This window comes from Archocentrus centrarchus, chromosome 14 (assembly GCF_007364275.1).
Source record: "Archocentrus centrarchus isolate MPI-CPG fArcCen1 chromosome 14, fArcCen1, whole genome shotgun sequence".
NCBI classification, from domain to species: Eukaryota; Metazoa; Chordata; class Actinopteri; order Cichliformes; family Cichlidae; genus Archocentrus; species Archocentrus centrarchus.
In genome coordinates, this window is record NC_044359.1 from 16039691 (window position 1) to 16270347 (window position 230657).

At 39.7% G+C, this 230657-nt stretch overlaps 6 protein-coding genes and 1 long non-coding RNA gene across 11 annotated transcripts; 4 read left to right on the plus strand and 3 right to left on the minus strand.

The window, feature by feature from the left end:
- The first annotated feature begins 15760 nt into the window (after window positions 1–15760).
- Window positions 15761–22402, plus strand: LOC115792130 (uncharacterized). The gene is made up of 6 exons (XM_030746546.1): window positions 15761–15873; window positions 16145–16219; window positions 18838–19143; window positions 19581–19668; window positions 20014–20159; window positions 21885–22402. The coding sequence occupies exons 1-6, from the start codon at window positions 15867–15869 to the stop codon at window positions 22049–22051; spliced, it is 789 nt and encodes a 262-aa protein (XP_030602406.1). The 5' UTR covers window positions 15761–15866; the 3' UTR covers window positions 22052–22402.
- A 2600-nt stretch (window positions 22403–25002) lies between these two features.
- sh3pxd2b (SH3 and PX domains 2B) lies at window positions 25003–62417 on the plus strand. 4 transcript variants are annotated; one of them, XM_030746518.1, is made up of 15 exons: window positions 25003–25366; window positions 28017–28097; window positions 36719–36794; window positions 43989–44065; window positions 49503–49594; window positions 52435–52460; window positions 52835–52870; window positions 54808–54939; window positions 55549–55650; window positions 56552–56635; window positions 58008–58125; window positions 58225–58427; window positions 58744–58790; window positions 58907–59032; window positions 59179–62417. In XM_030746518.1, exons 1-15 carry the CDS (start codon window positions 25295–25297, stop codon window positions 60715–60717), a joined length of 2811 nt encoding a protein of 936 aa, XP_030602378.1. In that variant the 5' UTR covers window positions 25003–25294; the 3' UTR covers window positions 60718–62417. The 4 variants fall into 4 exon arrangements, with proteins under 4 accessions (XP_030602378.1, XP_030602380.1, XP_030602379.1 ...); XM_030746520.1 differs by lacking the exon at window positions 56552–56635; XM_030746519.1 differs by lacking the exon at window positions 52835–52870.
- A 1536-nt stretch (window positions 62418–63953) lies between these two features.
- stk10 (serine/threonine kinase 10) lies at window positions 63954–103564 on the minus strand. Its single transcript, XM_030746517.1, has 20 exons — window positions 103076–103564; window positions 90309–90473; window positions 83360–83408; window positions 82587–82736; window positions 80243–80315; window positions 79193–79387; window positions 78419–78500; window positions 74662–74796; window positions 72440–72781; window positions 71985–72344; window positions 69034–69158; window positions 67432–67555; window positions 66884–67063; window positions 66669–66761; window positions 66068–66197; window positions 65819–65943; window positions 65516–65704; window positions 65308–65433; window positions 65106–65219; window positions 63954–64985 (listed from the first exon to the last, which is right to left on the minus strand). Exons 1-20 carry the CDS (start codon window positions 103232–103234, stop codon window positions 64845–64847), a joined length of 3057 nt encoding a protein of 1018 aa, XP_030602377.1. The 5' UTR covers window positions 103235–103564; the 3' UTR covers window positions 63954–64844.
- Window positions 103565–106021: 2457 nt separating this feature from the next.
- Window positions 106022–107551, minus strand: cytl1 (cytokine like 1). Its single transcript, XM_030746548.1, has 4 exons — window positions 107399–107551; window positions 107155–107199; window positions 106730–106876; window positions 106022–106066 (listed from the first exon to the last, which is right to left on the minus strand). Exons 1-4 carry the CDS (start codon window positions 107549–107551, stop codon window positions 106022–106024), a joined length of 390 nt encoding a protein of 129 aa, XP_030602408.1.
- A 2733-nt stretch (window positions 107552–110284) lies between these two features.
- Window positions 110285–112067, plus strand: LOC115792133 (uncharacterized). The gene is made up of 3 exons (XR_004021005.1): window positions 110285–110364; window positions 110570–110709; window positions 111726–112067. It is a non-coding gene; the product is annotated as an uncharacterized LOC115792133 (long non-coding RNA).
- Window positions 112068–112173: 106 nt separating this feature from the next.
- Window positions 112174–175074, plus strand: stk32a (serine/threonine kinase 32A). Its single transcript, XM_030746540.1, has 12 exons — window positions 112174–112329; window positions 116634–116689; window positions 118297–118448; window positions 130436–130609; window positions 147036–147073; window positions 153357–153446; window positions 155818–155921; window positions 158362–158478; window positions 159569–159694; window positions 161067–161195; window positions 168876–168940; window positions 172886–175074. Exons 1-12 carry the CDS (start codon window positions 112278–112280, stop codon window positions 173001–173003), a joined length of 1221 nt encoding a protein of 406 aa, XP_030602400.1. The 5' UTR covers window positions 112174–112277; the 3' UTR covers window positions 173004–175074.
- A 6436-nt stretch (window positions 175075–181510) lies between these two features.
- On the minus strand, window positions 181511–216085 carry dpysl3 (dihydropyrimidinase like 3). 2 transcript variants are annotated; one of them, XM_030746526.1, is made up of 14 exons: window positions 215894–216085; window positions 199666–199754; window positions 198778–198962; window positions 197290–197454; window positions 197077–197138; window positions 196104–196184; window positions 193808–193876; window positions 192708–192828; window positions 191786–191942; window positions 190996–191137; window positions 189859–190029; window positions 186612–186791; window positions 184854–185007; window positions 181511–181733 (listed from the first exon to the last, which is right to left on the minus strand). In XM_030746526.1, exons 1-14 carry the CDS (start codon window positions 215930–215932, stop codon window positions 181639–181641), a joined length of 1710 nt encoding a protein of 569 aa, XP_030602386.1. In that variant the 5' UTR covers window positions 215933–216085; the 3' UTR covers window positions 181511–181638. The 2 variants fall into 2 exon arrangements, with proteins under 2 accessions (XP_030602386.1, XP_030602385.1); XM_030746525.1 differs by having other exon boundaries at window positions 184836–185007.
- Window positions 216086–230657: the final 14572 nt, after the last annotated feature.

Consider the following 230657-nt stretch of genomic DNA (forward strand, 5'->3'; position numbering starts at 1 on the left):
AAATGTGGGATTGTTGGATAAAAAAGGAAAAGGGTGAGAGAAAGTGAAGAGATGAGACAGAAGTTGAGGAAAGAGAAAAGAAATGTGTTCTTGGCAGAAAGGGTAAGAGGGTAAGAAGGAGATAAAACAAATGGTGAGAGAAAAGGCTCTAAAGGTAAGTGAATTCAAGCAAAGAAGGAAAGAAAGAAAGAAAGGCAAGGACATCAGGAGTCTGGCATGACAAGAGAGGGACCATGAGATCCCTTTGCTTAGTGTCCTCAAGCAAGTGATGAAAGTCATTCCAGCTTTACAGCCCTGATGACATGTTGTCCAGTGTCCAGTGTCAAATCAATCACTGCTTGCACGACTGCTCAATTGTGTGTTTACGTGTAAATGTAAGAGATTAACCTTGCACTTTTCTATGCAAATAGAATTTGTGAGCATGCCTATGTGTCTTTGCACAATGCTTTTTTTTTCTTTTTTGTTTAATTCATTGTCATACGTGTCGTGTAGGTTCTCAGTCATCCAGGTTATGTTACTCTCAACAGCTTGAAAAAAAGGAGACTTCACTTTTATAGGTTTATGAAGACATTTCACCTCTCATCCAATGGGTTTCTTCAGTTCCAAAACCAAAAGTTGGAGAGTCCCACGTATTTAAACCCTAACGGGGTTATAATCATGTGTGTCTTCACATTAGCCAAGGTGTGAAAAAAGGCATAAGTTGTTACCACCAGGGGTTTCGGGTGAAACCACTGTAAGACCTTGCCCCACCCTATCATGTGACCTATTGAGGTCACCTGAAGGGAGGTGTGAGTGTGTGTGTGTGTGTGTGTGTGTGTGTGTGTGTGTGTGAGGGGGGGGGTTGAGGATCTTATCCTGTAATCCTGTATTTATCATCCACGATGTCTGTCACCTTTTCTTCAACCTTGCATCTTTTAACAATATTGTAACTTAACATTGTTTCTAGCCCAAAGTTAGGCCTGAATATTGTCCTTCAGGGTTGGTTCATGGTTACAACAAGCTCAGCAGCTGAAAAAACAGGTAAGAATGAAATCCAGTGGATAGTGTAAAGGGGAAGTATGGTTAGCATGTCCCCTCATCCCCAGTGGAAGGTAAGCCCCAGTGATAGATTTTACAAAATGAATGCAGTCGATAAAAGTCAAATGTTAGTTTTAAAAGCCTGTGTCCAACCTTGGACTATGTGTCTTTCTGTGTCTAGCTGCTTGTCTACTAGTGGATCCCTTTGTGTATGTTTGTGTGTGTGTTTTTTCTTCCCAGAATGTGTGAATGGACTTGTCATGTTCTAGGTAGCCTAAAGTGAGCAAGCCAAGGCATGGCTTTTAGTTTGGTTTTTTTTTAGTTTTCTTTTTTTTCCTCTGATCTGCCCCAGCGGCTGGTGAAAAAGGTGACATCAGCTGTCAAGATCTTTTCCATCACTGCACACACACACACACACCTCCAGAATATCTCAAACACACTTCGTGGAATATAAAGTCACACACAGGGTCATACTCACAACAAAAGGATGCATGTTTCTATATACAGACGTAACATTCACACATTGGCAGGAGCTATGTGCAGACATCAACAGACAAACACAGATACTGTACAGCCACATTCAGGCCATTTGGGGCAACAGGTGACTGAAGGAGATAAAATTAGAACAGAGGTAAAAGGTAGACAGCGAGATTGCTGACTGGCAGGCTGCCTAGCTGACAATCAACACAGTTGGTCCTCATTCCCAAAGCATTATAAACTGCCATTTTGTCAAAAGAGCTACACGCAAGATGTCTTTTGGCACTTTGATTCACAGCAATGGTAACACCAATCGTACGCCAAATTCATTGCACATGGAGGCTTGGTCAGCACTTGTTAGTGTCCCGTTTGAACACCCTGGTTACTCTTAGGCATCATTTAACTAACACCCCACCCGTTGCCAGGATCCTAGTCAGTTTGCTGAGCTCTAATCTCAGCCTTTCTCACCAAATTTCTATGTGAATGAGCATCAATCTATTATATCCAGTAACTTTTTAATAATTACTTTGTCATGCCAGTCTGTTTTCTCCTTTATTGAACATGCCACACTTAGTGAACACAAGAATCAGATCTGAATTGAATGTCACCAGTTCTGTGAGCAACCCATGAATGCAAACCCCACTTTACGTTAATTAAGAGCAGTGAGGTGACTGTTGTTATTTGGCACTACATACATAAAATTGATTCCATTCAAAATGCTGCACTTTTTGACTTAAATGTTCATAATTTCCTAGTTTTTAAAGTGCAACAAACACACGTAGAGGTTAGTTACATTCATGATGATGAGAGGTAAGGGATCATTAATAGTTGCATTGCATCCATTTCTGTGCTTTAGGTACACAGTATGTATTTGACAGATTTGACATTAAAATGTTTCAGTTAAAGTTGTCCTTTTACAGCATGGAATTTGATTCGACTCCTTTTATATGGTGACAAAGATTTCAAACCATCAAATCATTTCCATCTGACATCTCTGGTAATTTTGCAGGATAAAAAGCCTCACAAATTGCTTTCTGCTATAGACAGTAATTTATTTGAAGTAAGAAAGATTTGCATACAGCTAAAATTTGATGCAGCAAAGTGGACAGAAAGTAAATAACTTGTACAATACAATATGGAAGCTGAAAACATTGACCTCAAATGCTCTTAAATGCAGAAACATGTTTCCTCAGTGTCCTCTATTTTTTCTACTTTTTACCTCTTTCATTTTTTTTTCTGTACCCAGAAATACATTGGAGGCACTCAGCTATCAGCTTGTTCTGTTGTGACTTTCAGTGTTTCCTGCAAGGTTGCCAAGTTCAGTCAGAAGGTACACAAACTGTCAAACTTTACAACTTTAAATAGAACTGGATGTCTTTTCACAGCTTCCAACTTTTTAAACTTGCATTAAAGGAAAAAAAATTAAGAAATGCAGATAACATCCAACCTTTTGCAAAAAAAACAAAACAAAGCAACAAAAACTCCTCCTTGTACACTTTGGATAAGTTATTCATATGTTTTGATTACTCAGACAAAAAAAGTATACCAGCTTATGATAATGTGGGTGTGTTGTACTCATAATCTTTTGTTCCATGCAGGTTGACAGACTCTGGGGGAGACTGATCTCAAAGGTACTCCACATAACCACAGAGGTACCGAAAATAGACATAGATGCAGAACTATAGCACACAGTCCCACCTCATGGGACAAAAGTTAAAAGTAACAAGCCCAACTTAGGACTTTGATAAAAATAAAATAAAAAAAACTATATAATATGCTTTGTGATTTTCACCCTAAGATTGTGGTAGACAAGGAGTCAAGTATGTGTCAAGTTTTGCCAATGAATCTAATTAATTTCACATAACTAAGAGTTATGTGAAAATGATAAACTACATTATGTGTGTATGCACAGTATTTCACATGAAGGTAGGAAACTATTGCATTTTTCATTGTGGATCAGTGTAGTTGTTACAAATTCTGTGAGACTGTTTTAACAGGTGACTGAGAAGTTTTTCTGAGTAAACAAGTGTGAAGGGTAGCAACAACAACACAATCTTTTTATTTTTCTTCCTCCAGGACCTCCAGCAAATTACTTCACCCATGAAGGAATGTATAAACTTCGTGAAATTTCTGGATCATTAGTATTTTTAGTTGTTTTTTTTAACTCTATATATTTCCATCAACTTTCTGGGCATTGCCTCCCAGGTAGCAATGCAACAAGGTGCAGGACTCTGACAAAGAACATCTGTCTTGGTCCTTCCCCCCCAGTGATTTCAGTCCTGAATGCACTTGTAAGGGACCTCATTGTCACAAAGACTCAGTAATGTCCTACCCAGGACAGTCTCTCTGCAGTCACATGGAAAAAGCAAGAACCCATTGTCACCGCAAAGGAACTTTATAGCCCCAGATAAAGACGGGACATTGGCAGAACTCCAGCAAGAAGAAAGCAGGAGATAGGGGAGTTGTAGAGGGAGCTGATCCTCCTTTTTTTTAGAAAGAAAAAAGGAAAAGGGAAGCAAAAGAAAGTGGAATGTTACATGTCTTCTATCTTGAAGTAGGTCGCATACACAGAGCAACATTTGTCATAAATGACAGCCCTATTAATCATGGGAGGGGCAATATAAATGCCCAGTAGCTTTACTCTCCAGGTGGGTTGTCCCACTGGAAGTCAGGGTTCAAACCTCAATGTTCTACCTGTGTTCTTTCTACCTTCTCTTCTTATCCCTCAGTGCTCTGGAACTCTTAAATGGCTATCCTTGCATGAGAGCTCTTACTGTTTCTATCCCTGCCTTTTTCTGCCCTTGGAGCGTCTCACCAAATATACTAACAATGTTGAATTTTGGTCTCTTACATTTAAATTTTTGTTCTCTTTTTCTTAAGTCCTTGTTTTTGACAGTTACTTATTATAGTGGACAGTGTTGTGGTCATTATCCCAAAAAAAGTAATGCACGTTACTTGTTTCCATTATAAAAAGTAATGCATTGTGTTACTTAATTACTCTACTATTACTAATGACTTTATTTTTTCCATTACTGTAACATGACATGAGGTGCACAGTAACATAACAACCAGTTAGCATTATAAAGGTTAGTCTACAATCAGTAGACTACCAGTCAGCACTCTAAGCTTTGGGCTCCCAAGTGTCTTGAACAACCTTGTTCCATTCACACACATGTCTATCCAATCAATCCACTCCTTTCTGTGTACAGAGAGGTGTTGATACAGGCCTTAAGGGACAAGAATATTAAAGGGAGTTTCCTGTAAGTTGTCTGTATAGAAGTATGGCTCTAGAAGACATGACTTCTCAAAAGCACGAAGACTTAATCTTTTGCATTTTTAACTGATTTACAGTTAAGTTTTCTTGGAACAAAGTTGTGTTTCAAGAATCCATCCATCCATCCATCCATCCATGAATCCATCCATCCATCCATCCATCCATCCATCCATTTTCTCAACCATTTATCCAATTCAGGTTTGCAGGGGCCTATCCTATCTATCACTGGGCAAGAGGTATATATTTCACACAAATCAGAAGCATATATATATATATATATATATATATATATAGAGAGAGAGAGAGAGAGAGAGAGAGTTTAACTTCCAGCATTTTATGAATGTGAAAAAAATCGATTTTGAAAGTAATTATGTCATGTTTACTAATCCTAGTATCTTTCTGTTACTTTGACAGTTTACAAGATCAGCTTGCTCATGTGGAGCATCATCTGAAGTTTGATCTTTGACATAAGTCTCACTCTGTTAATAGAGAAACTGATTCATTACATGTTAGCTTGGAGCAAGGACTACGTGGCAAAGTAAATAGCATTTGCCAGAAGGACAGAAGGAGAGTTGTTTTGCCACCTATAAATCGTAAGTTATTGTGCTTAAAGTATATATTGAGTGATGCCCACTGAAGGTTACCCAATGGCCCTGTTCAAAACTGGGGGGGTGTAAACGCTTTAGTTTCACAGTTTCTGCAACAGCATTTTACAGTGCTGCTACAGATATGTTAACCACAACAATACAATTTATTCGTGACATAACACTTTTCACGACTCTTCCAACGTGCATGTGTATGTACATGTGCATATGTGTGTATGTGTGAATGGTTTGCTGTTGATAGTGTTACATATTTCAGTCAGATTCCACTGTCATATATCTGGGTGCCTTTGAGACCCAAGATAAGGAGGGATTTATGACGGGAGCCCTCTGCTAAGTCAAGGTGAACACCAAAGATATGAGGCTTCTGCGTGTGAATATGGAAGAGTGTGTGTTTGATTCAGTGTTGGTGTGAGGAGCTCAAATTTATGATAGAATCTTACTATCATGTGCACCATATGCGTACATGTCTAGATGATGACGTGGGTTTTTTTGTTTTGTTCTGTTTTGTTTGTGTGTGTGTGTGTGTGTGTGTGTGTGTGTATGTGTGTATGTGTGTGTGTGTGTGTGTGTGTGTGTGTGTGTGTGTGTGTGTGTGTGTGTGTGTCTGTCTGTCTGTCTGTCTGTCTGTGCATATTTCAAATTTAACTCTTAACTCTGTAAAATCCCATTGAAGGATTTATACCTTAAGGTACTTGAAATCCATCTTTTCAGAATATCTTCATAGTTTTATTCTTTTTTTCTAATCAACTTCATCCCTTTCATGGCCACCTCATGTAAAGCACTTCCCTAAATGCATTTGGCAGAAGGCAAAAAAAAAATCAAAAAAAAAAATTCAAGTGTTTTCATACTTAGATAACGGAAACACAAATTTTTGCAGAATTTATCAGAAGTAGGAGGACTCATACTTTGCTTATTTAGTTTAGGGACATCGCTTATATTACTAATATTTGACCTATTCTTGAGGTTAATGCTAAAATGCAGCCTCATGTGTGTGCAGTAAGAAAATCAATAAAATATACTGCTGAGCCTAGGCTGCATGTGGTTTAAAACAACATGCATGGCATAACCTTTCATGAATGCTGATGGGAAAGGGATCAGGTGTTTAATTATGGACTAGAGCGATGTCTACACCACTGCAAAGCCATTTCCATTATTAATATTCTCTATCTGATGTGTGAAAATGTTAATGAAGTATGGTTTTTCCATTTTTTATTTCTTAGTATGTAAAGAACCATAAAAGAGCACAAGACTGTCTTAGTCATTTTATATGAATCAGTTTAGAATTCATTCACCTTCAAACAAGCTCAACCTCCCCATTTATTCCACCTTGCTGTCCTACAATCATAAATAGATTCTCATAACAACTGATCTTGTTACCTACTAGTGAAGTGTCAGTGACTGAAATAATGCCAAACTTCTTTTTCGTTATGCTTTACTCCTCCATTAGAAGTGTGCGTTTCATGTTGAAAGAATTTGCTAAATATGGAATGAATTAAGTGTGTATTATCGTTATAATCCTAAATCACGACACTTGACATGAGTGTTACCTCGTTTCTGTTCAGCAAGCCAACTAATTCTCAAATTTCAAAACAAGTATTTAATTCTATCACTTTATTTTTATATTAACAATAGATCAAATAGCTATATCATGTGTAATGTTAATGATGTCTTTATGGGGTTTTAGAAGCTTTTATAAGCTTTTATAAATCCACTATACACCACCCGGATATAAAACAAAGTTTGTGATAAATTCAAGCAATTAATTAATGAGTATTTAGCATTCAAACAGAAAAATAATCCACAGTAGTTTATTATGAGGAGAGCATGAAGTGGAAAGCAGTATCATTATTAGACTTTGTCAGGTGGACACAAACAGTAATAACTGTAATAATAAAACAAAATAATGCTGAAGAAACTTTATGTCTGCACAGTGTGAACAAGAGGCTGCTGGTTTATATGTTCACCATCTAATATACTCTGTATAAGGTGACAATGCTCTATACGTTTTGTTTGAAGGTGTTTTGTCTAAGAGTAACAAAAAGAAAAAAATGAATTGGCAAAAATTCAAATCTACGACATTATTAAGGTCTATTTGTAGTTTAGTTTGCTAACACCACAATAAATTATTGCTTTTAGTGACCACAGAATAGCTCAGATTCTCTGTCATATGACAATGGGAGCACTGGTCACAAACAGAACTTTTTTGTCCCCATATGAAAATAATTCATTCAAAATATGATATTTTCTTGTTGGGTTTGAAACCTGAAGGCACATAAAATTTTAAATGTAAATTTAAAAAACAATTATTTCTAATACATATTACAATATGTATTATTAGGTGATAGCACCTAATCCATCCATCCATCCATTGTCCTTTAATGCCGCTTTTCCACTAGTACCTACTCAGCTCAACAGAATGCATGCCACTGATTGGTCAGGAAGTGAGGTCACTAGATGAGTCATGAGAACGATTCACAAGAATCAAACGCACCATTTTTGAAACCCGGCAATGATGGAAATGGCTACACACCAGCCAACACAGATGTTTTCGTGCTTGGTGGCTGACGACAGAATCCAGAGGTTTCCAGAGGAGTTTGCATGTTCTCCCCGTGTCTGCATGGGTTTCCTCCGGGTACTCCGGTTTCCTCCCACAGTCCAAAGACATGCAGTTACTGGGTTTAGGTTAATTGGTGGTTATAAATTGCCCAAAGGTGTGAATGTGAGTGTAAATGGTTGTCTGTGTCTCTGTGTTGGCCCTGTAACCCCTTCAGCCAGATCATTAACAAGACTGGCTACGGATACCGGAATGGAGCAAACATCATCCACCAGCTCTACATGGATGACATCAAGCTGTAGGCCAGGAGTGAACAAGGCATTGATTCACTGATCCACACCACTAGGATCTACAGAAATGACCTGGAGAACTGGAGAAGTGTAGTCGTATGGTAAAAAAGAGAGGAAAGGTAGTAAGAACTGAGGGGTTTGCAGTACCAGAAGACAATATTGCAGATATTGAGGACAGCTACAAGTACCTTGGAATCCCACAGGCAAATGGGAACCATAAAGAGGCCACTAGGAAAGCTGCAACCGCCAAGTACCTGCACAGAGTAAGGCAAGTCCTGAGGAGTCAGCTGAATAGGAAGAACAAGATCCAGGCAATCAACACCTATGCCCTGCCGGTCATCAGATACCCTGCTTGGATGGGTGTTCTGTTAACTGTAATTTCCCCATTGTGGGATCAATAAAGTATCATCATCATCATCATCATCATCATCAATAAGCTGCCCAAAGGAGGGGATAGAAGACACTGACATTGAGATGGGAAAGCTCCTTACTGTGCATGGAGGGTTTCACCCCAAATCCAGCACCCTGAGACCGTACGCTAAGCAGTAGGAAGAAGGCCAAGGACTAGTGAGTGTCAGTACTACTATCCAGGGTGAAATAACAAAGATCCATGAGTACATCGGGAAGATGGCCACTAATGATCACGTGCTTAGAGAATACCTCAGGCAGCAGAAACCCGAGAAAGAAGAGGAGCAAGAACAGGAACCATCATGGAAGGACAGGCCCCTGCACAGCATGTACCACCAGCAGATAGAAGAAATGGCTGATATCAAAAAATCCTACCAATGGCTGGACAAAGCTGGACTGAAAGACAGCACAGAGGCACTAATAATGGCAACACAGGAACAAGCTCTAAGCACAAGCTCAATAGAGGCTGGGGTCTACCAGACCTCAGGTGCAGGATGTGCAGAGATGACCCTGAGACAATGCAGTACTTACCAGCAGGGTGCAAGATTCTAGCAGGAAGGGCGTACATGGAATACCATAACCAAGTAGCTGTCATAATACACAGAAACATAGGAATCTGTGCCGAGCATGGCCTGGACATCCCGAGGTCAAAATGGGACACACCCCCAAGGGTGGTTGAGAATGACCGAGCTAAGATCCTGTGGGACTTTCAGATACAGACAGACAAACTGACGATGGCTAAACAACCAGACATTGTAGTGGTGGTCAAACAGAGGAGGAAGGCCGTAGTGATAGATAGATAGATAGATAGATAGATAGATAGATAGATAGATAGATAGATAGATAGATAGATAGATAGATAGATAGATAGATAGATAGATAGATAGATAGATAGATATAGATAGATAGATAGATAGATAGATAGATAGATAGATAGATAGATAGATAGATAGATAGATAGATAGATAGATAGATAGATAGATAGATAGATAGATACAAGCTCCATAAATAAGACCTGAGAGAAGAGTTAGATAGGGTGTGGTCAGTGAACGCAGCAGTGGTCCCCTTGCAGCAACCCCCAAACTGGGGGGGTACTGACTGAATCTACACCATTTAGTTCTCTTTGCTGATGTATATTTGTTTTGTTTTGTTGTGTTTTGTTTAAAGAGTCAGTGCACATCAAACAATCAAGATGTGATGGAAGTGCAGAATTTCAGCTTTACTTCAAGGGGTTTAACAAAAGTATTACCTTCACTAGAATTAGAGCCATTTTTATACATAGTCCCCTATGATACTCAAAAGTAATTGGACAATATCCAAAGGAATGATGATGCAAGTGAAGAAGGCCAACATTAGACTAATAAAAAATTTTAGGAGTGGTCATATCCACAATTTGGTACATTTGTAAATAGATGATGTTCTTCTGGTCCACTGGCTCTGAAATTACTAGAATCATTTGCATATTTTTGCATAATCTTCAGGTCAACATCAAACATTGACTCTTGTATCCAAATATGTATTTATGGCACGGCATTCTTTGTTCTCATGAAGTGCTGAACAACTAACCCTGCCACCTGGCATCTCTGATTAAACACAACTACATACCCTATGTGTATGTGTAAACATTGTGATTGTGAAGATTTCATCTTACTTACCACTTAACCTCCTTCAAGATAAGTCAGTAGGTTTACTTTAATTGACCCACCAGCTTTCCCAGTACTTGTTTGTAATTATGTGGCTAGTGACAGGAAGAAAAAGAGGCACTGAAAACTGTAACAACAAATCAAGTCAAGGTGATTATTAGCAAGCAATCACAGTGACACAATTATTAGGAAGCAACACAAAAGTTTTGTTTTTTCTCTGTTTGGCTTCTCTCTCTTGCACACATTTTCTATTTATCTCTCTCTCCCGATCTCACTCTGTGCTTCTATCCAGTTAGATACTGTTTGAATGATCACGTTCCCTGGCATGAGAGTGCTATGTAATTAACCTATGAGATTCTTGCTGTTGCAACGTGCCTCCTGCCTGCCTCAGTGGCCTAGTCTGGTGGATTATTACTGCCATCTTCTGGAAAAAAATAAAAATAAACGTATCCCTGCAGCAAAAAGAAAGATGTGACAGAGGAGGAAACTGACATTTTTAATGCAAGTTTTCCTGAGATGATGGATTGTAGCCTGGTCAAAAGTGGCCAACAGGTAACCATGCAAAATGCAGTTTCTCTCCCTCTGTATCTTACTTGTCTTGAAAAGCAATTAGAGCCTGAGAAAATTTGATGGGGCCACCCTGAAATCTAAACAAATTTATGTCTAATTTAACAGCTCCAAAAAGCATGTCTGGTGATATTTTCGAAAATGCCATGAAATGTAAATATGATCCACTAAAATCAATAATTTATACACATCCACTAAAAATAAAATTAATTATGTAAGTAAGTTTAAGCACCAGCTGGTTTCTCAAACCAATTATTTACTTATTCAGTGAAAAGACCAAAACCAATAATGAACTAATCTGACTAACACATGCCATGAGCAACTGCTCTCTATTCAATAGATGCTATTTGCTGGATAAAAACAGCACATCAATAAGCTTTAGTGAGTTCTATCTATATTTTCATAATAGATTTGTAGATTCTTGGAGGTGGTGGAAGTACATCTCCTCATTTTGCTCATCAAGATACTGTAAGTCATTCTGCTTCAGTTGCAAATTGAACATTATGGGCAGGTAGACCAAAATGAAACAAGGCCACTTTAGTGCTCTTTGCAGGTTTGTGTCATTGCACCAGCTGTGGGTTTGCTCATGTCTGCATGAACCAACCCACAGCTACCCATAGATTTATCCATCGATGTTTTTATTTCACTGGTACGTGATCGGATGAGTTTCTTTTTTGTCACACCTTTCCGTTAAGTAGAGTATTATCCCAACAGGGTTTCCATGTGTAAAATTTATAGTCAAACATAGTCTTACAATAATCATATCTGTGAAATGGTTTATTTTGTGACTTGGGGATACAATTGTACTTTTTTCCTGCTAGACAGGTGTATTAGTATCAATTTCTCGCTAATTATGTGTGCAGTGGGAGCCTACTAATGCTAATTATACACTGAAGCTGCATTAAAGGAGTTTTATCTTGGAAGCATGATGTAAAAATACTGTAATTATAGATAATGTGGGCGTAATTAGGTACTTCTTAATGAACAGACTTCAAGTGAGATGTAGTTTAGATGAGAGCAGGCACTAGATAGAAACTTACTTGAAATGTATTGTCCTCACTTACGGAAGTCAATTTCACCTATATGAGTTTGCAACAACAATACTGGAAGTGAAAATAAGGGTTAGCCGTGCTACTCGCTTATCAATGCAACCTCGCAGAGCGGGCTAATCGACGTGGTGGCTTCTGTGTCTGTGACATTTAACACCTGGGATAAGCTTTCTGATGAAGAAAATGTCTTTCTCATTTTCTTTTCTAAAGATAATTCCTAAATATTACTAACTGCCAAACATTACTTACCACTCTTACAGCTGGAATTTGCGATTGTTGTTCCTGAACGGCTGTTTTCAGCCAGCGTGAATTTTGTAAAGGCTTGTATGAAAGAATAGACTGAACCAAACTCTATCTAAGAAATTAGTGGTTTGAAACTGTCCCCCTCTTTTTCTTTTTTCTTTTTTTTTTTTTGCCCACCAGCTGGGATCAGATTGTGAGGGACTGACTTCCAGGTTTTTTTACTCTCACTTCATTAATTTTTTTTTCCCTACTCAGCCTCATCTCGTGCTGCCAGCCTCTACCTTCTCCCCCATCAAAGCAAAGGGATGTGATTTAGACATCTTCTTTGCTGTGTCTGATAGTCTCGCCCTCCTCCACAATGATCTATCAATCAGAAAACCGTGCCTTGATACATACATCATCGGGCGTGACATGTGAGACTTCCGTCCTCTTGGCCTATCACATTCTGTTCTTACGTCCACTCATCCACAGTTCAAAGGCTCCCATCTGAGCCTTTGAGTTCTCCCTCACTCTCCAGTGAACTAGTTTTACTTTGTCATCTGTGACTTCAACTTTTCTGTCCTTCACATCTCATATGCGCTGCGTCATGGGCTCTGTTCTCTGAGGATGAAGGTTTTGAAGCCTCATGAAGGAAATGTTATTAGTTAAGGGTAAAACAGCTATTTGTTTGAACACAAATTCTACGATACAACAACCTTTTGGCAAACTTTTACTTCAGCAAACAGCTTCATTAGAGGACAAACATATAGACAAACACAGATGCTGGTGATTTTTTTAAAGACTCTATGACTTCTTCCACTGTTCTTTTATACCATTTTTGTATTTGTGTAGTGTAGTGTCCCTCAGGCTCTGCACACACATTAAAGAATATGATTATATCTGTAGAATAACACTGCAGCCATCTGATGTAAGCGCATACTTTTTAGGTTGCTGAGCCTTAAGATTTCAGCCACATTCAGTCTCTTGCTCTGTTGTCTTACTGCTTGTTAAGGCTTATGAAAATTCACAAGACAGATGAAAAACATAGATAGACATCTGTATATGCTGAAGGATATTGTCTGGCTAAATGCTGTTGTTTTGTTCCCTGCAGACATGGCCAGACTTCAGTTCAATGCCCTTTCAAACAGACATGAAAATACTTTTAATAGAACAAATTATTTAGACTATGGTGCCCCCTGTCTGCTGCTATCAGGAGCATCAAGTTTATCCCATACCCTACGGCGCTCTGTTTGTCTTCTCAGGCTGACTAAATACCCACTCCCCAAGTCCCATGAATATGTTTACAAATCGACAGAGCCAAGTTGGTGTGACTGGGCCACTGTGTCGCAAAAGCTGATTTAGACCCTCAAAGCGGTTCCAGGCCATAAACAGACCACAGAGCCTTTTCACAAGCCTGTTTTTGTGAGATGTTCTTTCTGCCTAAGCAGCAAAGAGGTGCTAAAGAAATAAAAATGAAAGAGTAAAAGTCAGGCTCATGCACATTAACCACTCACCATGTAAAAGGTAAAATATTGCAGCATTCTTTCAGTACTTTGTCTGCTAACAGTTCTCAGTTGCAGTGCCTTCAACCTTCACAGGGAATAGCCTGGCTGTGTGCTTTTTCTTTACAGATGACAGGGGCCTGAATGTCATTTGATGCAGGCCTGGCAGTGTGCTGAAGAGAACAGGAGGGAGAGGGAGGGAGAGTCAGGAGAATTAGAATGTATTTCAGGTCTAAAGCAAGTGGTGCATTGCTGCAACTCGTATCTCAGGGATGGAGGGAGTTTTGGGGGGGTGAGTGGAGGAGAGAAGGTGGGAGGAGGAGGGTTTTGCAGCGAACTGTTGCTAGGAAACACTTGTGGCATCTCTTCTCCGTCTCCTTGAAATGCCAGAATAACTGACAGAGAAGCAGGAGTGAAATGTCAGTTCTATCCTCCCAGGAGTTTGAAGAATGTGCTACATGTTTCTATTTAAGTAGCCATGTTTATCAAAGGGTTTTCAGCGAGTCAACACCAGCCTTTTTTCATGTTTAGGATGCAGATAGGCTAGCTGGAATTTGTGCTGCTTCATTCTCATTTTCTGTTTGCCTAGTCGACTGTCTTTGCTATTTTTCTCTCCTTCTTTTTCTGCCTCTTTCCTTACTTCCATGCTTTTTCACTTGTTCCCTCCCTCCCTGGCTCACTCTTGAGCACCACCACTTCACCTATAATTAGTCTCTCCTTTTCTGTTCCCTTGTCTTTTATTAGTCTCCCTAATTCCCTCTCTTCCTTTTCAAATTCCAAACCATATGGTCCATCAGTTTAATCCTCTGCCCAGATATTTGATTATCAAAGCTGTCTGGCTGCAAAAGGCTCAACTCTTTACCGACTGCTATTGAGTCCATTCCCTTACGCTCAGTAAATTGTAATTCAGAGAGAGCAACCAGCTCACTACAATACATCAGAAGAGTAAAATACACCTGGGCATACAGATAGAGAGAAACTTAAATGAGCAAACAAATAGCCCTTCATTTTTGAAATTAATTTTGATTGGTTGCTGCCATGAAGAAACAACACATTTATCTCTGTTATTCATAAAAAGAGAATGTTTGAGTTGTACATCTGTTACCACAATTACTAATTACTTCCTATGAATCAGCTCTAATTTCATCCCAGTAAGGTGCATTTTGTTTGTTTTGCTGTTGGGCTTTTTTGTTTGTTTGTTTGTTTGTTGGTTGGTTGGTTTGTTTGCGAGGGGGGGGGTATTGGAGCAGTATTGGATAGACAAGCAAATGTGTTTTGAGAATTGCCCAATTATTCAGTTCCATTCTTTGGACAGAATACAATGTGTGTAACCTTGATTAAATCCTTTTTTTAGTCTCTGGCTTTCCCATCCTCCATTCTGCACAAAGCAAAGCCTACAATACCCTACATTCACATGTTTATCCATCCATCATTCATCTCTGTACCTATTTTTCACTCTCCCAAAGGGAGAGGAAGAAATTCATCATTGATTAACTTCCATTGCCTTGCGGAGGAAAATTATCCAAGGAAAGATGCCAGTCTCATGGTATGATTATAATAATTTATCTTTCTTTCTCTCTTTTTTCTTCATTGTTGTTGTCTCATTAAGCTTAACCCAACAGTCAAGCGCCTGCTGACTGCACCACACATACTAATGAGTTTATTGGAGGGGTGTAATTGGAGCCATACTAGGAGTCAGAGTTCAGTGCAACTATGCATAACCTCATAGTGCCAGCAGTTATTCCCACTACTGTGAAACTGGCAAAAACAGTATAAATTTCATTTCTTGGAGACAATACAAAAACTTTAAAAAAAAAAACAAACATATATATATTCTAATCATCACATTGTTAAATCACCCGTTGATTCTTTTTTCTCTCTATAATGTATTCATAATAGTCATCATAGCCAGTGTTTAACCCAAGTTATCACTTACTGTCAAAGAAAGCCATAATACCATTTTATCAAAATGTATCAAATAGATCTAATATTTACCGAAGCCAAGCTAATAATAATAGAATCTAACTGGAAGGTTATTTCTTCAAGCATCATTTCCAGCTGCTTTTCTGTAGCTTCTAGTAGTAGTGGGCTTTTTGAGCCAGTAAATGGGTGTGCTTTCTAGCAGCCAATGTCAATATTGACAGTTGGGGGATGTCCTGTGGCTCAGGCGTGCAGCTTCCACAGCAGGCTGGTTTTCCAACAGTCCCTTCTTTGTGTTCCTTCCCACTGAGCCCAGAGCCACTCTTCAACATCTGCACATGACTGGTACGTATAGTTCAATTTTCTATCACTAAAAATTCTCAGTATTATTCCATCAGCAGTGGTTATTTCCTCCATTTCTCTTTAGACAGATTTTCTAGTACTGTAAAAAAAAAAAAAAAAAAAAAAAAAAGAGGGAGAGAGAAAGCTACATTTTAAAAACTTTTTATAAAATAACTTAGCCAGGTGGTTGATATTAATACAAAAATTACATTTATGGGACACTTGTTTGATTACATTAAAAAATATTTTCTGTTGTTCATCCATCATTCTACAGATTTTTTTTACATTTCTGACCTGATGATGAGAAGACTGTTTAGGATCTGTGTCATATCAGCGCTTTTTGCATGCTGTAAGTAACTCGCTGTAATATACAACTGTCACCTGCAAAATGTACATTATATCAGCATGCATCCATCATAGCATACGGAATATGTCCGGGGCATTTCAGTAATTGCTTTAAGTAGATTATACAAATATGGACACATGCATTTTCACAAAATACTCAAAACCACATACTATAGGTATGCATTAGTGGGGACACACACAGCACATTTTTCCATTCAGCAGTGTAATAAGATTACTATTATGGAAACGATAAATGGTGCATAAACATCTGCCTGCCCCTGCAAATTACCATGAACTGAGCCCTATTAGGAGACTGTAAACTCCTGTAAACATGAACCTTGGGGGGTTCGAGCCTATTGCCAGAGAGACTATGAGTTGGTGCAAGTGGATGACACATTTAAAGCATGACTGAGTGCTTAATGCAACATTGCATCATTGCATCTAACTGAAAAGCTTAAGGCACAGTAACTCTGGGGGATTGCTGAGCGACATGAAAATTAGACAGCCATCTTGCTACTGAGATGAAACTGATTCATGTGCTGCAGTGGACACAACTCTGCAGTTCCATGAGAGGTATCAAGTCAGGTGCGGTTAACGTAAATCAGTGTTATGTCCACCTCTATGTGTGTTGATCTCTTCAGGTTAACTGTTGGGATCTTAACTGTTAATAGCCGAACCTCATAGCTGCTCTAAGGCGTAGCAAAAGCCTGGCAATACATAAAGACCCATTTAGTAAAACTCCAGCAAACCTTTAGTGCTATGTAATCTTGCTGAGGCAAAAACACACTTACACTTTTGTCAAAAAAAAAAAAAAAATTTGGTCTTTCCTAATTTAGTTCACATGCTGAGGAAAATTGCTTTTCCATGCAACAGCCAACCATTCTGCCCACTCATTAAGGCCTTCTAGTGATAAGCAGCTTCTTTCAATCGCTGGGCCCAATGTGTGCTCCTGCGCCAGGGCAGTGTGATTGAAACATTTTCTGTGCTTCTGAGGTTAATGAAGATCAAAGACTCGTGTCTGGACAGGATAATTAGTATGCTGTCAGAATTAAACATACTTTGAATAACCAAATTATGACTCTGTCTACATAGACAAGTAACACAGTTCCCAAAAAAAGGTGTCCATGCATTGTGCTAAGACTTAGCTGGTGACTTTGTTAACTAATTAAGAAAATATTAAGTTTTCCCATTGATACCAAGAGCGTGTGATTTCGGACTTGAACCTTTTGATATGTGGTTTTTGAGGGTGGCATTTTAAACCAAGCATCTGTGAAATAATCAGTGTGTAACTGATTACATCAGAATCCTTAATATCTAAATCTAGTTGTAATGTAAATAAATCTGTAAGTCAGTTAGTTTTTTATATATCATCAAATCATCAGAGGTAGATAGGGGAAAAAAAACCATGTCTACCTCAGGTAGATTTGAATAGCTCATCTCACATTTGCCAAAAAACATCTGGATGATCCCCGAGACTTTTGGGAAAATATTCTGTGGACTGGAGAGAAAAAAAATAACTTTTTGTAAGGTTTGCATCCTGTTACATCTGGCCTAAAACTAACATGGCATTTCATAAAACAACATCATGCCTACAGTCAAACATGATGGTGGTAGTAGAATGGTCTGAGGCTGCTTTGCTGCCTCGGGACATGGACAACTTGCTGTAATTTGTGGAACCATGAATTCTGCTCTCTACCAGAAAATCCTGAAGGAGAATATCCAGTCATCAGTTCATGCTCTGAAGCTCAAGCGCACTTGGGTTATGCAGCAGGACAATGATCCAAAAGACCCCAGCAAGTCCACCTATGAATGGCTCAAAAATAAAGATATAAATAATCGGAGCGGCCTAGTCTGGCCATAAATCCCTGGTCAATACCTCCCACAACCTGCACTACACTGTGAAGTCCCTGAGTAGCTCCTTCAGCACAAGACTTTTACATCCCCAGTGCAGGAAGGAGCACTATCACAGATCATTCCTGCTCACAGCCATCAGATTATGTAATCTAACACAATAACATCCACAAAAATGCAAGAAACCTCATCATGTGTCTTATCATCTTATCTTAAATCTGATTGAGATGGCGTGACTTTAAACAGGCCATTCATGCTTGAAAACCCTCCAATGTAGCTGAACTAAAACAAAGCTACAAAGACGAGCAGGGAAAAATTCCTGCACAGAGATGTGAACGATTATTGCAAATGTTTGATTGCAGTTCTTGCTGCCAAGGGTGGCACAACAGTTAATGGGGGGGACTCCAAGCCCCCCAGGACCCTGAATTGGATAAGCAGAAGACATACATAATATATATGCAGAAACCAAAAAACAACTAAGAAATCAGGAAGGGGGCAAATACTTTTTCACAGCACTGTAGACAGATATGTGGTAATTACTTTGGAATAATAGACTGCATGTGTTATTCACTGAGCAGGAAAAAAAAATCTGCTGCTTCATATTCCAAACACTGCATAACTAACTCCATCCAAAATTAAAGTTAATTCCAAATATCAGCCTTACAGAAGTTCGATTTAATCCTTCAACCTGGAAAATTTCAAGCCATTCTCATTTTTAATCCTCTCTCCATTACACTCTTAACTCTCTCAGTATGTTTCATCTCTCCCAAGATGTGGTGTTAAGTGGTGCTTCAGAACATGAAGAGAGAAAAAGTGAACAATTTCGAATCCCCGACAAGAACAGCAGCAGCATCAAGGTGAAGGGAAATTACACAAGTGCTAAAGACAGGAGGCCAAAGGCTGTGATTCCAAGAAAGAAAGTCAAAACAGGAAACAAAAGAGTGTCCATGGGATCGAGAAGGGACATCAGCTGCACCAGACTGGGAGGCATCTGCCAGCCAACCCGATACATATGCCAAGGCCGATACCTCAAAGGAAGGTGTTCAGGGAACAAGGTGCAGCAGTGCTGCATGCCAGGTACAATACAAATATGCACCTGCCCATATACAACTATTACATCCGGAAATACAAGAAAAACCACCAGCAAACTTCTTTAGATACAGTCACAAACGCACTGCTCATTTTTCTGCCAAGAAGGAATTAAAAGGGATTTGTACTGTTTTTTCGAGTCTGACTCATGAAAATGTTATTGTGGGAATGATGCTGTGTGTGTGGGTGACACACAACTGATAGAGATGACATCAGTAAATGACATTTGAATAGTGCCTTTCTGCTGTAATTGGCCTTATTTCCACATGAATAGAACATGACTCACAGTCAGTGGTTGTTAAAACATATTTTTAAAAATATCATCTTTATGCTTGGTCTTTTGGTATGCAGCGCTGCAGCTTTTAATATGGCACCTATCTTGGGAGAAATATTATCTAACTTATTCCATTTGCCTCTCTCTGTAGTCCAAGCCTGGAGTGTCCTTTGTGCTGGTCACCACAACAGAGTGAGGGCCTGTGATGTGCATGGCTGTGGAGCTTTCAACTCCCAAAGGTGACTAATCCTGATCAGATCCTTATCTTTATGGCCTCAGAGGATAACTCATACTGCAACATGCAGACACTGACAATGACCCATGTTTAGTTTTATATGCTCTGTGAACCCGATCCCTGCAACAACAAAGCACACACCAACCAATCCAGTAATACATCTAAACTAGAGTTGAATTAATGATGAGTCAAGCTTTTTCTGGGTGGAAGGCTGGCTTTCTGTGGGCAGAGGTGCGCTGTATCAGTAGTCAGACATTTTTCTGTTGGGCAAATTAAGATGACTAATTGAAACTGGCCTTTTCTGATGGTAAAGTAATGCCAGTCTCTTCTGTCACCTGTGCCTTTGCAGAGTTAATGGCCTCCATAAAGCAGTGGACCTTGTATGTGATGACTATTCTATCATCAACACACCATTTTCAGGCTCTCTGGCTGGTCCAGTGAGTCGGAAAGACCCAGCTGGTAATCAGTTTGATGGAGTCAAACTTCTCAGTGATGGTAAGAGAGACACGATTTTAACACAGTGCCTGAAAGTTGGTGAGGCAAGGAAAATTACATTTTGAAGATTATTCATCAGTATTTAAAAGCCTAGATGTGAGTCGTGAAAAAAAAACTCAGTGTTGAAATCAACTCTTTAAGTGCATCTGTCTACTAGATAAAAGAGCTCGACAAATTTATAACAAATCAACAGGACAAAGATGAAAAGATTTTTCAGTAGATATGTAACATGTCATTAGGATGAATCAGTGACTCTGCATGAATAGCTGTACCCAAATCTTACTGCAAATCACCCAGCAGTTGTTGAAATATTTCAGTTGGGACCAAAATGGTAAACAAGCCAAATGACCTACCAAAATAACATTCACAGACCCATGTTGTTAGTGTGGCTGTAACTCGCTTACACATTTGTTTCAATTTCTGAAAAATTCAATTTAGAAGTCTGTTGAGATATTTTCTATAACAGAAAATAAGCATAAACTGGGTTTAATTAACCTTGTACTGTTGCCTGTGAATTATTTTCATCTATTGTGTAGTTCCCTGGCTAGGGCGAAGGCGAGGCTACGTTATTATGACGGAGGAATTGTATGGGAATGAAAAGGAATGATTTAAAAAGGGATTAGTTAAAGTGTTTGCAACACAGGCTGAGACTGCATTGACCTCCTGATAACACCAGAGCCTATGTGCAACCCCACTGAAAGCTGTTCATGAGTAATGACCCCTCACTGAGGGCCATCATTAGAGGGAAAAAAAAGGCAATGCATCTGTGTATGTGCCTAAAATACCCATGTATGCCTTTGCAGTGTATACATATTTGTTTGTATATATGTACTCCTGTGTGGTAATGTGTTTTAAGACCATCCTGAGGTGCTGGAATGATGAGTAAACATCATTAGTCCTCATTCTGCCTCTCGCCTTATAATTGAACTGTATTATCAGAAGAACACATGTAGTGTCAGCTCCTTTCATCTCTGGGTAAAGCACAGACACGATTAGACATCACAGAGACACATTACCTCGCCATGATGCCCACATTAATGCTGAGACACTGATCATTAAGTGCTTTTAAGATTTAATGGTGTTGGTGAATTTGCTGTAGCCTACTTTTAGGTTGTTTGTTTCGAGGTTGGCAGACTGCTTGTTTATGTATATGGTAAAGGGGAGATTCGAAGTTTTGTTTTTAGGCTCTCGAGCCTGTATTTGTAAACTTTGGGGCATAAATGAGCGATTCCAGATCAGTTATCTCTGTGTTTCATAACTGATGAAGTCTCTAAGAGAATTTCATCTGCACAAGTGATTATATCCCATCATAATATATATATATTTTTTCAGTTTTTTATATTTTCAGTTTTTTATATATATATATTTCAGTTTTTTTTTTTAAACCTCTACATTAAAATAAGCTGCTTTTGTGCATACTCAATGAGCACATTTGTTTTTTCAGTTGCACTATTTTAACTCAGAGATTTACCAGTGAAATGCTTTGCTCATAAGTGAACTGTTTCACCAGACTTCCCCATTAAAGTGAAATAATGTGAACAACCTGACTTCACAGATATAGACTACTAAGACTAAAACTAAGACTAAGTTATTGTTGGAACTCATACTACATCTTTTTGTGACAAAATTCAAACATATGTGTGACATTTTTAAAAAGGGGGGAGATATATCAATGCCCACAAATACATTCATTTATATTTTTATATTTGTTTTGGTCCCATCTAGAACACTGTGTGAAGATCTTCAACATCCGTCCTTACCGTTACTTCGGCCCGGTGACTCAAGGAGAAGCCTTGGGCTATTTACTGCCACTGCAAGAACGCTTCTCTGGCATCACATCACACCTGGAGCTGCAAATGTGTGATGGTACTGATCCTTCACCCTTCATATGAACTTCATTCAAATTTAACCTTGACTCATTGCATTTTTTGCATGTGATGCATGCCCCTACATATAAAATCCCTAATGATAATAAGGGCTTATTTAGACTTATTTGCTTTACTTTGATCACCTCTTGCTTGGCTAACTTTTTGTAAGTGTTAATTTTTCTATAGCCATATAAATGTTGCCCTCTATATGTACAGCACCTCAAAGGTACACTGTATTGCTTTTCTTTAATAACAGAGACTTTTTTAAAACACATAATTCTTATAAACTTGTGATGAGCAGCTTTTCAGTAACTGACAACTCTCTGTCTCCATTTCTCAATTTTTACGATATTTTAAAGTTTTTTTTAATACTCTATATCTCATAGAAATACGTAGAAAGAAGGATTTTTCTAAAAAATCATGACTCATACGTAGGATATTTTCCTTCTCCTTTCATGTGAAACATGTCACATCTCACATAGGGACTCATAACTATTTTATGCAATTCCTTTATTTTTGAATGATGGAATAAATTTAAAGTTTCACTTCTGCTTTTGTCTAAAGAGTTTTCTATTTCCTAAAGCCAATCTCAAATAAGGCATTTACATATGTCCCCCACTTGTCTCATAAATAAGTTGTTCCGTTTTCTCATAACTTTAGTCTAGTTTTTTTTTTATCTCCTCCTGAATTCAGCTGTCATTTGATATTAATCTGTTATCTTCTAAGGAGTGTGCTTCTATAGATGAGGGAAATTTCCCACATGTACAGTACAAATGTAATGAGTACAGCACACCAAAAGATGGAGCTATTTTAAAACAAAACTGTCATTAATGTGGTGTGGTCATAGCGTTCCCATATCAGCAAAGAAAACTTAAATGTAGCTGGAACATCTAAATATTAGCGTTGCATTATGAAGATGGAAAAAAACTATTAACACATTTCCAGTTTATCCATCAGATCATCTTATGACTAATAATCAAATTCAGACACAGGACGCAGGATACGTGCCAAAGTCAAAGTTCTCTCCCTGTCTCTCTCTGTGTGTGTGTGTGTGTGTGTGTGTGTGTGTGTGTGTGTGTGTGTGTGTGTGTGTGTGTGTGTGTGTGTGTGTGTGTGTGTGTGTGTGTGCATGCATGTGTGTGTGTGTGTGTTAAGGATTTAACACTTGTCTATGAATCATTGAAGCACAGAAAAGGGGAACCGAACTTTGCATTACCCATTTGTTGGTAAGAGCTGTTAGCCAAACCCTTGGCCTCCCCCGTGTATTACAAATATCTGTAGATACTCACTGTGGCACCTCTGTTCTTACCTTCTCTGCACCTATTGATGATGATTTGATTAATCTTTCTGATGAGGGTGGAGGGTGGAGTCGATATAGCAATGCAGGCAGTAGTCTCTTGACGTAATTTGTATGTGACTCAAACACAACACCTCAGTGTCTACACTTCTATTTGTGCGATGGTACCATGAGCAGCCATTAGCTTGGAGACCTCAGGATAAACTTTCTCATTTCTCGTCACTCTGTCTAGCTCCCTCTGGATTCTCTCGTCTGCCACCAAGCACAGAAATGTCTGCAACTCCTCATTTGACCACAGTGTTGGTTTGCGCGCCTCCATTTTCTTGATGTCGGGTTTTAAAAATGGTGTTGTTGATTCTGGAGAAGGAGTCGATCTCATGACTCAGATAGAGACAACACTCCCTGGCCAATCAGTGGCATACTGTTCTTCGAAGTCACATTTTTGGATCGCCTTGGATCGCTTGGAACTCCGGCTATGTGGGTACAAAAAAAGTACCTGGCACCAGGACCTAATGGAAAAGCCTACAAACCGTGTCAAGTCAAGTCAAGCCACGCTGAATCAAGCCACGCTGAGTAGGCACTAGTGGAAACGTGGCATTTGGTCCTGTGTGAGATCTTTGTTCGATTTTCAAGGACATGAATTTCAGATACTCTTTGTCTGCTCCAAACATTTTATTGGTACTGTATCAACAGTATATTAACATCGGAACAAGAGACTCTGTAATTGCGTTAGCACATGAGCAGAAAACATAAAGTAAGGAGGGGGAGTAAGGAAATTTGTGTTTGGTCAATTATTTCTTTGTTGTAACAAGGCTTCTTGGCAAGATACCGCTGAAGAGCCTGTTTATTTCCCTTTAAATGGCACCTCATTTGTAAGGAAAATGCATTTGTGGGTTGAGCAGCAGAGTTGAGTATGCGGGTTGTGCCCATGACTCTGTATCGGCTGTGCGTGGTTCTTCCATGTGCCACTGAGGCTCCTGTTCGTTAAATGAATAAACTGTTAAATTGACGCTATGGCTTGTTTCTTCAGACTTCAATCATCCAATCCAATAAATGACACTAAACAAGAGTCAGTAGCACAATAAGCTGTTTGGCATTGGCAGAGAAGGTTTGGCAGGTTTTTCATGGGCACAACGCACATAGTCAACTCTGCTGCTCAACCCACAAACGCATTTTCCTTACAAATGTTGCACCATTTAAAGGGAATTAGATTTACTGCTGAGAAGAAAGAAATAATGGACCAAACACAAATTTCCTTACTTTTTGTGGTAAGTTCAGCTTAACAGTTCATACAGCTCAGCTGACTGCAGCCAGCTGACTCAGATATTTGCAGTTCAGCTGTATGGACAACATCCACTTTTAAATAACCGTAATTTTGTATCAGGGTTATTATACTGCTAATAGATCTCACACAAGGTTATGCCCGCAATTCAATGTTAATAAAGCAAAATTAAACTCATAGATTGACAATTTTAGAAAGAAATAAGTAAAGTTTGCTCTTCTTAAGTGCTCTTGGGCAAGTTGTTTATGAGTGCTGACTGTAATACTGATGTCTTCTCGCTTTAAGTGTACGGATTGAACCCTTTGGCTGAGTGTTCCTGCAGCCTGTGGTTTGCTCTGACGCTGGAGGGTTGGTCCACGGAGCGTCCCAGTTGCTCAAATGGGAGTAGGCGAGCTGGGATAGGCTGGGAGTTTGGTTGGAGCAGTCAGCGGGTCGGGACAAGGCACGAGAAAGGGGGGAAGCGAAGAACCGATTATTAACTTCAGGCTTGCGAGCGTCTGAATGTTGGGCAGGAAATTTTAACCTAGGCACAGACAGTTTGTTCGAATCGGAGATCACGGATCCGAGCGACGCGGATGACAAAGGAGTATCGCAGGGCAAACTTTTTCAGCCGGGTGTGATCGCACATAAAAACCTGACGGGGATAACTGCTTTTCTTTTTAACGGATCCATAAAAGAAGAGGACATCATGCCACGGCGCACCGTGCAAGAAGTAACTGTTCAAGATGTCCAGAAGCGGAGGAATCCGAACAAACACTACGTAAGCGTTTTTGTAATCACCTCAGCGCTGCGCGTTGCTGCGTGAAATGAGCAACAGATCGAGGAGATTCCGCAGTTTGTCGTCTTTGTCCTGTCGGGAAAAGTAAAAACAAAGAGAGTGTCAAATTACAACTGACCAAGCCGGAGAAAATGGACAAGTAGACTCCACCAGTATAAGATCTTTGAAAACTTCAGGCCATGCTCAGACTATTTAGAGCAATTACGATTTTATTCTTGATACCACAAACAACAGGCAAAAAAGATTTATGCTATTAGATTTCACACCCTATGCAGTGAAGAAAAGTCAGTAGCCTTTGTGTTGTTATAATTTTTCAGATTGTTTATGGCCTATGTAAGGTACATATATTGCTTAGGATATGATTAAGAAGCATCAAAGTGGATCTGACTCATGTGACCTATGACCCTTACTCAATTTGCATATTCTTAAGTGACTCCCTGAATCGCATGCATGTGACTGGAGGCATTGCACGACCTTACCAAGGCCGCATAGTGGGAGCTCTTAGGAAACATAATAATATCCAAATCAGTCCAGTCCACTAATTATCCAGACTAATTCCTATGCACATAGCTCAGGGTGAGCATCACAGCTTTGTTATGCCAAAGGCTCTCCAATTACAAAAGTATACCCATAGGCACTGGTAACCAGGAAGTAGGCTGTAACTAATATTTTCTAAGGTTGTCACAGTGAAGGCAGGGTTTAAAATCTGAGATGGCGTGCACCATTTATTAGTTTTAAGTCTTTAGTTACCACTATCTTTGCCAGTTTAGGGATTTGTGTGTTTCTTTTCCAGTCTGCAGGGTTGGAGAAATGGAGGAAAAGCAGAAGCTGAAGAAGTTGGGAATTGTTTTCTCAATAATCAGTGCAGAACTTACGTAGGCGACGGGAATGTCATCAAGACAAAGCCTCTTATTTTTCATAAACAGTAGATCTTTTATTAGTGACTAAAGAGAATTAAATGTGGGTGTATTTGCCTGCAAATGTGCAGTCAGTATAAAGTAACACATATGACATCACTTGGTCTAGATGGCCAAAAAAAGAGAGAGTCACAGCCAAGGCCTTAGCAGGTGTTTGTGTTAGTTCCGTGTACATGTTGCGTGACAGTGTGTGCGCTCGTATGCTGGTTTGCATCCATATACGTGTGAAAATTAAACCGGAGCCGAAGGACCAACAGACCTTGTACCGCTGTGAATGTTAGTGGTCAAGGGCAGAGAGTTCTTGTGGTCCCGTGTCTTCTCCATCTGTCCATTTGCTCTCTGGTGCAGCCCACGTTATTTTATGCCTTTTGGTTTTCCAACTACACATTCAAGCCTGTGACTTTAAATCTCCCAGAACCTTGAGGTGTGTTTATAAGAGCAAAAAAAAGGCTCTCATTCTTAAGAAATATTTGCTAATATGTTTTTGCAAAGTGTTGTCAGATGAAGTTTTTCATTGTCCAGAGGAACTTTGATTGGTTTCTCTCTCATATGAGTGTTTGGATTGCAGATCAGTTCTTTTTCTTATTTTTGAGTAATTTCATTCTAGTAGCTGGCCAGACACAACCTGAGATATTCTCTTTAATGAAGATGGTCTTTCTGCTTGTCTATATAGCTCCTGTAGTTGATCCATCCATGCTAATAACCAACATGAGTCCACAAAAAAAAAAAAAGAGGCCAGAAAAGGTCTGGGACCGGGGCCAGCAGCATTCAGCCAAACACAGCAGGCCACAAGGGAGTTTCCAATCACCTCCCTCGCCTCTCCCCTTTCATCCTTAAAGAAAAGCACAAAAGAAATCTGCATCTGCTGCTGCCCCCAAACTCACGTCATTATAGAAGATGCATTATGATTTACTGTTTTTTGATAGAAGCCTGATTGAATTTGCAGTTGCACCTCCACAACAGGTCTTTTTGACTAAGAAAAGTAGCAGCAGCTTATGTCTTGGTATGGATTTTATTACTTTCTTCTCAAAGGGCTACAATTTCACAAAGGATGTATCTTTGCTGCATCTTTACAGGATAATGACGTTTTCTACAGCAGGAAGTGATGCAAGTGCACTAGGATGTGAAATCATTGGACATCCTTGTTCCTTTTGTGTGAAGGGATGATGACTGGGGGGCTTTCATCAATGTGTCTCCTCACTTCCCTCCCTCATGTCTGTCATAGCTCCTGCCAACTATGACATAAGCAAGAGACGTGATGGGGAGATGAGGAAAGGAGAAATTCTTGGGTTCACAGTGTCTTAAGTGGCATGAGCTCCTTATAACATGTGGTAGAGCAGCATTGTAATGCCACAAGATAGAGGACTTCTGTGTAGGACACACCTGTGATTCCTTGTGCTAAGTTTTTCTGGAAGCCTCCTTTCTTTTCATGTCCTTGAGGTGCATTTAAGGGACGGGAGAGCAATTCTTGGGACACTGGAGGCAGTGGGAAGTGGGGAGGCATACGTTACAGTAATGAAAAGCACTCACTGACAGCTGCATGATGCTGTCAGACAAATGTACTGTCTGCTATTCCTAATGCAGCCCTCACTAGGATTTATAGCATTCACAAATAATGGCACACTGACTAAAGGGCGATACCCCAAGGCCTTTGGTTTATCACAAGGATGCTTAACTGTTATTTTCAATGTTATTTTTTTCTTGTGCTTTACCAGGTTTACATCATCAAAGTGTCCTGGAGCGATGGCAGCACAGAAACCATTTACAGACGCTACAGCAAGTTCTTTGACCTGCAGGTGAGTAAGCCTGTAACTGTGTGTTTGTGCTTCTTTTAATACTCCCAAGTGTGTGCAGTTCCTTATTTTATGGGTTTTTTTGGGTTTTTTTTTTAAATTAATGTATTTATTTTAACCAGAAAACAAGTGCATAGGGCAGGAAAGGCACGGAAGCACTGTCTCAATCATACAAGACTAGTACTCGTAGGCAGCCTCTCCCTGCTCCACCCATGTAACTCTGGTAATTATATTGTGCCAGACAAGTCGGAAAATGTTCCATTGAAGTTAATAAGGGACAGTGATGAATGCGACTACTGCCCTGATGACCACAGAAATGTCTGAATCATTCTCGGACGTCATGGTGATGGTGCACGTTGCACAATGAGGGAATCTTATTAGTATCCTGGTGTCCCTTCCTCTTTTTGAAGGTAATGGATCTGGGGGCCTGGCTGCATCTGAGCTCAGAACACGGACTCCAGGAAATTCAGAAAGGCAGTTGCTTTTAATGAGCATGTAGTCAATTTCGGCGAGGCGTACTGTCAGCCCTAATTGGATTAAATTCCTTTTAATTGATTAGGATGGTCAAAGCATGAGTAATGAAATACAAAACTATAATCCCTCACTGAGGTTTTCTGAGGCTGCACATGTAGCATTTAACATATGAATGTGAAGTATTCACATTATTCATTTGACTTGAGCCATTAAAAGCTGCTAAGAGCACCGAACATATAAGATGTACGCATTCCCTGCTGGTTTTCCCCCGTGCCGTTCCATTCAGCTGTTTTCTGTCGTGTTGACAGCTCATGGGTGAGTTCACGGTGGTCAGGGGGGTGTAGATAAATCCTAGTAGAGAGATAAGTGACAAGTGACTTGTGTCCTGTTAGGTTTGGTATTAATATGTAAAAGCCACCTTGAAGTTGTGGCATTTCTTAGAGATAAAGTTGGAATATTCTAAATAACATCAGTGTCACTGTGGTCGCAATGATTAGTTTTATGTGCAAATAAAGAGGCACCAAATGCAATCATCATGGCCGATTCCAATTTTTTTAAAGTTTTGACCGGACTGCTTTTGTGATTATTTTTATTATTGTCATTTTTTGTTTGTTGGTTTTATTTTTTTTTCTGGAATCGACATCATGCATAATTAATATCTAAATTTTCTTTAATAGAATTCACAAAATATGTAATTGACACTGACAATTTAAACTACATCAGATTACAGGACCTGCTATCATTCCCATTCAAAGAGCTCTCAAAATAAGTTGCTCCAGATTCCTTGCTGCTGTGCTAGCATCAGCATTAGCAGTATTAGGAAGCAATCCAGTCCCAGCCCGCTACATATTAGCCCACGTTGTGTCTTAAGGAAGAAAGGTCTTTGCACATATCAGTACGCTTTATATTGATTTCCATCTTCACACGACATGTTGCTACCAAGCAGAACAATCACACTAGCTGCTGTCTGCATTACAGCATCATGTTACATATCTGGTTAGGTGCAAATCAAGCTGCAGGACATGCTAATTAGATTCCCTCTAAATTGAATATATCCAGTGATCAATTGTGGCTAATCATTTGATAACTGGCTCTTTCCAATCACTAGCTGGCGCATCGATTCATCTCTCTGTGTCTTTTATATTTCTGGGAGGTTTTTTTTAGAATCTTTTTAAAAGGTTACTTGATTATTATTTTTTCATTATATGGCTGGATGCTTGTCTAATTTAGGTGGACTTAACAGTTCAGGCGAGAAGGCGACGCTATAATGATGCATCTCTGGTCACGCTAAAGCCTTAAGGCTAGACAGGAAGTGTTACTCACCACATCCTGTCAACACAACTGACCTAAGCAGCTGATTCTTTTGTGCAACCACAGTAATGCGCTTTGTGTGACCACTCACGCAGACTTTGTTGACTTAGCTTCACTAAGAGCTAAAAAAAGATTTCAAAGTAGTTTTCTCTATTATAAATAGAAATCTTTAAGGGTGACGCATATGCAAAACCAACAAAAGGCCCACTAGGTCTTAGGATCAAACATGCAATATTAACAAAATAGCAGTTTATTTTGTTAAATAAGATATAGCACTGCTGGCAGTCTGCCTTGGATCCTCAGCTATTCTCTAAGGAAGAGAATAGCTGAACAAGAGCCAGATGTTCTTGTCACCCAAGATATTTCTGCTACTTTCTGCTTTTTTCTTGCACCTTCCAGAAATGGAGAATCTTTCTGTCTGTTTAATTAACAGCACTCATTTTTAAGGATAACTGTGCATCGGACACAATCATCACACTAACAGGTTAACAGCTGTGCTGTGACTTAAGCTATATTTATATTGAAAATTATTACTTAGAGAAAATTAGAACCCACAGAATGTCTTTTTTTTATTTTATTTTTTTCACACATACAGTAAACATCCTCTGTCTGGGTAACAAACTGCACGACAAACACTGTGCATGTGGAAACAGTCATTTGCTGAACAGACCAGCTGCAGACGTGCCTGCAACAGGAGAGAAGCCTTATACTTGTGCTGTTTCTTCAATAAGTTAGAGTTTTCCTTCAGTTCTTTTCAGAAAAGTAAGATTATAAATTTGATAAATCTGCTGGCATAGTTATTGGCAGTTCTTTCATCAATGAGAAATTAATCAAGCACAACATTCAACCACTAAAACAATTTTTTTTTTCTGTTCAGGAATGCAAGTAAATAAGTGTAATTTGGCATTTTATCCATCCATCCATCCATCCATCCATCAATCCATCCATTTTCTTCTGCTTATCTTTGGGCAAGATACTTAACCCCAAGTTGCTCTCCGACACAAGTGTTGGAGTGTGAATGTGTGTGAATGTTAGATAATAAATACACTTAGCTTAGTTAATCATGGAAGTGCTTGTATGAATGGGTGTGAATGGGGTAAATGTAAACATGTTGTATAAGCACTTTGAGTGCTCAGACAGAGTAGAAAAGCGCTATATAAGAACTAGTCCATTTACCATTTAGTCCATTTACCATCCGGGGCTGGGTCGCAGGGGCAGCAGCCTAAGTAGAGAAGTCCAGACCTCCCTCTCCCTGGCTACCTCCTCCAGCTCATCAAGGGGACCACAAGGTGTTCCCAGGGCTGCTGAGAGATATAATCTCTCCAGCGTGTCCTGGGTCTGTCCCGGTGTCTCCTCCTGGAACACCTCATCCAAGAGGCGCCCAGGAGGCATCCTAATCAGATGCCCGAACCACCTCAACCAGCTCCTTTCGATGTGGAGGAGCAGCGGCTCTACTTTGAGCCCCTCCTCAATGGCTGAACTCCTCACCCTATTTCTAAGGGAGAGGCCAGCCACCCTTCGGAAGAAGCAAATTTCTGCCACTTGTATTCACGATCTCATTCTTTCGGTCACTACTCAAAGCTCGTGACCGTAGTTGAGGGTAGGGACTTAGATTGATCAGTAAATCGACAGCTTTGCTTTCACGCTCAGCTCCCTTTTTACCACAACAGACCGATGCAGCGTCTGCATCACTGATGAAGCCAACAGGATGGCATCATCTGCATCCGTTTGGCATTTTAATCAAAAGTTAATCATGTGCATTACTATGTTTTTGTTTTTGTTTGTTTATTTGTTTTTGAAAAACACTCTTTTTTTAAAGTCATGGATAACAACAATTATTATATTTTAGCATTAAAAACATTGTCTCAATTAAAGAGCCTGTGCATACTGGTGGATTACCCGTTACAGAAAAATGATTTTGGTAATTACCAATACTGTTAATTTCCAGAAGCTTTGGCATAAATCTTACATTGGGATGGTGGTCTAAGAAATTTACTAAGCACTGTATTTTCACATAAAAAAAAATATATATATATATATTCCAAAATTGAAAGCCAAATAACTACCCAACAAATTAATGTCTGAATAGTCAAATCTATGGTGAACTTTGAGTTTACCTGATTGATATTGTCTTCATCTTTGTCAGTTAGTGTGTGTGTGTCTATGTGCGTGTGTGTGTGTAAAATATTGTCCTGTATACACTTATACAGTATAGCCGGAATAAACACAAATACAGTTTAGGGGCTTTTTGGCAGGTGTCTGTCTGCGGATACATTTTGTTAACAATGCAGTGCCACAGCCATAGAGACATGAAACATGACACATTTGCAGTTGAGATAATATTGAGAGGAGTTGGGGGTGGGGGCATTGGGACTGGTGTGAACCCATCTCAAGATGGCTTCCAGTTTCCCTTTTTTTTTTCTTCTTCTTCAGTACGTTCATCCCAAGCAGCTTTGCACTTCGCTTCCATGTCAGTAAGCACAGTTTCCATTCTGCACACGTGTCCATTGAGCTCTACGGGCTTCCTGCATTCCCGCTCGCTTTGGATACAGGATATATTTCAACTTTTAAAGCTTAAGGGGAAAAAAAACGGAAAAAGAAAACATTATTTGCTTATTCAGAGTTGCACAGCTGTCAAATGTTTTCCATCTGCAGTAATAACACAACTTTGTGAAGGAGGGAGGGGGAGCGGGGGTGGGTACAGATTATTTGACTTTGTAATATGAGGTTGCCTCTTGTGGTTATGTCACAAAGCGGCAACAATGTGACAGTTTCCTTCTTGTGTACTGTAGCTATGGCAATATCTTTGAAACAACTGTTTATCTTCAAAACAGTGCATTATGATTATAGAAGCATAGCCTAAAACATTTGTTTTTATAAGGAAAGGCCTGAGTGAATCATTTGAAGATAACAGAGAAGAAAAGGGTTCAAAAATGCTGCACTGTATTGAAATGATCTTGGATAGATAGATTATTGATATTAATATTGCAGGATTCAAGTAAATGAATCCAAAAGAAAGCTATTCCATATGTCACCATATTATTCAATTTCATTATGTTCTTGTTTGGATTCATTGTTATTAAGGATGGAAGTGGTTTCTTAGACTTGGAGAAAGTGAAACTTTGAAACCGGCGCTCTGTTCTGAAATTTCACCCTTGGGCTCCTTGTCCATCTTGTTGTCTGTCAAATAACTGTCTTTGTTCAGGATTACTCAGATTTAGCTCGGCTGTTTCAAAGAAAAAGTCGCTCTGTTGTCATAGCCTTGGCGTCCGTGTCGGCGGTGTCTGTTCCACAAAAACTCGAAGAACGATGTGACCTAGAATGTTCAAATTCACACCATCGATGCATCTGCTAAAAAAATCTTGGTTGCGTTTAAATCTCAGCAACCTTCACCTCAGTCTAAAGGTTAGAGGCCAAGTTTTCTCATGCCTTCTATTTTGTCCAGGGTTGTCTGTCCGGTTATCTCTCCGCGACTCTACATCACTGTATCCTCAGGTGTGTGATAAAGCGCCTTGAGGCGACTGTTCTTGTGATTTTGGTGCTATATAAATAAAATGGATTTGAATCGAATGTGTACTTTGCTGCAGGTGCCTCTCTGCTGGGCAAACTATGCCATAACACAATTTCTTCATCACCCCAAGCATCTTTTTCTGCATTAAATAAGAAGTGTTTTGATCATTGCGTGTGGAACCCATCTTACACTGGGCTGTCATTCTTCATTTGCCAAGTTACTTTAACATACACTTGTGTAGGTTTTTGGAAAATTTCTTTGCAAAATGCTTTGCCTGATACCAATTAATTACTTGGTGTTAATTAGTTATTATTATTGCTAATTAGTATTGTATAGTAGCATGGTTTACTGTGAGAGCCAGAACCCATGGATTATTTATTTGTTGTCACTACTGAAATCCTTAAATAACCCCCACATGTAAATAACTCCACAAATATGGAGGGTATCCGTATGCTTGCCTGCAAATGGTTAAAAATGGCCTCAGATTTAATTATGCTGTGAACTGAGTCAGAAAAGGTTGAGCCTGTTGAGATAGGCAAAAAGAGCAGCAATTGTGTAATTGGACCTTTTCATGCTCTCATTCAACAGTCTGGTGCTTCTTAGATCTTCTTTATTAGGTTTTGATTAAATACTGATGATGTGGTTAAAAGTGACATGGACTAGGCAAATTATAGCCCATTGAAAGGTTATGTGACTGTAAATCAGCATGGATATGTTGGATGAAATGACAGTATTTAAAAGTTTACTGGATCATAATAGACTTGGGAGTGTAGCATGTTGACAATGCAGAGCTTTGTTCAACGGGCATCTGAGAGCACTTGTATTACTTACAGGTCTGTTGGTCTAACTGGAATAAGTCAGGTAACACAAATAAACTTTGTGTTGTCAAGAAGACGAATTTTAAACTGATCTTAAGAGGAAGTTGTTCCATGGTGCTGTGCTACCTAAAGACTTAAAGCATGGTCTGGATTTTGTAAAATTTAATGGCATGATTGTTCTGAGGGGTTTGGGTTCAGAATGAGGCGTTAAGAGTTTGGAGCTATAAAATGGCGTGATTTCATGTGACGATTTAAAAGTATTCAATAAAATCTCAAATTGGTTTTTGTCGCAAATGGGAAGCCAGTGTAATTCTGCCAGGACTGGAGTAATGTGTTCTCTGCCTCGCGGATGTATTTTGTACTAACTGCAAACTGCTACACCAGTTAGGCACATATGCAGTGAGTAGCAATAATCAGGAGAAAATGGGAGTGTGGATAAGTTGTTCAGTTGTGTCATTGGAGAGTGCTGGTCTGACCTTGGAAATATTTCTAATCTGTACTGAAATAAACTTGTGATATGCTGGTTTAAATTGAAGTGTTAACCAAGAGATTGTAGGACATTTATACACTGCTCAAAAAAAAATTATCATAAAATTATAAAATAAAATTAATCATGCTAGATATCTGTACTGATATGGTCTGGGTAAAGTGTTAGGAATAAAAGGATTCGACATTGTTTGATGGAAATGACAATTATCAACTTGCAGAGGGCTGAGTTCAAATAGACCCCAAAAATTAAAGTGATGCTGCAGGTTAGTCCAGTCTGACAGTTGGTCCAAGGATTTCATCACGATACCTAATGGCAGTCAGGGTGCTGTTTCCTAGCCTCTAGAGGTCTGTGCTTTCCTCCGTGAATCACTGACCCACCATAAGACTGGCCATGCTGAACGATGTTACAGGCAGCATAACGTTCTCCAGACCCTTTCACATTGGTCACACGTGCTCAGGGTGAATCTGCGTGTCAGTGGCCTCCACCTGTAAAGCCATTCCTGTTTTTGTTTTTGTTTTGTTTTGTTTTTTGTTTTGGGGGGTGGGGTGGGGTGGGGGGGTTGTCTCATCGGTGCCCCTCTAGTGCATCTGTATTTAATTTCATTTACACCACAGCAGCTGAAACTGACTAACACCCCCTCTGCCTACTTAACTGTCCGGATCAATATCCCTTTAATTTTTTTAATTTCTCCATTGCTGAGTTTCCTGATAGAATCTTTGCTGAATTTTCCTTTTAACCGCGGAGAATCTTAATAGTTTCCAAACCTTGTTTAGTATTATGTCCTCGTGATGATGAGGTGAACAAAAGCCTGGATCAGGTTTGGGTCTTTGAAATGATAAGCTACAGAAGAAGATGTGCCAGTGCAGTTCAGGGGTTGAATTGAGCTCAGATCCATTCAAATATTAACTGTATTCTGACTGCAGTGGCACAAGCACAGAGATAAAGTACTTCTTTGAAGTTGCTAGGATACGTTTATACTATCTATATAGTACAAACGTGTAACTGAGATAAACCCAACAGCATTTTAGAAAGTTAAAGCAATGTGCAGCTTTACTCGGCTCTGCCTTGGCCCGTCCTCATCCCTGTAGAGCATGGATATTTGATGTTGACTTCATGATGTAAATGGTATGTTGAAGAGATGACTTTACTCGCTCCATATGCCTTTTCTTGTTTGACTGCCTGTGATTACAGAGCAGATACAAGTCTTAGAGTAGACACAGGGACTGGGGTGTGTCTGCACTCACAGTCGCACACATGGGAACAATTACAGTGTGTGGGGTACTGGCTCCTCTCTGTTTGTCCTCCTTCTCCCTCTGTCTGTGTCTGTTTCTCTGTCAGGCCATCTTTTTTGGTTATACTGTCCTTCTTAAGGTGGTGCTGTGTCATTGACAAAGCATCTGACTCTTTGTCTTGTGACCCGTTTTAAGAAAGTGCAAAACTCAAGTAATCTGACTGACTCACCCTCTTTGACTTCGTCTGCTTTTCTTCCTTTTATTTAATTGTTTTTAAGACAGAAAAATAAGATTTAGCTTTACTGAGTAGGTGAGAGTAATTAAATTGCAGTAGTATCATTTGCATCATTTTCCTAATCACTTTTTCTTGGTTGGCTTTATATAAGCCTTTAAATGAGTTTAATATAAGATTATTAAACTTCTTCATTTAGAATAGGGTTATAACCCAACTTCAGAAGCCTAAGAAATGAAGATAAGAGCAGGAGGAATGAGAAGCCACTGCTTTCTGGCCTTTAAAAAAAAAAATGTTCCACTATGTCACTGGTGGTGCTTACAGCTCCTTAGCTACAGCTACGGCAACATATGAAGCAGAGGGGGAAAACCATACCATCTGCTCAGTACATTTATAATTATTGGCAGATCTGCGTTTATTGGCCAAATTCTTTGTTGGAACTGCTGATTTCTTTCTGTTAATCACCCTCAGCTGTTCTGTGTATATACTGTGTGTGTGTCTGTGTGGATGTAAAAAGTTAACATGCTAATAAGTTTAATTGTTCACTGGGTTTCAGATGGAATTGCTGGACAAATTCCCAGTGGAGGGAGGCCAGAAAGACCCTAAGCGCCGAATCATTCCGTTCCTGCCAGGTAAGAGTTGAGCACAGAGTCCCTCGAGGACCCTCCATAGAAAAAAAAACATACATAAAGTATAGAACATAATTGGCGATTATCAAGAATAAACAGAAGAGAAATAATTCATACATAGAAACTTTGCCGATCTCCCCTTCAAAACTACCTTCTGATGGCCTTGTGAACCACTTCTAGTGCATCTGCTATTTTTAGATTCCTTCCTGCAAATCTTGTTATGACCACTTATTCTGGGTGCTGTGCAACTTCATCATGACCCTCAAACGTGTGCAGACAGCAAAAATCGACTTCCGTGTGAGCTCACAGTTGGTTCACAGTTTCCAAGCCTGAATGCGGTGCTTCAGGGAAGCAGCACAACCTGAGGCATGCTTGTCATTTTGTTTGACATTCGCAGGTTTTGCAAGTGTGAATTTGTCCCTCTGAATGAGGCTGTCAGTGTAGCGTTCTACTGTACTGTCCTGAGGCATCCCGGGGGGGAGAACAGTTGACATTTATGTCCTGAGGTGTCTGGCCACACAAACCTGTGTCAATTTCTACTTGCCCTACTCACCAGATTTTCTTCCCTGTGCCTTCCTCCACAAAATGAAACATTTAATGATCACTGTTTTGACATACTGGCAGGGATCCAGCATGCATCACAGAGGCAAAAGTGCAAGGGCACCGAGTGGAGCTTCCATGAAGTGATTTAAAGCAGCTCTTGAAGGAGAGATTGGCTGGAATTAAATCATAAAAGGTTTTAGATTTAAAAAAAAACAAAAAAAAAAATGTTTTTTGATCACAGCTCATATGTATGTAATACAGAAAAGGTTATTGAATTCCTGTACTGTCCCCTTGCTGTACTGTAATGTCTTTGTATTTGTGCTCCCTTTGAACTTTCCATCAAACATGTTGGGCAACAGTGACTTGACCTTTAAATAAACTTTAATAACCTTTAAATAAACTGGAAAAGGCTCTGTTAATGTTTTACACACACACACAGAACCAACTAGAATAACCTGAAGCAACTGTAATTAGTCATAAGCATATTATTTCTGTCACTAAGCAAGAATATTTAATTTCATGTACTTTTTAAAATATTGGGCTGAACCAGCTTATCTTAGCAAATGGCCTAAAGACACAGTAGGCATGCCATGCATGTAGATCAGTGCTGGAGCCTTTTAGAGGAACATGGAATATTTGCCAATGTTTCAATGTAGTTTTAATAAAAATTAGAATGTTATACTCCATATTTTTCATTCTGATGAGCTCAACTTGGCTCCATCATTCCCCTGGTGAGTTTATTTTGAAATGGGGGGCTTTGAGTATACTCGACCTGCTGAAAGTAATCCTTTATGAAAGGAAGAACAGCCTTAAAGTAAATCCCACACAGGTCTTCCCCACCACGCTTGGGATGGGTGGGGGTTAGGATTTTATTTTTTTTTTTTTTAAATGCCCGTGCAGGTCTGGAACTCATTGAGAGAATGCTCGTGCAAAAACGCACACGCATTTGCTCTGTTTGAAATCTCAGTAGGAGAGGAAAGGGGAAAAGACATTTATAAAGAAAAGAAAATATTACTTTTCATACTATCCCTTTACACAGCTAGGCACAACATACTGATACATTAAACATCTACATTAAACTTGCTTCCTGATTTCCTCTAGTGAAACTTTCCCTCCTGATTTTGGTATAAGAAAATGGCAAAGGCCCAGAGGATGGCACTAAATTACTGCACCTGTAGAGCTGCTAATACATGGACATTTGGACATAGCACCCTCTAGCACTGCTGCTGTGAAGCTCTTTAAATGTCTTTAAATGTTGCATTAAAACATTTATCCTGAATACGTGGCGATTTAAATGAATCCTCCTTAGACAGATGTCTGTGAAGGATTTCAAGCCAACAGTCATCTGAACTGCAGACGATTCATGACAGCCAAAGAAATTAAAAATCAAAATCATTCACTTACAAAGCAAAAATGGAAAATGAACAGTGGCCAATCTCACAAGGTACGGAAGTGGGTTTTCCCTTCTTGGTTTAGTTTGTTCAAGGCCCCAAGTTGTTTTTACTCTTTGGTATCTCGACATCAGCAAAGTGGTTTGTCTATAAAAGTACACACTGCAGAACTTCTGCTTTCCTTTATTTTTTTCCTTAGGTTGACTGTATTTTTACCCTTAGTCCAACCTTCAACCTTTAGAAGGAGTTTATTAGAAGTCCATTAAATTCATAGCTTCATGTATTTTTCATTTACATGGTCATCTCTTTTTTTTTTTTCTATAGGAGTCAATATGAATACCTGTCATGGTGCTAGGTTTCTTAGATAGGCTCATATATGACATACAGATAAAATTATACATTTGATGTGTTAATCCCATCAGTATATGGGGGGGGTTGTTTGTTTGTTTGTTTTTAGGGTAGAGTTTTTATAAAAACATGTATAAAAAAATAGTGAATCTGTTTCTTTAGAGCCCCACAATGATGAGGTTGTATTCTTCCCATAGGGTATGAATTTGTTTTTTTTCTTCTCTGTTTTCCTTTTCCTAAAGATAGAACTATATTATAGCCATGTGAATAAAGTTTTCATACGACCCTATGCAGTGAGAACACTTTTCATACAGAAAAGGATTACTTCCACTTAACTTAAGTGCTGTGAAAAATTTATTTTCTCCATTTTCTATTCTCTCTTTACTGTTTTCGGGGATCTCTCTGCCCGACACAGTAGGAGGTGCAGTACAGTATGTTGCAGAGGTCAAGTATAATTCAGTGGAGTTGAGTAACTCACATTTCCTGGTGAGTCTGCTGTGAAATGCAGAGAAACAAATTAGCTGAAAAGTGATAATGAGCGTGTGGCTTAAGCCTCATTGATATATCGTTCATCGGTTGTGTGCAGGTTTGGCAGTCACTTTGTCTCCGTCCTCTTGAATGTGGTGCACCAGTAGCACACCGGTGCTTTTTGTTAATTTAAGTCACATTCTGTTAGCTAAGAATATAATAATTACAACATGCATACAAATATTTATGTCCTCTACTAAAGATAGAAACGCCACACCTTGTTACCTTGTTGGGTAAGTCATTTTGTGCAAGCCCAATCCCCCCGATCCCAAGTTTACAGCTTTCATGTTACATAAAAGTATTAACAACTCAAAATCTCCCCAAAAAGCCTAATTCAGATGGTGAAGGTAGTCATTAAGAGGTAAGTTCTGAGCACAGCTTTCTTTGAGTGAGGTAACAATAACCTCTCTATGTATTGCAGTCTCAGCCTGCCTTTTTTTTTCTCCATCTAGTTCCCTCACTTTTCCCAGGAAACAAAAGTTGTTTGATACTCTTAGTCACTACTGGCTCTGAGATTTGCCAAAATGTCCACCGTGCCTCAGCCATGGCTCCAGGGCAGCAGCATTCCACCCTGCCCAAATAAGCCCTTTTCATCGGCTGCATCCATGAGCTGCCATGCATACAAAGTGGGCAGTGTTGAGTCAGTGCTTCTCTCCTGACCCTAGAGTGCTTTGGAAAACCTTCAAGAACACTTTCTGCTTGAGGAGTGATGAGGGGAGGAGAGGAAGAAAGAGACAGAAATAGAGGAGGAGAAGTGTGTTTGAGGGTTGACTTTCAAATCTCTTTAGTTTCCGGAGAGCTGTCCAGACAGTGCGTCCCTTCGGCTGCTCTAGCAAGATCTTGCCAATGCCGTAGAGATTTGAAATGTCTTTTCTAATTCTTCTTCTAGTTAATCTCACTTGTAATAGTCTTCATTATGTAGTATGATACTGTTGTCCTCTGCAAAAATGTGTTAAAATGTTAATCAGACCATGCTCATTAACAGTAGATTTCCTATTTTCATTCTTGTTATTATATTATATTATATTATATTATATTATATTATATTATATTATATTATATTATATTATAGTATATTATAGTATATTATAGTATATTATATTATATTATATTAGAAAAACCAAACCCTGTTCTCTACCAGAGGCCTGGGACCTTGAGGGTCCTGCGCAGTATTTTAGCTGTTCCCAGGACTGCGCTCTTCTGGACAGAGATCTCGGATGTCGTTCCTGGAATCTGTTGGAGTCACTCTCCCAGTTTGTGGAACGCTGCCCGACTTTTCCAGTTAGCATGGGGACCACTGTTACCCTCACCTTCCACATCCTCTCTAGCCCTTCTCTCAGCCCTTGGTATTTAACAAGTTTCTCATGTTCCTTCTTTCTGAGGTTGCTCCCCTATCACTACAGCCTACTTCCTCTGCTTGTCCCCCACTAATATGTCCAGTTGGTTAGCCATCACAAGTTTGTCTGTCTGTATCTGGAAGTTCCACAGGATCTTAGCTCAGTCATTTTCAACCACCCTCGGGGGCTTATCCCATTTTGACCTCGGTCTTCCAGGCCTTACTCGGCACAGGTGTTCCTGTATACTATGCCGGCCACTTGGTTATGGCATTCCATGTATGCCCTGCCTGCTAGCATCTTGCACCCTGCTGTTATGTGCTGGATTGTCTCAGGGGCATATCTGCACAGCCTGCACCTGAGGTCTTGCCTTGTGTGGTAGACCCCAGCCTCTATCGAGCTCGTGCTCAGAGCTTGTTCCTGTGCTGCCATGATTAGTGCCTCTGTGCTGTCTGTCAGCCCAGTTTTGTTCAGCCATTGGTAGAATTTTTCAGTATCAGCCACTTGCTCTATTTGGTGGTGGTGGTGCATGCTGTGCAAAGGCCTGTCCTTCCATGATGGTTTCCCTTGTTGCTCCTCTTCTTTCTCGGGTTTCTGCTACCTGAGGTATTCACTAAGCATGTGGTCAGTTGTGGCCATCTTCCTGATGTATTCATGGATCTTTGTTGTCTCATCCAGGATAGTGGTTCTGACACTCACTAGTCCTTGGCCTCTGCTTAGCGTGCAGTCTCAGGGTGTTGGATATGGGGTAAAAACCTCCATGCATGGAAAGGAGCTTTCCTGTCTTAATGTGAGTGGCTTCTGTCTCCTCCATTGGCCAGCTTACTGGTCCAGCAGGGTATCTGATGACCAGCAGGGTGTAGGTGTTGATTGCCCAGAACTTGTTCTTCCCATTCAGCTGACTCCTTGCCTTACTCTGTGCAGGTACTTGGCAGTTGCAGCTTTCCTAGCAGCCTGTGGGATTCCAAGGTACTTGTAGCCCTCCTCAGTGTCTACAATGTTGCCTTCTGTTAGTGCAATCCCCTCAGTTCTAACTACCTTCCCTCTCTTTGTCATCATCCGACTACACTTCTCCAGTCTGAATGACATTCCAATGTCACTACTGTAGATCCTAGTGGTGTAAAATGAGGTGGAAAGTTTACAGACACTCATCATGAACTTTAATGTCATAGTAGTTTTGGGCTTCAGATTATTTCTTTGAACTGCTCTCTTTACAGGATGGAATGATTGTACAGCATACATCTTTAGTTACTTTAAAAAACAGAAATTGGGTGCACAAGTTTGAATTTATTTTGAATTTTCTGTAGTCCACACAGCCCCAAAATTATTCACGCAGGCTTAAGTATATACATATACTCAAATCTTTTTTAAAAAGTGGTGCTGAAGATTCAAAGCCAAGGCCTATTGTCTTTTCGTTCCTAATCACGATTGAGTACAACTGGTAGTTTCTCTTTGCCAGCATAAAAAGGATTTGTTTTACAGCACTCATTGGACTGATCAATACTCAGAACAATGGGAAAGTGCAAGGGACTCAATGAAGATGTAAGAAGGAGAACTGTGGATTGACACAAGCTGGGACGGTCTCTTGGAGATATTTCTAAACAACTGTTTTTCCCAAGATCATCAGTTCAAACAATTGTATGGAAGTACAGCTTATTTAGGTGTGTCACCGTTTTGCCAAGGTCTGGAAAAAGACCCTAAACATCATCCTCAGATGAGAGGAACTTGGTTAGGAAGTTCAGGAACCACCAAGGCTCAAGCCTGCCATGCATTGGAAACTGGTGGAACACAAATATCACTGTCCACAGTGAAGCAAGCTTTACGTTGCCAGGGACTGGGAGGGTGCCGACCAAGAAAAAATTGACACCTTCAGGCTCAACTGAAATTCCACAAAGTGGATGGAATAATGACAGAAGAAGCCCAGAATTACCATGATATTCATGTTCATGATGAGTGTATTTAAACTATGGAGAACGGATAGCTGGGTGGAGTATGAAAGTAGCTTTTTTTGAAACTTGAGTGTTTGTGGTAGTTTTGTAAAATATGCAACATCTACTTTTTTTATGGTGAAAGTCAGCATAGATATCTACTCTAGTCAATGCTATACACCTTTACACCGTTTTGTTTTTCGTTTTTACCACCTTGGCCCTTCCTTTCATGATTATTTATTTTCTTTAATCTTGACTCAGATTCACAGGACTTCCGAGAAATGTATGAGCATAAACATCCACCCTCTCGCTTTTTTGCTCAGCCACACAAATCAAACCAGTGTTTGCAGTTTTAACCCTGCATGGGTTAAGGAAGCAGCCACTTTTTGTAATAATGGTGAGACAAACCTGTGATGGATGGATTGGATTCATGTTCAAGCAAGTCTGTTTCAAAAGGAAACACCAGAGCTCCTTGATGGAGCTGATATTGTAACTTTTTCCAACCTGTCACCTGCATTTACAGGATCTCATTACATACATGACTTTTTGCCATGCGTATCCTGTGTGTTTAATTAATACGTCTCATTGTATTTATTGCCAAATGATAACAAAGTAGATGTAGACGTCCTTAATTTTTTGCCTACCATTAAATAGAAAAGAGGGCTATTTGTAGCCATTTCTTGTTATTGTTATGGCGAAAGAGCTTGTCTGTGCCTGCTTTAATGCGTGCCTACAGATAAGAGCAGGGGAGTGGTGTTGAAACTGTCAAACAGGCATAATTTGCCTGTCCCAAATCATTTATTAACTTGGAAAGGCCAGCTATTCACCTAGCTCCTTACCCACCTCATTGTGCTGTCACTGTTATTGATGATGCGACTGTATTGTGTCTGCATGCTAATTCACTTGCCACATTTTGTAAAAAGCCACCGTGTTTTCATTGTCCTTCAATGTCGCTCTGATCTGACGAAGTTTTTCAAGCAGCCGCTTGATCGAGGTTTCACGAGGAGCAGAAAAAAATATGAATTAGGCGTGCGCATCTGTTTATGGACATATTAAATGTAAAGGTTTGATTTGAGGGCTGAAAGTAATTAAGTTCCTAAATCTGTTTTTCCTTGTTTGTTCCAGGGAAGATTTTGTTTAGGAGGAGCCATATCAGAGATGTGGCAATGAAAAGGTTGAGGCCCATCAACGAATACTGCAGGGTGAGTATTCGTTCAGCATTTATATAATTTATGTTGCTGAGCATTAAAATCAAAGTAGAAAAATGCATTGATGAACAGGAAAGAAAACATATCTCATAATATCCAACCCATTTTTTTTTATAAATCCGCTTAATCATGAACTGGACAAGTAATCACGAGGACACCATCTATGTGTGACCTGTATTAAATCACTGGTTGCTGTTTGCTTTAACACTTTCAGGCCCATTTTGACTCTTCCAAACACAAGGTTATATTAACTAAAATCAAGCTTGTAGTCAAACAATGACGTTTGCAGTACAGAAAGATTTATATGTCGCAGCTTTATTGAATAATGCTGTTGCCCTTGCCTTCTAAATTGGCACTGTGAGGCGTGTGGCATGCTAAACATCCTGGAGCAAGCCTCTGTGACCGCAGGCATCCACCCTGCTGATGTGTTCTAAAAGGTCCCCAGGTGCTCTGTTGTAGACTCTGACCTTCCTGTAAAAAGAAACACACCAAAGGAGAATTTCTCTCAAGGGATAGCTGTGGATAAGGGGAGAAAAGGGTTCTGTGTAGCTAAATGAGAAGAGAATGTTGTTACACCACCTAAAATGTAGGCCTTATGACCCCCTTGAGCAAGATAATTGATGAATATTGCCAGGCTGCTATCAATGATGGAAGAAAAACAAGATAGCTGGTTTTGTACAAAATGCAAGCGTGCTGTAATGTGTTTGTGGTGTCTCTGTTTGGCCATTTGAAATGCAGCTCATTCCATAAAAAGAAAAAGAAGGATGAAAGTATGATCTAAAACCTATGCATTATCCAGCCCATTACAATGCTTTTACCAAACAGATTACTCACTTAACCTCAAGAAAAAGGAAAACATGTGACTCTACACTCCCCGGCTCCACTGCAGCAGAAGTTAAGCCATAAAACTGCCAATGTCTTGCATTTCAACAGGAATGTAACCACCACAGCCTGTATAAGATAATCATGATTAATGTTGAGCTTTTTAGCCTCTGAAGTAAATTCAAATAGCAGTTTATGGATTTTGATCTTTCTCAGGGAGGTACTTTGTTTTTTTTTTTTATAATTGCATATCTACAAGGCAGATATCTTTGCTGGAGTCGTGGGAGTTACCATCGGCAGAGCTGTGCCACAGGCAAAGCATTTTGACGTTGCTGAGCCAGCTCCAGTCAGCATATCCCCAACCACGGGCTGTGTTTTTATTCATTTTTACAGGCGTGGCTTGGGGGGTGCTTTAAAACAAACGCAAACATTTCTTTGTGTGTCTCTACAAAGGAAAATTTACTTTAACTTTGTCTGTACATGTGCTTTTAGTATTTTCAGCTCCCTTATATTTTAATTGGGTTACTCCTCTACTCCATCATGACCCTCACAAAACCATTACTGAAAAAAAAAAAACTTTCTGATATGGAACTGACAGGTCACTTCTTCACCAGTAAAAACGGCAATTTTTTAGACCAGGGAGCAAAGAGGAAACCTTTTGTGTATGATGAACAATGCTGAGGACTGAAAGGGGCGCTGTGTCATCTGGGGTTAAAGGAATGTGCAGCTGGTAGGGAACATCTTTAACCACTTATGTGAAAAAATAAAGGTAGGGAAGGAAAGGGTAGAGCTGCTGCTTCATGTCTGAGGCCGTGAATGTTTTATGGGAATGGCTGAGCCAATTTCAGTGGAATTGCCACAGTCAAATTTGCTTTTGTGTAAATGTATGAAAAGCCATAAAATATACCTGCTGAGGATTGTTTGTCTAAAGACACCTGGGTTTAAACTGTTTTCGGTGTACATGAACTTTATTCAGGCTGTGTTTTAAGACAGAACACCTCGGAGAATGTAAGAGCTTTAAGTGGAGTGGAACTTCATATGGTCCAGCTGTATTGCATTTAAATTTGAGCAGTGGGGTGTCTGTGTCACACACATTTGCTAGCAGTTTAAAACATCAGTCACTCCTCTGGCTGTATCATACAGGTCAGAGCTAAACTCTGCCAGCGAAGAGGTTATCGCAGTAACTGCAGCAACCAATGAAAACTTCACTGTAAGATCAAAAATGGCATTTCATCCACCCCCACATGTAGTCAGATTGGCAAGGTAAAACTTTGTTTTTCTTATGGAAGAGCTGAGTCATCTCTTCTGTTGCCCAGCTGAGGCTTTTTCCTGACTCATATGGAAGTTCTGTGGTTGTGAAACCTTGTTTTTATTCATGTCCGGAAACACGGTTGCATAAAAGGAATAAAAAAATACTACCAAGTTAGATCACTGGCAAGGTCACATAGTTAGATTAAAAAGCATCACATAAAAAGTCTGTTTAGAGATTTATTTGGACATCACTTAAGTATCTGTGGAACAGCATTAAAATGGTTTGTAGGGATAAACTGAGCATCATGATTTTTTTTTTTTTATTTACATTTACACACAGTATATGGTCATAAAATTAGAATATCATGAAAAAGTTGAATTATTTCAGTAATTCCATTCAAAAAGTAAAACTTGTATATTATATTCATTCATTACACACAGACTGATATATTTCAAATGTTTGTTTCTTTTAATCTTGATGATTATAACTGACAACTAATGAAAACCCCAAATTCAGTATCTCAGAAAATTTGAATATTACTTAAGACCAATACAAAAAAAGGATTTTTAGAAATGTTGGCCAACTGAAAAGTATAAACATGAAAAGTATGAGCATGTACAGCACTCAATACTTAGTTGGAGCTCCTTTTGCCTGGATTACTGCAGCAATGCGGCGTGGCATGGAGTTGATCAGTCTGTGGCACTGCTCAGGTGTTATGAGAGCCCAGGTTGCTCTGATAGTGGCCTTCAGCTCTTCTGAATTGTTGGATCTGGCTTATCACATCTTACTCTTCACAATAGTCCATAGATTTTCTATGGGGTTAAGGTCAGGTGAGTTTGCTGGCCAATTAAGAACAGGGATACCATGGTCCTTAAAGCAGGTACTGGTAGCTTTGGCACTGTGTGCAGGTGCCAAGTCCTGTTGGAAAATGAAATCTGCATCTCCATAAAGTTGGTCAGCAGCAGGAAGCATGAAGTGCTCTAAAACTTCCTGGTAGACGGCTGCGTTGACCTTGGACCTCAGAAAACACAGTGGACCAACACCAGCAGATGACATGGCACCCCAAACCATCACTGACTGTGGAAACTCCCCCACATTTTTGAATGGGTTTTGTTTCACAGTCCTCTCCAGGGTGCGGTTATTCTATTGCTTGTACACTTTTTTCTGCCATATCTTTTCCTTCCCTTCGCCTCTCTATTAATGTGCTTGGACACAGAGCTCTGTGAACAGCCAGCCTCTTTAGCAATGACTTTTTGTGTCTCGCCCTCCTTGTGCAAGGTGTCAATGGTCATCTTTTGGATAACTGTCAAGCCAGTAGTCTTCCCCATGATTGTGTAGCCTACAAAACTAGACTGGGAGACCATTTAAGGGCCTTTGCAGGTATTTTGAGTTAATTAGCTGATTAGAGTGTGGCACCAGGTGTCTTTAATATTGAACCTTTTCACAATATTCAGATTTTCTGAGATACTGAATTTGGGGTTTTCATTAGTTGTCAGTTATAATCATCAAAATTAAAAGAAACAAACATTTAAAATATCTCAGTCTGTGTGTAATGAATGAATATAATGGAATTACTGAAATAATTCAACTTTTTCATGATATTCTAATTTTATGACCAGTGCATGTGTGTGTGTGTGTGTGTGTGTGCGTGTGTGTGTGTGTGCGTGTGTGTGTGTGCGTGTGTGTGTGTGTGTGTGTGATGCCCTTTATAAGGTAAGAAACCTTGAAAGCACATATTCCAAACACACTTATTTGACAAATCTATTCACAGACAGCATTTTCATTCATTTTCAATCTTTTAAGTGGCTGAAGCTTTTTTTTTTCTTTTTTTTTTAAGAAAAAAACAGCTTAAACCCTCGTTTCTGAGTATTCACTATATGTGTATACATGTGAAAGGGTACTGTACTACACTGAGTAGCACTGCCACAATGCATTGTACCTTATGAGGGAGCAGTCTTGCATTTCCATTATATATTTTTCCTCAGAGAATACACACACACACATACACACACACACAGAGGCACACGCAATTACCTTAATGTGGCCTCCTATAAAGAACACCCATAAAGTCCATTTGCTGTAATGTATCCTGAGCCTCCCTCTTGTCTCCTCCCTGGGGAGAATTGTAATGAGCGGTCAAGCCACATGCTCACACGTGGATGGAAATAAATTCAAGGATTGTATAGCAGGCTGAGGATGCACTCTGACCTCAGGTATGGCTCCACCTCCTGGGCTGCATGACTAAATATTTTGTGGGTCCTTTGAAACTCTTGACAACATTTAGAATCTTTTGACGCCTAATAGTCTTGGATGTACAATGAATCAACAAACGTATATGGGGACGCATTTGCACATTTGCATTCTATATGACTTCATTTCAATTTGTCCATAGTAGTACTAGTGCCTCTCCTTTTATTTAACACAAGCTGCTGGACCTATAGTCCTACATATGACAAGGAAAACATAGTGCATGGGACAAGGACACTCCGGTTACATCTTTGGCTTCTATTCCATATCCGACAGCCCGTACGTTGCATCAGCATGTGCCAGAGAGTCCGAGAGGTGCTCTGCTCCCTGGAAGGACAAAACTGAAACACTTAGGAGTATTAAAATTAGTGGTAGAGACCAGCAGATGAATCTTGATGGGCAGCTCTGAGCTGTGTTTGCCAGCAAATGGAGGAGTTACATAGCTAAGAGGGAGATCTCCACAGGGTCGTTGATGGCAATTGTTTTGTCTTCTGGTTTGCAGCATCAAGCTGGTGAGGTGATTATTTGTTTCACTGCTCCCCTTTAGAGAGCTGATTAAGAGTGAGTGAAAGACAGCCAGATAAAGCACAGAATGTGGAGAGGAAAAAATATATGGTTAGAAGACAGACCTTGTGTTAAAATGAATAGCTGTGCGTGAGTGAGATCACCCTAATAAAGACAATTGAATGTGGCTGTTTTGTCTTTTATCTCCAACCATGTTGTCAGGACTCATCTCTCTGTTGCCGGTGATCCTGCAAAGAGGAATGAAGCTGAGGGAGGAAGGTAGTCAAGACAGATCAATGAACAGAGCTCATGGCCAGACGAGAGAACAGAACCAAGTGATGTGGTTTATTTAAAAGAAAAAAAAACAGAAGATTGTGATTTTTGGAATTATTGAGACACTTTTTATTATTGTACAATTGATTAACTTTTATTCTTTATATTGGAAATCAAGCATCACTGGGGACAATAAATGTGAGAACAGACATAAAAACTTCAGGATGCTCCAAGTGAACACTGTTTCCTCTGGCTGACTTCTCTGTGTACTGAACTGATTATGCCATCAGTTTTTGTGTTTACTTAAGTTTCCTGAAATATTTGTGCACCCAGGCCCTCATTCAGCTCCCAGTCTACATCTCCCAGTGCGAGGAGGTCAGAGTGTTTTTTGAAACCCGACCCGAAGACCTCAACCCACCCAAGGAGTAAGTAGCACACATGGACCCAAACACGCCGTCGCATATCTCCATAACCGTTCAAAACCCTCCCCCTCACATACAGTGGTACATCATTGTCCATTGGCTCATGTTGTGTCATGTCCTGCCAGCATTCTGCTGGTAATGAGTATTCATTATACCCTCTAATGGATATGATTTCATACTCTTGCACAGCTTCCTGTTTTGTTTTGTTTTGTTTTTTTTTTCTAGCAGAAACACACTTAATGGGTCCTGTTTTAAAAGCTGAGCTTGCATTTCAGCATGTAGTGTGGACACCAGATTCCAGACAGCTGAGTCCAGCTGAGGCTGCATGTAGGCCTGCTCCCTCATCTCCTCACTCAACACATTAACGTAATATCCAGCACTAAAAGTAGCAATGTGCCAATGTGCAGTTAAACACCTGTGTGCTGACACACCCTCGACTACACACAAATATGTTCTTATTAACATGACTGACTCCTTTGGAGCTGTAGAGGTTGCGGATGGCTGCCTTCAGTGAAACTGTGGACCCTAGAGATGTTTAATTTATTTCTTCATTTTATTAACAGCTGTAGGAAGGCAGCTTAGTTACATCATCTCTGTCAAAACATCCTGATGTGTGCTGTTGAGAAGTTGTCTCAGTGGGCAGGAAATGCAGTAGATAAGTCACGAGGCCTACACCTAGGTTTATAGCTGAATGTATCACATCTTGATATTTCATAATGCCATTCAGGAGGGGGCATACACTGAGTGAGCAGCTGGGGGGGGGGGGGGGGGGGTTATACCCAAGGATAATTAACAGGACAAAAAGCTGTTATGAAGATTGAATGTGAAATGAGGCCTTGCAACAGCCTGCCATATTGTCATCTATTATGCGGACAGATTTAATCTTCCTTTTGTGATGTGTCCTGTGCGCTGCAGTCAAGTATTTTATTTAGCACAGGAAGACTGCTTTACATTGCTCATGTGAGAAGGCCGGACATTCTCGCTGTAAAACGGTACATTATAAAGTGGTGATGTACATTTACGAAATCACTGGAATTGAAAGCAATCATGATTTGTTTATACTTACCCTTAATTGAAATATTATGATCTGCACTACTGTGAAATTCTGCTGTAAAGACTGCTGTAGCTTTTAGTAAATTTGCAAAGAAGACTTCTCCCAGAACTGGTATCATAACGACACAAGGATTTGGCTGTTATTTTCCACATGCAGTCAATAAGCATGTCGGAAAACGTTTCAATCTGCTGGTGGTATCATGACTAAAAGCAAACGATGAGCATGCAACAGTAAGTTGATACCAAATAAAGTGTGTCTAAAAGTTTTAAAAGCTTGTCAGTGGAATGTTAATCTATATTTATAGATTATGACACCCAGGCCTCGCTCTTGTTTGCTCTCACACATTCCTTTTTTTTTCCGCATCTTACCTCGGGGAAGGTTGCCAAGGACCCATACCTCCCTACTCCTCATTCAAAACCCCATGCATGTGTCAGTGGGGCTGGGAAAGAGAGAGCAGTCACTTGAGGCAGATGAATATAGGAAGGACCTTGGTTTGTCTTTATTGAAATTGGATTACTGCTTTCTGCTAGTGCAGCCTGTTGTTTGGCTGACTGACAAGGCTGGTGTACAGGCACTGTGGGAGAAGATTTATCGTGGCCTATAAATCTGCTGCACTGAGTAGTACATACTACAATTTCTTCTTAAGAGCAGCAGAGAGAAGAGGAAAGGAGAGGAAGAGGAGAACTTCATTTTAAAGAGGAAGTAGAGAGTCACACATCCAAAAGAGATGAGTGAAAAAGGAAGAAACCAGTAGAAAAGAGGAAATGCTGGGAAAAGGAAAGGAAATGTATGGGAGCTCATTATAGAAGAAAGTAGGATCAAAATGAAGTAAGAAATTGGTGCAAAGGAAGGGGAGGTCACATAAACTAACACAGAAGGAAAGTTAGGCAGGGAGATGGATGGATCATTGAAATCAATTTTCTGTGAGCAGTTGTTTACTGCAAAGTTTAGTTTGAGGTTTAGAAACTTTGTAGCCTTTATTCTGTGTGTGCAAACAAAGTATACACATGCAGCGCACACTGTACTCTATTTAGTTGGCCTGCCTGAGTATTCCTTTTCATAATACCCTAATTGGCACGCTTAGAGGTAAACATTCACTGAGATGAGGTCTCTGCAATTAACAGTTCTCCCAAACTGAATAATCTTTTGTGTGGCTGAGAGCATTGATGTGGATGCAGAGAAATGGACAGAGTGGCTGCCAAGGAAAATGATCGAGGGAGATAAAGGAGTAAGTTAAGCAGACGTGGAAGATGTGAGCTGGAAAAAGGAATAGGCCATAAAATAAGGGAGCAACATTTAAATAAAGAGGGACAAACTGAGCAAATGCTAAGCATTAGCCACCAATGACTTTTTGAGACATCTGGCTGCTGAATCAGTTCCCGACTGCTGCTGTGGAGTGATGGTCTATTTATCTGGATAATGTCTAAACCAGACACAGCAGATGCTGTATTGAATTTAACATCAGCCCAGATTTTGGAGATCAGCTATCTCAAAGCTTTTTATTCGCATTAGCCTGGGTTGTAGAGACGGATCTATTTTCTCATGTGTCTCTTATACATGAATAGATTGAACGGGTAAAGATTTTTCTTTTTTACAGCAGTACACATATTAAATGATAATGAAAAGTAGAAATGGATCATTTTGGCTGCTGTTTTATTGTGTGTGCTTTAAGTTATTTAATAGGTACATCCACGAGTTTATGAATTATGTTATTTCTGTTACATCATTAGTATTATATGTCGATTCCATGTTTGTTAGTGGTAATGCAAAGGTTTCTTCTCTTTAACAGGGAACCCATTGGGAAGAAGAAATCAGGTGAGACAGCTTTAACTGTGTATTTGAAATGAGAGGTAGGTCAGGTAACCATCACAATCTCGGGTTTGGTCTGAAAAGCTGTGTGGAAAAGAAAAAGGGAAGTCTTCAGTAATTCCTCTGTAGCACATAATATGACATCATCTCCATCTAGTGGTCACATCAAAACACAACAATTATTTTATTGGAAGCCACATTCTTCCTATACTGAAGTTTGGCTGTTGTAATACCGGTGAACCAAGAAACAAACTTAACATTGTTCTTTTTTGTTCCTTTATATATGTACTCTGTATCCTCTCAGTTCATCTTTTATTCTTAATTTTGCATCCATATTATCTTTTTCAGTTTTCTTCTCCATTCATTTTCCTTTCCTTCAGGGTTTGTGGAGAGAGCAACTACTTTCCTAAAGCGAGGTAGTAAACACACTGTCATGCTTGGTCGTGCTGTGTGTGTAACCCAGTGGGTCGCTAGTGGCCTGTTCCCCCCTCTCCTCACCTGGCCTGGGCAGGTGCGATGTGGCTCTGTTGAGGCTTTGGGCTTGCATTTGTCCTATTGAAGATAAAGTGGTGGTGATGGGTTTTTAGAACCAACGCGGCTCATATCTCAGCTGTATTTATATGTATTGTGTTGGGACAGCGTAGAAAAGGTATTCTGTACTATGAAGGCATCGCCCTGTATCGTAGCTTGGTTATGCTACCAGCGTCACATTGAATCAGGGAGTTTGAAGTAATGCAAAAAATATGCCACTAGATTTAGAAATAAATTATTGATGGACAAAAACTTACAGTTGATATTACAAACACTTCAAAACTTATACCAATATGTTTTTGGATGCTGGTGTCATTAATTAATAAAAATAATTACATTTTTGAATATGGCTGCGTTTTAAATATAGCAAACATTATTTTTAAGTTAAGCTAATGCCATTAACTAGCTTAAGCTAGTTTAGCTAAATGCTCCATAGTGTAATGGTTTACAGATTCACCTATCAAGCATTAGACACCCAGTTTGATCCCTGGAGGAGAAACAAATCCCTGTGGGGTTGTGTCAGGAAGGGATCTGGGGTTAAAAAAATAAATAAAAAGTCTGTCAAACATGCAGACATGCCTGCTGTGGGAGCTCCTCGTGAAAAGGGGAGCAGTTGAAAGTAGCTTTAGCTAGTGCCCCTCCAGTTCTGCTTTGGAAAAATATTTGCATTACTAATATTCAGATCTGTAACTGAAATAATCAAGAGTCTTGCAAATTAAGCGGTACTAAATTTGGCTTTTGATCAGATGTGTTAGCGTGCTACTGCTCACTGAAGGAGGTCAATGTAAAAAAAGAGTTAAGGTATTTTAAGCTGCCTTGTAAAAAAGTTTTCATTTATTTTGACATTACATACTTTTTTTTTTTTTTTAAATCTGACCCTTTTTCTATGTTCCATACACACATGCATTGAGAATGTGTTCAGGAGCACCTTCAGTGATCAGCATGCTGCAATTGATGCTAATGTCCCCTCATCATTTTTCATTTTGTTTTTCTTAAATTAATCTGTCTAGATTGATTCTACGTATTTTTACACAACAAAAATCAATAGAAGAAGAGCTATACCAGAGGCATATATGTTTTAATGTATTTTTTAACAGTGGCTGCATTGTGAGCCCCGTGTTAGTTGATTTTTCTACTGATGTAGTGCTAACATTGGTGGTGGGGCTTAGTGGTGCTGGTTTGTTTCTATGGATATGTCACAGTCATTGTGATAAATAAATTAACCATCTGCACTTTTTAATCCGTGCCCTTCACTCCCATTCTCCAGATCTTCCTTCATTTCTCTCTCAGCTCATTGTTTCCCTCACGCCATCTTTCCAATCACGTGCGCTGCCTCGTGTCATGGGGAATCTCAATAATGTGCATAAGCCCCGTCTCACAAAAACTTTTTACTTAATAGTGTTTGCACAAATTGTGACCTTGGAATTATTCTTGGCATTTCATCAAAAGTGAGGTTTTCCCCCCCCCCCCCACTTAGTCTAAAATTGAATTCTGGCTGTTTAATTAGTTTTTAGTGAAGTTATTCAAAGTGCATAGAAAGTCTGACATTTTAAAAGGTCATATTTCATTTGGTCAATGAAACGCAAAAACCTTTAAAGGTCAGTACCTTAAAACCACACTGATGCAATCTTATAGTTCTGAGTTCATGGACAATCCTTTGATATTATATCTGCACATATGAACCGAGATCTTCAGTGAAGAACAAAAGATGTTGAGTGGAGGCTTTTTCACATTGAGATTTCATTAAAAAAAAAAAGATAAAAAAAAAAAAAAGAATGTGCTAAATTAACTTTTGTTGTGCATTTTCTTCTTCCTTTAATAGGAGACTCCTCCTCAGCAGACCCTCTCCTCCTTGACCAGTATGTGGCAGTAACAGACTATGAGAAGCAGGAGAGCTCTGAGATAAGCCTGCATGTGGGGCAGGTGGTGGAGGTCATTGAGAAAAATGAGTCTGGCAAGTTCCATACAGAATTTTAGCAGATCTTTCCTATATATTTTTCTTTTCATTCTGGCAAACTGCTGGTTTTACCGTTCAGCAAATCGGTTCCATTAAGTGTCAAAATGGAACCACATTATGTAATTTCTTGAGAAATTGCAGTGAGATTGTTGCTGCTGTTGGACCTGATCTTTTGCTAGCTGTTAAGTTTGAGGGAAATAGGTTTGCTAATAATTCTCATGGCAAATAGTTGACAGAATTAAAAAAAAAAACAAAAAAACAACTAAATAATAGCCTTTTATTTTGAAGATCTGGCACCTTGAGTATGCCTATAAACTCCTTTTGATTTTAAAACTCTGAGGTTTCTAAACATTCCAGGGGCTTCTTTGTGCTCCTCCCACTCTGAAAATTAATCAGTCCACACTAACACCGATTATTCCACGCACTGAAACAGATGGGATGTTTGCTTTGCAATAATCCCACCAACAAGTCACATATCAGTCATGTATTCTGTCACTGATGAATAATCATAAAACCCCTCAAATGGATAAAAGCCTCCTGAGATGCAGTGTCTTGTATATCATTGTTTTTTGTTTTGTTTTTGTTTTTTCAACTCTGCGTCTTTAGGGTGGTGGTTTGTGAGCTCAGAAGATGCCCAGGGCTGGGTCCCTGCCACCTGCCTTGAGGCACAGGATGACCCCGATGACTTCAGTCTTCCAGGGGAAGAAGGTACATCAAGCTTTACATCCGGGTGCTGCTGTTTAGATTTAATGTTCCCACAAGAAAAAGCTCAGGGTGTAAAAAGATGACCTTCTAAAGTGCACCATACGCCACATGTAGAGCCACTGTTACGCACTGTTTAACTCCTGTAACACACTCAGTAGTCGGTTGATGATTCTAGGCCAGTGTAACAAATTTGCTTCTTTTATTGTGAATTGAAGACATCAAGACAACTCTGTGTGTTTTGCCCTCAAAAAACCAGGCAAACATCTACAGTGTATATGTGCCACAAAATATTACCATCTATAGAACAGAAATTCTATTGAGAAAGCCACAGTAAGTATATGTTAAAGGAATGATATTATAGTAGTAATTTTAAAAAGAGTACTCTGTTAATATGCAAATTGTAGATCTTAAAAGCCTGAGAAGTATGATGTGGCTGATTGGCCTACCAAAGTATGTAAAGCCATCCAAATAAGAACATAATACAGAAACAACAAAGTGCATTATAAAACAAATGCTAATAAGACTATTGGTCAGACTCAATTTAATATACCCCACAGATCCCTATTAACCATTAATTGATGCATAACATATTATTCAGAGAACCGTTATTGCAGCAACATGGTAACACTATTACTCACACAGTGCACGAAAGTGTGCACTGTGTGTTTAAGACTGGAAAGGAGCTCCCAATGTAAAAAGTCCAAACTAGCATGGATGCTGTAATGCTAAGTGCTGCTCTGCTGTAATTCACACTTGCCTAAGGGAACCACTTCTCAGGAAGTAAAATAAAAACACAAATTAGGTCCATCAATACTTGAAAATGTTTTAGGATGAAAATATCCTCCAGATTGCATTTGTAATGTTCACTTCCTATTTTGCCCCAATTACTGTGCTGGGATGTCAGTGCCACGGAGATTCTGGTCACTGCCAAGGCATATGGGTCGTCGCAGAACTTTAGGGGATCTATTCAGCACAGGCTTTGGGCAAGGTGGAGCGCACGCCTTTCTTTTCCCCCTATACTGAATGTATGTGTGTGTGTTTGCACACATGCATATAAAACTGTGTGCATGTTTGTCCATGCGTATGCATGAAAACAATGTTGCATGAGTGACCTAAGCATGTAAATAAACCCTTGCATGTATAGTGAACTGCATATTTGAATATAAATGTATTTGTTATAAATAATATATATGATATAAATATATATTTATTTATACATAAATAAATGAATAGTGCCATTTAACTAGCATTAATAAACATGTGATTGTTCACTGACTCTCAGTAGTTAACACAGAACAGCACATAATAGTAGAAATAATGTTGATGGTAGACGAGGCTGTTTGTTGTACAGTAACAAGTTTGTCCCGTGTGTGTGTGTGTTTTTGTGTCTTACATTTTCACTCCACGAGATGTTGCTCAAGCCTTGCCTCATTAAATAAGTTAGACCCTCTCCTCACAAGAGGAGAGGGTCACGATGGAGAGAGGTTTCTACTGCTGAGCCATTTGCGTTAGTCAGAAAGCGTTTCCTGCTGTGTTGATACGCAGTGTGTGCAGGATCCGCCTCATATGTGTTTCCCCAAACAAGAGTCTTTGAGTACTTGGTGGGGGAAAGAAAAAAAATGTGATAGCAACTGGTTGATGAGCAGTTTTGGTCAGAAGGATGATAGTTTTTCATTTCCTTTTGTACTTAATCTTAACCAGAGAAAGTTGAATTTAAAGACTATTGAGGAAAAACTCCACAGGCAACTTCCCTGCGCTTTGCTTGCTTCCTCTTGAATCTGTGCAACCAGGGCTTGTTGTGCCAGTCCTCTGCAGCAGGATTCCACTTTCAGCTTCCTTGGCAGTTTGTCACTGGCAACACACTTTTACTGGGAGATCATACCCATTAACCTAAGCCAGTACTGCCATTTGAGGCGAGAGGGAATGACAGAGATAGCATTCACCCTATGAAAATCATTTTGAGGTCTTTATTTTATCCTAGACTAGTTGCATATTATTACTTTTAATTAATTCCATAAATGCAGTAATATTTACTGTCATCTTTGACTCAGTCTGAAATTGAGAAAAGTTAAAGACCTGACTCATGCTCGGTCATCCAAGTAAAGAAAAGCCCAGAATGCTGATTCTCCTTCAGTCACTTTGGTGAGTGACGAAACGTTTTTCCCACTGAAAACGCTACATCCAGGTGAACAGAATCAACTTCAAGGGTTAAAGATTCAAACTTTAAAAGGAAAACACTTCAAGCCGTTGTAGTCAAAGTGAGTCATTTGTTGCACCCCATCTGTGAACCTATACAGAGTGATCCTGAAAACTGATAACATCTTCTTACATGTGACAATATATTCTTTTTCCATTTTCAGAAGAGAAGTATTCAGTGATTTACCCGTACTCGGCCAGAGACCAGGATGAGATCGACCTGGAGAAAGGCATGATTGTTGAGGTTATTCAGAAGAACTTGGAAGGCTGGTGGAAGATCAGGTACTTTATATGCTGCTCACTGTAGTGTTATGCACTGAGAAGACATTCAAAATTTTGATAGATGGCGTAAAACTAATTGTACATCTCTCCTCCATGCAGGTACCAGGGCCGTGAGGGCTGGGCCCCAGCGTCCTACCTAAAGAAGACTGAGAAGCAGTCGGCAGGCGCCGCTCCTCATGCCAGTACAAATGACCTAGACGGGCTTTCTAAACAAATCCAGCAAAACAACGCAGCCAGAGAGAACCAAGAGAATAGCCAGAAGGAAAACAGGCTCTCAGTTTTCTCTGATAACAACAAAAGCAGTAAGTGAATTTAACAAAGTTTGCTGCTTAGATTTGGTTTTAAGATATTAAACCAACCAAATTCAAGAATTTTGTGCAGATAAGCTTGCTCACAAATGATAAATCCTTTTTTTTTTTTCTGGCAAGGCAATGATGTGCTAAGGATTACAGTTTTGCCTGATCACAGTCAAAATATTTAGCATGGCAATGAGAATAAAAAACCTCACTTTGCTAGTTTTCATATTGGCTGTAAGCTGCTTGTATGAATCCACTTACTGGAGCCCAGTAGAGATGAGCTGTAATTACACATCTTTTTTTTTTTTTTTCTTCTCCACAGAGGTGGGATCAAGACACAGACCTCCTCCACGCAGAGACCTTACCATTGTAAGAATTTAGCCAGTGGTGATTCTGTATATCTGAAGATAGCTTTCAGTGGTATAATAAATAAATAAATAAGGTTTTCACCCGTGCAACCTTTGTGTCCCTCTCACTTCACACAGCCACGTGGTGCAAACTTACCCAAGCCACCCATTCCTCCCCAAGTTGAGGAAGAGTTCTACACCATAGCAGACTTCCAGACCACCATCCCTGACGGGATCAGCTTCCAAGCTGGAGTCAAAGTTGAGGTGGGTCAGACGCTGCCTAAAGCTTTGTTACAGTGAAATCTGGGGAAAAAAATTTCACCAAAATATTTGCTTTAATTGAAGATATGTACTGTCTGTTAATATTTGTAAATAATTGAAAAAGTTTAAATTACTTCTATGCACACTAGGTGATTGAGAAGAATGCAAGTGGTTGGTGGTACATCCAGATAGATGACAAAGAAGGCTGGGCACCTGCCACTTTTATTGACAAGTACAAGAAAACCAGCAATGCTTTGCGACCAAATTTCCTTGCCCCGTTGCCTAATGAGATGGAAAAGCTCAGGCTGGAGGATGGTGGTGGTTCAAATGTTTCAGGCACAGATGACAACTGGTCCAAGCCTTTACCAGATGAGCCAGCTGCAGCCTCTGAGTCCTGTACCCGACCTAAGCTCAGAGATTGGAAGTCCAGTGCCAGCAAGGGGGCCTCCGCTTTCTCTGGGCCTTTACCCCCTGCCCCAGCTGCCCCTCCTGTTGAGGAGAAACCAGCTCTGCCGCCTCGAAGAGAGTCCATTAATAAGAGTTTTGAATTGGAGGTAGCAGAGAAGTCAAGGCCTGATAATTCAAAACCTTTGCCTCCAAAACCCCCAGCTCCTGGAGTCATCATGCCACTGGTTACACCTAAAGCCGCCCCCTTTAAACCAGACAAACCCCCAGAGACCAAGAAAGATGAAAAGAGCAAACCTCTTCACCTTCGGAATGAGATGGGTCTTGAATGTGGCCACAAGCTCTCTGCCAAAGAGGTGAAGAAGTTTAATCTGAAACCTGTACCTAAACAGCCTCCAAAACCCAAGTCAGAAGTGCAGGAGGAGAAAACCGAGGCACCAGGCCCAGCTGCGTTTATGAAGGCCAAGCCAGTGGTCCGACCTAAACCTGTTCCAGCTGCCAAGCCAGATCCACCAGCAGAGAACAAAGTAGACATCACCAATTTGAGAAGCAAGTTGAGACCATCAAAACCTGCAGATCTTGGCTCTGGCTCAACAGAGGTTAACCATCAGAATGACACCTCATCAGCAATAAATTCCCACACAAGTTCACCCCCTAGCTCTCCACCAGTGAGCATCCCTGCTCTCAATAATGGTAAGTATTCTAATGAGCCAAAACTTCCCCCCAAACACATTAATGGTCATAGCCACGAGAGCTCATCACCCCCTGCAAAACCAGCAGTGCCTCCCCACAAGGAACCCCCTCAGAGACCCCTTGCCATGGTTCCAAAAAGACCTCCTCCTCCAAAGAAAACTGATCCATCGAGCCCAACTGAACTTAAATCTCCACCCACTCTAAAAGAAGCCCAGGATCTTCCTAAGGCTGGGCCACCACAACTCAGCAGACCCCCTCCCCCAAAACCCAAAGGGTTTCAGGCACCAGCGAACAAAGAGAAGGAGGAGTCCAAGGTGAATAAACTCCCAATTCCTCCAAAGCCCCAGCTGAAGAGTGAGAAGCCCGGGCCACCCAAGGACAAGCTTCCACCTTTACTCAAGGAGCCCAGTAAGGATGAGCTGTATCTTGCTGTGGCAGACTTTGAAGGGGATGAACAAACGTCCAGCTTCAAGGTGGGCACAGTGTTTGAGGTTTTGGAAAAAAACAGCAGTGGCTGGTGGTTCTGTAAAAATGTAGGAGAAGAAGTCGAGAGCTGGATCCCCTCGAATTACCTGAGCAAGAAACCTTAGGTAGTAAATGTGTTCTTACATACGACCATATGAACAAATAGGTAAATTAATGATTTAAATGAACAAGATATCACTAGTTTCTTGCTACTTAGCCTTTTTTTTTATTATTATTATTTTATTTATAGGTACCTTTTTTTTTTTACTGACTCATTTTGTTACATTTCATTTTTATAACAGTATTTTACCTACCAACGGAACCAGCAATAACACCTGACCTTGTTGGGTTTTGTAATGTTTACTTATTTTTGTTCATTTTATGTCGATTATATACGAAATCTTAGGTTAAAAGAAAAAAAAAAAAAAGTAACTTGCCTTTGCTGCCGTATGTTAGTCACAGTGTCAGTCTTGCCATTTCTCGGGCTAGAAACTAGAACAGCGGTAAATGTATCTACACCCCTGCCTTTTATGATATGGTGCCTCAATATTATATGCGAAGTGCTTCAGTGCTTATCAAACCATATGCAATGGTAGACGTAGTCCGTATTGGAATCATTTGACTATAAAAATCAAGAACCCACATCGCAAGAGTGTAGACTAGATGCTTAAATTAGCTCACTGGGGGTGTTCATCGACTACATCTGGACTTTCAAGTGCTGTTAGTTGGTTATCTGTTCGCCAAGTGTTATTTTAGAGACGTGCATATTAGCTTTTCTGTATTGTATTGCTTTTATTCTGGCTGCATATTTAATGTTGCAATGAATTGTAACATATGTGCACTTTCAGTCTTTTCAGCTGAAGTTTAAGGTTTGCACACACTGAAAGAAAGGGGAGGATGCCACAGTGCATTTAGTTTTATAATAAGACTGCTTTTCTTTTCCTCTTTTTTTTTTAAATCCTCACTGTAGCAAAGAGGCTAGATTATCCAAACCAAGAAGGCGAGAAGGGGGGGCTATCAAAGTGTTTTAACACAATTCTGTTCTCACAGCTGAAAGTGGGACTTGTAAAATGTGAATGGCAGAGCACATCTGACCATAGAAATTGAATACCTACAGTAATTTGTGCAATGATTTTACAGTATTGTATGTGTACAATCTGTTTGAAACCGAAGTGTGGTGCTCAGATAACCAAGTATATGATCATTGTATAAAATTAACGTTTTACATTAATGCTTGACTGGTCTCAAGCGTGTTCAGTGAAACATAATTTTTTTATTGTACAGAAAAGAGTCATATCTTAACTATTTTCACTTTTATTTGTTGTACCATCTAATAACCCTCTGTACTGATCAGAGGGTTAGGATAAGAAGAAAGTTACAAGAAGGTATTTGGTTGTTGATTTATAGGATTGCACAGGATTTTCATTTCTGTTTAGATAAATAAAATATTAGGTAATTAAGGAAACACATGAGAAAACTGGCTGGTAATTTGACAAGTGGTCCAGTATACACACACACACACACACACACACACACACGCATATCTCAGCTGTTTACAAGTAACCAGTTGTCCACTAAATATGGTCATAGCTCTGGATATAATTAGACAAGGCTGCAAGCTATAAGACCCACTCTGTTCTGCTTGTAGTTGCTATAATGTTGTCATCTTCCAGCCATACCAAAGTATGTTACCAACTTAAAAAAAAAAAAGTTCAGTTTTATTTCGTGGTAAAGGACAGGGACGTGCAGTACAATGCAAGGCAAGTGTATACAGTAGGTTGATGGTGTTATTTTCAGTATTGTAAACTGTTTACTTTTTTTGCTATGTTTTTCATTACAATGTAGTCCGCTTTTGCTTTAAGTCAATAAAAGTTTTGTGATTTTCACTTCAAATGTCTCACTGCTTAAATCCAGTGTTTAGAGTTTGAGTTATTTGGGTTCGACCCCCTTCAGAACTACTAATTCTTCATGGCAGATTCAACAAAGTTTAGCCCATATTGACATGATAGCATCACACAGTTGCTAAACATACGTCAGCTGCACATCCATGGTGTGGATTACCTGTTCCGCCACATCCCAAAGGTGCTCTATTGGATTGAAGTCCGGTGACTGCGGAGAAGATTGCCATGTTCAAGAAACCAGTTTGATGTTTGTGTCATGGTGTGGTGTCCTGGGGCCCAGCGCTTCAGCAGACAGGATGGATTCATGATTTCATGTCATTAACACCACATTTTTATATATCATTGCAGTGGAATTGAGAATCGTAAGACCAAGGAACATTTTTCCAATCTTCTGTGAGCCCGTGTGAACTGTAGCCTCAGCTTTCTTCTCTGAGCTGACAGGAGTGGTACCTGGTTTGCTCTTCTGCTCCTCCAGCCCGTCTGCTTCAAGGTTCCACATGTTGCGCATTCAGAAATGCTCTTCAGCAAACCTTGGGGGTAACCAGTGGTTTTTTTGAGTTGAGTCCATTTGCTATACAATGACTAGTGCAAGTTACATTAATATAGCCTACATTTGGTCTCACACACGCCTTTTCTCCAAGTTACTGTTTTTTGTATAAATGCTTAAGTGTACCCTGTGTTAAATCTTAACCAGATAAATTAATACATTTTATATTATTTTATATAATAACTAAATGGACAGCCTTGATGTCTTTGCAGAACAGGCAGTATCACCTCATGTTAAAAAGAATCTGCACGACAATCCACCAATTATAAAATCTGAATTTATTTACAACAGTGGTTCCTTCTGATACAATTTCATTCATACAGTCCCTCCACACAAATAATGTTATGTAAACTGAGGCAGAGAGAGAGACAGACTGTATAGAGCCAGTAAACAAGACAGAAAAGAACATCTTAAAATAAATTTAAATACTATTGAGATAAGAGTGAGAGAGAGTAAGCTGTACCTGGTTCAGTGTAAATGTGCACGCCAACTGCAGCTGATGCAAACTGCTCTGAAAACTGTTTTTAAGCTGCAAACTTGGTTTAAGTTGAAGATTAAACATCTAGAAGCATTCTGACAGCAGGCTGAATTGTTGCACCCCCTTAAATTGCCCAAAACCTAAATTATTGCTATTGAAAAAAAATTTTTTTTTTAATTTGGGGTTTAAGCTCTTCATATTATTTTTGCTCTGAGTGCAAAGGAAGGCAGAGTTTAAGAAAAATAAACCTCTTTAAGCTTAGGAAAAACATGTAATATTGCACATTGGTTAGCATTCACTGCACAACAATTGTAGCTTGATAAATTTCCAAATTTAAATCCCCTCTATAACATCCTTTAAAAAAAAAAAAAACAAAACAGTATTTTGCTTTGGCTTTGTCAGTTCCCATCCAGTGTAACTGATTTTTTTTTTTACAGTAATACAACAGAAAAATAACTAAAAACACTGAAAAACAACTTGTCTTCCCTTATTTGCTAATCTTGAAGGAAACCATTTAATTCAAATATATTTGGATTCAGCCTCATCCCTCAATTAAAAAAAAAAATACAAAAATTATCACATCCTTCATACCGTGATTAAAAGACAAAGTAAATGGTTAAATTAAGAATGTACAGTGATAAAGCTGGGTAACGTTGTTCTTTGTGAGTAAAATAAATAAAAGGCAGACTTTAGCAGCTAAGGCAAAGTTAATGAGCAAATCAAAGTAAGGCAAAAAAAAAAAAAAAAAAAGATTCAGTAAATTATGTTTTTAGAGCGGTTTTTGGTCTTATTTAGAAGATAACCCTGACAATATTGGAATAAGCAAAAAGTGCTAATTGGGTCACCAATATGTCTAGCATTCATCGTTGTCATGCCAAAAAAACAAAAAAAATAATTCCTGGCTGAGTGCTTTGGACAAAAACTTGTTCCTAATCATAAAGGTGGTTCTCCTGAATATGTACTCAGTGAAACAGATTGTTATCTTCAGCTCACCTAAATAAAAAGCCATTGTATCACACTAGCCGCACGCTTCACTGGCGAGAAATACAACGCACACTTGAACAGAAAAAGGAAGTAAACACTGTATGGGAGCAGAAATTAAATGAGGGTGTCACATGAAGCGCATCAGAACATGAATTAAAACATTAGTTAAAACAAATATTCACTAAAACGATAAAGAAAGCTAAAGGATCGATCAGCATTCTGACAGTACTGCTAAAGCGCCAAAAACAAAAACAAAAAAAAACACACCAGGCGATGGCAACACCAGCAGCGGCTGCGTTAGTGGGCAGAAGAGGATACCGTGCAGTGTCGCAGCATCTGTTCTCATGTGGTCGTCTCGTCTTGGTAAGGCACAAACTTTGAGACTTTATGGGGAGAGCTGGGGTTTGGGCATTCGAAGCCATCACTCAACCTGAAGAAAGCCTCCTGATCTTTTTTCCTCGCATTCAGCTCATCTTCAAGGGCCTGAGAGCGTAAGTATGTATAAGATTATCTCACAAAGATGCACACGATTGTAAAGTGCACATAGAAAACAAAAAAGCCTTCAATATGTTGTGTAACAAATTGTGAGCAGAGACGCCCTACCTTCTTTCTGGGCTTCAGCTGATCCCTCCAATCCTTCATCAGTTGGTTGTGTTGCTCATCCAACATCTTGAGCCTCTGAGTCTCATTCTCAATCAGTAGGTGACATTTTTCATTCTGCAGCATAAAACACATGCTTGCTAAGAAATGAGGGCTAGTTATTATGCTCATTAGTAGTTATGAGAGAATATTTCCCCTCATTCACCTGTAGCTGCTGCAGCTCTCTGATATTGCTTTCACACTGACCAGTCATGTCCCTCATCTGGTTCTCGTGCTTCTGCTGCTGATGCAGCCGCTCGGCCTTCTGCCGCTTCTCCTCCTGCAGAGAAAACTGGAGAGCCACAAAGGGAGTGAGCGGCTAAATATTTAACCAAAATGCATGAATATGGTGCGAGAAACCCTCTCCTTCCCACCTGTTTGACCTTCTCCCTGTCCTCTGAGGAATTCCCCGATGAGTTAATGCGGAGGCTCTTTTTGAACATGGTCATTCGAGTCTTTGCCTCGCTGCGCTGAATCTTAGGCAGTCGGCTCTTCTCCACCTGCTGCCGAGTTTTCAGGATCTCGGTCATTCGCTGATTGTAGCTCTGCATCTGTTCCTTCTCCTGTAGTGACAGAAAAAAAAATAATGGTTGAACTGCTAAACAAAACTTGATTTTCTCATGTAATCACGATTCAGGTGCTAACTTTTTGTGGGATGATGATATCGGCCGGTTTACCTTCTCGTGCTTTTTGAGAAGTTGATGCCTTTGGAGGAAGTACTGATCTTTCAGCTGCTGCTTCAACAGCTGGTGTCTCTCGTAAAGGTTCTTCTCCTCCATGTCCCATATTGTAGCTTCACGCTCTAATCAAATGGAAAACGTCAAACACTGAATGAATGCAAACGTTCACTATGGCAAGCATGGCATGAAGACAACAACGAGGCTTAAGTCATTACTGTGGTCCTGTTTAGTTTACAGATGACGTACCTCTGATTAGGCTTTGCTTTTTGTGAAGGCATTCCCTCTCCAGCTCTGCGATCTCTCTCTTGTTGTTGGCAATGATGTTCTTCAGTGTGGTGTCCAGATAGTTTTTCTGAGCTGCCAAGAATGTCTCTTCCTAACCCAAGAGAAGGAGAAAGATGAGGAGTTAGGGAGTGAACAGTTTCATGCAGGAACTGCGATCTTTCATCCAAACTACACATGCTGATTATAAGACGCATACAACCAACATAACATAACTCAACTGAGGCCTTGTATCAAGATTTACATCTTGTTACAAGGCCTCTCTTCCCTGGTGGAATTATACTACAGTTGTCGGGTATTTTGATAGCAAGAGAACAGTTCCTACATTTAACTGTTTACCAGATTCATGGTTTCTGGAAAGGGACATTGCTGACTTTTTTTCTAGTTTATTAAACACAATTTTTTTTTGATCATCATAAGCTAATAGTAAATCTCTTGTAGCACCAAAACAATCTAGATGGACAAAGAGTACTACAGGCCAGAGGGGAAAATTGTAAATTTTATTTGGAATTGAACTGTAATTAGGCACAAAAATACCCCCAATCCAAACATCCTGGCACCATACCTCTGTCATCTTCTTTTCTTGGAAGGAATTCATCATGTGTTTCAAAGTATCTTTACGCTGACTTCTGGGCAGCTTATTAACAGAATGTTTTACCTAAAAGAAAACATTTCATTACATAAACCTCAGACACAAAATTCATTATAGCTGTGCAATGTTTTTAATTGTGAATCAGCTGGACTTAAATGAAACAAACACACACACACACACACACACACCTCCTTTTTCTTTTGCTTTAACTGGTCCTGGAATTTGTGATAGTCTCGTTCCTGTTCTGCTTTGATACGTTTGGTCTCTTCTTTCAGTTTAACTTTGTGGTCTTCCTCCATTTTTTCAATTGCCTGCTTCTGTTGCCTTTCCAGATTTTCTAGTTCCAGATCATAGTTCTTCTTCTTGACCTAGGACACACCAATGGGAGACATGCAGATTATAATTTTAGCTGAAAAACAAACAAACAAAAAAAAAAAAAGGCTCCATTTCATAAAACACCACCTATACTGCTATAGTGTAATTAGCGATAATGTTATGTATGATTAAGCCCAAAAAAATGTAAAATAAAATAAAAAAAAATAAAATAATAAAAAAAAAAAAAAAATCACCAAGCACAAGTACATTGCAGTACTGGTCATACCACTGATTCATTAAATACAAATGGTTTCAAAATGACCATATACTTAATGCAAAAACATTGTGACCAAGTTTCAGTGAAAATGGAAAATGCAGTTATAAAGCTGTTACAGTAGCCAAGTGTGTGAATGTGACTCACATTCATCTCCTGGTCGAAACGTCTTTGCATTTGTTCCCTTTGTGTTTCCAGTTTGGTATTCAGAGCAGCCAGAGCGCGCTGCTCTTCCTTCTGCAGCAGACGGAGCTCACGCAGCTCCTGCCGCCTACAATTTAAAAAAATAAATAAATATTTGGGAAGACATTAGAACTATTCCCTTATCGCACCACCTCAGAAGAGGCATAATAATACAGCAAAGCTGAGAATCAGCAGAGGAAAGGAGAAGCAAAGTAAACAAAACTGTGGTGGAAATATTGTTTTGTGTAGTGGTTCTGACACACAAAACGACACCTAAAGTGAAATTACAATGCCAAATAAGCTTTACTACAGCTGGCAGCAAACTAACATAAGTGCCAAATTTACAGGTTAGCGTTATCACAGTTAGTTAGGCTAGATAAGGACACAAGCAGCAGAAAAGTAATGAATAAGAGTGTGAACTAAAATGATTTCCTTTATAAAAACAACATCTATGCTGAAAGAGCACTCATAGCACTCTACTTTGTGCTGGCATGATGGAAGCAAATGAATATGATTTTTCTGTTGAGCACTGAGTTTTGAAAAGGCATTGGTTTTTAACATTTAAAACTACAAGAATCATATCATGGCAAAAAGTCATGTTACTGCTCCACTTGTGGATGCAGTGTCATAGTCCCACCACTAGATGGCAGCAGTAAAACACAAGAAATCACTTTGCTTCAAGGTCAGTGCTTAAAACTGCCTACAGTAATATAGAAGTAACTTTTTCTTTACTATAGTAGGTTTTGTCAAGGACAGACAAAAAAAAAAAAAAATCTAAAGCTACATGGATCGTTCATTTGGAACATCTGGATACCCTCCACCAAATACAGATCACCTAAAATTTGACCTAACCAATAAATAGATGTAATTTTCCTCTCAGACCAAAATTAGTCTTTTTCCAATAACAGTACTAATCTCAAGGGGCTAAAGCCCCAAAGAGCAGGATAAATAGTAAGTGGAATTAAAACATAAAACAAACTAGATGGGTACTCAGAGCGCATACCTCACCCTCCCTTATGTGCTGATACTACACTGCAATAGATACCACCCATCATTAGATCCAGAATCTTCCTTCGATTATGAACCAAGTTTAATATATGACAGAACTTGGAGTAATGTTGCACCCTAATTCTTTTTTAGAAGATTCTGGCTTATCCTCATAAGGTTAGATGCAAATAACATAAATACTGTCCCTATCTCATAATGGCAAAGAATCTTTTTACAAAATCCTGGATCCAGATCGTGATCTGAATCGCTACGAAAATTTGATCAATTGTTCCGTGTACCTCCCCCAACAACTCCAGACATTTTCATTGAAATCTATTCATAATTTTCAGAGTTATCCTGCTAACCGACAGACAGACAAACACATCCGAAAACATGACCTCCCTCCACCTATGGGTGGGAAACAAGAATGTATCACAATTCTGTCCTGAGGAGTGTGTGTGTGTGTGTGTGTGTGTGTGTGTGTGTGTGTGTGTGTGTGTGTGTGTGTGTGTGTGTGTGTGTGTGTGTGTGTGTGTGTGTGTGTGGGGTGCAGTGCAGTGCAAAGGATCACCCACATACCTGAGGAATCTCATCTCCTCATCCTTCTTCTCATCATCTCTGATGATCTTGGAGGTGGTCACACTCACCTCTACACCGTCAACAACAAATTTCCTGGTGCGCTTCAGAGTCTTACGTGAAAAGTCCTGAGGAGCGGACAAACATCACAAAAAAAAGAACAGTTTTATATCTATTCAAACCTAAAGTACGTGGACAATGTTAGGTTATGATGGTCTACTTCCAGATTTTCCTTGTAGTTAACATGTTATTACTACCACAGATAAACTACATACTTTCATAACATTGTCAGACTTTTTTTTTGGCTGGGAAAAATATACAATTTAATCACAGAGTTTGGCTGTGATTCTTGTGTATTATGACTGTAAGGCGCTCCAAACCTCTATACTGTCTTCCCCCACATCTTCAGATCAATCAACACAGAATCGATTTTCATGTAAATTCCTATGAAATAACTGTCAAATACGTGAAGTTGTGATTCCCAGTGTAGTCTTTATCTGTTGGAAGGAGAGGACGAGTGAGTATCTATGTGAGTGTGGATGTTTGTTTACAAGGCATTAATATCCTGCAAGTCAGGTTCTACTGTAACAAGAAGCCAGATGCTGATCTGTCTGTAATGGAGAGTGGCGTGGAGGAAGTAACAACATGGCCTCATACTAAATATGGCACAAAGTGACTTTGCTCATCAACTTGCCTTAAGAATACTGGAGAAAAGCCACCTTTATCCAGATTTATTGATGTTCACATTGTGAAATGTATGACCAGTAGCCTACAGAGCGGATGACCTTTTCCTTACAAACAGAAAGTTTGTTCAACTTTTTTCTAATTCAAGAAGTACAAATCAGACAGCTCAACCAAACGCTGCCCAGTGACGTGAACATGCTTTATCTCTGAATCAGTGCATGAGTCATAACATAACTGAGATGCAAAAGTGTCATGGCTATCTGAGCATGTGTTATTAAGGTGTTACACTTTCAGTGTCCCCTGTCCAAGTCATCCTCCAGGGACAATATTTGCAAAATGATACAACAGGGTTTACTCGGCAAACACTGGGAAGTTCAAACCCTGCATGTCGTCACTTCCTGGTTTATAAATAGTTCATATATAATCAAGAGCAGAGCAGAGGAGAGGAGAGAAGTGAGAGTCAGAACAGAAGACAAAAGGGAAAGGCGTAATCAAAAAAAGAAAGTTACTAAATCTCAGCCCCCCCATGACAAAAATTTATAACATTGTTTTGAGGGGGAAAACTCCATGTTACACAGTGGATAAGAGAAATGATCTCAACCTTCCACCCTTGAAAGAACAACGTAGACCTGCCTTTAAACTTTTAAAGGATTTGATTTTTACAAATAGTCAATCAGAATAATTATTTATTTTGCATAAAAGAATTAAGTTTGTTTCATCTTTTGAACCAACAGGGATTTTTTTAAGTGTAATTATGGATTTTTTTTTTTTTTTTTTTTGAAGCACCTGTCTTAGATGCAAGTGGATTGCCATATTTTGAATGAGGGGAGCAATTTTCTCGTTGGCTTTTTTTCTGGTCATATATGTTGCTAAAGAAACAAAACATTTGGTTGCAGATTTAAAAAGTACACGAGGATGGTCTGGTCTGCTGTTCGCCATGACAAAGCTTCCCCTTGAAGCCAACACAGCTGAGCAAACATGCTCCATATGAATCTGCATGAGGCTCCTGTCATGGGTGACAGCTACTGGATGCTAATTTTTCCACTGCTGAGTGCTGTTGATTCCTTTTCTACACAACTGACACACTCACCATGATAATAAATCTATGTGCTTGTGTGTTCGGACGCGTTATTAAGCACACACTGGCACTAGCATGAAAGGATATGTCCGTCATTCTGTAGTTCAGCTGTGGCATTTCTTTGAGGCTGTCAAGTGATAGTGCTGACTCCCCATCACTCTTCATTCACAAAAATCGCACACACGTAGCTCTCACACACAGATGGATTTATGAGTGCATGCGCATGCTGACGCTTTCATTCCCTCTTGTGCAGAAACACACACACACAAGTCCTATTAAGAAAAAAAAAGCACTAACAGGTGGGCTTGCCTGCTGAATAATCTATTATAAAACTAACATGTCAAACCAGGCATGACTTCATGCACAGTTAATAGGATTTTAATCATGGTCAGTCCATAAGCCTCCAGAAGCAACTCACTGACAATGGGCCCCATAGAAATTTCCACTCACAATAGTGAATGCTGAACTGTGGCCACACAAAGGCCATCGAATGGAAAGTGTTGCATATTTGGCTTCTCTTCCCTAACTTCAAGCTTCCTAATTGTCTCCCTCGCTAGGACTGCTGGGTATAAATATGGTGATTCTGTCCAGAGTGGATTCACAAAAAAATGTTCCTTTTTTTAAGTTGATAAATTTAATAAATAAATAAATAATCAGTTCTGGAGATGTCTTAATATAATTTGTCAACAATTCAGCCCAAACTTGACAAATAAATTTATGCATCCTCACGTCAAAAAAAAAAAAAAAAAAAAAAAAAAAGGAAATAAGGTCATCATGGATGTGAAAACTCTGAGTTTCCCTAAGTGTAATGAGCGTGCAAACCTAGTAGGAGACAGCCAGTCCTCTGTCTCAAATGTTTAACACCCACACCCTGAAATGCAACACAATGCTGTTTCAGTTCCTCTCTGAGTGTAAAGAAACTTTTTTTTCCAAAGAGGGGTTTTCCTACAGAGCCGCCCTGTGTGCGTCTTTAACACTCGAGCTGGTTTCACCATAAAGATCTGCTCTGCTGAAACTCTTTAGAGAATGAAGGTTCTATTCGTTCATCTTCTCTGACCATTAGCTTATTCTCATGCTCATTCCTTTTAGCATTTAAAGAAGTTTGAGTAAATGTTCCCACAGAAGGATCAAGTTGTTCAGAAGACATACACATTCTTTAAAGTAAACAAAGTTTTACTCCATGTTGACTCACCCTTGCACAAATGGACATGTTCTCCTTGTTGACAGACATGTCCATGCTGCCTGAATATAGCCGTGTGTTGATAATCCCTCCATTGATATAAGATGAGCCAGGGTCAGCATTTTCTCCCATCGGTGTCTGCTCGGGGGTACCCTTTATGAGGCTGCCGTTTGCTACCGGGGTAAGAGCAGTGTAGGATGCATGCGAAGGTGCTGGAGTCAGACCAGAACTTGAATTTGGCAATGCTCCATTAGTTGAGCTCTTAGGGACCTGTGGTTCTGTTGAGTCCATGATGATTTCAAGAGGTTCCTCAGATGCCTCCTGTTGAGGGATAGATGGCGGCTGTTCTGTCTCTGGGGTGTCCCCGGCAACCTAGAACAATGATTATAGTTATTACAAAAAATGTCTTTACATGCACGACAATAGAAATATACGTGAGCAGATATTGCTTCGTTTTCAAAAAGCACCTTTTCGTCCTCCATTGTGGGTGTACTCTTCCCATCCTCGATACCAGAGTCTGAGAAGGTAGTCTTGGTTGACCCCTCACTCTCAGATTTGTCTGGCTCAAGGACTTCACCGAGTTTGTCTCCCATCTCATCTGGATCGTTCTTGGGGAGATTCTGTCGTGGCAGGGGTACAGGGACTTCCATGATGGAGCCTGGCTCGTCCTCTGTTGGAGTACCTGGCTGGTTCTGCTTCCTGGGGAGAGGGACTGGTGTAGGTGCAGAGGGTGTAGGGCTTGGGGTGTCTGGGGGCTGGTCTCCCTCCAAACTGGTCTGACTTGTCTGGCATGGCTCTTTGTCTGAGGACTAAAAGAACAGAGAGGTGTTATTAAGCACTGATGTGACAAAATATCTGATGTCTGTAAGACATTAAGTCTCCAAAATGTTAATGTTTTTCAAACTTTGTTTTTGGTCCAAATACTAACATAGGAAAAAATACCAAAAAAAAAAAAAAAAAAAAAAAAAAAAAAACCTAAACATTCAGGCTTCCCACCTTTAGCTAAGGAACTTTAACCTTTAGTTTAGTAGGAATGCAGTCATTCCTGCTTTCTACTCTAACAGTGAGCAAATGGTGAAAAACCTGTGTAAATCAGGACTGACAGCCAGGGACAGTTCTTATTAATGGCATTATTTTCATCATTATTATGAAAATGTGTGTGAATCTAGATGCAAAATAAATCAGAGTACAGTCATTTTGTTTTGCATACAGTAATGCAATGTAGCCACTTATGTAGCACTTTTAAACAGATTCTAATAAAAGTGGCGCACAGCAAGCAACAAAACAAAACAATATTTAAACCATATAAATACATTCAAAAAAAGTGTCATGCTACACCCTAAACATTACCAACCAGAAATAGCATGTGTGAATGTGCAAAGAGAGGCCATTGTGCAACTTTGCATAACTACACAATCATGTCTCAGACATGTTAGATGAGAACTATGTGCACACCTCTCAGACTCAGCAGTTCTGTTTCAGAAACTTTCACTTTTCTTACAGATGAAAACAAAATGCTGTCAGACATTTTTATGATCAGATTCACTAATGCCTTAGTAAATGTCACTTTCTTCCTATATGTGATACATATAGGAAGAGGGAGACTGTCTGGTTACTGCTTGTTTGGCTGTCAAAGAGCACCACCTACAGAAAGGTAATCCAAAGACTTATCCAAGTAAGACCTACCTTATTTAATTAAAATTTATAAAATAAATAAAAAATAAAAAAAAAACCCTGGATGCCATGACACAATAACAAAGTCAAGCAAAAGGGCATTTATCTTTATAGAAAGAAAAAGAAAATGTACGATCAACACATTTATCTCATTACAGCATCCGGTCTGAAGACTGTTTCGAGGATCTTCTAAAGATCTGCTGTAGCTGTTTAGAAATCATCACGTTTGCAGTTATGGGTCAGAGTATCTTGGCTGAACAATAAGCAACCTTAAATAATTCCCTCCTTCAGGGATTCTGAGGCAATGGTTGTTTCTACAGGCCAAAAGCAGCACCTATATTTAACCACGTGCGGGTGTGGGTGAATGCCAGTGTTCCGGTTTCCTTTGGGTTCCTTTGTTTGTGCTGAGGGCAGACGGCAAACTGCACTCTCATACTACATAACTGTTTAATCTCAAGTCCTCTGAGAATTCATGAATGACTTCAGTGGAATAAACCATCAATCCCTCGGCAGAAAGGCTATGTTTAGCAAAATGTGCTTTTAGAAGAGGTCAACAAGCCAGGGCTACAAACGTGAAGGTTGGTTGTTAAGAAGGAACCTACGTGCTTTTTGGGGGAACACATGCAGGTGAGTACACGCCTTTTTGTGATTATGTGTGCAAGTTTCAACTTAATTACACTGTCTGGACACTGAAATTAAGGGTAATTTTCATTTTCCTGTCAGACCACACAGTGGGATGGAAAAAGTCACAGTAATACATTTACTTGTGTCAGTGAAGTCAATATCACTTGTATGTAAAATGTATCATAGCAGTTTTTTTTTTTTTGGGGGGGGGGGGGGGGGGGGGGGGTTTGCAGTAGTAATTTCTGTCACATCATTATGTTGTGAATTTAAATATATCAACTTTAATAAATTAAACCACCAGACCTAACCCAGTGGAAGAGAGTGGACTGCCCACTCTTGTTCTGGAAACACCAAAATAAAAAGACAGAAAGACGATGAAGAGGTTTGGTACCACAGTGAGGTCCATGCCGTCGTCTTCCTCTCCTTCCTCTCTATTGTCTTCGATTTCCTCCATGACCTCAGCCTTGACCTCAGCCACCAGCTCTCTTAGCGGACGGTTAGATGTCACTGATTTCACAAAAGGGTGCTGTGGATACGAGGAGAGACAAATATTAACGCTTATGATCAGTACAAAAAAAAAAAAAAAAAAAAAAAAAAAACAGATTTTTGGTTATTGCCTAAGAGTGAGGTTGACTAAAAGGCTTATAACCCTCAGGTTGAAAACCCTTACAACCATGAAGCAATATTTGCACAAAATACAAGAACACATTTATCCACAGGTCTAAAAAAATTTAGAGCATGACACCACTGAGGGAGGAATTCCATTTCAATAAAATCAATCAAATCTTTATTCTAAACATAAGTAACAAGTGTTCATACACATAAAAATCTCATGTGGTTGGTTAAATTTTTTTTTTCCAAGTATTACCTGTAAAAGTCTAAAGTAAAGCACAACGTGTGAAACTTTAAATTGCAAAAATGATAGATCCAAGGGTGACCAGTGAGGTGAAATAAAATTCTAGTATTAAAAAATTATATATATTTGCAGCTAGGTACACTAAATGAAGGTAAACCTACAAGACAAGATAACACACTTTCACTGCTGGGGAAACTCCATCTGCCACCTGTCGGTTCCTAAGTAGCATCAACAATGGTGACTTCACAATACAGCTCTCCACTTGATGTGGTGGTTTATTCTAACAGCACACACCTAAAAGAGCAAGCTGTCTTCAGTTATACCACAATTAAAAAAAATAAAAAAGTACAATGAAGGCAGTAAGTCGACTGCTAAGGAAAATAAAAGCTAAATTAAAAGTTGAGTGCTTAGAGGATAAAAAGCTGATCATCTATTATTTAGATGTTTTGCACTACTGTATAATTAAATTCTAACAGCTGACAAAGGGAAAAGTCTGGAAGGGGTGCTGGACCATGAAGTGTGTAGAAGTCAGGGTGTGTTTCTATGCATGCATTTGTTGTGCGCCACTGCACAACGTTCAGGAGCCTGCTTGTTTTTGAGGACAGCATCAGGCTTGAGCTTTTAGCTTCTCCAATAACAAACAGTCAGCTATTGCCTAATGAGGAGCAGAGTGTCATTTAACCACTTGTGAGGGAAAATGTGGATGCATGGATAAGTTGTATGTTTTAATGCATAGTATCTATATCTGGATGTCATGGTTTTCGCCATGCCAGCCCATCTTATGGCATCCGATTTAGGTTCATGCATGTAACACCAGATATTAGGCATTTCAACTCAGATCTTAAGCCACTTTCCAAAAAAATACTTCTGTAATGTTTGATTTGAGTTCAAGCAAATGAAACCATGCACAACAAAAACACAATATAAAACCCTGAGTCATTATATCAAATATAATTCCTGCTCAGCCAGCCTCGCTTTGATTTACTGCTTTTTGTAAGTAGTACATCAACATGACTGATGCAGCCACACTTTAATTAAAGACGAACCGCCACTAAAATGGCTGGCTTCAACAACCTCACGACCACTTCCTGAGTGAGCCGTGCAAACCTGTGATAGAAACAAGTGAGATGAACATATGCTGATAGCACTGAGTGTTTCAATAATACTTTGGTTTGTGATGCTTGGAGGAGACAGTGTTGTAGTAAATGTAGGAGAGAATTTTAATGAGTGCCTCTGTCTTTATCAAGAGTTGTGGACCCTGAATGAGGGAAATTCTTCTCCTAGTAATGAAAGTTTGGCAGCTACTCGTGTCTTTGAAGGAGGGTTCACAGGCTATGACCTGTTCTAGGGTTAAGGTTATAATTAGGTTAAGTTTGGGGTAAGAATTTTGTTTGGCAAGTGGCAACTTTGGTGCACAGAAATAAATCCGACTTGATTTATTTCCCCAAATTTTGTAAATGAAGATGGAGATTTCTCTCTCACAGAAGTTGTTCACAGAATTGGAAGATTACATTCTGGTTTAAGATATATTCTATTATTATATCTACTAAGATGAATCCATAGAGCTCAAAATGTATGACTTTGTACTATTGCAGGATCATTTATATACTTACACGGAAGCTGTGCCAAAAGAACACCATAAAAATCTTGCACGAGAAAATATGGGAGGAGACGCTGCATTCAATGTAATACTAGTCATCCAGTCTCCTGCCAGCCACACACCCACAGTGACTGATACTGTGTCATGTTTTTTTGTATACATTCCTTACAGCCACACATGTGGGACAGACAGATGGTAGTTATGGCAAAAAGCAAGAGGTTAAAGAGATGTTTATAACCAATTCCTGTTTCCTGTGAAAAGCTTGGTGACAAAAACTTTATGAAGCCTTGTTTTTTTTTTCCATTCCTTTTTATACTCCTCATTTAGACTACCCTACTCTACAGACATATTTGTCTGACTTATTTTATTCACCTTTATTTTTCCACATCCACATGCTTCAGTTAATTGCAGAATTACAGTTTGACCTAAAGCCTGTAACAAACTGATGGTAACTTCCAGTAAAGTGACATGATGCAAAGTCCATCACACAGCATAATATGCCACCTTGATGTGGCCACGCCCCCAAATATCTACAGCTGTTAGGAGGCAGCGGACATGATAAACATCTCAAACTTCCAGCACAGCACCAAAAACAGGGCCGCGCCCGTCTCTTTCTCGCCCCGCTGGAGAACACATGGAGAATTCCCTGCAGGCCTGGCTCTGGGATTTTCATCTTTGCTTAACTGTAATTGGCCAAAAGTGGTGAGCTCAAGTTGATCCTGGCATACTATTGGCTGAGAGCAGGAATGTAAATAGCTGGCAGTCCCTCAACTATGGGATACAGGCAGGAAACTGTGGCTCTGAATTTTAATAGACACCGCTGTTGTTCTGTAATCCACACCCTGTTCACAGTTTCTCTCATTCTTCTTACTCTGAATTCTGGAGTTTGTGAGCAGCTCATCTTCAGACCTTTTCCAATCAGTGAAATTGCAGTTTTCAACCATCCCTGGGCTCATATTATACACGTGTTGAGAAGTCTTTAAAGAAATCAAATGGGCTTTCCGACGAATGTGAAATATGGCCACAATCCGGCCATCAGTTCCTGACATGAATTATGTCCAAAAACCTTTTTTGTAGGGTATTATAGTGCCACTGTAAAGATAACCTTTGACCTTTTGGATATACAATTTTTAATCACTTGATAATTTAATGTTAGAGTTGTGCAAAATGTTGTAATGATCACCACAGGAAATCTTGAGTTATGGCCAAAAGGTGTTGTGCGGTCACACCAACATCAACCTTTGGTTGATTTGTTGGGAACAAAAAGAGATTTTAATATGAAACACCAAGTACAACAACTTGTTTTCGATTTTGCGAGCACAATTAAATGTTACTTCTCAAAGTTGTTTCATAATGGTGTCTATTCTGGATTATCTACTATAATTCTTTTTTGCCTACTGCACATTTCCCCACCTAATGTTTCACTTTTAGGCCAACAACTCCATTTTTTATCCACTCTTGCACATCTTTTCATTTCCGCCTGCATGCCTGTGCCCGCCATGGGACACCACCCCTAGCACAGATGACTCCATTCAGGCCTTAAAATAGAAGATTACACTGATATGTGTGCGTGTGTGCGTGCATGTATCAGTGCAAAAATAAAGACAGAGATGACGATGTTCCATCATTAAGTCAAAGTGCAGCACTTTATAATATTCTTTATTATGCAATTACACACTGCATCAAGCCTACCTCCAACAGTTGTGCTGCAGTTGGGCGAGCCTCTGGGTTTTTATCCAAAGCTTTCCTCAGGAAATCATTGAATGCCTGTGACCTTGAGTAAAAATACAAGAGCAGAGAATTAATCAAAACCAGCAGCAATGAACAAAAAAAAAAAAAAAAAGAGTGAAGAAACAGTTACAACATAAAGATAACTTGAAAACACATTTCCAGATATGTGATCCTGACAGATCTGGATCATCTTTGTGCGCAGCTGTGTTTTGTTTAAAACGGCGGTCTCAACAGGAGCGATGAATCAGAACCCCATGCCAAATCTCCAACCTGATAATCTCACTTTCACAGTAATAAATTTCCTGCTATGGAGCATTTCAACTCATAAAAAGAAAGGTAAGAAAAAAGTTATAGGTTGGCACTCATTTAAGCGCAGCCTCTTTGCTGGAAAAAGGATGGCAGGTGGAGAAAGGGAAGGACAATTTGATGCATGAGTGTCTACAGCAGATTACAGTATACCGAGTGTGCAAAGCACTTGAAAGAGATTGAAATTAAACGACTTGCTGAAATCTAGAGAGGAAAGTAAGTCCCTGTTGGCTCCACTTGCCATTTTCTATGCTGTAGCTTATGAATCATGGATTGAGTAATACTATACACGCAGAGGGTTTTAAACGCCCCACTTTCTGAGTAACAAATTCTTGTTTTCTCTTCACAGCCTGCATATATTTATCCTAGACAGTTGCAGGCCAAATGTGCAACAGCTGAATTCAGATTCTTTTTTTAATGCATCCTCACCATTTCTGTGGCCTCTCCAGGCCTGGAGGCTCAGACTTTGCTATCTTTAATAGCACCCTCATGGGGTTGAGCTCGTGGTGTGGGGGTTCAATCTGTGCAAGCTCGATCAGAGTGATTCCCAAAGACCAGATGTCAGCCTTGTAGTCGTACGGCGCATCCTTCATCGTCTCACACATGACCACCTCTGGAGCCATCCTGAGACAGATAAATAAGGTTAAGCATTACAGATTATAGTAGACAAAAATACTTTATAGCACCAAACCTTTCAACATATAATTACCGAGTTGACTATGCAACATACAGCTCACCGTGTGTGAAAAAAAAAAAAAAAGGTTATTTACAATTAAAGAAACTGAACAGAACCCAAAATAATGATCAAGATGTAATTAATTTTAGAGGCAGTTCACTTTATTTAGTTTTGTTTTTTACTTGTTAATCAGTGTAGTCAGAATTGATCTAGAATTGATCAGTACAGTGCACCATGGTGGCACAATTATGATTTAACTGAGCTGGGATGGTGCTGATGAATGATAACCTGTGCTAGTAAATGTTTAACTTCTTCCAGTCGTATTCGTATAAGGGACGACACTATGGAACAAGGTTCACTGGGAATCATTTCCCAGTGAAATGATGGGAAATGGAGGGGAAGAGAACTGCACTGTTTTGACAGCAATGAAGGACCAACATAAATACTGGGTTAATTGTACACACAGTATCATTTTCTTTCAGGTGTTACCAAACTGCTGTGAGCAGAAATTACTCTCAAAAAGCATTGATCCATCAATTATAAAGCTCATAGTTGATGTCTACAGGTTTTATGTATATGGATTATACCAAAGTAAATGTTTATTATTTTGCATAACTATCATTACAGATTTACAGATAGTGCTGCAAATCAGAGAATAATTTATATAATAGGTAATGAAAGGCTTTGATTTGCAAGGCTTAGAGTGTACTGGATTAAGCAAAACTGACATTTTCATCTGGCAATTTTAACTTTTCTGTGTGTTTGGTTTTTTTTAATGTTATTGATTGAATCGCTACACTTACCAGTATGGTGTTCCAATGAAAGAATCTCTTCTTTGTAAGGTTTTGGTATTTTTTGCAGACACACCAAAATCAGCTGCATGAAAACCGAGACAAAAAAGAAAAGTCATGTGATAGCTGAAAGATGTTCTCCAGTATTTCACAGCAGGAGGGAATGAAGCCAATTCAAAAACTCCTCTCCTCTTTTTCCCTCTCCTCCTCCCATCAGAAGGAATATCCTGTATACCACGTTAGGGAAGAGTTTGGCAGTGGCCCCAAGTTTCTGCACACAAGGCAGCAGGGTCACATCTTCAATTACAAACTGGCATGTTCTATTATGGGTTCTTAAATGACTTTTGGTTTTGTAGACTACAATTCAACATCTTTGGCTTCCCTGTAAAACAGATCACTTGAAGCAGTCAAAGCTTTTGCAGCAAGGATTTATACATCTCAGAGATATTTAAATTAACTAGTGCTTTTATTTTACATTGAATAAGACTTGACCCCATGTTGTGGAAAAAAAAAAAAAAAAAAAAAAAAAAGCACTCAAATATTTGTACATTACCTACCACAGGGTCTAACCCTAATTTAAAGAGACGTCTCGTGGCTTTCCTGATATACTGCCTTGATGAGAATGGGATGGGAGAAGGAAAACCAGAATGTCACGACTCACGAGCGATCACGGTTCACAGGTTTATCATAATGTGTTACATACAGTAAGAAAGTGATACGTTTTCTTGTCATTGTGTTGCATAACTGAGAATTAAAATCCACTGAGAACAACTGTGAGCTTGACCTTGAGAATAATTTGGGTGAAGACCCATTAGGTGATCATTCTTTCACCGGTTTCAATTCTGAACAAATACTGTAGGTGAAGTAGCAATTCTTGTGAACTGATGATGGATGCATTACCATGTTATTAGCACATCAGACTAAAAATAATGTTTCCATCCTGACAACTGCAAGGAGGCTTCATAATTCTGCTGAATGAGTATGATTCACTACTGTGGTGTTGCCTTTCTCTTTGTGTATGATTGTTACCTAGTTAAAGCAACAGGAACAAGGACCATATTTTTTTTGTGCTGTCATTAAACATTGTGAACTGACGTGCACACTGTAACTCTTGGCACAGGTTACAACTGCTGTACATAAAAGTTTATAAAAGTCATTAAAGACTTGTAAACATGCACCAAGAACTGCACGACCGTCAAAGATCAGTGTAGGCATTTTAGCTGACGTCAAGGACAGTTAATTGCTGTCTTGTTTGAATTAACATGTAGTTAGATAAGTTTGGAGACTGTAAATGAGTCCATGTCATGACAGGACATAATGAGTTTACAGAGGCAACTCCCAGTGATTATATGCAACTGTGGTGGGGCTGAAAAAGAATGTAAGCAGGAAAGATTTTTAGCATGCAGCTTATTGAGCAGAGTTTTTGACAAAAATGTGTCATCTGAAATAACAAAAAAAAAAAAAAAAAAAAAAGAAACATGGGTCAATAAACTATTTGTGTCAGTTTATTTGGATCCAAAAGTATAACCAGTTCCACAAAGAATCAGCATGTCCATGTGAAGCTCATACACAGCTCTTAGTTACTCTCTACACTGTATTTTCTGTTTACTCTCCATAACTCAGCAACAAAATTGACAGAAAGTTAATCAGAGTAAAGAGGGGAAAGCTTCATACACCAAAGACTTATTTTAAGTTCTGTATCTGAGGATCCGCATGCAACCATTGAGAAAATTCTCCACTTGCTTACCTGGCACTTACATAAAGCACATCAAGTACACTGCACTTGGATCCAAAAACATACTAGCCTTTTAGTTGGATCCACAACTTCAGTCATGCAATGTGAAGAATGTGGAGAATGCTTCAAAAAATATGCAATGTTCTCAGAATGCAGTTTTCCCACCATGTGCTTGCTTGTGATCTTCTGACAGCAGCACAGGAGGAGTCAGGATCTCCTTGCCACACATAACGTACTGTGTACGTTATGTGTGGCAAGCATTTATGCTAAAGACACAATGAACCTCAAGATTAAACAGGACCCCAGAAATAATCTTCAGTGTGCAATGAGAATGTCAGGTCTATCTGGGAATTAGCCCCACCCTCAAATGTAACAAAAAAAAAAAAACTGCCATTTTTTCTGCACAAATACAAGTGAATTAATAATGCTGTCAAAGTTCATTTAAAATGAGGGCTTTCCTGACTGTGTACATACAAATATGGGTGCATGAAAATGGCACTTGGGACACCATGAAGCCTCTATAATGAAAAATGATACAACGCACTCATCTCTAGATATGCTAGAAATTAAAAAATAAATAAATAAATTTGAACACCACAACATCTAAAACTAAATACTTACCCAGTTTAATGTCACCATCCTGCATAAGAAGAATGTTACCAGCCTTCAGGTCTCTGTGGATGATCTTTTTTCCATGGAGGTAGACCAGAGCCTCCAGCATCTGGCGACAAACCACCTTAATCTGTGGCTCTGTCAGCCCCCGATCCAAGTCTGATAAAGGCAGGAGACGAGGAGAGGTTAGAGCAAGAGCAGTGAAAGTGAGAGTTGAGAAGATGAGCTGGGTTCAAAAGCCACAAAGAGATGGGACATGCCATATTTGGTCTGCATACAATCATGGCAAAATAAGGAATACTGAGTTGCTGTGTGAACTCCAGGAGAAAAAAAAAAAAAAACACTAAACACATCATAGCAGATCAGATAGTATCGCCCGATAGGTAATCCCAGATTAGAAAAACCTTCACACATGCAAGATAATCCTGCCCTGTGGACTTCGTTTCATCTCTGTGTTTGGTTAGCTGCAGATGGGGTACAGGCAGTTATGAGGATGTGGATTACTCAGTAAAACACCCGGGGGATTTCCCACACAGGAGAACGCCACTGTGTCTGACTGATTCAAGGCCAGATTAATGAAGCTGTAGTATGCTGTTTTTCAGGTTATTCTTGGACGCAAAAAACTACTTTGACTTTTTTTAAAATCACATCTCTACATGTCCCAATCATCAGTACTGAAGGGTCAGGTGTAGCCACAACACTCCCTCAGGAGTGGAAGCCAACTCTTGTGGTAGAGTGGAAAGATGGAGTGTTTTTAAATAGAAATAAAGAGAAGGGCCTACCTAGCATTGCAGCATCCACAGCTCCTCCAGGGCAGAACTCAATCATAATCTGGGGGAGAGAAAAGAGAAAGTCATGTTAAATTTAACCCATAAGTAATAAAGCTTACAGCTGCAAAACATTCTGACAGTCTGTTCGGACTCAGATTTTAAGGTTTTGTTTTGTTTTTTGTTCCATAGCAGAAACATTATTATACTTTAAGCAGAAGCATTTTCAGTGGCTCATAAAATCTAAATTTATATCATATTTATATCCCATTAAATTATGTCATCACTACCTGTAGAGTTCTACCTACACTATATCAGCCAAACACACTCTGCTACACACATTCCAAGCAGACAACCAGATTCAGGCTTAACGCGCCAACTACACACAGCTCCTGGGACAGACTTCCAAACACATAATATCAGTTCAGCAGTGAAATAAAAGCAAAGGCAGACAGAGGGGAAAAAAAACAAAGAAAAACTAAGAAGACATTTCCTAAATGGAGTCTTGTTAGCCAACAGCAAATTACAACCATCATCTTCCATGTTCCTGTGTCTCTTTATATCAAATACACCTTTTTTCCAGGTGCTATTAAGCATTCCTGTCGTGTGATCTCATTTTTATTCAGTCTCTCTTGTTATGACAACACTGTCAAAGCATCAGGCAGGCGCGCTGGACAAGGCGTGGAGTTTCAGTCCAAAGCCAAACAATGAATGACAAATACAAAATGGTGAAACCGCAATGTGCATATCTGACAAAGTATTCATATCTCTGTGCTCACATGAACATACACGCACGCACACACACACACACACGCACACACACTTCAGAGAACCAGAACATCAGGATTGCCATTCTTGGCATTCAACACCAGATGGAACAATGCTCTTCTGTGTCGTATAGATCGACAAACTTCATTAGTTTAGTTTCTGTCGTGTTTTATCTTGATCTTCCATTTTGTTTGGTCAGTTTAAAAATTTGTTTCATGTCATATTCATATCAGTGAATCACTGAAAGACACTGCATGACGCACGCTTCCAGCTTTTATACCTTTGCGCTAGCTTGAAGATTTAAGCCGTTTTAAAGTAGTTAAAAACTTGTTTTAAGATTCTAATATCTGAGCAACAAAGAAGGAACAGAAATATAATGTAGGTCAGGTTTAGCATTTTATTCTTAAATTAAGAAGCTTATTAAGAAAATAAGATTTCACACACTTGAAAAATGAACACTTCCTGTTGATATCTTTGTACCATTACGACCTGTAAAACCTAAATAAGAACAGAATGCAGTGTCTAAAAATGTGTACTGTTTTTTGGCAACAGCTGATGTGACCTTTCCATTGACATTACCAGCTTATATATTCTGAAAATAATGTAAATGTATTTTCTTGACAGATTGGGTGGGTAATCACACCTATTACAACAAACCACATTTTTGTTGTTGCTAAACACTGCTCTTTTTTTTTTTTTTTTAATTTCACTTCTGCTTGAAAACCGCTCTAATTTAATCAGACTGCACCTCAGTAGTAGCACGAGGCACTGGCCAAACTAAACAGCTGTACATTACTTGGCTGGTTTGTGTAGTCAGTGTCTCTGCAGCAAAGATTTGTTCTCCCTGCCTGAAAGAATCTTGGATGGCGTGTGGTGCTGCGGGTGAAGAATGCGCTCCAACTGGTCAAGCTGCATGCATAACCACTGTGGGCTGAACACACATGTACGCTCACGCTTTCTCTGACTCAGACGCACAGGAGAACTAATAATAGGAAACTAATATTAAACACAACCAAAAATCAAGCCAGTGTATTTTAGAGTAAAATGTGAAATAAAACTCAAAAGGGGTGACTTTTTTTTTTCCCCATCATCCAAAGTCTTACAAAGCATTAGGACAATTTATGAGTCTTTTTCTTCTGGGTACAGCTGGATGAACTTGACAAAGTCTACAAACCCTTAAAAGCTTTAAAATAAATGGAGCAGGCTTACAATAGCTGACACTGCACTGTTCCTCCTGTTCACCACTTTCACAGTAATTTCTCACCTCATTTTATCATATGCCAAAGGAAAAGTAAAAGGCTATTTGAGAGCCAAAAAAAAAAAGCTTCACAATCATGGATAACTAAACCTTTGAAAATTTATAGAAGGTGGTGACAAAAAAACAAAACAAAAAGTAACTCTCACTGAGGCTTTCCAGTGTCATCAAAATATATTAGAGAACAGATGGTTCCATTATGTAGACCTCAATAGCAAACATGACAGATTCTAACAACAAAAAAAAAAGATTGCAGTGTGTAAAACTTTAGAGACTCTTCTTTGTCAAACTACAGCTCTTGACTAGAATAATACACTGAGTGCAGGCACATAAAAATTTCAGCTAGTGATGACTTAGCGCCTGCTGTCTGGCTGCAACAGATAAAGACCCTTACCATGCCCTTAAAAAGGTTCTCACTCATTCTCACTGATCACATGTTTAGATACTTTTACAGGCAAGTATAATTATGGCATAGAGGCACCAATATATAAAAATGTGAATTCAAAATAATCCAGACATGGATTGTAACCATTTCCGCTGGATAAATATCCAGATAGCATTAATGAATCTGTACAAATGTGGCCCATATTTACTTGGCCCACGGACTCTGGATGATCCCGACTGCCTCAAGTCCACCTTAATAGGCCAAATTTCAGGAGTGTAGAGGCATTTAGCCTGCGTTCGGTCCACCCAAACAACACAGCCAACTTAACCAATTTAAGCCTACCTCATGACTTTTTTGGCCACATTTGACCCAGTGCCATAATAGAGTTTTATGTACCATAAGTAGCCCAGATTTTGCCCAAATTTGTAGTGTTAGGGAGTTTAAGGAGATCTCTCTCAGAAAAAAAAATCTGCCCAGCTAACTATGACTAGTACTAAGTGAGAATGTACTTTTCTTACTGACTTATTATATAATAAATGATATGAGGTGTTCTGTGTTTACTTCGCTGTTATCCATCTATTTAACTCCTCTCTTCTCCTTCCTCTTTGCCTCTCCCTGTTTGTTCTTCTCAGTGCTGACATCAGCAGTCACGTTAAAGGCTCCCTTTTTCTCACGCTGTGGGCCAGGCTGCCTCACTAACCTCCAGACCAGATTATTTCTGAAGTGGAACAAACAGCCTTTCTCTCGCTGTCTTCTTTCTCTCCTTTTTCTACTCTTCTTGCATTCCACAGAAAGCAGAACGGGTGGGTTGCCACTGGAATGCCCAGTCTACCCAACTGGAGGTTACCAAGGCCTGACCACCAACCGCTGGGCTAATTGTTGAGATATTGAGCTTTTCACATGCACTTATAACAAAGAGGTGCAGAGCATTTTCCTCATTGTGGTGTTGTTAAGAATGATTACTGATACCTGTAGAGTTCTACAATGATTACAGACAATGTCAGATTAGGGCCAATTTTCTACATAGGGCATAAAATTAAGAAAAAATTTTGGATTTAAATATTTTTATGACATATCAGGGTTATTATAGTTAACGAAAACGAACGAAATAACGAAAACTGAAATTGAAAAAACATTGTCATTAACTGAAATAAATAAAAACTACAATTAAAAGGAAAAAACGATAAACTAAAACTGTATTGTGAGTTTAAAATACTAACTAAAACTAACTGAAATTATTGTGGATTGGTAATTTTTCCGCTCTCCGAGTTTAAGCTGGGAGCGCCGTCGGGCAGCTGTGTGCGTGCCTGTGCACGAGAAAGCGGCAGAGTCGCTCTGAACCGATCGGGTTCAGAGCAGGTCCACGCTGCCGCAACGCTGTGATTAACCTGTTCAGTTCTTGTGCGTTTCCGTCTACTTTATCAGTGAAAGAATAACAATCAGGAATAATAATCAAAGCATCAGTATAAGGCCTCACAAATGTCAGCAAATTCCTGGAGGGAGACTGCTGTCGGAATGGATGTGAGGAAATGAAGAAAGTGAAAAAAAAAAGAGGGACAAATATGTTTGCAGCCAAAAAACTGAGCACAAAGAGCGAGGACCAAAAAAAGTCCCAGCTGGCACCGCAGCACACGACCACAAGGTTATTAACACACACAATACACACAGCTACACAAGCATAAATGCGGACATGAGGTCGGACACTTCCGTAGGTTGTGTACAGAGGCTGCAAAGACCCTGCAAGTCTAATCAGCGAGCATCTAACCAAGCTAGCTCCAAAACAGAAGCAGCTTCGGGTGGTGGAGAACATCAGGATGCAGCTGGATTTGAGCTCTGACTCCTTCAAAGAGTTTGTTTTTGTCAAACACCACATGTAGGTGTTGTTAATCTACTGCACTGACACTGGAGTTTATTGTAGAATTTATTGAGTTTGGGAGTTCATGTTTTTCTTTGTTTCTCCCTGTTGATGTTCATATGTGTCCTAATTATTACACATTTAGCATGTAGTGCTTCTGTCTTGTGAACTGTTGGTTGTTGAATATATTTCTTTATGGTATCTTTTGTTGAGTTTTTATTACACAATAGTCACTTTTGCGCATTGAATCTTGCACCTGACAAAGTATGAAAATACTAAAACTAATACTGAAACTAACGAAACTAAACTAAAACTAAGCAATAAACCTAAAATAAAAACTAAAAAACGAGCAAAACCACTCTGAAAACTAATTGAAACTAACTGAATTAGAGAAAAAAAAAAGTAAAAACTAACTGAAACTAAACGATAATGTAAAATCCAAAACAATTATAACCCTGTGACATATATAGTATGTAAGAGCTAAAGGAAGAGACACATTAGTACCTGGAAACGGCTCAGAGAAAAAAAAAAAAAAAAAAAGTTACTCTGAAGCCACCAAAAAAAAAAAAAAAAAAAAAAAAAAACCACACACAGGAAACATGTGGCCTGAATGTAGCAGAAAGAAAAGTTTCTACATTTAAGTTATCACTATAAACTAACAGTCACACAGGGTCCAACTTTGACTATAGGCAATGTTCATACTAAAAAGAAAAAAAACAAAACAAAATACAGTTACTGTCCTCACAGACGTGCTCACACAAAGCTTGGATGCTGGGACACAGCTGTGTGTTTGTGGGGGGTAAACCCCAGGTCATATCTAATAGTCTGTGAGGTTCCAGGTGTGTTATAGTTATTTAGCACTCAAGAATATTAAGTATTCTTAGAGTTTTGTTCATGATTTGAAACTTAATTTAGTAGTCTTTAGATCAACTTCTAAATAAGACATTCATCACTTATTTCAAGCACGTATACAACTAAGCAGTTTCATCTCACTAAAAACCTCTTAATAGTTTACCATTTACTCTCTTCTATCCATCCAAGATATTAAGCACCTGCTAGTAAAAACTGAATATTAGCTCTGTGCTTTATGTTAAAAGCCTTTAAATGTCATTAACTGGAAACTGTCTTAGGAAAGCACGGCCTTCACACTAAAGCAAGGGCCAACTTCAGTGTTAATCCAAAACATTTCTTCTGATCACAGCTGTAGTTAACTGTCAAAATTTTTGGAGAAGAATTTAAGTTTTGCAAAGGAATTAAAGAACAAGAGGAAGCAGCCTTAGCACAATAATATGCTGTTTTATGGGAAACAAGCAGCAACCTCAAGTGAAAAATTAAGCCACAGTGACGATGTGCCAAAAGTCATGGCACAAACTCCCACAACAACATGCTCAACTTTACAGCAGAATAACGTGTTTACAGCTTGGTACAAAAGGTGAAATTTATGTAGCCTAACTCTAAATGCTTAAAGTTATGGGTAATTTCAGGTGTGGCCACTTATGGGTGATTTGTTCAGTGTACACTTCATTCTCCACTACGTTAATTTTGTTTGAAGCCTGTTTTTGTCACCTGTGGGTGACAACAGTTGCTACATCCATACAGTTCATGGTGGAGAACTACTTACTATTTGAGAAGCATACATTTGACTGAGTTTGCAATTGTTAGTAAGTGAATTCTTTATTAAAAACAACAAGAGTTTGGCTTTGTTGTGAACTAATGGACCAGTTACACCTCTGCTGAAGTTTTGATTAACAAGCAGTTCAACAAGTATCAAACTGCACTTGCATCATGACAACTGAATCAACCAGGACAGAAATCTTAAGGATTTCTGTCAATGCTGTGCTTAACAACTGCTCAAATAACTGACAACAGAGGAGACACAAACATGCTCAAACTAAACTTCTACATTTTGCACTTACAGTAACAGCAATAATAGACAAAAACTGCCATGTAATTCTTCAGATATTTAAGATCGTGCCCCGGGATGAGGTCACTATTAGTCTTGGCCAGACAGAGTGGGAGATTACAGAGGGAGTTGAAAAGTTTACACTTGACCCAGTGTGTGTGAAGAAAGAAAAAAATAGTTCAAGAGCAGAAAAAAAATAGCTCAAATTAATTCTCATTCTTGCAGTGACAGGGTGAGGATGGGGTCATTTCTGATGCATTATGTCACTACTTCGATCATTCCAATTTAGGTAATACACTCTTTTTATTTTTCCAACAGAGCTTGAATGTGGGGGAGAAATATACTCAAGATAAAACTGTTGCAATAAAAACAGTTGTCACAGAGTGAAACAGAACATCCCATGAGCCATGCACAGTATTTGTTTTTTTTTTTCCCCACTGACCGTTGAGGTTTGTGTGTCGGGGACGGTTACAATGAAAACTTGGTGGATGGACAGAAAAATATTTTGTGAGGTTCCTTTAATCTGATAAAATTACATCCCTGAACACAAACTGTGCAAGCGCTGGACAGTTGCAATGGGAAGAAAAAAAAGGCGGAAAAAAAGGCAATATTCACATTTCCAGCCTAAATTCATTAAAAATAATCCAATTTATTTAATTACAGAAATGTTAAAACATATAAACAGTGTATCACAGTCTTTGTGGTTAACCACAGGCTAACCTGTGAGGAGGGAGGCAAGTCAGTGGTTTATTCCTGAGTCTGATTTGCTTAACCAGACTCCAGCATTACTGTACCTACCCAGAGCTTGTTGTCATGGTAGAATGCGTCAAGCAGCTTGACAATGTAGCGGTGATCACATTTAGCCAAGATGTCAATCTCAACCATGTAATCTTCCAACTCTTCCTCACATTTTGTCTCGATCACTTTGGCTGCAGCCAGCGCTCCCGTCTCTTTGTTCCTGGCCTAAGAAAGAGAGAAAAAGAGCAACATTAAATTTAACACGCATGAGTAATGGCCTTTTTTATGGATTCTTTCATTTTAATCCCTCTTTTTTTCAGGGGTTGGAAGACTCTCAAAGCAAAATTAACCAACCCGAGGGAGCAATTTTTATCAGTTATATAGAAAAGTGCAGTGCAGGGGGCTATTTCCAACATTTATTTTGTTATGGCCCATATAACAGGAAATAAATAAATACAGACAATGACCACAGTTAAAACTAGAGGTCAGATTCACTCACAGTTCAAAATTCTCTTTTGGCTCTGAAAATCTACTGTTAGAGAACAACTAAAGGAGGAGCAGTGTCAGGACGTAGCACCTGATGTGACTGTGATAGTTTCCTGTAAGAACAGTAATTTATTTGGAATGTCAGGAGGTGGTGATATCAGAATGAGTGCATAATTGGCACAGATAGAAAGCTGGGAGCAAAGTGCTAAAAACTTTGGCTCGGTCCTTAAATTGCCCAATGAGAAGAACAATGTCTGAGACTAGGCACGTGGCAGAGTAACCATCACTTCATTAACAGACTCAGGATCTGATAGTAAATAAGGTGTCTACTTCCTTTCCTGCATGTCATACATGTCTGCTTTTACACACACATTTATACAGCGGAATAGTTTGTAATCCCTCCTTTGGCTAAGTGCTGCATCTGAGCTGTCAGTCTTATCCAGACATGAGATGATCCCCAGCAGTTTCTAACAGGAACGTTCCTTATATCAAAAAATATATATATATTGATTCTCCTCTGACTGATTTGAATTAAACCTGAGCTTACACTATATTATCTTACTATCTCCTTGGGTCTGCTCACTTTTGACAAGCTTGGTAGATTGCATTAACATTTTTTTAATGAACTGGCTGTTTATAAATTAGCACAGACCTTTCCACTCCCATCGGTGCATCGAGGAATCACGGTGATTTGTCCTGCTTAATAAATGTGGCCCCAAGAGTCTCAAATTGCTAAACTTACAATTTGCCCCAAAGAAAATATTGTCTCTGTGCTGGACTTTATTGCCCCAGTTCTAGCAAAAGGAAGACGGAACTTCAAGATCCACGACAGCAATTAAAATGCTGACTAATGTTTACAGGAAAAACAGGAAAGGAAGCTCCACACCCTCCCTGAGCAAGTGAAGAGGAGACCAAAAAAGAGGAACCAAAAAAAAAAAAAAAAAGACAACGCCATTGTAGCCAAACCAGGACACACACACACAGAAAAAGACTTTCTTGTAGTTCTGAGTGGTAAACAGAAGAAAATAAGGCAACAAAACATTCAAATTGCCAAGTGACTCAAGCAGCAACAAACACGTGATGCTCATTCTTTTGTATAAGGCAGAATTTTTTGATACATTGCTGCAATCACAAGTCTTCAGTCCAGTGATTGTAAGCATTCAACTGGAGACAACCCAAGACAAAGTGGAGTCAATAGCAAAGAGCCAAAGGCAGGGGCATGTGCTACACCACTGTGTAAAACAAAACAGGTCAGGTCAATCTCTTTGTTGCAAAAAAAATCTAATATTCAGGAAGTGATGGCTTTCAATATTGGGTTAAATACACAATGTAGCATGTTGTCTGAATAAGCTCACGAGAGTGAAAGCTGATGAATGAATGAGAAAAAAATATATATCTGCCTCTGTTATGATACATCCTGATGAGATCTGGACCATTTTGTGGTCCACATCTGTCCAATGACCTGCAGAAACAGACTAAATCAGGCCCGATGGAGTCTGATGCCTCCATGCTTTACAGAGGCTGTGGGAAAACATCTGAACAAACAGATGAGGTTCACAGCAGCATATCCTCATCGCAGTACTCCTTGGATTACGTGCATTTGTCAAAGAGACCTCTGGAGAAGTTAAACCTCCCCTAAGAGATCAACCTAAAGTGTGAGTCAACAGGACGCAGGCTCTTGCCATCAAACCATCACTCAGTCTGTTAACAAGCCTCAACAGTGAATGCAGACGTCAAACTCTTGCAATTGCTCTGCTAACATCGCAGTTCTCTGCAGAAGCGCTGCGTCAGCATCAACAAAGTCATCATCTGGGGTCAGATTTTAGAAGAGGTGCATGTTTTGACAAGCCAGCCATTGCGACTACAGGTCTGTGTGCGCTACAAGAAAAAAAAATGCATCCCTAAACTTTCAGTTATAGAAAAACGTTACCTCCAGTTTAGCGCAGCACATTTTATTAAAAGGTTTTAAACTTCTTTATAACGATGACTCATTGCACGCCTGTACGCGTTTAGAAACAAGATATATCATCTTCAAAAATTCTTCTTTGTCAAAACCTGGCTTCCATATTAAGTACAAGGTAACTCGACTTCTGGAATCTCTGCATCTCCCCACATATTTTTCCTCCTCTTGATGATTACGTCGCAGGTTTGCAGACCAACCGAATGATAGCTGCCTTATATCTGAAAAAGGACGAGCATCTTTCTATCATATCAAAAAGTGGTCGATTACTACGGTCACTGGTGCTATCAACTTTTTGTCACACTTAAATTGAAGCTTCTGTTGCATGTTCTCAAACATGAATCTGTCAGTGCAGCTTCAACAGCAGAGCCCAACTGAGCAGGCCAGTCTGTCCACCAGCAACTTCCCTTTTGGCAACACGTGGGTTTTGAACACCACAAACAACAACCGAGCAGAGTCAGCCAGAGTGGAACTGAGTAAACAACTAACTAAACATAACAAATGTTAGGGAAATGTGTTTATTTTTCATGTCTGAAAGAAAAGAAAAAGGAATATTGGATGATATTTTGAAGTATTAGTTTTTTAAAATCACCAGATATCTGCAGTAGTCTTAAAAATCCTACATCCCTCAGACTCTACTCAAAAGGGCCTTCTGTCCCTCTCATACATGCATGCGTGCACGGGCACACACACACACACACACACACCTTTACATCTCAGTGGGAGCCAGGCTGAGGAATGCGCCTCTGGCCTTCAGCTGGTTGGGGGTAGACAGAATGGGTAGACAGACAGAAGTGAGACTCCTGCAGTTAGGTGGTCCCTTTCTGTGTGGACCGAGGAATGCATTACGTCAATTAGGATCCTCAAGCATGCTATATAAACACTTATGTTTGTGTTTATATACGCACCTTACCATCTGTATACATTCCACCAAAAGGAACAAACATTGCATCACACAAGAGACACCCTACAATTTCTGCAAACTAACACCATGTTAGCGCACAGGCGTATGTGGCTAGCTGTGCAGGTTTTGGTATACAAGTGCAGATAACGAAACAAGGAAATAAACTAGTGTGCTGGTTGCAGCCAATTCAAAATTGAAAAGGTTTTGCACTTGAAGGTAACAAATCATCCCATAAATCATCCTCCCATACAACAGGGATTGTACAGTAAGAATAGATGGGAGAGATCATGTTTTTTGTATCATTAGGCCCGAGCCGACGAAGTCTCGGCGAGGAGCCTATTGGATTCACTATGCCACATACCCCAAAATGCGTTAAAATCCCCACGGTCGCATGGGACGCGGTCGCCAGTGACCCCCGACCTCATAGGGACGTGGGTCAGGTCGAGACGTTTCCGAAAAGGTATGCGTCGGGGTGACTGGGAAAACGCCTAATTGTTTTTGCTCGAATTCTCCATTATTCTTTATTATTATTTTTCTTTATTATTATTATACTTTCTCTCTCTTTGAACCCAATTTTGACCCCCTGAACATGCGCGAAAAGTCACCATTTTTTGCATGGTGGTCAGGTCTGGCGAAAAATTACGTATTTTAATGTTGCCACAAACTAACTCAAAAACACGGCTACACTGCGCCCCCTGGAAATTTCATTTTTCGGGCCCCTATGGGAGAGGCCAAATTCAAGTTTGCCCTAGATTCATGAAATTCTCGTCACACATAGATCATGTCAGGACAAACAAAAAATCCTCTTGAGGCACCCCTGCATGACCCACAGGAAATCCACCAGGTTCACTTGAAATTTGGCTTTTGCCGAGTCAGCAATTTCGCTCACCTTGTATTTGCGCGAACTTCTCCTACAGCATTTGACCCACAAACACCAAAATGGCTCAGCATCATTTAGAGACATAGGGCATCTAAAGTTATCGAAGGCTTCGTATTCATTTCAATTGTCTTGTCACACTAGGCCCCTGAAGTTGGCCTTCGTTTGACCAATAATTCCGGTCCTCTTTCCTGCCATCAATCGCACATGCTTTGCCCGATCTGCCCCAAAATGGAATCATTTATGAACACACCTACACTGAATCCATAAGTGCAGAAACCACGTCGATTGATGCCATAGCGCCCCCTACAGAACAAAATGAAAATTTGTATGGGGGTCCACAAAATTAGTTTCTCTGGTATGCATGAAAATTTTTGTACACAATCCTCAGATCCTCCTGGTCAGAAAAGGCAATCAGACCTATGCCCAATTTTGCACGCCACACGCGCCACCACACCGCAAATGTGCGTTGCGTTTATATGGGGAGCCAACAATTTACTTTCTCAGACATGCATGCAATTCCAGACAAACATTCTTTACCCCAGCACGATCAAAAAAGTCAATGACACCCATGTCCACATTCCCACAGGAAATCCGCTAGCTTGGCTTGAAATTCTGTTTTTGCCAATTTTGCACTGTTGGACACCTCGTATTTGCGCGAACTTCTCCTAGGGCATTTGACCCACTAAACCCAAAATGGCTCAGCATTATCTAGAGACATGGGGCATCCAAAGTTATCGAAGACTTCGTATTGAATTCAACGGGCTTGTCACATGAGGCCCCTGAATTTGGCGTTCGTTTGACCAAAAATTTCTGTCCTCTTTCCTGCCATCAATCGCACGTGCTTTGCCCGATCTGCCCCAAAATGGAATCATTTATGAACACACCTACACTGAATCCATAAGTGGAGAAACAATGGCGATTGCTGCAATAGCGCCCCCTACAGAAGAAACTGCAATTTTGTATGGAGGTCCACCGCATTACTTTCTTTGAAATGCATGAAAATTTTTTTACATGTTCTTCAGATACTCCTGATCAGAAAAGTCCATCAGACCTATGCCCTTTTTTGCACGCTGCAGCCGTGACCACCACCCCAATGTCAACATGACGTCACTATGGACAAACCACAACCTTGTCACACGTATTGCGCAATCACTCACGCACTCGTTCTGCACTTTGCTTGCCATTTCCTTTCCCTTATGTACTGGACAAGACTTAATTTAGATTTGTGGATTCAGAGCAACAAGTGCACTAGTGCCCCCTACAAATGGAACAAAAGCATTAGATGGTGGGAATCACATTTAGGTTTTCTGAAATGCATGAAAAAAGGTAGACAACTTCGCGACAGTCAAATAGATAGATTCAACAGTGTTATCATGTCCATCCTTGCCAAGATTTTCATCTTTTGCCAGTGGGGATTACATTTGGCAGAACAGGTGGCTCTCTGACAGCTTGAAGGGGGATCTCAGGTGGCTCGCAGGTGGGTTGCAGGCTGTTTGCAGGGCAGGTTGTTCGCAGGGAAGGCAGGTCGCAGGTTGCAGGAGCAGCGGCTCTCAGGCGGCATGCAGTGGGGTTTGCGGGGCTCGCCGGTGGCTGGCTGGAGATTTGCGGAGCTCGTAGGTGGCTCGCTGGGGGTTCGCGGGGGCTCACTTGCGGCTCGCGCTGGGTTTGGCGGTCGCGCAGGCAGCGAGGGCCGTAAAACGCCGCTTGCGGCTTTAATTTGTTTTTTTTCTGTCAAACTTTTAACTTGTAACTCCCACACAGCTCATCCGTTACATAGCAGATGACACACACTGATATCAGCTGGCCCAGGGGCCACCTACAGCATTCTTAAGATGTTCACTCATGACAAAACTAAAGTAGCTGCATCTGGTGCCTGAATATTCAAAAGAATATTCAGGCACCAGATGTTAAAGTTAAATAGGAGAAATATCATGCTGTATTGGCAACATTAACATCTAAATTATTGCATAACGACGACACCCACCCACAGCGCCTTACGGAGCAGAAATGCAGTTAACTTGATACTGTAGCCGCTGCTATCCCATGAGAAAACAACGATTCACTGTTTCAAACCCAGTGACTCTTTACTTCCCCCAACTCCACTCCAGAGGAGAACAGCTGTCTACGGCTTTGTTTGGGTCTGGTTTCCATGGTTTCTACCTGGAGAACTTGTTTCTTCTCTGTCCTCGTGGTTCAAAGCCCTCTGTCCATTTCACCATGAGCTAGAACACCAACCCACCCAGGTTCTTGTAGTGTTTACACAGATGGCCTAAATGACCAAACTGTTTAATGTACATTTTAAGCATTTGTTCCAATGTGAATTTGTATTTTGCAAATTCTACAAACATCCCATTTAAACCACACGTCAACCAACACGGACAACTTAATGCTGAGTTTTTCCAACAGGATTAGAGACATCGTTTTGGCTGCAGCAACTAATTACTTAATCTGCAGATTAATTTGGTCTATTACAAACAAACAAACAAGCAAATGTCTTGTTCCATCATCGCTGTAGTTCAAAGATATTCCATCTATACCAACATGAAAGAATGCAGCAGAGTTACCATTTATGAGCTTGTTGCAAATCAAATCTTTGCATTCTGATTGGGAGAAAAAAATTCATTATCAAAACAGTTGCTGACAACCTTTACAGTATTAAAATCCTTGAGGCTATAAAAAGAAAACGCATTTATTCTACTTTTTATTTTCTTTATGCCTTTTAAATCAATCATCCACAGTCTACTATCAGCATTTTGCTTTTATATCCATTTTCCTGAGTGTGATTTGAGTCTTACACATGGTTTTTAGTCTTCTTCATGCAACACGTGTGTGATAAACCCACTCTGTCCTCCTCACTTTGTCTAGTATGCTGTAAATATAAAATGTGTCTGGCATCCCTGCCTGACTCTCTTTCCCCATACATCAATCTGCTTTCACTAACTATCTGAGGCTGCTGCTAGACAAAAAAAAAAAAAGGGGGGGGGGGGGCTATGTCCTGTGTATCAGTCTACACACATACAGTACTGCTGGTATTGAAAGACTAGGTAAACATACACACACACACACAAAAGCACACGCTCCTGGTCTCCTGTGTGTGTATACACTTTACTATTCAGATGTACACACAGACAATCTTTTCAAAGTTAATCAGGACTGGAAGCAATAACGTTAAATATCCTGTGTTGACAAAGGTGTTAATGATTAATGTGGGCCTTTTGGTTCAAAAGTACACATCAGAATAATACAGCAATCTCAATCTTAAAAATAATCTAATATGAAAACATTAAAGAAAATCAGCTTCGTAATTTTTTTTCCTTTTTAAAAAAAAAAAAAAAAAAAAAAAATTATCTTTGTCAATTTGAACCATGAGAACATAACTTATTAACTGATATGTCAAGGGACCAGGTGACCTTGTGTGACTGATAACAGAACTTTCTCTGGCATCACTCACCTACAGGCTGAACAAGCATTAAACGCATACAACTCCCTTCAGAAAAAATGTGTGCACGGTAGATCTTTGTCCCTTTATAATCCTGTGAACTGCCTTGCCTCCGTAGACCCTTCCTACATGTCTGCAAGTAAGAACGCAGTTCTCAGCTCATATATAACCTCTGAAAGCAGCTGTATGTGGAAGTGTTGACCTCTATGTCAAATCAGAGAGGTGGCACAAGCAGCACATGTTAAACAGTAACATAAAGGCTGTTGATCCCCCCCCCCTGTTATGTCACAGCTGTGTCAAATGTCAAGTAGCAGATTTGAGTATTTCTGGTTTGTCAGACAACAGTTCCAATACTCAAAGGTGTCATTACTGCCGGGGATGCTTTTTCCTCACTTTTTGAAGCTCTATTTTTTTTTTTGTCTCTGCCACCTTCACATTTTCAATATTAATCATAAAGCAAATGACTCATTGGGCTTAACACTTTATGAGTCACCTTCCTTTAGTTCTGTTTGCTTAGAGCAGTTATTTAGAAAACGTGTTGGCTCTGGATTTATCCTTCCAGTAACAAACCAGCTCTCTGGTCTTCTTAGTGGAAGTTGCTGTTCGCAGCTTTTGGGGATAGCTCCAGCCACTGTGCTTGAAAGTAAAGAGTTTAATTATTTTACAATAGAGAATAAGTAGCTAAATTATTTCAAGGCTGTAAACCCGTTGCTTACCTTTCACCTACACATATGAATGAACCTGCAAACCCTCACCTTTTTTAAAACAAAAAAGAGAGATTACAGTCATGAATGCAGCCGTGGCTCTTTCGGGGAATGCCAGCAATTCTTACAGCTAAATGCATCAGTGAAGAACAAAGATTGTTCGGCTTCCAACTCCAGATCAAGACTCTTGAATCTCCCATCAAACCCAGTGATTGCAAAAAAGCACAAGTTTATCCATTTACAGGTTGCAAAAATGCACCTCACAATCAAGCAACGAGCCTTTTCATGATGTGAAAGTTGTGACCAATGTTGCAACATGCCCCAAATTCAACCTCGAAAAGACGAAACAAAGCAGGCCAGTGAGGCAGGAAATTATAATATACAATACCAAAGACAGCCTTGGAAGAAAGCCAGTTACACTTAATTCTTTAATCTCTGACACACAGGCCTTCAAACCTTGACTTTCATGACAAAAAGAGTCAAACTTCCTGTGTACAGACTAGTAAAAGTGAACAGCACATTGGAGGGTTTACACCAGCATATTTAAAGCACACCACAAAACCAAACCCAGGCACATATTTTCCATTATGCTTTCATGTTAAATTTCAAAGCAGAAAAAAATAATCTGAGATAACCGTCAATAAGATGCTACATCTTTCATTTTCCCCAATCATTAACGTTAGAGTGTAAATGACAAGCTTGAAAATCCATATCAGAATTTTGGCCTGGTGAAGGGCCTCATTAAGGTCAGTAGCCTCAGGCCAACAACTAGAAGCAGAGATCAAAGTTTTTGTAAATGTCAGTGACAATGTCATCACAAGGATAACAGAGACTCCAACCATGCTGAGCCCACACCCATCCAGCTGGGCTCTTATCAGTCACCGTGGGCCCAGCTGCTCCCTGAGATTAGACCCAGGGAAACCCTGCTCTCGGGAGCAGTGACGACAGTGCTACTGAAGGCTTTTTAAACGTTCGTCTTAAACGTTCGTTTTAACGTGAGCCACTCTGGATTACTGTGAGCATTTCCTGTGAACCCTGTGGTACAGGTTGCAAGGAAGTTGCAACCTGTGCTCCCTCCCACTCACCAAGTGAGTTTCTCTTTCACTTGACAGCACAGGGTAATCATACTTGAAGTGATTTTCTCTAAGTCTTACAAAACACTATATGAGAGAAACACTTCTTTAAGCAGTCCAACATTTTGTCCCGGCCGCATTTAGTCAAGCCTAATGTGCATAAATACAGTTTTTAAACAGATTTAAGGCCATTCGGACGCATTAAACCCATCTGATCAATTACAGTGACATCACAAGAAAAGGAGAACTGAGGCCTGAACACGTGGCTAACTACGCTACTTGTTTCTGTTCATAACACCACAGTTGAGGCCAACTACACAAACTTTTTCTGCTACTTAATATCCAGGTTAAACACACTGTCAGACCAACAGGGACAAGATTCACTGTGGTTTTCATACCACAAAGGGAATGTGACAGAGCGTAACCTTACAGCCTGAGTGTGTCTATGGAAACATTTCACTAGCAGCAGCAGGACAGTGTGCTCAGTGGGACGTGGTTCATTAATTAGTGAGATGGGCTGTACAACACACTTGTTTTATGCTTCACTTGCACCCACACACCTTCATACACAAGCGCAGGCAAACACGCACTGAGAGACAGAGCAAAGAGCACATCCTACGACACACTGGACAGAAGTGTCACAGTATTGTAGCTCTTTGTGGGCGTGTGTGCAGCATTGCGCAACTCAGCAGAAAGTAAATGACTGACAGCAAGCACCAGCTGCAATTTGAATCTAAAAGTAGCACTGATTGAACACTGATTTGTTTTTGTTTTTTTAAATTGTGGTCAAAACTTAAATCACTGACAAGACTATGGTTAAAGATGCGTTTCCCTAATGAGTATATATATTTCAGCACATACCAAAACAGCTCTGTCAGAAACATCGACTTTCTGTTTACCTACTGCATACTCCCGTTTAACTGCTGCTGGACAGACTTTACCCTCGTTAACGGAGAACCTGAAGGTGTAAACAGCAGTGTGTCTGCATTCTTGATTTGTTGCATCAAAATACTCACTTGGGGGGGGCTTTTAGCACTTGAGTGATAAAACTGTGCAATAGTTTGGCCCTCAAAATACCAGCAACCAATTAAAAAAAAAAAAAAGTTAGAAAAATAGGCAGTCAGATTTTTTTCCAACAGTAGCCTTTCAATAATGGGAAAGTACAGTTTCACCTAATGGATAGAAAATATCTGATAACTCAGGGAGTATATTGCATTTTATGAGATCCTTCTTTCACAGCTTTTCTGGGATACAGGGTGCACACACACACACACACACACACACACACACTTTGATTTGTCCTTAATACTATCCTCAAGCCTGTGAGTTGTTATTCTCCCACTGGTGACATTAACCTTTGGAGAATCAGCGTGAGTGGAGCACTCTGCACTCTCTTGCAAAACTGCCCAATTCCACAAGTCTGTGTTTAATCTCCAAGACAGAAACGAAAGCAGCTCTACAAGCGGGGGTTTTCACCACATGGAAATGACAAGAATTTATTCTTTCTTCTTATAAAGACAACTTGTCTTATTCTCCTGTGGCCCATCACACATCTACAACCATGTTTTTTGACCCCTGCCCCCAAATGGTCTGTTAAGTTGATGATTTCACAGTTGACAGGACACAGAGCCTCCTTCCCTCACGCCTGCTCTATCAAAGACTTTAACATCTGAAAACATGCACAATTCACCCCACCAGGCCTTTCCCTCCCACAGATGAGCCAATTATTCTGAGGTTTGGGAGCTGCAAGAGGAAGCCGTCCCCTGATGCAGTCCCACAGTTTCCGATCTTGGCCATCGTCTGCTCCTGCTCTGCCTCCCTCCACTCCATCTGACAGCTGCAGGTGTGGAGTTGTCCTCCTCCAAACCCACTCAAGGAGAGGAAACAGGAGCCAAAGCACAGGCAAACATAGTCCGGGAGTGGGCCATTACATTCTGTAAGCCTGCCAGTTATCCAAGCAGCACTTAATCACACTAAATGCATCAGCCACTTTTGTGCCTTTAGTTTGGCTTTAGCTTTAAACATTCTGGAGCTGAATTTGACTGTGTGTACTTTCGCACTGAGAAACCTGAGTATTTAAAGTACTTAAACTAACTTTTTAAAGGTTACTTCAGATTTAAAGCACCTTGTGCTCAATCACTCCCTTACCATCTGAGGAAAATAAAGCATTGTTTTCTTGGTATGCTTCACTTGTATTTAATATTCTTCGCCCTTCTTTTTTTTTTCCAAAACACTGTGGGATGAATTATGCAACTTCATTTCCATAGATTCATCACTATTTTACTATTTTCTTTTCATTAAATAACATCCCTCGTAATAGCTGTGCTGGAATGGTGGGCTTTAAAAACTGCTCTTCATGCCACTTTCCTCACATGCAAGTAAACTGTCCACTAAAAGCAAAAAATCTAAACAAGGTGGGGTCCTCTGAAAAGAGAGCACTCTCTGTTCAGTTCAGAATTCTGCTTAAAGCATCACTTCTTCCACTGAGGCCCCTGATGTGATGTCAAAGACCTTCACTGTGCTCCACTGGGCTGTGTAGACACAGAAGGCCTGTGCCCTGCTTTGCAGAGGGCAGCGAACAGCTTACAGATCCAGATTGAATATCTCCACTGAGTCAAAAGTGGTGGAGCTGCTGCTGCTCTGGTGCTTTCACTGTCTCTGCAGGCTGACTTCACAGTGGAGTCACATAATGACATTTTTCTCCATCCTCTCCATGTGGCAGAGATGTTAGGGTAATCATAAGTTGTGAGAGACCTCTTTAAAATAAAAGTCTCCAGTTTATGCCTGACTATGTCAAACTGACAAACAGAAAAAAAAAGGGGGGGGGGGGGGGGGCATCAAATAAAATTGGGAATAAAATTGATCACACTAGAGGAAATCACTCATGTTGATACTTGTTTTTCGAAAAGATGCAGCAAAGGTTTCACCCAGAGTTAAGAACGTAATGACTGCATCATTCTGTTTAACAGTGGAACTCTGGACCAGCAGCATAGTTCAGCTATTTGTCACGTTTCAGCAATGCTGGGATGGTTCAGCACCCACAGGTGACTGGAAATAGTCCACACCCCAAAACACGTAAATTATCTTCAGAGATGGTAAAGTGTGTGCGAGAGAAAAAAAAAAAACACAGAAACACTAACTTAAAATGAAACTGCTATAAGGACTATATTATGTCAGTTACTGTATTCCATCAGAGTAAACTGGAGTAAATTTTTGATATTCAAGACGTTTTTCACACCATAGTGTTCCAGAACTGACGAGCTGCTGGTGGGCAACTTAAACAGTTTGAGAGGATTACCTCATTTAAACAAAAGAAAAAGGCCCGTCGGGACACAGTATTGTCAGGATACAGGTGCCTCGTGTCTTTGAAATCACACTTACCTTGTATACCTTTCCAAACGCACCGTCGCCCAGCTCACCAACAATTTCCCATATGTCGTTGGGATTGACGTCCCGGTTGACGTGCTCGTACTGTTTGACTTTCTTTTTCATTTCAAGAGTGGGCAGACGAAGTATTTTACTGAATCTAGCTAGCGCCATTATTTACAATGTACTAATTTCAACTTAAAAAAAAAACTATAAAAACAAAAATAAAACTGTCAACAGTCTCGAATGTCTACACAGAGAGCTTTACGCACGCAAAGACGCGCAGTCCGTTAAAAAGAAACTCTTATCTACCAATTTACAGCGTCCTTGAGAGCGACTTGAAGAAAGAGATCTAGTCTGGCTCCAAAAGAACAAGAAAAGAAAAAAAAGTCAGTCTATTCCGTCCATTTCAGCCGTGTGCTGTCTGCGTTCTGATGTGGAAACTTGTCATAATCCAATTAATAAGCTGCGGTTAAGTGCTGGGTGCGCGGAGACCACCTGCCGCTATGAAGACGCGATGAAATTGCTGCTTGCCTGTCTGGCTGAGCAACTTGTTGATTCAAACTGGGCGAAATAGCCCCACCTTGTTACTCGGCAGCGCTCTCGCTCCCGCCATGGAAATGTAGTTCCTTACACAGACCGAGTGGCTCTAAATACAGCGCTGATGCGGTGAAAGGACTTCATGTCCGGGTGGATGCTGGGCGGTGCTCTCTGACAGCGGCGGCGACTCCTACAACTTAAACAGCTGTGCTATTTACCGAAATGCCAACCCCCTACGAACACTTTGCAACGCAGACATGAATTTAGGACTTCATTATGACACAGATGTTCTCTTCTCTTTCTCGTGCTTCGGTGTTCAGTTAACTTTTTATTAAAGAACAAAAAGGAAATAAAACGTGGGTGATAGTTTATTACAGCACAGTTTTTTTTTTTTGTTTTTTTTTTTAAATTGTAGCTCATTAATCAATAGTTTTAATGCACAATGGCCTCTTCTGAAGTTCGTTTTTATTTCCTTTTAAGTTGTATGTTGGTTAAACTCACGCTCAATTGAAAAAGTAGTGCTACAGCGCCGTCTAGTGGCACAGTCACCTCAGTGATCTTGTGTATTAAAGCCTGGGAAATGTGAACGCGATGAGTCAGACGTGCAACTAGAGAAAATGATGAATATACTATCAAGGCTGAGGATATTTCTCATTAATCGACCAGAAATTCTGATATTTGTATAAACAAGAAATTAACCCTTGTCTGGATTCCTTTTACCAAAAGAAAAAAAAAAGTAATTTATTATTGTTTCAGTCTCAGATTCAGAGACAGTGGCACTAACAAAAGCACAGGGGGCCAAGGTGGAGGCGGCAGAGCTGAAGATGCTGAGATTTTCACTGGGAGTGACCAGGATGGACAAGATTAGAAATGAGTACATCAGAGGGACGGCTCAGGTTGAACAGTTTGGCGACAAAGTTAGAGAGGCAAGGCTGAGATGGTTTGGACATGTGCAAAGGAGGGATAGTGGATATATATTGGACAGACAATGCTGAACACGGAGCTGCCAGGCAGGAGGAAAAAAGGAAGACCATAGAGGAGTTTCATGGATGTAGTGAAGTTGGATGTGCACAGAGTTGGTGTGACAGAAGAGGATGCAAAGACAGGGTGAGATGGAGGCAGATGATCCACCGTGGTGACCCCTAAAGGGGTCAACCAAAAGAAGATATGACGTTCAGGTCCACTGCACCCATGGCTCTCATAAGTGTGGAGGTGCTGCATCCCTTCACCTGGTAGATATAGTTTTCCTCCTCTACTGTTAGTATGCATGTGTGTTTGTGTGTGTGTGTGTGTGTGAGGAGGGGGGGGGGGTATTCGTTTGTATATGTGTGCCTACACACAGGTGTGTTTCCCACACAAGGTTCCAATATTGTCACACTTCAAGCACCTGTCTGCTTCCCTGTTCCTCACATTTATCCTGTCTTGGGAAACAAAATATAAAGAAATGAGGGGTGGTTCAAGACTTTTGCACATTGCTATACTCTTCCCCTTTTTATTTACATGGCTGGAGGCAAAGGAAGAATATATTTTTGGATGACTCCACTTATTTTAACGTCTATTCTTAGAGAACCAGCTTGGATCTTCTTCTTTCGGCTGCTCCCTTTAGGGGTTGTCACAGCGGATCATCTGCCTCCATCTCACACAGTTCCTACCATCCTCTTCTGTCACACCAACCCTCTGCTTGTCCTAGAAAACCAGCATGGATGTTAGAAGAAAATGAATACGAATACCTTTATTAGTCCCACAATGGGGAAATTACAGTTAACAGAACACCCATCCAAGAAATACAAACATAGAGACAAACACACTGTGCACTGTTAAGATATTTATGATTACTTAATGCTGATTACTTAATGCTGTAGATGCTGTATAACTTGTATTTGTGTGTGTTTACTTTGTATAGCCTCTATGACTATAACTGTCCAACTCTGCTTAAAAGATGCAACATCCTCTGCATATATGTTTCAGTTTGTTTCCATAAGGGTTTAACACACAAGGCAGCATTAAAGGTTTTCATTTCCACTATCTAACAACCTCAGTATCTATTAGATTATTTTAACAACTGTCTATCAACCAAATTGTGACTCTTTATTCATTCTATGAGAGACCTGTGTATTGTTATTTTGTGCCACATTACTGTAGGAAATTATATTTGGAAAAACAAAACAAAACATTTAATACATTTTATTCTTTCCTTTTTCTTTTAGCTTTATCAGCTGGTAGGTAATAAATGCCATTACAAAGAGCACACATGTTTATAAAACAACAATATAGTTTAATCAGCTGAACTCATACTTGTGTCTTCCAGTTTTGCACAACACTGTTGGTACTTGAAGACTTAAAGAATGCTCCCTGAGACCTTTGCTGTCTCTCTATCAACACTCTCCGTGAGCAGGCGGAACTATTTCAGCATCCAGTATGTCAGCGCTCCAGGGCAGAACAGTCAAAGACTGTGAACACCAAGTCCTACAGACACAAAACACACCCACACACATTGATGAGCGAAGTGTGAACATTTTAGCAGTGACTTGTTTTTCCCTTGTTAAATAATGTTTGTATATGCGTTATATAAGCCATGGCACAAGGTTATCCTCCTCTCTGATGAAAGTGATTTTACTCTGACCCTTCTCTGAGGCACTGTGGCCTCGGCTGCACGGACAGATCAGTCACGTCGGGACACCAATAGCAGACCCAGATGGGTCTGACATCACAGATCAGGTGAGCGGGATCAAACACTCACAGAGCACAGAAGGTTATTCATAATCTGCATCATAAACCCTGCTTAATCCTGTGAAATCACTAAGTGAGTGACCCAGTAAACAGCAGTTAGTTTGAATGCATTTCATCACTGTTAGCCTGTTTTCACTTTATGAAACCATATCAGGGTGCAGTGAATCAAAATGTGGCTCGGTGACTACACATTCAAAAAAAACATGAATTAATCAGTTGATAAATAGATCCTGAGTTATATGTTTCATCTTTACAATTAATTTTAGTTTACTTTATGATATTTATAGGCTTGCCTAAGCACAATGGTGCTACACCAAACCCCATGGGAGGGTAATTTTTGACATATCTTGTAGGATATGGTACAGTTTACACTTATTTAGACAGTTTGCCTTGTCTTACCCCATGGCATCTCTCTGACATGATGATGAAGAGCTGTCTCATAGTGACACCCAGCTTCCTTACGTCTCTGGTGTAAGCACAGCGGTGCTGTCGCAGGCCTTCCACCATTTGGATGTAGGTGCTCATTTTGTACATCACACAACCGTTCTGTCATGAGTAACAATTAGTGTCCCTGTGCATGATATACTGCAGCTGAAGTTTACAGTCAAAACACCACACGAGTGTCAAAAAAAGCAGGGAGAGCCAGATCACTCAAAACAGTGTGTTGCAGAGAAACATCGACAAAAAGGAGCTCAGAAAACATTTTCTTTTGATGAAGTGTCTTTGACTGAGAGCTTTAAGAACGGCAAGAGCAAAATCTTCACCCTTAGCTGCCAGTTTCAATCAGTTTATTCAAAATAAAAATTAAAAAAACACATACTTACATGAACATCAATGTAGAGATTTGGCATGTGTGCCATGCAGTAACTCTGCATGAAAAGAATGATAACTATAAAGGTCACAGTTTGTACAACCTTCCCTCTTCTTTGAAATCACGTTTCTCAGATTACTAAAGACAACTGAAATAAAAATCAATGTCTGTATGTGTGTGTGTTTTTTTTTTAATAAGAATATTTCTAAAATACCACATAAAGTAATTGTAAAATGACATTTAACAAGCTGACTTACAGTCTCAGGATCCCTCTTCAAATCTGCTGCCCAGTGGGTGAGTTCCTGTGCCATGCTCAGTACCTTAGTATAGCATGTTTGTGGGTAGAAAGGGTAGCTCAGTACCAGTGGCACCAAAGCTGAAATAAGCAACAAGTGTTTCAAGATCGCCATGTCTCACTGACAGCTAGTGTACCAGCAGAGGCTTTGTTTGCTTGTGTGACCAATGCGCACATGAAGCCACGTATGCATCTGGATGGATTTTAACACACCCTTTGTTTACTCCAAAATAATTATGCAACTGTGGAGGGATGACAGGGGAAGATCCTTTATGATACAGTAAGACACAATTCATTTTGCTTCAGGGCAGCTTAAAAAGTCAGGCGTACAGGATTTGTTTCTTCCAGAAGATATGCAGTCATAGAAAAAAAAAGATCCTTTTTTTTAGGAGTACATTTAGCAAAAAGAAAACATTTGAACATGGAAGAGAGAAATGTTATTGTGCGCAATGCACAGTGTAGATTCTCCTCTTCTAAAATGTGGATATTTGAAATAAACTAAAAGATACGACGTTAATGTTTTCTTACATCGTATATTGATCTGTAATAACAGTCATTTTGTATTTATTTATTATTATATATGAAGCTATAACAGTGATTTTTTTTTTTTTTATTAAGAGCATTATTAGAACTAAACAAAACACAATGAAACAAACTAACAGATTAACAAATGTTAACGAGTCACCTCTCATTTCTTTCTGTTTTGCCTTTAAGGAATCAGACCTTGCATTTTTAAAGTGGTCTGAAGGCCTTTCAAAGTTCTTCTTTGGACACTGGCTACTTTTTCACTCGATATGTTTTTTGGTGTTGTTTGTTAAGCCACTTAACACTGACCTATGAATCATTCAAGCGCAAAAGGGGACCTAACTCAAGAGGTGAACCTGTGTTGCAGCTACAGTGGCATGCAGCACATTGCATTTCCATTAGGGGGTGGGACTTTAACGCGTTCATTTCGATTAATTAATTACTGGGAAAATAACGAATTGAAAATTTTAACGCATTTTAATCACACAGCTGTGTAAAAGCAGCTGGTTAAACGGAGAACGAACTTTTGCTCCTTTTTGTGGTTTAATTTGAATACTTTTATTCAAAATAAGCTGTTAAAACAAGCATGACACATTTCAACATCAAGGAATACAGCTGAGCTAATGATTAATTTCCAACTTTATGAAGTGAGACATTAATGTTGACTAAAACTATCCAGTTATGATGCTGAACTTTAATTTCAGGAGTTTGCTTATCACAGGAGCACTTCCACCCTTCGTGAAGTTTAAGTTTATGTATATTGATTCATTCATCAACCAAACTTAAATTAATATTTCTCATGTTAAATATTGAAATGTGATTAAAATGCGATTAATTTTTGATTAATTGATTACAAAGCTTCTAATTAATTCGATTAATTTTTTTTAATCGAGTCCAACCCCTATTTTCCGTATAACTATTGCTGGATAAACTTTGGCGGAGTCAGGCAGCAATCTCAGTTTTATCCATTAGATGGGGCTAATTTAACACACTCTGTATAAAAGTTCTGCAAACAAAATCCCCACTCTATTCAAATCTGCATCTAATATAAATGGGCATAACAATGACAGCATCCATTCGTGGACAAAAATCCCACGTTTACTTACAAAACTAAAACAGCAGAAATGCATGCTATGGCCTCCCACATAGCTTTACTTCATCTCTGCACCTGGTGTGATCTGAGCGTGTCATCATTGACCATATTTAAAAAAAAAAAAAAAAAAAACAACCCAAAAACGTGCATGCTGCCAAATGCCAGATTAAGGATTTGCCTGGTTTTGAATGATGTTTGCCTCATTTCATAGCATGTTGCGATCTTCTTAGTAAGATGGATGACCCATCTTACTAAGAAGAACTGAGCGTCTTAGCGTGACGGGCATAAAGAGGAAGTGCACTGTAAGCATATCTTGCATCCCCCCAGTCCCACCACTCAGCCATTCTCCTTTCGACCTTGGCCTGCTCAATTAGCAGGGGAGGCAGGAAACTGTGCAGTCTTAAGCATGGATGGATGTGTTTTACAGTTAGTAGTTAATGGTCGCAGAAGGTAATATATAATGAGAGGCTGGACTAAGAAATATGGTCAAAAATTACTGCATGTGTGAGGCTTAAAATGTCAAAGTTTTATTTTTGTTCATTTTTGAGTAAGGAAGGGACATGAATGCTTTCGCATATTTTATGAAGCTCATCATACATGTATATATAGGTAATTGTATAATTTACTGCATAATTATATAATATAAAATGTGGGAAATTACAATGATACAACTTGGGCAGTCACTACCTAAGTGCCAGTTCTCACAGGTGGGTAATACGAAAACCTACATCATATATAATGCATCTGACCATTCAAGATTATGAACTCTGTATCGATACCTGGGGTGAAGCAATAACATAAAGCACACTAAGGTCTGCGTGGACTCAGAATTGAACTCTAGAGGGACATTACACAAATGCAAACCGGACGCTAATTGCTATTTCCATATAATTTTAAAAGCTATTATGAAGTAGCAGGCTCAGCTGGTCTATAAAGAGACTTTCACCAGGGGCGTAGATTGGTGCCCTCAAGAAATGGCTGCAACTCCTGAAAGTATAGGACGCTCTTCTAAAGCTGACCATGACCTCTGACTCCGTGGTAGCAACTATAAGTAATAGGCAATATTAACCATTTTAAAGTGGAGGTCTTTAAGGAAAGACCATCAAGGGATGGTAAGGGGAGCTGACCAAAAAAAAAAAGATAGGAAATCTGATTTGTGTCAATAAAGGAAATCACTAGAGAAGTATCAGCGTGTTAATATAGGTGGAAAAAAACAGAGGGAAACCTCAGCCCCCGCTACAGCAGCCTATGAAACGTGCCTCCGAAAGCGCACGCGGGTGGCCAGCTCTTAAACAGGCGGCTATGTGGAGGTCAGTCACTCATCAGTGCAAGCAGCCGAGCAGTCACTGCCACCACCAAAATCTCTGCTTTGTAGGCTCTGTCATCTGTTCTCGTGTCCTCCAGAAACACAGCGCAGGATTTCGCAGTGCACTCGTTCTGCGCATCCCGCAAGTCACGTCTTGCTGTGTGGTACCATTTTCTGTCTTTCTTTCTTTCTCTCCCCTCCCGTGGCAGATGTCCCGGTGCGTCGTCGTCCGAACGCTGGACTACAAGTGACGCTTTGAGCAGCACTGTTGCTCCTCTGTCGCTTCACCTCTCTGCAGCAAAGCGGACTAGAAATGGTCCTATGCTCAACTCACCGGCAGCGTTCAGAGGTAGGTGCCCACAGCTGCCCTGCATGGAAGCGTGGGGTACTTTCTATTCAGCGCATGCTTTCCCTTTTGATCAGATAAGGGCTCCCAGCACAATGTCCTCTGCGGGGTGCTCGGCACTGCGGCTTCCCGCACTACTTTTTGAATATTTCACATTTACCCAAGAGGGACATTCACATTCGCTGTGGTGACCTTATCACGCAGTCTTGGAATGACATTCATTAACGGGCTTCCCCAGTGGACTGCATGCAGGCAGTTTACCTGTTCAACCCACGAAGGCATCTCACACTTCAGACGCTCATTCTTCTCAAAGATATTATCAGACACTCTGTCATTAAAGGAATTCATAGAAAACCTCTTACAGGTAAAGCTGAGCTATGCTGTTTAAGGGGATTATCATGCCATTTAACCACTTCAAGTTACTTTCTTACAGCTCATAATCGAATTGTGCATGAATAACACTGAACGAAGCATATAATCTGTTATAAGAGAAATGGTTAAGATAGGGTTGCATTTTTTTTTTTTTTTTGTCTTGTGGTGGAAGTAAACGTAGAAACCAATGAAATCACCTGTCTGAAAAGGGCAGCTGGATGAATTCCATTTGCAGTATGTAATACCACCAAACAATAAATCAAGTCTGTGATATTTTACTCTTAATGGCAAAACCATACCATTCATCACACTTGCACTATGGAGACCGTGCTCCTGTGGGATATGCTTATAATTAAAATATAGAAATTAAATAGCTGATAAATGATAGAACAAATTAAAGAAGAGAAGAATGAAAGAGTAGAGGGTAGGAAATAGATCTGCATATGTAAGAAATACAAATAGAAGTCATCTTTACCTCTAACTAGTTAATTTCTAATCGAGTCCCAGTGTTGGTCATTTATATTCTGCTGCAATTAAAGTTTCTTTTATTAGTATCTTCAAAGTCTACTTTTTCTTCCCTCCCTTCCTCTCTTCCTGCCTTCTCTCACTCCGCTGGTGGTGTCATGTTTGCCTGCCTTCGTGCACAGGTTAGACTCTCAGTCATCAGAGGGTCAGAGGCACAGACACATCATCCACCCTCCTCCTGGCTTGGAAGAGTCGCCCGTCTGCCTACATTCATCTAAACAGCAGAGAAGACAGACAGGGAGCGTACGCTGTAGTTGTGCTGCCTGTGTGTGTGTGTGTGTGTGTGTGTGTGTGTGTGTGTGTGTGTGTGTGTGTGTGTCAGCGCTTCAGTGCCTTTAGTGTTTCCCCAAGTCATTCACTCTCTGTGGGTGTGTATGGATGCAGTGATGTGTGGTTGTGCCGAGGTGGGCAGTTAAGAGGAAGACGGGACCTATTCAAATCAGCAAAACGCAATCAAGCACGTGAGACTGTTTGTGTGTGTGTGTGTGTGTGTGTGTGTGTGTGTGTGTGTGTGTGTGTGTGTGTGTGTGTGTGTGTGTGTGTGTGTGTGTGTGTGTGTGTGTGTGTGTGTGTGGGGCTAGTCGTTGACCAGGCTATGAGTGAGTCTCAGAGGGAGAGCTGTTCGGTGCTGAGTTGAGTTGAGCACAACAGGAAAATCCGTAAGAGGAGGAACCATGGGGCTCGGACAGTCCAGCAAGGCTCCTGTCACTGAAGACACAGATGAAGGTGAGTACTAAAGTACTAAAGAAATTCTTCTTTAAGTGTCTTTAGTGGTTCAAAGATAAAAATTGAGAACTAAATGAAACCTCAGATGACAAAGGCTGGGAGCAGGATTCACCACCATCGAGTGACTGCCATATCCCATCTGTTCTTCAGCTTTTTTAATGTGTTCAAATGTTTCCAGTACCTTAGAAAATTAAGAACACTTAGTTACTGCATGGAAGCGTGTACTGCTGATATGGTCTACTACCAATCCTCCTCAGCAAGGAAAAAGAGGAATAAACAACTGTTTGGCTTTGATATGACCACAGCTGTGTATATTGTATATTGTATCAGGTAGTGATGCAGACACAGCGAAGATAAAAACAAAAGTTGTTTACTGAACCTCAAAGAGTTTCACTAAAACTCATCTGTGCTGTTTTATTTAATTCTTCAGTCTTTAACTTTTGATAGGACCAGTACTTTAACTCAGGAAGCTCCCGGTTTGAATACATTTTCTTTTTCTTTGTGTCCCGAGTGGATAATACATTGTGATGTTATTGATCTGAGTCAGTCTCTGAAATGAATTCCACTCTGGCTGCACCCCAAGGCCTTCAAAAAAGTCTGTGTTACATGAGTCAGTAATTTAGTCAGAAGTGGAGTGGGTTTTCTAGTTTTTTCTTACTTTAGAGCTTTTCCAGTGTATCCGGTTTATTAGGTGATGTGACACAATTGTGTCTATTTATAGAGCTGCTGACTGAAGATGCATTTCACCCAAGGTTTAAAGCAGGGCTACTCAGCTAATTATCATTAGAATTTTATAAACTTAGGTATCACGTGACAAACCAGAGTTAGATTTTTCACCCTGGCACGCACACTCTAATGAAATCTGTTGTTTTCTTTGTCTCAATGGAAGCAACCGCTATCAAAGATCAAGTCCATATTCATTTTTAATCTCGCTGCTTAGTCATCTCGTGTGCCATTCTGAAAGTAACAGCGCTCCTCTGAACTCGAGTTAATGCCATAGTACACTTTCTCCGACACTTCTCTCTCTCTCACAAATACAGCGTGGGTGATTTCACAGAGGGTGGGGGAATAATAAACATGGAGACATGTTCTGAATACAAAAAAACAAACAAAACAAAAAAAACCAACAATGGATGAAATGCCTGTCAGTGGCAGAAAGGGTTCCCCCTTTTTTTAGGAACCAAAGATGTCCCTTACTTTACTCTTATTGCTCCACAATGGAGCATGACTATTTCGTCCCCTCACTTCTCTATACTGTATACAGTAGCTTCCTAAGATAACTGGTGCCCAGTGCATAATTAGGAAACCGAGGGGGATATTAAAGAAGGTGAGAGAGGATGAAAAAGATTACTGGAGGAAGGGAGAGAGAAGTAAAAGACTGAAGCGCTACATACAACCATGCAAGAGAACACAGCTTTGTTTTTGCATGGCTTAGTGACAGGGTGAGCGTTCTTTCCAATATTATTGCATCTCCTAACCTGCCAAGAATCTCCACTTCTAATATTTTCTTTTGACAAGTTGTGTTGGTCTGCATGTTGAGTGTGCATAATGCACCCACTCCTTTGAGTAGCAATAAAGATGCAAATTGAGTTGTCACTTTATGCTTCAGGAGCATCAGAGGCCACTGAAAGGTGATACTGGACACAGTGATTAGGCTTGTTTCTAAAGTCATATTTCAAAATCTCAGACTATCATTTTTACAATTGATTTTTTTTTTTTTTTAAAGTGTTGATTCTCCATATATTACACATGGAGTGCCTGTATATATAAAGTTAAGTGATTTACTAAGAGTCTGGGAACTCATCACCTATTCTGCTGATAGCCTTAAGGGATAACAACCAATATTTGGGAGCTTCCAGTACTGCCAGCAATTATCAGGTCCTGTTCTGTTGTCACTGTTTACAAATGCGGCTAAATTTAATTAAATAAAGCTATAAAAAATCTAAATTGTTTTTCGATAACAGCTGATGATTTCAATAGTGGATTTCAGCAGATGCAATCTGGCGTTTGCTCACGGTTCGCAAACTAAAGCCTGCTCAAACAAGACGGTCAGTCAGTCACTGGTCAGTTCAGCTTCCATTTATCTACAGGTTATTTATATTCACATGCAGAGATTTATAGAGATTAGTAACTGACACAAATTATTGTGAGATTGTGTACTTAGTCAAAATATCCTGTACAAATATAGCTACATTTCAATTTGTGCCATTTTCATATACAGCACGGTTATTTTTTTTTTTGCTGTCCATTTATTTGTGGAATAAAGTGACGGATGCATATTTTATAGCTTATACTCAACCCACATTAGTTGATTTACACAGAGGGGTGTGCATGAAGGTGAACTCTGTCAAGACATGTTTATCTCCACGGGGAATGATGGGTGTACTTCATGTGTCCCTCATGTGACACGTGCGCGTACCACCTTGTGCAACCAGGAGACTCTACTATCGACAAGCTCTGTTTACCGGGACAGACCAGTGGGTTCTATTTCAGTTGTCAGAGCAACTGTTCTAGAAAAGGATGCAATTTGAAATGTTCCCAGGTTAGCCTGGACACACTCAGACTGAGTAAGAAAGAATACATAGCACTCATACTGAGAGTGTGAGAGACTGCGTGAGGCTCAAACTGACCAAGTGTGATTATTTCAATCCAAACTGATTAGCACGCGTCCATCAGATTCAAATTGACTAGCAGATGAGTTCCCTGGTCACATGATTTCCTCAGCTGATTTAAGTCATGGAAATGCTGTCAATGTGTCAATTCCATTCATGTACAGACTCGGATCATTACATTCTCTCTTACTCATGTGTCCATCACATTAAACCCTTCAAAGTACTGCTAGTAAATTATGAGTCTCCACCTTGCTCTCTCCCCCCTTTTTCTGTGTCTGCCTTTATCTCTCGTGCCCACTCTTTCTCTCTCTGTGGTTTGTCTGCTTCCAACCACGATCACAGCTGTCTTTCTAAAAAAAAAAACAAACCAAAAAAATCCATCAGCTCAGCAGAAAAATGACCCTGTTTACTAAAAGTGTCTCTATGTTGAGTTTATCTGTAAATCGGCGCATACATGTATGTAAGTGCATTACAGTGCAGACCTCATATGGACCATCAGAGTAGGTTGTGTAAACACTCCAGCGCAGATAGTGTGAGACGGGGATGTGCCAGATATACGTGACTAACAGAGCATAACATTAACTGTCACATCCAATACATCTAGTGACTGCAGGCAGAGTGGGTATGTGTGCAGACGGTGTACTGCTGCAAAAGAGACAGGTAATATTTTAGGTCAGCATTATATGTAAAAAAAAAAAAAAAGTATGTTTTTGATAATGATTGTGAGTACATGTGCGTGTGCGTCTGTGTGTGTGTGTGTGTGTGAGACCGCACTCGCGCGGAGACAGATGAGTGGAAAGAGTGGGCAGCAGCTGTTCCGTCCTCAGGGAAACAGCAGAGAGGGAAAACCTTCTGTCCTGGTTGTCATGACAGCAAGACACAAACAGCCCCATCCGGTTCCAATTGGCGATAAATGTTGCTGATAAATGGAGAGTGAGATAGGGAGTTAAGCTGTGGTTCAGGTTGTGTCTGTCTGTGTGTGTGTGTGCGAGTGGGACACAAGGAGTGAGAGAAGGACGCAAAAGCTGGCAGCAAAAAAAAAAAAAGGAGAGCTAAAGAAATGCTTAGGATGTTTGAAATGGCTGTTTAGGAACAGACAGCATGTAAGACATCCTCGTGGATGAAGGTTATTTCATTTCTCTGTCACATAATGCCTGTGACTTCTGGTTGCCCCAGAGACCTCCATCTGCTTCGGCACGACTGGTGTATTGTTCTAAAATGAGCTCAAAGCAAACCTCTCAGTTAACCTACTGTAACGGGTGTGACACATGCAGCTTTTTGCATTTATAATGCTTCAGTGACCTAGTTTTAAGAGATGCACACTTGTAATTTAACTTCTTAAAGGTTTGTATCTCCCTGCAAGTTATTTTCAGATAGTTCATTTTTACTCCTCCGGGAGCAAATTCATGAAGCTGAAATCCACAAATACATAATTTAAGGACATAAACCTTATGTTGGGTGGTGGTCTAATAAATTTGTTAAGCAATGAGGATATAATATCAGTGCCCCTGACATATTTTCATAGTGAATGAGTAACAATAATACATCAAATAACAATTCTACAATCCTGTCCTATCTGTCCCAACTCTATAAATTTATGTACTTGTAATATTTTAGGTCTGAATTTCTGTCTTGGTTTTGTGCTTATTCTAACAAACAGTTATTTTTTTTGTCTTCTTGCTTACCCCACAGTTAATTTTGACCATTTCCAGATCTTAAGGGCAATAGGAAAAGGGAGCTTCGGAAAGGTATGTTTTTAATTTCATTTTTTTAATATATGGCTAGAAGGGAATATAATAGACATACCCATGTTTCTCAAAGATTAGCTGGAAATAGCCGAAAAAAACTTGTTAATCCCCAAAGAAGAACATGATATAATCCAACATACAGAACAAAAAGAAGGTTAAGTTAAAATAATACTAGACTGTTGCTAGAGTGTTGACTAGAGTACTAGATCGTTGCTTAAGAGGCTGCCTGGCCAATAATTTCACAAAAAACAGCAACAACAAATACCATAATTCAACCATAAAATTAGCCACTTTAAATTATTTTTAGAAAGTTGGTCAGAAAACATGATAAAATAGTTTTTAATTATAAAACTAAATCTGCGTCCAGTATGACAGGACACACTCATATCTCTCAGGTTGTTCCTAAGTTCCATGTGATCCTCAAGCTGCAGCTACTGATTAGTGTCATGGCTTATTAATTTGCTAATTTTCTACATTATTCACTGTGAAATTAAAGGCCATTATAATTCCCTAAAGCCAAAGTAGATAGATGTTTTTCGACCATTGTTTCATTGTTTATCATCAGATTGAGTGCTAAAATCTGCACAGTGCAGAAGCTGAAATGAGCAACATTTGATGTTTTTCTTGCAAACTGAAATAATAATTGATTCTCAATATGACCCCCAGTCATTGAAAAAAAAAAAACAATTGTTTGAGTCCTGTGTGATTTAATTTCCTGTAAACAAAGAACACAGCGTGTTGTTACAAATAAAACCACACCCCAAGACATGATGAGACTTTAAGTCTTGATTTGCTTGACTACAACCAGCAGCACCGTCTTAAGCCTTCCGGCTTGTAGTAATTTACATCAGCACCTACAGTACACGTAAGCACAAACGCATGCATGCACACAACACAGACCAACACAGCATCGACACTGTCCAGCGACAGATAAGCAGTCTAATCACGGTAGATGGCAAGCTGTTCAATGGGAGGAGTGATGTGATCAGGATTTGGCTGATTAACTGTGCCAGCTGGTCTGCAGAGCACTCTCTTAACGGCAATCACTGACTTATTGACGCTTGTAGCTCAGACAAGCATGACTACAAAAAGGATATTGTTATTACAACTCTGCATCTTAACATATATGGATGTGTTTATGTCATATGCACTCTGTATGCTTTTAATACACAACAGCAGCTTGTCATATTGCACCAGGTGTTATGTTCTGCTTTTCTTTTTGCTGGATCATATAAGTAACACTATTTATTCGAGAAAACTGACTGCATTCCCTACTGACCTACACTAGCAATTCTAATGAGTGCTAACTTGATGTTTCCCAACTCTAAATATGCTGGAGTTAAAAGTTAAAAATCTTAAGCAGGGATTAAATTCTTGATCACAGGATTAAAGACAAATCTTTTCCTTCTAAACTTTCCTTCCAGCCTTTTTCAGTATTTCTGGTTATTGCACGGGTGTTGCTCTACCTCTTCATTTTGTCACAAGTTTTAGATAAATATGGAAGAACGATGAAAAACAAAACGGTATTGTAAATTTGTCAGTCTGTGGACACAACGCTGCACCGCAGTGAATAATTTATCTTGTCACATGTGATCTTGTCACTAAAGGTCTGCATTGTACAGAAGAAAGACACCAAGAAGATGTACGCCATGAAGTACATGAACAAGCTAAAATGTGTGGAGCGCAATGAAGTGAGGAATGTCCTGAAAGAGCTGCAGATCATGCAGAACCTTGAACATCCCTTCTTGGTCAACTTTTGGTAAGCCATCAAGATAATAACTTAAAAAAAAAAAAAAACAAGACTTGGCTGCACAAGTTTGAAATTATTCTGGATTTTCTCTAATCCACACAGGGTCAAAAATATACATATAGGCTCAAATATATCCATGCACTCACTTCAGTCTTTTAATAATTGGTGCTGAAGGTGCTTCAAGGTTCTAGTGTCTTATTAACATCTTGGTAGTGACCATAATTGACTACAACTGGTAGTTTCTCTTTGCCACCATAAAAGATTTGTTTCACAGCACTCATTAGACTCACTTCAGAATAATAAGAACAGAACAATAAGAAAGTCCAAGGAGCTCAGTGAACAGTATGTGGTTCAGGTGCAACTTGCTAAGGACATTTTATCAGTAGGGGTGTTTGTATATTTGAGTTTGTATGTGTACTTTTGACCCTGTGTGGATTAGAGAAACTCCCAAAATAAATGCAAACCTTTAAAAAGCAAATTTTGCTTTTTAAAGTCATTAAAGATGTATGCTGTACAATCAGTTCACCCTGGAAAAATGAAAGGAATCATTAAAAGCCCCAAATTACCATGAAATTCATGGTAATGATGAGTGTATGTAAACTTCTGACCACAACTGTATTCAGATGTGTGGTTGCATCTCTCTGTCAGTCTGTCTGTGTGTCTGATAGAGGATTGCTCATTCATTCATACATGAATGAGCAATCTTCCCTGTGTCATTTCTGTCAGAGAGTTTGGGGCTCTGACAGAAATGTGTTTTCTACTTTTTGAATTCAGACGCAGAGCGTATTGAATTTAGCGCTAAGTGACTTTAGCCGAATACTCCTCAATTCATTAAATATGCACACAAAGGGCCACTGTGAAATTATGAATGCGCTCCATTTCAGCAGTTGATCTCAAAGGCTTATGTTTTACACTTGTTAGTGCTATCAGCCATAAATGCCCTTTCACTACTTTAATAGTGCCTTTTTTCTCACCCATTTGTTTTATATGGGGATTGGATCCTATTAAATCAGTAAATGCACAAACACAAAGAAAGAGCATCAGAAACAAAAACAAAAACCTTTTACACAGTCTTTGAGTGAGTCTGCAGATTCCTCCAGAAAGCTGTTGACCACTGAAGAACACTCGTGAGGCTCCATCCATGTCAGCACACCCTTTGAAGTCGCTAAAAGGAAAAAGTTGTTTGCTTATGTGGGCATGAATCCCCTCTCTTGGCAGCTTCCCATTTGCCTCACCACATCTGGGTTTGAGGAAGTCTTTTACTCAACGCTGTACGAGCTCATTCAAACTGGGAGTGCTAATCCAAGATGACTCATCAGGTGCTTTTAAGCAATCATTCATCATAATTTGAAAGCTAGAGTTTATTGAACACCAAGAATCGTACTTAAGATGCCTGATAAGTATAGCTTGTTAAGTTTTCGTCTGAAAGGCATCATTAATTCTTGATAAGCACTCCCACTCTGCAACGTTTGAAAGGAAGCCACCCTGGTTTTCTGTCAAGCAGGGAAGCAGAAAAATGTCTGTCCAAAGACGAAGAAAAGCAGCCGCAACCCATGCAGTCCGCTTTTTAAAAATTGAAACGTGTTTATTTATTCATTTCTCTTACAATAATAATGATGATGATGATTATTTTTTTCTTATATAGTTCTTTGATTTTGAGGCTGTTTCCACAGTAGGTATGTCCTTTAAAAACCAAAACAAAAAAGGTGAAAATCTGAACACTTAAATGAGGTATGAGGCATTTTGTTTTCTCTAGCCTTTGTTTATTGTATCACATTTATGTGCACAAAATGAATACTTATCTTTTCAATTATATATGTAATGGAAACAGAACAACGTCCTGAGTGAAGGGAGAGAAGGACAACAAGAGTGCAGTGCAGTCTGTGCAGTGTACAGACTCATCAGACAAACAATACCAGTGCTTGCTTTCTTGCTTGATTGCATGCTGTGTTGGACAAAAAAAAATTGGAAGTTAATGCTGTTGGCAGTGCAAGCCCCCCCCCCGGGTGGGGGTGATATCCTCTTGAGATGTGCTTGGGTCAGCGCTATGCCCACTCTCTCCCACTCTCTCCCTCTCTCTCTCTCTCTCTCCCTTTCTATGTTGAGTTGGCATAAGTTATGATTGTCCTGAGGTAAGCGCTCAAGGTCAGAGAGAGGGAGAGATTACCTGCAAGCATATGAACTGCACTGAGCCGGTTAGATGCAGAACAGTGCCCATTGGCTGTCCTCTCTTCTTCCTCTTCTGTCCTCTTTTCAGTCATGTCTTACGTGTCTTCCCTCACCTCTCCTATTTCACTCCTTCACCACCTGCTATACTTCCCTTTTCGCTCCTCTTGCTGCCACTGCACTTGCTACTGGGCATTACCTCAGATGTCTGGAAACCGGGCAACCAAACAGCAATTCATTTGAGAGACAGGAGCAAAAACAAAGCTATTTGACTTCTACTAAATTCATTTTCTATCCATGTTAATGAAAGGTAAAGCAGCCAATTTTGCATGCAAGTCTTACTTTGTGTGGGAGCCTTTGTATGGCACTACACAGCTTTGACATAAAGGCAAGATTCAGCTTTTGGTCTTTCTGCCTGTTCAACTGTGGATTTTGCAGTTGATTTGCTTGTTGATGGAGGAAATAACACAGAGGGGGAACCTTCTGGAGCTACTTGGGTGGGTTAGCGGATTGGAAATGTTGAGCGCAGGTTGTGTTCTCACGTTCTATGTGAGTGACACTAGCTTCAAGCAGAGGAATGCAGTCATGCAGTAATATTTACCCACGTTGCAAAAATCTAATTTGACAAGTTGTTGACTTACTTTTGTACTCCAGAAGTGTCCATAATGACATCTAGGGATGTGCCAATTTGCTGCTCTATACTTGTATAAATTTTTACATTTCATAAAAATGCCAAACCATGTCACTGTCATTGGTATAGTAATGCCATGCATTTACCTGAGACAAGTCCAGGCATGTCTGAGAGCAGGAGTGGCCTCTGATGATGATTTAGTACCTAAAAAGGGAGCTACTTCAGCAACCTCCAACAAAGAACAGAACTTTGCAAAATATGCAGGAAAATTGTTGCAGCTAAATCTGGAAATAACAAACTTGTTTCACCACTTGAGGCAAAAACATACCATTGAGTACAATCAGGCTATGAAGGAGGGGATACCAGCAGCTGGTGATGTGCAACCCAAATGTAAACAAATGACTCCACGGAGCTTCGCTGGAGCGCTCACTAGTTGCACACAATATGACAGGAAGAGCAAACAGTGGATGGAAAGTACTGTTGTGGTTACAGGGTGGAAAAGCAGGGCTTTAAGCAGCTGGTTATAAAGCTCAACCCAAGATACAACATCCCAGGTAGAAAATATTTTCCAGATTTATTATGTGGCAATATCGCGCAGACTCCTGAAGAGTTACAAGATTAAGTTACTTTAGTTATTGTTAAGTGTTAGTTATGTTTTACGCTTACTTAAAATTTCCAGGGAAAACAATACCTAGGCTGATTTTATGCTTACATTATACTGTGTCACTGGATATAACGCTGCTGTTGCTGCTGGCACCTTGTTAGGAAGTCTGTCATCAGTGACAGTAGCTCATTGGAAACGGATAGAAAGTGCCCTTCATTTACTTACACTTACTTACGCCTGCAAGCTGCCAGCATCTATGAAATGTTCATTATTTTTTTCTGTGTCGCCATAAATATCATCATTGTAAATTTTTTTGAAATGCTGTGATATAAGTATATTTTGAGGCTATATCACCCACCTCTAACATACCAATTTTTTAAAAAAAATAGTTGCATAACTATCAAAGGCAAAGAAAGAAGTACAATAACAAAAGTCTGAGACATTGTGAAGTAAAGCTTCATTTGCTTTAGGGAGTCCCTCTTTTGCATTATGTAATCTTACTAATGCACTACATTTGTGTGCAGAAAAAGGCATCATTCATCATTTCCCATTAATGTACATCTTTGTTCTCAGAATCTATGATGCCCCCCCCCCCCCCCCCCCCCCCCCCACACACACACACACACACACAAAGGGGAAAAAGGAGCAGTATTTGTCTAAGAATCCTCACATAAAAGGCTCAGTAAACCAGACACATTGTGTTCTGCTGGAACTAAGGTCTACTTAGGAATAGGCTACATTTTAGAAGATTGGTGTAACCAAAGAAAAGCTCAGATCCAGATTCAAATATCACAAATAATGTAATAAGGTCTTCTTGTACTTCGGGTACAAACAGTATCTGCGAAATGTGTGTATGAAATCCTCGATTTACTTTTAACACTGCAGGCACTGCAGAATGCTTGAAGGCAACATGTCAGCATGTCAAGTACTTGGTCCCCAGTCAAGGTGACCTGATTAAGAAAATATGATAATCAAATACTGTTACTGCTTCTTGGAAGAAACAAGCACATGAGTGGGAAAACCTGCTGAATCAAAAGCAGAAAGTAATGGATTTAAATATTTTCATTTGCCAAATTATTGGAGTACTTGGATCTCTCTTTGCTTGTTAGGTTTGAGTGTATTAGTGAGGGCAAGAATTTGCTATGCGCTTCTTTTTTTGTATGTGCTGAAGGAGCATTAGACACAGACTGATGGAAGCTGTCAATCACAGGGAGGTGTTGGAAGATTGGGTGGGAGGAAGGTCGGAGGGCTGTCGGCATCGATCCAACATGTCACAGTCTGAGCGGTTGACTGGCGCTGCCCATTTCAGCAAGGTGTGGTGGTCAGATTAGTTGTGGGTGCATGTGTGTAGTATTTATGTCTGGTCACTATAATTGCGTTACTCTGTGGTGAACAACAAAGTCCTGATTAGAATAGAATAGAACTTTAGAATAGAATAGAAATTAGGCATTAGGCATTTTATCATTGAGAGTCACTGGTGTGGTTGTTATGGTGTGGGCATAGTAGATAAATGTTAATGACCAAAAATCACTCAACAGTTTAGAGGGAGTTTTAGTTCATTAACTTCAGAGAAGGTGTGTGGAAGATGGATTACAGCAAAGAAGAAAAGTCCATCGTAAGTACTTCAATATTAAATTTAGTGTAAGGAATACAAGTGAGGCAATATAACTAAGAGGACTGGCTATATTATTTTCCTTTTATTATATAAGTATATAGATGAGAATAGAAGCGAGGTTTGTGCTTCATTCAGTACCAGCTAGATATTCAATTCAGTTTTATTTATATAGCTCTGATTCTGTCCCTAAAATCATCTCAGGGCACTTTATATTGTGAGAAAATATAATGCCCTTTGGAAACTGCAGCATATTCAGTATTATTTCATTAACTGTGTAGTCTTGCATTTCATAATTGTTACCTTTGACATAAAGGGAGTCTTTTTCTAAGGACATGTTACCATTCGCCTGTGAGCCCCTGTGGTTTCTTCCATTACTGAAGTGGCCCGGGGTGTCTTTGCTTCTAAAAGCTCCATGGCGGATGCTCTCCCATTAGACCGACTGCCTGGAAGCCACCAAGAGGTCACATTGAAATGCATGTGTGGCAGAGCAGAGATGGGCACGGAAAGAAAGAATAAGATGGAGGTGGAGAGGGGGCAAGACAAGCTGAGGGAACGGAGAGAGCAAGCACGCCACAGAGAGACCAGGCTTGATGCCAGGAAGGCTAATGGAAAGTTTTTCACAGTTTCAGTGTGCACAGGTGCTAATCTGCAGCATTACGGCTGTTTGCATCTCTCAGCCCAAAATTCTGGTTGAGGCATCAACACCTTCATTTGCTTATGGATGCTTGTTCTTTCTGCAGGTGCAGAGACAAACGGGGGCAACACTCCATTACTGTTTGGCTGATTATTTTCCATTTCATGCTTATACAGCTTTCCATCTTTATGCTGGCATGTTGTTTATGTTATCTATTAGTAACAAGGATCAGGAAACTTTATCTATCTAGCCACTGTTAATCAAAGTTACTAAAAGGTGTGTTCAAAAATGAAAACACAAACTACATCTGTGATTGTACTCACTCTTTTAAAAAAAAACTTGTCATTTAGAAGGTGAGTTCTTTAAGTTGTTAGGAATGTTTTTCATTTACATACAATGATCAGCACCTATGCACAGTTTTAATATGAGACGGCCTCAACAGTAACTCAAATAGCTTCAGTGACCCAAAGTGTACCTGTGGCAAACAGCGTAATCAGTGCCATTTCTAATTCATCTTGACAGCAGTGGCAGCAGGTCGCTAAAGACTTCATTCATATTCAGCTGCCTTCCAAGTACCAGCTCCCCATGGTCAGAGAGCGAGTGAGCACATTCAGAAGCACTGTTTCATTTTTTTTAAAGAAGCAGTGCTGAAAGAGCAGAGATTATAGAGTTGTATTAGCACTAAGCCAGTCAGTTCCAGAGAGATGTTGTTTATTAGCAACTACTATGAAATATCTAATATACTATGCACAGATAAGTCTGTGTGACATTACTGTCTTGTGTTTTGGTCATGTGAAAGATTTTGCCAAGTCAGTCACTCCTCCTATTCTTGAAGGACAGAACCACCCACCCCACCCCCATCCCCCCAACAATAATGGCTAAGCCCTTTCAGTTTTTACCACCTTGTCTCTTTGATGGAAATCCTAGTGGGACAGGAAAACCTGGAAACCTTAGCCAAGCATGAGAGTTGGTTTTCTACTCGATTAAACTGGTTTCACAAAGGGCTCGGGTGTGATATTGATTGACTTGATGGCCTTGCTTCCCTGCAGCCAACTCAACAAAGTTATGAATTCATCAAGTAGTTGAAGAAGCAATACATTGAATTTTCATATTAATACCTATTTTGACTTATTCCAACAATTAATATTCTACTAAACAACTTTAAAAAAAAACTCTTGTACTGTATTTGCTTTTTTTTTGCCAAGTGACAAGTAGCTTTCAGAAAATTAAACTCCTGTAATGCAAGTGAAGTGAGAACACCATCAGCACTTATATCAGCACTTACACTCACTTTATTAGGTACACCTTGATACCAGGTTGGACCCCCTTTTACCTAAGGTGATGGAAACATTCCTCAGAGGTTTTGGTCCATATTGGCACGCTGCTGCAGATTTGTTGGCTCCACATCCATAATGCAAACCTCCCATTACACCACATCACAAAGGTGTTCTGCCAGATAGAGATCTGGTGACTGTGGAGGCCATTTGAGTGCAGCAAACTCATTGTCATGTTCAGTAAAGCAGTTTGAGATGATTTGAGCTTTGTGATATGGCACATTATCCTGTTAGAAGATGCATGCTTTCGTGTTGTGTTTATGCCAGATTCTGTCTCCACCATCCAAATGTCACAGCAGAAATTAAGACTCATCTATTTGAGTTATTGTTGCCTTCCTATCACTCTGGCCATTCTCCTCTGACCTCTGGCACCAATAAGGCATTTTCACCCAGAGAACTGCCACTCACTGGATATTTTCTCTCTCTTTTTGACCATTCTCTGTAAAAGCCACAGATGGTTTTGCGTGAAAATCCCAGTAGATCAGCAGTTCCTGAAATACTCAGACCAGCCCATCTGGCACCAACAGCCATGCCACATTCAAAGTCACTTAAATCACTTTTCTTCTCTTTTCTGATGCTCAGTTTGAACTTCTGCACATCATCTTGGCCATGTCTACATGCCTAAATACATTGGGTTGATGCAGTGTGATATGTAATTGATTAATTAATTAAAAGCATTATGAATTAAAGGTAAAAAATAGGGATGTCCAATATTTGTGAGTTTTTTTTTTTAAGTTGCCAGTCTCAGTCTATTAAAATATGCCCAAATCAACATGCATAGAAATCACTAGGATCTGCTCAGGATATCTCCACATGACATCAAATAAATAATGAAATTGTTAAATAACTAGTAGTAATGGATACATTGGCAACAAAACTAATTTAATTAAGATGTAAAGATCACTTCAACTGACACTACTGGAGAGCAAAGTGTTTAAAAAGTCACTGAACTCAGCACATTAGAAGAAATCATCTTATTGTATACTTTATGTACATACTGAATTCAATAAACAAACTGCTGTTTTCCCAAAAGAAGAAACTCTTTCTCTTGTTTTGTGGCCAAGAAAAAGAGCGATTAATGTCCTATTTGTGTCTCCTAAATGCTTGTGACAGCATCCCGTTTTATTCTTTATCTCCTTAAGTCTGCTCAGTTTGAGGTATTTACACTCCACGTGTGTGTGTGACAGAAAGAGAGATGGACTGAGGTGGACTGAATGAGAAAGGGTGAGAGAAACAGGCCAGAAACAAGAGACAGAAAGAGAGAGAATGAGAAGCATAGATAGTCAATCAAATGATTAGAAGATATTAAAAATAGTGTATCCAGCAAACACTAAAAGCTGTCTCACATTTTAAACTGTCTTGGTTTAGAGTCTTCAGCAAGTATTCTTTATAACTTTGATTATCAGATTTTCAGTCATCAGTATTTTGCACATTTTCAGCAGTGCATTTTAAAATTCGCATACTTATTCCTGCTATCGTTTACCCTTCATTGTATTTTCTCTGATTATTGTATGTGATAACAGCAAAGCACCTAGACTGACATATCAAACTGTGTGGTTCATTAGCTCTTCGTACATGCTTGTACACAGAACTAGAACAATATAATTAGCTTGAATGTTTTTACTGTCCATGAACACAGTCACAGTTGTCATCCCCAAAAACTACAAATCCTGCATCAAAGTGAAACATCGCAGAGCATGTGGTGTTAATACCGTGCAGGTTGGATGTGTGTTTTTTCCTTCTGTGCCAGATTCAAGTGTCACATCTTTTTCCAGCTCACTCTCCCTTTCTTTCATCTTTATGCACACACACACACACACACACACACACACACACACACACACACACACACACACACACACACACACAAGCAGACATGCCAAATCACTCTGCCGCTCGTTATATCTGCCTTACAGCAGCTGAAACTTTTCTTTTCCAGCATCAAATCTCAGTACACTCCCGATGCAGGCCCCCTCTTTTCAGAATACATTTTTATTCTCATTGTCCTTAAGACTCAAGAATTCATTTTTGCTTAATAAAATATTGGAGCAACAAGATTTTAACATTGTACATTTTGAACTGATATACATTATACATTTTACTTGGAAAATGGGTAATAGGTGCGGTGATTTATTGAAACACTGGCTGTGTTTTGTTGTGTTCTGAGTCAAGATGGTCGCACACAATATTGATTCCTGGGCTCTGGGGGGATCAGTCCATGACCATCGTGTGTTTTTCTATCTAGGTCTGCTTTGATTTCACTGACAGTGTGTCTGGGATCATTGTCATGCAAAAATAATGAAGCTGTTTACAGTGAGATGCTTTCCAGATGATATTGATTGTTGGCGGATCAAAATCTGACAGCACTTTGACAAGACCTCCAACACCACTGGCTGAAATGCAGCCCATGACATGACCATGACAGCGCCTCCACTGTGTTTCAGATGGCTGTATACGCTGTTTTACCTCTCTCCTGACCTTTTCCATGCATACTGGTGAGAATATGAAGCAAAAAAATTCAAATTTGGACTCATCCCTTCTTAAGACCTGTTCCCACTTATTTTCAGTTCACTTACTGTGTAATTTCTTGACAGCCACCCTTATATTGTAGATGGATCAGCTGAAGGGCCAAAAGCATCTCTCAGGTCCTGTGTCAGGTTTTGGCCCGGATTTTTTTCCTATTTTCTGGGTTAGGGTTATAATAGCTAATAGCTCATTGGAAATCACCTTGTTGGTGCAAAGATACATTTTTATGCCTTTCAAACTGTTATTGTTGGCATTTTTCATAGATTCAACTAAAGAAATGGGAACGATGGATGTGTTTTTACAACAGCTACTAGTAACAGTGTCTGAAGATACAATTTAAAATAACTTTTTTTTTGCTATTTTGCTAAGTTATCTGTTATTTGTAAACAACACTGGTTCATCCCTTGAGTTAGTTACTTTTTATGATTCATAGGAGAGTGTTAAGTGGCTTAACAAACAGCAACAACAAAGAAAAAAATTCCTCTGGAAGGGGTCAGGTTCAAGAACTAGACTGAAAATGAGTGACAAAGCAGCCACAGTCCAAAGACTTTAAAAGACCTTCAGAAAGTCTGGAGACCTATTGTTCAAGACCACTTTAATAAATTACAAGAGAGTCTGGCTGCTTGGAAGCAAAACATAAAAAAATTAGGGGCGGCACATTCAGTGCTCAGCGCGCTGCAGTTCAAGAAAACAAAGCCACCAAGCCAAGGAAACTATATTTGTTATGTATAATACATCACTCATGTAAGTTCTTTAAATAAATAAGAAAGTAAATGTGACCAGACAGTTAATGATAGATAGATAGATAGATAGATAGATAGATAGATAGATAGATAGATAGATAGATAGATAGATAGATAGATAGATAGATAGATAGATAGATAGATAGATAGATAGATAGATCCCTTAAACCTGATCTATCATGTGATACCATGTTATTGTCTTTAGGGTAAATAGGATATCCTAAAGACAGTCAGAAATAGGGTTATCTTTAGGATGAATACATAATATTTATTGTTGTTAAGTGTGTGTACATCACCAGGATGTCCATGTCACAGATAGTCTTTCCAAATTCTGAGGCCGCAGGCAATAAGATGTTAAGCGGTCTCAGCATTATCTGAGCCTTAGCAGACACTTTGGAGTCAGCTCAATCAATCCCCATCCATCCAGTGCAGAAAAGCTTCACCTTCAGTTTATTGTGAAGGGCCCAGAGGAAGGGTGTTCACCAACGTGGCAAAAAGAGCCACCTTGGCCACTGGACGTTGAGTTTTAGCCAAGATGATGGCCCTTTTCTGCCAGCAGTAAAAAGAACACACTTCTTAACCAGGGTTCTAAATTAACTTTTTTGATCACCAGCTAATGTAGCTGGTAACTCTCTAAAGTTACCGGCCAATCAGAATTTCCACTAGCCAAATAAGACAAATGAGTGCCACTGAATGCATTTGATAATTTTATTAACATTGTTAGCATGAAAAACACAACACATACTATAAAATATACACAAAAAGTGCAAACAGGTTTGGGATCAGTCTATCTATCATCACCTGCCTCGTTCCTCTTCTCGCTCCTCTTCTCCCCCCCAGGTGCCCCAGTCTGTCCAAGTCCCAACCACCTCTGCATTTAGGGTAAAAGTTTTTACTAAGCTAACGTTAACTCCCTCCTCTTTCAGTGTGCTCTCTGTTTAGTTCTGGCCCCGTTCTGGCTAACTAAAAAAAATGATAAAATTTTTGTATAAATTAAATTGTGGGTGAGAAACAAACGAACTTGAAGGGGAAATAAAAGTGAAGCCCTGGTGAGAAGCTCAGAATGCAAAGATCATTTATTTGTGCTACAGCAACTCAAACTGGACTTGGCCCATGCCAAAGCAGCTCCTGATCAGCCCAAACTCCACCTGAGAGCAGAGGAAAGTGGGAGAGGCTAAACAGAAAGAGAGAGAAAGAGGGAGAACCCCCCCCCCCCCCCCCCCCCCCCCCCGACCCATCTCGGACCACGACAGAAGGTTAATAAGCTTTGCCACAGGCATAACCCAGCCAGCATTGTGCTGCAATGTGAAAGCCTGTGATTAGTGTTTTTCTTTTGGGCTTGACTAGAGGAGCACCTGCCCTCAGAGAGTATGGGAGGCTTCAGAGGTTGTGTTTAATAGAGAGCATGTTGTTTAAAGCCTGATGGGTAATTTTGTTGACCCCTTTGTTCTTGTCAAACTTACACACTGTCTCAAAAAAAAGGTTGATTTGCCCGAGGAGCACAAACCTGAGTTCAATTTGCACTTGTTATCTTGTATCTTGTTTCTTTTCCCTCTTCTTGCACTTTTTTCCCATTGCTTCTGATATTACTGATGTCTCTTTCCTTCCTACCCTACCTCTCTCTTACATATCTGCTTGGCTTTTATTCCTTCTCTTCTCCAGTTTATTTTTTCCATGCTGTTCCCACTTCCTTAGGTCCTTGTTACCATGTCACTCTTCTGTTCTGCTTGCCTTTCTCTCTAGGTATTCCTTCCAAGACGAGGAGGACATGTTTATGGTGGTGGATCTGCTTCTGGGAGGAGACCTGCGCTACCATCTCCAACAGAATGTCCATTTCTCAGAGAGCACCGTCAAACTCTACATCTGTGAATTGGCCCTGGCTCTGGGATATCTCCGCACCAAGCGCATCATACACAGGTAAGAGGTATTCTTATAAACTGGCATTTTTATAAGTTAATATACCATAGTTTTTGTAATAACCTTTAGTAATGCAGTTAACGGTTTGTTGCCCCACTGTTTCTTTACAAATAACAGGACAGAAATAGTCTCTGAGTGATTGCTCTGTTATTTCAGTACGTGCCCTCCTTATGCTTCTCTTCTTCATTTTTCACCAGAGCATTATATACTCTTCTTTTCTCCTTGGCTGTTTTCATCCACATAATTTTCTAATATGACAGCTCCACCACTGTGCAAGGTCAAGATGTCTTGACATTAAGGTCATGCCTGACACAACAGTTTACCCTGCGCCAGAGAATATGTGCATCATCAAATGCGCCAGTTCCATCTATGTTGCCGTGTTGATGCCTTATTTAATTTGCAAAATGCAAGTTAAGTGCTTTTCAGGCAGAAATATCTGCTTTTATGGCAAAGCCACAACTTACAGGGGCAGTAAAAGCATGCCTGCTGCCAAATGTTATTATTTTAAGTTGCTGAATAACTCAAAGTGCTTGAGATGCTCCACTATTGGCGGCGGTATACTGCCAAAATAGATGCAATACAATGAGTGTGCAAAATGTTAAAGGTTGCCATATTCATAACATACAGACAAAAAAAATAAAGCAACCCTCTATCATACAAAAAATTTATGAGAAATAAAAAGGAACATTAATTAGCATCTTTTTTTAATAAATACACTTAATTTCCTTAACATTACATAAAAAAGAATATTTGCAGACTCAGACCAAAACACAATACAACATAGTTGTACAATATAGTGAATTAGTAGTCCATGAAAAAGTCACTGTCACTTCTGATGCCCACTGAATCATTGTGATTTCTGTATTCAGCACACCACTTATTGGGAATCCACATTCATATATGACCGAAGAGCATCTCATGTGTTCGGTCGGTTGAACCCGCACTGACTCTGTTTAGTGTTTCTGTCCTGAGAACAAACTGTTTTTCAAAGTGGACGTTAAAGAGAGCAGCCGTCCTCGCCAGACTGATGGAAAAATTTCCTGGATGAAAACAGTTTTCACGATGGCTCAGCAGAATAAATTGGTGAAAGTGGTGTTTCACCGATTTTTATTTATTGATTTCAGAGGGCACGGGGGATTGGGGGGGGGGGGGGGGGGGGGGGGTTAGAATGAGTGTGGATGGACACATTTGATGAAATCTTTCTGCTCCATCCACAGCATGGATGGACAGCAAAAACACTTCATAAAATGCTTTCTGTGTGTATTGGCCTTTGAAATTACTCCTCCACTCTGATGTCTGAACAAAGACATAAACATAGAAGGAGAGAGACCTTCTCAGATTGTGACTAATAGGATACATCACTGTAACAGAGAACGCTAATTTATCAACACCCCCAGATAACAAATTACACCATTTAACGTTAAGCAGGCTACTTGCTCTTGTCCACGCTCCTAAACCTCCACAGGAAAGAGAGGAGGAGAAATAAGTGGGACGGATTAATAATTTGCTTATTCATTCAGCCCATTGAGGGGTATGAATATTTAAATTATGTTTTCTATTTCAGTTCTGGAGAGGACAGACTTGCCAGTTGATGCGCAGGTGTTGGGGGCGTTTGTTTAGATGGAATCAACATCTTTTCAATCTGCATTCATTAGCTTCAAATAGGAAGAGGAGCTGAAAGTAACTCTCAGCTCATTTGTATGGAAATTGAATATATAATTTCCTCCCTCAGATGTGGACTTGCTGACTTTGGTTTGCCAAGTGAATGCATTTCATGTTTGCGTGTGTATGCACCTGTCTATATGGGCTTAAATATAGAACGTACAAATTCTCGTTCCGTTGGCCTTTGATAATTTTGATGATAATGAGGGGAGTAATGATGATAATGACATTAATCACATGCAACATGATGACATGTTAATTATATAATTTACAAGTCTCATCATGTCAGGAATAGAACACACTTGGCAATAGTTTGTTCCATATGATGGCTAGATATGGATTCGTGCAAAGCCTCATCACCACACACACACACACACACACACACACACACACGCACGCACGCACACACACACACACACACACACACACACAATCTTTAATATTACATATATTTAAATGATCAATCAGTAGAACATTAAAGTTGCTCAGAGAGCATCTAGTTTCAGTTTGTGTTGCAGCTCATATGAGCAGATATATTGTATTATATAGAGAGAATGGCTTCTTGACAGCCACCCTTCTACTGAGAGCATTTCTGATGAGGCTTTGGTGAGCAGCAGATGGATAAACTGAAGGGCCAGATGCATCTCTTAGGTCCCGTGTAAGGTCTTGGCTGGATTTTTTTCCTATTTTCTTACATTTGTTTTTAAGGATACACTCAGCATCATGCAGAGATATGTAAAGTTTTCAGCTGATAGCTCATTGGGAATCACCTTGGTACGAAATATTGTTTTATGCCCGTCCATCTGTGTTTTCAGTGGCATTTTTCATAGATTCAACCAAAAAAATGGGAACAAATCATGTGTTGTAATCAGGGTGCTAGAAACAAAGTGCCTAAAGGTACAATGTAAAATTGGTTCTTTGCTAAGATGTCCATTATGTAAACACAACACTGGTTCCTCACTTGAGTTTAGTTCCTTTTTTATGCTTGAATGTCTTATAAGTGTTAAGTGGCTTAATAAACAACAAAAGGACATTCCTCTGAAAATGGTCAGGTACAAAGACTGAACTGAAAATGAGTAAAAAAGCAGCCAATGTCCAAAGAAAAACCTTGAAATACCTTCATAAAGCCCAGAGAACAGCTGATCAAGACCAAATTTAAAATTACTATAAAGTTTGACTCCTTGGAAGCAAAATATTGGAAAAAAGAGAGACGGCTCAAGACTTTTGCACATCTGGGTTTTGATGTGGTTTGAGATCGGGGTAAATGTATTGGATGTAGTTATGCCTATAAATATTCTGAGTTCCATAATAATGAGACAATAATAGCCACATCAGCAGACATCTTCATGTAATTTTCAATAATGAGTTCTTGCGCTGTACAGTATGCCACTATATGGCAAATATGAACAATCTCACGGGAGCAAGGACAGAGAAGTAATAAGGTTAGCAACAGCCCTTCAGCTCATCCCGACAGAGCCAGGGGGGAAAGTGTAAGTGAGTTCAGTGTCATCAAGGGGCAATAGAGCAACCTCTGAGCGTGAAACATGATGCAAGGTGGAAATTAGTTTAATTCCACTGTGTTATTAAATGGAAAATAATATTACCTTAAAATAGACTTTCCTAATTTGGTATTGCCTATGTTATTATAGTCCAGGGGGTCATGTGCTTTTTGAACAGTTTTTGACCAGAAAAATCTGCATGGAGCCACACAACATATAACACAACTCATTTAAGTATGACAACTTTAACTGAGCATTTTCATTTCATTTTAAGCTGCCACAGGTAGCATATCTGCGTCTAGCTTGTTGTATCTTTACTACCCCATTACTTCCTTCAGACACTGAACTAGTCAGAGGTGTACCCAACCATTTGATACCTTCTTTTTTTTTTACCCATAACATTATTGCAGTTGTTAAACAGAAGCAATCTGTATCTAACAGTTAAAATGATTTTTGCTACTAGCTGTGGTGCATTCAAATTCTTCATTCCATATTTAGTGGTGAACCAAGCAAAATTGTTTCATGGATACAAATTTTGGCGACCGATAAGTTGCGTACAGGCGACATACGTTTAATGTGACACTTGGAACAAACACTAATGGAGAACTTTACTATGTTTTTTTGAAAAACAGTAAACCTGAAAATTGTCAGATAACAATAATAATTATATTCTATATAATTATATCATTTTGATTAAAGAGCTTGAACATACTAGTGGATTAGCCATACAAAAAACATAAAAAATGATTTTGGTAATTGCCAATACTGTTAATTTAGGGCAGCTATGGCTTAAATTTTACATTAGGTGGTGGTCTGATAAATTATTTGTGCTCTGTGTGTGTGTGTGTGTGTGTGTGTGTGTGTGTGTGTGTGTGTGTGTGTGTGTGTGTGTGTGTGTGTGTGTGTGTGTGTGTTTTGGGTTTGTCCTACTGTAGATCGAAACCTAATTCAGAATTACTTAGTGCTTAATATAAATCTCTGTGGGGAGTTTGAATTATTTACAATAGACTGAGTCACAATTACATGATGTCTTCAGAGACTTGATAAGTCTTTCCAAACAAGTGGAAAGATAAATGGAAGGAATGTGATGGAGGATGGCGTGTGTGTGCGCGCGCACGCATGTATTTCTTTGTCCGTGTGTCTTTGTGTGTTCTATCATTGTTTACTTCACCGCATCCTCTTTGACGTCAACAACAATTATCTCTGGATCCTCAGGTGCATTTCAGTGTTTCTTGGAATCCTCAGTATGGAAAGATTTACATGTTGTCAACCAGCCTGTGCTCTTAGCCAGTCAATATGTTACAGTGTTTCAGTTAGGAAACAGACGGCCCATTAAAGTCGTTAAGGGACTAATTGTTTTGCTTTTTTTTGCTTTTTAATTTAAAACATTTAGGACTCACTTCAGTTTAAAAATAAAATGTTTTATGTTATGATTCACAACATGAACATCAATCTTAAAGTACATTTTTGGGGCTTTTAGCTTTTATTGTGTCAGAATAGTGGAGAGAAACCAGGAAATCACAAAGGGGAAAAGATGTAGTAAATGGCCCTGGGGCAGATTCAGACCCAAACCTCTGCATTTGTGTTACAGCTTATGTTGTCTACTCAACCCAGTGGGTTAAACCTGTGCCACATACAAACTTATTTAGTAGTAACTTGGCTCCAGTTTGGGTGCATGAAGTGAATTGACTGGGAAAAGAAGGGAATGAAATGTTAGGTCTTAATGTCTTCAGTCAAGCTTCACAGGGACGTAATAGCTAACACATTATAGTTGGTACTTTGTTTCTTTTTTTCCTTCTGGACACAAAGGTTCTACGCATACTAACTGTTTTGGAGAGTGACCCAAACTGCAATAAGATTAACATATTTTTCATGCATATACAACATGGACTAGTTCTTATATAGAATGGTAAATGGACTAGTTCTTATATAGCGCTTTTCTACTCTTTCTGAGTACTTCAAAGCACTTACACAACATGCTTGCATTTACCCCATTCACACAAGCACTTCCATGATTATCTAAGCTAAGTGCTTTTTATTACCTAACATTCAGACTCCAACAGTTGCATCAGAGAGCAATTTGGGGTTAAGTATCTTGCCCAAGGATACATTGGCTTGCAGCCTGGAGTAGGCAGGATTTGAACCGCTGACCTTCCAATCAGTAGGTGACCTGCTCAACCTCCTGAGCTACAGCCAAACATGCACACAGCACTGCAGGCAAGTAGTTGCATGCGCACTCATAGCCACATACTAATGTGCCGTTAGCGTGGAAGCTCTTTACTGTGAGTGAAGACAAAAAGTTTGCCAAAGTGGGACCACCCAAGAAACATTTGTAAGAGCAAACTTAATCAGATACTTAAATCAGCTTCACTCAACAAGAAGCTAACAAAGGTTTAAGTGGCTAAAGCTAAAGATATCTAGAACTCAGAGACAGCCACACGCTAGCATCCCGAGCCTCGGTATGAGCAAAGGGTCAAAGCAGTTACGAGGAAAGTTATGGAGATGAGAGAAAAGTATCGGTGCCCTGTGGTGAAGTTATAAATATACTGGAAAATTGTGTAAGTAACTGTTATTTATTTTGTGATATAAATCTGCTGCACCTGCTTTTGTCTGATAAGGTAAAATCTGTCGGGTAAAGATGGGTGCACAGCATCTCATTTTCAGTTAGTTATTTGTACCTCTTTCCAGTAGCACAGCCCTTTGAGTTGTTTCAGTGAAAGAAGATCCTTTAACTTCCTGCAGTTTGAGGGAAATTATGAAAATCAAATTTCGCATTGAAGAAAAGTTGAGTTTTGTTTGTATATGCCGTCAGAGTTTTTAGGAAGAAAATCGGAATCTGCAAATATTGGTATTGGGAGTTCATGCTTAGGAAAAAAAAAAAGCAGAAATCTGAATCAGGAAATTTGTGGAAATTGCAATTGGTACATTTCAAACTACTATACGTCACTTTAATCAACATTGGGTAACTATAAGAGCAACATGAGACATTTTTATTCATTTTCATCATCATTTGGACCTAATGACTAAGTCAGGAGGTCAAAAGATACTGAAGTGAAAGACAGATCCCATCGTTTGCTTTTGCCTTTGTGTGGAAACTGACCAGTCTACTTATTCATATTACTATTTCTTATTAAATGAACTGAAGCATACTGAGACCCAGCTGTTGCAGCAGCAGCCCTATTTCAGCTAAAGAGGATTCGCTTTTGCAAGCTCTGATCCACCCCTGACATGTATACACACACAGTACACACTACCTTTCCTCATAATCTCTTTCATTATTGCTGCCTTTTTTTCACCTCTTGTGCTATTTTCGCTCCAACTTCATACTGTATTTCTCACCAATGCTCTACTCTTGTGCATCCTCATTCTTAGTCTTTGTTGTCTTTCTCAGAGGGAGTGGCGCAAACATAGCTCCCTTTCAAATAATTTATTTGCTCTTTCATCCCTCTCCTCCTCAAGAAACCTTTTGCTAAGCTGCCAAAAGGGAATATGGTCTTAATTCTGCTTAAGCCAAGGTGAGAGGAAGTGGCTATTCTTGTGGATGGCTCTAAAAAAAGAAAAGATAGTGAATGGTATGCATGGATGCAGACAAAGTCATTACTCTGACTCTCCATCAGCTATTTGAAATGGGGAGCATTTGTCAGTTCTTCAAGTGAAGTATCCTTTATTCATGGAGTGTGTTAATCTTTTATTTCCCAGCAGATGAAGAAAAAGGGAAAAAAAAACAGGAGGGAGTGAAGAAAGGGAGGGAGAAATTATATGCTCATCTTTCATAAATGCAGATTAAGATGCCAGCTGGTGCCAGCTTTCCTGATTTCCACCACAAAATGGTGAATTGAGCATTATCATTGTTGAAAATCTCCTTCAGCTCAGCCCAGCTTACAGTAGCAGATTAGAGGATGGGAGGAGGTTTGTGCTCTAAACACGATAGACTGTTTACAAGCAATTCTGCTCCAAAAAGATGACTAATTACCTGCTTGTGTATTTAATTTGAAAGCATTCTGTAGAATTAAAAAAAAAAAAAAAGGAGAGAGATTTTTGAGAGAGAGTAACGCATTCAGGAAATCCAAGGCAGACTAAGAGACAAAAAGAAGGTGATAAAAGGCAGTGACAAAGGAAGAGAGGGTGCAGAGAGATGACATCTTTTGTGACACTCTCTGATTGTTTCTGACTCTGAATTATTCATCGCTGATAATTATGATGTGAGTTTTCAGCGCTGACAGCCTGTTTTTAGCGTCTGCTTGGCACTGTCCCTCACACAAAAAGCTCCAAGTCCGGTAACTTGTCAGGTCCAACTTTGTTAATCGGGCCACAGTCGGTATTTATCGATGAATAAAGAATGAACGCCTCTCAGTTCAAGAGTCGGCACACACAAAATATTGTTTACTCATGTGGATAAACAAGGGGGCAGACACACACACATACACACCTGTCCCATTCTCACACTTGTCAGAGCTGCTTGTCGTTAACAGAAAGAAGAAAGGGTGGATGAGAGATGCAGCAGTTTGTTGGATTGGAGCTGTTAGTCTCTGTGGATCGAGCTGGGCTTTCAATTCACGTTCAAAGGCAGCGGCTGTCTGACTCGCTCTTCAGTGGCTGGTGGGTGTGGGTGCATAGAATTGAGGGATTCTGACACTGTGTGAATCTGTGAGTGCTTGCATATTTCTGCGCGTGCACTGTGCAAAGCTGTGTTTGTGTGCGTTTGTGTGTATTGCTTGTTCAGAGTGTGGGTTTGATGTAGCTGGGCTGAGGGTTTTCTGGGGCTTCCAGAGCTCCACGCTCTCCTTTGTGACAGAGGGGGAGAGGCATGAGCTCATACAGCTCTCTGCTTTTATTCCAGAGTGGAGAAGCTACTAAAGTGGCCGAGCCTGTGATTAAGCTGCCAGCAGAAAACTAGTGACACCAATTTCACTGTAGCAACTATGAATTGCTTTCTCTTTAATGGGGAAAATAATTATTTTCAATATATCAATGACTGTTTCATTTTGTTCAAAGCTAAAAAAAGAGGAAAAGTCACAATACAAGGGCTGGTGATTTAAAGATTTTGCCACTCTGGGAGTTAGTGAGTTTCATTATTTTACATTAAATGGACTAACCAGCTGTTAAATAGTCAAGAACACAATGGTCAGGTTAAACTGTAATAATATATTTGCCGAAGTTCTTCAAGTGCAAATGTGTGGCTTTAAATATGTAATAAGATAATTCAGCTTTAGTCTTTAGATCTTCCTGCAAATTAACAATACAATAATAAAGTCATAAAAGCCTAAAGCCCCAAATCACATCGCCAGTAATGTAAGAAACAAATTTGACAATAATATACCTTGAATTAGTCTCTGGTTAAACAGGATGTGCGTGTGGGCTGATTTTAGACTGACTGCATCTTAATGTTTTTGTCATCACATTTGGCAGCTTGTTTGTCACTTTTATCACAACATGTCGGAACAAGTCTGAATTTATTCCCATAAAATTCCCCCAGGAGCCCTTTTTGCATCACAGTTCACATCTAATGTAAGCAAACAGCATGACAGGTGTGCTTCTGTCCTGGTGGCTTCTGCATACACGATTCAGCATGTATATTATTTTGGGTGCTCTTTTAATGGTCTGTGTGTGTGTGGCTGTATGGTTGCATGACCTGTGTGTGTGTGTGTGTGTGTGTGTGTGTGTGTGTGTGTGTGTGTGTGTGTGTGTGTGTGTGTGTGTGTGTATTGGCCCGGTCGAGTATCAGCACGGTGTCATATGACCAGGTCCAGGGTTCGGTTACTCCTCTGCCTCTGATAGCAGGCTGTAATGAGGCCATTAGATCCTGCTAATAGCTTGTAGGGTCAGTCAACTGAGAGAAAAGCTAAGAGGATCAGCTTTCACTGAACTGCTCCGGCCCTTCATCACATTCCTAACTCAGAAGAGCCCCAAATTTTGGTCACTTTTTCTATTTCACACTTTATCCCTCTAATTCTAATTGCTTAATTTGCTCTTTGCAACTCTCATCTTAATTGGCCCTTAGCTCCCTGTATTTCAGCCTATTTCTTTTTTTTTTCTACCACGTTGTCTCAGTTGCCCTCTGGTTAATTTTCCTCTGTTTATCCATAGAGAATATAACTATTATCCTTATTTAATGCTCTAGCTCGTTATCTGTATGCCTCAGTAAATGTACAGTTTTCTTAAATACTCATTTGGTGTGGCTGTATCTGGAACGATCTAATTTATCACTTTCATCCCCTCTATTTAGATTAAATCTATCTATCTGTCTATGTGTAAATTCTCATGATTTCCTTACTTTTTGCTTTTGGCTGAAAAATGTATTTTAAAAAAATTCAGAGAGTAAATGTTCACCTAAACAAGCTACAATTTGATGTACTCCAGCAGTGACAAAGAATGGCTGATGATTGCAAATTGCTATCTCACAGTTTAGCAAATGTCAGCGCATGAAAGAAATACAGTTTATACAAATCCAGGAATATGACAAGAACATTTTTTTTTTTTCCCATTTTTTGTGTCATATATCATTTAAATCAAGGAAACAAGTCGAACTCTTTCATCTCAGATGCCTTTTTGCTGGAGGTTAAGGTGTAACTTAACCAAATAGTCCAACAGTCAAACAGCCCTGTTATGGTTAAGGCTGAAACAGACCCATCTGTTAATCAGCGCTAATAGAAGCTGCATTGCAGCTCTCCTGGCTAATACACGCATGACAAACTGCTAGCTGAAACAAACAAGTGATCAGTTCTTTCTCATGTGTCATGTCCTCTGCAACAAAATTGGATTTTAGGCCAATTTTGTTGCAAAGTGAGCAGATACAACACATCCAGATCACCGGAAAATACATACTGGGAATTATTTTTCAAAATGACTCCAAAGAACAATGAATAGGTTTCCAATATCCCGGTAGTGATTATGTGGTCATAAAAGGATAAATGGTAGGGTAAACATTCTCTGATTCAATGCTGAGTCAAGGAAAAAAAATATCCTGTGAATAGAAACACTGCTCTTTTCCCTAGACAACATTAGTACAGAGCCGTCTGACCTACTTTTGATTATGACTATGTGGGATCGAAAGTCTTCAGTTCGTAATTGCTGGGTAATTCTTTTATGTACTATTTTTTTCATGGATTAGTTCATTCCTTAAACTGAATGCAAATGAGAAACTGGGAGTATTGATTCTGACTGGTCAGTGGGTTTTGTAGTCCCTAGGTTCATAAAATATCAACAGTTCTTTTGGAAACTGTTTTTATAAAGGGCTCAGCCCAATCAGGGTGTGAAACTGTTCATTATATTTTAAACAAATGAACTTTATATTATTAATTTAGTTAGATTTAGCTTGACTATAACTGTGACTTAGATGAAGATCTGACCACATTTTTTGAGTAACCAGCAGATATCCTGGTAATTCAAATGTATTTAGTTTGACTCACATTTTACGACCTCATTCACAGGTCATAAAAAAAATTAGAAAAAAACCCCAAACTATCTATCCATCCATCCATCCATCCATCCATCCATCCAGTTTCTTCCACTTATATGGGGCCAGGTTACCCAGACCTCCCTCTCCCCAGCCACCTTTGCCAGCTCAACCAGGGGGACCCCAAGGCATTCCCAGGCATGGCCAGCCGAGAGATATAATCTCAACAGAGTGTCCTGGGTCCGCCCCGGGGCGTCCTTCCAGTAGGACATGCCAGGAACACCTCACCCAAGAGGCGTCCAGGAGGCATCCTAGTCAGATGCCCGAACCACCTCAACTGGCTCCTCCCAAATGGCTGTGCATACTAATTGTGCATACCGAATGACTCCGGGAGTATGGCTCCTCATGCTCCTGCAGCACCTCCCACAGAATATCCTGAGGGACGCAGTCGAATGCCTTTTCCAAGTCCACAAAACACATGTAGACTGGATGGGCAAACTCCCACACACACTTGAATATCTTTGAGAGCATGAAGAGCTGGTCCACTATTCCGCGACCAGGACGAAAACTGTATTGGAGGACAGACCGTCCTTTCCAGTACTCTGGCATAGACCTTTTTTGGGAGGCTGCGGAGTGTGATCCCAAACCCAAATCCCAAAAGAAACAAACAAAAAGACACATGCTGCAAGCATATCACTTAAAACTGACCTTTTTTTTATACTTGTTCCTGGCCACTTGATTATGGGCTGGAGACCTTCCTGTTTCGCCTTCATAACTGCTTTAGTTCTTTGTGGCATAACTTCAAAAAGGTGCTGTAAACATTGCTTAGAGATTTTGGTCAATACTGACATCCCATTTCTGCTGCAACTTTGTTACATACATCCATGATGTGAATCTCTCATTTCACAGCATCCCAAAGGTGCTCTATTTGATTGAGGTCTGGTGACTGTGAAGGTCATTTGAGCGCAAGAAACCAGTTTGAGAAAATTTGACTTTTGTGATTGTTACCAAAAACATGCCAAGAAAATCTCTGCCATATCACAACACCATTATGACTAACATGAATTTTTGATACAAGGCAGGATGGATTCATGTTTTCATGTATTTCGTGGAAAATTCTGACCATACCATCTGAATGTCACAGCAGAAATCAGGACTCCTCAGATCAGGGAACAACATCCATTCTGCTTTCTTCCACTGCTGATGTACAATTTTCTATGGATCATGTGAGTTCTTGAAAATATAAAGGGAATACGGTCAAGCTCATTAATACTGACTGCTCATTAATATTGACTGCCCAAAGACAAAGTCATTCATGGTCATCATCATCACCATCATCGCCTCCTCTATCTCAGCAGCTTGGCTTTTCCCATGCACCAACTCCTAATGAGACTTGCTGCTTTGCTTTATCTCTTAAGCCAGGTATCTCGACCCCTGCTGCTCCTGTGGCTTCACAATGACAGCTTGGCCTTTAGCAATAAAAGATGCTCCTGTGTTCTCACTTGCAGCATGCTTTTTTAGCAGCGACAAATGCCCCTCCTCCTCCCCTCAGTGCCAGCCTTTGAGGCAAATGTCAGCTAATTAAGGGTTACATGGTCGACCTTTCTTACCCCCACCTGGGCCTGTGCCACCCGATCTGCCAAAGCACCCACAAGCCAAGCCTAATGCTACAGGTTGTCCTTGTCTGTAAGAGTGTTCAACACACACAGATACGCACACAAAGCCACACAGAAAGCCCAGGTCAGTGTGGCCTTTGATATGCTGAATCCTGCTGTGTTCCTATAGGCAAAAGACATAATTAGATGAGACACCCACTAACAGTAAGGATGCACAATACAGTATGTGTTTCCATTATGTTGTGATGCACTGAAAAACTCTAGATACAATTATGCAGTTTAATGCCTTTCATAAATTGTATCACACTGTTGCAAATATTGCCAGTTTTTGTTCAGGATTGTGTAAGATTTTATTTTATAATACTGATGAAACTTAGAATGGTCCTACTATTATACTGTTTCTAACTCACATTATGAAATACACTCTTATTTTTACATCAAAAACAGTTAAGTCAATTGCTCGTGTTATCCAGATCCCATTCAATGTACACACAATAGGCTCCTCTTAGATGTCTTCATTTAGTAAAGTTGAGTGTGTGAAAAAGAATGCTGCCTGACCATCAACCAGAAATGGAACATTTGAGAATGGCTCTGAATATTGAATATCATTGCATTTTAGAGCTGTAGGGATATGTTCCAGAGACAAGAGAACAGAGTGAAGCTGAGAACACGCTGTGCCCTTCCAGTCTTTGGATCCAGTCTGCAGGCACACGACTGCATCATTCTCACACAGGGAGGATGGTAATTAGCAGAATATGACACTGTGACGCTTTACGTTTGTGCTTTTGTGCGTACCTAAAGAGTTTAGGTTTCAGTGTGTTGCCAGAAGGCACCAAGGTGAAAAGGTGAAATGCAAGGAAGTATGTAAGCACACAGGATATTAGGAGTAGTTTAAGTGGCACAGATAGTGTCATAGTGTGGAAACGACAGATGACAGTATCAAATACAGATCAATGAAAATGAGGAAAAAGAGAAGAATAACAGTTCTCTGAGTTTTAAAAAATGTTCTGGCGGGACATCATTGGGCGCTGAACTGTTCTTTGAAGTGTTTGATTGTCATCAGGGCTCTTGGGGTTGTTGCAGCCTTTGTCACTGTAAAAATTTGGGACTCCACAATCAGTGCTTCTCTGTTAGAATTAATTTCCCCTTTGTCAGTTAACTTTCTGCAGTTCTGTGGTGACTTTTTACTACACATTACTTGGTGCTCTTTTATTTTTTATTGAGGAAGCGATAAAATCACATTATATATTGCAACAAAATCTCTAAGCAAAATTAATCAATGTGATAGATGAATAATTTTTCTAGTTTAAAAAAAAATAAGTAAAATATATAACTGAAGGAACAAAATCTAGGCTTATACTGGAAGCAATTTTTTTTCTCCTTGTTATATTTATTGTACTTTATTTCATTCCTATTTTTTTCTAGATTAAAGTTGAAAATAAATGCTTTGACTGCCCAGTAGGAGTAGAAGAGGGCTATTTATATTTAAGTACCAGTCCATTTATCATTTAACTCAAACTCCACAAATGTGTACTGCTTCAGCAGGGCAGTGAGGTGTAACTGTGGTGCTTCTGGATGCTGTTGATGAACACCCACCAGCCACTGTTAGTTACGCCGGTTCAGCTGCTCATTAACACAAATATCTAATCGGCCAATATCATGGCAGCAACTTGGCGCATTTAGGCTTATAGACATGTTCAAGACGCCCTGATGAAGTTCAGAATGAGGAAGAAAGGTGAATTAAGTGACTCTGAATGTGGCATCATTGTTGGTTTGAGACAGCCTGGTCTGAGTATTTCAGAAACTGCTGATTTACTGGGATTTTCCCACAGAACCATCTATAGTGTTTACAGAGAATGGTCTGAAAAAAGAAAATATCCAGCAAGTGGCGGTTCTCTGGATGGAAGTGGCTTGTTGATGCCTTGTATTAACAGTCCAGATTGGTTGTGGTGATGTAACAGTGTGGGGAATATTTTCTTAGCAAATATTTTCTTTGGGCCCATAGTGCCAGTCGAGCATTGTTTAATACACTACAGCCTACCTGAGTATTGTTGCTGTCCTTCCCTTTATGACCATAGTGTTCCCATCTATTTTTGGCTGCTTCTGGCAGGATAAATCACCATGTCTCAAAGCTCAAATCATCTCGAACTGGTTTGTTGAACATGACAGTAAGTTCACTGTACTCAAATGGCCCGTTCAATCACCAGATCTCAATCCAATAGGACACCTTTGGAATGTGTTGGAATGGGAGATTTGCCTTATGGATGTGCTATAATGTCAGACCAAATCTCTAATGAATGTTTCCAGCACCTTTGTCATATTCCTGGGCTTGTTGCTCAGTGTTTCTGAGTTTTGGACTCAGTGGTTTGGTTTATTTAATATTTCTGAGACTCTTGGTTTGCTTTGTGGTTATCTTGTTTGTATGCTTAATTACATTCTCAGTTCCTAGTACTTCAGTTAAGTTCTCCTTCTGTGTTCCCTTCCTCTTGTTCCTTGACTCCTGTGTTATGTTCATTCAGGCGTCTGTTTTCTCTGTGAGCCTGTCTTCGTGTGTTGTGTTAAGTCTGCATTCCTGTCTCCATGCTCAGTGTTTCCTGTTTTACTTTGTTGGTCTTTGTCAGTGGTGTAGTTCAGCTGTGTGTTTCCCCACTTGTCTCCACTTTGCTTAATCACCCTTTTGTGTTGTCTCCCCCTGTCCTTTGTCAGATCATCTGCTTATGTTTTCTGTGTTTCCAGTGTTCAGTGAGGTTTCCCGGTGTTTTGTTTTCTAGTTCTTGGTTCTGTTTTGGGTCTCAAGTTTCCCATTGTACCTGCCATCAGTTATCAGATAAACAGCTCATTTTCTGTTAAAACCCTGTTTGCCTCCACACCTCCTGCATTTACGTCCTTACAACCTTCACACTCCAACCTTGTTGAATCTATGCCATGAAGAATTAAGTCAGTTCTGAAGGCAAACAGGGGTCCGGTCCAGTACTGGGAAGGTGTAACTAGTGCATATCGTGTTAAAGAATATAAAAAATGTGCCCAAAAACAAAGAATCTGGTTGGAAATGGGAGAAAAATAAATATATGACCAGAAGAAGCTGTAACTTTTGGAAGAGTCTCAGTCAGCACCTGTTCCCCTTCTCATGTTTCAGCTACTCCCACAGCCTAACCTGATGTTCCCTCTTCTCTATTCATTTGTTCTTGTCACACAAAGTAAAGCTTCATCCTGATGTATTGTATATCCATTTTTGTCATTAACTTAAGTGAAATGATTCAAATAGCATTCTCCTCCTGTGAGGTTCTACGTTTGATGACCTGTGCATTTCAGTACGGGATTATTCTTTCTTGCTCGTTTTTTTTTGTTGTTGTTTTTAATTTATTTTTTTAGAACTGCAGATATGTGGCTTGTTTAGAATAAATAGAAGAAGAATTAAGTAATTAACATGAGTAATCTAAGCTCCCTGGCAGAGATGACAGTGCCACCTACAGATACTCAAACGTCACCAGCAGCAAATAAGACATCAGAGTACCACCCACACTGTTTTATTCACAGGTGAACTGTGGGAATTGCAAGCTTTGTGTGCGTATCATAGTAGATGACGCAATAAACCAGAGTCTAGGACTTCACAGATTACTACCTTAAAGAAGACATTATTACATAATCCCCGTGACTGCTCTAAAATGATGACGACAGTAACGTAAAAGTGATATCCTCACTTGGATAGAAGTTGGAGATGTGATTTTTTAATATTAATATGTTCTGATAACTGTGACTCTGCTGTGTTCCAAACCAACTTCTTTAAGTGTCTTATGAACAAAACTCTCCAACTTTCCGTCTCCTGATTGGATCTCCATTGTCAGTCATTTTTAAGCTGGATATCTAACAAATAATCATACTTGTTTTATATGACACGCAGTGTCACAGCACAGCAATAGTCTCATAAAATAGTTAAAATGTAGCAGAAATGAAGAGACATGCCTGAATACCTTTGTAGAAGAATTAAGCATACAAATGTGTCATGTTAGTTTTAGGCTAAAACCAAATTGTATAAAACTACTCTTCTCATACATTTATTTTACTTTATAAATTTTCAGTTTGCACCTATTCCCTCAGAAGCTAGAGTTTGCAAATCTCAGTTATGCTTGTTCTACAAACAGTGTTGCAGATCTGCACTGAAATTGGTAATATTTGTGATTTACAAACACTACGTGATTCAGATTGCAATACTGAAGCACATATTAATGTTACTGTTCTGTGTCCCTTTTCAGAGACATCAAACCTGACAACATACTGCTGGATGAACATGGTGAGATGCCTTATTTATTTAGAGTTTCAATGAATTCATTTCACTGAATGAAATTCACCCCCCAAAATAAGTTGTTTTTTTTTGGTTTTATTTTTTTAACCATGTGTTACGGAAATTTGACCTAACTTGACTCACCATTAGAAATTCAACACTTAACTGCTTCTGACTAAGGATTTCATCCAACCTCCGACCTGTGGGATCACAGTTACACAGATTAAAGTAGCTGCAATGCTCAGAGACAGCTTTCACAATCACTGCCTGGATAGGTCTTGCGGCAAAAAGCAGCACAAAGAAGGAAAAAACCTCTTAACAGGGAAGGCCTGCACAAGTGAAATCTTATGTTTTGTCTAAACTATCAGTCTGAGTTGGTTGAAGTTCTGTGACATTTAGGTGATGTAAATTTTTTCTTCCTCTCTGAACTATGGGGTGGAATGAAATGGAGTGATGTAACAGGAGAGTGGAAAACAAGGTTATATTCATCATGTCTTCTCTCTGCTCTAAAAGAGAAACCTACCCAGAATTATTGATAAAGTCTCGTCATAAGTATTAGTGTCACCCTGAGTCTAATATAAATAAACATACGCACATGCACAAATGTAAAATGAGGAAAGAGAAAGTGAGATCTGTGTGTGTGTGTCAGAGGGATAGAATTATTGATAAAGTATCATCATAGGTTTTAGTGTAAGCTCTCAATTAAGATAAGTAAATGCTTTTTTATTATTTCATATTCCTCACTTTGAAGAAGAGAATGGGTATTTGTAAGTAAGGCAAAAACAGGCTCATACACTGCTCAAAAAATTAAGGGAAAACTCAATCATGATAGTATAACACAAAGTCAGTTAAATTTCAGGGATATCAAAACAGATAGATATGAAAGAGCCTGGAGACAACATGGCAAATGTTATGCTACCTGCAACTTCATCCAGGTGTTTTGGCGAGGCATATCCTTAGCAAATGCCAGTGGAGCTGCATGGTGCTGAGCAATGAGAACAGGTCACACCAAAGGACATCAGGCTCTAATGCCACCTTCAGTCAATTTAGTCAGAAACATGGGCATGAGCAGCCTGCTGGAGGTCATTTTTCAGGTGCTTCTTCTGTTCCTCCTTGCACAGAGGAGCAGATATTGGTACTGCTGCTGGGTTGATGACCTTCTTCAGCTCTCGTCGTTTAACAGCCCCTGTCTTGATATCTGCTCCACTCTCTTGAGACTGTACTGGGAAACACAACAAACCTTCCTGTGAAGGATGTGCCATCCTGGAGGAGCTGGACTACCTTTGCAACCTGAATGGGCTGCAGGTGCCTTTTCATGGTACCATTAGTGACAAGGACACAAGCAAAAAGCAAAAGTAGAGAAAAATAAGTCAGGAGGGTTAAGGAGAGAGCCGTGGTCTGTGGCCACCACTTGCAAAACCATTCGCATTTTGGGAGTTGTCTTGTTGCCTCTCTACTGCACATATTGTCACTTTCATTTGCTCCAAAGCAGCTGAAATATATTCAAAATAGTTTATGCTCCGTAACTGGACAGATTCATATCCCTGAAGTTTAACAGACTTTGTGTTACACTGTGTTATTTTTCTGAGCATTTTATTTGCTATTAAATAAAACACGACATTATTAATTCTTTTATTTACCTAATTAATTAGCATTTGTTTTATTTCATGAGTCTCTCCTGTATTTTGCTGCCATAAAAGGTCATGCTAGTTTCTCTCCTGTATTCCTCTGCTCTCTGTTTCACCGTATGTGTTAGCTGATGACTGCCTGTTACGTGGCTCTAGATGCAATAATGGCTTTAAATGTGACTTAACAGGGACAGCACTTATGGTGTTTGTCTGCTCTTGTAAAACCACTGTTTGTCAGTTTGTTATCATTACAGCAAAGTGTGTCTACCAGTGCACTGCTGATATTTAAATCAGTGGATAACTAGTTAGCAAACTACAGTGGAGAATTATTTCCCTTGGTTTGAAAACCAGCCTGACATCAAAGTGTCCATTCTACTCATATACAGTAGCATAGTAGAACACCCGTAATGTTTTCAGAGGGCACGGGGCAGCTGCTCAAGAGAGCCAAGGGGATATGTGGGATGGCAGCCCTGCTGTCACAACAAGCGGACAAAGAAAGACAGAGAAAAAAAAAAGAGTGAGGCGAGGATACGACAAAAAGGAGGAAAGTGATGAACAAACATTTCTGGAAAGATTTATCAAAGGAGGAAAAACAGAAAAGACATAGACGGAGACGCATGCAGGAAGAAAAGAGATAAAAGAGAAAAGCGGAGAGAGAAAGAGAGAGAGAGCAACTGAGCGAGGGGAAAGAAAAAAAGGCAGCTTTGTCAGCTACTGCCTAATTTCCACGGGACAACAGACGTTCACTTGTGGTTCCTGTCTGTACGCGTGTGTCCTTTAAAACTCAGTAAGCACTTCTCTCCTCGTCATGCATTCTGCCCACACTCTCGTTTTGTTTTGTTTTTTTGGGTTTTTTTTCCTGCACAGACCTTTGGTTTACCTCCTCACTGAAGTCTAAAACAGCATGAGGTGTCACGGGGGGGTAACAAGCTGTTTGCTTCTGCATTTTGAAAGCTGGAATTGACCTGTGCTCCTGTATCCCTCTGGGAGCTGCTTCATATAGAGAAAAACAATTTACTCATGCACATGTGATGTTGCTTCGTTAAACAGCATAGCACTTAGGATGCCGAGAGAAGCTCTGGGAGGAACAGGTCTATTTTATCCACTGTGAGCTTGTATGCGTGTTTCCTACAGAAACAGACACGCAGTTCATTAAAAGAATATCGTGACTGAAACCGTGGGTCTCTTCTCCAATACTAATTACCTCTGCATATGTGTGCCACCTCAGCTCTCATCGGGCTCATAAAAGGTGGTATGGGATCTTTCTGCTTTAGAGAAAGCAGGCAGTTTTCTAGCTAATACATTTAAGCAAGAGAATTACACACCTTCCCTAGTCTGTGTCAACTTTAATAGCACAACGCCTTCATAAAAATATCACAGTGCTTCAACCTGGCGAGAACTGGTTTTTACCTTAATGAGCAAAATTTATAATTAGTGTGCTTTTGGCTACTTTGCCAGTCTCTGCATGTGCTGAGTGAAGGCAAAGCATGTTTCCATAGAAAACTAGAAGCACTCAGAGAGCGCAAACCTCCGCCAAGGCCATAGGGTCACTGACGCCGTAATACGTTTATCTAAATACTGTGAAATAATCTTTCATCTTTCCCAGACAACAATAACCCCCTATCCCGCAATAGTGAAGAATCCTTAAAAAAATTCCTGGATCCAGATCGTGATCCAGATCACCGCCAAAATGTAATCACTTCTTCCTCATGTCATTTCCAACCACTCCACAAAATTTCATTGAAATCTGTTCATAACTTTTGGAGTAATCCTGCTGACAAACAAACAGACAGACAGACAGACAAACAAACCAACGCAACCGAAAACATAACCTCCTTGGCGGAGGTAATAAATATTGGCTAAATAATGGATTCATTAAATTAATTGACAATTTTGTCAAAATAACTGCAAATGCTTAAAGTTTTAAGGTCAGGTTATTTCATCATTATTGATCTAACAGCTCAAGTGCCTCTTGTTCATTGTGCTATTATGTTGCATAAATCTGATTCCACAATAGCATTTAAGCATAGAAAAGGTGTCACCTGCTTATAGTTTTTGCACACTTCATTTGAGACAACCCAATACCTATGTCACAAAGAAAGATTGCTACATTAGCTAGATAACTGCACTGGCCGAGCAAAGCCTGGAATAGCTTATTTCAGCAGACTTCAATCCATGTTCCTGTTTTTGGCATTACCTCAGCAACAGTTCACAGATCAAAAAGATTATAACTGCAAATATTTCTGATGCAGAAAAAAACCTTTTTCGCTTAAATGCTTTCAGTGTAATATTAATAATAATAAAATACTGAAATGAGGTACCAGTGCTGAATTAGTTGAGGTTCTAGATAGCTGTGTTAAAAAGAAAGAAATGCATTGAAACTGAAAACAGTAACTGGTGAGGAAATGTCTGGTTGCTTGCATTTCATTGGCCAGTGCACATTTTGCTGGATGATGTCACTTTTTGGCAAAAGTTCCAGCTTTATGCTGTATGGCCCTGGAGTAACATAACTGGGGCTACAAAAATAGACCTAAGAAATTGATTTGGGTACATGTTGTGAGGTACTGGTAATGAAAGACATGCTAAAAATAGAGGGGATATACAGCAGCAGGACACAACCTAAGCAAAGCTTGACAGTTGTGGTGGTAATCCCATAAAACACGTTAGATAACTAAGCCACCAGGCGTCCTGCCGAACCATTGTTCAGTGGCCACTTAAACACTCACAAGCAGGGACAGTGGGAATGGTACTTTAAAATAAAAGAATCACCCAGGGATCCACTTAAGCTTAACTCATAATGGAGCCCACGAGTCAAGCGCCTCTACTATATTAAATCCGTTCACTGCAACCGTTAAGTATTCCACAGATGCCTGAGTGTTGTGATGTTCCAAGAGCAATGCATTAAAATCCTCCTTAACATGACCAAAAATAGATTGTTGATTTCAGAAAAAAAAAAGAGTAGATATACAAATACAAATACACACACCTCTATTAATAGATGTGTGGTGGAGTAGCTGAACACTTCAAGGTTCTTGGTTATCTGTATTTCACAGAGGACTTAAAGAAAGTTCAGAAAAGACTATACTTAACACCTAAGAAGCTAAAGTCCTTGGCCAAGTTATTGGTAGCTTCTACAGGAGGAGCAGTAGGAAGCATCTGAACTCACAAACCGGTGCATGGCTCAAGGTGAGGTGTCTGCAGAAAACCCAGAGGATACTAAAAGAATGTATCCACCTCAGCCGCAGCCTGGTCGCCATGCGGCCACCGTTCTTCCAACTGATCGAGAAATTCCCGCTACTGTTCCACACCGTATCAGTGGTTTCCTTCTTCAGGCTGTGAGACTAAGCTGAATTCATACTCCACATTTCACCACTAATAATATCTTTATTTTTAGAATTATTATTCATTTGTCATTTTTTTGCTTTTTTGTTAGTAGCAAAAAGGGACTATTCTGCAATTTTTTTTACAGCCCTGTACAGCATAATAATTACTAAAATGAATCTTCAGTCTTGAGAAATTAACAATTAATAATACCGTGGCAAACCCATTAGTCTAAAAGCATCTGCTACTGGTCCTCAGAGACTGTTCTCATCCTTAAAGTCGACTCAACCAAAGACATTTGAATTGACGAAGCAATGGAAAATCCCTGTTCTCAATAAAGCTGTTTTGAACTGGTCTCAGAATGAGTCTATTCAAAACATCGGTTTTTAGTTCTAGATAATTTTGTCTTAGCAGCCCAACATTTTGAGGACAGCTGTCTTTTCCCTTCCCACTCCTGCAGTCTAATTCTCCTGTCCTAAATCTGTCTTCTGTAAGGCAAAAAGAGATGAAAACAGAAGGCAATAACTATATGATACAGGCAGAACAATGCATGCATCCATCTATCTAATTTCTAACTGTGGATCCATTTTAGGGTTGCAGAGGTCCTGGACCCTTTCCTAGCTGTCCTAGGGTGAGAGGTGTGGTACACCCTGAATAGTTTGCCTGTCCATCACAGGGTTAACGCAGACAACCACACACACTCTCAAATTCATACTCACAGCCAAATTAGGGCCACCACTTTGCCTAACATGCAGCCACACAGAAAAGCCACATCCACAACCAGGAGCTTCAGGCCAGGAACCGTCTTTCTGGGAGGTGACAGTGCTAACTACTGCACTACCCACAGGAAAATACAAAGAAAAACAATAAAGCCCTATTCATACTGAAGTATCATTTGAGTGTCAACTGATATTTAAGCTCTGCTACCTATCTGTCACAGTTATCTGACCTCATTAACAGAGATCCTTTGATAATGACAGGATACCAAATATTCTTCCCTGCGCTTTAGAATATTCACAAACCAATATCTGAAAACATTTCAGACTGCAAAGAACACAGAAGTGTGAAGAAATTACAGCGTATTGCAGGGGGAAAGCTGTGGGATATATCCACGAAAGAAAAATACATTTTAAACAGGAATTCTGACACTTCTTTTTTTTTTATTTTTAAAAATCCTATATCAGTAGCTCGTGTGTGATCTTTGTGCATTTGCAGGTTATCAGGTACCCATGTAAACAATCACTCTGTGGCAAAAACTCTTGCACTCTCCCTCAGTTAGTATGGCGTACACACAGGCAACATTCAGCTGTCATTTGCGGTAACATAATCTCTCTGTTCTTTAGGGCACGTCCATCTAACAGACTTCAACATCGCAGCCATCGTAAAAGACGACCTCAAAGCAACATCCATTGCTGGAACCAAACCATACATGGGTAAGAAAATGAAATTTTGATATGAAGAAGCTATTCCAGGAAACAGTTTGAAACCAAGACCTTTAACTTTAAGAAATCAACACAATTCATCTTTAATGTTTGAAAGGTAGTTGGAATTTACAGTTAGAAAGAGAATTGAGCAAATGCTGTTCCAGGGTCAGCTTTGAGATTCAGGTGTTAGTTTTAAAGATAACAAAAAACACTGCCTTGGGCAAATTAAAAATAAAAATAGATTTATTTAGGACTGACATTTAAATAAAAATGATAAAGAGATGAATGATGGATTGATGGGCACACAACTGAATAAATAAAAGTCCTAGTTGTCAGGATATCTTCAAGTTAGTCCTTATCATAACTCCTAAATCAGACTTAAGTGGATTCAGCTGCAAAGGGCCGTATGAATGATGACCATGTGTTTGTGTGCACTCAAAAGGGGTGTGGTTTGTGTGCTTTTTTTTCTTTTTTCCCTGATAAATTGTGCATTCAGGTTATAGAATGATCTTGCAACAATGTGCGACCAGATTTCAGGCGAATACTCTGTGGTATAATAGATAATTCATGGCTGCTCTGGGGAAAAGAAACGCACCCTCCACCCTTTTAAGAGCCTTCAGTAGATAAGCTGCACTTTTTCCTTTTCAGCAGGAAGGCAGAGCAAACCTAAAGGAAAGGTGGAGGGTTTATATGAGCACGCGTGTTTCTCAGTATAAGTTCCTCACAGTCTTGGTTGTCGTATAGATAAAGATTTGCAGAGGAAAGGGTAAGAGATGAGTCACAGAGGTTTTTTTTTTTTTTTTTTTTTGTACTATTTAAAATCATAGATGATTAGATGATTCACTTCCACGGGGGAGAAAAAAACAATTTTATTTAATTGCTTGTGTTTTTCTTAACCTGTTATTCATTACAGAGATGATCTGATGCAATATATTCCAAAGATGATGCCAACAATTATTGTTTTACCCCTGGGAAAAAGTATGAAATTGATGTTTTCCATCACTTAACCTTAAAAAATATTGGTTTCATCTCTTCTGTGCAATAAGGGATACACTCATGCAAAATTTTTCAGGTCTAGTAATGTGACTTATGTTACTGTTACTGAATAACACTTAATTTTTATGTAAACATTCAGGGTAGAAGATACTCTGTATCTGTAAGATCCAAAATGTCCAGTGTAATAAGCAATAAAGCTAATGAGAAAATTCATAAGCACAAAAAAGAAACAAAAGAAACAAAAGAAAATCAACATATTTCAATAAATCAACATTTAAAATGGCATTTAAAAATGAAAATGCATATTTTTGTATAAAACTGAGTATTTCATATTTGTCAAAATAATAGCGCATATATATATATATATATATATATATATGTATATGTATATATATATGTATATATATATATGTATATATATATATATATATATATATATATATATATATATATATATATATATATATATATATATATATATATATATATATATATATATCGCGTATCACATGCGTAAAATATTAATGTAATACATTTTGCTACTGTTGATTTTAAACACATGTATGACTACATTTTCTACGTGATCTCATTGCAATACTTGTTAAGATTTCTTTTTTACCGTATTTTTCGGACTATAAGGCGCACTTAAAATGCTTACATTTTCTCAAAAATCGGCAGTGTGCCTTATAATCAGTGCGTAATCTGTTAACATCTGATGTCTATATGTAATATAGTAACATTGAAACTATTCTTTGCTCATGAGCTCATGACTGTATTTGAGTAAAATGTACTTTGAACTCAAAATATTTAAATTTAGTTGCCACTAGAATAGCTGCCAATTTCTCTGGGAAAAACAGAAAAAGATTTTTGCCTCGAATACATAGCCTGCCATACCGACAAATTTGAAAGTACATAGGCTAAACATGTTTTTGCATTTCCTTTTTTTAAGTTATTAGATACCACTAAACTAATCTGATTACATTGAAGATCACTTCTCTTTGAAATGTAGTAGGTTAGTATGATTTTTTTTTGTTACTGTTGCCCCCATCTACTCTTACAACTCTCTGATCACTCTGACTGATTGCACTGAAATAAATATTCAAGTCTTTTCCTTGTCAGTAAAAATATATCAGCTGTACTTTTAGTTAGTGCACATATATATGTTCCTTTGACCAAAAGATGACAAGTGTATTTCAAGTAGTCTCTGAGTTCAAAAGGAAAATGTTACAGCAGCACCAGTTTCCCCCTATTTCATGTTTGAAAGGGCCTATAGTTAAAATCAACTCAAAATAGTCCAAGAGAGGGGAATCAAAAATTTTAATAACATAAGATGTTATAAGATGCTATAATGTATTATTTATGTTGGTTTTTTTTTGCCCATCAGCACCTGAGCTTTTTCAGTCCTTTGAGGGGTCCCACCCTGGCTACTCCTTCTCTGTTGACTGGTGGTCATTGGGGATTACGGCCTATGAGCTACTAAGAGGACAGGTAATTTAGAAGCATACAGAGTCCCAGCACAATGTCTACATCACAGGTTGCTTCTGACACACTTAACTGTGCTCAATAATGCAAAGGCTAGAAAAACCCTGTAAGTAGTTTAGACAGCCTCTGCAAAACAAAAGGAAGATGGAGTTCTAATTGAATTTTACGTTTAAGTTGACCTTATTGGAAAAGATGTTTAATTGTTTAGTCATGGTGTGAGACGAATCGCTGCAGGAGAGCGAGAAAATAGAATCTGAGTTATTCTGAGAGCCGTATAATTGGAATTGATTTTTTTTTAAATAATATTTATTTATTTCGTGCAGTTCCCATCTGGAGAGTTTAGTTCTGATGTCATGGAAGTAAATACAGAACATATTGTTTTTTCCTCAGTCTTCCTACTCCATTAGACTGAGTCTTAGAGCTCAAAGCAGCGTGTTTGCTGTGGACTCGGACTGCAGCTGCACAGCATCATGTCATAATTTAGGAGGATTACACAAACTACTGTAACCTCCATCTGTACTGACAAGGATGCTAAGTCCTTGAAACTTATCTGGAAGTCTCACAAACTTTTCCTGAAGTTTTCTCTTAACATTTCAGTGCAGTCTCCTCTCACCCACCTACCTTTAACTGTTCAAAGTTATCTTACCTCATCACTTTTTTTTTTTTTGGTAGTTGACACCTCTTTTGGTGAGGTCTCTACTCCCAGGAGGCTTGAAAAGGTCAGGTATGACGGAGCCTTTTTAGAGCACTATGACCCGACCATCTTCTGTTTGGTGTCATCAGTTCTGCCTCTTTAGAGGATTCAAGGGCAGTCTGGCTGCTTCTCAATACTGAAGAAACTCACTGTACTCTTATCTGGAGCACTGAAATAGGAGGGGGGATGAGAAAACACCTTGTGGAAGGATAAACTTCAGAACTGGATGATCATACCAGCTGCAACACATGTGCTTCTATCTCTTCTTCTTGATATAAAGTGTTTCCATGATAAACGTGTCTATATTTTATACGTTATATTTGAGTCCTCTGGAAGATTATTTCTGCACGAGGAACATCTGTTCTCACAATATTTCCATAACAATCACTTTCCACTCTGCTTTCAAAAAAGGCATTCTGTCCTCCTTCTGACCTTCGAGCTACATGTTCACTCTGGCTGAATTATCTTCTTTCAACCCATTAACCCCCCTCCCCCCATTACCTCTTCTGATTTTTTTGTCCTTTATCTGACCTCAGAGCTACATCTTCATGCTGCCTTCATCATCCCACAAAGCTGTGCTTTTTAAACCCCTTCATTTATTCAGCAGAACATTAATACTGAGAAATGGCATAAAGCGACAGACTAACTTCAGTTCTGTACTTTCATCTTCACCAAGCCAATACAATTTCACCTCACCTGTCTCCTTTGGGTTTTAGCACTTTTTTTTTTGACTGACACATTCTTACAACATCCATAAAGCAAAAGTCAGTTTCTGGGTGTTAAAAACTGGTCTGTTGGATGTGACAAACTCTTTGCCTGTTTGGAGATCCAGCTCACTGTAATCCACCTCCAGGTTATCTTTTCAACTTCCATTCTCTCCCTTAAACCCCCTAACACTTCTCATTAAATTCAATCTTTACTTTTCCCCCTGGGTTGAACCACTGGTTGAATGTACAGGCAAAGTAACTCAGCTTCTGCTGAGACTGCTGAATCAGTCACAGTTACTTAGCCTTTTTCCTCCAGCCTCAGTTTTTTCAGTTATATCAAAGTTCTTCAGCAGAGTGTTGGTTAAAAAAAACTGTGCGTGCCTTTAGTTAGTCTGATCCAGCTTCATCTTGTTTTGTGTCATTCTGGATCCCTAAAGTGTATCTATAGAGGTTTCTTCCATGATTTAATGTGCACACTGCTTTATAGTTGCCCACCAGTTGTGAGGAACAATACTGTATGTGCTACCCAAATGACTGATGAGTGGTTCTTGCTGTCACTAGGTAAATTCAGTGGGATTGCTTTGGTCACTAGCACATTGCTGTGGTCGCCTGCAGTTTACATGGAAAATGGCAACTTGTTTGCAAACGCTCTAGCTACTAGCTGAGCAGTAGTAAAACCTGAAAATGCGACATAAACTGGAAACGAAAAACCTTCGCCTTCAAAGTAAAAGCTGTAAAAGTTGTGCCTCAGAGCCAACATATTTAAAAAGGTGGAACTTTTGCTTTGAATGCAGACGATCTCTGTTTCCAGTTTTTGTTGCACTTTTCATAGTTTATGCAAGCTACAGGTGACTGCAGCAATCTGTGCGACCAAAGCGATCACAAGGAGGTTTTTGCGAACCAGTTAGGGAATACACATTTTTCCCTAGCGGCCGGTAGTTGTCATTCCCACTGACTGGAAAGGAGTGCATGTGTGAAAAGGTCTCAGTTTGCCAGTAACACCTTATCTCCTCACCCATCCTCTGCTCTACTTTCCTTATTTCAGAGACCATATGTGATGAAATCCAGCACACCAGCCAATGAGATCCTTCAAACCTTTCACAAGATCCACCCAAGTTACCCAACAGCCTGGTCTTTGGAGATGAAGTCTCTTCTCAGAAAGGTAAGTTAGTAGCAAATGGATAAGAAACAGCAATATAAATACAGGTTTAAAAATTATGCATTATACTATTTATTCCTTTGTTTCTCCCGGTATCCTTATTAACCATTGGGTGTCTTTGCTGCTTTGTATGACTTGTGGCACGTTGAATTTTTCTCCAGTGTTGGAAATCTTTATCTCCTCTGGGAAGACTATTATCCATATCTGACACCAGCACACTGAGGCTGGAGAATCTTAATTGGGGTGGGGGGTCACTTTCATTGTTGCAGTCTTACTTGCATACAGTGCGGGTTTAGAATTCCAATCGACTACAATCAGTATTCAAAAACTGAAATTTGTGTTGTAGACAAATGACAGTGTTGACTGCTAGGCGTCACTTACGTGCATAAATCTAAGGTACAATTTGAAAAGCTGCTAAAACCAACGATATAGAGACACAGAGAAACAGACACAGAGAAGCATATACCTCTGTGTATGTGAATAAATACTATAAATACCAATTAGAATAGCTTGCATGTTATTGTTTGAATTTCATGTAATTAGTCATTCAGCTGTCAAAAGTGTGTTTGTCTTGTTGCAACGCTAAAAGATTCACTGCTGTTGTAGGACTTGGGTTTTATCTTGGCAGCGATCCACTGCAGTCAAACTGTTGCATTGCTTCGTGCTCAGACTCCTCGAAGCTCATTGGCATTCTGGTTGCATGTGTATATGTGTATGAGGGAGTGAGCAGGAGAGAGAGAGGAGAGAGATGTAAAGAATGTGAGAATATAAGGGAAGAATTTTGTGCCCAGTGAATTTGTCCTTCATCTTTGATCCTTCAAAGCCCACTGTGTTATCCCATCCCCAGTAGCTTTCTGTGGGTTTCATTTTTTCCTCCTCCTTTTGTCTCCTCCCTCTTTCACTCTCTCTCAAGCTACCTCCTCATGTCCCTTCTCGAGGACCTCTGCGACCCCCTTTGTCCCTGTATCCTCATTCTCAGACACATCCTTAAGGCAAACATGTGCTCACGTCTCAGTGGGACTCTGTTCCTAACTTTTCAGCCATGCCTCCCCGTGGACAATTGTTCTTACTCTAATCCCTTTGTCACCTTCAGTTGCTGTGCACAGATGTCCAGAAGCGCATTTCCTGTCTAGCAGAGCTACAGGATCTGGACTACATGTCAGACGTCAACTGGGATGCTGTGCTCAGCAAGCAGGTCCCTCCAGGTTTTATTCCAAATGTGAGTGCTAGAAATAAGCTCAGCACTGTGACAGTGTGGTACACAGCAAAATGCTCACATCTGAATGTTTTATTTCCGTTCTGGATTATGTAGCTAACTAAAGAACATTAAACATTATTTTAATTTGAAGGAATAAACAAACAGACATACCGTGCTGTAAATAAGCCATCCATGGAAGTTAAATTACCTTACAGTTTGGTAGAGTATGATAGCATGAGTTTGTTCTTTAACATCTCAGAATAAAAACACCATCTGTTCCTGACAGCAGTCCTCCTTCCACTGCTTTCCCACATTTATTTCCATACCGGTATTTACCCTAAAGCAGCAGGATGTTGGTATTGAAAGATGAAGATGTAGCCACTGTTCAGCAAATGTTTTCTGACCAGTCTATAAACACTGCCCCCTGCTGGGCTGAGCTGGATCAACTACTGCATGTAGACATCCAGGCAGACTGGGCAGATGCAGCGTAACACAAAGGCAGCCATATGTCTAACAGCAGCTAAATAGTCAATGGGTCATTATGGCAAGTTGGATAGATGTAATAATGTCATTAGACAGGATGCCAAGCTGCTTTTCTGGCAAGCTGATGTGCTATCTTCTGTAATGTCAGGTTCTTACAAAGGTTGCACTGATTTACTGCAACCAGCTGGTGACTGAAGGGTGTAAATGAGAATCTACAATCAAAGTGCAAAGTAAATTTGACAGTCTCATAGAAGAACCTTCAGAAAAAAGAAACTGAAACACATCAATCATTAAGTAACTAAAAAAAGTCTCCTAAAAGGTGATAGTAACTGTCACTTCTTTGTGCAAAATCTGAATAAATGGAGAATAATGACTGTTAGGAGTAAATAGTCAACTAAATGACTTTATCTAGTTTCAGTCTATAGCACAGCAGAGCAGCTGGTATCCCCAGTGGTCAGGCTACCACAGCAGAGGAAAGGCACAGAGGATCAATGGGGAATTGACAGTGTCTTTGTGTTTAATTATAGGCACATGCACAGTCTTTAATGAGGGGAAACTCAGCCCTTATGTTTTGTTTCCTAACTTTATAGCACTCGGCCTTTTTTATTGTTGTTGGCTTGCTGCAATTTGTGTATCACATTTTACGGTGTTCGAAACCATTGTTGAACATGTCAAATTACATTAATGTATAATCACTGTAATGGAGGTGTCAGATATTTAGTGGTACAAGACATTTGGTGGTACAAAATCCAAAATGTTTCTCATTCTGTTTCTATTTCCAACACAGAAAGATGCATTACCATTTGCTTTTTGTAAACATTTATATAACACCTCGTAGCCACTTCTGCCTACACCCTTTTCCTCTTCCCTTTGATTAAATGTGTATCTTTATTTGATTATGTCACTATAGAGGCGGAGACTAAACTGTGACCCCACATTTGAGCTGGAGGAAATGATCCTGGAGTCCAAACCACTTCACAAGAAGAAGAAAAGGCTTGCTAGAAAGACCAAGGACCATGGCTCAGATGGATCTCCACAGGTAGGCACACACAAAGTGTAGCTAGCATATGTTTGACATTGATGTTTGATAATTCATTTAGTGTTTACATTTGTGTTCATTTGAGGAAACATTTCACTTGATTTTTGGTTATCTTAGCATGTTTTTCCCTCTCAGTGCTCATCATTATTCATCAAATAAGGCTTTGCACTGGTTTGATTTGGCCCAGTTGCTCTTTAGTTGTCTTTTAAATGTGTCTAAAGAAGGGCAGGTTTTAGAGTTCTGTTCTCTCTCACCTTCAAAAGGCCGTTTGGCTGATACGTGTGTGAGGAATGTAAAGAGAGCAATCACACAGCTGTTTATTCATTTTAGCCCCACTACATAAATCAGCTGTTGTCTTGTGTGTTTGCACAAAGCAGACAGTAAAGGACTGAAAGGTTAATCACTCTTTCCAGTGAGAACATAAGCATACACTTTTTTCATTATGACAGTAAGAGCCCTGAGGGATTAGACATATAACTATCACACTAAAAATAAGATGCGTACAAACTGCACAATAATGTGTGTTGGATATGTTTGCTGTCCTAAAATATTATACCACACCACAGAAAAATTTCCAAAACACTTGACACACAACCATTACAAAAGGCACACAACCTAACCTGTTGCGCACATGTATACACCCAGTGCCATTACAAACTTACTAAGTTTGGCTCGACGCTCGCCCTTTGGCACAGTGGTACAATTTATGGAACTCTTTTCTAATAGAAGTGAAGCAATTTGTGCAGTCTAGACTCCAGAGCTCACTCTTTGCCAGCTTGCAATAAGAAGTCAGAGCTGGCCCAAAGTGCACCATGTTTTATCAAAGCTGACAGTTGCTTGTGGAGGCTTGTCTAAGTGTGTATATCAGTAATATCTCACTGTGCAGCCAAACAGCATTTCTAAACACTTGGTCTATTTTGTCAGAGGGAATGTCACCTGTTCTAAAGAAATAATAGTAGTAGACTTTCAAGGAAATGTTTCTTACGTTTGTGGACACAAGAGGAGCAACAATGTAAGGCTAAAGGGAAGCAACTGTAACCTTATTTAGGCAATATGAAATGTAGGGCAGTGACTCCCAGCCAAGGTACCACTGGCACTGACATGGGTAACATGAATGATTAGCTGTAAAAAACAGAAACTGCATTTTATTTTCGTCACTAAGTGCCATGAAATGAGAAACTCCTTGATGGAGCCTGGCTGACATAGAATTTTTAAGACCGGTGTCGATATTTAGTAATGTTAAAAACTGATAGCCCGATATGTTAACCAATATTTTTGGCAAAGCATAAACAGATTTTCCTAAAATTTACTGCATGTAGTTATTTGTTAACTTATCCACGCTCTCGCCGACTGCTCGGATCAGCTGGTTGTTGTTTGAGGTGTTCCAAACATGGATGTTGTGGACTGGGATGTTGCAGAGCGCTCTCTGGTGAACAAACTGTGTAGCGTCAACAGTCATAATATGGTTGAAGGGTATTTCTTCTGTCTTTTCTTTACTCTTGAAATTTTCATTTTAAAAAATCTGTTAAAAATGCCTATACAGATAGATCAGCAAATAGCTAATGTCAGCTGATAACACCCGTCTGCCTCCTCTTCTAGATAGTTGTTAAAGGTAGGGAATGAATGGTAATTTATGTGGGTACATTAGATGAGAAAGGTTGGAAAAACACTAGTTTACAGCGCTGTCAGTTCAATTCAGTTCAGTTTTATTTATATAGCACCAAATCACAACAGCAGATGCCTCAAAGTGCTTTTGTACGATAGCATCACCAAACAGCGGGGCATTTATCTTTCCGTTTAAATTGCTTTCCAAATACATTAGTGCCACTTGACATTTTTTATAAATGGGCTGTTCAGAATATACAATTCTTGTTGTTATTTCAGTGATTATATTTGCATGCAGTTTTTGATGTTTGGAGCCTGTTCAAAATGATGTGACCAAACACCCTTTTCTGGAATCATATTTTGCAGTGTGTGCTTGTCTGTCAGGGACTATAGTCACTTTATGGTCTATAAATATCAGCTTGTGTTTGTGCAGTGCTTTACCATATCCATTTACTCGGGGCTACTGGGGCCACTTGTGATGGATGCATATAAGAGAGAGACAAAAAATAGTGAGTGTTTGATATATATATGTGTGTGTTCATGCGTGCGTGTGTGTAAGAGCGAGGGTCTGTGTACCATTGCTGAAGCACAGCAAATCAATATTGAATGAAGAAAACTGCCCTAATGTCTGTTCCAGCTCCTCACTCATTACCCCGAAGTTGGTCTATATTCTTTTTGCATGTTCCTCCTCTCCTCTCCTCTTCTCATTTTCCTCTTCTCCTTTCCAACCTTTGCTTTCCTCCCCTTTCCTCTGTATCCCTGCACAATGATATCTAGATGTCATTCTAACATTTCCCTATACAGAAAAAGTCCCATTCCTCATCCATTTTTCTGGCTGTGCTTTTATCTTCATGCCTCCCTCTTCCTTTCACTGCCTTCATAATGTAGCATGGAATTAGTTCAGTTAAATCACTGATAATATACAGCAGAAAATTGGACTGCTGTGAAAAAATAAATTAGCACAGTCAAACATACAGAAACACACACCTCTTTCCTAATCAGAGCTGTCATTCAAGTTTACTGCGTGCATGAGATAAACTGGAAACTTGATGTATATAATTAATTTGTGTAATGTGCTCAGGGTCGCAGTTGTTTTGCTGCTCAGTATGTTCTCGCTGTTTGGACACGTGTCTCTCTAGGTTGTTGTTGCTATTTTTGCAGCAGGTTGTTACTTTAGCTTTGCTAGCCCAGGTTTTTTTTTTTTTTTACAGTGTTGTGGTTGTGTATGTTGGTGACATTGTCTTGCATAATAGCAAGGAATTTTTATAAGTATTATATGGTTGAATTGATGTCCTACAGTATGTGATTACTGGGATATTGCAAGGAGGTTTCTAGGCTGTTTGAAATGCCTGCTCTGGTGATAATAAGTTGTTCTTTGCCATAATGGTTCAGTGGCTATATTGGGTGCCACATGGCTGCATTTGTGAGCTGTTTGTTAGCATTTTTTTACTACAGAGGCTATGGTGAATAATTTTAAAATGAAAAATGACATTATGAAATCGATTATATTAATGTTACAGAAGTCTTTCAAGTGAACATGGAGAGAATTATCACCTACAGTACTGTGCCAAAGGCTTGAGTCACCCCTATTTCTTTATATGTTGCTTCCAAGGAACCAGACTTTCTTGTAATTTTTTAAAGTGGTCTTGAGCAATTGTTCTCTAGGCTTTCTGAAGGTCTTTCATACTTTTTCTGATCTGACCTTAAAAAAATAACATCAGCTATTTCGGTATCATGTACACAGTAGTACCATGGAGAGCTACACAAAGAGAAACTAGCCTTAAATGCCTTCTCGCCATGGGAAAGGCTGTCTTTAAATGACATTAAGTTGTTCACAGGGTATATAATCATTTTTGTGCTTTCAGTACAGAAAAAGAGCAATCATGTTCAAAGTGAGGCAAAATTTAAGTAAGGTCAATTGTGGGACAAATTTGATCTTTTTCTCAGTTATTTCTAGTTACTCTCAATTATTGCTTAAAAGAAAATAACATTTAATGAAAATGAATGTGTAAGTAAACAAAAGCCACATAGAAGTAGTGAAAAAAACCCCACTTAATTAGTGTTAGTGTCAGGTAAATCGATGGGCCCGTGGAAGAGGGAGAGAGCTGCGTGCGGATCTGAGGATGCAGCTCCATGTGTGCCACGGCTTAAAAGTGCAGAGTCAGAACTTGGCTTCAGTTTAATTCTGAAGGAGTATCATCAGGAGCAGTCAAAAAGATGTAGTATAAGAAGTACTGCTCAGAAGGATTGTACAGCAAAGATTTTTACACTTAGCAGTTACAGCCTGAGATGAAAATATTTGTCTGCACTCTTGAAATTATAGTTCAGACATTCCTTTGATCCATTTTTCCATTATTCACCACTAACTTCACTATTACAGAGGAGGACAAAATTAGTAGCCCCCCTATGAAATTGTCAAAATTTTTAATAAATTTAAAAAAATTTTTTAAAGTGCTTTTTTTTTAATAAAGGATTTTTCAACATAGCATTTTTAACCATACTAGTTTTCTTTAGAAGCATAAATTATTTTTATTTGGACACAATAACAGAATTATTTCAGAAAAAAATAGCAGTGTCAGTATTATCAATATGAAAAACCGACCTTTTTATTGAGCCATAGCACAAACCACTGCTGTGCAATGATTTACCTTTGTAATGTTCAGAGCTTTTAAGATCAAGTTAACTGAGGGTTATCTTCCAATTTACACACAGAATAAAAACCTCTACAAGGGTTCGAGCTGTCACTTGAGAAAACATGATGCCAAAAATAAAATAAATCAGTTGAGACTTGAGAAAAAGAATTGCTGAGAATGAGATGGGTATACAAAGTTATCACAACATTTCCAAATGTCAAGAACTGGAGTGAGAGGTGTCATCAAGATGTTCAAAGAGAGCCACACAGTACAGAACAAGTAAGCAAAAGATGTCAAAGACAAAACTAGTGAGAGATTTGTCTGTAGAACCCAGAACAACTGCCAAGACACTGGTAAATTACTTAGCCAAGTTGGGAATTAGTCTCAAAGAAGACAATCACTAGAACACTGGACAAGAAGACTGAAGAACTCTAGGGACAGACTGGAGAAAGATTATGCATACTGGAACCTCATCCTTTGGTCAGTTGAGGCGAAACTAGAGCTCTTTGACCACAGAGATGCTGCTTATGTTTTTCTTCCAACACGACAGTGACCCAAAATATACTTTGCTCCCGGTGAAGAACTACCTCCAGAAGACCAACGTGAACATTGAACCCCATTGAAAATCTTCGAGGTGAACTGAAGACCAAGGTCCATGCCAGAAGACCGACAAATCTGGAGGGGCTTGAGAGATTTGCCAGAGAAGAATGTGTTGAGATTGTTCTGAGACGCGTGTGAGTCTTGTTGAAAACTACAATAAATGAATGCAAGCTGCTATCCAACAAAAAGGATACACAACTGACTGTTAGCATTTTCACAGTTTTTGTGAAATAATTTTGTTTCTGTGTGCAAAGCAAAATAATGTAAGCATCCAAAATAAAACTAGAATGCTTGAAAAAAAAGCTTTCTTGCTCTGTTTAACAGAGCTTGGGAAATACTTTAAAAAAACTACATTTTCATAGGGGGACTAATAACTCTTTGTCACTGACTGTCCACAAATTGCAACATATTGAGCTTCTAAAATGGCAACAGTTTGACGGGCCACGTATCCACATGCTGAATTCTGTTGCTCATTACCAGTCACAGCAAAAGTCAGCCCCAGCCTCAGACATGGACCTTGAGAAATGTTTCTGTTAGGCATTCATCCAGCAGAGCACTCCCTGTTGGTTTGTCTCATTAAATGGAAAGTTTAATCTACCATTTGGAGCAATTAGCTTCTGAACTGTCTTTTTAAAAGCATTAAATAAAAAAAGAGGGGAGGACACAAAGAGAAGAGAGAACAAGTAGTGAACTGTCAACGGTTAAAGCAAGCCCAGAGGCTTTTGGCAGCTTCCTTTCTGACCCTCTCTGTCTACAACAGTTTATACATCTGCCCATATAGTACATTTCTACAATCCCAGAGGAAGGAATCAATCTCCATCTGACCCTCAGTATTCAAGACAGAGTAAACAAGAAGCTGCAGAAATCATACTGTGGATTGAGTGACTCGAAATCCAGAAAAATACATAGTAGAGGTGTTGATGGTGACAAAGCAAGCATGAAAGAGAAACTGACAGAAAACAGGTGTCCCAAATACATAAACTTTGTAGTGCAGTTACACAAAGTTTGAAATAGGTGCATTTGTGACATGAGTTAAATTAGTTTGATGCATTTTAACAAGACATGCACTGTACCATATGCATAAATATTAAAGTGTGTGTGAGAGATGATTAAACATCTTTCATGTTTTAGGCAGTTCATCATGCATGTCTGTAGTGGTTAAACATCTTATTGCTGTAACTGTTTTTGTTTTGGGCAGTCAGTGAATATGTACGGATTAACACCACCCTGCAGATTAGAGCAGGGTCTATGTGTTAAGTCATATTTGGAATTTAAATAAATAAATAAACAGATGTTCTTCACATCTGTAAGAACAAGACATCAGATACAGATATGGGAAGATCAGGGGAGACCACAAAAGTCAGGAGCACTCCTTTATATCAAGTACTTCTAAAAATTAGCTTGTATAACATTTATTCAGTCAGATCAGGCGGGTTATGCCCTAAAGAGAAGCTCTGTGGCAACTTTTCAGTAATGCTTTTTTTGTTCAAGCTCCACCTGCAACTAGACGAGATTAGAAAAAGGGTAAGTCCTATCACATGGTGTAGTGGTATGCGCAGTGTTGGAGAAAAGTTTTTTTTGATAGGTCCTGTCATGTTAGATCTTAGATGTGATGTGTAATTATGACATTATTTGAAAGAAAACAGTGTCATACTTCACGTCTCATCTGTCATGTCTTTTATCAGTCACATCATGCCTGACAAACTGTGAGCGGCTGCCTGTTTGTTTCTGTGTCCTTTCTTTTGTCTGTATCACTCATTCACTATGTTCTGGGTTCGTGCAAATCTGCTTTTTGCTTTTCTGATACTGCACTGAAAGTGTCCCTTCACTTCATGGAAACTCAGAGGCTCACTTGCAGTGAAGATGTATGCTAATCATAGGGCTGTTTCATATTTCTACACGGTCTCCCTCTCTCTCAGGCAGGCTTGCAAAATCAAAAAATCCACTCCCAACTCCTTCTGCTCCTCCTTTCCTCCAGCTTTGCCTCTCCCCTCTCCACTCTCCACTCTGTCTTCCTGCCCTAAATTAGTTGATGGCTTTTGGATGCCAGTTGCTGCCCCCCCCTACTGTGACAGCACCTGTACAGAACCTCTCTGCTAGGCTGTGTGACTGACAGCTCTGGCAGGAAGTAAGCCATTTCGGAGTTTGGAGGGCCAATCTAACTGAGCTTGAAGGGGAAGCACCACATGCCCATACGTGCATGTGGAACTTTGAGCATGATTCTTTCTACTAAGGACGAAGCCCTAAGACACCCTGATAATTAAACAGTTTAGGAAATCCAATAAAGTTTTAAAGGTCCCACAGGGGTGGCTTTAATACACTTAGCTTAGAGTTATGACATATGCAGTTTTTCCTCCATTTTTCTCTCTTATGTTGTGTCTCTCTGTCTCTCTCTGGCATACACACACACACACAAAGAGCACAGTGTTATAATGATGATGTATTTCTATGATCTTGCCTCATTGCCTCTTAGGGAAAGTGAGAAAGCACCTGTCTACTTGTCTTGGCACTAGAATAGTCAGGACATCATAGTATGACAGAGCTAGATGCTCTAGTATTAAGTGGGCCAGATATGTCTAAGTAGGCCTGCATACAGCAGGTGGAGACATAAATGTCCTCTACATTAGGTGAATTTCTCCAGCTGACACCTTTTGCACTATGTAAACAATTTGCACTGTACTGAGTGCCACCACGCAGTACAAATCCAGGGCATCAAGACGAGAAGAGTAACAATGATTAATGGTTGGCCCTGATTTTGTGTTTGCTTTTTCACAGCTGTCAGTAGTGAGTCACTCTTGTTTTTTTTTTGTTTCTTTTTTTTTTTTATTTGTCTCTCTCCCAGAATGGGCAGCTGCAGCAGCGTTTGGATAATGTCCAGAGAGACTTCATTGTCTTCAACAGAGAAAAGTAAGACCCTGTACATTCTTTACAACTAATATTGCCTTCTCATGAAATAAATAGCATTGTAGCTTTCAGTAAATGAAGGAGAAAAAACAAAACAAAACAGTGATTCCAAATGAAGTTAATATTGTAAATACTGTTTGTTCTTTATTGAAAAGTTTGGTTCTATTTGATTCAGTGGATTTGTGGTTTAATACATCTTCTAGCTAGTTGGTGGAAGCATGTGGGATGGTATAAAAGATCAGTAAAATGTGTGTTTGTGGAAGAAAACATGAGCCATATACAGAATGTGGGTGTATGATTTAGGTAAAAAAAAAACAAAGAAAAAAAACATAGTGTCTGGCGGAGAGTGTCCCTAGTACTGACTATAGTGTACAGTGGTATGCAAACGTTTGGGCACCCCTGATAATTTTCATGATTTTCCTTTATTAATCATTGGTTGTTCCGATCAGCAATTTCAGTTAAATATATCCTATAGCAGAAGAACACAGTGATATTTGAGAAGTGAAATGAAGTTTATGGGATTTACAGAAAGTGTGCAATAATTATTTAAACAAAATTAGGCAGGTGCATAAGTGTGGGCGACCTTGTCATTTTATTGATTTGAATACCTTTAGCACTAATTATTGGAACACAAAATTTGTTTTGTAAGCTGTGTTGGCCCTGTCAACCCACAGAGCAGCTCCAAAGACCTACAACATCATCTTGCTGCAGATGGTGTCACTGTGCATCGTTCAACTGTTCAGCGCACTTTGCACAAGGAGAGGCTGTATGAGAGAGTAATGCAATAGAAGCCTTTTCTGCGCACATGCCACAAACAGAGTGGCTTGAGTTATGCTAAAGCACATTTGGACAAGCCAGCTTCATTTTGGAATAAGGTGCTGTGGAATTATGAAACTAAAATTGAGTTATTTGGACATAACAAGGGGAACTATACATGGTAAAAAAAAAGAACACAGCATTCCAAGACAAACACTTGCTACCCACAGTAAAATTTGGTGGCGGTTCCATCATGCTGTGGGGCTGTGGGGCCAATGCAGGTACTGGGGATCTTGTTAAAGTTGAAGGTTGCATGGATTCCAGTCAATATCAGCAGATTCTTGAGAACAATGTTCAAGAATCAGTGACAAAGCTGACGGCATAACTTCAGCTTTGTCACTGATTCTGGGCTGGATACTTCAACAAGACAACGACCCTGAACACTGCTCAAAATCTACTAAGGCATTCATGCAGAGGAACAAGTACAATGTTCTGGAACGGCCATCTCAGTCCCCAGACCTGAATATTATTGAAAATCTGTGGTGTGATTTAAAGCGGGCTGTCCATGCTCGGAAACCCTCAAACCTGACTGAACTGCAGATGTTTGTAAAGAAGAATGGTCCAAAATACCTTCAACCAGAATCCAGACTCTCATTGGAAGCTATCGGAAGCATTTAGAGGCCGTTATTTCTGCAAAAGGAGGATCTACTAAATATTGATGTCATTTTTCTGTTGGGGTGCCCAAACTTATGCACCTGCCTAATTTTGTTTAAATAATTATTTCACACTTTCTGTAAATCCTATAAACTTCATTTCACTTCTCAAATATCACTGTGTTAATCTGCTATATTGCCTGGAAACTTCTGCAATAAAGCCACGTACAGCTGGTTTCCCTGTCAGGGATTAAGCATGGTCCTAGACTAAAAGGAAAAAGTCAATGAAGACCAAAATAGGTAAAAGTATTTAGTCCAGGATTAGACATAATCCCCGTACAGGAAACTGGGCCGTAAAGTTTATCTGTCGAGTCCTGCATTTTGGGTCCTAACTCTGCCAGCTGCACCGCCCTTTATGACATAGAGCCTATAAAATGACTGTTCTGAGGAAATTAGTTTGAGATGGTAACCTCAATTTGCTGTACATTAAAATGGTAATTAAGTCTAGCTTAATCTGAAAGTGTGTAAATTTCTTACAATTCAGACTGTGCAGGCCCGTAGAAACATATACTTTGTTTAATGAAATCATGTATGTCGTTGTATGAAGTTAAATGATATGTAGTATGATTAACATACAAATAATACATCAAACTGTTTTCTGAAAAAAAAAAACAGAAAAAACAGTTAAACTAACAAACTAGAACAAAACAGAACAGCCTCATTTAGAATAGATATTTTAACAAAAGTGTTTGTTTTAAGGAGTTCATAATGTTTTTTCATTATTAATTTATGAGATTTAAGGGAGTTCTCAGATTACATTTGGTACTATAATGTATGGACAGCGATATACAGTCATGTGAACCAGCTCTGTTATGATGTAGACCATCCCTCCAGTAAAGCCTTCGGTGCTCCTAATACAAGTTAAAGTTATCTATAAGAGTTACCTCGCAGGCGCCGCAGACTGAGAACAGCCAGGTGTGCAAGCTCAGCAGGCAACTGAAATGACCCACCCCATGGCCTGGAGTAGGAATTGGACCGGAGATGAAAGATCCACTCTTCTGTACAACATTGTTTCAGGTCATTGAAGTTTGCAGGCTTTATGCACAGCTCTCTTGATTTCTTGACAAAGCTTATCAGTCAGGCCTGGACTTCGGGCCTGTGCAACACTTTTCTTCTTCTTTTCTTTTTCGCCCATAATGTGATTTCCTGCTGCTTGGGATGATTGTCCTATTGCATGAGCCAATTTGGGCTGAGCTTTAGCTGTCAGACAGATGGCCTCACATTTGACTCTGGTATACTTTTGTATACAGAGGAGTTCATGATATACTCAGTGACTGCAAAACACCCAGGTCCTGTGGCTGCAAAACAAGCCCAAATCTCCACCACAGCGTTGAACATTTGGTATGAAATGTTTGTCTTGTGGTTTGCTCAGATCCTACTTTGCTAACCTAAGCTGTGCTGCCATGTTCTTATTTTAGAGAAAATGCTTTCTCCTGGCAACCCTTCCAGACAAGCCATACTTGTTCAGTCTTTTTCTAAATCTACTGTCATGAACATTAACATTTAACATGCTAACTGAGGCCTGTTTATTTTGAGATGTATCTGTTGGGTTTTTTTGTTGTTGGTTTGTTGGGTTTTTTTGGCAATTTTTCAGGGCATCACACTGTCCGACCTGTGAGTGAATTTGCTGGGGTGTGAATTTGCCCGGTACGATTGGCAGCTGTGTTGAATGTTTTCTACTTGTGAATAATCATTCTTACTGTAGAATGATGGACATTTGGAAATGGACTTATAACCCTTCCCGGGTTGATGGGCAGCAACAGTTCATAGCTGATAGCTTTCGTCCTTGGCATTGTGTTAACACAGACCAGCAAACTGCCAAAACTTCTGTTTTCATAGAGGTGCTCACACTTACTGATGATCATTTAATCAAGTGTCTTTGCTTTGCAGCACCTGGCTGCTGGTTGCCCTCTTAATTCCCATGGAAGTAGTGACTGCCTTGATATTTGTTTTCACATGACTGTGCAAGGAGGCCAAAAATGATGGTAAACTGCAAAATGACTAAAGTTTTGCTAGTGGCTGATAAGGTAGGGGGAAAAGTGGCTAAATTTGGCTTTAACAGGACAAATAAACTAGTACCAGTGACTTTTTTGTTTTTACCATCACAGGGAATAATTCAGAATGAACTGAGAAATACCAGTAACACTAGCTGATACATGTTTCCTACTTAAATGTATACTTAAGTAGGAAACATGTATACTTAAGTAGGATACATGTTTCCTACTTAAGTATACATTTAAGAAAAATGATGACATGCCAGGCTGGCGATAATGGGGTGAACATCAAGCTAAATTAAATTAGTGAATGAAATGAAATTAGTTACTAACTGACTGCATGGAAAAGGTAAAATGATGCATAATTGTTAACTTTTATAGTACTGCAGAATACACAAACTCATGCTGGCTGGTTTTTATTTTAATTCATCTATGACTCAACATGCTTTTTATATCTGTTCTAAGAAATTTCCTTTACTCAACAGGTCAAGAAAAGCAGTGGTGGACTCTGAGTCCTCTGAATTGTCCACAAGCGAGAAAAACAAGGCGATAGAAGATGGCCAGAACAACAATATCGAGCCAGCTGCCTACTTATCAGGATAGATCTCACGAGGCGAGATCCCTGCTTACTCCCTCATCACTTGCACCTGCCCACAGCTTATATCTATCTGCAATTTACACCCAGACACACATTATTCTATCAGCACAGGCGCACAAAACTGGTTTTCAGTGTTCCTGCACCACTTTGTTATCCACAAAAAAAAAACAAAAAAAAAACTGCAGCACAGTATGCATTTGTGCATCACTGTTCACTCACAAAAACCCAATATTATGAAGAACTCTAGAACTGCAAGAGTGAAACTGAGTCCTGGAGCAGCAGCCATGCCACAGCCAGGCATTTTTCCTGTCACCAAGAAGAATGACTCTCAGCAGAGTGTCACTCATGTAATGTTCCCTTATATCCATCTGGTGCTCTAATGTCTGCTCAGCTACTGTGAGTTGTTGCTGAGGTGAAAGAGAAGTCACTTCCCTGCCAAACACAAGACAATGCCACATCTGCTCAGCTGGTCAGCCATGGCCAACAGCTATATGTGCTGCTGCTGCTTTGGTGGGAGACTGAGTTTTACTCAGTGATGGTGATTTAAGTGTAACGTGATTCACCAGTGCTACATGAAAAATGACTTACAGTAAGAGGAATGGTTATAAAGAGTTAGACTGACAGCAGACCAGTTGGGCGGCTGGTGTTGAAGAACACCCAGGATGACAATACTGTTCCATGTGATCTATTTACAATGGGATATGAGCATGAAACTAGGAATATGAAACATTAAAACTGGACAGCTTAGAAATATAAAATAAGGTATTTGATTTAACGCAGCAACCACCCGTTCCTCTAAGAAAGGATTTATATAGCTAAACTGTAGACTTGAGCATGAATGGCTCATTTTATCAGAGCAGCAGATACATGTTGGTAGTGGTCATGATGCGTAGCTTTGCCAGTTAACAAAGATGGTAGGATTTCAGCATTCGGTTTAAAGTCCCAGTTCCATGAGTAGCAAATATAAGCAAAACCACTCACATGTTTTCTTGACTTGTTTATGGTTTATGTTGAATAGTGACATATATTTAAAATGCAGCTACCAAACTGTAGCTTTAAAGTTAAGCTTTAAGGATTATTCTCAACCTTCGGACTAACCTTTGCTTCAGTCTGCAAACGACCAACTGGGTCTTCGATGAAAACGTAGAAAAGCTAGAGGGTAGATGTTATATGTTCTGCACTGAACCTTGCTTTGCACATGCTTCTTCATAAATCGTAGCATTTATGCACAGAGAAACAAACAAACAAAAAAATCTAAAGCTGTGAGTGAATATTTGTCTCTTTAGGGGTGGTTTTATAGACAGTGATTAAGCTGGCTCCTAGATCGCATTTTTCAGTTCGGTTAGCGTCTGCACTCAAGCCTGTTTTTGTATTTTTTACTTGTGTTTTTCCTGTTTTATGTAGGATACAACCAAATACATATGTGCCACCAGATAAGTCTGCAAATTTGAAATAGCTGTAAATTGCTCCCATAACACAAGAATCCATTTGCAATCTGTCTCTACATCAACATAGTTGATAGCAGCTGGTACGACACTGATATGAAATTTGGCAGCAGACAAGTGAATACAAGGCGAAGAAATGCCCTTCGTTAAGGTTTGCCATAGACTTGGTCGATATTATATCCTAGAAACCACACCTGCCTCTGACGTTTGCAGGGGGTGCCTTATACCACAGATATGGCACACAGCTGGTTCCCTTGGCTACATGTGCATGTTTTAAAAACCTGAGCTTTTTTCACAATCCGTAAGTCAATGTGATTTATACTATAATCCCACTGTGCCACTCTATTGACCTTGAGCTTGTGTAGCTGCAGTATCACTCAATCCTTTCAAGTCTGTGATCTCTTGTAATTACATTTAAAACATTGTTTAATCTCCAATTGAATTACTCTCGGCACTTTTCTACTGAAGACAGGTGCAGTGTTTTTCAACTTACCTTTGTGTTATTGTTGTCATGGATGTGATTTTAGAGATTCAGATTCCTGTATAAGTTGTAAGATATAGTGGGATAGTTAAATGGATATCCATCCATCCATCCATCCATCCATCCATCCATCCATCCATCCATCCATCCATCCATTTTCTTCCACTTATCCAATTCAGGGGGGAGAGACAGACAGCTATTCACACTCACATTTACATTCACATTCACACCTATAGAAAATTTAGAATCACCAGTTAACCTAACCCCACTAAGTGCATGTCTTTGGACTGTGGGACAAAGCCGGAGTACCAGGAGAAAACCCAACCACACATGGTGAGAACATGCAAAAAAGATGGTAGATTCAGACCGAGGACCTTCTTGCTGTGAGGCAACAGTGCTAACCACAGCGCCACCACGCTGCCCCTTGATCATATACGTAAGGGTATGTTGCCTCAAGAAAGCATGTTTGTCCCCTTCAAAAAGCAAAAAGGTATTTGACCCAAGTAATACCATTTCTCAACAAAACATATTTGTAAAGAAGAAGAATTTAGTCTGGGAATAGAATTGTTCCACACTTGTGAATCTCACCCCTCTTAAAGTTTCGTTGTCTTTTAATTGTCACTGTGTGTTTACTGTAATTAAATGTGTTGGAGTTGCAAACTGTTAAGGTGTGCCTTAAATAATAACTTTCTTTTTCTGAACCAGTCTGCCTGTTCTTGTGCTTCATTTCTTTTTTTTTTTTTATTAATTTCTAAATTGCTACATTTTACTGAAGATGATTAGGACTAAAATGGGACAAAGTTGGATGTGGCGCTCACTCTGCTCCAGTCCAAATATAATGCTGCCCCCTAGTGCTGACTGACTAGAGTTACGTTGAGTCTTGGCTTGAAAGCCTGCGGTTAATATCCAGAAATGTAGACCAGTCAAAAGGACAAGGTTGAAAGCATTTTTGATATGACATTTGGAGAAACATAAAGTGATTACCCAAAGCAAACTTTAGTGTTTATTTTTGGTATGAAATTAGTCTAAATTGGCAATGGATATTCTTGTTTTTATGTGCCTCGGGGCATTCCTTTAAAATGCACCCTCAGTATCACATAAACTCAAGTGCATTTCCACTTTCCCCTCTCACCCACACCCATCTACAGTCTACAGACCTGAGACCACCCCTTCCACAGGACATCTAGAAGCCACAGTTCCTTCTCTCCTCCACAGAAAGCTGAGCTGAGACAGCACCTTCCACATTAATGGCTGATCTGAGGGGGTGGGGATGGGGATCTCTGCCGATAAATGCTTTCCCAATCTACTGGGCATCGTATAGATATAATCAGCAAACCTCAGCGTAATGAGCTCTCTGCTTTTCAAAAAGGACACGAGAATTGCTGTGGATTTGTTGGGGCGTGTGCAAAAATGACAAGATGTCCACTGCATTTAATAACAAAGATGAATTATTACTTATAGTCTGTAGTTGTCCAAAACATATGCTAGTGCATTAACTTTCTCCATGATAAATCTACCTCCAATAACACTTAAAGGAAAGGAAAACCAATACTTCACAGTCACCCCGTCTTTATTTCTGCATGACTGGTAGCAATACTACTCCCCCATACAGGAAAGGAAAGGATTGGTTGAGTACCACAGACTCATCTGACCACAATCTAAACACTGCTTGTTTGTTAAATATCTTTTTTTTAATAACCTGTCCTGTCTGGCAGCTTTTGCAATCAGAATCATGATCTGATTAACTGTTGTGCTAAACACATTTGTTTTTCCAAGATGAGCGCAATAAACTCTCTATAGGCTCCTCTTGTTAGTGTTTTTCTTATTTATTTATTTTTATTATTATTCACATTTATACGTGTGATACCAGAGATGACAGGTAGGAAAAAATAACAAAAAAAGACAGTGAGAAAAGAAAAAAATGGGAGAAAATAAGAGAAAAGACAAGTACATGATCAACTGCTGCACCTGCAAGAAAACAAACAAAAAACAAAACAAAAAGGAAAATGGATATATAGACCAAAAATCTTATTGCAGTGTGTGTGTGTGTGTGAGAGAGAGAACAAGTGAATGTCTGTGTCATGAAACATACTTAATAATGAGGGTGAGAAGCTGGAACAACACCCCTTGGGAACCAGAAGAAGACCGAGGAGACCTACTGTAGGCAGTCTGCAGCCCCTACAGGCCACCCTGGCACAAGCAGAGAACGGGGCCCCATGTGAGTAAGAACTGTCTAACACCCGGCAGAAAGCAAGCGGGGCCACCTCAGTGCCCCACCTACAAACCATTGGGTGACACACCTGCCCCCCAAGGCCTTGTGTGTATAGTGATGTGTTGTGAGCTATAATGACTATAGTGTAATTAAAAAGGAGGGGCGGGTCACCGCACAGCACAACAAGCAAAGCCACATGAATGGCCCTATCCACCGTGGCCTAAATATAAATGTTGAAAGACAGATAATTATTTCTAACTTGTTCTGTTACAGTGTTGTTTGGTTGAATAGAGTAGTGTTTATGTGAGAAAGGTGCATATATGGGTGACTGGTACTGTATATGTTTAGATTGCAGTTGCAGACTGATTCCTCAATCCAGACCTAGTGTACATTTTTAATGATCGTCATCTCTGCCTTCCCTCGTGATTACTGTAATGTCATAAGACATTTACTCACTTCCTAACAAATCAAGAGGTTTGCAGCAGGTTTATTGCTGGGGAATGTGTGCGTAACCCCCACTGTGTGAGAGAGTTTGGTTGTAACACATTTTAGTGTGTGTAATTATTATTTTCTTAATAAGTTCAACTTCATATAGGCTTCATAACTTCCTACCATTACAAATATGATTTCACACAAGAAAAACCCAAATGAGTATCCATATGACAGAGAAGGAGAGGGGAGAGATGTGAGTGGCATCCCTTTCTGTACTGCTGGAACTTGAACTTTAACCCCAACTGCCCTTTTTATAGGGGACATTTACATCCTTCATCTTTACAGTCCATTCCACACTGCAGTTATTGACAGTATGAAGTTTTACTGCAAGGATCATGGTAATTCTTCACATTTCCAAGGAAGTGGGAAACCTTTTGTTGTTAGGCAGCTTTATGTTTGGGCTAAAAAAGAGAAACAGTGAAATCCTTATAAGAATGTGCACACAAACTGTGCCGCAGTTGTGTTTCCATACCAGTAGCTGCAGGAGGTTAAGTTTTCCAATATGAACAAATAGCTTGACATATGCAAGTACTTAGGTAAGACAAAAGCAGACACAGTACTGACACTGTTACGTCTGCAGGCGTCTGGCACTAATTAACTTTGCTCTTAGAACAAAAGTATGAATCTTCCTGGAATTTCTTCTGTATTATTAAAGTGCCAAATGCCACAAATGACTAAGAGGGTGTGGTGATGGTCCAGGCCCTAGAGGCTGCAAGGTGCTAGAGCAGTTCATGTTTACACTTTAGACCATTTATTTTCAATACGGACTTAATATCCTTAGTTAAAATTCTTACAGATCTGATCAGTTGTGTTTCAAGTTTTTTTAATCATATTGGTTTTTTCAGCTTGAACATGTTTTAGTTGGTCAAAGCTCACTGGCTTGATACACGGTGCTGTGAAAATGTATTTGCCCCCTTCTGGATTTTTAAAAAAATTATATTTGTCACACTTACACATTTCAGATCATCAAATAGAGCTTAATATAATACAAAGAAACCCTAAGTAACAAAAAAATAAATAAATAAATGCGGTTTTTTTTGTTGTTTTTTTTTTTAACAATTTCATTTTTTAAGGGAAAAAAGCTGTACAAACCTACCTGGCCCTGTGAGAAAAGGTAATTGCCCCTGAACCTGATACTTGGTTGTGCCACCCTTGGCAACAAGAACTGTAATAAAGCATTTGTGATAACTGGCAGTGAGTCTTTCATAATACTGTGGAGCAATTTTGGCTCACGCTTCTTTGCAGAATTGCCACATTGGAGGGTTTTTGAGCATGATCAGCATGATCAAAAAAACAAAAACAATCAATACATTTTCACAGAACTGTCGAGCTTGCATGTGTGCATATATTACAGAGAGATGTCAAAAGTTCTTGAATCATTTCTCGAGTTATGCAGGCCAATAGAGCAGAAACTTTGGCCACATATGTCAGGGTCCTGGGCCGGTGGCCCAGTGTTTTGTGTTTCTTTTGTATAGCTCTGTTTTGTTCTTCTTGGGTTGTGCCTTTTAGTGTTTCTTTTAGACAGTTTTCTCAGTTTGTTGTTTAGATGTTCTGTTTAGTTTCCCTTCCTGTTGTTTCTTTGTGAATGTCTGATCCCCTTTGTCAAGTTTCCTGTGTTAGGTCTGTGTGTGTTTTGTTAATTTTCTGCTTTTATTTTGGTAGTCTTGTGCTCCATGTGTTTTGTGTTGTGTTTTACTTCCTGTTATTAGTCTCATTCATTTCACCTGTTGTTCCCAGTTGTTTCCCCTCAAACCTCGTTTCCTCTGTGTATTTAAGTTGTTTAGTTCTGGGTTCGAGTCCTCGTCATTTTTATGTCTGTGTGTGACATTCCTGCTGTGTCTTTTGGGTTTTTCTAGTTTTGGGTTTTCTTTGTGTTCAGCCCATCTCAGTTAAAACGTTATTAATAAAATCTCAAGTATCAATCCTGCACTCGCCTGTGTCCTCCCTGCCTAGTTAGCCGCAGCAGCCGTGACAACATAATGTTCATACAGAGATATGGTGTTGTTGCAGGGCTCTCTGTGAGTCATGGCAAGTTTGTAGAAAATACCAGTCATGTGAAATTCATATACCATGAGGGTGTCAGAACATTTGTTTAAACAATATCTAGAATTTAAAATGAAATGATAAAAAACTGTCTCCTTGTTTGACGCCGCCGAAATATTCTTTTAAATATTCGACTCTCGTTATACACTTACTGCAGATTTATGTCAGACTTGTCACACACATCTTGATGTTAATAATAATGATATAAAACAAAACAATTCATCAGTTGCAACTCGTGTTTATTCTGGAAACAAATCATACTTCCAAAGCACACTGTATTTTTAGACCTGCCATCTCTGGGTTTTGATACAACAGTAAAAAAGAAACAACATAAAAACAGTAACAAAAGTTGTCAAACTAACATAAATACAACAAACCACCAACTGTGCCTTCCTCAGTCTGCCAGATAAAAACACAATCTTCTTCCTCTCTCCCACACAATGGGGTAACAACAAAAGAAAAAGCTTACCTCACTGCACTGCAATCCTCTGCCTTATCAAGAAACAGCAAAGACATAAAGAAAACCCCAAATGCCCCCCCAACACAATCAGATCCAGAGTATTTAGATAAACTGAACTGGGCTCAGTTATATTCAGGTTGATGTTAAATGCGTTGAGTGCTGCATTGGTGGCCTGTGTTGTGATGGCAAAGGAAAGAATGCCTTTCACTTGCCCTAAAATAAGAGCCCAGGTGGTCTCGAATGAAAAAGTAAAGCCAGAGCTGGAGTGTCATCAAAAAGCAGGTTTTTGATACTTAATCAATTCATTGCATTGTTGCCCTCAGTTGCAAAGCTCTTCAGTTACAGTTGTAGTTACAAGGGACAGTTACATTTATTCTTAATTCTTGTGATCATCCTTTTTCCCCCCTCCATTCTCCTTTTCAAGATGATTTTAGGATTGCAGGAACAGCCAGTAAGCTAGAAGCAAATGCAAAGGACGGTTTCTCGCAATGCTCTTTTTCTCTAGTGATGATGGAATGTAGGAAATAAAAAAGTGACATAAACCTTTTTGGGACAAAAGATATTTTTAAAAAAATGTTTCTAATATTTCTTCTTTCTGTTCTTTTCTTTTCCCAAAATCTTTCCCAAGCAGATTTGTCCATATTCCGTTTTTTTTTTTTTTTTTTTAAACATCAATAACCAGTACAGTACATCAGGGGGATGGTAGTCACCAAAAAGCTAAGAGGAGGAGTGCAAGAAGTATCACGGATCACGTCACCCATGTTAATGCGGCCCATGCAGCTCCGTGCCCGACAGCACTCCTGCTCTCAGATTCAATAAGTACCATTTACTTGGTCCAGAAAACCCAAACAGGCTGCAACAACATCATCCACAAAGCTACATCACATCTACCATATGTACAATGCCACCTAGAGCTAACCAAAGATACTGCAAGGTAATACATGGCTACTGTGGAATCTAGTGTTATGTTTTGCTGACTATGGAGGAAGCAGGCTACTGAAAAGGGGTGACACTGAAAGCCAAACAGGATGAGAGAATGATAGCGTCATTCTGAGACATGTGGTATCCATTTTCCTTTGAGAACAGTTTGTTTAGTTTTTTTTTGGTTTAGTGTGATTAGCCGAGTTTTACTTTTCACATTGCCAAAGTACCAAATAACAGTTCCATACTGAGTAAGTAATGAGACTGAGGTCAGTCATGTGAATTCAGTGGAGATTTCATTCTTTGAAAAAAAAAAAAAAAAATCATCCACAAAATCAAAAAATCATCCACATTCCAGAGGAAAAGGGATACTTTTCTCATCTGAGCATAGTAGCATTGTGACAGGTAAGGCATGAGGATTCAGTGTTTTGCTTTTTTGTTTTCTTGTTTTTTGTTTGTTTTTTTTTTGTTTTGTTTTTTTAACTTTGAGCAAATTGTGGTCCTCTGCATCTCCTCCCCCTCCTCCCCTCCCTCCCTCAATCCTGCACTCTGGCTGTTGTCATTTTCTTGGCGCACGCCCTGCTGTTTAACTAAGAGATGTGATGTTGGAACGACCACCAGGGGGCACTACAATGCGCCTTCCAGCAGGCCTGATGGGGATGTCATCAGGGGTGGGGGGACCTGGAGAAAGAGAAAATGAAAGATAAAGAGACCAAAGAGTACATCGGTAGGAGGGTGAGCTAAAACGCAAAGAAAGAGTGCAAAAGGAATACATTTGGAGGACTGCTGCTGCTTGTTTGAGAAATGAACACATACATTTCTAATTAAATCTGATCAAATCCCCATAAATTGTATATCAATAGTTATGCATTGACATTCTCAACTGCATGGAAAGGGATTAACTGCAAAGTGCACGTCTTTGTATGGTTTACTCTTTATTTTAAAACCCCAATTTTTCTCAAAACTGTGCAAATATGTAGTAATAGGATAAAAAGCTCGTTTACTCTGCAAGGTTTACTCTGTTATCGGTTTTCCTGGTCTCCTCGTGTTCTTTAACCTCAGCTGTATAATGCAGAGTAGTTTTATGCATCTTTTTTTTTGTGCTATTGGTGATGTCTCATTAAGGTATGCAAAAAATTGTAAAAAGTTATATCAAAACAAAATTTTAAAAATATCCTGTGACAGGATTTAGATCTCACCAGAGCCCCTATTTGAACCTCACATCAGTACTGTGCTGCAAGAAAAGCCTCTAACATAAAATGCTGCAGAGATATATAATATTTAACATTTTGCCCCTTCATATCTGATTGGTTAGACTTTATGGAACTAAGCTTGAGTTCTTGGAGTGACTGGCCTGAATTTAAACACTTAACAATGTTAAACCATATCTAACGAGGTTAACTCGATCATACGAACACTGCAGTTGGAGCGACTCTGACCTGGTGCAAATTGGATTCTGCTGTGTAGTTTTTTAAAGAGGAAAGTAACATAACAAAGCCAATGAGATGAGTCTTAATACTGCTTTATGCTGGGACTACAGTACTCTGAAAACATGTGACAGATTTAATAAAGAACTGAAGGCCTATATAGTTCTTGATGATGGGATTTACTCCTTTTTGCTCTCCTCTGGAAACCTGTACCAGTATTTGTCAGTCCTGTCAGACAGAACAGCTTCGCATGATCACAGCACACAAATAATTGTTGTTAGGCATTCACATTATTACTTCCCCACCACTAGAGGGCTTCTTGAAATCCATAATTATCTATGACATATGGTATGTATCACTGTGGTGACAGGGGCATGCAAATTTGAGCAGACCAACCGAAGATGCTTAGTCTGACATAAAGAATGGAGTTTCCAAATGATAAGTCAGTTTGTCTTGTCTAACAAGACAGACATGATCAGTGGGTATATAAATGGAAAGTTGAATGATATCAGACTGTGATACACTGTGTCTAAGCTGACAATCCTTTCCAGCTTCTTCCAGACAAGTAAATCTACTCTGCAGGCGCTATCCCAGGAAAACTATAAGAGATAAGAGAGGGACTTAGTCTGAGAGTATGCACACATATGCACATGCACGTGTAGAAAAAACGTACTTAAACACATAAATATTGCAAAGCCTGGGAAACTAGGAGCAGCCCTACTCCCCTCTTAATTCATGCACTGAAATTTGGGAATTCTTTCCAGTAGAGGTCATTTTCTTTTTTTATCAGTGAGGTCAAACTGCACTTGTAAAGACAGGTTGCTTAATACAGGGAATGCCAAACTTCATTATGTACAGTTCTTTTTTTTTTTTTTCCAAATGAGTTATCAGCTTTTAAAAATTATACATATATTTGCAACGAGTTCCAAATACTACAGTGAATCCAACTGCGGTCTCTCCAGGTTAAACAGAGTTGCTCTCGCTGATGTAATGTTGCACATGGACACATTTAGTCAGTCAGTCAATCTACTTGACAAAGTAAATTTCTCATATTTGTTTTCTCTAAACTAATCCAATGCTGACCTGACGCATGGGCACAATCAGACTGTCACTCAGCAGCCCAGCAAAATGTAGCAGATGTCAAAGGTGAATGTTATTGTTATTGCTGACATTAGATAGGCTACCTTAACAAACCATGTCCAGATGACTGCAAAGGCTGTGCATTTTACGCCTAACTGTGGGGAAACCTTCATTTCCAACAGTTTTCTAAAGAGCCTTTGAAAGTATTTTGTTTTTAAAAAAAAAGACAGTGAGGAATTACAGGAGGTAAATGACCCGGGGCAGAACTGAACTTACCTGAGTTAAGATTATGAAACATGCACAAAGCGTAAGAATACACTTACATTTTTTAAGCAGTGTATTTTATTCCTGTCAAACTGTGTTATCATTGGCATTTTTCATAGATTCATCTAAAATAAATGGGAACAAATTCTGTGTTTTTGTGATAGTAACAAAGTGCCAAGGCTACAATTTCAAATTGTTGATAATTATGTGTAGAGACTGGTTCACCCCTTGAGTGAGGTGCCTTTTTTATGTTTGCATGTTTCACAGGTCACTGTTATATGGCTTAACAAACAAACAAACAAAAAACATTCTTCTGAAAATGTTCCACAGAGTGAAAAAGCAGCCTGTGTCCAGAGAAAAACTCTCAAAGACCTTCAGAAAGCCCGGAGAACTATTGCTCAAGACAAGTTTTAAAAAATGACATCTGGCTCCCTGGAATAAAATATAAAGAAATTTAAAGTGGCTCGAGACTTTTGCACAGCACTGTACATCATTCCAGCTTCTATCCATGTGTAAAATGTTTTTAACATCAAACGTGTGTTTAATCTGGGGTCATGTTTACGCCGTATCGAGCAACACTAAAGTAAAAACTGTTACTGACTGTGTCGCAAATTTGATTTAATGGAGTCTTCATTGAGACTCTAGGAACTCGAGCAGCTGACTTAATGAAATTCACAAACAGACAAATTGTCTAATTCTTTTTGGAGCACGATGTACTGCAGGAAAATGCATGCCGTACTGTGCACACCATAATGCATGAAACAAGATAATAAAATATGATTAGGCTACTCTCCAGTCAGCCAAAGACTGTTAATAATTCAGAAAATGCAAAAACATGATTAAAAAAACCCAATAAAAATCACATGGCTGTCATCTGACTTCATACAACTGAGTTAAACAGAGTCAAAATAAAAGAAGGATATGAGGGTGGATTAACTGATGGTTGTACACACAGTATGTGGAATGACTGGGTAACAGAGGGATGGTGGTTCTATTAAGAAAGTGGGCTCACCGCATGGTGCAGGGTTACCTGCTAGACTAAATCCAGACTGGTGCAGGTTTCTGACAGGCTGTTTAGTTGGAGAGGTACGGGCCGAGGCCGAGGGAGTACCGCCACGGGACATGGAGAATTCAGAAACTGGGCCATCATACATTCCCCTAGGCACTGCCCTCAGAACAGCCAGCTACGGGACAAAGAGAAAGCGTATACAGACGGTGAAGAGAAACACAAAGCACAGGAGGATACAGAATCAGAAGGAATAGGCAGGAACTAGGAGAAACATTATGGTATTTTACCAGAAAAGGTTAAATATAACTAGGTTCACACATGTTTAGCATTACATGCTTGTCTGTATGACTGTTTGCGTCTGAATTATATATGCATCTTTTCTTGCCAAGAGCCAGTTCCAGATTTACAAATCCACACAAACGGAGACATGAATACACATAATCAATCCCTTCTAGAGCTCAGAACAGAAAAGTCACCAAAACACAGTTGTGTATTTATGTGCTTTCAAAATCAAGTTGAAACTATTAGCTGCTTGTGAAAAGCCATTGTCTGTATGTCTGTTAGTAGCGTGACTCAGTGGAATCTTGGAAGCTCTGTCAGGACTTAAAAAGAGACATCTGTGAATGAAGAAAAGCATAACAGTGACGGCTACCAAGACAAACAGCACACTGTTACTACAGCTCCATTTTTTCATCAGCAGCCAGCTGTGAATTAAGAAATTGTTGGGCTATGAGATTTCTAGGGCCATAAGAAAGATGGCAAGAGAGCAGAAAGCAGGGGCTGCTTTAAGTGTAAGCTGTTATAAATCAAACCGTTAAATAGGCTCATTTCTCATACTTTGAACTGATTAGTAATACTTTAAGAGGAGTTTCTGTACTATGAGCCGACAGTAGCTTTCTGGGTTTGGCCTCGAATGCACTTAAACATTTAGTTTACCTTTAGTTTAGGTTCTACAATGCTAATTTAACAATAATTCTACTTTTTTTTTTCTCTATTCTGATACACTCACCAGTCCTCCACAAGTTTCCACCAATTTAAGAAATAAATGTGGACAATACGTTTTTCATCTTACTGCCAATCGGTACTACTCACATGTCTGTATGCTGAGTATGAAGCTACCAAGTATATATGGCTAACTTAAAGACAAACTCCTTGGAGCGTTGCAAGCAATGTATCAAAAAAGCAGCAACCCACCGTGCAGGAGCTTTTCTTGTAATCAAATCCACCTTCCTAAATATCTTTTAAAATCAAGAGTTGAATGTTAAAATGGAACTATTATGAGTAATCCTCTCAGTGAGTGCGGTAGGTCCCTCTAAAGGCGTTATCCAAAGTCAATGTATCCTTATTAATCCAAGATGACAAAGCCATGGCCACCCTCACTGTATGGACCTTACAGTCAGTCAGTGCCCTGTGGCTGAACCTTGGAGGGTGATGTCAGACTTGCTATATCTCCCCCACAGCCCACTTCATTGCCTCCATCCTTGCTGCCCTCTTTTCGCCCCATCATCCTTATTTCACCCGAAACTCTCATATTCCTTTAGGTACCGCCTAGAAGGATTTAAATTCCTTCACTTCAGTTGTTTTCCCCTAAATTTGTATTCTATGGCTTTCTTGTTAAGTAAAAAAAAAAACAAAAAAAAAACTTTGTGTATTCTTTCTCCCATTATGTTTGCTTTTATTTATGTAATACCTAATACCTAATACAACTGCCTTATTAAAACCACAGCTGCAGGGAAAAGTGTTAAAAGTAGGCTGTAAAGAAGAATAACCTGTACTTACCTGCTTCCTGGCTTTAATACGCTTATAGGCGAAGTCAGGGAAGGGAGAGCAGGGAATGAAGCGGCCCACTCCAGAGGTGACATGAAGGTTTCCATCTTCCAAAACAATCTTACCCTGGCAGATCACCACTAGTGGGGCGCCACGCAGCTCCATGCCCTCAAAGATATTGTATTCGGCAGCCTGAAGCACACATATGAAATTATTAGACATTTGGAGGAAAGGTTGTTGCAGCAGCATAAGAAAGAAACATGTATTATATAAAGTTATACACTAAATTAACTGTTCAAGGACTGAGGAGAAGAGGTAGGTATAAAATGTTCCACTCTTTCTTAAAACTGAACTCTCTTTCTCAGATTCTTTGTCATTCATCACCTTGTTCTTTACACTTGTCTACTTGGCATGTACAAACACCTGCCCTTATCCAGCTGCGCCCAGATGCCTTCGTAGTACTTTGTAGTATCACTGCCTTTCCCATCTTCTGGCTTTATATGTCCTTTCACTCTTCTTTGTGCTGCTCTATCCAGTTGTCTGCTTCTTACTGTTTTCACTCCCGTGCAGTTTCGTGCTTGATTTCTGTAAACCTTTGCATTTTTTAACCATGTTGTACTGTTCATCCTCCTTCATTTTCCCTTGTGCCAACTTTCTTTTTTTGTGTGTGTGTGTGTAATCTCTGATGGTCCCCTCCCCTCATTCCATTGTTGCTTATTTCCTCTGCACACGGCCCTGTTTTCTACTGCCATCCAAATTCAGGCCAGAACAGGACATAACTAAGACTCCCTGCATGCCAAACATGATGTCATGACTAATCCGAGCGGGTTCTCAGTGTCCAACAGTATTGCTGCCTGTTCTTGCCTGTGTATTCAAATACCCTTATGTGCATCTATGTATTTTTACGTTGACAATAACAAGGAATCAAAACCAGATGTGGGTTTGCTGATAACACACTGAGATATAGCACAGTCTGGGGAACGCATTCCCCGGAACTGTGTGCTGGTAAGCAGGCCTGCTCCCATTTCCTCTAGCTATCCATTAAGGCAAGACACTGCAGGAGAATAGGGTACAATATAGACTACTAAACAATTTTTCTTTTGTAAACCAAGATTTCTGAAATGGTATCTTTAAATATGCAAATGAAACATGTGCTTATTTACATACATTTTCAATAGACAAATTGCCATTAAATAAGGACTTAAATGTGTATTTTGGAACCTTTGCTCTCTGTAGTTTGAAAGAAAGCATGTTGTTGAAGAAAAGCAGCCCCAAATCTGAAAATTGATGACGGTATGAAAAAAAAAACCATAGTTATGCCTGCAATGTCTCTCTCCTTAAGAGAGATTTATTTGAAGTGGGAGTTGCTGTGCTCTTGTCATCTGTTTCCTTCAGTAATTTTACAGCTGGAAGGACAACCTGGAGGAAATGAAAGGGGTGACATCATTATGTAAGAACCCATGGATCCTCAGTGGATGTACTCCACATTTAGAGAAGGCATATTATTAGTCCAGTTCTCTCTGTTTCACATCTTGTTCCTCCATCTGGAGACAGCAGCATATTCTCTTCTTCCAACAAAAACAACTGCCGTCGAGCCTTTGGGCAAGACAAATCAAAATCTACACGTTTCAGTTCATCACTCCTAAGATCAGTTTAGTTACTACTATGTTGTCAGTGAGTGCAAACACTCCCTACTCATGGACAATGTTTAAGTAAAAGCAGGATTTGTGCTAGGCCGCTAAAGCCGTAATTTCCTGTGCGGACACTTCCTCTGCTGCCGAGCGGCCCGAGTGGAATCTTCTAACATCTGTGTAACGGCAGAAACCTCATTACTCGTATACACTGTGTGTGCTGTACACACAGTGTGTATGTGTGAAGGACAATGTGTTTGAGAGTCTTTGTGAGGCCCTCGGCTTAGACCGTAAGATCGTGGACAACAGGATACAGTTTCACATTTCTAATGCAGTTTGACTTTCAGTGTTGAACTCTGAATGCATCACTACAGACAGAGATGCTCACATGTCGAATGACATTAGGTGCAATCTACGAAGGTTATTTAATTACATTATACTGACTTTTCTATACTAATTTTCTCCCTCTCTCTGACAAAAAGAAAAGCATTTCTTTAATGTAAAAAAAGCTGCTAACCTATATATTATTATACATAACAGCCAAATAGATTTTGGCAAAAGAATCATTTAAGCAGGAATGATGTAGTTTCACCATGATGTACTCTGTTAAGGAGAAAGCAGCACTAGCAAAGCAAAGTGCATTGAAAAGGAGGAGGAAATCGACTGCACTATCAGTTCTGATTCAGGCCGCATCTTGCACGGGATGCACAAAGTTGCTTTCTGCTTCCACAGATGTTCCAAAATCTCCACGGTTTTATGAAACTATTTGAAATATTAATGTTTACAGTAACAGAATCTCATACAGTGAAAGCCATTCTTTAAACCCACATTTCCAATCATTAGCGTATTTTGGAGGATCTGTACAAGTGAAAGTGATATAGAGGAAGGAAATACCTCCTGATTACACCGCACATGGATTCTCTGTGGATTAACTGCAGTTTTGCTGTGCTAGACATTTTGGCAACATTTGCATCACAGACAGATGTTTGTTGTTTGTTTGCTTGTGTTGAATGCATAATTTTTTATTTATTTTTTTTATAAATCACTACTTCATTAGTGAGGATTGTTGAATTTATTGAGGCTCAACTTTACATTGAGAGTTGGTCATGCGGTGAGTGCAGTGTGAGTGGAATTAGTGACGATCCACTGAGAATTCATTTCCGTTCAGAGGTACTCAGACCTCTCTGGAAGCTGCTCAAAAATGTGCTTTTTTTTCTCCCTAACTTACTCTCAGCCTCGCTTTCTCTCCATCTCTCTCTTCTTTAGTCTCTCTTTTCTCTGTCTCTTGGACACAGATGCAGACATTTACCTCCTGTCATATTTTCTACTTCCCTAAAAAAAAAAAAAAAAAAATCACACCCTTTAAAACCCCATTCTTATCTCTTTTTTTCTCTTTTCATTACTTTTACCTTTAGAAGATACCACATGTTTTTTTTTCCTTTGGAATCCAGCTGTTATATTTAACAAAGTAAATCAAATAAGCTTTAGTGAGAAGTTGTGAAATATTACAGCACCTATAGTTTTACAGTATAAACATAAAACAAGTCGAGAAGGAAGGAAGTGAAAAAAAAAAAAAAAGCCAGGACCTGGTAACTGAATTTAACTGAAACTCCGGTCTGTGTACGTACCGAGTTGTGTGTCTTGGCAGTGATGGTGCGAATAGAGTCTGTGTCCCAAATGATCAGGTCGGCATCAGAGCCCACAGCAATCCGACCCTTACGCGGGTACAGGTTCAGGATCTTAGCTGCATTAGTGCTGGTGACGGCCACAAACATGTTCTCATCCATCTTACCTGTAGTCTGAGAGCAAAACAAGCGAAAAAACACAAGCGAACATTACTGGAAATGTCATAACTCTATCTTTGAGCACTATGGAGCACTTTCTTCTGAGTTAGTTCCCCCTTTTGTGTGTCCAACAACATGTAGTGGCACCAATGTAGGCACAGTATATAACTGACTGAATAGTATATTTGTAGTATTAATGTAAATGCGTGGAGGAAGCTGTTAAACTTAACCTCTTCTTTGCTTATGGGAAAATCCACAAAAAAAAAAAAAGTTTCAGATGATGCATCTTCCTTAAGTTTAAATGGCTAGACATGAAATACTATGAGCAACTGACAGTCCAACATTTTAGGAGGTGTCTGTGCATTAAAATATGAAGCTGTCATTAGTGGTGGATTTCTTAGAAGATGACTGGAAGCAGCTAGCCTCTGTCGACATTTTAAAAATAGACCTACCGACAGTCAGTCCAAGTTTGGTGTGAGCCAGGACTTGTGTTAAGGAAATGTATTGAGTTTTACTTTTTAAAAGCCTACCTGCATTTCAGAGCCAGCACTGCACTTTACAGCGAGGCTCAACAAGGCTGCATGTTAGCTATATGGGTGCAATGATACCACGAAAAGAAAAAGGAGAGTAGTGTGCTGCGTGAAGGAAGAAAAAATAGAGGTGGACGTGTAAAACGAGACAGAGAAAGTGACAACACGACAGTAGAATAAAGAGAGTGAGATAAAAACAAACCAAAAACAAGCTTCCTTAAAATAAAAATGGAGACCACAAAAACGAGAGATGTGGAAAAGCTCGATCAGAGCAATACACAACAAACACCGCAGATGACTGCTTTAAATAAAGGTGAGGGACGTAAAGGTGAGGGACGTAAAGCTGACGACGTTCCTTGGGGAAAATGGTAGAAAGCAAGTGAATTGAGGTTAAAATAAAAATCATAGACAAAATCAACATGTGCCTCTCTCAATATTTATGTGTCCTCACCACAGCTTTATCCCAGATGAGAGCCATCCTCTCCTCCACTCCATTGACACCTTCTGGGATCTGAGTGAAGTCATCCTTGCCAATGGCCTTCTGGGCCACACTGAAGGTGCAGTGAGCGCTGCCGGTCACACTGAGGTCTCCGCTGGGAGAAGAAGACACATAATGATGGAATTCCAGCAGCACAAGCAAAGTCTGTGTACAAAACTAAAGTAAAGTAAGTAAATATGCTTGTACTTCAGCAGGAGGAGCAAAACAAAACTGAACAGGGACTGAAAGTAACTGAGGTATGCAGCATGCCAGAGTTTGTTCTTCCAGTGTAAACCATTACTAATGTTTCCTGTTTCCACATGACGCAGTAACTCACTTACCAGATGAAGTCCATTTCTTCCATAACGACTGTTGATTTTTCATAAGAAACTCACGAACTTCAGTCTAACTTATTTTTTTTTTCTCATTTTTCATTCAAAAAGTAATCTTTGCACACGCATATGCAAGTGACTAATGTGTAAAAAGCTATTTTAAAAAGGTGCATTTATGAAACTTCAGTGGGCATATTTTTATTCAGCGGTATTCATGGAACGTACAAAAACTAAAATATTTGCAAAATGCAAAATGAAGGTTTAAATATAGTTTAATAATAGCACCGTCATTTGGTATGTGACCACTACATGCACGGTGTCCTGCTTTGACTTTTGTCATTGCTGCATGCTAAGTAAACTAATATAAGATCATATGACATCAAAACATAACAGCATTAACAGGTTAACACCATAATCAGAGGGTTGCATACCTGGACAGGAGTGTGTTCAGATAGTCTGGAGTGGTAGGATCAGGGCTAAGAGGAGGTGATGTGACAAAAGAAGCTGCTTTAGCCCAATTCTTGCTCCAGTAATGTGTCCCATCAGTCCCCAGACTGGCCGTGATTGGCTCCCCAAACACAACATTTCCTGGGAAAAGAAAAGCAGTCAAAAAATTGTGAAAAATAAACAAAGTGCCACATGTGAGTGTTTCCTTTTGCATACTCATGAATTGCATTAGTTAGCCTTTCCTTTTATTTTGTCAGCAGTTTAGTTTCACTAAAAGCTCTGGTAATTCATGTGAGTGTTTGCAGGAGAGAAACCATGCCAGCACTGGCAATGCACAAATTCCACTTGGTCAGTTGCAGCTGAGGTTGTTCTTTCACACTCGGTTTGAGTCCTGTCACTAACACATGTGTGCTCTTATCCTTCGTCACGGCCCTTAGTGCATATATTCACTGGCCTTCCTGGTTTAGATATAACAGCTCGCAAATGGAGCCAAACAAGCGTGTCAGGCTCATAAATGCTCCTAATGGATTCACCTGAGTGCACAAAGAAGGCTATCTGAGGTCAACAATCTGGTGTGTTAAAACCTCATTTGGCTTTTCACCAAAGTCACTCAAAGGCTCATTGTTCTTCTCTGCCTTCTCTGATTGTTTTCATCACTTTCTCAAAAACTGCAAATTTCACAATCCATCTCAGCCAGGCAGCCTTTTCATTCACATCTGTTTGGTTCTCTGAGGAATAGTGTGTGTGACAGCTCAACCACACAAAAGACCTGAACAACAAAGCTGAATGTTACGCTCAGAGTGGGATATTTTTTTCCATTACACCAAGCAGAGTCAAGGTCAGTATAAGACAAATAAAACAAAACAGAAAGTTAGTAGCAATTTAAGTCTGAATTATTCTTTTTACCTTTTTTCCGGGCCTGTGAGATGATGTCAGCAGCACTCTTGCTCATGACCCGAGTCACATAGAGTGGACAGTTGGTTTGGCTGGCGATGGTGATGGCACGGAATACCGCCTCCGCCTCCAGCTACAGAAGAAACAGCACAATGTGGTTGACCTTGGAAATGTTTTTCCCATTAAGATTTTGTCAAACAACCTTCAAATATCACGACCACAGCAAATTGTAGATTTTCTGAGCTGTATGATTTGAATAATTCATTTTGAACCAAAACGAAGAGGAGAAGCTTATAATTTTAAAACTGGACAATTTAAAGATTATTTCAGTTATATTGAGTTTGGGTAGCTAAATTTAATGCGATCAGCAAACAAATACTTAAAAGAAACTTAAGTGAGGTCAGACTAACACCCCATGCTTGCAGAGTTTCCAAGCTGGAAGGCTTTGAAAGCCAACATATTGGACAAATTTTAGGCACGTCCTCAATGAAAGGCACCTGGTGTTTTATTGTGATTATTATTACATTTCTGAAATCTTCAGCCTCACATTTGTGAATGTCGGCCATTGTACAATGGTTTCAAGTTGAAACTTGACTGTCTGTATATGATGAATTAGTACCTAACAAGACACCATACAAGGACAAAAAAACTAAAACAAAACACTTAGCCTCAGCCTGCTCAATCAAATCATGTTACCAAGTTTTAGATTCTTAAGGCTCCACTCAGCTGCTTGACATTATGATACTGGTGGGACAGGAACACTCTACAGCAGCTCAGAATGGAAAATCCCAGTTAATGTGCAGCCAGACAAGTTGCTGAGTTGAACGTGTGGCTTTGATTTTGTTGTTTGCTGAAGAAACATACGCAGCAACAACTGGATGGAACAAGAGCTTTTTGTTTTTTTCACCCAGTGTCTCAAATGTGTCTAAAACCACCATGTGTGTAACAGGATCAATGTGTGTGTCTGAGGACCAGTCCAAAAATGTCACCGTGCATAATGTGAGTCTTTGTATGTACAGCCATCTACATATAAAGCCTACACAACTAATTATATTAATAATTTATTTATTCATTTTTCAAGTAATGTAATGCATAGTGTGTGAATGCTGTACCTCTTCTGGCCTGCTCAGCACATGCCCCTCTGGTCCAGTGATACCCATCTGCAGCATCCGGGCCTGCTCCTGTACAACAAACATGCAAAAAGTCGGCTGTTAGCTGCTCAGTTTATGGATGTAACGTAATGTGTGTGTGTGTGTGTGTGGGGGGGGGGGGGGGGGGGGGGGGGGGGGGGTCTTCATTGGTTTCAAAACTGGCAAAGTTCTGGTCACGCTTCAGAATGATATACTGTTTCTGATTAGTTCTGCATGTGTTAAGTACATGAGCAGCACTTTTAACATGTGGGTCTGTTTAGGGCTGAAAGCAAGGAAAATGTATTCAGAGAATGATCAGAAAACTAATGCATTTAACAAAAACAGGTATTGTCAGTTACATGCTTCCACAAAAAGGACTTTAAGTGAGTGGAGGAAAACAATTGTTGTGTATGAAGAAACTTGCTATCTATGGGTGATTGGCTTGCTTTTGGAGCTGGTTGTCCAGTGAACTACTCCAAATATGAATGTAAATCACCTTGTACCAGTGGTAAACCAATCACACTCTTGGTTAATCAGCTAAATCAAATGGAGACCAAAACTACATCAGCTGAAGGGCCTTTATGCAAGACAGCTTGTACTGTAACTGAAGAAACTGGTGGCATTCCTGTGGTCAGTGCTCTCCACAGCTATCTGAGGAGTAAAATTTTGTTGCAAGGAGTGGGACCTGTTGACAGACACAGAAAATGTCTACAAATGAGAGTGATCCCAGCTGTGTTACTACACAAAACAAATTTGTCGCTCTAATCAACATTGCTGTGCTGAGACTGTTTCCCTTCTCCAAGCTTGAGTAGAAGAGGCTGCCTGGATGGAACGGCTCTACATATGGTAAACAACAGCGGTTACAGCCTATTAATAGCAACACAAGTAAGTTTTTCAAGGTACATTTCTAATACAAACGCTGGACTTCAGGAGATGCTTATGAAATTGTCCCCAGAGATGGCCAAAGGGCTAAATTTGTTTGAAGAAGTTTTGCACTGCTGACCTCCTTTGCCTGACTCCAAGTTTCCCTTTTCTCATAGAGAAACGGTAAACACTGATTCAGGCAAACAGCATTATCCCGTCAGGATGGCCAAAGTTATGGGACTTGGGAACTACGGGAGTTGCAAATCCTGTCAGGAAAAATGTAGCTAATCTTTGTGTTACTACAGAAAAACTTTTGGTGGCCATTAGAAGAAGCGTAGCTGCACTTTGGCATTTGATTTCATACTTTTCCATTATCACAAATCTGTTTTCTACCCAATGTCTGGGCCGCAATGATGGGGGTAGCAGTCTAAGCAGAGCCTAGACATTGCTCTTCTTAACCTTCTTCTACTAGTCATATGCCTAAACTACCCTAACTCTTTAAATGTGGAGGAAGATGGAAGAAAGACTGATCTCCCTTGTCTCTCTAAGGCTGAGTCCAGACACCCATGGGAGAAAGCTCATTTCTGCCACTCAGAGTTCATTGCCAAAAGCAAACAAGACCCTGCCCCAACACTGGATTGGGGAATCTAGCTGAAAATCATCTCTTAGCAATTAGAGTTGCTAATTCTCACCCCATCAACTTTGAATTTGGCTGCAAACATCTCCAGTGCATGCAGAACCACACCATCTGCAAAAGCAATGATGTGCCCCACCCCTCGGGTGCATCTAGAACTTCTAGTCATAAAAGCTTGAACAGAATCAGTGAGAAAGGGCGGACCGGCAGCAGGTCTAAACAAGACATCTCGGTCTTAGGTGGTCTAAAGTAAAGTACATGACATAATCGAGTGTTCAGACATGTTAGTCTTACAGATGGAAATCAGACTCCTTCAAAGTCAATGTTGCAGACTGGATAGGAGAGCTGGGAATTGCGATGAATCAGATCCAACATGCAGCCACATACACACACATTGATAGAATCCAGGCATGGTCTGGAGCTCTGACTAATACCAGCCCTCTCAATCCATCACCTATTACGGTTGATTCACTTTCATTTGTCCACAAAATGGCACAGCCCTGTATAAACTACACCCACACATTACAGTGCTACAGGAAACACAGTCTCCCTCTCATCAGTGACAGTGTGTTTAGTCTCTAGGTAGTGGAGATGCACTGTGATAAGACTTGAAAAGTGAACTGAAGTGAACTAAACTGAAATAAATCACACTAAACAAAAACATATCACAGAGCTGGACTTCGGACAAGAGCGCAAAAAAAAAAAAAAAAAAAAAAAAAGAAAATGAAGCAATGGAGAAAAGGAAAAGACGTCTGTTACTATACTCGTTTGCACTGTTACCTCAGCGATGATTTCGCCATTTTCAGCGTGGACCTGAGCGATGCCTCCCCTCTCTGCCAAGAAGGTAAAGACCTCATAGAGCTGGATGAGAAAGACATAGAAACACTGAAATTACAGTGGCACTTTTTTATATTTAAAATCCTGCTTGGCTGTTTACACAAGAGAAGGGCACTACTTTTTAACTCAGAGGTCACCCATACGCCACAATTTAAAAGAAGCCCACAATTTACATGATGTCTGCTCTGACACACTGCAATTATTGTGTGTGGTCTCCAGAAATGGTGAGAGGCATGTGGATGAACTGCAGTTGTTATGTTGCTGTGCCACAGTTCCTTAGCAAGCTGCATGACATCAGTTTTTCAGGCTGGACTATTTCAGTTGAAACATGTGCTCCTTTGACCAACCAAATTAGGTACGGCTGTATGAGAAACAGAGTCCTGCCTCACACACTCTGGCCTTCCACTGTTTTTTAAGTACTTATGAAATCATAGTATGCATAAATCAAAGGCTATGATTGTGGATTAGTTGGTCATTTTTTTAGACACTGTGTCAGCACTGGAACCAAGTCAATGGCATGTTTTTTTGAATGTTGACTGTGAAGTTGCGGCAAGCTGGGAATGACTCATTTTATACTGACTGCAGTTGTGAGTTTGTGACACAATAAAATGATAATAAAGGTCATGAAGTGACCACTTCCCTAATGTATAATGAATTGTGGACCAAAGCAACAGTTGTCATAATTTCAGTGCAAAACTAATATTAGGCCTTCAGTAACTTAAAATAGCCTTCAAAGCTAAAGTATAAAAGTTGCAGCTGTGTCTCTTCAAAGGCACTGTCTCCTTGTTGAGGCAAGTTGGAAAGAGGTGAAGCCCAAAGTAAATTCTGCATTGAGCCAGGCATTTTTCAGAACTTTTGATTTTCCTCCCGTGTCTTGCCATCAGGTAAGCAGAGCACTACATTTAAAGCACCATACCTCACTGTTGCTCATTTGGTAGTAGTCCTTGTAAGCCATGTAGACCTGGAATGAGTTCACTCCTGTAAAACAGTGAAAAAAAAAAAAAAAAAAAAAGCAAAAAACAAGAAAGAAAGATACTTATTTAAATTTGAATTACTGTAACTACTATTGAACAAAATCTGCCACAGGCACCTCCTCATAAAGGTGTTATAACATGTGATCAAGACCCACCCTTTTCCTTGATGAGATTATCCACCTCCTGCTTCACACTGTCGTTCCAGTGGGTGATATCCACGTGGAGAGAGTAGTCGCAGCAGGCTTTCTCATCAGCCCACTGCCTCCACTGGTCATGGGCCTCTATCAGACTGGTACCAGGCTCTGCGATCACATGATCCACTGAAGGATAAAGGAAGACAAGTATTATCGGACAGAAAGAAGGTGAAAATGCAAAGGGAGCTACAATAGGTGAAGTGGCAAAGAGCTGACACACTGGGATGGACATAGTCACACATAAGGTGACAAAGACAGGGCATCATCGGGATTTGTCTGCTGGTGTTTCTCCCTGGATTGTTTATCTTGCATAATCAGTTGTCTGTCTGAATTCCCGTAGTGCTCAGCCAGTGGCGGCTAACCTTGTCAGATGTCACATTGCATTTTGTACATCTTTATCTGGGTCCAGGTGCCCTTGAAAAAATAAAGTGACTTTACCTACTTTCATATTTGACTGTGCACAATTCAATGCAAGTTCATGCATATATGACTACAAATATAATGTGTATGTTTGCATGATTTTCTGTGTACATTCAAAAGCACAGAGTACATGTTTGCATATGTGCATGCATGGAAAGTAACAGACACTGTGTTTTGTGTCTGTTACTGTGTAGTATTCATGGACAAAAGCCTTTCTTCATTGTACACAACAGTGTCACAGTGCACAAAATGTCCTGTTACATCTAACTCAGCTATAATAAAATAAGGCCTCCTGCTGGCTTGCCACCTGACTGCCTTCTTTATCTTATTAAAGACAACCCAATCTGCTTATGCTAATAGGATAGAGCTGAAAACAGCAGTCACACACACGCACACGCACGCACACACACACATACACACACAACAATGACATAAACGCAGAAACAATTTTTTTGTTCACCATCACTCAACACAACCTCATTTGCTAGCTAAGACAGACATTTACAGTATCCAAATTACACAAGCAGATGCAGAGTACACATTTCAACTTTCTCACCCCCTGGAATATAATCCCTCAATGAAAAGGAGCTCATGAATAGAGCTTACTACAGTAGCATGCCTGTTAGTGGCTGCGTCTGTTTGAACACAGGGCCACTCTGGCAAACAGGCAGCAGAGGAGCAGTCAGCTCAAAAGAGGTTTTAATGAAACTGCAGTGTCTACCAGCTGTTGACTGTGACAGAGTCTCATCTCTAACCTACATGAAGTTCACAAACGCACAGAAGAAGAAACTGTACTCAAACCAGGCAGGCAGAATGACACCCCACCCCCTCCACACACACACACTCTGTCTTTTGTATGGTCCTCTTTTGGGGTGGATCCAAAACTGTTTCCCATGTCCCGTTTTCTCTTTTCCCCTGTCTGGGTTTCAGCCGCTCCTCCCCTCATTGCAATTTCTTTTCAGCTTTTTCTGAAAAAGCTTTGCTTAAACTCAGCATCACTGTGTTGATGAACTTCCCTGCAGCTCTTACCGATCATGGTTGTACCACCAGCTAGAGCAGCCTTTGATCCCTGGGCAAAGTCATCCACAGTTGTGGTTCCACGGTACGGCATCTGGAAGTGAGTGTGGATATCAATGCCACCGGGGATCACCATTTTCCCGTTGGCTTCGATGGTCTTCACACCACCAGGCACAATCAGATTGTCACCAATCTGCCTGTCAAGTGAAAATGAAGTTGTCATAACTGTATATATAAGTCTGAATAGCAAAGACCAGAAAAAAATGTAATGAATATGAATGAAAACAGAGTCAGCCAAGCCTGAAGCAGGACAATGTCACCATCCTGAAACATTAACATTTCCCTCCTGTTAAAAAGGACTGTTGTTCAGACTTTATGGAGGACACAAGCTAGACAGGAAGGTAGAAGCCAGTGTCTCTGTGAGTTTGCCAGCAGTCCAATAGTGCCGCCGGCATGTGGGTGTTTATCATGCAACACCAGTCTTTCTGTGGGTGCCTCTTTCTGAGCTGCCTCACTTAGGGGCAATGGGGACAACTGGGATTTCAAGTGGCAACAGAACAAGGGGGAAAGTGAGTGAGACAGTTCCACTGCACTACTCCAGCCTGGTCTGATGGGGTCAAGAATGGCTGTTATCAGTTTAGCTATTACCTCACTAATAGGATATACAAATACTGGGAATAAAATTTCAATTTCAGTTTCAAAATATCTGAATTTATGCAGCAGCGATCTGCACCCTCAGAGGAGAGAAGCATTTAAATATAAAAAGATAAGTAAGATAATAAGTAAGATACCAAATAACCTAGACAGAAAATAGTTGATGAGCTGAACTATAAGTGGAGGGATGAAACCAAATGGGAAGAGGTGTGAGCAGAGCAGAAAAGAGGCCAGTGGAATACTTACTTAATGAGGCCATCCTCCATGTAGATATCAGCATGGAAGGACTGGTCATCGTTAACAATCCTCCCGCCTTTGATCAGAAGCCTGTCGCTCTGTAGAAAAAAAGATGGGCAGAGTGGAGGGAAAAGAAGGGGGTGTGGGGTTGGAGGGGATGAAATAAGATAATAATGATTTGATACAATTTTCTTTCAAGAAAGCTGGCAACATGGACAAGTAAATTTCCACTGGAGGATGATTTACTATGCCAGAATATTACTGTACAGGAATCGGAAATCTGTTTGTCTGTAGTGATATTATGCCCTTATTTCTTTCCACCCAGAGGATATGAACAATGTTTCATTCATTCATGGCTGCTAGAGAGGGGTGCATGTGGCAGTCCCATTCAAACACATCACACGCAGCATGGACCACCCAGTAAGTCTGCACGTCCCAAAAAACCAGCAGTATTTGTGAGGAAATATCTTCATTTATTTGATGAACATCAACTAGTGTAAATTATTGCACAACTTATTAACCACTTCACGGATGATGGATGATTACATGGCATTCAATATCTAGATCAATTAAGTCAAATCAGTCACAAAAATACTGGATACACTGATACACAAACTGACTTTGGACCCATACATATGTGAACACCTTTACATGTTCCATATAGCAACTATTTTAAACAGTAACATCCAGACTGTTGTTCAATAAAACCGTACCATTTAAAGACAGACAACCTTTTTGCCTAGTTTAACTGAATGTCACAATGTGGCTCATAGAGTTCAATAAAACAAAAATATTAAAATGACTCGAGGCATAGGGATGACATCTGGGAGACTGATGTTTGTCGAAGCTGAAGCTGCTTTTAAGGCCTGGTCATGGATTAACATTTATCCACTTTGTTACGCAACAATTTTAACTGCGGATGGCATTTTTCTCAGTGTAATCTTTTTATCCAAGCGACCAAATGCAATTGCTAACTGATCATTTGATCATCTCATGAGGCAGACTATTTTTTAATCTGCATTAGAAAATAATACATATATTATCTCTGTGGCACTTAAAACTGGAAAGAAACATCCGAGGAGCCTTGTGCCTGCATCTTTTGTTGTGGTCTGGATCTGCGTGTTGTCATGACGCCACACAGTCAGACAAGAACAATTTGCTGGTGCACCATGGACTGACTCTAGCAGGCCACTGCCATGGCAACGGGTTAACTACAGGGAGGGAAGCAAGAGAGCAGAGACAGCGCACGCCAGGTTTTGCTGATTGGTGGAGTGAACAACTGACTGTACAACAGATATAGATGGAACAAAGTGAGCAGGCTCAAAATATTTTCTTCATACAAGACCTGCTCAATAAAATAATAAAACTGATTCAAAACATGAATGTACATATTAGTGGAATATAGTCTACATTCTTCTATCTTTTAATTAGTCTCTGCACTGTATATTTTGTAATTTTGTAATATTGTGCTATAGTTATAGCTCTAATATCTCTGTATATTTGCAATTTGTATACTTGTATATTGTCTTATAGTTTTTATACTTATTTGTTTTTTTTTTTTTTTCTGTAAGCACGAAGTACCGCAGCAATTTCCTAATGCTGTGAACCTGTTCACCCATATGGCAATAAAAACCTTCTGATTCTGATTCTGATTCTGATTCTGAATGATGTAAGCAATGAAACCTATTAATTCCTTACAAAATTCATTAAGATGTCCCTACGACTTCTGCTGCACTTCATTCCACCACCTCAACTTTGTCCTTGTGTGTGGAGCTCTCCACTTATGATTTAACAGCAAAACAGGGTTCAAGGGTATGACCGTTTGGGGGGGATCCTTATTGCTGCTACAAATAGTTGATTTCTTGAAGTATGTCAGTGAAATGACCCAACAAATTTCAGGCAAAAACAATAAACATTTGCATGTTATCTGCTTCTCAAATGAAAAACTGCTGCAATTCTCAGGGCATAGGTGGAATTCTTTTGTGCTTAGAGCTGTTTTTAGGACAAAAAAAGGTTTCTGCAGATGTCATCCTTATGCACTGGAGCTTATGATAGACAACTTGTCACATTTTATATAATAGATAACAAATCAATTAACAAATACTTAAAAAAAATGTTTTGTTGCAGCCCGCAGTATCTAACTTCTGTCTAGGTAAAGAGCAAAAAAAAAAAAAATACAGGATCTTTCTGTAAGTTAAGTGAGCCTTCATAACATAACTAGCTCTTTTAAAAAGACAGTGACATTATACTGAAAACCAAACAAGCATAGCCTTATTTATTCATCCACTCTCTGAAATGGCAAGATGTAATTCCTTGGTCCTTGGGAACACACCATATTTTCCCATCAGCACATGTGTGCAGCGATTTACAGCCCTGGCTGTGGACCCAGAGTTTCATCATTATAATGAACTGCAGCCATTCCTTTGAACATAACAACAGGAAAAAAAGCAAAATATGATTGTGTACGTAGCTCAAATATCTGCTGAATTCAAAGACACACAGAATGTGGCTATTGTCGTGTTTGTGTGGTGGTGATTGTGTGTATGTGGTGATGGTAGTGATGGACTAGTGTGAACCGGAGCCCAGAGTCTTCTCGAGCAACCACACCCTGAAGCAACACATTGCAACACACAGTCATCAACTCCTGGAACACTGCACAAGCACACATCATACTGCAAAGCTCACTGCCCTCATTAGCTAAGAGGCAACTCCTTCTTCACGGAGCTCCGTCATAATAATTTAACACGACAGCACTATTGAATGTGAATAGGGAATGCATGCAGATAATTTTATTAATATACCAGTAAAAGAAATAACCAATCAACCAAATAATGGACAGAAAAGTGTGTGCAAAATATTAACCTCTGACTTTTATGGATTAAAAAAAGGATATTTTGTGGTGTCAGTGGCTTTGACCTTTGACCACTAAATTCTAATCAGTTCATCCCTGAGTCCCAGTGCATCGTCAACTTGAAGAAAGTCCATCAAGGCTTCTAAGAGATACTGCATTCAGACTGCCTCAGGTCTGCCAGGGCTGCATTTAAAAATACCAATCAAATCACTCTGAGTCTAAAGTAATACTAGCAGATTTTATTTTATACGCGTCTTCATATTTTTATGATTCGCTGGTGTTTCATTAACAATAAGAAGAATGCCAATCAAGTTATAAATCACCTTAAATTAATGATCAGACACAGACCTGCGTGCATCAGCAGCATCAGATGAGGAGAGGTTTTACCTGATTTATAATACTGCAGTGATGGGTGTGCCATCACGCATGGGTGCCTTACTGAAGCGCTTAAACCCACCCCCCCACCTCCTCTCTCTCTGTCTGGCACACAGATGAACACACACACTCATATTCCCTTTTCAATTTTTAGCCACTGGCTGATAACAACATGCAAGAGACCACAATCACTTCACAATCAATAGCTTTCCATTTCCGTTACAACCCAGTAACTGACCACTGCTGAAATGCTCAGGACTGCATTTGACATTAGATTCTTTTTACAGTCAGCAGAAACCAAGGTGCTGAAATGCTTCGTGCCAACAGCTCAGGTCATCAGTGCATTATATAACACTACAGATTTTTGAATAGCAAAAAGCATGTCCAAAAAAATAATTTCAATAATACTAATAAACACGAAGTGGAGGTAGAATGTGCGGCCAAACTGTCGAGGCTTTTTTAAGGCACATAATAAAAACAAAGCGTTTTCCGCTGACATTTCTTCATCACACCTCATAAACTGAAATGCAGACTCAACATTTATTGTGGCTTTTTCATAAATTCTGCGACAAACAGCCACAAACTGTAACATTCAGCAGGACTCACTTCATCTGACCACAAACAGCAATGTTGCACATTTTTATTATTACAAATTTGTCATGTGACATCATGGTGTTTCCAAATTTTACCAGTCATGTGGTCAGTGTGTGACAGCGGACTGTTTTATTGTGTAAGAATGTATCCAGAATATTTCTAAATGTGTTTTTTTTTTTAACATAACATGTATTATTATAAAAAACAACAACAGCAAAAAAAAAAAAAAAAAAGAAAATACAAGAAAAAACTAATTCTCTAAGTAGCCAATTGTTTTGCCAGGAAGTTATCTCATCACCTTATGTCAAAAATATTTTGTTACAAACATTTGTTCCAACTTTAACGAGATAGTACCATCCATATAATGAACTCATGCAGCTGTTACTGTATGTTGAATTTTTGCTGCAGCTCTGGCTTTGACAAGAACTATTAAATATCATTCAGTGGATGATGTGGTATTCACGAGTCCTGAGTCTGAGATTGGACTGCATGACCGCAGCAGTCTTAAGATGGTGGATTCAATGCAGAATTAAGAACAGACTTGGACAGTCTTGATGCAAAAAGGGGAGTAAAGACAGCCTAATAACGTCTTAGGACGTAGTAATTACAGTGAATGTCCATCTCATAATTGTCATTAACTCTGTTAAATAAAGTTGCCTGTTTTCACACATAGCTGAAGACTCCTGATTGCGTATCTTATAAAACTGTTTCAGATTAAACAGCTATACTTAGCGATGCACCGATCAACTAGCAAGGACTGAAATTGGCCAATTTCCATTGTTCTCAGCTTGGCCAGTGGGTCAGCCTCCCACGTGTCCGATTACGAGCTGGTCCGTTTCACCAAGCCTAATCAGACACTTAAATCGCTCACCTGAACATAAACATTATAATGTCTGTGATACAAAAATCAAACACAAACTGGCTAAAGCTAAAGCTATTTAGAGATAAGAGACAGTCACACCGGGAGCCTTGGTGAGAGCCTCAGTATGAGCAGGAAAAAGAGCAAAGCAGTTATAAGAAAAAAAATTGATGACTTTTTCTAAATGTTCTTTAAGACAAAAAGTATAATAATAACAACAAAAAGTAATAATAATGAAGAACAATTCCAATCAGCTGTTTTTTCAGTCACCCTCATATATACATTTTCATGGGGTCCGCCTTAATGCCGAGTGTTGCACACTGGACATTGACCATTTTTGAGTGTGCAAGCTAATGAATGCAAAAGGATCCTCACAAATCTCTTCCGAGAGGCTTGGACCTAATGATGGAGTGAAAAAGAGAAAGGGGTCATTCTCCTATTATCTGGTGAAGCTATAAACATACTGGAATATGTAAGTAACTGACATTTTTTTTATATAAATCTGCTGAAACCTGCTTTTTTTTGCTGAGATAAAATATGTCTTGTAAAAGTGGTTGTACAACTCATTTTCAAATATTAATCTGTACTTCTTTCCAGAAGCAGAGCACTTTATTTTCAGTTGTTTAAATAAGAGAAGATCCTGAAACAGTACAATTTAATGATTTGCATTTAAGAAAAGTTGACTTTTGCAGTCAGTGCATCTCTTGTTTATGTGTACAATATTGTACCACTGACTGAATTTACACAACAGTGCATTTTACCAATAATCCATCAATGTTAAAATAAATGATTCAATCATTAAGGTGTTCCCAAATCAGTTTTCCCAACCATATTTCCTGTTTTGCTTTAGCAATGTATTTCTAAAAAGAAATAATCTAAAAACATGAGAATAAAATATTTATTTTAACTTAGACCAGTGAAAAACACTATGTTGGGTTTTGTACAGGATTTGCTCTCGGGGGAGAATATGTACACGAGACATGAACGATGTTGATGTTGATCTTGATTTGCTCTTCCAGGGTCACTGACCGTGTCCTCATTTGTCAATCATATAACTATCACAGCACCCATTCTTTGAAATGGAAAAATCTCCCTGAATGGGCTGGAGATGGTAGTCACTAGTAATACTGCATGCAGCTGATTCAGTACTCAGAATGTGATTCAGTACTCAGAATGTGCCAGTTGTTTTCCTTTATTTCTTCTCTGTTTTTTTGTTTGTTTGTTTTTTCAGTTGCTGTTTATTTATGAAAGTGCTCCTGTGCAATACATATGAAATATCAAATAATTCAAAATTGTATCACCCTTATTAATGTATGACTTCTGAGTTGATCAGTACTGTATCTGGACCTGTTACATTTAAAAAAAAACTTACAGTGAATATTTAATATTTTAAAAATACAGGCTTCATGCAACATAAGTCAGTAGACCTTTGACTACTCGGATTTAAAGTAGGGATGCGCCGATCCAATATTCAGTACCGGTATCGGTCCGATCCTGGCCTAAATTACTGGATCGGATATCGGAAAGAAATAAAAAATGCAATCCAATCCATTCCGACCCACATTAGCTGCATTACTGTTCTCCGTCGTCTTCTTCTTCTTGTGGGTTTGCGGTTGACCAAACCAGCTTAAAGCTGCATTACCGCCGTCTACCGGAATGGAGTGGGGATCAGGAAATAACCCCCTCAGTTCTCCGTCACTGCGACGGATTCCCTTTAACACTGAGTAGATCATCGCTGACATGTTTTTCCACGCCTCCACCGCTCTCTGCGTGTTCGTGTGTTGTGCTCGGTGTGCTGAGAATTTCAGCAGTTATTTTTTTCTCATATTCAGGTCCCGGACATACTGCTAGCAAGCTATCCGGTACCGGAAGGACCCCTTCCCCGTCAAAATATTTTTTATACTTTAATCCCTGATTAGTGACTAAATACTGTATAAACCTGCAGTAGAAACGTATTTAGGAGAATGCTTGTGAATATAAAGCATTACAACATTACGCTCACGCAGCCCCGAGTTTTTCACATAAACACTGATGACGCAACAGCAGCAGTCAGCTGATTTACATGCAGTCAGTCTGCGCAAGCGCAATGAGGCGGAGCCGGTGAGCTCAGATGGAGCGGAAGAAAGTTTTCTCCCTGTAAGCAGTGGCGGTCCTAGCCTGTTTGGCGCCCTGGGCGAGCATCCCTGCCGGTGCCCTCCCACCCCCACCCCAACCCCCCATAGCAATCGCGCAGCAGCGCCTACCGCACTACTCCACTTGGGGGGTAATGAGCACCTGCTGTGTGGTGCATGTAGCTTTCTGCCATGGTCTGACAGACAGCTTTTAACTGAAGGTCTCCCCACCATCACAGGCACACTCAGAATTTCTTTTAAATTTTTTAAAAATTAAAAAAAAAAAAAAAAAAAAAAAAAAAAGAATTTTTTAAATTTTATTTGAATAAAACATGGAAGAAACTGAAATATTACACAGCTACTGCTTACCTTCATCTTTGCTTATTTCTCCTGTTGTTCTTTTCTCTTTTTCCTAAACTGCACACCTGATGGCTTTGACCTTTTCCTTTCCATCTGCCGTAATTTGCACTGAAGCGGAATAGGTTATCACCACCGCCCATCCACAGGGTTGTCAGATCTGACTGACAGTTGCCAGCCCAACACAACAAAACCTCCATTGAAACTCATGTTAATAGCACCAGGTGTGATATATATTTAACTAGAAGCACTCAGAGAGCACAAACCTCCGCCAAGGCCATAGGGTCACTGACGCTGTAATACGTGTATCTAAATACTTTGAAATAATCTTTCATCTTTCCCAGACAACAATAACCCCCTATCCCGCAATAGTGTGTTACCTCGACCAGATCGCGGCTCCTAACCGTAGTAGGGAGACCTCTGGTCTCTACTTCGCTTGGCTCGTGGCTGGTAACTAACTTGCTCATCCATGTGGGTCAGCTTTAGCAAGGCGGAGAAATGCAGCAAGTCGAAGGATTTTAGCAACAGAACTTTTATTCCTTTTTCCACCGCCACCGAACACACTTTTTCCCTCGCGCTCGTCTCCCACGCTAGCCCGCATACACACACACGGGGCAGAGAAAAGTGGGTGGTGTCTCTTAAAGGGGAAGGCTCTGCCTGTATCCCGCAATACTGAAGAATCCTTAAAAAAATTCCTGGATCCAGATCGTGATTTGGATCGCCACCAAAATTTAATCACTTCTTCCTCTTGTCATTTCCAACCGCTCCACAAAATTTCAGTGACATCCGTTCATAACTTTTGGAGTAATTCTGCTGACAAACAGACAGACAAACAGACAAACAACGCAACCGAAAACATAACCTCCTTGGCGGAGGTAAATATACAGAGCTTTGGGTGAGTTGCCTTTATTTATAATTCAGCAGTTACTGTTGGCTGTAACCAGGCCAAAACTGTACAGGCATGAATGAATGAACCCGGCTGACTGTCTCACTCTCACGCCATCACTGCTTCACTCGACTCGCACCCCAGGCTGAGAGGAGAAGGGGGCGGGGCAGCGCTGTGTGTGTGTGACGATCGAGTAAAGCAGTGACAGCGAGACAGAGAGAGAATCCCCCGCCTGCCCCTTTCCTTCTGTTACAACCTGTCTGACCATTGCAGAAAGCTACATGCAATACACAGCAAGCAGAGGGCGCCCATTACCCCACAAGTGGAGTAGTGCGGTAGGCGCTGCTGCGGCGATCGCAATGCATTGGGGGAAGGGGGGCGGTCATGCCGCCCTAGATGAAATGCCGCCCTGGGCGGCTGCCCATGTCGCCCATATCAGAAACCGCCACTGACTGTAAGCACGATTAAACCTTTACTGGGAAACAGCTGGAGGTCCTTCATCAACCAGCTGATCAGTAAGTGCAGAAAAGAGAACTTTGTAGTTGCTCCATCCACCCTGTTTGTTTCACACAGGGAAAAACTGCAGTACGGAAGTTAAAATATGCAGATGAACTGTTCATGTGAAAAAAGAATTTCTTATCCAGTTACTCGGGTAATTTATGGTATAATTGATTGAATACTCGATTACTAAATTAAGCGATAGTTGCAGCCCTACTGAAATTTGCAGCATACCATAAGCCAATGCATCACCTTCTCACATAGGAGCAACAGGATTCAGGTGATAGAGCAATTGTTGCAAGTAAGTAAAGTTTATTTATATAGTGTTTTACACAGACAAAAAGTCACAAAGCACTGTAGAATAATTAAAACACAATATCAAAAAACCCCAGATAAAACACCATGTTAAAAACATATTAACATTACCATATTAAAAGAAAAAGAATAAAAATAAAGTCAACAGAAAACCTGGTTAAATAGAAAGGTTTTCAACTGTTTTTTTTTAAGACTCCACAGAGTCAGCTAAATGGAGCTGGAGTGGTAAACAGTTCCAGAGCTTTGGTGCCACTGCCTGAAAAGCTCTGCCCCTCCCTGGTTCTTAGCCTTGTACGTGGGACAACTAAAAGATTTTGATTTGGTTATGAGAGACTGTTGACTTATGTAAAATGTATCCAGGCATTTGAAATCAATTGTTTTTTGTTTTTAAAAAAGATCGGATTTGTATCGGTATTGGCAGATAAAATATCGTATCGTATCGGACCTAAAAAAGTGGTATCATGCCATCCCTAATTTAAAGTTCTTAAAAATAAAAAAGATATGTCCACCATTGTTTTTTGATAACAGGTTTGATCCTCCTACAAATGAATAATATGAACATTGCACAAATTTCTAAATAGATGTTTGACAAAAGTTTTTTCTTGGACTCTGTGCATAGAGGTTGGCTGTGTGAGGTGTTCTGTCTGAAATGTAATGGAAAATTATCTGTGCTTGTTTATCTGTTTTTCAGAACTAGTGTATGAATAAGTGAATTTCCCCGCTGTCCCATTACAAGGACAACCTTGCTGCTCTGATTAGTGGCTCTGCAGTTTATACCGCTCCAACTGATTCTCAACTACTTTTATGTGGGTTTCTGATCTTTCTGCATCCTTTTTCACTTTTGTGAAGTCAGAGTTTTCATTTCCTCTGCGAATTCTTTTCTGTGTGTCACTGGTGTTTATAGATTTCTTTTTAGACTTAGTTCATTTGAAATCATCGGTAAGGTCAGTGTTTTGGATGGTACTTTTCTCATTTAGAACCTGTATTTTTAGCACTGCCTTTCTAAATTATTTCTTTTCAATTGTTCATAAGAGGAAATTGTCTCGTTTTTAGCTCAGAAATAGTTTTTTTTTTTTTTTCTCAGAAGACTTCAGAAGTCATAATGCGACACGTTTGGAAGCCGACCAATATTAGATACCAATATATTGGTATCAGAATTTATAACGTTTGCTAAATGAAAATGAAAAAGTAAATAAGAGACAGGAAAAACTGTTTCAGTTTATTCCCTGAATATTTGAAAATAGGGGAGAGAAGTTGAAAGCATATTTTAAAGGTGTATTTTTAATGGAAGATTCACTGGATATTAAATACAATTAACATATATACTCTATGTCCTGGTGGGTGACAATCTAAGCAGTTTTTACCAGAAACCTATGCCCACTCACTGATGTGTGCAGTGAACGACTCTGACCTATTCTCAAAGCTTTGACACTGATTAAACTGCTGTCTTAATCACCAATTTAGGACAGTTGGAGGATTAGCTTTAACACAAACATCATGCAAAGATCACAGCTATCTAAAGTCATTCTCACAAGTACACAGTTCCAGTTTTCTGAACTCAAACAAAAGGAGTGGCTATTAATGCCTTTCTTTAAACTAAGTTCATGAAATTATATTAGAAATCTGCATTATTATGGAAATTTGATATTCCAACTAATTTTGTGCTTTTGATGCATTTTAAAGTAGGTGGTGAGACATTTTACCTGCTGCAGCTCTAACTTACGAGTGCTGACAGCCTCATCTGTTATATTTCTGGAAGCAAAACGCTGTGAAGTTCAGGTAAAAAAATAATAGTAATCTTGTCATTCAGCTCTTAACAGAAAACAAAGTGCCAAAAATAAAACATCTATTACTGCACGGGAAGCTGTCATTTTCTGTTACGCAAGACGGCAGTGATCAAAAATAGACGGCAGGATGTTGTTCTTACTACTATGCTGACATCCACACACACGTTTTTTCCACTTTCACCAGACTGGAGGGAGAAGTGCTCATAAAGTGGGATACAAAGTATTAATATCTACTTCATGGTGCCTAATGAGAGGGAATGGTCCTGGAAAACTCCCGTGTTACAGAATAGGTCAAAGGGACTGAGAGGAGGATATTAGAGGAGACCTCCATTAGCTGTGGCAGAGACCCTTGCGTGGGTGGGGGTAGGGGGCCATGGGGAGGCAGGCTGGGACCAGTGGAAGAGGGAAGTCATCTTGAATGTGCACCAGTGCCTCTACTGCAGCCCTGTTGCCTAGCAGTCAAAAATATTTACTCTTTACCAAAAAGTGTGCAGGATTTTTTTTTCACATTCTGGAAAAGTGAAAACAATGAGACTTATCCATCTAAATTAATCACAGAGGCCCCTGCCAGCTAGGGTCTGGAATGTTGATCTTGTGATAGGCTGGAGTAGTGTAACCGTGCAACAATCTGGATGTGATTGGGCCAGACAGGTTGAAGTATTAACTCTCCCAGTCAAGAAGTTTGACAAATGTCTGTTTGCGTGTATGACTGAACTTGTGTGTGTCAAAACACATCCCTCTCACGACAAACTCAAGAAGGGCTCTATTTTCCTGCCGTCACAACTGTATGTTTGTTTCCATGGTGAGTTGCACTGCAATGTCTGGGTGGCCATGGGGTGTTTAGTTTGCACTGAAGCCCACTTTGCTGCAGTCTGCACGGTGATGGTACAGTCTGGCGTGGCAGAGATCTTATTTGTGGTGCGTCGACAGGGGGAACGAGTTTCACCCACAGATGCTCACTCCAGCTGGAGGGGATTACAGATGACATGTAACCGCCTGGAACAACACTGAGGCTGCTGTGAGTGGGTATAAGGAATAGAAGGGACCACACCTAGAAATATGACAGAGCAGATCTAAAGAAATAAAATAAATAAAGTTGCAATAGAATGGACAGGCCTGGAAATAAGGAGCTTGTGTTTGGAAGGAGGCTTAGAAATAGGTAGAGCATTTAAGATCGTCCAGTGTGCAGGCTACTTTCACGTTTTAACTTCAGACAGATTCTGGAGAATCAGGCTGAGAGGCAGCACACACTACATACATCCACTCATCATCAGTAAATTCAATTCAATTCAAATTTATTAACAGTCGCCTCAAGGCACTTTATATTGTAAGGTTAAAAACCACCCCCTATGAGTAAGCACTTGGTGACAGCAGGAAGGAAAAACTCCCTTTTAACAGGAAGAAGCCTCTGGCAGAACCAGGCTCAGGGAGTTAAGAATGTACCTAACAATCAGGTATTCACCACACTGACATATTCCAGCATCAACCACATCAAATGCACCTCTGTCAAAGTACAAATGTGAAAACAGCTCAGGCTAAAACTGAATGATTTCATTTTTTTGTTTAGTTTAATTTTTTTTTTTGTTTTTTCCTTCTTTGTTCAGCGCCCTTGGGTTTCTTAAAAGGCGCTATATACAGTAAATCTAAGCTAATACTATTATTATTATTATTATTCATGGTCTCGGTGCTCCATGAAGCGTTGTTTGACCACTTACAGAGTTCAGAGACAGTTAATTTTGCTTAAAGTAAATACAGGGTTCTAGCCAGCGGTTGATCGCCCGGCGCTGTGCCACGCTGAGGTCATCTTGTGCCGGGCTGAGAATTTCACTGGATTGCTATCTATCGGAACTGTTCTATCACTGCATTCGGCAAAGCCCCCCCCCCCCACACACACACACTTCTTGCACGCCACTGTTTTTTTTTCTCTGGCTAGATTGCTGCACTACAGTATTATTTCACTGCAATTTGCAATCTACCATTAGGCATGCAGTTTCAATCACGATGTGCACGCGCGATCTCGCGATGGTCCTGTTCACGCTTGATTTTGCAGGGCAAGACAGCAACCAGCGTGAACCCGAGGGGGAAGCAGAGAAAAAAGGGAGCGCAAAGGACAATTTTGGGCTTCCTATTAAACATAAAATCCCAGGAGCTTGACTTGTTTCTTGTCTTCGTAGACTAACAAGGATAACACACTGAACAGAAAACAAAGCAACTAGCAAGCTAATGCTAATTAGCTCCCACCCCCCAACACACATGCGCACCGGGCTGAATTTTTTTTCTGGCTAGAACCCTGAAATGTGTGATTGGAATGCAACAGATGCTGTTTTCTGTGATGGAGCAAGCAGCAACGGGGCAAAATCAACATCTAAAAATACACATAGTAAATATGATACACTCCATTTCCTTTTTATTACCTGTGTATATAGTAGGTCTTAAGTGTAATTAGCAAATTCTGTGTTTCCTATTTCGGATTGTAACTGCCTTTTGATCAACTATTGTATATAATAGTTAGAGGTACCCCCACCGTGATGTCTCCTGTTGGTTTGTGAAGTCCTGTGTTGAAGCCTCGACATGACCTTTTAGGCTGTGGCCATCTTGTTTTTTGAAACCAGATGGAAACTGACTGCTCATACAGTAACAATTTTACAATGTAGCCATGCCTTGATGCATAACCTGCTTCAGCATTAAAGAAAATTACTTTCAACTGGTCCCTTATTCACAAGGCCTTGCACAGCAGGTAGCTGTACATGGTAGATTTGGAAGATTTTAAACCTGATGCAGCGCCAAAAGCAAAGATGTTATGGAGCCACTTAATATCTGCTAACATCATGTAATTTTAAGACTTGAAACTAGTGATTGCCACCAGAAACTTAATAGGAAAGGTCGATGGATCAAGTGAGTAGTGGAGTCATTTTCTCATTATCTTCTGCACAATCTGATTTCATTTTGTAATCCGAGGGCTCTCCCCCTAATGGCTGTAACAAAGAATGAAAGTCTAAGTCACTTCCACATTGGCTTTAGTTCTCAGACTAGGAGGCTACATCCATCTTTTACACATACGTGTCTATGGTTTAGATACACAAGAGGTCTGCACAGTAGTCTGTGCTTCGGTTTAGTCAGCTTTTACTGAAACAATATAACACCGTCAACTCTCCTGGGTTGTTGCTGTGTGCATAAACAGATAAAGCAAGTGTTCAGAAGTTGATCAAGATGTGTTTGCTACCCTCAGTGGTTGGAGGGGAATCATTGCCAACAAAGACTCCAAATCAAACAACATCTGTTAGTCCAAAACTCATTGAACAACACAAAGAAGTTTTTTCTGATCTAACCCTACTATCAGCAGGGCCACATTTATCTGCAATGACAAAAAACGCTAACACACCAGTGCTATAATTTTTTTAATGATCCCATGGTTACAGCTTGGTTGTAACTTTTTTTAATGTCCAAATGACTTGTTAAGGTTTAGGCATCTTTGTCTCAACAGCTTAATTTTAAAGATTAGTGAACAACTGTAGTCACCCTTTAAAAAAACAACAAAAACGGAAGGGAGCTTTCCGATGTTTAAGTACGATATTTTTTGTTGGCCCATTCATCCACCCTGACAGCATTCACTGACAGTCATGCGTCCCTGGAATAATGTGACTTTGCTTGCCTTCATTGACATCCGCTCTTGTTACTTGGACACAAACAGATTTGAGAGCAACCCACTCAGTGGTTGATGCACATATCACTTGAAATCTATTTTCAATAACACGTGAATCTTTTTGGACTGGTCTCCTATATGTTGAGACCAAACCCTGATTAAATTTATGAAACACTGAAAAGTGTGGTTACTGACATCATAATTTACTCCCCTTAACTGAAGCAGCATGAAGGAGCTTCAGGACAGCCATGAAAAACTTGTATTGTGGTACTTTCTGTCAGTGTGTGTTAACATGCTGCTTACAAATGGACAGAGCTTTTCTAAATCCACAAAAAAGCAAGAATCAGTCCTCAGATATATATCTGATATATCTTGAGGCAAACAACTAATGCAACTTACTCATGTTACATATGCTGGTGATCTGCTTCATTCTTTTTGTTGCAGCATTCCTTGCTGTACTTTATTTCTGCATATGTGTGTATTTTTGACATAATTAGCATGCCCTCTGCAGGTTTAACACCCCCCAAAATTCTACAAAACATCCTCTTTATTAGGGGTTATTGTAATTCAGATTGGAAGCACTTCTAATGACTGTTAAACAGGCCTCGGAAAATTCTGGGCTATTTTTATATATTATAGACGTGTCCTACTTTAGGAGTAATAACATTGATAGAAATTCCTCAATCCACCCCTATGGTGTAGAATCAGCTGAGGAGATAAGAAAAAAGGCAATGTCTCCAACAGCTGAGTAACACACCCCGAACTGCAGCCTGAGCTTCAACAATGAGAGCTGGAAAACAGGCGTTTCAGATGCTCACACACAGAAAAAAGAAAGAAAGAAAAGAGAGGGAGTGGGAGTGGGAGTGGGAGAGGTTCCTCCGCAGTTGTAACACACACCAACACCCAGCTGGCTGGCTGTGTAACACCAGCCTGCCCTGAATTCAACCCCCCACTCTGAATGCTCTAAGCCTAACCCTGAATCTGTCTCCTGGTGGTGATGCAGAAATACAAGCGCCCCTTCACAAGGCCTGCTTATCACAGATGGGCGTATATCCCCCCACCTCTCTTTTCCTCCTGTCCCTCTCACTCTCTGCTGCTGCACCAGCCAGCAACACAAGCCCTGTCTATGATCTGCGGGGGGGGGGGGGGGGGGGGGGGGGGGGCTGCAATAAAACAAATAAGGGCTTCAGCACAAACATTGAGTTCACGTACAAGAACTGATCATTATTTTCACACTCGCTTTTGTTCACTCATTTGCAGCCAGCCACGGGGCATCATGACCAGAATGTGTCATGATACTTTTATGTATTCCATTAAATCACTGTGCACCACAATGGCAAGAAGGGTATTCGAAAATGAGACCAACATTCCTGTTAAATATCCTCCCGGCCTAAAAAAGCCCCACGAGGGTTGAACACATTCTTGTCAAAATGGCCAAAACGTGATTCTAATGTCTTCACGTTTCAAATCAATGTGGGGGTGTAGAGAAATCAATCTAATTAACTATATTATTATAAATATAAAATAATAAGCTACATATAAAAAGCCTCCGGTCGCCAGTTATGCACTGCAGACAGCAGAATTCCCTGCAGAAACCTTAAGAGTGATTTTTATGGGCGAGCCGGTATCGGCTCTCCACAGCGGCGTGGATCCCCTCAACAAAGAGGATGCAAAAAGGATCCTTTAAGAAAACGCCTTATCTCCCTGCCCGACTGTCACTATGGTAGCCAGACATGCCATATCATCGTGCGCATTGTTCCAGCGGCTTCCTGCAGTCGGCTCTGACAATAGAAAGAGCATTTTCATGTTGTTGCTGGGGTCGCACCGGTATATGTGATAGAGATCCATCGCAGCGCCTCTGAGAAGCGGCAGCGTAAAATGCTAAAACCTTCTGCAGTGATTTGCAACAGCAGCCATCAAAGTTCCTGCAGCCAGCGAAGCAGAAATAACTCTTTACTCACTGTGATCTTTGGGATGTTCTTTTTTCCTTGATAAGACATCTTCTGTCCGATTCCACCCTAAAACCGAGCTTTGAAAAGCGATATTCCCTCTTTACGGATGCTGCAGCGGCCCTCGCCTGGATGGGAGCTTCAAGGAATAGTCGCCCCTCTTGTCAATGCGATGTGGAGTGGCTCGCAGAGTGCTATAGGAGAGTCTTTTGGTCCAGTCGCCCGGCCCCTCCCTCAGTATGCTCACTTGAAAAGCGTGATGTCACAATCTTTCCACCGGAGGGCGCAGTAGAGAAGCTTGTGAGCAGCCTCCAGCCGGCATCCTCTTCTTTGCGGTACAGAGCTGTCACACACTGTTTTCTTGAACATAAAGTATGCTACATATCCAATATCAGTCATCACTGATCTATCAGAGATGCTTCTTGTCTCAGAAATAACAAATGAATGGAAGCAGTTGGTTTCATATGCATGAGTTTGTGGTGCACTCTGTGCCTGTGTGTTTACGGCTGAAGTCACTGAGGTCTGATTGATTAGAGGAAAACTGGCAGAACTAGGAGGAAACAAAAGAACACAGCATAGAAATCACCATCATTATTATAAACAACATGAACTGGAAAGATTTACTTGTTTTAAAAATGTCACTACCCCCACTGCAACATGTTAATCATACATGCAGATAATCAATGTTTGAAAATGTTGCCTGTTTGCTAAGCAGATTTACTGGTAAGAAAAATACTGCTTTTGAAATGTTACATCAACTATAGTCAGGAGATTCTGGTGTTTTGTTTTTCTGAACACAGAGGAGCAAAATGGTGTGGCAGCTGTCACAGGGCTTGCCCACAACATTACACACTCCACAACACACATACACTCACATCTCTCTCTCTCTCTCTCTGCATGTTCCCACCCAGCCATGTGTCTCTATTGTTTGAACCTAAAGTAGATCCCTCTTCACTCCACCACTCCCCTCCTCAGCTCTAATGCAGCCATAATGAGATCCTGAGACTGACATGCATGTAGGAGCAGGTGTGTGACAAAGGGTGTGCCTATTTGTGCATGTATGTGTGTGTATATTACAACCATCAACTAAAAAAAATAAATAAATCAAAATAATATAATGAGCAGTTGCTGATCTTTTTTGTTTTGTTTTGTTTTGTTTTGGCTACAAGCAGAAACAGGGCCTTCGTGCTGGCATGTCCTTTTGTGGCAGTGAGGCAGAAAGGCATTACCTCAGCATTCCCAGGACTTGGCGAACGCATCAGCACCACGCTCAAGTTTGCAGGCTTGCTACCTCTGCAAACCACATTAACCAGCTGACACTGACTGACAGACAGGGTGCAGACAGATCAAGGATGCAGAAAAGTCTCTGACAATGTCATCAAGCCTGTATAGAAGCACACCGTAGTGAATGGAGTGAGAAGCTTCCAGTTTAATACCCAACAATCATACAAAATTACATTATCAGTTTACACATGATCATGTTTAACCACCTCTGTCATTATGTGATCTCATGATACAGAAGACACTAGAGAATGGAAGAAGGCACACGGGCTGGAGTTGCTCTAATGTAGAGGGACAAGTCTGAAAATGCAGGGGGGGGGGGGGGGGGGGGGGTTTAAACAATTAGGTCATGCATTTAGTAGAATTAAACCCCCTAAAATTTTTAGAAAGCAAAGTACTTGGAAACTCAATATGTATCATGAAGCAGCAGTGTGCTCAACTCTAAGCCATAATAGCTCTGTCGGGTGCTCAGTCTTGACAAATATGAAGACAAACGGCTTCACTTTTAAATATTCATCTTAGTGTTTATTATTGGTCATTTTATGGTTCACGCTCCCAAAACACTGAATACATTTGTGGTTCAGCAGCATCTCTTTATTGCACTAAACATAATTAGAATACATTTTTAGACTTAACCAGAAGGAAGTACAAATATTTGCTTTTATGTGCTGATTAGAAAGACTACTGAATGTTAGATGTAAAATTAGCAGTGCTCATTTCATTTATTTCTAATGTCTCTCTGCGATGGTCTAAGCAAGCCTAAATATCAATGTATACATAAGGGTTTATGTTTTTTGAATGTATGTGTTAGTGTGACTTCCACCCTGCAGTACAGAATAAAAAAGCGGGGTTGGGGGCACTTCCTCTCTCCCTGGACATCTGGCTAGCCACTCTCCATTATTCACTCCACTGCAGCAGCTCACTGCACTAATTAGCTGTCCGGACAGGAGGAAAACCAATAAAATCTATAATTACAGTCACCATTGTTCAGTATTACTACAGCAAACAAAGAACACAGCAACAAAAATTTAGCAGTTGAGATCATTTCAATTTTCCCCCCATTTTTAATACCCAAATAAACAAGTAATGGTCCTCACAGTTAGTATTATAATTTCAATAATATTATGAGTTGCTGTAGTTTAAATCCAAGTGAGTGCACTTGAACAAGAAGTGGGAGGGGGAAAAAATTGTCACAAAATTATAAACAGGCAGCTTTTCCACTCGTCATTTGTTTACTAGAGAAGGTTAAATTTTACTGGCATTCTAAATGTACCACTTAATAACAAAGGGATAAACATATCCTGCCTTCACTGTTTCCTCTAACAGCTTCCAAACCGGGGGGGGGGGGGGGGGGGGGGGGGGGGGGCACTTCCAAAACTCTCTTGTCTGTTGGTTTCTGCTGAATCATCTGGTCCCTTGGGATCAGCAATATTGCAGTTCAGTATCAGGCCACATGAGGGGAAACTGGCTGCATGCCACACTGAAGATATCTGTGTTTTGTTTTGTTTTTAACAGTATTTTAAGGCATTTAAAGGAAGGATTCAGAAAGGGGAACTCAAATATATCACAAGGATAATGTGAAGACGTAAATGTAGAAAAGTGCGGAGTCTGTTAGTTTCAGCGAGTGAAGCAGCCCAGTCTCAAACTCTCGCTGTCTGAGAGAGTGAATTACAGCACCAGAACCACAGAGGTGTAAACAAAAAGGACAAACCATTTGAGTACAATAGTGGATAAAGAAAAACTTGTTCTCAAAGAGACAGAGCTCTACAGCATTACTCACGCACAGGCCTGTCAGTCTACTGCCTTGTTGCTGAGTCTCTGTTAAATCATTTTTGGATAAGATAGCAGATCTGCCACTACAGCAGAAACAGCAGCAGGCAGTCATACTGTGATTAGTGATCAAGCTGAAGAAGTGCAGCTTACGTCATCAGGAAAGATAATTTCTGTCAGTGAGTTTCACCATTTACAAGTTTTTAAACTGTAAAGAGATTAAAGATTCTCTTAAATATTAGACGTAGCACATAGTGGCAAACCCTAAAGCTAAAACCAACCTCAAAACACACTACTCGGTGGTCATTTAAAATGTTTACTGACGTCTACTGCTGATTTCATTCTGACATCATTATAATGACTTTTATTAGATTCCATTTGTCTGTAATCTATGACAGCTTGTTCTATATTAGCTCACTGTGTAATCTGTTTAACTCTTTCCTGTCTTATAAAATCAGTTTTCTACGTCCACGCTTTAGAAAAACACTTTTATGTGCCAATAGGTGACCACATTCTGATGACTGAATGGCAAAATGGTAATCACCCCACTTTGTGAGTGTGTGTGTGTGTGTGTGTGTGTGTGTGTGTGTGTGTGTGTGTGTGTGTGTGTGTGCGTGTGTGTGTGTGTGTGTGTGTGTGTGTGTGTGTGTGTGTGTGTGTACTGTGCCAGAGCCAGAGAGGGAGACATGAATCATCATCTTTTGGTGCCTAGAGTGTACTGCTGAAACCCAGTGTCAATTAAGAGTAGATGACATACAAAATCTATCTATCTAGAAATACTTTTAAAGTGATATTGTTTTGGATTGTTATTGTTTTGAAAAGTAATATAGGCAAGTGAATTTCAACTAGGGGTACAAGTACTTCAGAGGGTATATGAAAAGATCAGCTCAAGTAATATGTGAGAAAGGAAATTAAATATTTAAGAACTGAGTGGAACTGAAGCAAAAAAGTTACATAAAATGAAATGCATGAGCAGAAACAGACAGCCAATAGAATCCATAGAATCTGAAAAAAAAAGCCAATAAAATAGTCAGCTCATAGTATCACTGAAATGATAACGGCTGAAACTGTTATTTAACAGCAGAGATAAAGAGTTCAGATGTCCCATGAAACAATAAATAGTTTATATGGAGCTAAAAGTAATGGCTTGATTGTTAACTAATAAGTCAAAAGTAATGGCTAAGAGTAAGCTGAAAGTAATACAGAAATCAGTAAAGTAATTTCAAGTAATTGATAAAAAGCCACTGATAAACGTAATGCATAGTTTGCTGAAACAAAGCATTGAGTATACTAAAATAAATTGCTTATACAAATAAATAAAATTCCAATGAACAAATTTTATTTTATTTATTTGTAAGTATTTATTTTTTAATTATCCACCTTCAGGTACTTAAATCCATCTAAAAGGAAAACATGAGCGATGTTGCTGATGAAGAAGTTCTTGAGTCCATCTGAGAGGCCTGTTGGGTTGTGAACAACTGATATAGAGTCATGATTACCTTCACTTGGCACTGGACTCTTTCCGTGGTGCTATAAATGTCATACCCTGCTTTTGTTTGTGTCTCTCTCTCCATGGTGCTGAAAGACTCATCATTTTTTTAATCACATTATTGCTGCTTGCTACTAGCATACACTACCTGTACAGGAAATTTCCAACTTTTGGATGAATAAATCTTTTTTTTTTACAATTATTATGCCTACTTGTATGAATTCCAGCAATCCCTAGAAACCAGGCTCTTATCTCTCTATAAGCTTCTCTTTGAAGCCTGCAGAGTGCAATGGCTTGCTCTGCAGTTTCACTTATTAGCGAAACCATACAGTTGTCCCAGTAACACTCCTGTGTTTCTCTAAAACATCATCATCATCATCATCATCATCATCATCATGGTGATGCTCTGTGGTTTCACTTAAACAAAAGTTATGTCTTTAGTGGAACAGGCCTGTAGTGATGAATTTTTAATTTCCCCAGCCTTGAAGCGTTCCAGTCACGCTCCTTGGTTTGTTTGTTTTTTTTCTCCTCTACTTTGTTAGACAAACCCAATTTCGAATATTCAATTAAGTTTTATTTATACAGTACCAAATCACAACAGTCACCCCAAGGTGCTTTATATTGTAAGGTAAAGACCCTACAATAATTACAAAAAAAACCCAACAGTCAGAAAGCCCCCTATGAGCAAGCATTTGGTGACAGTGGGAAGGAAAAACTCCCTTTTAACAGGAAGAAATCTCCAGCAGAACCAGGCTCAGGGAAGGACAGTCATCTGCTGCGACCAGTTGGGGTTGAGGGGAGAGACAGGACAAAAGACATGCTGTGGAAGAGAGCCAGAGATTAATAATAACTAATGATTAAATGCAAAGTGGGGTATAAACAGAGTAATGAAAAGAAACCCTGCATCATAGGAACCCCCCAGCAGCCTAGACCTATTGCAGCATAACTAAGGGATGGTTCAGAGTCACCTGATCCAGCACTAACTATAAGCTTTATCATAAAGGAAAGTTTTAAGGCTAATCTTAAAAATAGAGAGGGAGTCTGTCTCCCGAATCCAAATTGGGAGCTGGTTCCACAGATGAGGGGCCTGAAAGCTGAAGGCTCTGCCTCCCATTTTACTCTTAAGTATCCTAGGAACCACAAGTAAGCCAGCAGTCTGAGAGGGAAGTGCTCTATTGGGGTGATATTGTACTATGAGGTCTTTAAGATAAGATGGGGCCTGATCATTCAAGACCTTGTACATGAGGAGAAGAATTTTAAATTCTATTCTAGATTTAACAGGGAGCCAATGAAGAGAAACCAATATGGGAAAAATATTCTCTCTCTCTTTCTAGTCCCTGCCAGTACTCTAGCTGCAGCATTTTGGATTGGCTGAGCTTTTAGGACAGCCTGATAATAATGAATTACAACAATCCAGCCTAGAAGTAATAAATGCATGAATTAGCTTTTCAGCATCACTCAAGAAAGGATGTTTCTAATTTTAGAAATATTGCGCAAGTGCAAAAAAAGCAGTCCTACATATTTGTTTAATATGTGCATTGAAGGACATATCCTGGTCAAAAATGACTCTAAGATTTCTCACAGTGTTACTGGAGACCAAGGTAATGCCATCCAGAATAAGCATCTAGTTTGACACCACATTTCTGAGATTTGTGGGGCTGAGCACAAGACCTTCATTTTTAGCTGAATTTAGAAGCAGGAAATTAGAGTTCATCCAGACCTTTGTGTTTTTTGAATGTAGTTAAACATTCCTGTCATCTGGCTTCATGGCTAGATAAAGCTGGGTATCATCGGCATAACAATAAAAAATGTATGCAACGCTTTCTAATAATAATGCCTAAAGGAAGCATGTATAATGTAAATAAAATTGGTCCTAGCACAGAACCCTGTGGGACTCCATAATTAACCTTAGTGTGTGAAGAAGACTCCCCACTTACATGAACAAACTGGAGTCTATGAGATAAATATGATTCAAACCACTGCAGTGCAGTACCTTTAATACCTATAGCATTCTCTAATCTCTGTAATAAAACTTTATGGTCAACAGTATCAAAAGCTGCACTGAGGTTCAACAGGACAAGCACAGAGATGAGTCCACTGTCAGAGGCTCTAAGAAGATCATTTGTAACCTTCACTAATGCTGTTTCTGTACTGTGATGAATTCTGAAACCTGACTGAAACTCTTCAAATAAACCGTTCCTCTGCAGATGATCAGTTAGCTGTTTTATAACTACTCTTTCAAGAATTTTGAGTTCAAAGGAAGGTTGGAGATTGGCCTATAATTAGCTAAGACAGCTGGGTCAAGTGATGACTTTTTAAGTAGCGGTTTAATTACTGCCACCTTGAAGGCCTGTGGTACATAGCCAACTAATAAAAACAGATTTATCATATTTGAGATTGAAGCATCAATAAATGTAAAGACTTCTTTGAGCAGTCTAATAAGAATGGGGTCTACTAAACATGTTGATGGTTTGGAGAAAGAAACTATTGAAGTTAACTCTGAAAGATTAATTGGAGTGAGAGAGTCTAAACAAATACCAGCAGTGCTGAAAGCAGCTGAACATGAAGATAAGTCTTTGAGATGGTTATGAATAATTTTTTCTCTAATGTCTAAATTTTTATTTGTGAAAAAAATCCATGAAGTCATTACTAGTTAAAGTGAAAGGAATACTCGGCTCAACAGAGCTCTGACTCTTTGTCAGCCTGGCTACAGTGCTGAAAACAAACCTGGGGTTGTTTTTTTTTTTTTTTTTCAATTAGTGATGAATAGTAAGATGTCCTAGATTTACGGAGGGCTTTTTTTTAAAAATAGAGCAACAAACTCTTTTTCCAGGCTAAATGAGCATCTTCTAAATTAGTAAGAATATGTTGCAATGCTGTGTAAGATGTAAATAAGCAGAATGCAGTAATTTGCCAATCTCACAAACTTATATTTATTCACAATAGAACACAGAAAACATATCACATGTTTAAACTAAGAAATTGTACCATCTTTTAAAATATTCAATCAAAAAAATTGAGATGGAGACAACGAAAGGCTGCAAAAGTAAGCTGTGCTAAAGAGCAACAGCTGGAGGAACATTTTGAAACTAATTTGGTTAGTTGGCAACAGGTCAGTAACATGACTGGGTATAAAAAGAGCATCTTAGAGAGACAGAGTTTCTCTGAAATAAACATGGGCAGATTTTTGCCAATATGCAAAAAAGCGTGCCTCTACAAATTGCGAAAGTATTTCTAAAACTCTGAAGATTTTCAACATCTCATCATCTAAAACACACAATATCATGGAAAGAGTCCAAGAATTTTGAGAAATCTGTGTGTGCAAGGGATAAGGGTGAAAATCACTTTTGGATGCCCTCAGGCGGCGCTGCATTCGAAACAGACATGATTCTCTCATGGGAATCACTGCATGGGCTCAGGAACACTTCCAGAAATCAGTGTCTGTGAACACAGTTCACTGTGACATCAACAAATGCAGGTTAAGCCTCGATCGTGCAAAGAAGTCATATGTGAAGATGAGTCATAAACAGCACCATCTTCTCTGGGCTAAAGAGGCTTGTTATTATCCCTCAGTTCAAAAGCCTGCATCAGTGCCTGTGGAATTGGCAGCTTGCACATCTGGAAAGGCATCATCAGTGCTGAAAAGCATATACAGGTATACATAAATGTGCACGTCCAGATGAAGTGTTTTTCAAGGAAGGCCTTGTATATTTCGGCAAGACAATACTAAACTACATACTGCATCTATTAAAACAGCATGGCTTCGTAGTAGAAGAGTGCTGAACTGGCCTGCCTGCAGTCCAGACCTTTCACAACTGAAAACATTTGGAGCAAAAATACTACAAGGAAGACCCAGGACTGTTGAGCAGGTAGAATCTTATATTGGATGAGAATGGCACAGGATTCCTCTTTTGAAAGTCCAGCAACTGGTCTCCTCAGTCAGACTGCTGTTGAAAGAAGAGGGGATGCTACGCAGTCGCAAACATGGCCCTGTCCCAACTTTTTTGAGAGGAGTTGCTGCTATCAAATTTAAAATGAACTAATATTTTTCTTAAAATGGCACATTTTCTCATTTTAAACATTTGATATGCACATTGTTGTATTCTGATTTTATTTACTTTTTACACAGCATTTGAAAAATTAGGTATGTATACTGGTTAATTTTTTTTTCATGTAGTATTCCTGTAGAAATTAAAGAACAATAATTAATGAAGCTGGCTGTGGAAGGTAAGTCTGTCTCGTTTTACTGCTAAGGTTCTTTGTTTCTCGGTAAAGTTTACAAACTAATATTGTTTACTCAGAAATTGTGTTATGACTTGTCCTATGCATTTTAACACCAAGGTTATTTCTCCAGGGAAAATAATGTCTTTACTTACATAGTGATGTGACACAATGACGCATTCAATCAACAGCCTTATGGATAATTGAACTCCTTAAGCTTTATGTAGATTTTAAGGAGTGGACAAACGGCAGGTTTTGACTTCCTGGCTGTGTAAGATTTTGCTCTCATGCGCATTCCAGCGTCATTGTGATTATTCAGCTGTAAACCTGTAAAATCTACTTCATTTAAGTACACAGAGTTCTATAATATGGACTCATACTGAAATAATTTCCTTGTCATTTAAGCACAATTAAATAAAAATAATAATCAGGGTAGTTGCAAAGAAATTGTAGGCAAAACAGTGACACACCGTGGAAGCCACTTCTGTCACTTAAACAGTCTGCTGCCCACAAAAAAGAAAAGGAAAAAAAGTTACAGTCTCTTTACCTTTTCATCTTCCAGATTCTGCAATATTTCTTTACCGCTGGTTACGATCTTCACCCGAGGGAAGTCTTTTCCTCCTTGGCTGTCCCCTGTGGGACTTTCCACAGCAGGGGAGCTCTGACTCGCCGGGGTCTTCGCTTCCAGACCGGTTCCTCGTTTGCTGCTCCGCGGGGTGCGGGATCCCCTTTGCCCGACGCTAAGGGCATCAAAGTCTATTGTCTTACTCTCAAATGCGTCCTCGATGCTGCAAAATAAGCCACCGTGTTTCTGCCGGGGCACCTGGTCTGCCGTGCCGGGCCGGGCGAGATAAACCGGCAGATCGTCCTCTGCTTTTTCCCAGTTTCTCCTGCGCTCTGCCATAGTGGAGCCCTGCACAAGTGGCCGAGAAAGACGGTGAAACTAGTACTGAAGTGCTGTGTATCTCTTTGTGTATGTGTGTATCTCTTTGTGTGTGTGTGTGTGTGTGTGTGTGTGTGTGTGTGTGTGTGTGTGTGTGTGTGTGTGTGTGTGTGTGTGTGTGTGTGTGTGTGTGTGTGTGTGTGAGAGAGAGAGAGAGAGAGAGAGAGAGAGACAGAGAAAGCAGCCAGGCAGGAAGGAGTTGAATTAAAGCCAAAGGTGGTACTGCAGTGGTTCCTGATGCATAGGTAATATATAATTCCTCTTGCATTTTAAAATGAAATCAAATACACAAATGGTTGTTGTTTAAGACTAATGGAATACTTTATTTGTGTGAGTTTATAGTGTTAAAATAGCAGCACTGCACAGAAAGAGAGCTCAGGACACACGTTCATATGAACATATTCGGTTAAAGAGACGCCTGGTTAGATTTATGTACACTTGTGCTGGACAGAATTAGCCTAATAATCAAAATATTATTCCTTCTTTAGCTGTTTGAATATTTGGTGCAATGATAGTGAGATTAACCTGAGCGGACACAGGTGTGCGCTCAGCAGGTATTACAGGTGTCCCGAGGGCGTCCACTTTGGCGCTGTCCTTTCAGCACTCGAACGCTTAAACTACTCCGAGTGGGATGATGCTGACGTTTCTTCAAGTGCTTGTCTGGCCCCTCAGTGGCGACAGCGCAGGGCGGTTACTTAGACCAGCACAAATGAGACAAGATCGTGTCAGCAGCAGCGGCAGACGCGCAGCTTTCAGGCGGCAGGTCTGCTGAGTCGAGAGGGCGCATAAGGGAAACAGGAGTCACCGCCGTCACTCAGTAAACAGGAATGCAATCATGTAACGACTAAATATCTGCTTGTTTCACGAGTTAGAATGGGGTCAAAATGAGCACACCGGTTTCAGCTGGACACTACAACATATATTGATAACTATGTGCCTCATGTGAGTCACCAATATGTGATGAACGGCATATATCGGCGTATAACAGCCTGTTAATAAAAAGTCGACAGAATAATGACAGTTCAGTCCTTTATTTTATTTTTATTCTGGTATAGTATGAGGATGACTTTGGCTAAAAAGAGAGGTGAATGGAATGGTGAAAACTTTCATCAAGTGTATTAGAAATAACACCCAGCTGCCTAAGCCTGTGTGTGGATGAGAGAGAGAGGGGTAGAAGAAAAGAGTTCCCAGAGTCCACAAATCTGAAAAAGACATTCAAGGTCAGTCACACTGTGGACTACAGTGAAGTCCAACAAACCACATCCTCAGGTCTCATCTAACAGGTTGTCATCAGTGAAATAAAGCTGTGGCTGTTTTTCAGCCAAAGGGCCACTTCATGGGGCACCATCTGATATTTCCAGAAGCTCCTGATAAAGAAGCTGACTAAAGGCGTGGTGGACAAAATAAAACTCAAATGACTACCATTTGACTGAAAATGAAAATTAGAAAATACAATTGTGTATTTATTTGTTTGAGTTGTTACCAGGGCAGCCACTATTTGTGTGCGCGTGTGTTTTGAAGCCAGAGGAGAAGCGTTTATCTGTGTAAACAGATAACAGACTATAGCCGAAGGGTCTCACACTGGAGAAAATTAAAATGGCAAAAAGTCCGGTTGCAGGGATGTGCAGATTTCTTTTTACTTATTCTTTCGCATGCAAACATGAAATAAATATAATCCTACAAATACAAAAACATATCTGACACATTACATTTGAACAGGATGTAAGAATGCATTGGGGCGAGAGAGAAAATAATGATCAAGCACTATGCTTTGAAAAGATTTTTTCAGTGTACCAAAGCAAAGTTTAATATAAGTAGCCCTACTCCCTGCTGAGCACCAGTGTTGCAGTTCCTGTGGCTCTTTTGGCACCTAATGCTGTAGCTGGACAGGTCAGCAGAAATTTCCCCTCACATGAATATGATTAAAGTGTCAAGGTTTGCGGAGATACCAGGAGCCTGCTAAAATTCCCTGCCTCTGTAACTGTGACAGCGTGTTCCAAGTCTCTGTGTTGCAGGGCCGTCTCTCATGTTTCCTCCAGTATCTTACTTGTTTTTAGACAGTAAATAATGCTGATAGAAGCAAGACAAATGACTAACAGCGTTCTTTGGGGTTTCAACCTTCAAACAAATTTGTGTTTTGGCAGGCCACACATTCACATGCACTCACCAAGCACTTGGAGAATGAAATATTATTTAAGAGAACAAGGACAGAGCTCTAAGGCTGGTGCAGAGTATGCTTGTCTCAAATTGTTCCCTGTGGTTGGGGCAGAGCAGACTGACTGGGAGGCAATGGAGCCATCAGCACACACTGTCTGGCTTTCAGTGTGTCACTGATGTTGTCATAGCTGCAAACCATAATACCAAAACAGTCAGTCAGTTGTTTATTTTACTGTCACTGTCAAAGAAAATCCCAGTGATCATGAAAGACATTGCAAAGACACTGTGTTACTTCCATACATTTTTTTAATTTCGTGCACAGCCCAGTATTTGGCATTAGGTTAAGAGGCTCACTAACTAACAGCACTCTGAATTAATGATGCTTTTAAAGCAATGACTGCAATGTTGGAACAAAGCAGGAGACTAACTCAATCATGATATTAAGCACGGGTGTAAGGTAAGCCAGCCCCATAAGACAGTGGCTTTTATACTGGCAGTGGGTTAAGTGCATGCTCATTCAGGCATGAAGAAACTATGGCAGATAGGGCAGAGTTTGGCAAATTCACGCCCAGTGGTCTTCATGGATTTGGCACAAGAGGCCTTACGGCAACTTAGACCTTTAAAGAAGTAGGTAAGTGGGCCACAGTTCCACAGATAAGTCGACAAGGCTTTATTCAAATGGTACACAAAAATGCACGTAATCTTACAAGCCCTAAGTAGGTTTCTGATTTGGTTCATCAAATGACTGATGAAAAATAAAAAACGATCAAATATTTACTGTCAGATTGTCTTGGTTATGTATCAACTCTGCTTTACTCTCTGTTATGTGTTTAGTGTTTGGTACTACATGTCTGTTAAATCATTGCTGCTTATTTCGGCCACAAAATGTCATTACTGAGACATGCAGAATAGAGCATTATTAGAACAGTCGCCCACAGTCACGAGCAGCAGCAAAACATCAGCATTGTGCAGCTTATATAAATGCCCATTGGCCCGATGTAGCCAATAACAGCAAAAAGGAACAGCAGCCTGAGCTGCTTTCTGTGATGTGCATCACTTTGCTTATGAATTTTCCTAAAATCATCAAACTGTGTAAATTTAAATCCTCACTCTTGCAAAACCATAGGTTAAAAAAAAAAAAATTAAAGCAAGAACCTGAACTGGCAGCCTCACATAAGTATGCTATGAAGTCAGTGTTACTAAGCAGCTGGACACAGCAGGCCAGGCAGCTGCATCCGCCTGGGATGGGCTGGCTCCTGACCAGCTGCTGCTGAAATAAGGTTAAAGGGCCTCAGAGGATGGACGTGTCAGACATTTCAATCTCGTATCCTTTACCATAAGGCAGGCTTAGTTATCACACAAATGACACTGAAGTGTTCACATTATCTGGTGTGACTCACGAATAAAGTTTGACTTTTAAACAGTCTACTCTTTTGAGTTGTGTCAAATGTGCTAAAAAGGTTTGTGCCGGAGAAGCATCTATTCTGCAGAAAAAGCAGTTTTCATTTGCACCCAACAAATATGTCAAGGAGGATTACGTTAGAAGGATAATCATCCGTTTGCTCAGCCCAACCTCATCAACACAATATCTCTCACATGCTTTGGATAGTTTCTTTAAATTTAGCACAAACGTTATTTTTCACTACAATGATGACATTTTATATTTAAAAGATCTATGGTCAATTTCACTGTGATACCATAGTGGTATAAAAAAAGGCAGCAATGAGAAAGATTGTGACTATATTTTACATTTGGTAGGACACTTAGTCACACTAACCTCTGGGAACTTCTACGAAGTCTGTATCACATAAGCCTGAACAGACGCTGATTTGAACTACAATTTGAGTGTTCGGTGGATGCAAACAACTGCAAAGGGAATTTTAATTTCATTCAGAAGAGTTTTTTTTTCCCCTTTTTATTCAGTTATAAAAGACAGTTGTTCAGTCTGATACATCTGTTCTGATACGCTAAATATATGAGTGACCTCTGTGTAAGTGGTGAAAAGAGGACAGACAGAAGTGCTTTTATGACAGATGATCTTTGGCAGGGATGGTGTGCAGAACAAAGCCGGGCTCAGCCTCTGTCCTCATCAGGATTGTCAAGAACAGTCAGTAAAAAAAAAAAAAAGAAAAAAAAAAAAGCAGACTGTTACCCCAGACTGACCCTTCTCTTTGTACCATACAACTTAGAACTTTTTAGGAAAGCTGAAGCCTTCAATGTCAGATTTCTTTGATTCTCATGAGACAATGATTCATTAAGCAAAGTGGATGACTGAGCTCAACAAGAATTTTTACCCTTTAATATATAATGACTTACAGAAGCTACACATGATACTTCTGTGAAGCGTTTACGCGTGGCACATGCTCAGAGAACACCAGACGTGAGGATACCAGCCACAGCGCAAACACTACGCTCGTTTTTTATGAAAGGGAAGAAAATCGTGTTACGAAAAAAAAAATGGTGTGCGAAAAAGAGGTGATACTGAGAGATATAAATTGTTGACACTGGAAATAGTTCTACAAAATAAAGTGATTTTGCTAACAACTTTAAAAAAGGCAGCAACTAAATGACCACCCCCCACCCCCCCAAAAAACACCCCAAAACAAATTATTGGATCTCAAAAAAAAGTGTTTAAAAAAGCCATTCTGTGCATTTTATGCAAATTAAATAAAATACATTTAAAAAAAAATTAAAGCAAAATAAAGTGTTAATAAAAAAAGTATTAGAATGTTTTACCAGTCACTGCTCTTTTAATGTAAATTTTCAATGCAAAAATCAAACCAGTGCCTGTAAAACAGATGTGAAAAGAAGACAAATTAGTTTTCAAGGTCATAGGCCACATTTTTTAATTAATTAATTTTTTTTTTTTTTTTTTTTTTTTACAGCATTACATTTTTTTTTTCTGTTTATCAAAT

Coding starts and splice junctions, on each gene's coding strand:
- cytl1 (XM_030746548.1), bottom strand. CDS start 107,551: ATGGCGATCTTGAAACACTTGTTGCTTATTTCAGCTTTGGTGCCACTG. Junction 106,877..107,154: donor ATCTCTACATTGATGTTCAT/GTAAGTATGTGT, acceptor TACTCATGACAG/AACGGTTGTGTGATGTACAA. Junction 106,067..106,729: donor TGTCAGAGAGATGCCATGGG/GTAAGACAAGGC, acceptor TTGTGTCTGTAG/GACTTGGTGTTCACAGTCTT.
- dpysl3 (XM_030746525.1), bottom strand. CDS start 215,932: ATGTCTTATCAAGGAAAAAAGAACATCCCAAAGATCACA. Junction 193,877..196,103: donor ATGGCGAAATCATCGCTGAG/GTAACAGTGCAA, acceptor TTTGTTGTACAG/GAGCAGGCCCGGATGCTGCA. Junction 185,008..186,611: donor GTATTAAAGCCAGGAAGCAG/GTAAGTACAGGT, acceptor TTTGTCCCGTAG/CTGGCTGTTCTGAGGGCAGT.
- stk32a (XM_030746540.1), top strand. CDS start 112,278: ATGGGGCTCGGACAGTCCAGCAAGGCTCCTGTCACTGAAGACACAGAT. Junction 118,449..130,435: donor CCCTTCTTGGTCAACTTTTG/GTAAGCCATCAA, acceptor CTTTCTCTCTAG/GTATTCCTTCCAAGACGAGG. Junction 158,479..159,568: donor TGAAGTCTCTTCTCAGAAAG/GTAAGTTAGTAG, acceptor TGTCACCTTCAG/TTGCTGTGCACAGATGTCCA.
- sh3pxd2b (XM_030746518.1), top strand. CDS start 25,295: ATGCCACGGCGCACCGTGCAAGAAGTAACTGTTCAAGATGTCCAGAAG. Junction 44,066..49,502: donor CCATCAACGAATACTGCAGG/GTGAGTATTCGT, acceptor TTGTGCACCCAG/GCCCTCATTCAGCTCCCAGT. Junction 52,461..52,834: donor CATTGGGAAGAAGAAATCAG/GTGAGACAGCTT, acceptor CCTTTCCTTCAG/GGTTTGTGGAGAGAGCAACT.
- LOC115792130 (XM_030746546.1), top strand. Junction 19,669..20,013: donor GGAGCTTTCAACTCCCAAAG/GTGACTAATCCT, acceptor GTGCCTTTGCAG/AGTTAATGGCCTCCATAAAG. Junction 20,160..21,884: donor AGTCAAACTTCTCAGTGATG/GTAAGAGAGACA, acceptor GGTCCCATCTAG/AACACTGTGTGAAGATCTTC.
- stk10 (XM_030746517.1), bottom strand. CDS start 103,234: ATGGCGCTAGCTAGATTCAGTAAAATACTTCGTCTGCCCACTCTTGAA. Junction 80,316..82,586: donor GGATGGTGACATTAAACTGG/GTAAGTATTTAG, acceptor GTTTTCATGCAG/CTGATTTTGGTGTGTCTGCA. Junction 72,345..72,439: donor CCACAATGGAGGACGAAAAG/GTGCTTTTTGAA, acceptor TCATTGTTCTAG/GTTGCCGGGGACACCCCAGA.